Raw genomic sequence first — 206,693 nt, forward strand, 5'->3', positions numbered from 1 at the left:
ATTTATTTATTTATTTATTTATTTATTTATTTATTTATTTGAATCTCATGAAACTAAGATTTTATTATTTTATTTATATTATATTTTTTACATAATTTTTCATTTTTGTACATTGTATGCATTTTCATCTTGGTTATAGTCCCCATACAATTCCCACCCCCCCTTATTTTGACCCTAATCCCTCCTCCCTGCCCCCCCACCCCATATTGATTTATAGTTGCTGATTGATTTTGATTTTTACTTTATTATAACTAGTCTTTTTCTGGTCCCTTATTTAGATGAGACTTTGAACTTTAGACTTTAGAGTTGACACTAGAGCAGGTTAGAACTTTGGATGCTATTAGGATTGCATGCATGTGCAGCAAGACTTCACTTGAAGTAGTCCTAAGGTTCAGTAGCTTCTTAGAAACTGAAAGTTGAAGTCACACAATTTATAATGAAAGTAGTCCCTTGAATAAAGTTGTTTCATGAAAGTTAGGCCAGGATTATTATTTCTCCACCGCATTATAATGAAACAGTGAAACAAATTGAACAAAACAAAGTAATTCGAACTCATCTTGTATTTTCTATGCAAGAAAGACATGAATTTGGTGGGGTCAGGAGAGGAATATAATTGAATGTTTGTGTCCCCTCCCACCCCCTCCTGAAATTCATATGTTGAAACCTAACTCCCAATGTGAATGCATTTGGAACTGGGAGATAATGAGAGGGGTCCTTATGATGTGATTAGTGTCCTCATGTGGAGAGGCCAGAGCACATCTACCCCATTTGAAGACATGGCAAGAAAGTCACCATTTGCAAAAAGGGAGCAAGCTCTCCCTAGAGAACTGAATTAGCCAACATCTGTGTTGGATTTCTCAGCCTCCAGAACTATGAGACATAATGTTTATTGCTTAAGTCACCCAGTCAACAGTATTTTGTTGTAGCAATTTAAACTAAGACAACCACCAACTTCTGCAGCGCAGGTTCAATTCCGGGCCAGCCACATGGCACAGCAGACCTCTCCTTTCTCACCCGCTGCTCCCCTCAGCAGTGTATTTCAGTCAATCTGCCTGTTCTGTTCCCCACTCTGTCTCTGGTGAGTCCTTTCACGCCCAGCACCTCTGGCCTATATCCCAGCTCTTGTATGAATAAATAAATAAAATCTTTTAAAATATTATTTGAGCTCTTAGAGTTCTTAGAGATCCAAGAATTCTTTCAATACATGACTGAGGAAATTGTAGCTCAGAAGGCTAGTCACTCAGTTTCCACAGCAAGTCAATGGCAAAATCCTGCTAGAAGTCAAACCAATTTAGGACACAGTTCAACATTCTTTCTTACTACCCCACCCTACTTCTGTTAGGAGTAAAGCAAAATACTAAGAAATTTCTCAAACTATAAGTTTTCTCCCAGGAAGTCTAACATTAGGAGAAGAATCTTAAGGGCCACGTTTAAAGAAGTTTGATTCCCTTTTTATTATTTACAAAATCAAAATAGCAAGGCTCTCCCTCAGCGGAATTTGCCTTCAACTTTCAGTCATGGTTTTTCACCTATTGACTTTTGATTTTTTGTTAGTTTAACCTTGAATGTGCAGCAACCCTGCTTGAGAAAAATTCCAAACAGCTTGTTTTGAACATGTTTGTTCTCTTCTGTATTCTGAGTAAACTAATGGAGTCTGATAGCCCAAACTAAAAGATTTACCTAAGTTAAACTTAATCCAGGAAGTCCTCCTTGGCTGATTTCCCAGCTAGGCCTGCCAGTTTGCACAAGACTAGGACACTACAAACTCTAATTGGAAAAATGGAGGAAATAAAATTCTAAACTAGGACTGCTATCCTTAGACACCTTCTTGTCAAAAATTTACAAGGAGACTAGCTCTCATTAGAAATAATTAATATTGAGTATGTGTTTTTGCAGTTTCACTGGAGGGCAGCACTACAAATAACTTGAGCAAGTGGATTAAGAATTTTGTTTCACAAAAACAAACAATTATAAACCAGAGAGAGAGACATCCTGCAGGGGAGAAGGAGGGAGAGGGAACAAAGGGAGGGAGGGAGGGGCACAGGGGACTGAGGTAATGGTGCATGGGTGCACTGGTGAAGGGAATTCTATGGGAACTACACCGGGGTTGGGGGGTGAGTGAAAGCAAACATTGTTTAAAAATGAACAATGATGTAAAAAATATACATATAAATTTAAAAAATTTTGTTTCAAAGATCAAAGTCAGAGAACTCCATCACCTGATCTCAATCCTTTCTTTAATTACAGTTATAATGAATGTGGCCCTGGCATAAAGACAAATATATAGATCAATGAAATAGAATAAAGAGCCAGGAAATAAACCATTGCCTATATGGACAAATGATTTTTGACACTTCCTAAGTATGGTTTGTATTAGTTTGTGTTGAGATAGGTGGTGTTACATTTAAGTCAAGCACATGACACAAACACACAACATGTTTACTTTAAATTCATTATCTCTGGTAGGCATCATTTGCACGGGAGACAACAAGAACTAAGCAGATAGAAGATTTTATTGTAAGGAAATGGTTGTTTGATCAGACCTCTGCAGAGATGGATGGGGAGAGGAGAGGGTGGGATATGGGGGCTCCAGAGCAGCTGACAACAATTTCTGTTGATCTGTGACAATAGGCAGGGCTGACCAAAGGGTGCCCTCACACAAGTTGGCTTTGATCTGCTGCCTTCTGTCTCTATAAGTTCTTTTCCTTAGCTGAAAATTTGTCAATTTTCTCTCACAGAAATGCAAACCCAGCCCACAATAAGTATCACTTCTGCTGTGTACTTATTATCAGAAACAATCAAAAAAGTGTTGGTGTAGATGTAGAAAAAATAGAACTCTTGTACATTGCAAATGAAAATGTAAAATGCTGTAGTCATTATGGGAAGCTTACAAAAGTTCCTAAAAAAAATGTAATCCATGGGCCTCCCCGGTGGCGCAGTGGTTGAGCACTGGGTTGCGAAGCTGCCCGCAGCCTCTGCAGCCCCGGTTCAATCCCTAGCTGCTCCCCGGCCACTGGAGGAGGGTCCTGCATGGCGCGCAGACCTCTCCTGCTGCCCGCTGCTCCCCTCAGCAGTGTACTTCAGTCCTTCTGCCTGTTCTGCTCCCCGCTCTGGCTCTAGTGAATTCTCTCACCCTCCTGCGCTTCTGACTGTACCCAGTGCTTGTATAAATAAATAAATAAATCTTAAAAAAAAATTAATCCAGCAATCCCGCTTCTGGGTATATATACAAAAAGAATTGAAATCAGGGACTCAAACAAATAATAGTACTTCAGTGTTCAGAGCAACATTATTCACAATAGTCAAAAGGTAGTAACAACTCAAATGTCCATCTACAGGTGAATAAATAATAAAATGTAATATATATAATTAGATATATACATTAACATATATGTGTTATATATATTATGTGTAACATTATGTATATTACACACACATATATACACGATGAAATATTATTCAACCCTAAGAAGGAATAAAATTCTGACACATGCTATGATGTAGATGAAACTTGAAGACATTATGCCTAGTGAAATAAGCTAGACACAGAAAGATAAATGTTGTATGATTTCACTTATATGAGGTGCCTAGAGTAGTCAGACTCATAGAGTCAGAAAGTAGAATGCTGGTTGCCAGAGGCTGGGAGGAGGAGGGAATGGGAGTTATTGTTTAATGGGTGCAAGAGTTTCAGTTTGAGATGATGAAAAAGTTCTAGAGATAACGATAATGTTTGCATAACAATATGAATGGACTTAATGCCACTGAACTGCATTTAACAATTTAAAAATGGTTAAAATGGTAAATTTTACATTATGATTATTTTACCACAGTAAGAAATATTTGGCTTTAGGTGCATAAATAAATTGAAAATATTTGTCAAGTCCCAAACTTGCTGATTTAAAGGATTTCTTTTTGTCAAAAAAAGTTTCACTCATTCATTTTTTAATATGTGCTTTGAAGTTTCATTCATAAATATTAATTGACAATTTGCTGAGGTTACGAATGAGCAAAACATAGTTGTACTCAGGGCAGGCTGGCTCTACAGGAACAACCTGGGCAATGAGTGACTCTACAAACTCCACCCTCCTCTCTGTGTCTCTGACCTCTGACTACAACTGCTGACACTGAACTGGGGGCTGCTGGGAGGGAGAAAAGAGCAATGGAGCCATTGTGGAATCGGGAGAGGAATGGGAAGATACGTGGGCAGACACATCTCCCAGTATTTACTCTCTTTCGCAGAGTTAGCACTTTGGCAGGCAGAGGACACTCTCCCCTCCCAGCCCTTGGGGTCCTGCCTAACATTCTCCAGGAGGTGCCTTGAGCTCATTCTCCCAGCACTTTTCCTTTTGGGCCTCGGTGGTCCCACTCTGGGTCCAGCCCATTTGGCTGGGCTTTTGCCCATGAGGGGATGGATGATTTCAGAATTTGATCAGCAGTTTCTATTTTGAAATCCTTCCTCTTCCCTCCCTCCCTCTGTGTCTCTGACCTTTGACCTTCTCACTGATCAAAGATCTTAGAGCACAATAGAGTATGATTACTTTGCCTTGATTGTGCATGTGGCATGAATTCTTGAAGGTCAGTGGGGTTTTTTTTCTAATTGTCTGGGGTTCCTGGACACCCCTCAGTTTCACTGGTATCAGTTTTAGTTCTCTATGGTTTTGCCAGTATCGATTTATATTTCATTATTTGCCATAACAGTTTATAGTTTCTTAAGGGGAGAAGGTAAAAATGACATAACAAACAGACAAATGAAATAATGGTGAATTAAATGTGTGAAGAAATAAACAGTGTAATAAAATGGAGATTAATGGGAGTGGGAAAGACCTACTTTAGATGGATCTAACAAGTAAGTGTTTTAGTTGGCTAGGGCTGAGTGATATAATAAAAATAAATACTTGGCCTTTGTCCCAGGTTCCTGGCATGTAACTTCTAAAAGTCTTAGAATCTCTGGAGTTATAAGATTGTCTTTTGCATTTAGGAGTGACAATCTGGAGCATGTGCCTGGCAACTGAAAATGGGGATCATCTTGTGGGACTGAATCCTTTAATTTGTGGGATCTGAAGCCAGGAGAACCTGGTGCTCTTGAGAAAGCTATCTTGGCCCTCTGATGGATTCAGCTTGTAAATAAGTTTTGGCTCATCAAGAGAGCTTGGAGATATTCAGTGCCCTCCTTTTCCATTTGAATATGAGCAGTTCTACTGAGTGCATCTGATTTTTCTAGACTACTGGAATTTTTCCTGTAGTGCCCAAGGTTAAATTGCTTAATGTTTAGGACACAAGCACCCATACTCACCATCTTCAGTGGTTTTACACTTCCCAGGACAGACTGTATGGTATCAAAGCTCATGTCTTTATTCTTCATATGCTTTTATACTCTCTCTTTTTTTTAAAGTATAATTTAATATTAGCAATTTCAAATATATTCTTAAAAATGAAATTTCAATTCCAGATTGATTTTTATTTCATGTGAATAATAAGCACATTGAAGAGCTTTCTACCCACAGCTTTTCAATGCTTCTCTCCAAATGATGTTAAGGTGTAGCCACTTTGGAGTACTATGACTTTTACTCTTAAGTATGGTCCTTGGGTTGGTATTACCTGGAAACTTTTCACAACTATGAATTCTTAGGTCCTACCCCAGAGTAGTAAATCAGATTCTGCATTTTAATAAGATTATGTTGATTTTTATGTACTTTTATACTCTTATAGTAATTGTTACAGATTTAAATGGGTAAGATAAACTATTTGTTTTATAAAAAAACAAACGTTTCAGGGCCTCCCCTGGTGGCGCAGGGGTTGAGCGCTGGCCTGCGAAGCTGCGCGCAGCCTCAGCAGTGCCAGTTGGATCCTCGGCCACCGGGCGAGGGTCCCACATGGCGCGCAGACCTCTCCTGCCGCCCGCTGCTCCCCTCAGCAGTGTACTTCGGTCCTTCTGCCTGCTCTGCTCCCCGCTCTGGCTCTGGTGAATTCTCTCACCCTCCAGCGCTTCTGACTGTACCCAGTGCTTGTATAAATAAATAAATAAATAAATCTTTAAAAAAAAAAATAAAAAAAACCAAAAAGGAGAAGGGGAAGCTACTGAAGTGAGAAACTACATGTTTCGACAGTCAGCTTTCTGCTGGTTCTTTCATAGTTGGTATGAATAAGTTGAAAAAGTAGTTTGCAGGGCCCATTAAAGTGTCAGATTTAGATGTAAGATGGGAACCAGGAATTTGCATTTTTAACAATCTCTTTAAGTTATTCAGATGCAGATGATGTGAGCATTGTACTTGAGAAACATTATACATTCAGAGCAGCTGCTGCTTCAAACTTTCTATGCAGAAGGTGGAGTGTAGAAAGCTCGGTAGTTGAAGAGGGTGGCTAGGCTAGGGAAACTAGTCCAGAAAGTTTGTTGAGAAGGCAAATACCCTGTGTGTTTATTTGAGGTGATGCGAGGCCCCTGAGGGACACTAATGCAACCACTGGTTAAGAGCTGCTTAAGAGTAGTGCTTCTTAAACTTGAATGTGCACACAAATCACCAGGGGTCTTGTTAAAATGCAAATTATAATTCAGTGGGCTGGGTGGGTCCTGAAATTCTACATTTCTAGCAAGCCCCAGGTGATACCAATGCTGCTGGCTCCAGGGTTGCACTTTGAATGGCAAGATTTTAATTGAAAATGGGGTTATGTAAGAAGAGAGAGATAGTCAGAAATTGCATATGAGGTGGAAACCAAGAAATGAAACACAATCAAGTTTTGGAAAAGATGTAATCCAAAGCTTAAGCAAATCAGAATCACTAAAGAGGAAAGAGCTGGCAACTCAGACTGGCCTAGAGTAACCCACCCAAGCTCTGGCTCTCGGACTGTCCCACTCCCAGCAGCTTGGGGTCTGCATGAAAAGGAGATCAATAAGTAAGGTCCCAGCCCAGGTCTTATCAACCTGTCCCTGGAAAAGTCCAGCAAAGTTTCTTAAAGAAGCAGTTTTTTTTTTTTCTTGGTTAACAAATCCACCTCCCACAAGCTAGAAAAAGCAACACTATAACACAGATAACTGATTATCACCACAGATACTTCAAAAACCAAGATCTTATCTTTTGCTGAAAATCTTGAATGGCTCTCCACTGTTAGGGACTTCTGAGCACTGAGTGCAAGTTTTTCACATTCTGCCCCATTCCTATGTTTCCAATGCTATCTCTTACCAATATCTAGTTTTTTCACATATTCCTAGTACATGTCACATTTACCTACAGGGCACTTCCTAGTGTTAGCCTCTGCTCTAGTCAGTTCTTTGCTGAAATGCCCTTTTGTCTAGTATATTTTTCAATAACTACTTTAAACACTGTAATAACAACGATGATTCAATTATAATTTATATTTACATAATCCTTCTTACTCAGTAGGCACTATGTTAGTTATCAGAGTAAACCCCCACTCCAACTCTGAAAGATAACAACTATTATGGCTGTCTATTAATTCATTCAACAAATATTCATTATATCCTTAAAGTGGTAGTCACTATTCTTAGGCACAGGAAAACTAAGTAAGCAAGCCCTTTTCTTCAATGGGCTTATATTCCAGTTTTTTTCGTTTTTTGTTTTTTTAAAGATTTATTTATGCACACAAGAATTGGGGTACAGGCCAGAGGTGTGGGAGGGTGAGAGGATTCACCAGAGACAGAGTGGAGAGCATAACAGGCAGATTGCCTGAAATACACTGCTGAGGGGAGCTGCGGTGAGACAGGAGAGGTCTGCTGTGCCACGTGGGTAACTTCCTGGCCAGGGATCGAACTGATCCTGCAGTGGCTGCAGACAGCTTCATAGTGCTGTGCTTAACCCCTTGTGCCACGAGGGAGGCCTTTATAGTCCAGTTTTAAGAGACAAATAATAAAATAACACTCTATATGTCAGTAATAAGTACAATGGAGAAGAAAGGAGCAGAGTATGGAAATACTGATAGAAGTTTGAGCAAATACCTGAACAGAGACAACTGTTACCCTTGAGGATAGATGAAAGAAGAGAAAACAACAAATGCAAAAGGAATACTTGACATGTTTTGGAAAGGGGAGAGTTAAAAATGGTTGGAATTGAGGTCAGAGAAGTTGGAAGGGGGGGTCTGAATTTTATAGGAGGGCTTTAGAGGGTAGTCTAAGAACTTTGCCTTTTCTGCTAAGTTATAAGTAAAGCCACAGTCCTTTTTAAAAGACGCATAGCTTGAAAAAAAAAATAAAAGATGCATAGCTTGAAAAAAATGCTATTGACTTGAAAATTGATCACAGGGGAACAAAGGCAGCAGGAAGGCCTACTAGGAGGCTACTGCAAAGTTCCAGGAGAGACACATTGAGCCTTGTAAAAAGGTCAAAGCAGTGGAGGGAAGGGAGAAGTGGATAAGTTGTTGGGGAAAGTTTAGGAGGCAGAATATGAATGGGAGAGAATGAAAGGAGCTAAAGACAACTAAATGTTCTGGCCTCTACCTAAAACTGGCAGTTGCTATTTGTTACTATCTTATAGATAAAGAATTTGAGGTTTACGAGGTTAAGTAACTCCTCCAGAGTCAACTGTCTCGTTGTCTGTCATAGGTTTATGTGAAAAGATTGAGCAGTGCTTCCTCTTTTCTCCATTCCCTCAAAAAATAGCCTTTTGTAATGCAACACTGACGTTCAGGAAGGATTCTGGGGTTTTTAGGATTTTCAAGCGTCACCATCTCTCAGAACATCCAGCAAAGGACAAGGCTCAGGGTGGAATGGCTGCAGGCATAAGGGAAATTGGGCACTAAGTCCTAAGACCCTGGAAGCCGCTGGGCTGCTTACTTCCAAGAGTGGAGAAGACCTCTGGAGGGGGCTGTCAGTGACCAGACAAAAGAAGATCAATAGCATAACCGTAATTCATTTTCCCAGGACCACTCAAACCTTAGATGTCTTGTGTAGTTCACTGCAACAGGGAAAAGAATCCCAGAAATAACTTGTCATCACACAAGTTGATGAATGGGGACTCTGAGCCATGTTTTATTTGAGTTAATTAAGTTAATTAATTAATTAACTAGCTAACAAATAAATAAAATGAAGACCAAAATATGACAAGGATGTTCACCATGGCGTTGTTAATTAAAGGAAGACCTTGGGAATAATTGAAATATTCAACAATATGTGAGTGGCTGATTAAATTATGATATTAGCATGTTGTAGTCTGTATCCATTTAGAAAGCCAAAAACAAATCTACATTTATAGATGTGAAAGGTGCCTACATCGTGTCACAAAATGAAAGGATCAGGTTACAAAACAATGTGTAGAATGTGATTGTCTATAAGCCAAACTACAAGCATGTATATGCATATATAAAAATATGTATGATGACATGACTAGAAGTAAGTTCACAAAAGATTAGCAATGCTGGGCCTCCCTGATGGTGCAAGAGGTTCAGCACTATCAAAGCTATCTCCAGCTACTGAAGCATGAGTCTGATCCCCTACCAAAGAGCTAACCCACATGGCACAGCAGACCTCTCCTGTTTTGCCAGCTGCTCCCCTCAGCAGTGTATTTCAGTATATTCACCTGTTCTGCTACCCACTCTGTCTCTGGTGAATCCTTTCACCCCACCCCCCATACCTCTGGCCTACCTGCAATTCTTGTATGCATAAATAAATCTTTAAAAAAAACTAAACCCCAAAAAACAAAAGATAAGCAATACTAATCTGTGTTTAGTGTGTTCTCTGTAATTTATTTCCTGTTTTTCTGGAATAACTGAATTTTTTAAAGTGAGCATGGCTCAGTTATATATTCAGAAAAAATGTTTTTATCTTGGAAATGTCCATTACCTAGGATTTTCTTTTTTTTTTTTTTTTTTTTTTTTTAAAGATTTATTTATTTATACATACAAGCACTGGGTACAGTCAGAAGCGCAGGAGGGTGAGAGAATTCACCAGAGCCAGAGCGGGGAGCAGAGCAGGCAGAAGGACCGAAGTACACTGCTGAGGGGAGCAGCGGGCGGCAGGAGAGGTCTGCGCGCCATGTGGGACCCTCCCCTGGTGGCCGGGGAGCAGCCGGGGATTGAACCGGCTCTGCAGAGGCTGCGGGCAGCTTCGCAACCCAGCGCTCAACCGCTGCGCCACCGGGGAGGCCCCATTACCTAGGATTTTCAATCTTTCCTTTAATTTTACTCTAAAACAGTATTTTTCTAAAACTAAAAATACCCATTTTTTTGGCCTTTGAAATTTTTATTAAGTCTACATTTCTATCAACTATATGCTTTTTTAAAAGTACTTTAAGCACCATCTCTTTATGCTAACCACTAAACACAGGTAAAAGCACTCAGCTTCAATGACTAATTTTGAACATTAATTTTCTTGGACTTTCTTGTTAACAAAAAAATAAGTAGTTATTTTTTAAAAAATCATAGTTATTTCCACAAATACGATTATATGAATTTCAATGACATTAAATTTTTTTTAGAAAGATTTATCTATTTATACATACAAGAGCTGGGGTATAGGCCAGAGGTGTGGGGGAGTGAGAGGATTCACCAGAGACAGAGTGGGGAACAGAACAGGCATATTGACTGAAATACACTGCTGAGGGGAGCAGTGGGCAAGTCAGAAAAGGTCTGTTGCACCATGTTGGTTGATCCCTGGCCTGCCAGGGATCCAACTCGTGCTGCAGTGGCTGCGGATTGCTACGTAGGTTGTGTCTTAACCCTTGTGCCACCAGGGAGGCCCCAATGACATTAATTTTTACTGAGACAGAAATAGTTTTGAAACAACCAAAGGAAAAAGTACTGTTCACATCAGGGATTTTTAACACAACTTGGTTCTTCCCAACTTGGTTACAGAATTATATGGACTTGCAAGTTATTTTTCTTTAATTCTTAAGATGTTAATGCTCTGAACACTGCATATGTTATTTCTAAATACATAGTTTTGCATAATTAAATCAGGGCAAATCAGGTGAAATGGTTGAATTCCAATTTAGAGTTCTGGGTATTAAGCAATTCTTAGATATTAGAGATGAAAATCACTGTATTAGTTGAAAACAATTTCAAAGAATTAGATGGCTGTTAACAATGAAATAAGAAATAGCGTCATCTTTGTTCAGTACTCAATAAAGGAAATCAAGAATTATGCCACACCTGCTATATACTCAATAAAGAGGTTTTCTTTTCATTTGTGTACAAAAACTAGGAAGAGGAAAAAGGAAAAAAAAATGAGGGAAGTAGGAGATTATGAAGCTGATATTAATTTACTGGAAAATAGGTAAAATAAATAGAAGCAAAATTAAATTAAAAAATTAAATCAATGATACACAAATGGGGCATAGATCATAAGATATTAGAGGTAGGGAAACAAGCAGATCAGGATGGGGAGAATTATAGGTTCTTTAGACTTCCCTCTTTCAGTAATTGTGTCTAATTAGTCACCAGGTTCTGCTAATAGTTGAGTCCCTAGCAAACCTGGAAGACATTAAAAAATGTTCTTCAAATTACTCTCCTGCCTGTACCTGGTTCTAAAACTATTCCTTCATAGGCAATCCTATGTTCATTGAAGTCCTATTTAGAACACCCAAGTTATGGAAACAACCTAACCGTCCAATGATCAGGAAAAAAAAAAAATATATATATATATATATAAAATATGTAATATTACTTACCTATATGAAAAGATGGACTCTTGTCCAACACAGATGGACCTGCAGAGGATCATGCTAAGCAAAATAAATCAGAAAGAGAAAGACAAATTCCAGATGGTGTGGAATATAGAAAAACAACACAAAGGGTCAGACAAAGCCAAACCAGTAACACATCTGTCTGTAACACCTTGACATCTGACTACAAAACTGAGGCGATCAGAAGGGGAGGGTGGCAAGGAGCGAATGGGGAAGGGAAGGGATCCAACGGAGCATGTGGAGGTTTGGGGCTTTGGTGGTAGTCATGATGTGAAAACATACATTTGTGAAGGTTTGAACCTATAGTCCATAAAATAAATACAATGATGTAAACCAACATTACCTCAATAAACATAATTGGGGAAAAAATGAATCCATTTCAATTCTATACCAGTTTCTTTTTTTTTAATTTTTATTTTTACATAGAACGGTGTATAGGTCAGAGGTATGAGGGGTGAGAAGAATCACCAGAGACAGAGTGGGAAGCAGAACAGGTGGATTTACTGAAATGCACTGTAAGGGGAGCAGTAGGCGAGACAGGAGAGGTCTGCTGCACCATGTGGGTTAGCTCCCTGGCAAGGGCTCAAACTCAGGCCACAGAGGTGATACCACTGAGACTTAACCCCTAGTCCCCTATCCCAGTTTCTTACTGTAAATCTTATTTCTAAATGCCTTTGCTATCAATGGAGGACAAATCTAAAACTCTAAATTTTATTTATATTTTATTTCACCCATGGAATTATTTACATTTTAATAAGGGACACTTTTGTGAACCAATCTGAATCCCATATCATCCCTCTCCTTCATTCCTCATCTTCTAAAAAGTATTCCTCCTAAGAATCCTCTGAATTCACTCCCCCTTATCTGTTCACACGGGCAATGCCTTAGTTCAGGCACTTACCATTTCTCATCTGGATATGCAGTTGCTGGAGTCAGTAGCTGGTGTTTCCAGCTCCAATCCATCTTCTATTTGGTCATCATTCTAAAATGCACAATTGATCATGTCAGTTGCCTGCTTAAAAATTCTTCAGTGGCTCCTCGTTGCCTCCATGATAAAAAGACAAATCTATGCACATGATGCGTAAGGTACTTTGTGAATCAATTCCTATCTACTCTTCTAATCTCTTTCTAGTTCATTCTTGAAACATACTGCACCCCAGTCATGCCGAACTAATTGCTCTTTCAAATAAGCCAGGCCCTGAAATGACTCCTCTTTGTTTTACATTTACCTGCAAGTTCCTACTCATCTTTGAAATCTCAACTCATATCCCCTCTTTGCTGAAGATTTTTCTGATCTACTAAGGCAGAGTTTTCTATTTTTCTATAGAATCTACAATATAGAGGTTTTTTTAATTGCTACATAACAAATTATCCCAAAACATAGTAGCTAAACACAATAATAAATATTTTATTTATCAGGACTATGGGAGCACTTGACTGAGGAGTCCTGGCTGGGGATTCCTCATGAGATTTAGTTCAATGTCTGCTGGAGTGATACTCCTCTGAATGGGGCTGGAAAATCTGTATCCAATGGCTGACAAATGGGTGCTGGCTGTTGGTGGAGGCCTCAGTTCCTCCCCTGTGGACCTCGCTACAAAGCTGCTGAAGAGTCTTTATGAGATGACTTCTGGCCTCCCCCAAAGCAAGCCCTCCAAGAAACCAAGGCAGAAGTTGTAACTCCTTTAAAAGCTACCACTGGAAGTCACCCACTGTAATCTCTCTGCAGCAATCTGTTGTCCCACAAAGAATCATGTGGGAGAAGATAGGTAACATGAATACAAACAAGTAAGGATCACTGGGAGTCACCTTGGAGACTGGCTATCGCATAGAGTAACTCAAATATACATTTTATCTCACTGACCCAGCCAGAGACTACAAAATAAAGTCATACTTACTTTTATTCTATTATTTTTTAATATTTTAAATTGTGCTACCAGGGAGGTCCCCATACTTAATTTTAATGTTCATATTATGATGGCAAAAGCCCTCATGGCCTATTTCCAAGAAAGAGCAAATAAGTCTCCCCCTCTCATATTTCTGATGTTTTCATATATCTTCAGTTCTTTGGACAAACTCTTTTATACTTTCATCCCAATTTTCTTGATCTACTGCAGCCATGCTCTCTCTCATCCTTACGAGGATGTAAGTCCACAGAGCACCACTGTCTTGTACAGATGACTGTCTTCACTAGTTATACCACTAGTTTTGCTTGCTATTCCTCTGAGAAAGTGAAAAAAGCTCAGGAACATAACTGAGGCCAGATGTGTCAGGTAATAAGTCTTTTTCAGAAGGCCTAGGAATAACAGAAAAGAATAGACAGGAAAACTTGCAGTGCCATTAGCAGTGACTACTCTGAGAAACTCACTGTTGACATACCCATTGAATGGCACAAATTTAGGGTCTCTCAAAACTCTACCACCACCCGATGATATTCTCTGGTTGACCTGTCATCACAAATTCAATTCATAAGGGCTGGGATTGGGGTTTTCAGTCTTTAAATAACATCACAGACAGAACTCAACAATCCACACTGTGGCATGTTGGGCTAAGCACTCTGCATTTCTTGTTTAGAGTCTCTCCTCCAATATTGACTGAAGAATATAAACCCATACACTCTCTCAGCATTCGCTTCCATCCCACTTTGATAGTTCTCACAAACCATTGACCAAATAGTTCTCTCAACTCTGTGAAGATACCCAGTAATGCAAAAGCATTGGGCAACGTAGATCTATCTAAAAAAGCACTGCTTTATATAAATCATATTCTACAGAGGTAGAAAACTACTAAGAGACATCGTATTAGTAGCCTGAAACAACATTTACATTTGCTTTTCTTTATTTACTTCAGCTCTTTTATTTATTTTCTTTATTTATTTCAGCTCTCCCCCATGAGCTAGACATGCATTTACAGAGCCAAAGAGGCCACTTCAAGTTGATTCCCATGACTAAGGAAGAGTTAATACTAAAGGGAAACTGGATCCTTTGCTTCTAAAGGTACTGTTTCCAGCTGCTTTACTCATCAAGGTTAAAAAATAAGATCTTGGCTTCATCTAGCCGGGTTATATCACCTGCTGTAATTACTTCTTGGAAAGCATGTCTCTTCATTAGAGAGTCCACAGATCAGATAGCAAAAATAGGAACTGGAAGAGAAAGTAAAGGAATGGGCAGTGCCTGGAGATAGAAAATAATGTCAAGCAGATTGTCATGTGGAAACAGTGAGTTGCAGTGAAATGACAAGAGGTATTGGAGCCAAGCATTACGGTGTTTCTCCTACACTGGGGAACTTAACTTCTATGATCCTTGGTTTCTTTACCTGTAAAGTGATGATAAGAATCTATTTCAAAGGGTTGATTATTGCAAGAGAAAATATATAATAAAGCCCTAGTAGGCAGGCAGATTATGTTTCGGTTATGCATTAGATGCTGGGATATAATGATGAACAGATAAAAATGAGTCACTATCTTCACTAAGATTCCAGTCCAGAAGGAATAAAAGAAACTACCTAATTATTATGATGATGAACGCTATACAAAGAAGTCTAGCATATAATAAAGGAAACCTGACCTAATTTATGGTGGCAGGGAATGTGGTCTTGAGGTAGTGAGGGCAAAGGTGGAGTGTCTGGGTTAAGGGAGAACATGTCAGGTTTTAGAGCATCCGAGGTTCCTGAAAGGTGCTCAATAAATGGGAGCTGTTATTATTATTATTTATTTACTAAATATTTCATAAGTATCTACAATATGTCCTATGCAACCACCTACAACAAATGTATGAACTTGAGCAAATAGCTTAACTTCTTTGAAGTCAGTATGCTATCAAGCTATTGCCACTGCAATAGCCACTGCAGCATGGGTTATAGGTGAATATTAAAAACTACAAAATATTGGGCCTCCTTGGTGGTGCAAGGGGTTAAGATGCAACCTATGAAGCTAGCTGTAGCCACTGCAGCTTGAGTTCGATCTCCGGCCAGGGAGCAGCCCACATGGTGCAGCAGACCTCTTCGGACTCACTTGCTGCTCCCCTCAAAAGTGTATTTCAGTCAATCTGCCTGTTTTGCTCCCCACTCTGCCTCTGATGAATTCTCTCACCCCCACACCTCTGGCCTGTACCCCAGTTCTTGTATGCATAAATAAATAAATCTTAAAAAAAACAACAACTACGAAATATTAAGTATATATGCTGTGTCTTAAATATGTTGTTCCAAACAGCTGGTAAAACAAAATAAAGGCATAAAAGCCAACAGGAAATCTCCACCCACTTAGTCAGTCTCCTCAAGAGGAATAAATAGATAAGCCTTATCCAGTGTCTTCCAGGTCCACAGTGGAGTATTGTCATATCAGTAGTGAGAACTCATTGTAGAGTTCATGCCTTGGCACTAGGAACTTCCCCTAGAGATTTTGGATCTAGCAATATGAACATACAAATATTCTTTTTGTCACACAAATAATTCATGAAAAGGCCCATGGACACACAAGCGGAGGAGCAGATTTCCTTTTGCCCTTCCCCTTGACTCCTTGACTTTTTTTTTTTTTTTGAACTTCACTTTGAAATAATTACATTAAGAGAAAAGTTTCAAGAATAGCACAAAGAACTCCTACACAGTCTTTGTTCAAGTTCACTATTTTTAAACACTTGGTCATATTCTCTCCTCTCTCCCTTTCGCTCTTTTTCTATGTATCTTTACATATATGTATATGTATATATACATATGTATTTTTTCTGAATTATTTCAGAGTAGGTGGCATACACAAGGCCTGTTACCCCTTAATACTTTGGTGCATATTTCCTAAAAACAAGGCTATCCCATTGATTTTTGGGGAGCGATCAAGTTAACTACTTTCATCTATCCTTTTATGGAGTAATTATGGACTTTAGGTGCTAGAGAAAACTAAAGGTGTCTAGTTCAACTCCTTTATTTTATACACAGAAAAACCCAGAATTTGAAAATGAGTCAGTCAATGTCACATTGCCTGGTAGTACGTGGGAGAAGATACACTCTTCCGGCTCTTTCCTCTCTGTAAGCCATTGTGGATGGTCTGGTTCAACTGTTCAATACATTTTATAAATGAGGAAACTGTGACTCAGAGAGCATTTATCATCTGTCTAAGATCATCAGGAAGTTATTTGCAAGATTCCACAGGCAGCTCTACCTCTTTGCTATCAGACTCAAGAAGAAAATTAAATTTCCCTGCCTCTCTGGTGGCGCAGGGGTTAAAGTCTCAGAGCTACCAAGTATCATCAGCCACTGCAGTATGAGTTCAACCCCTGGCCAGGGAGCTAATCCACATGGCATAGCAGACCTGTCCTGTCCTGTCAGCTTCTCCCCTCAGCAGTGTATTTTAGTAGATCCAAATGTTCTGTTCCCTACTCTGGTGAATCCTCTCACCCCTTCTACTCACCCCCCCCCCACCTGTCCCCGCACCTTTGGCCTACACCCCAGTTCTCGTATGCATAAATAAATAAAATAAATCTTTAAAAAAAAACCCCTAAATTTCTTAAATGTACATTCGGTGAATAGGCTAAGTAGACATCTAATGCTTTTGTCTGCCCAATAATCCTTCCCTGCCAATGCGTTTAGGAAACCATGCATGTATTATTGGATATAGAGTTGGGGGACTGCCCTTCAAAGTACTTTGCCCTTCTAGCCATGAAATGGGCAGGTAACCCAATCTAGGTGAATTAGCCTCTCGGGAATTTGAATCTTAAGGAGAGGGATAAAAACATTGAAATAAGGGTATGTTCATTTCTACTAAAGTTGATGGCCTAAAGAGGCTGCTATTAGCTCTTCTCATTAGCTTTGCTACTCCTCTCTCCCAAGACTTGCTCCTTTGGCATTTATTTCTATGATCTGTGCTACCACATGCATTTCCAATAATTTCCATAGGCTTAGGTTGACCAGGGTTAGTTTATGCTGCTTGCAAACACAGGACCCTAACCAATAACAGCCGATTTGAAGGGAAAAAAAGTTTCCTTTCATAAACATTTGCCCAAATAGAACTGAGACTTAGATTGCAATGGAAACAGTTTGGAGCTGGGCAGACTCTTCCTCAAAGCTTAGTGTGCAAGTGCTTTTCAGGCTCACTGCTCTGCTCTTTATTTTAACTGATGACGCTCTACTTTCACACTCCCAGAAAAGGGTTCCTAGAAAACAGAGTAACTTTTCTGTTAGTTCTAACTCTTAGAAATGTCTTCAGCAAGGGAGGCATTGCTTAGTCAGTGTTTATTTTAGCTCCATTGCCTGCAAACTGCTCCATCTGGGCCAGTAAAGGGGAGAAATACAATCGCAGCTGAACACAATAGCCCAGGGTGAGCTCCCTGCCCGCCTGACTCTACAGTGGCTTCCAGCAGGAAGTGAAGACACTGCTCATTGTCTTTCTAAACAATCTGTTCCTGACCTCCAGAGAGAACTTTTGGAAGAAACCCACACAAATACAAGAACACACTGATGCCTAGAGAATGCATTCAGACAATGTAGTCTGAATCTATATCTAGGAAAAAGATCTCTATAATATAATCATTTGCAAAGAGGTCCTAAGTTCATATTAGAAACAACCTTTTCTTTCTTGAAAATTATTTGATATTATTTAAAATAATGTAGTTTATAATCATATATAATTGAATATTATTATTTTTAACACTATTGCACAAAGCAGCTTAGCTTCTCATTAGCTACTTAAGAACCAGATTTTTACACAGTTAAAGATCCAGTCATTTAACAAATTTTTGGGGGCCTACTATGTGCCAGGCACTACGCTATATGCTGGTGATAGAACAGAAAGCAAAACCAGACAAGGTCCTTTCTCTCACAATGCATACAGTCCAGAGGGACTACATACATTAATCAAGATATTATACTCATAACCCCTTACAAATTGTTACAAGTCCTATGAAAGGTAAGTACAAAGATCTGTGAGAGAATTTAGCAATAAACTGGTTTCCTTGAAACAAATAATTTCCTGGGCCTCCCCGGTGGCGCAGCGGTTGAGCGCTGGGTTGCAAAGCGGCCCGCAGCCTCTGCAGCGCCGGTTCGATCCCTGGCTGCTCCCTGGCCACCGGAAGAGGGTCCCATATGGCGCAGACCTCTCCTGCCGCCCACTGCTCCCCTCAGCAGTGTACTTCGGTCCTTCTGCCTGCTCTGCTCCCCGCTCTGGCTCTGGTGAATTCTCTCACCCTCCTGCACTTCTGACTGTACCTAGTGCTTGTATAAATAAAAAAAATAAATCTTTAAAAAAAAAAAGAAACAAATAATTTCCATACTTTAAAGTGAATTTCTTTATTTTTATTAATTTTTTAATTTTTTACATAAGTGTTCATTTTTAAACAATATTTTCTTCCCCCTACCCCTGCAGGTGTAGTCCCCATAGAGTTTCCTTCCCCAATGCACCCGTGCACCATCACCTCAGTCCCCTGTGCTCCTCCCTTCCTCCCTCTGATATCACTCCCTCCCTCTCCCCTGCAGTTTGTCTCTGATTATAATTGTCTGTTTTTGCTTTGTTGTCTTTTGTACTGTTATTATTTTTTTACACTGATGTCCTACTTGGTTCCCCTTTATTCCTGCTATAAGTGAAACCATCCAATATATTTCTTTTTCCTTCTGGCTTATTTCACTGAGCATAATTCCTTCTAGCTCCATCCATGTTGCTGAGAATGGCATGAGTTTATTTTTTTGATTGCTGAATAATATTCCATTTTGTCTATATGCCACATCTTCTTGATCCAGTCATATATTTTGGGGCATTTGGGTTGTTTCCAGGTTTTACCTATTGTAAATAGTGTTGCAATAAACATAGGGGTACAATAAACATAGGGGTGGTCTTTTGAATCAATGTTTTTGTGTCCTTTGGGTGGATCCCTAGGAATGCCACCTTACACCAATAAGAATGGCACATATCAAAAAAACAAGCAACAATAAATGTTGGTCAGGATGTGGTGAAAAAGGAACTCTCCTACATTGCTGGTGGGAGTGCAAACTGATCCAACCACTATGGAAAGCTGTCTGGAGGTTCCTCAGTCTACTAAAAATGGAGCTACCATACTACCCGACAATTCCACTCCTAAAGTGAATTTCTTGTCAGGCCAGGAGGGCAGTTCCCTTCCTATTCTCTTTCCTCTTTGTCCCCTTCCACTACTAGTCTGCCAAGACCTGGTGAACAGAACCATAGAAGATCTAGTCCTTCTTTCAGAGTAAAACCTAGGGGTCTGCCTTTCTTTTCTCATAGAATTAAAATTATTGTTTTCAAAGTGAAATAGAAAAGGAAAATCCTAAATCCCTTTAGGACAAAATATCCTAAAGAATAAAAGATTATTATTCAAAGGCAAATACAAATGGGGAGAGGCATTCATTTTCTATTTCTGTGGTACTAAATGACTGCGAATTTAGTGACTTAAAGCTACACTACAGAAATTATCTTACAGTTCTATAGGTCAGAACCCCAATTAGGTCTCACTAGGTGTTGGCAGAACTGAGTTTCTTTCCAGTGGCTCTAGGAGAATATCAGTTTCTTTGCCTTTTTCCAGTTCCCAGAGTCTGCCTTCATTTCTTGTTTGTGGCCCATCTTCCTCCATCTTTAAGTTAGCAACAGGGTTGAGTCCTCACGTCACATATCTCAGACCTACTCTCGGCCTCCATCATCCACTTTCAATAACTCATGTAGATCCACCTGGATAAGCCGGGATAATCTCCCCAGCTCAAGTTCTGTACTCTTAATCATATTTGTCAAGTTTCCTTTGCCATGTTACATAACTTAACTACCTACCCCTATACCCATATATCCTGGCTATTTCGGAGAATATCTGTATTGTTAGGAATTGCCTGCTGATCTACTTTGGAGTAAAGTGTCAATACACACTTGGATAGATAGATAAAGACAATATGACCAAATGGTAATAATTTGAATCAAGGAGGGGCATGTATGTGGGCTTGTTGTAATTTTATTTCAATTATCCTGTACATTTGAAATTTTTGTAATAGAAAGCTATAATAAAATCCAAGATTCTGTAATGATTCTGTGTTATTTTCATCATTTTTAAGAATAACTTCAGAATCTAATCTAGAGCGAGAAGATACATTACAAAATCAAAGCAATTTTTTTTTTCTGTTATCATCTTTGCTACTTTGCAAGTTATATAACTAGGTCTCAGGTGATGGGAGAGAGACCTGTCTGGTTTCACTTTAAATTGTCTCATTTCTAAGGGATGTTTCTTCACTATCAATAGTCTACTTATTTCCCCTCCCTCATTTTATGTGTCATGTTTGTTAACATGCTAGACTTGTACAGAAGAGGCTGGATTCTCAAAGCAATACTCAAGGCAGGACAGGTCCATAATTTGAGGGGCCCAGAGCAAAATGAAAATGAGGGATCATGTGTTAAAAAAAAAATTAAGCATTTCAAAACAGAGCAGAGGCTTTCTAGCACAGGCCCTATCTTATGTAAGAACACACACACACACACACACACACACACACACACACACAGGAAATAGGCCCTACATATATAATCCAGCAAAGTCGCCATCATTATCTTCTCTCCCTAGCTTTGTACGCTATGCATGCTTGGAGGGAGTAGGAGTGAAGAAATTGCTGGCATTCTAGACTTCCTTTTCTTCATAGGTCTCTTCACTCTGTTTCATCCAATCTTCTCAAGGATGCTTAAGACCAAAGATCCCTGAGAAATCTGTCAATTTTCCTAAACATAGCTATTTGGCGAAATGCTATTAACCCTTATCTATGACAGTATTGTATAGTAGTAGCAACAATGCACTTATCTGATACAAAAGTTCAGTGGAGCTGAATAAAAGGAAACCCAATTAATTATACTCTAAAATGATGATTCAAATTGTCATAGTTCTCCCAGAATAAGGACTAGAATTAAAATGCTCTTTTAAAAATATCACTACATGAATAAAACCATTATATATGCATTACAAATAGCTTCTGCTATTTTAATTGATAACTAAATTATTTAAAAACAAACCCAAATATACCAATGAAAATTCAGAAAGAAAATGCCTCAAGTGGCTTTCTGACTCATCCTTTTTATCACTAAGCAAGCATTTGCTACATTCCAAGTAATATTCTTAAACTGATTATAAAAACAAGCGAATACTTTCCTTAATCAAAGGGGGACTGAAATAAGAGTGACAAAAACAAATAAAATTTCTTCCCTTCCTTTTGCCCATTTCCTCCGAAATAAGCTTTTGCTATTGATATATAGATTTATTCACTTTTAGGAATAAGGCTTTTAATGATGATGTTCCAATTGCTCATAAATTATATAGTATTTTAAAAAGGGCATGCTTCATGTGGCTTAGAATAACTGGAGAACCCACACGTTCCTTGCTTTTGTTTATTTAAATACATATATTGAGTATGCATTACTTTTATCAATCCAAAAAAAAGTAAAGAAATTCTTGGGACCTCTTTGGTGGTACAAGGGGTTAAGTATCAGCACTATGAAGCTATGGGTAGTTAACTGCGGCCTGTGTTCCATCCTGGCCAGGGAGCTGACCCACATGGCGTGGCAGACCTCTCCTGTCTCACCCGTTGCTCCCCTCAACTGTGTATTTCAGTCAATCTGCCTGTTCTGCTCCGTACTCTGTCTCTGGTGAATCTTCTCCCCCACCCCACACATGTGGTCTACACCCCAGATCTTATATACATAAATAAATAAAATAAATTAAAAAAAGAAATTCTTAAAAAAACAAACAAACCCCCAAACCTAGCATGTATTTTAAATCTAGCATAGTGATTTAGGATCAGACACTTACATTTTTCAGCCTCAGTTTACCCACCTATAAGATGGGGTTAATACCATGTGGAGTTGTTCTGGGGAAAATGCCTCTTGTATGGTATTGACACAAGCCTCAGGTTGATGTAAAATGAGGGAGTTGGATTAGTTGTTTGTGTTGCTTTTGAGAGTTACTACTCTTATTCCCACTTTTTATATTGGCAGAAAAAGATTGTTAAGTGGAAAGATAAATGTTTTTACTTGATTTCAGATAATTATTTTTCTTTTATTTCCTGAAGAACCAGAAAACCACAAACAGATGAGCAGTAACTCTGGAATGCATGGGCCACTCCACCCTGGACACCTGGGAAATGACAGGGTATTTCCACTTATTAGAATCTCCCTGATGAGAAGATCATTCCTTATTGAGAAGATTGAACTTCAGTTTTAATAAGTCAGTGTTCTCCATTACAAATACATACTCTCAATTTTAATCTTTGACTACTCTGTGTCTCATCTTTAATTAGTATGCTTACCTACATTTGCAATCCAAATACTCTGCTTAAGCAGTTATGCAAGTGTTCCATAATTCATTATACTATATGTCATTGGTCAAAGTCCAATAAGACAGTATCAATTAGGGGAGTTTGCATATTAACTGGGTATATTTACAGGGTTGTCTCCTAACATCTGAAATGCTAATAATTGCCTGTCTCTCATGGTATTGGGGTAATAATTTTACAATTTTCTTTTTGCTTTTCTACGATTGAAAAGTAGCACACATCATAGCAGTAGTAATAGTTACAAAAGGTAAAAATTTAAAAAGGGCAGAGAAAACTACAACATTGGGAAATGTTGCCATTCCAAATTGCTCAGAACATGACATGTTTTTCAGTTAATTAAAATATTGTATGGATACAGAATTGTAAGGAACACCCACATGGTTTAGAATTCAAAATATCTCATGTATGAGATTTCTTAATTTAAGCCTTTTCTGTGCCTACCAAATGCCAGTGGGTGAAAAAACGCCTTCAATGCCATTTTGGCATTTCTACTACCCTGTGTAGCTTGGTAGGATTCTTCCCTTCCAGGACATAGCAGTCCCAGCTTTTCTTGTAGAAAAAAAGAAAAAACCCACTCTATTTGCTTAACATTAATGTTATAGTAGAACTGAACATAAGGAGACAATTTTTGTTTCCATATTTATGAACCAGTTTCTCTATTACAAATTGTGGATAAGACAATTTGCTCCTTATTGAATTTGGAAGACTGGGGGAATTCTTACTATTAGTAATAATAATAAAAATTAACATTTTCTGACAAGTATTTTCAGGTATCGGGCTGGGCACTTTGTCAAGTATTGTTTTATTTTAACAGTGCAAGACTGTATTATCCACTTATTATCATTTTTCAAATGAGGAAACAGGCATAGCTAAGCTAAATAATTTACCATATACAGTGTTGGTAAATGGTGATGCAATGTCTGATTCTGAGACACTGATTTTCCTTTACTTTGACCTTCTAGGAGAAAGATGGAAATGTTCTGCAGTCCATTGCACTGCCTACAATTCTTTAGCAATAGATACCACACTTCTTGGCCACCCCTCCCCTGTCCCAAACATATAACCCAGTAATTCAGACATGTAGTTTCCTTAAAGTCCTTTTCTCTCAAGTCAAATATGATGACTTTGGTCTAACATTTCATTACCCTACTGCCATCAGTGGGATTCTAAGCCTACTATTTTTTCAAGACTCAGTTTAAACTTCTTCACCATGTTCCTGTTATTCTTGATATATTTATTGCACCAAGGATCTCATTGTGTCATCAACTAAATTGTGAGCAACTTACAGGAGCCTTTTGTTGCTGTTGTTTTCAAAGGGTCTTTCAAAGTTTCTCAGCTTTGAGAAAAAGTTTCTCAACAGGCATTCAATTAAAAAACTAAAAAAATGAATGAAAGATTACATCAGTGATTTATAAATTCAAGCACAGAATTCATTAGGAATTTGTAGAGGGACCTATATTACTTCATTCCCTGTAAGCTTTAAAGTTATCAGAAAGGGCCTCCCTGGTGGCTCAAGCGGTTAAGCACTGCACTATGAAGCAATCCACAGCCTCTGCTATTGTACAAAGTAAATCTCTTTTTTTTTTTTAAAGATTCATCTATTTATACAAGAACCAGGGTACAGTCCAGATGCGCGGGAGGGTGAGAGGATTCACCCAGAGACAGAGCAGGGAACAGAACAGGCAGACTGACAAAACACACTGGTGAGGGGAGCAGGGGGCGAGACAGGAGAGGTCTGCCTCGCTATAGGGGATTCTCACCGGCCGGTGGGGATCGAACCGGCGCTGCAGAGGCTGTGGACACCTTCACAGTGCGGCGCTCAACCGCCTGTGCCAACAGGGAGGCCCAAATAAAATAAATTAAAAAAAAAAAAAGAAGTAGTCACTCTTCATTGAGCAACATGGACAATCACCTTGAATTCTCACAATAACAGGTGGGTTTATTATTTCCATGATATAGTTGAGAAAAAAGGTTTGAAAGGTTAGGAACTTGTCCAGAGTTACACAGTAGTGGAGCCTGTTTTCAAAGAAATTTGCAGAATGAAGCCACTATTGATTCCTTCCAATTCTCTTTTTTGAAAATTTTGTTTGGATTTTGCAGTCTTTCCTTCTTAAAACCCCAAACTCCTCATCTACCTCAGTATTATGAGCGAGGGTACCAACCAACCTTTTTTCCTATTATAAATAGACCTCTTTCTGGAGGCAAATTGTTTTAAACTTTCTTAAGTCACATTCTTTGTAGGGTAGAAACTGCGATGAAGTTCAGGAGGATTTGACAGGTTCATTGGAAGATCTGTCACTTAAAATAGAACGCAGTCAGCAATAAATAGTTTTCCTCCGGCTTCATACACAAGGAAGTCTCTAGCAGCGAGAGAACGGACCTCCTTATCTTTGTGGGAATTTGGTTACTCACACCTGAGGTGGCTCTCGAGGGACTGTGTTGCCCACATCTAAGATGACTGCTAATAAACATCTCCTTTGGGTGAGTCTGTTCCTTTTGCCGGTGCTATTTTCAATGAGAACTACCGTGAATAAAATTGAGTAAAAATTAGTGCCTCTTAATCAAGATGAAAAAATAGGAAGTTGGCACGTTTTGTTTAGAAAACCTGCAACAGGTCAAGTTTTTTTTCTCGCCCTTAACCAAAATGGCCGTAAAGGTTGTCTTATGGTATGAAGCTTCCAGCCCTTAACTAAGATGGCGCCGGAGGCTCTTTAAAATTAGCTTGCCCTCTTTTCTGCCCTTGACTATCATGGCTTCCGCGGCGTCGGTCACACGGCACGTCGGGCTACGGCGCGGGAGAGGGGGTAGGAGGGCCCTTGAAGGGTGCGCATTCCCGTGCCTGTGCACCGGGTAGCTTTCAGTCAGAGTCACTATGGCGGCCGGCGCTGGCAGGGTAAGCAGAGGCGGCGGCGGTGGCGGGCGCAGGGAAGGCTGAACCCATTGTGGCGTCGGGGCTCTAAACCCTCGCAGCCTGTCCGCGGAGAGATCGGCTCGAGTCCAGGCCGATCCCGGGGGCCGGCGGTATCGGGGTTGAGGGGATCGCGGGCAGAGGCGGGCGGGCACCGGCGCCTGACGGCCGTTTGTTTTGATGTTTTCCCCACCAGGTCGGAAAGTTTCCTGCCTCGTCTGACACGGCCTGAGCGTGTCCCGCCGGCCGCGAGCAGTGGAGGCTGCGGCGGACCCAGCCCGGGGCCTCCAGGCCTCTCCCCCAACCTCCGGGCCAGTCTCCCTCCCCCACCTCCTCGTCCGCTAGGAACTGCGGCTGCTGTCCCTGAGATGCGACCCTCGCGGGGGCGGCCCTGAGGGGAGGCAGCGGGTCTGCTGAGCCACAGCCAGGAGCTCAGTTGTCCGGGGCTCAACTTCCCGCGGGCAGAGACCCCCGAGCCTTCCGGGGGTTGCGCTTAGCACGGTCCGCACCGGCCTGCCGCGCCGGATCCCCGCCCTGCTCGCGGGGACGCCCGCCAGGTGCCCGGAGTCCCGACTCGGGCGCGCCCCGCTTCCCCGCGGGTCCCACTCCTCGCGCGAAGGACCCCGGCCACCGCCGCCCCGGCTCGCGCGGGGCCGGGCACCGTGTCCCACCTCCCGGGCAGCTTCCGCGAAGCAGGGGCGAAGCAGACGGTCTTGCTGGCTGTGTAGACCCTCTCGCCCCTCCACTTCCGAGGCCCCCGGGAACGGGCGGTGTCGGCTTGGAGGTGCTCGGGTGCACCTTCCTTCGGCCCCCAAAGACTTTCCTGGCCGCACCGAACCGACCCTTTCTTCATGCTGCAGTGCTGCAACATTTCCGCCACCGAGGGGGAAAAGCGGCCGCGATCCCAAACAAAACGCAAGAATTGGCGTGTGACTCATCGGCTTGGATACCTCCAGTCCCCAAACTGTCTTCCAGGACTTTTCTTGGCCGAAGCTGTCCGATGTTTGAACCTTTTCTTCCCCGGGAAGAAGATGGACTGAAAGCTGCCAGTTGGGGACTTTTCGTGACCAGGGCGCAGCTGGGGTTTGAAGGAGGTGATGGGGCTTGTGCTGGCTTGTCTTCCCACTCTAGTGAAGAGTTGTTGATGATGTTCACTGGTTATGCTTAGACAATGCGCAGTTTGTTTTGATTTAAAATTTTGGGGGGGGATAGGGGTATAGGCTTGTGACGGGCAGTCGGGATTCGGTGGAACTCCTCTTTGTCCCTGGTAGGAGAGACACCCCCCAGTCTGTCCTCGATGCCGTCAGCCTTGGCCATCTTCACTTGCCGCCCGAACTCGCACCCGTTTCAGGAGCGTCATGTCTACCTGGACGAACCCATTAAAATCGGCCGTTCCGTGGCCCGCTGTCGACCTGCGCAGAATAATGCTACCTTTGATTGCAAAGTGCTGTCAAGGAACCATGCTCTCGTCTGGTTTGATCACAAGACGGGCAAGGTAATGTCATCACGTTGTCTAATCTTTCAGATTCCTTTGCCTTTTCTTCATGATGTCTGCATAATCCCTGGGTTTGCACCCAGAAGCTGCTGTCAGCCACACCGTGGAATCAACTTTTTGTGTATTTGGTTCTCGTGGAAATTTAATTGAGGTAGTTGAATGGAAAACAGAGAAGATATTGTAATTAAATGCCTGGAAAGGGCGATGGCATGTTGATAGTGGTCCTTCCCAGTGAAATCCCAAACCCTAATTTGCTTTAGAACACTAAATAGTGAAACTTGGCCTCTTGCTTTTAGTCTTTTTAGAAAGGTGAATTTGCAGTTCAGTGTTTGATTAAGCAAACAGCAGGTCCCAGAGCAATGCGGGGAATCCCAGGCCAGTATTACTCTGCGGCTCAAGTGTCTCAGTGGTGAGGTGTAGTTACCTGGTAGCTTTCAGTTGGGTTCAAATCAGGACCTTTCAGTAAGTACAACTGTTTGTGTAAATTTACTGTTTTTGAAAGATTTGATACATATTTACTCATGAAGAGGTAATTTGCAGTTATCAAAACCAATTTAATTAAGAAGGAACAACTGTAGCTTTACATTTTCAGTTTTGTTTGCAAATTGGATGAACATGTATCAATTGCTTTTGAAAATCACTTTTTTATGTTCCCTGTAGCACTATAACAGAGGTGGTATTTAAAAATCAGTGTTAGGAAATGGATTCATTTTCTGAAATTTTATCCAATTCTGTCAATGATTGCATTACTGAGATGTGATGAATTTAGTGCTTCTTTTAAATGTGACCATTTTAGCATTTTTATGTTGACACCCTAATTTACTTTACATGTAGGTACCTATATTTCAAGAATACAGGAGAAAAAAATGAAGGATGACTTTCAATTTTTAAAACTCATTATATGTGTGGAGTTTATAGTAAAGAGCTCATCTTTGTGCTTAAACTTCAGGTTTTAGTTGAATACTGAATCAGTTCCAACTTAGAGTAAGTTATGTAAGACTAATAAGAATAACTCGGGTTTCATGTCCTGACTTTTTGCTCCCTCTTTTTGGGTTAAATGATTAAATCTTTTTTAAAAGAAAAAATTAAGTCTTCAAGGGTAGTGTTTTGAAATGAAACAAACCTGTCTCAAAGGGAAGATAGCCGTGTCTCTGTTGTTTCTGAATTAAGGAATTACTATACGTCATTTTTTAAAAGAAAGGAGGAAAAGATTGCCCAAGTGCTATGTGTTTGCATAATACCACCTATCCCCTACTCCGTGTGTAGAATGAGAACTGAGAATAAATTTTTATGTGTAACACCAGATGCTCATTACCAGGGACACAGACCTTTTTTCTCCCTGGATATTAAAGTTTGGGTCCCTCAGTGACTTCATAGATTGCCCATAATCATTTAAAATGAATATTCATAGGACTTATCTCTCCTGCAATCAAATTCAAACATCAGTTAACTATGAGTGCCTTAACTCAACCAGCTTTTACATTTCTGTCTTTTTATGTCCTTGGGCAACAATTAAGGTCCAACTTAATTAGATAACAGGTTTGCTCAAATACATACTTTGCAAATGCATGTTCTTTACTTTAATTCAACTCTCAGAGGAGACAGATTTTTTTCTTTTATGTGTTTGAAAAATAATGATTACTTGAACAGTGCTTTTCATGGCTATGCTAAAACCCCACAATAGGTTATTTTGAGATAACTAAGAATAGATCAATAGTGAGTGTTTATTATATAAGTGGAGCTATGTTAAAATTTGAATTTTAAATGGAATTTGTTATTAGAAAAACTTATCTTTAAAGAATATAAGACTTATTCTGCTATTTCTTCTTTTTCTACCCTACTTTGTTAGCTAACATACACTCTGGATATGAAAGCCTTTACTTTAGGTGTAGATATAATTGATTATTATACCACCTAATCTAGCTTAAACAACCTGTCAGATCTTGCCATTTGATCAGTTTGTGTTAGGAATTAATTATTTAAAATTTAGGTTTGAACAGGTAGTAGGTTTTTATTTAGCATGTGTTATGTGTCAGGTATTATGAGGTACAGTGTTCCAAAGAAAACCCACAGTTAGACCATATATCATTTATTGTGTATTTTTCTCTGTGAAATTTCCGGCTTTTGCCATAATTGTCTTAAAAGTCCATGGCCTTAATTTGTATTCCCAGCACATTCCTTTGTAGGATGCAAGTATCCCCTTCTTCTGTAAGCATTGCCTTAGGCAAGTCCCCCTTACCCCAAACATCTCTAATCTTCAGTTTTCCTTTTTGTAGATAATAATGGTACCTACTATTGTTTTTGAGAATTGAGATAATCATGTAAATTTCTTAGTACCCTTTGTCACCTTTATTAAGGGATGTTACTTCAAGAGAAGGGTGTTAGGGACTGGCAGGAAGAGGGAACCATCCAAACAGCTTCTTTGCAATTTGTTGTGTTGTAGGGGAATCCTGGGAGGAAGGCAGTGTAGGTAATGAAAAATTATCTTCTTTCATGTGATGAAATATGTAGAACTAATTTTTAAAACTGAAACTTAGCAAAGTTCAGAACTTTGTGCAAGCTGGCAGTTTACTGCTAAATTGGGGCTGTATGCCATTTGGTTGACTTTCAGCTAAATCGTTATGTTCTGCATTGCTCATTATTGGAGCCCCACTAGGAACTGGAAGAAATAGTAAACATTTGAAACTTCCTGATAATGCAAATAATATTCATTCATTGTAGAAAATTTGTAAAACGTAGGTGAATGAAAGTCGAGGTGACACTTTTTAATGCGAGGTTCGTAGACTATATGATGGTACTTAAAACCTGTGTGTCAGAGGTGACAGGTTTTTCGAAATCCTCTACTTAGGGATGTAGGAGTTAGATATTGCCCTGATTTGATGTTGACCCAATGGATCATCCTTCACTCCTTTTTTGGAGGTCAGTTCTTTAGATTATCAATAGATGGCATGCAATAGAATGGTTATTAATCCTGCTATTGACTACTGACCAAGTAAATCTTGCCCATATCATGGTTTCCACAGATGGCATGAGTGGACTGCCTCCTTATGATTTGGATGGCCCTACTTGATTGGAGGTTTTGTGGACACGTGATAGTCTAATGGTTGACACAGTAGTCTATTTTCGATTTCACTGTCATTTGCTTAGTAAATCGTAGTAGTTGTTGTCCACTACCAGTTGACTTTTTTACAAACACACATTTTTGAGCACTGGTTCTATTTTAATCAGTTTTAGTGAAAGGTGGAAGGAAATGAGAACTGGTAAGAAATTGTTACTCTATTTTCTTTTTTTTTAGGAGCTTTTGTTTTAATTAGAGAGTGACTATACACCTTGAGAACAATTTATTGAGATAAATAATATAAGTTTAAATGGCAAGAGAATGATGGTGTTTGAATTTGACTTTAAAATGGCAGTGGATAGATGTTAGTTAAGAAAAAGTGCTTTTGGGGGTTGTTTTTGTGTGGTTTGAGGGGATAAGGTATAATAAAATAGACAAAAGTATTAATTTTGAATGAATTTGGCGTTTTGTAAACCACAAGAAGACTGATTTTGTTGGATTGGAGAGTTCTTTTAAGAGTACTTAGGTGTGACCATCCATTCTATGTGATGTTTTTATGTTGTACCTTGTTTTTGTAATTAGTTCTCAGGGAATCTGTCATATGTCTATTTCTTATTTTGTATAAAGTAGATGTTGAGTAACTGAAACTGAGTAGTTGGTGTGGTGCCAGATTATAGAGTGCCTTGAACAGATCTAAGGACATGAATGTATGGCCTATGAAAGGCCAGTAAGATTTTTGTGCATAGAAACTAAGCTAACAAACTAAAATTTAGGAGAGACACAAAAATAATATGTTGAGGGACCCGGAGTAAGAAAAAATGGGTGACAGCTTAATTAATACTAGTACATATTCTGTCTCTTGTGCTCTAAATACTTTACATGTTAACTTATTTAATCCTTAAATAAGTATTTAAGATGGGTACTTGCTTTATTTACCCATGTTAACCTATGAGGAAATTAAGGCACAGGAAGATTGGATTTGGTTGACTTGCTCAAATTTACATAGCTAGTAAGTGGTAGTGATGGGATTTGAACTGAGGTATTCTGCCTCTGGACTCTTATTTACAGACTAAAATTTAAGCACTAACTGCTTTGCTGTTTGAAGGCATTATAACAACTTGGATATGATGTTTTTGTCATTTTGTGAAGGATACAGATCAAGTTAACGGTAGGAATTAAGGTGCCAGAAAAATGAAAAAAAGTAAAAATAAAGACAAGTGTGTGTTAACTTGTCCATTGGGACTTGAACAAAGAGAGAGATTCTGTATGGAGTGGACATTTTAGGGAAGGTTTCAGGGATGAGATGGCTTCATAAATGAAATGCAATTTGAGCTAGACCTTAGTGTCTTATGTAAGACGATATGTAGGTGGAGTCAGTCAGGGAAAGATGTTTTGGGTGAGAGGAATTGATCAAGTAAAAACATAAAAGCAGGAATGAAATGGCACATTCTCAGGACATTGCAAGGAATTCACTCAAAGGAAAACTCTTTAGAATTTGATGACCAAGATCATCATACTAAGCTAACTGTAAAGATCCTGGCCTCAGAATGGTCATACATTCATTGATTTTTTTTATGTGTTGTTTTAACAGATATCTAACTTTTTTGTTGACAGAAGTAAAAAGGTCATTAAAAGGTTCTGGTTTTTGTGAGGAAAGCCATATATGTAACACATTATGTTTAAAGCACATTAATGTAAACCTGTTTAGAAGGTCAAATCATGTATGTAAAGCACATATTCATTTCCTATGTTACTTTTCACAGTAGTGGAAAATTACTGAAATGTTTTAGCTATCATTTCAAGTTGTTCAAAATATGGTTGCTTATCTGTCCTTCAAACTTTTTTCCCTACTTAGTTATTTGACTTTATTCCTTAGATTAAATATTCTCTTTACCTTCTGAGATTCTTATTTGGTTTTCTCAAGTGGTATTTATGTTAGAGCTTAGTATCTATTCTATCTGATAAATAGGGACAAGAATGTCTGTCATTTTGAGTTTTAAGGGAAAAGATTTTGAGATTGGTTCTTAATGTTTGTCAGTTACTTGAATCAAGAAAACTGGTGGCATTTGTTAGCTGCTGAAATGTTCCAAGGGTTCTTTGCTGCCCATGTTTCTCTCACTGCTACTACAGATAAAGGAAAAGTTAAGACCCCTGCACAGAAATCTTGGTTCTTGCCCCATTTATTTTTAACATAATGTATAAACCCCTTTAAAATCTGTCTTTCATTTCCTTTTTTGCCTTTCCAGCTCCATCTTCTATTATTTTTTAGTTTTCCCCAAACTCTGTATGGTAGCTATGTGACAGCACTCACTGTTCTGAGAACAAGTGTCTTTTTTTGCTCATTTGTCTTCCAGAATGACCTTTCCCCTTCATCCCTTGAGGCCCAGTTCCAATGTGAAACCTTCCCTAACTCCCATTAACTGAGAATTAATTGCTTCTTCCTCTACACTCCCTTAGAACTTAGTATATAATTTCATTATGAGACATAGACAACAAAATAATTATGATGCAAATGTACTGTTTCTCTGCCAGATGTGAGTTCTTCAGAATAAGGGAACGGGCACTATATAAACGATTGAATGAGTGAAATGTGAACAATGGAGCAGTCTGTATTTCTGAAAACCTTGGAAAGGGTCAGAGACAGAAGGTCATTCCAGTTAGTTCTTATTTTGAGATCATGGACTCAGTGACAAATATGTAGTCTTTATATAAGTCATTACTTATCAAGAGTTTGCTGTGTGTAAGATTCTCTAAGTATTTTCCAGTCATACATACTCTTGTGGTTGGTAATACAAATTTTGAGCTATTATACATGTATCCATTCTCATACAAAATAATGCTTTTATTTTAAGAGTTTTTATAAGAGTGCTTTCCTATTTTTTTAAATATGAGGAATGTTTTCTCTTTTTTTTTAGATTTATTTATTTATGCATACAAGAACTGGGGTACAGGCCAGAGGTGCGGGGGAGGTGAGAGGATTCACCAGAGACAGTGGGGAACAGAACAGGTAGATAGACTAAAATACACTGCTGAGGGGAGCAGTGGGCGAGGCAGGAGAGGTCTGCTGTGCCATGTGGGTTAGCTCCCTGTCTGCGGATTAAACTCTTGCTGTAGTGGCTGTGGATAGCTTCATAGTACTCAGACGTAACCACTTGCGCCACCAGGGAGACCCCCCCCTTTTTTTTTTTTTTGATCTGGAGAGTTCAAACACTCTTAGAAGATAGGTAAAACATCTATAGACTGGGTCCCTTTTATTCAGAAAGAATTTAATGTTCAGAGACTGTACAAGGTCATCTATGGGAGATAGTGCCAGAATCTGGATTTTTTCCCCCCAAAATAAAAACCAACTGCTAGACATTTGTTCTGAACTCTCTTATTATGAACTGAACCATTATTGTAGTGAAAATCTGTCTTTGCTCTTTTGAAAGGTAATCTAAGCTATTATCTAAGCATAACTAAATGCTTGTCATATGACAGACTTTCAAAGACTAAGAGAACCTGAGTTAATTATTTCTGAGTCAACTGGCATTTTTAAAAAAGACCTCTACTCCACCTAGCAATAAATGTATTTTTTCTTAGGCTTGCATTCAGGCAGCTGATTTGGATTTAGGTGTTTGTGCACATGAATGAACCAGCCTTGGAAAAACTTGTTTGCAATACAAATTTTTCTGGCAAAAAAGTGCCAAGATAATTTTTTTGTCTATTAAAGAAGATGGCGACCATATGTACTAAAAAACAACAACAACAACAACAATAACAAAAACAACAAAAAAAACAACTAAAGTTTACATAGACTTTTGACACCATGGAAATTTTGGATGATCATTACAGTATCAGTTGTGAAATAGGCAATTTGGATTGGATTTTAAATTTAAGGTCATGCAAAACATTTTTTTTTTTTAAGATTTATGTATTTATGCATACAAGAGCTGGGGTGCAGGCCAGAGATGCGGGTGGTGAGAGGTTTCACCAGAGACAGAGTGGGGAACAGAACAGGCAGACTGACTGAAATACACTGCTGAGGGGAGCAGCGGACAAGACAGGAGAGGTCTGCCTGGCCATATGGGTTGCTCCCTGGCTGGCCAGGGATTGAACTCATGTTGCTAAGCCTGCGGATTGCTTCATAGTGTGGTGCTTTAACCCCATGTGTCACCAGGGAGGCCCCAAAACATTTTTCTTGTACTAAAGTTTTATTAATACTTTCAGGCTTTTGATTTTTTCTACTTTTATAACTACTGAATTATTCTAACTACACCAAGTAGGAATGATTTTCCAATATGGACTTTCAAGCTGTTATTTTTAAGTTATATAGATTATGAGAATATATTTTGATAAAAATGCAAACAGTAGGGAGGCATATGGAATATGTCCCCTTCCATATAGGTACCTCACATCCTCTTACCCTGCTCCAGAAGTAACTGATATTAGTTTGGTGTGTAATCTTCTGAACTTTTTCTGTGCATTTGCCTGTGTAGGTATGCTGATTAAAATACATAGTTTTTATTGTTTCGGTTTTTTACAAGTGATTAGATCATAATTTAAAGTGCACTTTTAAACTGATGATACCAGTGAGTTGTAATTTTATCTGAAATGTGTTAATATGCTTTATGTTCTGACCAACAATCAAACTGCTATAAAACTAACAGCTGCTGTTAGTTTGTGCACTTACTGGATGATGTGTAAGGAAAATTTTATGTGCATCTCATTTAATCTTTTTTTTTAAAAAAATATTTATTTATTTATACAAGCACTGGGTACAGTCAGAAGTGTGGGAGGGTAAGAGAATTCACCAGAGCCAGAGCGGGGAGCAGAGCAGGCAGAAGGACTGAAGTGCACTGCTGAGGGGAGCAGCGGGCGGCAGGAGAGGTCTGCGCGCCATGCGGGACCCTCCTCCAGTGGCCGAGGAGCAGTCGGGGATCGAACTGGCACTGCAGAGGCTGTGGGCAACTTCGCAACCCAGTGCTCAACCGCTGCATCACTGGGGAGGCCCTCATTTAATCTTCCTAACAAACTTTAGCAGTTGGTAGTATTACTGACCTCAGTTTGCATGAGAAGGCTGAACCTTAGAGAGGTGAAAGGGTTTGTTTTAGGAGGCCACAGAAAGAGGTGGAGTCAGAATTTGAACACTCGTCCTCTCAGTGACAAATGGACTCCTTCAGCACTCTTAGTGGTTGTTAATATTATTACCAACTTGTTAATAAGCAGTAGAGCCAAATAAAAAAATTGAAATAAAAACCTTATCTGTTAACTCTTAGATATTTATTTATTTATTTTAAAAAGATTTATTTATTTATGCATACAAGAACTCAGGTACAGGCCAGAGGTGTCGGGAGTGAGAGGATTCACCAGAGACAGAGTGGGGAACAGAAGCAGATTGACTGAAGTACACTGCTGAGGGGAGCAGCGGGTGAGGCCAGCGGGTGAGACAGGAGAGGTCTTCTGCCCCATGTGGGTAGCTCCCTGGCCAGGGATTGAACTTGTGCTGCAGTGGCTGTTGACAGCTTCATAGGTTGCGTCTTAACCCCTTGTGCCACCAGGGAGGCCCAACTCTTAGATATTTGATAGTAAGCCAGTTTAGAGTTTTAATTGAAAATCAGTTCTTCAAATAGTATTTATTTATCACTTAAAATTTTACGTATTGAATAAAAACTTTTGTGTGTAAAGATACTAGAGTATCACTATGAGATGCTCTAATTTTTTCCTTTCATTGGATAATTTCTAAGTTTAGTATATTTTGAGATTGTTTTAAGTTGTGTTTTATTTATTTATTTTTTTTTGTGGGACCCTCGCTGGTGGCCAGGGAACAAACCGGCGCTGCAGCGCAGCCCAGTGCTCAACCGCTGCACCACCTGGGGAGACCCTTAAGTTGTGTTTTAAACCCATAATTAAATAGTTTAGAAAAATGACTATCTGAATTTTTAGCTATATGAATTTTTAACTACAGAAATACTAACTATATTATTAGACCCTAGTTATAAGGGTCTTTTTATTTCTAAAATTCAATGACAGAATATAAGATTATGCTATATGTTACCAATAATATAGCCATGGTAGTTAAGCTGGCAGAATAAGGAAAATTTCTGGTTTTGAATTTTTAGAAAAAAGTTTGTATAGTTAAAAGGAGTGTTACAGAGGTACAGTATAACCTACCAGTTGTACTCCTAGATATCAACCCAAGAGAAATGAAACCTTATGTCCATGTAAAAATTTGTGTTAATGTTCATAGTAACATTACTCATAATAGTCACAATCACCCAAATGTCCATCATCTAGATGGCTAAATGAGATGTAGTATGCCATATATTTAATGGAATAGTATTTGACACTAAAAAGCAATGAAATACTGATACATGCTAAAACATGGATGAATCTTGAAAACATTATGCTAAGAAGACAGACAGAAAAGGCCACATATTGTGTGATTCTGTTTATATGAAATATGTAGAATAGACAAATTTATAGAAAATAAATTAGTTGCTAGGGGCTGGAAGTAATGGAATGTGATCGTTAATTTTGTGTCAACTTGACTAGGCTGTGGTATCTAATATTTTGTTAAATACTGGTCTAGCTTTCACTGTTAAGTTATTTTAAAAATGTGATTAGCATTTAAAATCAGTAGACTTTCGGGCCTCCCCTGTGGTGCAGTGGTTGAGCGCTAAGTTGTGAAGCTGCCTGCAGCCTCTGCAGTGCCAGTTCGATCACCGGCTGCTCCCTGGCCACCAGAGGAGGGTCCCACATGGCGCGCAGACCTCTCCTGCAGCCCGCTGTTCCCCTCAGCAGTGTACTTCGGTCCTTCTGCCTGCTCTGCTCCCCGCTCTGGCTCTGGTGAATTCTCTCACCCTCCCGCGCTTCTGACGGTACCCAGTGCTTGTATAAATAAATAAATAAATCTTAAAAAAAAATAAAATAAAATCAGTAGACTTTGAAGAAAGAAGATTATCCTCCAGAATGTGAGAGGACCTTATTAAATCAGTTGAAGACCTTAAGAGAAAAGACTGAGGTTTCCAGAAGAAGGATTCTCTTTTCAGAGAGCCATCATACTCAAGATTATAGTCACTCATAGCTCCTACCTGGATCTCTAACCTGCTGCCTTGCCCTGAAGATTTCAGACTTGACAGACCCACTGTTCCTTAGTCAAAAATTCCTTAAAATAAATCTCTATGTCTGTACCTATCCTTTTTGTTCTCTTTCTTGGGACAACCCTGACTAGTGCTAAAAGGGTATGTATTTTTTGGGGGCTGGGGGTTATGAAAATGTTATTATAAAATAGATTGTAGTGATGACTGCTCAGCTCTGAATTGTGCACTTAAATAGGCAAATTGTGCAGTATGCGAATTACACCCCCAAGGAGTTCTGTTAGATGAAGTAACAGCTTAGTGAAATCAGTGTCAGAAGTAGAAGAATGTATGCTTTTTTAAAAACAAAGTTAGTAGATGGAGAGTGTGTTTCCACTTTCAATTATTTAATAGGTACCAGTTTGCTATTATTGACAAGATGTAATACTAAAGTCTTAATGTAGAAGTTGAAAGATGGTTGGAAAGTTGAAAAGTCCCAATCTCAACCTGGGAAATTCAATTATCTTAATTTTACTCATGTGCATATGTAGGCACATTAAGGGCAGTAAAATACTGTAAGGATGAATGATGCTGTCTTTACTAGAAGAAACTGTTCATTTATAGTGTAGTTGAACTTAAACTGGACCATTATGCATTCTTAGTCTTCAACCTGTATCTGAGTATGTAATACTTGCAGTGCAATGTAGAGTCCAGTAAGTAGTCCTAAAAAATATAATTACAGTACAAGTAAGTTCAACAATAGAGAGATCTGTGAGTCATTGTTTCCAGGGAGCTAAGGGAGTGATGTATTTCTTCTCCCAGGATTGGGGGCAGAAAATGTGGAAGAAATAAAGAAGGCATCACAGAGAAAGTAGTTTTTAAGCCACCGTTTCAAGAGTTAGTAGGGCTTTACTAGCTGGGTAAAAATAATGCAGAGCATTTCAGCAAGGGAACAGTATGTGTTTAAGGCAGAAAGTCCTGAAAGAGAATGCTGTTTTATGGGAAATGCAAACCTAGAAGTTAACAGAATTGGGGTAGTTGGATATTTCTGGCAGAGGTCCTAGGAGGGGAGGCATAGTGGCTAAAGGTTGGAACATTCTGGAATTAGACTACCTGAGTTGGAATCCTGGCTCCACTATTTGCCAAATGTGTGACCTGAGAGGGTCTCAGAGCCTCAGTTTTCCTCATCTTTAGAAGGAGGTTAATAGTGGAATTTACTCCATAGGATTATTGTACAGATTTAATGAGATTTCTTTCAAAGCAGTTAGCAGAATACCTGGTACAGAATAGGTACTCAGTAGCTTGTGATTATTATAATTTTCTTTATTGTTTTAGTTAGTGTTTTTGCACAGTAAGACTTGTATGCTTATTTTCTCGAAGTATGCTCTTTGTTAAAAAGTTTTCTCCTTTGTCTTTACAGTCTCCTAAACTTAACCATATTCTTTAATACCCCGAGATTTTTGTGATTGTGATATAATAAATACATATTTCCAGGTTCCGGGTACACAATTTCAGAGGTGAACCTAAATTAGGGTCGATGGTGCAGTAGGACAGAAGCCTTTAGGGAATCAAGGCACAAACCTCAGGGTAAAATTCTTGGATATTCAACTTTGTAGAAAGCAGTTTCTTCCCTTAATCAATCAAGATAACCCGAATAATAAAACTGGTATGTTCTGTAGTGGATTGTGAAATATCCATCTGCTTTAATATGCTGACTTCATAATAGGGAAATATAATGAAGACTGGGTTCATAGGTATAGTGAGGAGATGATATTTGAAGTTTTCAGTGATTTCTTATTTTCAAGGTTGTTTCTTAGCAAACAACAAGATTGCACTTCAGTGAATTGTTTTCAGGTCTTTTTTTTGTCAGTCATTTTAAATTCTGGGATAAACTTGTTTAAGTATCATTTTTGATATTGTGAGAGGTTGAGCATTAGTTATATTTATTGGCATTATTCTTGTCTTTAAGAGTTCTTCTTTTTCCTCTTCTTTCCCAGTAAAGCTGATTTGAGAATTTTATAAAAACTTTGTCCTTAGTTTTAGCTGTAGCTATTTTGAAAATGGATATAACAATAGGTAAAGTATTTGAATAAAGTATGAGGAAGTTATTAAAAAACTCTTCCAATATTGAGTGGTTGTGTTATAAAAATTAATAAATACTGCTTTTTCTACTTTTATTAATCTTTATTGTTACAGCTTTGTTCTCATAGTGATATGGAGTCTTAGGTATGCTAAGAAAATTAAACATTTTGGGGATTATTTTCTGAAATGACTACTTTGTAGGACTTAGGACTGTTGGTTTACTATTGCCTTCTGTGTGTGAATGTGTGTGTATGCATATGCAAGTACATATAAATTTAATTAAGTCTGATTTTTCAAGTCTTTGTACCAAAATATTATTCTCCACAATAAAATATTTGAAGTGTTGGCATCCAAATGTTGAAACTGGAGGGAAAAAGTTTAAAATTTCTAGGTTTAGTCACTTGAAAAAGACCTGCTAGGAAAAGATATTCTTTTTTCTGCAATTAATGTCATAGCTTCAGTTTTCAGTTAATTGTTACCAACTCATAACCTGTCAACTTTTTTTTGCTTTTGAATTTCCTGCTTTTCTGGAGAGTTGGGCTGGTTGATTCAATTATATAAACAATGCAGGTCCTGAGCAATATAATGCAGTCATACAGAGTAAAAGATTATATGTTTATATATCTTTTACAGTATTACTTTTATTATATTTTCCATTTTCTGTTCCTGTCACTTGCAAGTTTTGCATTAATTCAGACCTTGTGGTTTTTACCTGTTGATGATTTTTGGCATGGAAATGTTTCAGGTAAATTTTGGATTTTGTTGTTCCTAGATCAGAACTATTAAGTGATGGTTTAAAGCTTTCTTCATGAAATTTTACCAATTGCACAATTCTCATTGATATATCAGTGAGAACTTTGATCATTTTTAAAAAATATTTCTTTTTATTTATTTATGCATACAAGAACTGGGTGGGGGGAGTGAGAGTGGGGAGCATAACAGTCGGATCTACTGAAATACACTGCTGAGTGGAGCAGCAGGTGAGACAGGAGCGGTCTGCTGTGCTATATGTGAGTTAGCTCCCTGGCTGGGGATCGAACTCAGGCCAGGGATAGAATTCAGGCCGCACAATAGAGCTGAGACTTAACCCCTTTGTCCCCAGTACTTTCATCATATTTATCACAAAACTTAACCCTTGATTATATATTATTCTAGACTAGCTCTTTAATTATGACCCTAATTACTTTTTAATCTCTTTAAAGGCAACTGTAATGACGGTGCTGCCTTCTAGCTCTACAATATAGATAGAGTGCCTGGAATTTAGTAGGTGGTTGAACAAATTATTGTGTACATGGTATCTTTCTCCAAAGAAATTATGGAACTGCTAACTTAAGAAATTTGTCTTTTTGTTTTTTTAAACCCTCTTAGGAGAGAATATAGAATATCTTTATGACCTTGGGGTGAGAAGGATATCATAAGTAATTAACAAGAAACAGACATTGACGTAAAAGATTGATAAATTAAAAATATACTAAAATTAATTTTATTCATTAAAATGGAATGAAAAAGGTGAAGAAAAATAACTAGAGGAAGATAATTATATATCATTTGCAAAGGATTAGTATCCAGGATATTTAAAAAAATGTGTTCCAAATAATAAAAAAGTGCAACAAAAAATGGTCAAATTGCACAAATAAATACAAGATGCTTAACTATAAACTTAAACCTTGAGATGTCATTTATACTGATGTGAAAGTTGGATAATATCATGTGTGGGTGACACTGTAGACCAATAGGGGCTCTTGTGCTCTATTGTTGATATGACAGTTACATTAATTTTTGAATATTAAGCCAACTTTGTATTCCTGGGATAAACTCCACTTTATTGTACTATATTATCCTTTTATACATTGCCAGGTGATTTGTTACATTTTGCTAGGGATTTTTGCATTCTCTGTTGATGAAGGAATAGTTTTATTTTATTTTATTTTTTACATCATTGTTTATTTTTAAACAGTATTTGCTTCCCCTCACCCCCTCAGGTATAGTCCCCATAGAGTTTCCTTCACCAGTGCACCCGTGCACCATCACCTCAGTCCCCTGTGCTCATCCCTAACTCCCTTTTCCTCCCCTGCAGGATGTCTCTGATTTATAATTGCCCGTTTTTGCTTTGTTGTGTTTTGTACTGTTGTTATTTTTTTACACTGATGTCTTATTTGGTTCCCCTATATTCCTGCTATAAGTGAAACCATCCAATATTTTTCTTTTTCCTGATGAAGGAATAGTTTAAAATGCTTGTTAGAATTTACCAGTGAGGCCAATTAAACCTGTTTGTGTTTATTTTATTCTTGTTCTTTCTGGGGACAGTTCTAAACTCTAAGTTTCTTTTCTTTTTTTTTTTTTTTAAAGATTTATTTATTTATTTATTTATTCAAGCACTGGGTACAGTCAGAAGCATGGGAGGGTGAGAGGATTCACCAGAGCCGTAGCGGGGAACAGAACAGGCAGACTGATGAAATACACTGCTGAGGGGAGCAGTGGGCACGGCAGAAGAGGTCTGCGTGCCTTGTGGGACCCTTGCCGGCAGCCAGGGATCGAACCAGCGCTGTAGAGGCTGTGGGCAGCTTCACAGCCCAGCGCTCAACCTCTGCGCCACCAGGGGAGGCCCTAAGTTTATTTTCTTATATACAGGACTTTTCAGGTTATTTCTTCTTGAGTTAATGTTGGTAAGTTGTATCTTTCAAGAAATTAATCTTCATCTAAGTTGTTGGATTTATTAGCATAAAAATATTCACAACATTACCTTATTATCTTTTTAATATCTACAGAATCTGTATTAATGTCACCTGTTTTGTTCCCAGTATTGGTAATTTGTGTCTTTTTTCCCCCTCCTTTATTACCTTGGTTAGAATCACCATCTTTTTTTCATGTTCATTTAATTTATTAATCATTTAAGGGATTACTTCTGATAGGTTTATCTCTGTTATTTTTCTGTTTTCTGTTTTATCAATTTCTTTATTATATCCTTGTTTCCACCTATTTTGGATTTCCTCCTTTGCTTTCTAGTTTCTTAAGTTGTAAAATTATTGATTTAAAAGCTCTTAAGTGTAATACTGTCCCATAATCATTTTGATCAATAATTTGACATTTTCATAATGCTAAACTGTGTATACCCAGAAGTTCATCCCCTAGGTATATAGTGTAGAAAAACTTTAATAACTTATCAGGAAACAAATTTAAGCATGTTTATAGTAGCATTTCTCATAATAGCAAAAAAAAAAAAAAAAAAACCTGTAAGTAATGCAGATGTCCAATGGCAGGTATATGTAAACTCTTCCGTTAATTTGTATGATAGAATACTGTGTATGAGAGAACATGAACAGTAGCTATATATATATCAATATAGATGAATCTCAAAAATGTTGAATAAATAAAACAAGTTGCAAAGGACTAGACCATGATACTAGTAAATTTAAGAATCATGATACTTGTTCATATATCTTTCTTACTATCTATATGAAATAATAATAGATTGGTAAACATTGCTCTGTGAGGCAGAGAATGAATTCCAAATTAGCTTATTTTTACATAATATACACTGTAAAGTGTTTTAAATACTTTACAAATATATATTTATTTAATTCTTATAATTAAATGAGTACCTGCTATGAAGAAGACACTATTAGTCTCATTTATAAATAAAAGTGCTTATAAATAAGGGTGCAGAAAACCTTAATTTTCCCAATTCACTCTATTTTTAAGAGGTAGACCTTATAATCAAACCCTGGTTGTCTGACTTCAGAGACTGTACCCTTAACCATCAAGTGATACTGCTTGCCCTGATGGGAGGAACAGGGGGACTTATCAAGCTGAGCGTTAGGTACTTGGATGTTTGTTTTATTTTCTTTAGTTCTTACTCATCTGTTTATTTACATTTGCACATATGAACTATTAAAATTTTGAAAGAAAAAACAGAAAAGGTCAAACTATGTGAAATGGAATATAAAAAATATAATCCCCAAACTGTATCCCAAATGGAAGTTTAGGAAGTCAGCACTATTTATTTCCCCTTAACATATTTCTTAACTATTAACAAACATAACAGATCATAACAAATCAGATAAGTGATATGTTGTTAATGTTTTAAATCTTAACTTGGGTAGTAGTTAGAAAAGTGTGTTCACTTAGTGGTGATTCATCAAACAATATACTTTTGATTTGTTCAGATCTTTGTAGGAATTCCATACTTAGATAAAATTCTTTTTTTTTTTTAAAGATTTATTTATTTATTTATACAAGCACCGGGTACAGTCAGATGCGTGGGAGGGTGAGAGAATTCACCAGAGCCAGAGCGGGGAACAGAACAGACAGATGGACGAAATACAGTGCTGAGGGGAGCAGCGGTGCGGCAGGAGAGGTCTGTGCGCCATGTGGGACCCTCACTGGTGGCAGGGTATCGAACCGGCGCTGCAGAGGCTGCGGGCAGCTTCGCAACCCAGCCCTGCGCCACCAGGGGAGGCCCATTAGATAAAATTCTTAATAATACAAATATCAGATAAGATCTTTAAGACTCTGAATATTATTATAGCTACACTGTGTATGCCTTTGTTGGGATGATTGTAGGAGTATTGTAAGATGAATCATAAAGTAAAAGGGCTGACTTTTTGAGAGTCTGCCTCATTAAGAAGTCTATAAAAGGGGTCTCCCTGGTGGCCTACGGGTTAAGTCTCAGTGCTATCACGCCTATGGCCTGAGTTCCTTACATTTAAACAATTTTATAATTTAAAGAGTACTTTGGCATTGTGACTAGAACTTTCTGACTTCATTTAATTTAAAAAATAGAAATCTTTGATGTTTAGATGGTTAAAGTGTACCTTTTTAAAATTTATCTTTCAAGAGCCTCCCCGGTGGCGCAGCGGTTGAGCGCTGGGTTGAGAAGCTGCCCGCAGCCTCTGCAGCGCTGGTTCGATCCCCGGCTGCTCCCCGGCCACTGGAGGAGGGTTCTGCATGGCGCGCAGACCTCTCCTGCCGCCCGCTGCTCTCCTCAGCAGTGTACTTCTGTCCTTCTGCCTGCTCTGCTCCCCGCTCTGGCTCTGGTGAATTCTCTCACCCTCCCGCGCTTCTGACTGTACCCATTGCTTGTATAAATAAATAAATAAATCTTAAAAAAATTTTAAATTTAAAAAAATTTATCTTTCAAGATACATTTTATTAGCGGCCTCCCTGGTGGCACAAGGGGTTAAGATGCAGTACTATGAAGGTATCTGCAGCCACTATAGCACAAGGTCCATTCCCGGCCAGGGAGGTGATCCACATGGCGCAGCAGACCTCTCCTGCCTCACCTACTGCTCCCCTCAGCAGTGTATTTCAGTCTGCCTGCTCTGTTCCCCACTCTCTCTGGTGAATCCTCTCAACCCCCACACCCCTGGCCCGTACCCCAGTTCTGTATGCATAAATAAATAAATCTTTAAAAAAAGAAGATACATTTTATAAGCTTGATAAAAATTACTGTTTAAATGAAAGTCTTGAGAAATTGAAATGGGGATTAATAATATAATCTGCACTATTTTAAGGAAATGCTTATTAACCAGTCCCTTAAAAATTGGTCTAGAATTAGTTAAAAGAAAAAAAGTTTATGTTTTGTAGGGACATTTAAAGAAATATAATATGCAGCCGCAGCTGCATATTAGGGTCATTTGGCACTTTTAAAACACATTGATCCCTGGGGCCTCCCCAGTGGTGCAGCGGTTGAGCGCTGGGTTGCAAAGCTGCCCACAGCCTTTGTGGCGCCAGTTCGATCCCCGGCTGCTCCCCGGCCAAGCGGTGTTCTTTGGTCCCTTTGCCTGCTCTGCTCCCCGCTCTGGCTCTGGTGAGTTCTCTCGCCCTCCCGCCCTTCTGACTGTACCCAGTGCTTGTATAAATAAATCTTTAAAAAAAAAAATTACATTTAAAAAAATAAAAATAAAAATAAAACACATTGATCCCTGGGCCAAATCCCACAGAGATTATGATTTAATACTTATAAATAATTTATATTTTAAAAATCTGTAAATTAATATCTATGAAGATCATGTTGGAGTTGTGAGTTTACTATTTTGATGGAATAATGAGAAGTAAAAATACATTAACCTAGCCATTTATTTTATTATTAAGTATAATAAAGAGAGAACTTTTGAAAATTATCATCTATTTTTCTATTTGGACTGCTGATAATAACTAAAAAAAAAAGATTTAAAAAGATACAATAAAAAGACCACATAGAAATTATTCTGTATGACTTTTGGCAGGTGAAGTTTGTACATTGCCTGTATTTGTTAAAGTAGTGTTTACTTGTAACGAATATGTAACTCATTTTGAAGTTTTACATGCTTTATACTTTTAGATGCTTTATACTTTATCACAAAGATTGAGACGTAATATTAATTGAATGTTAAAATTTCTATCATCTTATATTTAATGCATGTACTCCCATTTAAAATAAAAGACTAGGAAGATTTAACAAGCATAAGCATTTATTTGATTGTACGGAATATGAGGTATGCCTCTTAATCTATATAAAATTTAAAACTCAAAATATGTTTAATAGATTAGGGATTACACCAGCCATAATTAATGCCTTAGTTTCCTGACACCCTGAGGGAATGAGTCATTTTCAAAAATAGGATTTTCTGATGAGTTGAATATTTACACCTTTTGTACCCAAGTCATTTTTGATGGAAAAATTTCTAAGGTGATTAAACATTTCCCTGTCACATAGGACATAATCTTTTCTTAATAATCTAATTGTCATAACCTAATTGTTTTTACTAATTGAGTTATGTACTTAGAGGCATTAGAGGCTTTAAGTTTTTTGCTCCAGTGCTAAGTGACTTTAGATTAACTTGTTTTAAAGTTATTGAGTTATGTGTTACTTTAATGTGTTGGTTCTTCTGGGTTATTATTTGTCAGTTTTCTAGATCAGTCATTCGTGTAGGTACTGTTGCAAAACAAAATAAATAAACATGTAAAAATGGATCTCTGAGGAAGCATGTGAATTTCATAGTGCATGAACTTGAACATATGCTCCCATATTTCTTTTCTTCCTACTTTACAAGTAAATATACTAAGTAAAGTAGCATATTAAAATAGTATTATTGGAATCTTTGATAACTACATTGCTGAAACCATTTAGAAAAATGTTAAGATATTTTACCACAAATCAGGTATCAGTCTTATACTACCAGGTATTAAAGGTGAAAAAACAGGGCCTCCCCGGTGGCGCAGCGGTTGAGCGCTGGGTTGCAAAGCTGCCCACGGCCTCTGCGGCGCCGGTTCGATCCCCGGCTGCTCCCCGGCCACCGGAGGAGGGTCCCACATGGCGCGCAGAACTCTCCTGCCGCCCGCTGCTCCCCTCAGCAGTGTACTTCGGTCCCTCTGCCTGTTCTGCTTCCCGCTCTGGCTCTGGTGAACTCTCTCACCCTCCCACGCTTCTGACTGTACCCAGTGCATGTATAAACAAAAACAAACAAATAAAGAAAGAAAGAAAACATGCCTCTATATATATATATAAAAAAAAAAAGGTGAAAAAACAAGGATCTGACTTCTTGAAATCATAATTCTACTTAAATAAGACAATAAAAAACCTTTAAGTATAGTATAATATTTTTATAGTGGCCTATGCCTGGGTATTATGATACTGTAGAGGAGGAACCTCTAATTAGTTAGCTTATACTAATTATACTGTGATAATAAATAACCCCAAGACTTCCAAACCTTATAACAGGCAAAACTTATTTCTTTGTTTATGTCACATGTTTTGGTAGACAGCAGTTCTATCCACAGTTGTCCTCCTTTTTTGGAATTTGATCTGATGGGGCAGTTCCTATCTGGGATATGTGATGGTAGAAGGAAGAGAATTATCCAAGGCCTTGGAATTACATTTAAAGCTTCTGCTCAAAATTGCTACAAGTTACTTCCACTCATATTTCTTTGGCCCAAACAAGACACATGGCCAACCATGATGCATTTGGTCAGGGACATATAATTAGTATTCATATAGGAAGAAGCAGTGGATTAATTGAGTGTAGTCATACATCCTACTATGCTCTGCTTACTTTTCAATTCAAAGTGAAAATTATGTAGCTTTTGGAAGTATCAAATACGAATGTATTTTTGCCAAAAATAAAGTTGTTTTCCATTCCCTCATGATCATTCTAATACTTGTAAGGTAAATGGTTTGTATTTCTTTTAGAGATGAGAAAATTAAGGCATAAATTATACTTTGAAGTAGGGCTGCTCTCTTTATGAGCTAGAAGACTATAACATTTTTATGTCACATGGTGTCTTTCGTGAATATCTCTGACATTGAGACATCTAACATTGAGTTAAGGTTGTGTTCTAAGTATTGTTATTTCCAAACATCTCTTCATTCTGTTGTATCTTTTCATTGCTTTGCCATGGACTGAATCAACATCAATCATATTTTCAAATAAAATACTGGAATATATTTATAGGGTTAAACATGATCATACTTAAAATAGGAAGTGACATAAATTACACAGGATTTATTTATTGGGCATTTGTTCATTAAGCGTCTACTTACTATGTGGCATGTTTGCCAGCTGACAGGTACACAGATAAAAGATACACTCCTGTTTTTAGAGATTATACATGAGTGGATATTTCTATAGATAATTATACCATAGTGAAATAATTGTTAAGAGAGGTACTAGTCAAATGAGTTGCAGGAGGAATGTTGAGGATGGGATGGCCAGTTGATATAGAAGTGAAGGAGGGAATAGAATGGCTTTTCTGGATATGTCTGGAACAAGTCTTAAAAGAAGAGCAGAATTTTAGCATGCAAATGAGGGGGAAGTGTATGTTAGGTAGCACTAGTAGATAGCCTGAGCAATAGCCTGAAGGAGCAAAAATAGATGCCTTATTTGAGAAACTTTGAGGGATTTTATATGACATCGTATGGGGAAAGGACAGAAGATGAGCCAGAAAAGGTAGTCAAGTTATGAAGGATTTTTATGTCATGCTGCTTTTTTCTTTTTGTATTTTTCAAAAGATTTATTTTACTTATGCATACAAAAACTGGGGTTTAGGCCAGAGGTGCAGAGGGCGAGAGGATTCACCAGAGACACAGTGGGGAGCAGAACAGGTGTATCTACTGAAATACATGGTTGAGGGGAGCAGCGGTGAGACAGAAGAGATCTACTGCACCATGTGGGCTAGCTCCCCGACCAGAGATCAAAGTCATGCTGTAGTGGCTAGTGATAGTTTGATAGCCCTGAGACATAACTCCTGTGCCACCAGGGAAGCCCACATGCTGCTTTATTCTTTAGATTAGAGGGTGAGGAGTTCCAAAAGATTTTGAGTAATATAAGTAAATGGTTAGATCTTTATTCTTAGAGCAGCGGTGTTGGTGATAGTGTGGAAGACATTGGAATTATGCTGTAAGAAGATCCAGTATAGTGATAACAATAAAAAGGACAGAAATAAATTCCTAGAGTTCAACCAGGTTATCCTGATGGAGGGAGCCAGATTTGACAGTCATCAGATAGTGTAGTGAAGTATATAGGAAATACACTCTCCGGGAGTTTGTACATCTTGAAAAGTAAAGGCTAGCAAAGAGCTCTGGGGATAATCAACATTTGAACAGCTGATAGGTAGAACTGCCAAAGAAGTAGGAGGACCAGTATAAATTGTATGAAGTACAAGATTGCAGAGTTTTTGAGAAATTAGTGTTCATAGCACTCAAATATCATCTTACAAGGGCTGGCAGTAGTCCTTGGATTTAGCTGGTGGGAATCTCTTCAAGTGACTTGATGGCTATTTAACAGATTAGTGGGTGTAGAAGTTCACTGGCTATGGGTTAAGAAAGCTCTAAGTTAGAGAGTATGACAGCTCTGAAAAGTGCTTAACTGAGTGGATGCGGAAGGTGGTTAAGGACTTTTCCTTGTGAAAGATAAGCATATGTATATACTTCAATGCTGATAATTTTTGTTTCCAGTTTTAATTATTGCTAGTTCCAAAGAGACTGTGATAATTCCCTACCTGTCTTGGGGTGATAGGTGGGGGTGAGGTGGAGGGGTAATGTGGAATGAGAAAAGCTACATAGGTCAGTCACTCCCTATCCAGCGTATTTCTCAAAAGACATATGTAAATTAAAATATTATTGAGTTAAATATCGTTTCTGTAAAGGGACATGAGTCACTGATGTCAAAAATATATAGGAATGTTAAAATTTTATAATTCTGCACAGATTACAAATTCCCTAGTACTTTTTTGTTCTAAATTTTTAAAGCTAGGAATTTTTCTTTACCCTTCTGTTGGTAGAAAAAGAGTAGTTTTATACAAAGTATGTGTATATAGCTTGGTATGTATGTCCAAAATATGTGAAAAAGAGGCTGTTTGAGGACTTCTTAATATGGGGATTGAGTTATTTTTCTTTTGGCCAAAATGAAAATTTTACCATATTTTTTAAAGATTAATTTATTTATGCATACAAGAGCTGGGGTATAGGCCAGAGGTGGGCAGGAGGTGGGTGAGAAGATTCACCAGTCAGAGTGGGAGCCGAACAGGCTGATCTACTGAAATACGCTGCTGAGGGGAGCAGCAGGTGAGATTGGAGCGGTCTGCTGTGCCATGTGGGTTAGTTCCCTGGTCAGGGATCAAATTCATGCCACAGTGGCTGCCAATAAGTATCTTGATAGTGCTGAGACTTTAACCCCTGAGCTACCAGGGAGGCCATAGCATAAATTTTTTAGTATTCAATACAAAGGTTATGTTTTCGTATCCATCCTAACAATTACTAAAGAATGGTTAAATTTATAACCAAGGTTAAAAAATAAAAAGTGAAATACCATGATAAAATTTGAGTGTTTTTGTAAAAAAAAGTTTTGTAAATTATCAAATTCTATTATTTAAAGTTTTATGATATTTTGAACACTTCATTTTTATTTATATAATTTATAATAGTTTCACTTTGTTTTTATGATAGGTGCTGAATATGTGACTATTAGTTAAAATAAACTTTCGTTTTTAGGTATAAAGATATCCAGAAGTTACTAATTAAACTTGTAAGACTAAAATTCCTCTGAATTTATATTATATAAAATGAGATCACATGTAGAACTACTTATAAACTAGATACTTAGAAATTAGTTAATTTTATATCTTTTTATATCTTTTTTTTAATGTTTAAATGCTATTTTTTTTAAAGATTTATTTTTATTTATTTATACAAGCACTGGTTACAGTCAGAAGCGGGGAGGGTGAGAGAACTCACCAGAGCCAGAGCAGGGAGCAGAACAGGCAGAAGGACCAAAGTACACTGCTGAGGGGAGCAGCGGGCAGCAGGAGAGGTCTGCGCACCATGTGGGACCCTCCTCCCGTGGCCGGGGAGCAGCGGGGATCGAACCGGCGCTGCAGAGGCTGCGGGCAGCTTCGCAACCCAGCGCTCAACTGCTGCGCCACCAGGGAGACCCGAAATTAGTTAATTTTAAATGTAGGAGAAATATATTAAATTTATTATATAGAAAAACAAGTTACTTTGGAGCAAAGAGGTCAAATAAAATATTTGAATCTCAGAGCATTATATACGTGCATGTAAAAGATAATAAAGGTGTACTGACATACATTTTAAAATATATTTTATGAGTTCTAGGATAGAAAAGCTTATTTTGAGCAGAGAAACAGGTGAAAAAGGAGATTTTGGAGGAATGGTTTTTTATGAGTTTTGCCCTAGTATAAAATACATAGCAATAGTCTTAAAAAAAAAAAAAAAAAGAAAAGAAAGCTCATATTGCAGTTTTAAACCTTGTACTTTCTACTTGCGCAATATTTTGTATTGTAAAGTTTGTATGTCATAACTCCGAATCTGCACCGTCACTTCCTTATTGTAAGTCTGACTCTGCTGCTAAGATAACATGCCTGAAACAAAGTGTAAATTTCTCAGGGTCTTGAAAAACAGTTTGAGAGCTGAAAAAAACACATGAGGTATGATTACTTTTCTTACTTATGACTATTCAAAAATTAATTTAAATGTTTTTGATGTAATTTTCCAAAAACTCAAATGAACCCCTGTATCAACAGAAAACGAAAAAATGGTTAAGTTTTTTGATGTAACATCTAAGTTTACTTATATTAAATACTCAAAAATTATAATTTTAATGAGTAATAGAGATCTCTTATACTTGAACCAATTTGCATCCTTTACTAAACTTTAGAATTGAAACTGATCCATGTAAAGACACATACATTATAGTTATTAATGGAAAACAAAGCAGTATTTCATCACAAGTTTTATTTGATAGTTCTGATTCAGATAAAGCTCTTAATAGAGATAAATCTAAAACAGTTTTCAAGTGTGAAGTATAATGTCTTTTAACGTGTTCAAGGAAAGGATGTTCAAACAAGGAGTTTGAACTTCAACTGCAGCCTTACTTGCTTGTCTATTTATTGCCTGCAGATCTCTTGTTTAAAAAGTGAGGTGAAATGAACTATCTTGAGACATTCATTATTCTCAGAATAGAGTACTTTGATGTATAGAGCAAAAATTTGTGATAATTGTGTTCATTAAATATTTAAATGTGAACTTATTTTTTTAAAGATTTATTTATGTATACAAGAACTGGGGTACAGGTCAGAGGTGTGGGGTGGGGGTGAGAGGATTCACCAGAGACAGAGTGGGGAACAGAACAGGCAGATTGACTGAAGTATACTGCTGAGGGTAGCAGCGAGCAAGTCAGGAGAGGTCTGCTGTGCCATGTGGGGATCGAACTCGCTGCAGTGGCTGCGGATAGCTTCATAGGTTGCATCTTAACCCCTTGTGCCACCAGGGAGGCCCCTTAGTGATATTTTTATGTAAAATACCTTTTAGGGTTTTTTGTATTGATTTTATTCTATTTATGACAGGTATGGAAACTTTTTACACATGTACTAATGCTTTAAAATTGGTTATTGGTAGAAATTATTCTTATCTCTGCTGTGACATTGTCTCTGTATTGTAGTTTTTCTTATCTTATCCTGAATTTAATCCCTCTAAAGTGGGAGATTTTGTCTTAATTCTCTGTTCATGTTCTAAGTTTGGTTAGTATTGAATAATTTTTAACAGTTAGATCTTATATTTTCTCCTTTGACTTCTTAGGTACTGGTTTTGTGTTATTTTACTTATATCTTCATCTTTCAGTGATTTTACGTTTTTTGTGTGTTTAACTTGACCATAATAAATTCTAAACATGTATAGTTATTTTTACTATTTAAATAGTTAATTTTTTAGAAGTATATTGGACTTATTTATATTTTTCATTACACAAGTAATTTAAAAAGTAAAGGAAATGTGATTATGTTCAAACTTTTAACAGTGCAAGCAAGTTGTGTGGGTTTCTGCCTCTCGCCAGTGTAATATTTCAAGGGAAATTCTTTTATTCCCTGAAACTCTACTTTTAGATCTCAGATATTTCTGACTTTTTATCCATTGAGATTCCAGTTCTAAATGTGTAATATTCCTAAAATCTAGATGCAAATTCCTAAAATGTATGCATAGTTTTCTTTAGATTTCAAAATGTTGATTCATGTAGCCAATATTATAGGCTGTGTGCCAAGCACTGTTCTAGTTAAAGCAAAGTCCCTGCCCTCCAGGTGCCGTCATCTATCTTTCATCATCACCTCAGCCTATTTAGGACACGTGGGGTACTTCTGAATTATTAATACAGGATCCAAGATTATTTGGTATATCTTATCCTTTAAATTTGTTATGTAAAAGCAATACTATTTTATGTCCCCAAAGTCTTTGGGTTAAATTTTAGTTTTGCCCACTGTTATTAGTATCCTGAATATGGTGAATTCTGTCACAGCTCCTTCAATTTTATGAATTTAGATCATATAGGCGTTTTCACTTAAACTAATTTTTTTTTAATAGAGGCATGTTATTTATTTATTTATTTATTTGTTTGTTTGTTTTTTTATTTTGTTTATACATGCATTGGGTACAGTCAGAAGCGCGGGAGGGTGAGAGAATTCACCAGAGCCAGAGCGGGGAGCAGAGCAGGCAGAAGGACTAAAGTACACTGCTGAGGGGAGCAGCGGGTGGCAGGAGAGGTCTGCGCGCCATGTGGGACCCTCCTCTGGTGGCCGGGGAGCAGCCAGGGATCGAACTGGCGCCGCAGAGGCCGCGGGCAGCTTTGCAACCCAGTGCTCAACCGCTGCGCCACCGGGGAGGCCCTCACTTAAACTAATTTTTAAAGTCATTAGGAAACCTCTTAGATAAGTCATTGAATGCTTTTATTTTGTTGATTTTTCTTTTTTGGGTTTTCCCTACTCTTGTAAGCATAGTAAATAAGCGAATAAAACAAATCTTAAAAAAAAAAAAAGAAACTAAGAAACCTCTTAGCAATCACTCCTCATTTCCTCCTTGCTCAGCTTTTGGCAACTACTTTCCTACTTTGTTTCTGTAGATTTGCCTAACTGGACATTTCACATAAATGGGATCATGTCGTATGTCAAAGTAGCTACAGTAGCTTTTGTAGCTTCTTTCATCAGCATAGATTTTTTTTAATGTAGTCATCTAGTAAGTATGAGGTAGTATCTCCTAGTATTTTTGATTTGCATTTCCCTAATAACTAATAACTTAAACATCTTTTCATGTATTTATTGGCAATATGTGTATATGCTTTTAGAAATCTTTGTTCATGTTCTTTCTCCATGTAAAAAAATTGGTCCATCTTTCTATCATTGAGTTGTATATTCTGGGTATACTCCCCTCATTAGATGAATTTGCAAACATTTTTTCTCTGTAGAGTGTTTTGATCACTTTAAGAATTATTATGGTAAAATACATATAAAGCATAATGTGAATTTTTAATTTAGGAAACTGTATAAGCTCAAGGGAATGTTAGTTTAATTAACTGCCCAGTTCTAGGAAAATTAACCATATAACATCAACTCAGCTAGAAGTTGGTAGAGCACGACCTCTAGTATAATTTGATTGATGTATAGATGTTACTTAACTTAATCCCAGAAAAATAGTATATTGAAATGCATTAAGAGAGAAATCAGAAAATGGGAGCCTCCCATTCAAAGTCGGTAGCCGTGCTTATTTTGGAGCCCAGAACAAAGAAATATAGAAATAGATGACTTCATAATATTATATCATTTTCTTTCATTGACTATGTGAGATAATTAAGTCTTCATTGAAGAGTGACTCCACTATTCCATCTCTTGGAAATTTTTTCTTATGAGCAAGTCATTCTGTGGTACCTCAGTTTATAATGGCAGTTGTAATAAAGATGATTTTATTTTTTCCTAATAGAACTGAAAATGAAAATTGTATTTTAATACATTTATTCTTGGCCCTATCTGAAGCTCTCCCCTTCTCTGCAGTAGGTAGCACACTATATGGGTCATTATTTCTGTGTTAGAGAATATATTAGTAGAACAACATTGCCAGGGAGCCAAGAGCAAGTATTTGACTGCCATAGTTAAGGGATACAATTTGTTACATATAAGAGATAATGAGGCTATTTTCCTGTAATTGTAATAATTTCTGTTCATAAAACATAGCTAACCCTCATAAAGGGGAGAGATGGTGTGTCTTCTGGGCTTCATGGACAGAATCAGCTAGATACAGCTTTCTGACTTACTGACTGAAGAGGAAAGAGCTGTGCTTGCCTTAGGAATTGGATTTATTTCAGGATGAGTTTTTAAGTATAGATATGAGATTCAACTCAATGCCTTCAAACTCCCTCCCTAGGTATATACTTTTTGTATCTTCCACTACTTGAATCATATTCATTACAGTGTTTCTGCTTCTTCCTCTCAACTTTCTAAGCTTAATTTTATAGCATAGCATGAATGCATTCACAAACTTTTCTTAATTCCTTTTAAAATCGAGAACACAATGTTTCTTAAAGTTGACTGTGAATATTCCATTGAAGGCATGATAATAAGTTTAGAGTCATCTTGTAAAGACTGCTTAAGCTTGATCTACATATTTGCACCATGAATTTCAAAAGATGGATTGCTGCAGTAGATGTGATGGCCTAATGCTTCCAAACATGTTCAGGGTTAACTGTAGCAAACTGGATGGTTGTTGTAACTTTTCTTACCTCAGCATTTTCAACACTAGCAATGTGTGTACTCTTCTGCCTTTGAGAATCATAATGAAGTCACTCATCTTTCTTTTGAATTTCTTCTTGTGTGCCATAACTGACTCCAGGATTATGGTACATCTTCATAATGGTACATCTGTGGCTTCATCAGTATTGTTCCTTTACAGATCTGTAATAGGCAGCTGCAATCTTTGTTGCCTCTTGGACACATAGAACATCCATTCCATTTGCCCTTAGCCTGGTAGTAAAATTGCCTCTCTACTGATAATTGGTGCTGGCTGCTGCTCCCATGCCATAGTGTTTTTTTTTTTTTTTTCTCACAGATGAAGATAAATTGTTAATTTCCACAAGGTTGCCATATTTTATTTTATTTTATTTTTATTTTTATTTTTTTTTAATAGAGGCATGTTTTTATTTATTTATTTATGCAAGCACTGGGTACAGTCAGACGCGTGGGAGGGTGAGAGAATTCACCAGAGCCAGAGCGGGGAGCAGAGCAGGCAGAAGGACCGAAGTACACTGCTGAGGGGAGCAGCGGGCGGCAGGAGAGGTCTGCGCGCCATGTGGGACCCTCCTCCAGTGGCCGGGGAGCAGCCCGGGATTGAACCGGCGCTGCAGAGACTGCGGGCAGTTTCGCAACCCAGCGCTCAACCGCTGCGCCACCGGGGAGGCCCAAGGTTGCCATATTTTAAACTTAAAATATAAAGTTGAGCAGACCTCTCATCTTTTCCATTATATAGTCTTGCCTTATTTTTTTGTACTTTGCTTTGTTACGTTTTAGATACTTACTTTTTTTTTACAATTGAAGGTTTATGGGACCCTGCATTGAGTAAGTCTGTTGGCACTATTTTTCAACATGTGCTCACTTCCTTTCTCTATGTCTCATTTTGGTGATTCTTGTAGTATTTCAAACTTTTAAATTAGTATTGTATCTGTTATTATGGTAATCTGTGATCTTTGATGTTACTGTTATAAATGTGTTCTAGTGCCCATGTAAGATAACACAATTAATAGATAAATGTTGTGTGTTGAATCTTCTACCAACCAGCCAATCCACCTCGCCCCCTCCTAAGGTTCCCCTATTCCCTGAGACACATCAGTATTGAAATTGGCTAATTAATAACCCTGTATTGCAAGGGTGTTCAAGTGAAAGGATGGGTTGTATGTCTCTCATTTTAAATCAAAAGCTAGAGATGATTAAACTTAGTGAGGAAGGCATGTTGAAAGCTGAGATAGACTTGAAAACTATGTCTCTTGTTGCCTGTTAGTCAAGTTATAAATCCAAAGGAAAGGTTCTTGAAAGATATTAAAAGTGCTTCTCCAGTGAACACACAACTGATAAGAAAGTGAAACAGCCATTCTGCTGATATGGAAAAAGTCTGGGTGGTCTGGAGTGAAGAGCAGATTAACCAACCACAACATTCCTTAAACCAAAATCTAATCTAGAGCAAGACCCTAACTTTCTTCAATTCTGTGATGACTGGGAGAAGTAAGGAAACTGCAGAAGAAAAATTTAAAGCTAGCAGAGGTTGACTTTTAAGGTTTAAGGAAAAACATAACATAAACATGCAAGGTAAAAAACCACAAGAGCTATGTCATAACATAAACATGCAAAGTAAAACCACAAAAGCTAATGTAGAAACTGCAGCAAGTTATTCAAAAGATCTAGATAAGATTGATGAAGGTGGCTACAATAAGCAACAGCCTTTCAATATAGAAGAAACTGATTTCAGTTGGAAGAAAATGCCATCTAGGATTTTTTATAGCTAGAGAGAAGTCAGCACCTGGCTTCAAAGGAAAAGCTGACTCTCTTGTTCAGGACTAGTGCAACTGGTGATATTAAGTTAAAGCCAGTGCTCATTTACTATCCTGAAAATCCTAGGGCTCATAAGAATTATTCTAAATCTATTCTGCCTGTGCTGTATAAATGGAACAACAAAGTCTGGATGTTTGCACATCAGTTTATGGCACAGTTTACTGAATATTTAAGCCCACTGTTGAGACCCATTGTTCAGAAAAAAAGATTCAAAATATTACTGATTATTGGCAATGCACCTGGTCACCTAGTATCTCAACATAGAGATAAATGTTTTCATGCCTGCCAATACAATATCTATTCTGCAACTCTTGGATCAAAGAATAATTTTGACTTTCAAGTTATATTTAAGAGCTACATTCATAAGGCTGCCCATGCCTAGTGATTCCACTGATGGATCTAGACAAAGAAAATTGAAAACTTTCTGGAAAGGATTAAGAATTCTAGGGCTGTTAAGAACATTTGTGATTCATGTGAGGTTGTCAAAATATTAACATAACAGAAATTTGGAAGACATTGATTCCAGTCCTTATGGATGACTCTGAGGGGTTCAGGATGTCAATGGAGGAAGCAGTTGCAGATGTGGTGGAAATAGCAAGAGAATTACAGTTAGAAGTGGAACCTGAAGATATGACTTAGTTGCTGCAATCTCATGATCAGACTTATGCATGAGCAAAGAAAGTAGTTTCTGGTGATGGAATTTACTGGTGAAGATACTGTGAACATTGTTGACAAAGGATTTAGAATATTACATAAATGCAGTTGATAAAATAGCAGTAGGGGTTGAGAGAATTGAGTGCAATTTTCAAAGGTTTGCTGTGGATAACAGCACGGCATGCTACAGAGAAATCATTCATGTGGTAAATTTCATTGTCTTGTTTTAAGAAATTGACACAGTTTCCCCAGCCTGCAGCAACCACCACACTGAGCAGTCAGTAGCCATCACCATCTAGGCAAGTCCCTCTGCCAGCAAAAAGATTATGACTTGCTGAAGGATAAGGTGATGGTTGCAATTTTTAATTTTTAATAATTGTTTTAAAATTAAGATATGTATTTTTTTAGACATAATGCTACTATACTTTTAATATAGTATATTGTAAGAGTAACTCTTACATGCACTGGGAAACTAAAAAAATTGTGTGATTTGCTTTATTGTGACATTTCCTTTATTGGAGTGATCTGGAACCACACCTGTGTGTCTCTGAGGTGTGCCTATACTAACAGACTAGGCCAAAAATACTAGCACCCAGAGGGAATATTTCACTCAGCATGTTTTCTGCCTGAGTGCAGGCCCCATTGACATCAGTGATGCCATGTTCTGTACTAGGCCTGCAAACATTTTTATTTTATTTTTAAATCTTTTTCAAGTTTTAATTGATTGGCTACCATTTTACATAACTGATTTTGGGAGTACAACTTCATACCTCTATATATGTGTATACCTCACTAGCCTTCACCAGTTCCCTAGGGCACAAACATGTCACCTTCCTTGTCTTACTGCCTCCCTCCTCCCCTCCATTCCTTCAGGTAATCAATATATTTTTCATAAAGTCTAAAAGTTATTCTTATTTTGCCAGTTTATTTTCTTTGGTTATTTATTGTCTGCAAATGAATGAAACCATCTGGTAACTGTCTTTTGCTTTCTGACATTTCATTTAGCAAAATCACCTCAACACCAATCTATTTTGTCCCAGAAAGCACTATTTCATCTTTATTAATTGCTTAATAGTATTCTATTGAATATATATCCTACAATTTCTTTCCCATCATCTATCAGTGGGCCTTTTGGTTGGTCCCATGACTTAACTATTGTGAATAATGCTACTGTGAACATGGGAGTGCGTAAATCTTTGTATATATGTTTTTATAATGTTTGGGTAAATACCCACTAGAGATATTGCTGAATCATATGGTATTTCTGTTTTTATTTTTTGAGGACTCTCCATATTGTTTTCCATAGAGGCTACACCAAATTATATTCTTCCAAACAGTGGATGAGTTTTCCTTTTTCTCTACATCTTTGCCAACATTTGTTGTTTCCACTCTTTTTGAAATACATGGATTATATTCATGCACAGGTTGTAGTTTTCTTAACTGTTCTTGCACTGTTGGGTAATTACATGCTTTGCATTTCAAAAACTGTTATAAATTTTGCTCACTTTATACTGAGATCTTTACTCATGGTTCTTTATACTTCTCTAAGTTGGATTCTGAGAAGTGAATCAAAGGGGATATTTTTTAAAACTTCCTTTGTGCACATGCCAAACTGCTTTATAGATAGGCTGTGCCAATTTGTACTCCCATGAAATGTTTCTCTAATGTCACCTTTGGATGGACTTCATGCTTATTTAAAATACTTCCTGCTTCTCTTATCAGTAACAAATAGAATTCCTTAGAACTGTATATTTTAAGATTACTTAATATGTGTACATATATACAGATATATGTACATATATGAAGATATATGTACATATATAAATATATATACACAAATATGTATATATTTAGAAAATATATATAGAAAAATATATATTCTCTTTGTCCTTTCTCTGTCCATTGACTTTTTACAAACAGCTTTATTGATATAAAATTTATAATATACTATATAATTTATACACTGAAAGTGTAAGCTGAATTTACTTAAGGTTAATGATTTTTAGTAAATCCATAGTTTTGCAACCCTCATCACAAGCCACCTGTAAAACATTCCCATCACTCCAATAAGTTCTTTTGTGCACAGTTGCAGTCAGTCCTTGATCCTATACTTGTAAATATTAAGTAATCACTGATCTGCTTTTTGTCTCAGTAGATATGCATATTCTAGGAATTTCAAATAAAAAAATCATACTATATGTAATCATTTGTGTCTGGCTTCTTTCACCTATCATAATGTTTTGAAATCTATTTATGTTGAATCAATAGTTCATTCATTTTTATTAGTGATGGTTTTATTTATTCTGTGATTGATAGACATTTGGATTATTTCTAACTTGCAGTTATTATGAACACTGCTGCTAGGAACATTTGTGTACTATTCTTTGTGTCTTTCATTTGCTTTTGTAGATAACTACGAGTAGAAACTATCAAATTTTCTATCATTACTTCATGACAAAAAATGTTTCTTTTAAAAAATGGATGACAGCATTATACTTGAGGAGAAATTCAACTAAATGATTTATAGAACAGTTAAAGTGAAATGATTTGAGCAAGAAAATGAAAAATTCTAAGGCTTGTAGTATACTGTATAATCATGGACAATACTACAGGATTTACTGATAGATGAGCAACTGTTAGACCCTAAAATCTATGAACTTTAAATAAACATTGAAAAGTTTGCTTACATGAAAAATCAGAAAAATGCAAATGAGATATGATTTGCATTCATTTTGACAGAATAATGAATATAACACATAAAATCTCCTTTTAATATAAAAGAAGGTCATTGAGATTATTATAGATAAACGAGCCAAAGAATCAAGCAGTCAGTTCATTCAAAATGTGTATATGAAGTTAATAAACAGAAATTTCATTCTTGCTGGTAACTACACAAATAAAATCATAAATCAAAAAATATACAAATAGGGTATATTTAATTAGCAAAATCAAAATACCTAGTGCTAGAAAGGTTGTTCTAGTGACAATAGCTTTGTATGTTGGTCCAGTCCGTGTGCAAAGCATGTAACAAAGCCCATTCAGATCCTTAGAGTAGTAAGATCCTGAGGTGACTTTCATTTTAGCTTTTTTGAATATAATTAAAACATTTAATTATTTAACTACTTAATTATTTAAATAGTAAATAAGGGAGATATTAAACCAAAAGGTAAGGAAACAGCTTTAGATTTTCCTCATGTGCTGAAGTCTAGATTGGTTGTGCTTTCCTCTTCACTCTGTGACTCATGCAAACTTTGGAGGCACTAACCCACATGGCTCCCCCCACCCCTCTGCAGGCCTAGACTGCTGCATGTTTGCTCTCCTGTGCTCTGAATCCTGCTTTTCCAGCTTTGGCAAAATCCTGGATCCAGTTCTTCTTTAATCCAATGACTCACACTTAGGGAGTTCCTCCCAACCCACTCCAAGAAAGTGCTATAAACTTTCCCATTTTGAGAAAATAATTCTGCATGTTCTCTCTATGCTTTATTAATTTTGCTTTAGGTGCTGATCTGAAAATATACTTCCTGGTGATTTTTCTTTAAAGTTCTTTGTGGCGTTCTTCTGTATGGGTGGGACCAAATGCTTGTGAATCACTCCCAGTTAGTATAGTAGTGTATAGCCTTTCAAGAGTAAGTGGTTCTATTAGTTTGACCTATTGTTGGCCAAAAAGTGGTAAATTAGAGCAAAATTTTTAAAAAGTGGAAATTGTTTCTGTTTCTTCCCTGTATCATTCAAGATCAAAAACATCAAAATTTCCAACATCAAAAAATTCTTTACGTTTCTGACAATTTTTAATATATTGGTAATATTTCCCCCTAATTACTAGCATTATAAATTTCTATATTATCCATTCTTAAATATTTATTATGTAAGCTATAAGAATTTTATATTGTTGAGTTTATGTTTTCATAGGTAAAATAATGTTTTAACAATCAAGAAGTCATTTTATTATAGTTTAAAATTTTGGTTTTATTATTTATTGCCAATTTTTTTTATAGAGTCATCATAACTACTGTCCTATTAAAGCTATGAATAATATACTGTAGGTAGTGGTACAACTGTGTTTAGTTCCTTTAGTCTATTTCACTCAGATTGGCTTAACTAATTAAGGAGCTCAGGAAAAGATGGTCCTATATTAGCTTCCTACTGATTTTTGAAAAGTTCATACAATAGAATTGTAAAGTCTCGACTTTTCTGATCTCTGATCTCTGCCCAATTATTCAGGTCAGCACAGCGTCTCTTTCTTTCCTTCTTTCTTTTTTTAAAAGAATTATTCCTTTATTGTTAGATTTTTATTTATTTTGTGTAGAAGAACTGGGGTGTAGGCCAGAGGCATTGGTTGCCGGCGGGGGGGGTGGTGTTTGAGAGGATGCAACAGAGACAGAGTGGGGAGCATAACAGGCAGATCTACTGAAACACACTGCTGAGGGGAGCAGTGGGCGAGACAGGAGAGGTTTGTTGCGCCATATGTGGCATAGCTCCCTGGCCAGGGATCGAACTGAGGCCATTGCAATGGTAGCACTGAGACTTAACCCCTAAGCTACCAGGAAGGCCCCTACAGAGTCTCTTTTTACATTGGTAGAAGTATTTGCCTTGGGTGTTTTTGTGGCCTATTGAGTATTTTTCACTGATTTTTCTTACACATTTCTGACTGTACTATTTGAAATTCATTCAAGCATTTTCTCTACTAATTTCTGCTTAAATGTCAGTGTTCTTTTAAGTTCAGTCATTGTTTTTCTTGTAAATGTTATTTTTGGATCATCTCATGTATTGCAATAATTTTAATAACTTGTCTTATACTGATGCCTTAGCATCAGAATTTCTAAGTTCTGCATTTTTTATACAGCTGCCTACTTACATTTACTCATTTGGATGTCCTGTAAAGACTCCAAGAATCTCCAAAAAAACTGAAATGGGTTATTCACTGTCCTCCCCAGCTCCTCTCAGTTTCCAAATACAGATAAGACATCATCTGCCTAGAAGTCCACATTAGATACTCTTGCCTTTAATACTCAGCACATAGCATCTATCTCTAATTCCCTTTCACTACTTGTAACACTGTCCTAGCTTAGGATTTAATATTTATTTCAATAGCCTCTGTAATACATTGTGATTATTAAAAAATATATACATATTTTAAGAAGTAATATATAGTAGGTTATTCAGATTACTAAAATATATGTATTTGGTCTCCATTCACATTCCAAACTCACAGTGTCTTGGAATTTCCTAAATGTTGAGAGGGTTAAAGGTGTCTCTTATTTTGTTGATAAGATGACTTTTAGGAAAGCACCTGAGGATAAGGGCTGCTAGCCAGGGGAAGTAGCAGCCTTGTAATTAGAAGGTTGAAACCTCCAGTCCTATCCCCTTGACTTCTCTGGGAAGGAAGAGGGGCTAGAGGTTGAATTCATTGCCAGTGACCCATCAGTTGATCAATCATGTATGTGTAAAAACCCCACATGGGAAGGGAGCTTTGAAGAGCTTACCATTGGGTGAACATCTGGAGATTTGGGGATAATGACATACCTGGAGAGGACATGGAATCTCTGCCTTTTTCCATATCTTGCCCTCTGTATTTCTTCCATTTGCTGTTCCTGAGTTCTTTGTACCCCTTCTAGCAAATTAATCAAACCTGAGGAGGGTGCCCTGGGAACCATTGATTTATAGGCAGCCAGTCAGAAGCACAGATAATCTCGGCTTTTTTTTAAGTACCTGAAGTCTGAGGAGGGAGCTTGTGGAATCTCCTGTTTCTAGTGGATTGGACTGAAGCCCAAGCGGTAGCCTAGGCTTGCAGCCTTTGTCTGAAGTGGAGGGTGCTCTTGAGAGACTGAACCCTTAACCTGGGAACCTCATGCTATCTCCAGTCAGATAGTGTCAGACTTAGTTGAATTCTAAAACACCCTACCAGTGTCTGAGAATTGGTGGTTGGTGTGGGAAGGTCTACTCATACCCCCATTGGAAATTGGTCTAATACACCAAAACACAGCCTCTTAACTGGTCTCCTTGCTTTTAGTCTACTACCCCTCAAGTCATTCCCTCCCTCATTGAAATGTTGGTTTGATCTCAGTACTTCCCTGCCTAAACCCTGTAGTGGCAAATTCCAGTAGCATCTATCTGATGCAGGTTGTACTGCTTGATACAGTTGGCAACTGCTTACCTCTCTAGCTTCACCTCCTGTCATTCTCACTTTTGTTCTTCACATACCACCTCCGTCCGCAGTCCCACACTTTATGTTGTTTCTTACATCTGTTTGCTCATGCTGTTTCAGTCCCCTCCGCACTCATCCTGATTCACTCTTACTCAGCCTTCATGACTCAGCACAGGGCAACTTCTTCAGGAAACCTTTTCTGAATCCTCAGGGTTGGGTCAAGTGCCTCTCCTCTGTACTGGGTCATTCTTATTAGTATATGAAATAGTGTACTTTTTCTCTTATTAAAAAAAAAAATCTCTTCATACCACTTTCTCTTTGCTCTACTGCTCATTTCTTTCCATTCCTGTAGAACAAAACTCCTTAAAAGATTCAGCTAACATGGTTTCTCATTCCTCTATAACTGTTTTTTCTTGAATTATTCCCATCAGGCTTTCATTACCCCTGTATTCACACAGTTTTTGTCAAGGTCTTCAGTGGCTTTCAGGTTGTTATATCCAGTTCTTGCTCAGTTCTTGTTCCTTGTCTTACTTGATCTTTCCACACCATGGACACAGTTGATCTCCCCCCAAGTTTTAGAAAGCATCATTCACATAGCTTCCAGGGCACACTGTTTTCTTTTGTTTCAACTTACACTTCACTGGCTGTCTTTTAAATATCTTTTGCTTGGTCTTCATCTCTGATCTGTAAACTTTAGACTGTTCCAAATCTCTATCTTTCCTTTTCTTTTCTATCTGTATTTACTCCTTTGGTGATTTCATCACATTACATGACCTTGAATTCTTTGTATATACTAATAACAAATATTTAGCTCAAACCAGACTGCTCTGAACTCTGTGTATATATTCAACTGTCTTTTAAATGTTCAGCATTTTTCTTTGTCATTCTGACTTACTTTACTACACATAATTCTCTCAAACTTCTTTCATTTTGTTGAAAATGGCAAAATTTGCCTATCTTTATAGTTGAATAATATTTCATTGTGTGGATATACCACATCTTCTTAGACCATTTATTAGTGGGCACTTAAATTGTTTTCATGCCCTAGCCATTGTAAACAATGCTGCAATAAATACTCTAGAGCATATGGTTTTACTAGTCAGTGGTTTTATGTTCTTTGGATAGATGTCCTAGAGAAGGATTGCTGGGTCATATGGTATTTCTAGTTTTAGTTTTTAAAGTTGAGTCCAGGTCGCTTTCCATAATGGCTGTACCAGTTTACATTCCCACCAAAAGTACAACAGGGTTCCTCTTTCTCCACGTCCTCTCCAGCACTTGTGGATCTTATTCTCATGTACCATTCTCATAGGTGTAAGGTCATATCTTATTGTGGTTTTAACCTGCATCTCTCTTACTTGAAGTGATGATGAACATTTTCCCATGTATTTATTGGCCTTAATTTAATTTCAGAAGTAAATAATTTTACCTCTGAAGTTTGTCCTTCAATGTGTGAGATGTGACTGGTTTACTAACTCTTGAATTTATTGAACTTCTTTCCTTTTTGTTCTTTTTTTTAAAAAATATTTATTTATTTATGCATACAAGAACTGGGGTACAGGCCAGAGGTCTGGGAGGTGAGAAGATTCACCAGAGACAGAGTGGGGAACAGAACAGGCAGACTGACTGAAATACACTGCTGAGGGGAGCAGCTGGTGAGACAGGAGAGGTCTGCTGTGCCATGTGGATTGCTCCCTGGCCGGCCGGGGATCGAACTCGTGCTGCAGAGGCTGTGGATTGCTTCATAGTGCAGTGCTTAACCCCGTGCACCACCAGGGAGGCCCCCTTTTTGTTCTTGATGCTTGATGATTTCCTCTTTTTTCTGTCAATTTCTGTTGTTGTTTTTTCCTCACTGAATATATTTGTCTTCTTCTGGTGTTTTTATGATTTATGTATTTTTTTATAGTTTTTTTTTAATAGAGGCATGTTTTATTTATTTATTTATTTGTTTGTTTATACATGCACTGGGTACAGTCAGAAGCGCGGGAGGGTGAGAGAATTCACCAGAGCCAGAGCGGGGAGCAGAACAGGCAGAAGGACAGAAGTACACTACTGAGGGGAGCAGCGGGTGGCAGGAAAGGTCTGCGCGCCATGTGGGACCCTCCTCCAGTGGCCGGGGAGCAGCCGGGGATCGAAACAGTGCCTCAGAGGCCACGGGCAGCTTTGCAACCCAGTGCTCAACAGCTGCGCCACCGGGAGGCCCTCTTCTGGTGTTTTTAAACACACACACGTGTGTGTATATATATTTTAATATATTCTAGTTTTTTTTCTTCTTTTCATCTTTCATCTACTCATCCACTAAATGACCATAATATGGAATTAAAGATGTTTTAGCCTTACTGCATAAAGTTTTGTCTTTTTTTTTTTAATTTTAAAGTTTAACTCTTTAAACATTTTTTTTTCTTTTTGGAGATAAGCACTGTGAACAGTTTATATACACCCATATTTTTCCCTAATGTTGTATTTGCGTATATCATTCTTTTTATAAAAAGAATGCATTTTAGTTTTTCCAGTTTTTAACTTCTATTAGCCTTGTTTCAGTGGACATGTTTATGCATTTACTATTGTACATGTGTGTGTTTCATTATTTCTATAAGTTAGATTCCTGGGTGTGGAGTTACTGAGTCAAAGGGTATAGCATTTAAAATTTTAATAGGGATTGCTGAATCATTTTCCAGAAAGGTTACGTGACTTTACACTCTCATGCCCGGTATGAGAGAGTGCTGTTTCTCCACATTCTTACCAGTGCCAAGTTTCATTAGTTTTAATCTTTGCCAAACTAATATTTACTTTGTTACTTGCTCATCTTTCTGAACTTTTAGGTCTTTTTAGAGTTTTAGAATTATTTGCCCCTTTGCATATTTCTCTCTTACTGGCTTGTTCTCACTCTTGCTTTCTCTTTCTCTCAAAAGAAAATTCAAATAACATAGGTGCTTGTAATGGGAAAACCTCTACCCCCTGACCCGAGGGTGGCTGAAGTAACAGTTTGAGTTTTGAACTGTGTGAGTTATATGGTCTTCTGTGAGCATTATCCATGACTTGACTGGGTTTCCTGCCCTATCACTCGGAGCTAGCAATACAGTAGGGCTCTGGTTTGGAAATGGATTTATAACATCTGCTAAATATCTTTTATTTTAATTTATTTATAAGTGGCTCATGCTGTTAATTGAGCTGTAGTTTGCTAATCTGTTATATGTTCCAGATGTTTTTTACATATATACAAGAGTAGTAATTTCCTTTTGATATAACCAATTAGGGAATTCCCTGACGCATGTTGTGATTTATGTTTCATATTTTTCATAATTGGTTTTCAGTCTATGCTGTGAATCAAAGACTTAACTGCTTTCCTTCTGTGCACAGGTTGTGATCATTTATGGTAATATTTATGTGTAGTGGGGGCCATGGTATACTATTTTTAACACCTGTATGTTAGTTCAGCTGTTAACTAATCCATTTATATCTCTACCAGCTGTTTACTATTTAATTAATTACCAAAGAACTTTATTTTTAAAAGTTTGACCTATAAAGGTAAGTCTTTGTATCAGTTCCTTAACTGAAGAAAGTCATGGCAATGACATGATAATGTATATACTGTAAATTAGTAATAGCTGCCATTACTTTATTGGTTATAATGTACAAATGCTTTGCTAAATGCTTTACAAAATGCTTTAACATCGCTTAATCTTTGACAAACATCTGAGTTACTATCCTCAATTTATAAGTAAGGGTTTATAAATTTTCCTTTATAACAAAAGGGATGCTCAGAGAGATTTAGTAACATGTTTAAGGCCACACAGTAGGTTAGAAGGTGATGGAGCTGGAGTTCAAGCTTTTAATGTGAATGTGTGCTATATTCCATAGAGCATATTGTTATTTAGGTATGATACAGTTTGGCCTATCCTATGTTAAATCAAAACTTTGACTTCCATTCTAGAGTATGAATTATTTTGTTTATTCATTCTGTATTTAAAAACAAAGGAATACTATTAAGCGATCAAAAAGGATAAACTCGAATGGAGCAACATGAATGGAGCGGGAAGGGATTATGCTCAGTGAAATAAACCAGAAGGAAAAAGAAAATTATGGGATGGTTTCACTAACAGGAGGAATATAGGAGTACCAAATAAGGGATCAGGGGAAAAAATAAATTAATTAAAAAAACCACAAAATTAGCAGGCAACTATAAATCAGAGACATTCTGCAGGAGAGGAGGAGGAAGAGGGATCAAAACAGGGGAGGGAAGAACACAAGGGACTATGGTGATGGTTCATGGGTGAATTGGTGGTGGGAATTTTATGGGGACTACACCTGAGAGGAGAAAGCAAACATGTTACAAAAATGAACAATGATGTAAAAAAATATATATATATATCTATATATAAAAGTAATTTGTGACTGCCTACTGATAGGCAATAAATATTATAGATTAGAAAAGATGGGATTGTAGTGCTGTTCAAAGTGTGATTTGGAAATAGAGGATTGGGAGTTAGCTGCCTAACTTAGAATAAAGCCTTGACTCTGATTTAGGTGTTTATATAGTGAGGGAGAAATCTTATTTGTTAAGATATTTAAACTGGGCTTCAGAAAGAAGAGGTTTTTAACAAGAGTGGAGGTGGGTGGAAACAAGGGCTTTTCAGATCTAGACTAGTATAAGCAAACACACACAGAGAGGCCTTTGGTTTGTATAGGATTTGTTTATATTTAGGTAAGAGTAGCATTGATGGTACTCTTAAAAAGAGTGGAAGATCAGGTTAAATAGGGTGGTTGGGGTCATTTTGAGAAAATCTGAAAGTTATCACAACTCTGAGATATGATTTTGAAGGCAGCAGCTGGCCAACAGCTCTTTTATAAGAGCTTTTTATATAAAGGCAAGCAAAGTGATCCAGTTTGTATTTTCTTTTTTTAAAGTAATAGTTTTTATTTTGAAAGAAATCAGTGTGAAACAGTATGAAGTAGCATATCCTGTAATCCTTCTTAATTTAATCCTTTTTAAAAAAAGATTTATTTATTTATTTATTTATACAAGCACTGGGTACAGTCAGAAGCACGGGAGGGTGAGAGAATTCACCAGAGCCAGAGCGGGGAACAGAACAGGCAGCCAGACAAAGTACACTGTTGAGGGGAGCAGCGGGTGGCAGGAGAGGTCTGCGCGCCATGTGGGACCCTCTTCCGGCGGCCAGGGATCGAATTGGCGCTGCAGAGGCTGTGGGCAGCTTCGCAGCCCAGTGCTCAACCGCTGCGCCACCAGGGGAGGCCCAGTTTGTATTTTCAATACAACTCTAGTATTGGTGTGGTGGGTTGAGAGAGTGGAATTATAGCCATCAACATGGCAATATTTGGTCCTGGGTTATAGCAACAGTGATGGAAAGGAAACAAAGTGGAATTGAGATTATTGTGAATCAGATTTTCTAGGAATTGGTGATATATTTGGTGCCCTGTCAGATTATCAGCCTAATATTAGAGATTATTATTGATAGTCTTTGTTATTACTGCTTCATGATATCTTCAGCATTAACCCTTAAAGTTTCCCTAGGAAACTTTAAAAAGTTTATAGTTTCCTAGGGAAACTTTATCTTTACCTGTCCAGAGAAGCAGTAGATATGATGAGGTATATTGAAAGTAGTGGACTATGTTGGAAGCTCTAAATCATATAGCAGCAAAAATGATGGGAGCCTCTGCGCTGTATTCAACCTTTTAAGGGTTTTTCTTTTTTTTTGGGGGGGGGTTGCAATAGTCATTTCCCTTCTGAGTTAAATGATTGTTTCATAAATTGCATTGTTATTATTTCTATTTATTTTACTTATAGTCTTCAATGACTTTGTTTTCTTCTCTCTTTCATGTTAGTAGTATTCTAATTTTAGTAGTATTCCAGAGATGAGTTCCCCACCTCATCCCTGGATGTGTGAACTTTAAGAGCTTTACAATAAGTCTCTTGAAGAATTAACTATCACTTAAAATGAAGAGACAGGAGTAAAGATCAGGGTGCTTTAAATATTAAAATTATAAGCCAATCTGAGTGGTTGTGTCTGAAGAATGGAAAAGGCCATCATGATTATTTTCATTACCTTTTAAAGCATCTTAAAAAAATCTACAAATGTTCTTTTTGGTGGCAGATGTACTATTTGCATCTTTTAGCATTTCCATTGAATTTGTTTGCCAAATAGATTGTTTTATGTGTGGGCAGTTTTGTGGGGTTTTTTTGTAATTAAAATTTAGATTCCTATGTTTTGCCAATTTTGCCAGTCTTTAGTGGAAAAATTTTATTTTAGTTTCTTCTTCTTTCTCCTACCACATAGTAACTGTATAAATCAATATCAACTGTCCTTAGATTGAGTGGATTGTGTGTGTTATTAAACAGTAGGTAAGGCTACATCCTTTAAACATTGTGACCTTCTCTATTTCCCACAAAGGTGATCATAATGGTTTCCATTTGTGACAAGGCTATTATTCTGTGGCTATTATTCTGTGGATGAGGTTTTGACTATCAGAGATAGAGTAGGGATTCTAGTATTTGGTTGTTTCAAGCTGATCTCTGAATGGTTTAACATGGCTAACATTTTGTAAGTATAGTCAGAGTATTGTGTGTTTAAAATGCCATGAAATCTGTGCACTAGCCTTAATATACTAAATTACATTGCATTTTTATTAATACATTGTTATTTTAAATTTTGGTTTTAAGTTTTTGACATCCTCTAAGGTGATCAGAACTTTTGGAGCCTAAAAGATTGAGTTTGGAATCAGTATCTGTTCTGCAATGCCAGTTACTTAAATAAGAGCCTCAAAGACAAAGTTGAATGCATCTTGCTGTGACTAACACGCTATGAGAGGAGAAAATAACCAGGATCTGCTTGTTCATCCATTGGTTTTGGGATATGGGAAACAGATTAATCTTCTCCAAGTTAGAATTTGGTGTAGGCTTTCAATAATAGCTTCCCTTCAGAACTATAATGTTCTGATAAGTTTATTTTGTGTCTTGCTGAGATTCCTAAATCTAATTTACTTTGCCTTGAATCCTCAGTGAAGGATTGTCACAATTTGGTTGCATCTTTAAGAAGGACGTAATCATGCTAGCTGTGTTATGTATGTTTTCATTAAATTAAAAAAAATTCTCCTTCTTTTCTACTTTTGTTCTTCATAATCTTATCTCTGTTCCTGTGTATAGAGACAAAAATACTTTTTCATTCTCTTTTCTCTCTTGTGAACTGGCTCCATTAAAAAAAAAACACTATGCAATGAACATTTCTGGAATGTCACTTAGAGATGGAAGAAAATCCTGGCAAATTCATAATATTTCCAAGTCCTTTGAGTGGTATGTTGACAAGTTCATTTTAGTTTACATGTGATATTTCATTTTGGTGAGAGCATTTTACCACTTTCATGTGTGTTTCCCGATAGCATGTGAGTAAAACTTTGCATTTCCTCCTTTAGTGGCATAAGTTAAAAATTCCAACCTCTGAAACATGTGGTTAGTCAGAAAACCAGGAAGGTTGTATAAACAAATATATTCATATTGAACATGCTTATAAAGAGCCTTCTATGTAGTCTAAGAAATAACTGAATCATTGGTGGCAAAAATGTACAAATCTTGGATCTCCCTAATTCTAGTGACTCCCACTACAGTTCATCCTACATAAAGCTGCTAGATTCTCAGCACTGTTAGAATAATCTCCCTAAAACGATATTCTCATTAACTGTTTCAGTGGTAGCTTCTATCCTAAGAAATCTCAACTATTTAGTCCAATGTGTAAGGCCCTGTCTTTACAGTTTCATTCTATCTTCTATTTCCCCACTTCTTTCTTTCTTGGTTTTTTGTTACTTTCTGGGGCTGGGTGTTAACTATATGTAAATGTACTGTAATACTTTTTCCTCCTCCCTGTCTTTCATTCAGTTCACCACCCTCACTTGTAAGTGCTTCCTTAGCAACTATATTTCTAGCTACATTTCTCACCATTCTTTCAGGATTTTGGTACTTAATTCATACTCTTTTAATCCCAGTGTAGATCTGCCTGCATTTACCATTGTGAATATGCAGTCTTTCCAAGACAGGTGCCAAAAAAATGTTGTAAATAAGTGATTTACTTGATGATTGAGTTAAAGTGAGCTCTTTCTACTCTAGCTGCTTCAGGAATACTTCATGAATAAAATGGGATTTCATAAGTTTGGATTCAAAGATCAGAGAGTGTTTGTTTGGTCTAAGTAGGAGAAGAAGGTCATGTGGAGGTTTTGAAGGAATAACAGTGTTAGATCTGCAGAATCTGTGAGAACATGGCAATCTACTTAATATACCTGAGCATCAGGTTTTTTTTTTTTAAGATTTATTTATTTATGCATACAAGAGCTGGGGTTCAGGCCAGAGATGCAGGGGTTGAGAGGATTCACCAGAGACAGAGTGGGAAACAGAACAGGCAGACTGACTGAAACACTGCTGAGGGGAGCAGCGGGTGAGACAGGAGAGGTCTGCTGCGCCATGTGGGTTGCTCCCTGGCCGACCAAGGATTACACTCGTCCTGCAGAGGCTACGGACTGCTTCATAGTACAGTGCTTAACCCCTTGCGCCACCAGGGAGGCCTCTGAGCCTCAGTTTTTTAACCTATAAAATGGAGGTGGTACAGCTAACTTGGTAGGATTGTGAACATCAGAAATTCCTGCACATAGTAGGCAGTCAGTAAATGGTAATTATTATTATAGATTAGGGATTTGTTTACTTTTCCCCAAGAAAAGATCTGTAGGTTGAAATAGAAAAGATCTGTAGGTTGAAATGGGTGTGACATCATGGAAAATAGTAGAGAAGGAAGATCCAAAATTGTTTCTTTCACCAAGATAGCTATTAGTGAACTACCTGAAGCAATTATTTTGGAACTAGGGGGTCTAGCCAAACACATACAGCATCTAGGAGAGTGATTAATGCTTAAAGAGACTGGTAAGTTTCTGAAAATTTGTGTTTTGCATTGTGGCTACCATCTTCCATCCTCCAGTCCTACAAGCAGCTACTATATATGATGGCCCATGGTTCTTGTTGTGACTTGCTTGTCCTTCAGAAATTGTGGTTGTGTGCTTTGATTGCTGATGGACCAACATAGAGACTGACCATTGTTTCAAACACCAAGGCTAACGTGGCTTTTCTTGCAACCTGCAAGGGGATTTAAAGAGACCACCACCTACCCCTTTGTTGTTATTGGATTCTGGCATGTAAGGAAATACCTGTCAGGTCACTGGTTGACCATGGACATAACAGAATGGAGACTTTAATCACAATACACAGCAAGGAATATAGTCATTACAAAAAAAAATTGGAAAAGTCCCTAAACAAGCAACTATCGCATTCATCAAGTATCAACAGCAATCCCTACAGAGAAGAGAGAACTTGATTTCTAGAGCTACCACAGAACAGTATTAACAATGTCCAGTTCTCAACAAAAAAATTTCATGGCATGCAGACAAATAGGAAGTTATGACCATTTAGCAAACTTTAATTATATTAGATAAAATGCTTAAGGAAACCAGGGACAAAGGACTATAGGAGAATAATGTGTGAATAAGTGGGGGATAAAAGGCACAATTGCTGAAAAATAAAAGAAAGAAGGTGTAGTGGTAGATTTGAGCAGGCAGAAGAAGGAATTAAAACAGTTGAAGATAGGGTAATTGAAATTACCTTGTCTGAGGACCAGAAATAAAAAAAGATGTAGAAAAGTGAGCTCCTAGAGACCTGTGACTCTATTAAGTGTACCAGTGCATTATGGGAATCTAGAAGGAGTACAGAGTAAGGGGTAAAACCAAATAAACAAACAAAAATAACCTTGAAGAAATAGTGTCTGAAAAGAATTTTGTGGTTTACCACTTACATTTAGGTCTTTGATTCATTTTGAATGACTTTTTATATATGGAGTGAGGTAAGGGTTCAACTTTAGTATTTTACTTCCTAGCACCATTAGTTGAAAAGACAATTTTTTTCTGGTTTGAGTGAACTTTACACCTTTGTTGAAATTTAGTTGACAGTAAAGATATAGTATTATTTCTAGACTCTTAATTCTATTCTTATGCCAATACCGTGCTATTTGGATTACTATGGTTTTATATAAGTTTTGAATTCAGGAAGTATATATCCTTCAACTTAGTTATTTTTAAAGATTTTTTTGCTTATTTGGGTTCCTTTGCAATTTCATATGAATTTAGGGAATAAGTTTTCCATATTTGCAAAAAACTGTAGGAATTTTAATAGGGATTGCATTGAATTTGTAGATAATTTTTGGTTAATATTGACACCTTAGCAATATGAACATAAGATACTCTCTATTCCGGTCTTCTTTAACTTTTTTTTTTTTAAAAAGATTTATTTATGCAAACTAGAGCTGGGGTACAAGTCAGAGGTGTGGGGGGTGAGAGGATTCACCAGAGACAGAGTGGGGAGCAGGACAGACAGACTGACTGAAATACACTGCTGAGGGGAGCAGCGGGCGAGACAGGAGAGGTCTGCTGTGCCATGTGGGTAACTCCTTGGCCGGGGATCGAACTCATGCTGCAGAAGCTGCAGATTACTTCATAGTTCTATGCTTAACCCCTTGATCCACCAGGGAGGCCCATTCTTCTTTAACTTCTTTTGGTAATATTTTTAGTTTTCAGCAAACAAATCTTTTACCTCTTACTAGATTTATTCCTAGGTATTTTATTAAGATGCTATTATAGATGGAATTTCTTTAATAATTTCCTTTTGGGATTGTTCATTACTATTAACTGGCTTTTATGTGTTTATTTTATTAGCTCTAATAGCATTCTTGTGGATTCTATGGAGTTTTACATATGGAGAACTATATCATCTGTGAATAGACACAGATTATTTCTTTTCTAATTTAAATTTTTTTTTAAGATTTATTTATTTATACAAGCACTGGGTACATTCAGAAGCGAGGGAGGGTGAGAGAATTCACCAGAGCCAGAGCAGGGAGCAGAACAGACTGACGAAATACGCTGCTGAGGGGAGCAGCGGGCGGCAGGGGAGGTCTGCGCGTGGGAGGTCTGCGCGCCATGTGGGACCCTCACCGGGTGGCCAGGGATGGAACTGGTGCTGCAGAGGCTGCGGGCAGCTTTGCAACCCAGCACTCAACCGCTGCGCCACTAGGGAGGCCCATTTCTTCTTTTCTAATTTGGATGCCTTTTATTTTTCTTGTGTCTAGGTACAGCTTTCACTAAAGTGTTGCATATCATTGGTGAAAGCAGGCTTTCTTGACATGTTCCTGATGTAAGGAAGAAAACTTGCAGTCTTTCTTCATTGAGTATTATGTTAGCTGTGGATTTTTCATAAAAGTCCTTTATCATGTTGAGGATGTTCCCTTTTAACCCTACTTTTCTGAGTGGTTTTATCATGAAAGGGTGTTTGTTGGATTTTGTCAGATGGCTTTTCTTTATCAGTTGAGATGATAGTGTGTCACCTCCCCATCCCCCCACCACGTTTTGCTGTTAATGTGGTGTATTACATTGATTTACTTTTTTGTGTTGAACCCTAGGATAAATCCCACTTTTTCAACCAACCACTATTTTTCCAGATTGAGTGAGTTCTAACTTACGTTTAACAGAGTTGAGAGCCTTCCTTCAGGTCACCCCCAGACAGGTTACAACAGACACAATCATTTGCAACTTAGGTCTTTACTGCTTTCTCTAGAACCAAATAACAGGATCCCAGTACTGGGAATGTAGACTAATATCTTTAAGACTTCTTGTACTGGGCATGAGGACAGACAAGTATAAGGGTAAGTAATGCCACAGAGATTTCTCACAATTTTGTGCTTGCCTGTATCTTGATTCAGTGTTCACAAATTGCTGTAAAACTGTTTTCTAGAGTTCTGCTTGTTTTAGAGATTCTGCTGGTTTTGACTTTTTTCCATAGGGTACTACAACTTGGAGCTGCCTACTCTGCCATTTTATGGCTGTCACATATTTCTTGTTGATTTAAAAAAAAAAAACTCCCTTTTTATTTTCTATGTCTCTCAATGCGTTATTTGTTATAGTCACTCATGTCCTAATGTTATATTCATTTAATCAAAAGGAAATGATTTTTTCTTTTCTACTTATCTCTTTTGAGTTTGCTCAGTTTTTCTAGAATTTTGTAATTGTCATTTGCATCTTTTTTTTGCATCTTGAATTATTTTCTTAATGTCTTTTTAGCTTGTTTTGGAGTAAGTGATATTATTTTGATCTGCTCCTAAGGTTTGTCTTTCAATACTGTAGGGATCTTATTGTATTTTTAAATTCTATTTACAAAACAAAACTATGGAATGTGACACTGATGTTTTCTGCTGCTTGTTTTTGTGTGAAATTTGTTTTTTTTGGACTTTCAGATGGGGTCATGGTTCAGGATAACTTTACTAATGTCACAGCTCCCTCTTCTGTTCTTTTGTAAAATGTTCAAAAAATCTGTGGCTTCCTTTCCCATTTCCCACTTTTTTTTTTAAAGATATATTTATTTATGCATACAAGAGCTGGGGTACAGGCCACTGGTGCAGGGGTGGGGGGAGTGAGAGGATTCACCATAGACAGAGTGGGGAACAGAACAGGCAGATTGACCGAAGTACATTGCTGAGGGGAGCAGCGGGCGAGACAGGAGAGGTCTGCTGCTCCATGTGGGTTGCTCCCTGGCCAGCCGGGGATCGAACTTGTGCTGCAGAGGCTGCGGATTGCTTCATAGTGCTGTGCTTAACCCCTTGCGCCACCAGGGAAGTCCCCCATCCCACTTTTATTTAGACTTTTTCTTTCCTTGTTTCTTCTGTCCATGTCCTGCTCTTTTTGATTTCACACCCAGCAGCTTTTCCTTGCTGTAGATCCCTGTCCTGGAAAGCAATTTTGGTTGGTAGGTTATTTTAAGAATTCCTATGACTCAGGATGTTCCCAACATTTTCAGAATTTACCTCACACTCACTTGTTACTGAATTGGGCTAAATCTTTCTCATTTTCAACTTCACTTCTCAAATTAAATGTTCAGTGACTTTTTTGATGTTCTCCAAAAGTCCCTCAAATGCACCTTGCTTCCCTATGTATCTTCCTGCTTGGATCCTGGTTTCATGCAGATCTTATGGCCATTGATGGTTTTCCCCACACACGTATTTCGAGCTTACATGGATAACTTGTCACCTAGTTTTGCTGTAAATTTTGTCCTTGGTATTTTGGCTTTGCTATCTTAGTCATTCTATTTGCTATCTTAGTCACTCAGGCAGATTGAATATATGTGATTTTGCCATCTAGAATCCAAAATCCATTTTGCACTCACATTCTAAAAACTCCCCTGGATAGACTTAGCATTTCAGGCCTCTGCTTATGGCATGTGTACTATCTTTGTGCTTTATTCTGAAGTTGTAGTTTAAATGTTCTTAATCTATCGGTGTTTAGACATAGCAAAACCTATGGTCTCACTCACAGCAGGAATCTAGAAAACTTAAATAAGGGACCAGGAAAAAGAATAACTATAAGAAAGAAAATATCAAAATCAACAAACAAATATGAACCAGAGACACTCTATGGGGGTTGGGTGGCGGGGAAAGGAGGGTTTGGGGTAAAAATAAGGGGGTTGTAATTGTATGGGGAATATAAAAATAAAATTTAAATTAAAAAATAGATATAGCAAAACCTATCTATGTAGAAAGGACTAAAAAGAATCTGATTTTCATTATAGTGGAAATGAAAGTATTTATAGATATAGCAAAGGTGAAAGTATTGCAAAATGTATTTGTCTGTGGAATGAACAATAGGAAAATTCTGAAGGCCAAAGAGCAAATTATGCTATGTCTGTGTCATTGAAGGTAGTTGTAATAATCAGCAAGAGACAAAGAAAAATGACCTGTGAACAGGGACAACCTTTCCAGTTCTGAAAAGTCACCATCACTATCTGATTTCTGGGAGCGTAGCATTCAGAGGCGGTGAGGATTTAAATAAAAATGAAACCTGAAAACAATGAAAGTTGAACTCTGGTCATAAGCCACAGAAGGTTTTATGAATTCAGGACTACTTATTCCCTGCTGAGCATCAAAGTGAATGCCTGATGGTTACTGCAAACACTAGAGATACATGGGTATTTCTGAGGCTACTAGGAAATAAGGAATCTAAAAGCTGTAACAAGGTTTTTTTTTTTTAAGATTAATCAAAATTGATCTAAGAGAATTTAAAGAAAGTGTGATAGAATATTATCAGCATAGAGAGAAAGATATTTCTGGTTTGAAAGTGACAAAGGCCTAACTAACATATTACTTATAGGAAATGCATCTAGGGACTGTAAGCATAGTCCCTTGCCAGGCCCTTGCAAACAAGTCGACTTCATTATACTCCTCAGGAACCAAGCCTGGTAGTAAGTAGAAAAACTTCTGTACACTGTAGACTGGCAAGTCTGTAGATTGTTTCATAGGAGGTACAGAAACTTTATTTTTAATTTCAACCTTTTAAAACAGCCAAGGACAGGGCCTCCCCGGTGGCACAGCGGTTGAGCGCTGGGTTGCGAAGCTGCCCGCGGCCTCTGCGGCGCCGGTTCGATCCCCGGCTGCTCCCCGGCCACCAGAGGAGGGTCCCACATGGCGCGCAGACCTCTCCTGCCGCCCGCTGCTCCCCTCAGCAGTGTACTTCGGTCCTTCTGCCTGCTCTGCTCCCCGCTCTGGCTCTGGTGAATTCTCTCACCCTCCCACGCTTCTGACTGTACCCAGTGCATGTATAAACAAAAACAAACAAACAAACAAAATAAATAAATAAAAAACATGCCTCTATAAAAAAAAAAAAAAATAAAAATAAAAAAAATAAAACAGCCAAGGACAGACGGTTAAATTGTATCAATGAAAATATTTATGCAGAGAAGTAAACTAATGTGGTTTATCTATACATAAGTGCCGAGGCTTAGGAGCACTGGTAAAACTAATGTGACTAAAAAGGATGTGGAAGTGAATGAATTTGGAGAGGGAACTAGGAGCCAGATCATGTAGAGTTTTATAGACTGTAATGCCAATAATTTTTAATTTTATTCTAATTTTATTTTATTGTCAGAATGAAGAGAACCAATATTAGTACTGATTGAAAATTTTTTATTAGAAAATTTAAATTTTTTAAATTATATAATACTACAGATGAGTTATTGAGATATATAGAAATATAAATGCATACTTTTAAAAAACAAAGTTTGCTAAACAGTACTGAACCTTATTTCGTATTTTCTTATTTGTTGTTTTCCTTAATTTTTTTAAAGATTTAGTTATTTATGCATACAAGAACTGGGATGTAGGCCAGAGTTGCCGGGGTGTTGGTGAGAGGACTCACCAGAGACAGAGTGGGGAGAACAGGTTGTTCTACTGAAATATACTGCTGAGGGGAGCAGCAGGTGAGACAGGAGAGGCCTGCTGCACCATACATGGGTTAGCTCCCTGGCTGGGGATTAAACTCATGATAGCTTGATAGCACTGAGACTTTAACCTCTATGCCACCAGGAGGCCCTGTCTTCTTTAATGTTTAAAACAGCCCCCCAAACAAACAGTTGCAACCCACTAAATTGACTGAGTAACACACTAGTGGACCAAAAGTTGAAGTTTGAAAACCACTGTATAAGTAATATAAATCTTTTATTTGACTTACCAACACACGTTTTATTGAAAATAGTCAAATTATTATCTAGATGCTACTCTATTTCCTATAATGTATTTATTAAAAAAAGACTTTATAATAATACATAAGAATACATAAATACATAATAATGTATTTATTTAAAAACCCAAACACCCTTATATAGTATAACAGTAGGTTCTAATGTAGAGAAAAGTCTGATGATAAATTTTCCTACTTGATATTGACCTTGGTTGTCTCCCTGGTGTGAAATGCTAGGGTCTGTACATTTCAAATGGACTTATAAAATGTCAACATAATCTTTTTCTTTAATGGTCTGTAATTAAATATCCAAACTGCTAGCCAAAATAACCGTTGGTCTCTTTTTAAATTATAAACAAAGAATAAGTTATTTATAGACAGCTTGGTGGTCTTTAAATTGTCACTGAAGAATTAATGAAAAGAAATGCCATTTTCATATTTTCTGCAAATTGCTTATTATTTTATTGTGTTTCATTTTGGAAGAGAGCTTGTGGGAGGAGTGAAGGATAAATGAAACATAAAGGTCAGTGTGAAGTAATGGGGAAAATGGCCCGCTAATTCTATTATTTGACTCCTTGCTGATGCAAGGAGTCAATGACCTTTGGAAAGATACTTGCCTCTGCCTCACTTTTCTCACTTAGAATTTGAAATAATAGCTATATCATAACTTAAAATTTAAGGTTAAGTGAGAGTCTAATGGGTGTAACATGTATTTTAATAAATACTAGTTTTTTCCTATCCTTTCTTCTTCAGAAAGAAATTCAGTGAAAATAATGTTAGAATAACCAGGGTTGGAGAGTGTAGAAACGTGCAAAAAGGAAGGTACATCTTTTTTATTGGTTGTTCTATTCTTAGTAAGTCTATAGTGTGTCATCCCAGTTTTCCTAGTTTCTTTTAGGATAGATAGGTGATAAGTAGGTAGACTTCCTGTGTCTCCTGCTGTTCTTCTTTTTTTTTTTTTAATTAATAAATTTTATTTTTATATTCCTCATACATTTGCAATCCCCCCATTCTGACCCCAATCCCTCCCCTCCCGCCCCCCCACCCCCAAGTGATGAAAGGTACATTAGGAAGGCCAGGAAGTGGTATATTCATACTTGATTCTAGTATTTTATTAATAGTTTCTAGTGTCTTCAGTCTGCTTTATCACAGACTTTTCTGAAGGAGCTGTGAGTGCTGGGTTTTGACACCAAGTATTTTGGCTAACCCAGATATCCTAGGAATGAAGTTACAAAGTTGGAGTGAGATGGAAAGATAGAACTAGAATTTTGCTGACTTAAAACAACTTTATTGAGATATAATTAATGTTACCGTAATACTCATGCTTTCAATGTATACAGTTCGGTGATTTTTAGTATATTCACAATTATGCAACCATCACCACTATCTAATTTCAGAATATTTTCAGCGCCCCAAAAGGAGACCTTGTACCCATTAGTAGTCATTATCCACCCCCACCCAGCCTACCCCACCCCTCCACCCCCACTTCCCCTGGCATCTCAGCCCCTTGCAGCCACTAATGTGCTTTTTGTCGCTATGGATTTGCTTATTCTGATTATTTCATATAAATGGAATTATGTAATATGTTATCTTTTGTGACTGACTTTTACTCAGTGTAATGTTTTTATTTTTTTATTTTTTTTTTTTCTTTTATAGAGGCATGTTTTATTTATTTATTTGTTTGTTTGTTTCATTTATACATGCACTGGGTATAGTCAGAAGCGCGGGAGGGTGAGAGAATTCACCAGAGCCAGAGCGGGGAGCAGAACAGGCAGAAGGACCAAAGTGCACTGCTGAGGGGAGCAGCGGGCGGCAGGAGAGGTCTGCGCGCCATGTGGGACCCTCCTCCGGTGGCCGGGGAGCAGCCGGGAATCGAACTGGCGCCGCAGAGGCTGCGGGCAGCTTCGCAACCCAGCGCTCAACCGCTGTGCCACTGGGGAGGCCCAGTGTAATGTTTTTAAAGGTTCATACATGTTGTAGCTTGAATCAGTATTTCATTTCTTTTTATTGCCAAATAATACAACATGGTATGTATATGCTACGTTGTTTTACCTGTTCATTTCAGGGAATATTTCAGTTGCTTCCATTAAACATATATGAGGATAAAAAAACAAAACAAAACAAACAAACAAAAAAAAACCATATATGAGGACATATGTTTTCAGTTCCCTTGATTATGTAGTCCAGAGTAGACTTGCTTGGTCATATGCTAACTTTATGTTTTCCATTTTGAAGACCTTATAAACTGTTCTCCAATGTTATTGCAATATTTTGTCTAGCTAGATTTTAAATCACCCGATTTTAGGGTTCTTATTTCATGTATATTGAAGGAGGACCTTTGCTGGTTGAACTAATTGCTCGGGGGAAATATCTACCTGCAATAGTTGGAAAAGTTGGAAGTACATTTTTAAAAGTAAGTTTGTAATTACATTAATTTTGCCTCTTTTTTTTTTTAATTTTATTTTTGCAGTTTTATCTCCAAGACACTAAAAGTAGTAATGGTACCTTTATAAATAGCCAGAGATTGAGTCGAGGCTCTGAAGAAAGTCCACCATGTGAAATTCTTTCCGGTGACATTATCCAGTTTGGGGTAGATGTGACGGAGAACACACGGAAAGGTACGGGTATGGATCGATTTTTCCTATTATTTGTCCTTTTAAGTTTATTTTTATTCTGCTATTTAATAGAACAAAACATCTCATGCTTGCAAAAGCAAATTAAATACAGTACTGTGTGCCATGAAAAGTAGAAACTCTAACTTCTATTTTTTTAAAATTTTAAATTCTGAAATATTGACAAGTAATTTATTCTTCATAACAATATGAAAACATAGGGTACTAATGTGTCAGTTAGGAAACAATTGGCAGCAACCACAGCGTACCCATAAGGATATTTATTGTCAATAAGAAGTCTATAGGCTGTAGCTTCAGATTTTATTCACTTGATTAAATAATGTTATTTAGAATCCAAGATCTTACTGTCCTCACATTCCACTATTCTTAATATGTTGTTGTCTTGTGTTTTTGCTTATCTCTGGTCAAAGGGTGATGGCTGCAATCCCAGGCATTATTTTTCTCACACCAATGCTCTAGGGGAAAAGCAATGAGGTGGGGACAAAGTGTCTTTGTGTATGACTCTTTTATGTTGAAATAGCAGTCTTTCATAGAATCCTTCCAGCAGATTTTTCTTTGTCTCATTGGCCCCATGGTTAGGTCATAAACATAGCAACTTGTAGCTACAAAGGAACCTGTGAAGTTATTTACGTGGCAAAGGTGAACAGGAAATCCATGACTAGCATAGATCACTTATGATTTATCCCTTCTGGTTGTGTCCCAAGTAAAATCAAAGTTCTTTTAGACAGATAATGGTACCTATCACAATATAAAATTTCATGTGTCTTGTTTTTCTAACTCAATAAATGTAGATTGTCTTTGTTTTTACAATTTAGAAGCTTTCTGGCTCTACCTAGTTCATGATCTATTTTATGACTATGAAATTATATGACTGAATCATAAGATGAATAGGCAGCAAAAGTATGCAGTTCTTAATATTGGTTTAATTTAATATGGACAATGGATCAGTTAACAAGTGTCTCCTTTTATTTTTCTGAACATGCTTTGATTTGGTAATAACCTTAAATCATCAGTCTGCTATTCTGCAAACTTGGGGATGAGGGGTGATGACGGTGATGCTGGTTTGTGTGTTTGTACATGTACATATACCTCTGTATACTTTTGCAAGTGTCATAACTGCAGTATTATTTTTACTGAATTTTGTTGGCCTCTTTTGGGAGTTAGGCTTTGATATTTGAATTTGGGTAGGGCTAGAGCACTAGGAATTTCCATTTACAATTGTAAAATAGAAGAAGAAAGTTTATATATTGATGCAAAACATTGAGTACTTCTTAGTAAGAGAACTCAATTGATGTGTGATCTTACTGAGAACAGTTGCAGTGGATACAACATGTACTGTTGCCACATCTCCTCTGATACCATGTTATTCAGCAAACATTTACTAAGCCCCAGTTGTGAGTAACCCACAGAGAAGGTAGAGAATTTGATTATACTCTCTCTCCAAGGAATATATATTTTCTTAACTTGTATTTCCCAAAGAGAATTAATAGGCAATAATTGATAAAAGAATGAGGTAATCAAATACATTTGGGAAATGATTAATCAGAGGTTAGCGAGGTGACTGTTAAAAAATAGTTTTCTTTTTAACCACCTTCCCACTCCTCATATAACTGTGAGAGACATTCTTTAGAAAACACATTAGAAAGTTAGGAGGACAATCCTGAGAATTTAATTATCTTTTATTCCAACTTCAAGAAGATTAAGTAGAGAAAATTAGTTTCGTCATTTAAAATATTTCTTTTGGTATTTACTGGCTTAAAAAGTTGATTTGTATGTGGACTCTTGGGATCCAGCCATGTCACAAGTTGAGTACTACCTTGTTTAAGTGTATGTCGTGAGAAAATGTTGAAACTTTGTAATATGCTGAACAGTCTGATGGTCTGTTTATATCACGTGGAAAATCCTACTGAAATTATACATTACTGGATAATCCCTGAATCAAAGAAGAAATGAAAAGGGGGAATTTAAACTATGTAAAAAGGAGAGGATACATTTATAACAACATAGTAAATTCATTATTCAAATAAAAACTTATAATCTTGAATTCCTTCAGTATTAAAGAAGAAAAACAAACTATGAAGGAACTTGGCACTTAGAAGAATTAGGAAATGAACAATAAGAAGGGAGCTGGGAAAAAAATAAAAAAGCAGAAATTAATGAAATAAACATTTTAAAAGGGTCAAATCCAAGTGCTTGTTCTTTTAAAAATAATATAATTTGGGGGCCTCCCTGGTGGTGCAGGCGGTTGAGTGCAGCACTGTGAAGCTGTCCACAGCCTCTGCAGTGCTGGTTCGATCCCCGCTGGCCTCGGAGCAACCCACATGGCGAGCAGACCTCTCCTGTCTCACTCACTGCTCCCCTCAGCAGTGTATTTCGTCAGTCTGCCTGTTCTGCTCCCCGGTCTGGCTCTGGCGAATCCTTTCACCCTCCCACGCATCTGGCCTGTACCCCAGCTCTTGTGTACATAAAATAAATCTTTAAAAATAAATAAATAAATAAAATATGATTCATAAGCCTTGATTCTTTTATTAAGTTAAAAAAATGCTAGCAAAAATATGCAAGGTAGGGAATGAGAAAGGGGACGCAAACACAAGATGCAGAGTATACTGAAAGAATTCTAAGAGACTATTGCATTTCAGCATATATGGCAAAGAAAAAAAAAGTAAATTAATGTTTCCTAGCAAAATCACCCCTGGTTATGGAAAGCTGTAATAAACTGATTCTTTAAAAGAGACTCAGTGGTATTCACAGCTGAATTTTATCCTATTTTTTATTTTTATTTTTTTAAAGATTGATTGATTGATTGATTGATTGATTGATACAAGCACTGGATACAGTCAGAAGCTCAGGAAGGTGAGAGAATTCACTAGAGCCAGAGCGGGGAACACAACTGGCAGACTGATGAAATACACTGCTGAGGGGAGCAGCAGGAGAGGTCTGCGCGCCATGTGGGACCATCGCCTACGGGGATTGAGCCAGTGCTGCAAAGGCTGCGGGCAGCTTCGCAGCCTAGCGCTCAACTGCTGCGCCACCAGGGGAAGCCCTGTCCTATTTTTTAAAAAACAGATACATTCAATGTTATTTAAATAATCCAAGTATAAAGGTGGAAAGTTCTCACACTTCTTAAATGGCTTTCTTTCTTTTTTTCCCTTCCAATAACATTTAATGAAGTAAAGTCAGTTTACATCACTGTATTTTTTAGGAGTTATAGACTTCTACAAATGTATTTTTTTTTTTTTTTTTGCAACATGCCTATCACCAAAGCCCCAGTAATCCTTCACCATGTTCCATTTGACACTCTCTTACCCTCTCACCTTCCCTGCCTGGTTGCCTCAGTTTTGCAGTCAGGTATTAGGGTTTTGTTATTCGCTTGGTTTTATCTGACGCTTTATTTTGTTTCTCAATATTCCACCTATCAATGAATCCATCAGGCATTTGTCTTTCTCCTTCTGACTTATTTTATTTAGCTTTATTCTCTGCAGTTCCATCCATGTTGTCACCAAGGGCAAGAGTTCATCTTTTTTGATAGTTGTGTAGTATTCCATTGTGTATATATATACTACATCTTTATCCATTTGTCTGTCCTTGGGCATTTAGGTTTTCATAAGGTGGCTATTGTAAATAGGGCTACAATGGACATAGGAGTACATATGTACATCCAAATTAGTGTTTTTGTGTTCCTCTGGTAGATACTTAGGAGTGGAATTGCTGGTAGATCTATTTTTAATATTTTCTCAAGATTCTTTAAGGAAGCCAGTACCATATCATTAATGCGAAGTTCTGATAGAGATATAGTACAAAAAAGGAAAACTATAAATAATTTGACTTGTGACAATAGATGAAAAAATTGAATTAAAATATTAGTAAATTAAATTTGTAGAAAAGGAATGAGAATAAACAGCAATATAGGACTTATTCTACCAGCTGCTCCCTCAGCAATGTATCTCAGTAGGGATGTAGCAATGTATCTCAGTAGCAATGTATCTCAATGTATGTTGTGCTCCCCACTCTGTCTCTAGTGAATCCTCTTACCTCCCGCACCTCTGGCCTGTACCCCAATTCTTGTATGCATAAATAAATAAAAATAAATCTTTTAAAAAAACCACCCTTGTCAGTCAATTGTACATCTTTATTTTAGCACTAAGTTATTTTCTTTCTCAGTAACTCTGACCCCTTTACCTGTCTATCCTTTGGAATCCATCATTGGCCATTTCAAAGGTACCCATTCCAACTCCTAGATTACTCTTTCACTTTTAGTTACACTATCCTTGCTTATTTGTAGCTCTTGGTAACTTTCACCATGAGCTTTATGTACTTCCATTTTCTAGCTAGTGGGGAAATCACAAAGCTAGTTCAGCACAGATTTGCCAGTTTGGGGTTGACTGAAAATGAATCATTCTGATGTTAGGACAGTTTCTTTTGTTCATTAAAAAAAAAAAAAAAAAAGGATTCTCAGCTAATATGTGTACCAGAGCTACCTGCAGAGCTTTGTAAAACTACGGTTGCCTAGATCTTATCCTTCAGCCCTAAAAAGAATAGCTCAATTAAAAACCTGAAGTTCTTTTGTATAACTAGGATTTAAGAACCCTTCTCAATCAAGTTTCTGGCAGCAGCTTTTTAATATGCTTCCTTTTATCCTCAGGTGCCAGGTTTCCTTTCTTGTCTATCTGCTATGAGTCTTTCTTGCTAGGTTTATACCTGTAGTTCCAGCTGCTCTACTTGAATGTCCTACTGTTTCCTGCAAAGCTTACTTTTCAAACTAGAGTTGTCTGTTCACTTCCAAATTTCTTTTATTGGTCCATCATTCTTCCAAATATTCTTTTTTTAAAAAAGATTTACTTATTCATGCATACAAGAACCGGAGTACAGGTCAGGTGCGCAGGAAGGTGAGAGGATTCACCAGAGACAGAGTGGGGAACAGAACAGACAGATTGACTGAAATACACTGCTGAGGGGAGCAACGGGCAACACTGGAGAGGTCTGCTGTGCCATGTGGGATTCTCACCGTCCAGCCAGGATCGAACCCACGTTGCAGAGGCTGTGGACAGCTTCACAGCGCTGGGCTCAACCACCTGCGCCACCAGGGGAGGCCCAATGTTTTTTTTTTTTAAAGATTTATTTATGCATCCAAGAACTGGGATACAGGTCAGAGATGCGGGGTGTGAGAGGATTCACCAGAGACAGAATGGGGAGCAGAACAGGCAGATTGACTGAAGTACACTGCTGAGGGGAGCAGTGGGTAAGTCAGGAGAGGTCTCTTGCGCCATGTGGATTGTTCCCTGGCAGGCCGGGGATCAAACTTGTGTTCAGTGGCTGCGGATAGCTTCATAGATTGCAGACAGCTTCATAGGTTGCATCTTAACTCCTTGTGCCACCAGGGAGGCCCCTCCCAAATATTCAAATTTAGGATCTTGGTCTCTTTTCTGAATCTTGTCTCATCCTTACCACTGGCAGTTATATCATCACTTACCTCCTTTTTCTGCCACTACTTGTTTTTCTGGTTTCCAACCCTAGAGTGTTAGATTAGCTCTCCACTTCTGCCCACCATATCTGCCAACTCACTGCCTGCAGAATATTCTTCTGTTACAGCTTTATGTCATTCTCCTGCTTCTAGAAGCCTCAAGTGACTGTGCCATACTGCAAAATAGTCTTCAATGCTTATACATTCGATACCCTTAAAAGTGTGGACTCAGTTCTACTCATTGAATTTATTTCCTATCACTTCCCTTAATATATATTAAACTATTTTAGAAGTAAGATGTGTAAGGAAAAGATTCTTTTGAATTCTAGTGCTGTCATAGGTGTGATGCTAAGCAAGTTACAAAACATCTTTGACCTTAGTTGTCTCATCTTTAAAATGGAACATAAAAGTAACTTTTTATATTTTTTTGTCAGAAGTACTTAAAATGCATAGTTTGCTTAGCATGAGGCCTGTTACATAGATGGCCTTGAAAATTTCTTAACTTTTCTCCAGTCTCCTCCAACTGCCCTGCTTAGATGTACACTCTCGCACATCCTTCCTTTTTCTGTTTCTTTGCTCGTGCCATTCTTTCTGCCTTTCCTCCTCTCATTTCCTGCTTTTGAAATCTTTTTTAACCCTTTTCATAAAGACTTCTTCTACCCATATCCATTCCAATTTTCCACAGTGTTTTGTCCCTCCTTTAGCATTTGTGAGTCCCTCACTGTCCTTTGTGTTACATTAACTAGTTCAAGTTTGTTCTTTCTACAACATAAATTGAAATCTCCTATAGGATATAATTATAATTATCTTGTTTTTTCCATCATTCCCTGCAAGCTACTTTGTTGTTGTTGTTTTTTTTTTAAGAATTTATTTATTTATTTATACAAGAACCGGGGTACAGGTCAGATGCACAGGCCAGATTCACCAGAGACAGAACGGGGAACAGAACAGGCAGACTGATGAAATACACTGCTGAGGGGAGCAGCGGGCGCGACAGGAGAGGTCTGTTGTGCCATGTGGGACCCTCGCTGGCTGGCCGGGATCGAACCGGCGCTGCAGAGGCTGCGGACAGCTTCACAGCACTGGGCTCAACCGCCTGCACCACCAGGGGAGGCCCTCCAGCAAACTACTTTGTAACCAGCAGGTTCTCAGTGAATTTGAACAAGCAGATTAAGACTAAGGATCACGCCTCCTTGTGAAGAAGTGAAAAAATAAGCCAATGTGCAATATCACTGAATGGTATGCTACAGAAATAAAGTAGTAGTTGAGTGCACTTGCCTAGAGAAAGAATTTCCTCACCAAATAAACAGGATTCCTGTGAGAAATAGGTAACTCTGAGTCTAAAATAGGAAATGTACAAATAGAACCTAGAAGATTTTGTCATATCACAGAGCAATGAAGCTAAGACTGCTGAGGTTCTTTTAGAACTTGATCACTTAATAAGTTACTTTCATATAAATGTTCCCGCTCTGTTCTTAATAATCAGTTTTATTGAGATATAATTTACTTAAAACACCAATTTACATGAATATTTTACACAAATAAATGAGTTTGTCAAATGTATACAATCACATATCCATCACACAACCATTTAATAATGGTATGGTATATTTTGATCACCTGCTTTTAGTTTATTTGGCAAACTAAATTACCTCTTTCAACCCATGGAAGACATGCTATCTGAAAAAGAGAGAAATAAAAAAATATATTATCTTTAAATGGGTGAGTGGAGGATGTCAGAAGATAAAGGAGGAAATAAGAGCTGTTGGAATTTGTTTACAAAGTGATTGTTGTAATGTTACATAAAGATGGGGATGGAAAAAGAAACAAATACCAAAAACAAAACCAAATTTTTAATTAATTTACTTATTTTAAAGATTTATTTTATCTATGCATACAAGAACTGAGGTGTAGGCCAGAGGTGTCTGAGGGGAGCAGTGGGCAAGACAGGAGAGGTCTGCTGCACCATGAGCTCCACGGGGTTAGCTCTCTGACTGGGGATTGAACTCATGTTGCAGTGGCTGTAGATAGCTTGATAGTGCTGAGACTTTAACTCCTGCACCACTAGGGAGACCCCAAAACCAAAATTTTAAATATAAACTGAAAACCTCAGATTTAAGTTCTACCAAACAACTCTGATGCTTAATAGCAGAGAGTTATAAAAGTAGTTTTACTTGTCTGATGTCTTGCTTTACTCATTTATAAAATGGGAAATTGAGTGGTATATTTATATTACAAGTTGTATTAAGCAGGACAGTAGAGTTTTGTGAAATGTGGACAGGAGTTAGAGGTTGGGGACAGGAGAAGTGGGAAAAGGGTTAATGTTTGTTTTTTTATTTTTTTATTTTTTAAGATTTATTTATACATTTATACAACCACTGGGTACAGTCAGAAGCGCGGGAGGGTGAGAGAATTCACCAGAGCCAGAGCCGGGAGCAGAACAGGCAGACTGACTAAGAAATACACTGCTGAGGGAAGCAGTCTGTCGCGCCATGTGGGACCCTAGCCTATGGCCGGGGATCTGTGGGCAGCTTCACAGCCCAGGGCTCAACTGCTGCGCCACTAGGGGAGGCCCTCAAAAAGGGTTAATGTTTTGTGTTTTTTTTTTAATATTTTATTTTATATAATTCTTACATCATTTTTCATCTTTGCATAACATATGTATTTTCTTTTTTTTTCCTTTTTTTTTTTTAAAGATTTATTTATCTATTTATTTTTATTTATACAAGCACTGGGTACAGTCACAAGTGCGGGAGGGTGAGAGAATTCACCAGAGCCAGAGTGGGGAGCAGAGCAGGCAGAAGGACCAAAGCACACTGCTGAGGGGAGCAGCGGGCGGCGAGAGAGGTCTGCATGCCATGTGGGACCCTCCTCCGGTAGCCGGGGAGCAGCCGGGGATCGAACCGGCGCTGCAGAGGCTGTGGGCAGCTTCGCAACCCAGCGCTCAACCGCTGCGCCACCGGGGAGCCCAACATATGTATTTTCATTATGGTTATATTCCCCATACAATTGCACACCCCCCCTTATTTTGACTCTAGTCCTTTCTCTCCCCGTCCCTTCCTTCCCTACCCCACTAGTGTGTCTCTGGTTTTATAGTTGCTTGTTGATTTTGATTTTTACTTTACATTGATTAGTCTTTTTCCTGGTCTTATTTCTTATTTAAGTTTTCTAAATTCCTGCTATGAGTGAGACCATCCAGTATTTTTCTTTTTCTTTCTGACTTATTTCGCTGAGCATGATCCTTTCTAGCTCCATCCATGTTGCTGCAAACTGCATATATTACTCAGCAATCAAAAAAAGAGTTAATGTTTTTAACTGGGAACTAGTTTGATGCTACAAGGTAGAGGAGAAAGTGCCTTTTCTTCCTTCAGTTGTCTTTCCATATATTCAGTTGACTTTTTATATATAGCTTTGGCAGTTGAGACACTTTTTGAAACAATTCTAATTCTACATTTTATTGTGATTCCTTTGAATAGGAATGAGTTTTTCCAATGGAATGAATATTGTTGTTAAATCACCAGAAATTATTACATTTCAGAATAAACTGTATGTTTGGATATGAGAGGTGCAAAGGTTTATATTTTTAAACAATTATTTTATTTACCTTATTTGTTTGTTTTAACCAGTTACCCATGGGTGTATTGTTTCCACAATAAAGCTTTTTCTACCAGATGGTATGGAAGCCCGGCTCCGCTCAGAGTGAGTATAATTTAGTGCTTTGAAGTTTTTGTATGAATTATATCAGTTAAGAATATCCTACATGATAGTATACAGTTATTACTTTTGGATTATTCTAATAATGTTACAAAACTGATGTAATACTTTTGGAATATTAATATACTTCAGTTTAATTGCTTTTCACTGTTATAATTCTAATGAATAAAAATGAATAAAAGGTATAGGTTATTTTGTTTCCAAAGTTAAAGTTAAAATTATAATTTATATTTTGAAATATAATTGTTGTTTTTTCAAAATATTTGGGGTATGTAATGGTGATTAATATCTGTATTCATTTTGACCTTTATTTAATATAGGCCTTACTAATGACTATGATTGTCTCTGAAATTAATGCTAGTTTCACAATCTTATAGGACCTTGAGAATGTTGATATGGTTAGTAGCCTGTTTTGGTGGGAGTTGGAGGAATTTACCAATATTGTAATTTTTTTTTAGCAATAGAAAGATCACTTATATGAGGATAACCTTGAAAGGGAAAAATCACTCAAAATGTAAATGTTAAAATATAAAAGAGTACATTTTGATCCTGTACTTTTCATAGGTTATCATTATAAAGTGTTGAGAGGAGATAAATAGTCTTTAAACTTAAGCATTTTTATTTTGAGGGGAAACCTTGAATATGCTAGAAGCTTTTTTCAGTAGCCAGCATACTAAAATGCTCTATTTTTCAAAGTCAGAGACCAAAGATCTAAGGGTGGGAGGTTCAGAGAAGAAATAGGTTGAAGGCAAAGTAGAATAGTGAGTAGGAAAGAGAGAAAAAAAGTGAGCAAAAGGGGGCCTTTCCAATTTGTTTCCTAGCCTAAATTATAGTTTGATTATTAAAAATACAGTAAAGTTTGGGAACTTTAGTGTGACTTAGCTTTTTTGAGTAGAGTTCAGATTTTAAAAACAAGAGTAACATAATCAACTAATGACATATGACTTCTAAAAGACATTGATGTTTGTATTTGATAGAGATTTTTCTTTCATTGAATCAGAATCTTTTAACAGTTACATACATAAAGGGTCGTCTGTATTCCCAGGTTATGTATAGTAAGGCATCTGAGTTTTTTCAAAATATTTCAGTGAATTACGTCCCTTTCTCTCTTGTTTCTCCAACTTTACCCTTTTTTCTTTTGCATTGTTTGGTTTCTCTTATGTGGTTAAATATTAGCATCATTTAAAATTGTTGCTGCCAATTTCATTGTATATAATTTGGCTGACTCTCTGGAGAAGATGAAGTTTGAAAAGGTAATTCTCTAGAGCTGGAGGAAGATCAAAATGGTCCTTAGAGGCTCATAGTCTGGTTCAGATCCCAGCTCCACATGTTGTTATTTGAAAATTGAAGTTAATAATCATGCATACTAAATAGGAATTTTATTAGAAGGATTAAACCAGATTAGATACTTAAAGAATTTAATGTAATATCTAACATGTGTAATAAGCACATGACAAATATTAGCTGTTTCTATTATTGTAAATAATATTTTTTAGGAATCAAGATGCTTTTGAGTGTGCCAGAATGCTTAGAATTTCAGTTATATTGTATATATATTCTCTAATGTTTTTAAGGTCTTTAGCAGATAGTTTCAAGAGCTGATTCTTTTTCTTCCTTGGTTTTTATTGCATAAATAATTTTCTCATGTTAAGAAACAAAAATTACCTATAATTGCACATGTTAATACTAAGTAATAGTTTTCCACATTCCCTTGTTGCTTGTGAAGTTTTTCCATAGTTCAAACAAAATACACCTATATCCAAGATAGTTTTTTGTTTTTGTTTTTTTCTGAAAAGATTTTATTTATGCATAGGAGGGGGTCAGTCTTTCTTGGCAGCCACCTTCCTCAGGGCAGCCAAGACATTGCTCACCTCCTCTCTCTTTCTCTTGGTACTGGTATGTATCCCCATCTTTTCTTGATAGAACTTGAGGACCCACTTGTCCTTGGAGATTTTGAGCAACTCCGTAGTGTGCCACTCATAGGGGGCAAAGCCTCACACCTCCTGGATCACGTCCAACACTAACGTGGTGTGCTTGGTGTGTGGTGGTGACCATGACACATCTTGCTCACATTCTTGGTCACCATGTGGCCCTTGTTGAGGCCTATAACTGTGGCCAGTGCAGAGCCATGGCTGCTACTATATAATGGTTGTTTCAGTGGAAGTCGTCAGATACTTTTTGTAAAATATAAATATCACGTATGGAATGTTTTGCTGGATATTTAGCCTTTTGTTTGTGAACTAAGTTTTCATGCTCTCTGCTCCTGCTACTCACTTCCACCCAGGTCTGGCTTCCTTCATTGCCTCTTGGTAGTGGTGGTAGTGATCAAGTTAAGTCCTACTATGTTCTACTGTGTCCTTATGCTCAAAATAACCCTGTGGGATTGATTTTATGGTTATTCCCATTTTATGGATGAGAAAACTGAGACAGTAATTAGATAATGTGCCAAAGATTACACAGTTGGAAAGTAGAACTGAACTTTGGGCCCAGTCAGTATAACTTGAATGCACTGGTACACTACACTGCCTCTGTAAATGGTGTATTATAAGGCTGAGAAGGTAATTAGTACCAATTAACTCTTTAGTGTTTAAAGTGATATGCTGAATTTAGTTTCATGCCTACATCTAAGCTCTCAGTTGTTAGTGTGTGAGGTGACTGGGCAGAGAAATCAACTGTTTTAATTAGCTTAAGTTGTTGACTCAGAACAATTTTCCAAATTATAGTATTCTTTCCAGTAGAACTTTGCTTTTTTAAGATTTTCTATATGGAAATATTTAATTTTGAAAGAACTTATATTTTTTTTTTAAAGATTTATTTATGCATACAAGAGCTGGAGTACAGGTCAGAGGTGTGGGGGGGTGAGAGGATTCACCAGAGACAGAGCAGAGAACAGAACAGGCAGAATGACTGAAGTACACTGCTGAGGGGAACAGCGGGCAAGACAGGAGAGGTCTGCTGCACCATGTGGGTTGCTCCCTGGGAGGCCGGGGATCAAACTCGTGCTGCAGGGGCTGTGGATAGCTTCATAGGTTGCACCTCAACCCCTTGCGCCACCAGGGACACCCCGAAAGAACTTATTTTATACATTAAATAGTTAATTATGTCTCAACAGACATTCACTGCATTTTGAGTTTTCAATTAGCATTTAGGTAGGTTTGTATATTTATTAACTTGTTTTCTATTCTGTACTACATCTTGAAAGATTGAAAATTGCTTCACAGTTTTTTAATAATACAAAGGCAAGTATGTCAACTTTAGGGCTTAAGAGATTCTAGTAGTCATATTCTATTTCCTCTGTTGGCAGGAAATTAGATAAAAGTTCTAAATTTTACTTTTCAGTGTCATCCATGCTCCATTACCAAGTCCTGTTGACAAAGTAAGTTGCTAATGATTATTTTTTCCAAATGCACTCAGTTATTGCTTTAAAAAATGTTTGTTTTTAATGTCCTTTACCTAGAAACTTAACTCTCTTTTGTAACAAAATATATACAGTGCATAGAGAGTGATATAATTGTTCTAGTCTTCTATTCTTCAATATATGGAGAAAATTAAGATGGATTTTTCTTAGGAAAAAAACCTTTTGTTATCTCAAGTAAATGAATGATTATGGAGTACTTGGTTTTTGTCTAACCAGTGTTAGTTACTACATCTTTATTTTGTAATACAATTCTATATAAAAATATTTATTAAAGCTTGCTTCTCAGATAGTTCAGTGTAATACCTACACATGGCAATAACATACATGTATGATTTATAGAAATTGCTGTCTTTATACCTTGAAGATCAGTTTTAGCTTAAATTGGTAATGAAGAGACTTTAAAAATATTTTTCCTTTTGTTCAGAAGTAATGGTGTAGTAAACCACAGATGTCTGCTACATAGCAAAAAATACATCGTTGACACTAACATGTATTTTTTTTTTTTTTGGTACAGTGACTAAACTACTAGGCAAATTATCTTACCTTTTTTCACCTACGTTTGGATAAAGAATGAGAGCCTGCTTAAAATACAAATTCTGTGTTAGATTCCTTTTTTAGAGGTTAAAGGGGTTAATCATTGAGTTCAGCAATACTAAGAACTATTTCAGAAGTAAATAATAGCCTTGCCAATTTAGGACTAATTTTCAAATATAATGCCACCTAATTTTGAAAAATAATGCCACCTCTCTTTCAGTTAGCAGATTAATAAAAAATATACTTTCTGAGCTTAAAAAAGAATGATCCTGTTAACATCATTAATAATTTATGGCCTTGATAGTGTTGAAAATGTGCATAAATGTTAAGGCTACTTGACAGTGCTCCTCCCACCCCCATTTTTGAATAATGCCATAGTTGTTGAGTTCTAAGCATTTTGCCTGTGATTTGTAATATGTAAACACCATTATTCTACACCTTTTTCTTCTTAAAGCATACTAATAGTTTAAAGAAAAAATTGACAAACTCTTTTCATTGCCTCTGGTCATAGAACAGAGAACCAGAAGATGGCTACTTTTAAATGAATTGTGATTTTTTTTTAACATATTGAAGAACTATTTAACAATGAATTTTAAAGGAGAAAAATGTAGATATATTGATTTGAAAGTTATTATTTCTGGATTAAGAAAAGCTATATTGCCTTTGTGCTATAAATTTGTGATTTGGTTTATCAAGGAATATTTTTATGAGTAGCACTTGTTCCATCACCCTGCTTTTAAATCTTTAAGTAGTCAGTATAGTAATGCCTTTTGCAAATTCTAGACAGAAATATTTAAAAACCTAGAGGAACTGAGTAATTTGAAAATTAATTTTTACTTTGTATATTTAAGCAAATAGGCATTTCATGTACTTGACTTGTCTGTAATTTCTGTAATGAATATTTTACTTCACTATTGAGACTGTGTCATTTTATTTCTAGGTTGCTGCTAACACTCCAAGTATGTACTCTCAGGAATTATTCCAGCTTTCTCAGTATCTACAGGTAAAAGAAAATCTTGAGAATTCTTAATCTTTAAAAGCAGAATTAAACAACTTGGGTTTGATTTTTTTGTTCGTTTATAAATATAGTCCAAAGACATACTGTCTGAACACAACTGCAAAGATAATATATTTCAAAATCAAAGAAGACCAAAAATAGGCCTTTATGAAGAAAGGGTAGAAACAAGCAGAATTGAGTTGTTAAGATAGAGAAGATACAATTCTGTACAAGAAGTTTTTTTTACTTCAAATATGAAGAAGTTCTAATATCGTTCTTTAGCCATACATGACTTTCAAAGAAAATTAAACCTACAGAGATTTTTGTTGTTAAATATATTAATAGCAAATAATTACATGGAATTATTATATGTCAGATTCTAATTTAATACTTTATATTAATTTATTTCATCCTCATAACAGTCCTCTAAGGTACATGTTTTATTCCAATTTTTACAGATAAAGTAACTGAGAGGAAGGAAAGTTAAGTAATTTATGTAGTATTGCATACCAAATATGTGGTAGAATCGGGATGTGAACCCAGACAGTCAGACCTCAGAGTCTCTGCTCTTTTAACTGTTATGCTGGGCTACTCAATCTATATAAAAATATTTCTTGATCGGGCAAATAATTGAATGGCCTTCTGAATAAGTTAATGAAAGACATATTTAAAGAAATGTCTTTAAATATTTATACAACTTTCTTTAAAAAAAAGTGGAGCTGAATTGTGATAGATTTGAGCTTATTATTCTGGTGAAGGAGAATATTAAGGGACACCCTAATAGAGACTGAGGTTTTGGTCTTGGCTTTTTTTTTTTTTTTTTTTTGTCTTGGCTCTGCTACTCAATTAGTTCTGTGACCTTTGCTGAGTCATTTTACATGTGTAGGTCTTTGTTTGCCTTTTATTTAAAATGATCAGCTCAGCTCAGTGATCCTGCGTCCTTCCATTCTTTTATTAAAATCAGTCACTAAGAGCTGTTTTACCTCATTTTAGAACCTCACCTCTTCAGATAAACAGGAAATTATCATTATATAGTAAAGCAGATTTACACACTTGCAATTAAGTAGAGTATTAAAAAGCTTAGACTCTAGCCTAGTGGACCTGTGGTTTTGACCTGTGGTTTTAAGTTCTGATCTGTTAGAAAATTTGTCTAACCCTTTTTGCCTCATTTTCCTCGTGTATGATATATATATAACAATAGCACTAGGCACACACAGAATTATGAAGAATAAATTAATGTATTTGGAATGCGTGGCACATGGAATGTATGCCATAATTATTAGTAGTTAGCTAACTATTTCAATAGGAAGACACATTAATTGACCTAGATATCTTATTTTTAGAGGTGGAAAAAAACTGAATTTAATCTGATCTAAACCTTAATTTTCCATATGAGAAATATGGGATTCATATAGGTAAAAGATTTCCCAAGGCTATATATATATATGCTATTGTTATAAGTCATCATGGACTATGCATGTAAAATTCTAACTCATTCCTGTACTCTTTCCAACTTTCTTGTCAGTTCTTTGAAGATTCATAGTAGTTATAATCTGTCACCATTCTCTTTTCAAATTCTTTGAAAAAATTTGCTTGCCTTAGAACTAAAACATTGTTCCTGGAGGTGTTAGATTTCTTTTGGGATGTGGTTCATGGAGTTATAAAACTAAATGGAATTGAGTAGAAAAGGTGAAATGGTACCATCTAGTGGAAGTAGTGGTTGTTTGGTGGTTTTGTTTTTAAGTAAAACTTTTGCAGCATTAGTGTAATTTCCTGGATATTAGAAATATTTTAGAAGCTTGAAATAAACTTGGTAAGTATTTTTTAAATGTAAGCTGGGTTTTAATTTGACTTCTGAGGAGGTATGGCTTTCATTAGATTCCTTAATCTATATTTTAGGCTGTATTCAAAAACAGTACTTCTAACTCTGATTAGACCTGATTTTCCCTAATCATTATTTATTAAGGATGTGGAGAGCAATAAATGCATGCTTTAAACCTTAAGTACTATTTGAAATATACACTTCTCTGTTGAGGTGGCTCAGAGGTATTAAGTATTAGGTAAGTGCCCTTCTTTGGATAATGACAGAAATAGAAGAAAGGAAATAGTAATGATGCGCCAAAACCACAAATGAATGCTGGGTGAGCATTTTCACCTTGACTTTCAGTGAAGGAGACCCTATTAACAGCTATCAAATGTTAACAAGTGACCTAGAGATAAGGCTTTGCTCACCAATGTCTTGTTCTATAAAAATATTCCTTTGGGGCTACCAGATAGTTATGTAACTCCTTGACTACTTTATTGCATTAAACCAGCATTTGGTGGACTTAACTTACTTTTGGCATTGCTGCTAAGTGGTATATAATCACAAAGAGAACCAGAACACATAAAAATGCAATAGGCTATGCCAGTGAAGCCGTCTCTCTTTAAACATTTTCAAAAGGAAAAATTAATTCTTGTGAATTATGAGCAAAAAAAAAAAAAATGATTCTTTTTCTGTTTTAGGGGAAATTGCATCTAGAGCACCCCTAACAACAGTACTTACAGCCCCGCAAATGGGGCTAAAATGATGTAGACTATATATATTTTACAAAGTAGATTTATCAAGTTTGACAACAAGATACAAAGTGAGATATGAGAATATTTTCAGAATGTGCTAAAATTGCTTACTCTTCAAAGGAATCATGATGAGTGTTTTTAATAATATTTTCTGACTTATAATCTTAGGAGGCCTTACACCGGGAACAGATGTTGGAACAGAAGTTAGCCACGCTTCAACGGCTACTAGCCATTACCCAAGAGGCTTCAGATACCAGTTGGCAGGTATTCCAGATGCCTTTATACTCAAGAAATTTTAAGAATAGTTTAATATCACTTAGATATTAAATAAACTAAAATTTTGTTCTTTATTTCTTATGGAAGAAATATTGAAAATTTAGCATTTTACAGTGGATGTTCAGTTTTATGATTTTCTTTCTTTTTTTGGCAGTAGCAAAGTTTTTGGATATATGTTATTTTTGTTACTCTGGATTTTATTTATATTTAATTTTTCTCCAATAGGCTTTAATAGATGAAGATAGACTCTTATCTCGGTTAGAAGTTATGGGAAATCAATTACAGGCATGCTCCAAAGTAAGTATTAATTTCAAGTGCATAAAGAAAACTGCTTTATGTATATATAGCTTTACTTTGTCATTTTGAGAATATGATAAAACATTTTACCATTCTTTCAAGTCTTTTGTAATTATGGAAAATTTCAAACATGTAAGTAGAAAGAAATTGTATAGTGAAAACCTGTGTACCACACTCTTTCTCTTTTTCATCAGTCAACATTTGTTGGATAAACTGAGTCATTTGTCCTTTATAATTTCCCTCAACCTCAATTGCTATTTAAACATTCTCTAACTGCTCCTTCCATACCATACATTGGTAGTTTGATATAGAGATTTGATTTGATTTGGGTTCAGCCATTTTTTTTTTGGCCAGGAACACTTAAGTCATGGATGGTATTATGTACTTTCGTTAAAAGGCACCACAATGTATACTTACCTTTCTTTTTGAAATACTAACAATTATGATGATCCTCGCCCAGGTCCACTATTTTATTAAGGTTTACAAAAATGGTGATGCTGTAATTCCATCATTCCATTATTTACTAGCTGAATTACTTCTATAAAGAGAATCTTCCCTCTCATAAATCATTTAGTTATCCTGAGGTACATTTCCTTTATTTACTGAATTTCTTTCTTTATTTACTGGCTTTAAAAATAATGAATTGGGGCCTCCCCAGTGGCGCAGCGGTTAAGCACTGGGTTGCGAAGCTACCCGCAGCCTCTGCAGCGCCGGTTCGATCCCTGGCTGCTCCCCGGCCACTGGAGGAGGGTCCCACATGGCGCACAGACCTCTCCTGCCGCCCGCTGCTCCCCTCAGCAGTGTACTTCGGTCTTTCTGCCTGCTCTGCTCCCTGTTCTGGCTCTGGTGAATTCTCTCACCCTCCCGCGCTTCTGACTGTACCCAGTGCTTGCATAAATAAAGAAATAAATAAATCTTTAAAAAAAAAAAGAATTGGTTCCTTCTCATCCACTAAAGAATGATCATGAAGTGTTTATTCTCTAACTTCAGTATAAATATATTTCATGTGTTTTGACATGTTCCAATTTTTTTCTCATTGATCCTCAAATTACCCCATGTTTGGACAATAAGAACTTCAGTTGAAGCCCATATCTTTTTGATAGAACCCTAGCTGACTTCAGTAACTTCACATTGTCATGTCACACAAATTGTTCCAGACTTATCTTGTACATTTCTTGTCTCAGAACTGGCTTTTAATTCTTGGTTTACCCATTGTTTTAAAATTCTTGACTCCCTTGAAGGTAATAGATTACTTTCCCCCCAAAATGGAAATACTGTGGCTTATGGAGAATAAGACTAATAGGGAAGTAATTTGTTTTGTGTATTTGAAAGATATTCTTGATTTCTTCTGACATTTTTTTTCTGTTGGGAGTGTGAAACATATTTGTGAAGGCATAACTTACTAACTTTTAAATACAGCTTCAATTTTTACAGGGCCAGCATTACTTGAAGGTACCTTATATGGAATTCAAAGAGTATTGTAATGCATTATTATTTCAAATGGTAAATACTTAAAAAAATAACATGGCTATAATTATAAATATCTTTTAATCCTAGAATCAAACAGAAGATAGTTTACGGAAGGAATTAATAGCATTACAGGAAGATAAACACAACTATGAGACGACAGCCAAAGAGTCCCTGAGGCGGGTTCTTCAGGAGAAAATTGAAGTGGTTAGAAAACTTTCAGAAGTTGAGGTATTTCAATTTAACAAATTCTAAATGGAAATATGTTTTTCAAATTTTGCCCGAACATTCGTAGATTCTAGGACATTTTAAACTGAGATATTATTATATAGCCAGAAAGTATTTCCATCTATCCAATGAAAAGATGCATTATGCCTTCATTGTCAGGAATTCTCAACATAACCATATGAGTTTTGATGCTTATGATCCCTAGTCAATAATTGAAGAATAAAAGCCTAACCAGGGAATCTTACTGTTTGCAGTCTGCTTAGGAGTCAGCCACCATACAATGGTGCATGATATGAGCCAGGGATTTGCTTTTCTAGTAATTGAGAATAGTCATTATAAAATAGAGAACCTACACTACATGTTCTCACTTTACCCACCCTCCAGAGAGGGAAAAACTATGTCTTAACTTTGGAGGTTTAAAGATGACATTATCTCTAAGGTTCTTTCTAGGTCTCTTAGAAATAATCAAAATGTGATTCTCATTATTTAAAAAAAACAACCTAATCAAAGTAATCATTCATTCCTTTGAACCATTGCAAAACTACCACAGAAGATATCTGTTACTGGGTTTCATTAAATGCTCATTATAACTTATATAGTAAACACATCTAGGTAAAGAGATAGTTTTTATAATAGCTCCATCATATAATGAATGATTTATTGCCATTAAGTTGACATAAGGAAATAAAGTCTAGCTGTCCTTTTTATTAAATTAATTGCTGTATATTATTAAACTTGCTTTAAAAAATTGATAGACTTAAACTACATTTTCAAGGCCAAAAGTCATGTTCATTTGCTTTAAAAAGTATAATTATATAAAGGTAACTTCTTCCTCACTCCCCCTTTTCTTTGTTTCAAATCCTTAGTTGTATTTTCTGTGTTAGCATATACCTGAGGGAAATTGAAATCCTTATGTTATTTAACCCAGCCTTATATAAAGTTAAGGGCAGATGTTGATTTAGAACAGCCCATAATTACACTTTTCAGACTGTGCCTTTATTCTAAATCCATCGCCTATAAATTTGAATTGCAGCGAAGTCTGAGTAATACAGAAGATGAATGTACCCACCTGAAAGAAATGAATGAACGGACTCAGGAAGAATTAAGAGAACTAGCCAATAAATATAATGGAGCTGTTAATGAGATTAAAGATTTATCGGATAAATTAAAGGTATGTATTTACCCACCTTGAGAGATTGTTAATTGTCCCTAGCAAACTGGATAGCTTAAGATTTTAGGTATTGTTGAATAGCTGTTGATGTAAAATTTGGTAATGATTGAAATGTGTGGAGAGGTTAAGAAACAGGTATTCTATTTAGCCCAAACCTTATTACCACAGATAATTGAAAGTCTGGAAAACCTGACCTCTTTCCTCTGGATGGAAATAAAATGGCAGTATTTCACAATAGGCATCTTTTAATATATAACACAAAGCTGCAGACGAAGCAGCAAAACCCAAGATATTCAGACATTTTTTAGAAAATTGAATCTTTTTAGCATTGGACACTTTTAAAAACAAGGATCCTCCATTTTTGTGCTGGAACAAGCCTAGAGGGAGCCCCCTTGGAGAGATACAGAATGCTTATGGCTTCTAGTAATACTATTGACTCCGCTTCAGTTGCAGCTCCCTGTAGCTATGGGATACTTAGGATGAGGACAGAGCAAATCATAGGGCAATGTCAAATTGGTCCTTTAAAATTTTATAACTGAGTTTGTGAAGACTCACTTTTTTATATTATTCAAATCATGAATTAAGTGACTAGAAGACACATGCATTTGATGGAGAATAACAGAGTATACCTTCCCTCTGTGTGATTGGTTAAGCTATAATAGTTTTAAAGATTAACTTTATTAAAAGAAGGTTGTTTTGAAAAGTGCTTGTAGCTGTTATTCCTTTAGCTAAGTGTAATTTTGTTTATAATTTCAGAATAAGTTAAATTTTAGAATCCATAAACTAACTGACATAATAGTAATTTTAGAGGAAAACTGTCCCTCTTTAAAAATGTAGAGATTGGGCCTCCCTGGTGGCTCAGGCGGTTGAGCACCGCACTGTGAAGCTGTCCACAGCCTCTGCAGCGCAGGTTCAATCATGGCCGGCCGGCGAGAATCCCACATGGTGAAGCAGACCTCTCCTGTCTCGACTGCTGCTCCCTTCAGCAGTGTATTTTGTCAGTCTGCCTGTTCTGTTCCCCGCTCTGTCTCTGGTGAATCCTCTCACCCTCCTGTACATCTGGCCTGTACCCTGGTTCTTGTATAAATAAATAAATAAAATAAAAAAAATGTAGAGATTTAAATTTTCACTCTTTTAGCTCTGTGTACACAAAACCTGGTTCTTGCTCCAAGTTTTTTCCTCCTAGGTGATATGGAAGCATGATCCTAATGCAAATCACTTTTACATCATTTCACATTCACAAATATGTTACATAATAGTGAATTTTCTCCTTGGAGCTTTACGTGAATAAAAGCAGTACTGGTGTAAGACCTCTAATACAACCAAGTTTTATTAATTAACTGAACTTTTTTTCTTTCCAAACAGGTAGCAGAAGGAAAACAAGAGGAAATCCAACAGAAGGGACAAGCTGAGAAAAAAGAATTGCAACATAAAATTGATGAAATGGAAGAAAAAGAACAGGAGCTCCAGGCAAAAATAGAAGCTTTGCAAGCTGATAATGACTTCACCAATGAAAGACTAACAGCTTTACAAGGTAAGTTCATTAATCCAGAAATGATTTGATTTCATTTTTTTCTTTTTATCTGTGAAATATCTTTTTCTTGGACTTTTATTTACAGTACGGTTAGAACATCTTCAGGAGAAAACTCTTAAAGAATGCAGCAGCTTAGGTAGGTGTTATCAAATTTTTTACTTAAAGCTGAATTTTATTAAATTTTTGACATTTACTATGTCACATTGGGTACTTATTTTCTTGAAGAGGGATGTTTTTACATGTTATTAGATGTAAAGTATCTATATACACTCTTGAGAAATTTCTTAAGTGTATGCTGATTGCCACCAGTGGGCACCATTGTTTAATCCTTGAAATGAATGAAATTTCTGCATCTGAGAAGTTCTACTTAGACATATTTAAATAAGAAAAAGATAAACAGTGGTATCCTTTTTCTTTGGAGGATCATTGGAAGGCTACTGTATAGTTATGGCTTTTTCTTTGTGTTGATAGAAAATACTATTTTCTATGAAAACCAGTTAAACCCATCTTGTAAAAATAAATTTAAAGCGTTCTATTCAATCTTAATGTACATAGGAATACAAAATACCATGGTTACACTTGAGACCGGTTTTAAAGTGATACTTTCTTTGATCAGGCAATGATACACTGTCTTAATCCTAGGGATACAAGTTGATGACTTCTTACCTAAAATAAATGGGAGCACAGAAAAAGGTAGTGTAAAAAACTTAAATTTATTTTTCTTTCATGGCATCCTTTTACTATTTAAGCAGGATAGAGAGGTTAGGGTTTTAAGTGTTTGGAATGAAAAGCATGCTGTTCATAGATCATTGAATCCTCTTTTAAAGTCAGTCTTCCCTTTATTTTGTGATTCATATGCATTATCTATAGTTAGATATCCCTTGTTATATGGAAGTTTCAATTACTCAATAATGAGAAAATGCTGAAGTTCAACTTTAGCATTGATATATAACAATATAGCTTTATTGTCCCCTCACTATATTTAAAAAAAAAAAAATGATGCTGCCATTTTCTTCCCTCAAGTACTACTTTCTGGAGAAAATTGGCCCCCATTTTTAATATTATGCCCTAATACCTCCCTTGTCAAGAGTTTATGTAATATCTCGTTAGTCTTTGGATTTGTTATAGACACTGCTATCTTTATCCATCTTTCATCAATTAGAAAAAAAGGGTCGTTTCTGTTATCTAAAATAACATTTATTAGTTTGTGGTACTATGACCCTTCTTTCTGGATAGGTTATCTCTAGCTAAAAATGTATATCCACTATTGGTTTTTTTTACTGCTGTCTGTGATACTTCTTATCCAATGACTTCTATATACTTTCAGTCATGAAATGAAGATCCTTACTCACCTCTCTCCCTTTCCTATCCAGTCAACATTAATTGAGCACCAACTACGTGCCAGAATTTGCATTTAGATGATCAGAATACAGAACGATTAGAACTGTTTTCTGTGTTTAACAATCTGTGTGCCTCTCATTTCAGTTTTTTTGTAGAAGTTAGTGGGAGATACTAAGAACATTTCTCAGAACTCCTTATTAAATTTTTTTTCCATGTATCAGGGGATATCTTTATACTTCTTAGATAGCAGAGCAAACTTGGATAGTAACCAAACTCTGATACAAAGTTAGGAAGTGCTTTTATGTTATTTGGTTTATTTTTAATTAAGAACTGGCAAAATAAGCTCAAATAATCATGTATTTGTGAGCTACAAGGTCAAGACCTAAGATTGCACATATAGTGAAGTTTGAAACTTTAAATTAAAAAAAAAATTAGTTATTGTTCTTTGACTGTTCTGTGTTTGAACTCTAGCTTGGTTGAGTTTCAGTTTGAGAATTTTTAAAGGTGTAGTCATTGCAACAAAATTACTAATTTCTGTTTATTAAGTATATTTAGCAAACATTTAAAATGATGTGATGACCTAAAAACTTCATCCTCAAATGAATTTATATTTTCTGTTGTCGTTATTTTGGCTTTTTTCTTTCTGGCATGTATACCATTTTTTATTCAGATCTATCACCCTTTGATTTGAGCATGTATTTATTAATGTTAGTGTTAACTTAAGCTGGTACCATTTTTTTTTTTTTTTTCAGTTAAAAGTGAACTATTGTAAACACCGAATCAGTTAGCTACACTGAACTATCTTTATACTAGAGTTGTCAAATTTCTACTTACATTCTTTACCAATTCCCATTGATTTGGATGAGAATTATTGTAAATAATTCCTAGAGTTAAGATTAAATGAGGTGTTTTGGATACTTTAAGGTAATCCTTACTATAATTATTTTTTTCTTGCTAATATGTTTGTTTTTTTGGTGACTATGAATTGAGTAGCATGAGAACAATAATATAATATCCTCAAAGTAACTGGGTACTAACAATCTGTATATACACAAAAGTTTCATTACATCAAATTTGGCTACAGAGTAGATTTTGGAATAAGATGGGTCTATTCTGAATCATTTGTGGTATAATCACAAACCAGTTTTTATGGAGTACAGTATTACTGAAGTCCATAGCTATGATGTATTATCAGATTGATTTTAACTAAAATTGTGTTTTAAATAGAGAACCAAGTGTTGTTGTAAGAGAGTATTTCAAAAATGTTTAGGTATTAAGTTTAATAATTCTCCAGTAAATTCCATTTTCAGTATTTCTTAAATCTGTAATAATTGCTATAAGCACAGGTTTTTCCCTGTAAATTTTCTGTATCTTATCTGTAAGAATAATTTGAGTATATCTTAGAGAGTATAAAAAAGCACTCTCTTACTAGAAATAATGAGAACCATGTATCGAATTTTTATAATTCTGGTAGCCACGTTCTGGTATAACGTTAATATTATAGATAGAAACAGGTAAAAATGTTAATAATATATTTTATTTAAACTATTATATCCAAAATGTTTCAACATATAATTAACATTAAAAGATTATAAATGAAGTATTTCACATTATTTTTTCCTTACCAATTCTTTTAAATTATTGTATATTTATTTTACACTTACAGCACGTCTCAGTTTGAACTAACCACTTTTTAAGGAGTCAGTAGCCACATGTGGATAATAGCTGCTGCACTGAACAGTACAGATAAAGAAAATAAAAAATGGTAGAAAAGTCATATCTACAAATATATATATATATACACACACACATATATAAACATTTTATATACCATGGTTCTCTGTTATGTTTCTGTACCTATCCTTTTTTATTTTTTAATAAAATATCTACAGCCCTATTAGACCCCCATGCAATAAGTATCTAATTTCTTTTGAATTATCAGTAATATCTTTTATAGTTTTAACAAAATGAATTCCCTAGGGCCTAAATTCAGGTACTGGAGTATAAAAGTATTATGATCCCTATCCTGTACTTATACTGAGTCATTATATGTTTAGGAATGCCTTTGTGGAAGTCATGTGTATATATATGTCTTTTTATATTAACTACCATTTTATCTGAACTAATATAGTAAATATTTTAATGTAGAGTTCAGATATTTAAAACAGAGCAGATAAGTGAGTGATTTTTGGCTTGGTGAGTGATGGTGGGATATCTTGCATTAATTTCATGTGAAGCCCTGTGATGTTTGTCTGAAACTTGCTTTCAAATAAGTTTATAAAGTCTTTAGTTAGGTTAAAATTTGATTTCAGATGAGTTTTCATATTTAACAGTGACATTGTTTAGTCTGAGTTTTGAAAATATTATCAATAGCTTGGATAGGATTATGGAAAAGAACTTTATCTTGGTAATTACGATTCAACTAAGAGCTCTTGTTTTGGATTTCTTGACTCCAGTTGGTAAACGTTATTTCTTATATCTATGATTTTTGTTTCAAATTTCTGTTGCAGTTGGCCTTTTTTTCTTGGGAATGGGGAGGTTACATTGTATCTCTGTATATAATATTCTAAGTATGTAATGCATTGGTTTCTCCAAAACATGAGTTTTATCAGCCTTTTTCCTGTATGTTTTTGTTTTATATTGACGGTAACTTAAACTGAAACTCTGCACCCCTTGTGCAAAGCCCTTATTGTTAAAGGATAATGATAGATTTGGGTATAAAGGTAAAGAAGAAGACTATTAGTAAGGATGTCAAGAGAGGTTGATTAGCAACCAGAGTAGGGGGTGACTTTCTCCCAAGCAAGCAAAGTTGAAATGATTAGGGGTGAGGTAGATTGAAATGGAGAAAAGGAAAGAGACCTTTAAGGTCAGAATGTTACTAACTCCTGTCCTGCTTGATAGACTGTAGTGCTTTCATACCTTCTAGATTGTCATGATGTTGGAGTATATTTTTAACACTTGAACTTCCAGTCTGTTGGTGGTTTGAAAAGATATATATTAATTGAAAGATGTTATTCAGATTCAAAATTTAACTCTTTGAGTCAAAGTGAATAAAGATTATTGAAAGGGTTGAAACTTGAAACTACTGTGTTATATTTGATTCTCTGCACCCATCTAAAAGAAAAACGAAAACAATTTCTACTTCACCTGAGCAAATCCATTTACCAATCTCTTATTTTAAAATGTAGAGTTTTTGCTTTTAAAAAAAATCATTTGAGTTAAGATAAACAATGTCATGTTTTTATTGTATGTGAAGTACAGATTAAGTAACTCAAAAGAGAAGACTATATGTGAAATGAAAGTAAAAATTAAAATACTGTATCTAGTTTCTTTGAGAGTTTAAAGAATTGTAATAGTATTAAAGCATTTATCTTTTGCCTCTTAAGGGAATAGCTTTGAAGAGGGTGTGGTAGAGAACAGTCACTTGAAAATTAATTCAGTAGGAACAAAAAAATAAAATTACTTAAGGGTATTTATTAAGTGCTAGTGGAGAAAGTATTTTAAAAGTGGGAGAAGTAATATATTTCTATGGTTTTCTTGAGTTCTTTGTGTAGAAATGGCTCCTTTTAAAAACTAACCATTTAGGGTGCAAATTAATAATTATGTAATTATAATTTTCAGTCTTTTAATATTAACTCCAAAATATATCTCGTAGTATTAAAATATATCAAATTTTTATTAATCTTATTTAGCATTATCCATGTTAATATAGTTCAGTTTTCCTACCTTTGCTGTTGGTTTTTCAAAACAGCAATAAACTATATCCTTAAAGGTGTTTCTTTCTTTATTAGAGCACTTGCTTTCAAAGAGTGGCGGGGACTGCACTTTTATTCATCAATTCATAGAATGCCAGAGTGAGTACAGAGTATTTTTCACATTGATTTTAATGCAGTCAGAAATTAAAATTGAAAAATTACAGGAAAAATGAAGGTCTTAATGTATTTGTTATGGCAAAGAAGCATAAAAGGGCCATCTTAAGACATCAATGATCCATTTCATGTTGTTTCTGTTTCTCTCTTTTGAGAAAAATGGTATTACTGTTGCATTTGGCTTCATAGATGAAAGTGAACATTTAATATTGCCTACAAAAAAGAGGAAGTTTCAGCCTTGTTAATTAAAAATTATTATTGAGAAGAAAACAAAATAACATGTAAAGCATCTAAAACTTCCTTGTCAATACTTAAAAGATAGTAATTACAGTTTTACTTAAGCTTAGTTCTATCACAGATTTGGATTTATGGTTCCTTCATATGTTTCTTAAAAGTTTAAATGAAGCCACAAAACAATTTTTTAGTTTGGGCACTCAGATATGAAGATGGCCCTTGGATAGCAAGAGCTTTCTAAGGAAAGAGTAGTAATAGATTAGCCTCCAGTCTGATGTCACCTTACTTTTGGGAAGTTGTACAAGGCTGTCTTTAATAATATTTTTAAGCTAGACAGATAGGTTGGCTTTTGAGGTGATTATATCTGCTGAATTCTGAACAAAGGTATTGTGAATTCTTACTTGAAAAATCAAGTGACTACTTAAGTCTTAACAATTGAGATTGTGACATTCTCTTGGTCTTGTTAGTGACAATAAATGGTCACTGTGTTAAGTTTTTTGGTGATATGTGTACTTTTTCCTATCAGACACACACTTTGTCCAGCATTTTTTTCCTGCCTGTGCACTCTCATTTTGAAATGAGTGGTTTTCCAAATTTTCGTTCATATATTTATTTTGTGGGTGTGCACATATATGTGGCTTCTTATCCCCAAGCCCTCCACAGTGACAGGAGCACTTGGGTTTATAAGGGTCACCCTCGGTTGTTATAGCAGAGACAAACTCAACAGATCAAATGTATTCTTTAGAGTTACTTTAAGGAAACCTAGAATTTCATTTAGTAGTTCTAAAAGAACTTCTGTTTCTATTTTAGAGACTATAATGGTCAATATAAACTGAATGTCATTTTGAAGCAAATTATTTTAAAAACATGACTTATTTCTTTGTCTTTTAAAAAGTTTCCAAAAAGCGGGCCCCCCTGGTGGTACAGGGGTTAAAGTTTCAGCTATCAAGCTGTAGCCAGCACTGCAGCATGAGTTCAATCCCTGGCCACATGGTGCAGCAGAACTCTCATCTCTTGCCCGTTGCTCCCCTCAGCAGTGTATTTCAGTAGATCTGTCTGTTCTGTTCCCCGCTCTGTCTCTGGTGAATCCTTTCACCACCCCCACCCCGCACCTCTGACTTACACCTCCGTTCAATGCATAAAAATAAATAAAAATAAAAATGAAACTTTAAAGAAAAGTTTCCAGAAAGCAAAGATTAGTCATCTTTTTGTTATCTTGTATTAAATTACTAAATCTCGCTTTTACAGGAAATTGATACAGGGACTTAGGGCAAAATAGTTGATACCAACTGAAACCAACTAAAAATATTATATATAATCTAAATACAAATCTCTAGGAGGAGTTTATAGTTTTACTAAAATGATCATATTTTTTAATGTTATTTTTATTTTGAATTTTGTCATTTATATTTTGAGCCCAAAGAAGTAAGGACAAAACTATTAGAAGAATGTTTCACCAAATTACTTACAATTCGCAGTTATTTAAAATATTATTTAAAAATGTATAAAATATTAGTTGTAGTTTTAACCTAAAGCAATGTTTGTTTTAAATATAGAAAAAGATGTTTGAGGATATTTATTGTGTCATAGTTTGGAGGGGAGATGGACCAAATGAATATTCAGAAATAGAGCAGAAGTTATATAAATTAGAGTAAGACCTCTCAAAGGGCTATTAATCAATAAAATGATGTTTACAAGGACTGTGCAATGCATGGGAAAATGCTAATGTGACACATAGAAGGAAAAAGAGAATATAAAGTCCTGTTACAAAGAAAAGAAACAATAAAATTACAGTTATTCCTTGACATCCGCATCCATTGAGTCCCTAAGTGCAAATAGTGAGTTTGGGTTGTCAATCAGGTAGCTATGGACATAAACCATTTTCTGAATCTATTTGGTTCCTGAATTTTGGTTGCAGTTAGCAAGTTTGATTCATGAAGATACCAAATGTACCTCAAAATTTTCCCAAGCTGTTTGACTCCTTAAATTTGGATAGCCAGAGTTGGCATAATAAGGATTTTTCTAGTTATGTTTGTTGTCAGAAATGACATTTCATTATTTTATGATAAGTGGCAATTATAGGAGTTGTTGTTTAATAAGTAATGTGGCAAGCAAGGCAAATAGAGCAAAAATCTTACTCAGGTGAACTTTTGAAACAATTTTGGATTTTTTTTTTAACAAGTGCACAAAGTTTTGCCAGTGTCTTCATTGATAGACATCTTGAACTGATTTGTAATCTTGAATATGGAGGGACTATTCTGTAAGCAGTGATACTTCAGATTCTTGTTTCAGTGTGGTCTTCTAAAAAGCAAATGTTAAGTACCAAGCTTTCTTTCTTTCTTTATATAATATAAATCATATTAAAATTATAAAGGAGATAGCTCATGTCCATAGGATTCTTCATGTCCATTTTTAATATATCGACAGATTCTTTTCAGTTTGTTTATAAATTATGAGAGAACAATTTGATTTTTGGTTCTCTACACTTATAAGGTGATTTTGAGGAAGTTAAATGAGTTGGAGCACTTTGCAATTTGTTTTCCTTTTATGGTAAAGCCAGTAATGTTGCTTTTAATTCTCTTTAAGGAGAAAGCTTTTAATACCAAACAAAGAGATTGGATTTTGAACAGATTTCATTTTAACCTTTTATATAACTCCAGAAATGTGAAGTAAAATTCCTGTATAAAAATATACCGTGTAAAATCTAGAATTAACAATACTTGCTAAAATCTCAAGCAGTATTTTCCTCTTCAGGATTTGAGCATGAAGTTTGGTTTAAGACACATTCCTTGCCCTGAATGTTATAGTTACTCAAGGTTTACCATATAACTTAATGAATACATTGAGGCTTTTGTGTTGTGATAAAGATGCTTTCTCTGTTAACAAATCGTGAATCTCTAGATCTGTTTCATACCTAGTCGGTAAACCCTTTTAATTTGTTAACTCTTCTTTAATTCTTCACTATCTGAGTGAAAAGATAAAGGGTAAAAGATATAGATTATAAGGACATGGAGTCCTGCCATCATGTTGTGGGCATAGAGTGAGACACAGCCTTTTCTGGACCACTCTCTGCCTGTTTTGATATCATTCTCTTGTCTGGGTGAGGACAAAGACATCTCTGCTTGGTGCAGAGAAACTTTCCTCTAAGGTCTGCTTTGTCCAGACAAAATGCCGCCCTCCCTCAAGGACATCTGCCTTTTGATGATAATAAGTGCTCTGAAGTAAACCTCAAGTCTTTGTATACTTCATCCATGTGAAACTAGTTTTTATTATCTTTAGGCAGTGAATTATCTTAATATTTTATACTGTTTTTTTCCTGCCCTTAAAAAAAAATCCCTCCCTGCCCCTCACCCCCTTTTTGCAATCACAGTCACTATCTGTGTATGCTTCTCATGCCCTCCTCCTTTCTCTTAGGGCTTTGCTCTCACATAATTACCTTATTTGGAGTAATGCTTTGAATCAGTGTGTTGCTCCTGTAACTGTTTATTTTTCATCATTCAATGAGATCCACCCCCTGAACAATCTCAAGATTGCTTTAGTTACATTTCTGTATGAAACAGATTTTTTAAATTTCATTTTTTAAAACTTTAGTTTCTCTAAGCCAAAGTTATTTTTTAATGACAAAGAATCGAAATACTTGGTGTGGTTCCCTGATCCTAATAGTTTATATCCTCAGGATAGGACAACTCTTGAGTTTAATCTAAATGTTGCTAATATTTTATTTCTTTGTTCTTAAAGTAGTTGTCCAGAGTAGGATATATTGGCATGCTTTTGTTTGTTTTCTTGTAGGACACACTTCCCCAGTCAGCTAGCTTTCTGACATTTCTACCAGATATTTTTCTCAGTATAACTGCAAAGGAGTTAGTCTTAAATTCATACAAATAGTATTTTGGTCTGTAGACTTCCTTTTCTTAAAAGATATATATGACTGTATACTTGAAATTAGCCCATTTCACTTAGTTTGCAATCTATTCTGGAACAAATTTTTCCAGTTTTAGTCTTCTTTATTTTTAGGTTTTAGGACAAATAGCTCTGGAACTGTTTTATGGAAAGAAAAACTAGCTTCATAGCAAGAATTGCTTTAATTTTTTTTCCTTCAGAAATGAATAGTCTTGTGAAAGTTTTTATTAAAATAAGCAACCTCAGAGGGTGTCTGCCTCACATCTCCCATGTGAGATTCTAAAGCTCTGTTTTTACTTTGTGAATGTCTGCTTTCTAAAGGGAAATAAATTATGGGCAATATGTTGAATGCTGTTTGTTAATTTTTACTTTGTATTTAGACATTAATTCTAGTCTTGGTTTCTTTGATATATTTCTCTTTAATGACCTTCTGGGTGACTTTTAGCTCATTTTTATTTGTAATGTTTAGAATTGGATTGGAAGAAACTTGATACAAAATCTGACTCAATCCCTCACTGACAGTTTGACTCTGGGCAATATAACCTTGTTAAAACTCAATTTCCTCACTTGTAAAATGGGATGATAGTACCTACTTAAGAAGATTGTTATGACAAGTCATATTTACTAAGCATTACAAGTAATACTGTCCACAAAGAATACATGTTAACCAATGGATAGAAGCTGCTGGGGCAGTGGAAGAGAGAGTAGGGGAGAGGAGTAGCGGGAGAGAGTATTTGTGGGAGCTTTCTTATTGAAATAACTTATTTCCCCCCCTTTTTATTCCCAGTCACAAGACAATGAAAGCTGATTGATTCAGCTTTATTATTCCTGTTAAAGTAATATTTTTGACAATATAGAGATTGTTTAACTTTTTTTTTTTTTAAAGATTTATTTATTGATTGATTGATTGATTGATTGATTTATACATACAAGCACTGGGTACAGTCAGAAGCTTGGGAGGGTGAGAGAATTCACCAGAGCCAGAGCGGGGAGCAGAGCAGGCAGAAGGACCGAAGTACACTGCTGAGGGGAGCAGCGGGCGGCAGGAGAGGTCTGCGCGCCATGTGGGACCCTCCTCCGATGGCCGAGGAGCAGCCGGGGATCGAACCGGCGCTGCAGAGGCTGCGGGCAGCCTCGCAACCCAGCGCCCAACCGCTGTGCCACCGGGGAGGCCCGAGATTGTTTAACTTTTTAATTATCCAAGAAGGCATGTCATTTTAAAAAATTGGGTCTCAAGCATATTATTTTAATGCTGAACTCATTTTTTTTTTTTAATGAAACCTAACTTAGAGAATTAGGAATAATTTCCAGGTTGTAGTTATAGCAGCAGATTTTATAGTTCTTTTACATTCATCCACTCTTCTGTCAGTTTAAGGTCCCTTAGGTAGCTGACATCTGTATCTGATAGTGCAGTTTGAGTTTATTTTTTGCTTTCAATTAGTTGTAGCTGTCACGTGAGGAAAGTGATCCTTTAGCTTTAAAATTTTGTTCTAGTCTAGGGACACCGGTCCTCTCTTTGAGCTTCTCTTAAATGCATTGTTTCTCTCTGTGTGTGTGTGTGTGTGTGTGTGTAGGTGGGTGGGTGTGCCTATATATTTAGTACATATTTTTATCAACCAAGAAACAAATTTGGTTCTGTTCTGTTAAGTCTTTGACAAAATTTTACATTTTTTATAGTTCCATCATGTTTTCTGACTCAACAAAATACTTAGATGATGGTTCTCAAATTTATTATACCCATCAGTTCTACTCCTTGCTAAGTTCCCTCTAGGAATGTCTATGCATATATATCAGGCACAGAGTCAAGACTGTTGGCAGCTGCCTTATTCATGGTAGTTCAAAACCATAGACAACCCAAAAGACCCTCAATGGTCAAATACACTGCGGTTTATTGGTTGAAAGAAGCCTGATACAAATGAATATATGCTATAGTATTCCATTGGTGCAAATTTCAAAGCCACTAAACTTATTTAGTCCTGTATATTGGATAGAATGACTATAAAGAAATGCAAGAAGCCAAATACCATAAAAGCCAGGTTAATAGTTACCTTTATGGGCGAGGTTTTGATTGGCAAAAAGTAAAAGGCTTCAGGTGTTGGTGGTTAGGTTCTCAGTCTTGAATCTCGACTGTAATCATACAGACATTTGCCTTAAAATTTTTTATTAACCTTATTTAAAACCTTTTGTGTTTTATGCCCCCTTTTTTATGTGTTATTTTTCACAGCAAATAAACTGGTTCTAAAACTAGGTGAAAATGAGCAATTATTTTCTCTAGAATATTTCTCAAAAAGAGGAAGTTTTAAAAAAGAAAGAAAACCCTGTATTTTATCTTTCATTTGTGCCAAGGCAAGTAGCTTTTTAAAGAGCTGCAATTATCGTTACATGGAAGTTCTGTTTTGAGTCTCTGAGGGGTATCTGACTTCTAGAGCTCTAAAGATTGCGGTCTCCACCCCAAGTGTGAGAACCAGTGGTTATTATCATTTTAAAATTATATTTATTTCATTTTTTTATATTGAGGTAACATTGGTTTACAACACTGTATATAATTTAGAGGTATAGTATCACCCCCTTCAGGTGTTGTTACCACACCACACTCACCACCAAAACATCTATAGTTCTCCAGCATAGTCCATTGTGCTATCGCCCCACATTGCTTCCCTCCTCCTCCCCACTGATATCTTCAGTTCTACAGTCAGATTTCTAGGGTTTGTAATTGGTTTGGCTTTACCTGACTGTAGGGTAAGGAAAAATGTCAGGCTTTTCTGCCCTCCCGCCATCAGGATAGATGATGGATCCTTGCGGTCCTGAATGCATGCCTGATGGAGGGCACCTGGAGTAGGGTGTGGGCAGAGGTAGATGGGATTCACCTGGGCTGAGACTGGGCTTTTAAGGGTGGCATCACGGGGACGCCAGCAGAAGCCGAAAGAGAAGCCGAGACAGAAGCAAAGAAGCAGAAGCAGAGATCACCAGAGAGCCCAGATAGAGTGAGGATTTGCTGGGGGCTGGGAGGACTGCCAGCCTCCCGGCCCCCCAGCACCCCTGCCTGCTGTGTACCGGGTAAATCCCAATAAAAGACCTGCAGAAGCCACTGAGGACTCTGACTCCTCCTTTACCCAGTCTGCTGGATATTAGAAAACTTACACTGTGTCCAGTCCTGCCTTTACACTGACCCTTTCTTTTGTTTCTCTGTATTTCACATATGAGTGACACCATCTGATATTTCTCTTTCTCCTTCTGACTTATTTCACTTACTGTCATCATCTCCTCCAGTTCTATCCATGTTGTTGCAAAGAGCAAGTGTTTATCCTTTTTTTTTAACAGCCGAGGAGTATTCCATTTAGGTCTATACCACGTCTTCCTTGTCTACTCATCTGTTTTTGGACACTTACATTGTTTCCATAGCTTAGCTATTGGAAATAGTGTTGCAATGAACATAGGACTACATATCCTCCAAATTAATGTTTTTGCGCTCTTTGGGTAGATACCTAGGAGTGGAATTGCTAGATCTTGTGGTACATCCATTTTTAATATTTTGAGAAACAGTCATACTATTTTTCATAGGTACTGAACCAGTCTACATTCCCATCAACAGTATTCAAGGGTTCCTTTTTCTCCACATTCTTTTTTTTTTTTTTTTTTTTAAGATTTATTTATTTATTTATACAAGCACTGGGTACTGTCAGAAGCGCGGGAGGGCGAGAGAATTCACCAGATCCAGAGCTGGGAACAGAACAGGCAGACCGACGAAATACACTGCTGAGGGGAGCAGCGGGCTGCAGGAGAGGTCTGCGTGCCATGTGGCAGCTTTACAACCCAGCACTAAACTGCTGCGCCACTGGGGGGGCCCTTTCTCCACATTCTTATCAACACTTGTTCTGATCTTTTTGATTGGGCCATTCTCACAGGTGGAAGATGGTATTTCATTGTGGTTTTGATTTGCATATCTTTACATAAGTGATGATGAGCATTTCTTCACACAGCTGTTGGCCATCTGTATGTCTTCTTTGTAGAAGCCCCTGTTTTGCTCTTCTGGAAGTGAAAACTACAGCAGATAATAGATGTCCACAAATGTTGGAAGGTGTAAATAGTTGAGTGGTAAAATATTTGAGTTTCCATTCTCTCTTGTGTAAGGATCTGTGGCTGTGTGTGTGTGTGTGTGTGTGTGTGTGTGAAGGAAACCTCAAAAAAGTAGGCTTAAAACTGTGGCTCAGGTATTAGAGGCACTTAGTACCTCTTAATCAGGGCACCAAACAGGGTGGTATAGTATCACCCCTTTATATAATAATCCAATCCTCTTTTTTCTCCCCCCATCCCTTCCAGACAGACGAATGTTTCTTTACACACACACACACACACACACACACACACACACACACACACACACGAGGTTTGCTCTCTGAGGTTGAAATGGAGAGTCAATAGATGGGGTACTTCAGAAATGTTTTGAGATTAGGGTATGAACATCTTTTGGGGGAAAAAAAGAAGGAGGATTCAGTGAAGTCTGCATTTGAATTAGAATGCTGTTCACCAGGTTTACATTCCTTAGAAAAGTTAGAGGATTTTACTGCAAGTAAGCTGGACCAGAAGAAAAACACTGATACTGACATTTGAATGTCTCCCAATAAACCGCCACTGTGTGATGGCAAGTAGGTGGCAAGTCCCATTCATGCACAGAACCTTGTCAGTTTTTTATTATCTCATCTTAAATGTGAAGAGACAGTCAAGATCGCCAGACTTTTTGGGAAATTGTTGAGAAAGGAGAGAGCAAATTAATTAAAAAACAAACAAAATGTTAAATAGGAAAAATGAAAGAAGCAGAAGAAAACATTTTTAAAAGACATAATTCCTTCAGAGATAAGATGTTTTGTGGATGAAACAAGATAAATGCTATTTTGAGAAGCAGAATGCATATAGAATTCTTGAAAACTAAAAATATGATTCCAGATTTTTAAAATTTAATCAGAAAAAGGAATAGAAGAAAAAGCAGAGGAAAATTCAGAAAATATAACAAAAAGATGAGTTTTTTTTTCCCAGCTCATTTCTTTTTTTTTTAAATTTATTTAAATTTTATTTTTATATTCCCCATACAATTACAACCCCCTTATTTTTTTTTTTTTTTTAATAGAGGCATGTTTTATTTATTTATTTGTTTGTTTGTTCGTTTGTTTTGTTTATACATGCACTGGGTACAGTCAGAAGCGCGGGAGGGTGAGAGAATTCACCAGAGCCAGAGCTGGGAGCAGAGCAGGCAGAAGGACCGAAGTACACTGCTGAGGGGAGCAGCGGGCGGCAGGGGAGGTCTGCGCGCCATGTGGGACCCTCCTCCGGTGGCCGGGGAGCAGCCGGGGATCGAACCGGCGTCGCAGAGGCTGCGGGCAGCTTCGCAACCCAGCGCTCAACCGCTGCGCCACCGGGGAGGCCCCAACCCCCTTATTTTGACCCCAACCCCTCCTTTCCCTGCCCGCCTCCCCCCTTAGAGTGTTTCTGGTTCATAGTTGTTTGTTGATTTTGATATTTTCTTTCTTATAGTTATTCTTTTTCCTGGTCCCTTATTTAAGTTTTCTAGATTCCTGCTATGAGTGAGACCATCCGGTATTTTTCTTTTTCTTTTTGGCTTATTTCGCTGAGCATGATCCCTTCCAGCGCCATCCATGTTGCTGCAAATTGCATGTGTTTATCTTTTTTGAATGCTGAGTAATATTCCATGGTGTATATGTACCACATCTTCTTGCTCCAGTCATCTATTTTTGGGCATTTGGGTTGTTTCCAAAGCTTAGCTATTGTAAATAGTGCTGCTATAACGTAGGGGTGCAGGTGCTCTTTGGAATTGATGTTTCTGTGTCCTTTGGGTAAATACCTAGGAGTGGAATTGCTGGATCCTATGGAAGCTCTGTGTTTAGTAGGTCCAGAAATCTCCACACAGCTCTCCATAGTGGTTGGGCCAGTTTGCACTCCCACCAACAGTGCAGGAGAGTTCCTTTTTCTCCACACCCTCGCCAACATTTGTTGTTGCTAGTTTTTTTAATATGTGTCATTCTCACTGGTGTCAGATGGTATCTCATTGTAGTTTTGATTTGCATTTCCCTGATTACAAGTGATGTTGAACATTTTTTCATATGCCTGTTGGCCATTCGCATTTCCTCTTAAGAGAAGTTTCTTTTTAGTTCTTCTGCCCATTTTTTGACTGGATTATTTTCTTTGTTTTTGTTGAGTCTAAGATGAGTTATTTTTTAAAGAAATGAAAGAAGTAAAATTTAAGAAAATTTGGGACTTGATCTAACATCTAAATAATAAGATTTCCATAGTGAGAAAAGGGGAGTCTGGGAAGAGATGAGAAAAGAGAATTTATCAGTGAAATAGAATGTAATTCCCCAGAATTGAAGAGATGAGCTTCTAAAACATTGAAAGAATGATTTCATTGTTCAACACAATATATTTTTAAAAACACACTAACCTGGATATAAAAAGTCACATATTGTGTCATTCTTTTTACATGAATATCAAGAGTAGGAATTCTTAGAAACAGAAAGCAGATGAGTGATGACCAGAGGTGGTGATGATGAGACTTGAAAGTAAATTCTTAGTAAGCATGAGGTTTCCTTTTAGGAGTGATAAAAATGTTTTGGAACTAGATAGAGATGGTGGCTGCATACATTATGACTATACTGAATGGCACTGAATTTTTCACCTTAAAATAATTATTTTATGTTATATGAATTTCACCAGAATTAATAAACGAGACCACATGAAATTTAAGAATAACTGGGATAGTGGGGCCTCCCTGGTGGCACAAGGGGTTAAGACACAACCTATGAAGCTGTCCATAGCCACTGTGGCATGGATTCGATCCCTGGCCAGGGAGCTACCCACATGGCTCAGCAGACCTCTTCTGACTCATCTGCTGCTCCCCTCAGCAGTGTATTTCAGTCAGTCTGCCTGTTCTGTTCCCCACTCTATCTCTGGTGAATCTCTCACACCCCCGTACCTCTGGCCTGTACCCCAGTTCTTTATGCATAAATAAATAAATCTTAAAAAAAAAAAAGAATAACTGGGATAAAGAGAAGGTTCTAAAAACTACCTGAGAGGAACAATGGATCTCATATTAGTAATATTAACCTAAATTATAATTCAGCAATAAATAAATCCTGAAATCTTAATGACAATTCAGCATTTATTTTTAACTCATGTTACATGTCCATGGTGAGTGGGGACACTGTTACCCAGGGATCTAAGCTAATGGCAGCTTTAGCATCTTTTGACATTGCCATCTCAACACATGCTTCCTATGGCAGGGTAATAGAGAAGTGTAGAAAATTCTACTCTCTTAAATGCTTTGGCCCAACCTAGAACCAGTTATGTGAACCTTTCTCAGTACTAGGGATTTGGCCTGAGTTTTTCTCACTGGTACCCCAAAAGGGACTGGCAAACCAGGCATGGCTGAACACAAGAATTCTCTACTATGCATGCTAAAGAACAGGAGTGAGACTGGCATTAAATACACTTTCTAGTTTGGAGCTAGAAGACTTTGGAACAATGCTTTCAAAATTCTGAAGGAAAATTTACTTCCTACAGAATTAATTGTGTATCTAATGAAGCCATCAACCAAATGTGTGGGTAATATGCTACTTTTCAGGATAACTTATATGTCATTTATTTATCTTTTCTTTAGCCCTTTCTGGGAAATTATCAGAGGGTACATTACACTAAAACAAGGAGAATAAAGCAGGCAGAGGAAGATCTAGAATCTGGGGCAGATGATTTTGCACAGGATAAAGCCCAGGCTACAACAGATTCAGGGCCTGTGGAAGAGAGAGACAGGAATATATACTGGGATAGCTGACCTGATGTTTGACAATACTGAGAATTTTATGTTTTGTAAGAAGTTGACCTATGTTTGAGGTAGATGTATTAAAAATTAGCAAAACAAAACAAGACTTTATAAGCTCCAAAAAAGCTAAAGGTTGTATAAGAAGGGAAATATCATAGCATATTTTATGACTCAGGTATGTAGTCATAATATAAATACTTATTATAGGTGAATAAAATGCAACCCTTATAAGAATGATGGTAGGATATGAGAGCTTAATCATCTAAAGAAACTATCAATAGGGCCTCTCTGGTGGCCCAGGGGTTAAAGTCTCAGCGCTATCAAGCTATTGCCAGTCACTGGGGCATGAGTTCGAGCCCCAGCCAGGAAGCTAAGACCTCTCCTGCCTCGCCCGCTGCTCCCCTCAGCAGTGTATTTCAGTGGATCTGCCTGTTCTGCTCCCCACTGTTTCTGGTGAATCCTCTCACCTCCTGTGCCTCTGGCCCATAGCCCAGTTCTTTTATGTATAAATAAATAAAAATACATCTTTTAAAAAAAGGAAATGATCAATAAATAATGTCCAAAGTAGAATCAGTGCCACATATTGCAAAGAGCCTATATGAAATGAAAATTATGAAAAGGAGCCATGGACTTTGGCAGATAGGAGGTTATGGTTGTCTCAGAGCATTTTCAGTGGTTAAGTGATGACTATAAACCAAGTTCAGGGGGTTCAAGAGTGAAAGACTAGAGAAATTATTTCACATGCTGCAAAAGTATAAATTGAAGGAGACTAACTGACATACAGGATTAAATAAAGGGGGCATACAGAATGGATATTTTTCAGTGAACTAGAGAATATGAAAATCTGACTTTAAATAAATTATAAAGACACTGCATTATACATTTACAGAGAATTCCCCCAACTAAAACAAAGCAAAACAAAATTTCACTTCTTTAAATAAACAAAATTTCACTCTTATAAAATGATTGATTTTACTGAAACATATAGGCATTTCTACTGAATTACATGAATAGGGTTAAGTAAGCTATTTGTATAACATAATTTGTAAATCTTCTGTATTTAAATAAAATACCTTCTTAGAATTCCTTTATTTCAACTTAATATCCTTGATTTAAAGAGGGTTGCTTTGTTCTGAGTCCCTTTAAAAAAGCTTAGACTTTTAAAATAAGGTAAGAACTAATGAAAATAAAAGCAAAGGGAACCCCTAGCCCCAGGTTATTTTTATTAACCTGATTGCTCTATTATTGTTCAAATTCTCTTAGTTCTCCTTCCAGATTCAAAGTTTTTTCAAGCCTAGTCATGGGAGTAATTTTATCATCTTTAAATTTGGTCATGGAATGTGTTACACTGCCTGGCTCAGGGAAATGCTGCTCGGTTTGGACTTGGATAGTAACGTTTATTTTCTTTGACAGAGAAGCTGATTGTCGAGGGGCATCTAACCAAAGTGGTAGAAGAAACAAAGCTTTCAAAAGGTTCGTTTTATCTGGGTTTTCTGTGGGTTTTGACAACTCTTTTGGATAAAGAAGGTCAGTGTACATTTTCAAGGTTATAGTATTTTAATCATCACTTTGTAGTTCTTATAGCCCACAAAATGGCATCTAATAACAGTACCAGATAATATAAAATAGTTGGGAGTTCTGTTTTAAGGAGGATATCTTAACTGTAAAGAATCTTTTTAAATAGCTATATATGTACTTTTTTTGAAAGTTAATGCTTGCAATAGTTTTCTTTAGGTGTGAAAGATTTGCTGTGATCTCTCTGTCTCACTTCCAGCATTATTTTTGACTTTGACCTCAAAATTTAACAAACAAAATGTATATCTTTTTTGAAACAACAGGTAAAAAATGTTTATGATTTCAATTTTGGGGTTATTATACCTTTACCATTTTATATTTAACATTTTCCTAATTTTTGGCATCTCAATTTAATTCAAATAGAAGTATGTATATAGAATATTGTTAGGTTTGTATGAATAGTCTATAATTGCCTATAGTAGTTTATTCTGTTAATTTTTTTGTTAGAAAAGTGAATTTTAAAGCATATTGTCAAGTCACTTATTCATAGGGAAATTGGGCAAATTAATTTGGTGGGATATACTCACAATCACTCTAGGATGTTCATCAGAACATACCAGTATAAAATTTAGAAATACATCATTTTGGTCAATTAAAACAATGAATGGTAACAGTTTAGAATACTCAATTTCTGTAAATTCTATTTTACTTTCATAAAATGTAACGAAACAAAATGAAAGCAACCGATTCCATTGAGCTTGTAAAAGTATTAAAAGGATAGTGCGTTATTTCAAATACCTGGTGACTCCCTTTCTCAATTTTGTGCATAGCAGATGCCATATTTGGAGAAAGAATGCATAGAATATGAATCACTGAATATTATTCTGGCAAACAGGCATTGAGTTTCAGAATGGTGAACTATTTTTAGTACGTATGGCAATTTATTTCTCCTCATTTAAAGGGAGATGAGAACAGACTTTAAAATAGCTTTCACTTCACCACCTAAATACCTGTTTGTATTCGTTGGTTTAATAATTAGGGAAAAAAATCAGTGCTTCCTTAATTAAAGTATTTTGCTACCTTAGTGTTTCTATTTAATGCATTCGGTATTAGAATATATTTACTTGAAATCATGTGATGTCATTACTGAAACAGATTTGTGCAAGTTTACTTCAAACCTTGTATAATCTATGTGTTAATTATAAATGTATAATCTATGTAATTTAAAAGAGCATGCTTTTTAATCCAATAATGCCACTTCTGGGTTTTTATCTTAAGAAACAAATTAGACAAATCAGCAAGGGTATTTGTTTCAGTGTTTTTTTGTTTTTTAAAGATTTATTCATTTATGCACACAAGAACTGGGGTGTAAGCCAGAGGTGGTGAGAGGATTCACTGGAAAGAGAGGAGAGCAGAAAAGGCTGATCTACTGAAAAACACTGCTGAGGAGAGCAGCGGGCGAGGCAGGAGAGGTCTGCTGTGCCATGTGGGTTGCTCCCTGGTCGGCCTGGGATTAACTCATGATGCAGTGACTGGTGATAGCTTGATAGTGCTGTTTTTAACCCCTGTGCCACCAGGGAGGCCCTGTTTCAGTGTTTTTATAAATGCAAAAAGAGGACAACCTAAGTGTCCAGTAATAAGGGCACTATTAAATAAATTATAGCCAGTAAGCCCATGCAAGTGAATAGAAAACATCCTTTATGTATATGCAAGTCTTATATACCCACAGATTTTTCTACCAGCAGTCAACATTTTATTAGTACTCACAATAAACATGCAGAGGTACACAAACCCTCATATCAAACTGGATTGCTGAAATAAGTTACATTTTTAAATGATTTAAAATAGCTATAAAGTATTTTGGATTGGCTGGATTGTCTTGTTTTTAAAATGCCTTCATTGATAGTGTTTTTGGAGAAATCTTTCTGTCTGCATTAATAAATAGCAATTGCTAGAAATGGTCAATTAGCAGCTACAGGTTTTAGTATTCCTGCAGATATTTCACCTAATGCAGAATGTAATCAAGTTTGCATATGCTTTCTGTTTAAGCACTAACTCTCATCTTACAATAGCTTTAGGGGTGGAGGCAGAAGGAATTTGAGTAGGTAAGACCACTGGATTCAGCTCCATGTTGAATCTATTAACTAACTGTATGCTGCCAGGCAATTTACTTCAGCTCTTTAAACTTCAGTTTCCTTATTTATAAAATGGAATTGACAATATTTAACCTGTAGAGTTTTGTGAGAATTTAATGAAATACTGCTTATAGAGCAGGACGTACTGTTCTTATATCTGACAAATACACCTTATCTTGCTCCTTCTTGATTCTTGCTTTCTTTCCAAGTAATAGTTCCAGTGGTCTAGGATGTGGTCTACAGCCCGTATGTTTGTTTTGCCCATCCATTGCTAGGACTGATACTTAAAAACATAGTGAAAATAGTTATTGTATTGTAGACTTTCCAGTATGGGAACAGTTTTGATATTGATAGCTGTTCTTCCATTTCCTTCTCTATACTATTGGTGTGTATCTTAATGATTAAATGCTGCAGAGAAAATCAAGCAGTAATAACTTCTTAATAGACCATGACTTGACTTGCTAAAAACTTTCCTTCTTACTCAAAATAGATTTGTGCCTTAAATCATCCTCTTTTGGGAGCACCTGTTATGTGGTCTGTGCACTGTTCTATGCAGTTGGGAATGGCAGTTTACAAAACAGACAAAAATCCATGCCCCCATGGAGCTTGCATTCTAGTAAGATCTTAATGGAAGATTTGGTCTCACTTTTAGATAATTTTACCTCCCTGCCTTATACTCTGTAAAATAAAAGTTCCTTCTAAACCAGGAGAATACTTTTGAAAATATATTTCACTCATTTTACTTCATTATCTTCATCATAAAATTGTTAGGAATATTAAAATCAAAGGAGAATTGTTAGTCTGTTTTCCTTTTAGTTTCTCCAGAGTGGTTCTTTTACTGCCTCTGTATAGGTTAAATGTATTAGCTTCCCTTGAGACTATAACTTTGTGATCAAAACTAGAACATTCAGAAATGAATGCACCAGAAGTCACAGATTGGGTTCCCAAGGGCCTTCGTGGTCAGTGACTTCACTTTTAATCTAAGTTCTCTGTCTCTCAGCATCTGACCCTTGACTAGAAATGGCAGTGAGGAAAAAAAGCAAAGTACTCTTATAATTCAGCATCCATTTCACAAGTTAAACCACAAATTCTAGGGTTTTCTTATATGGAATAGCTATAACAACTTACATTTTTACTAAGTATTTTGACAGTAATGGTTTTAAATATGTTTTTCATTACTTCCAGAATGAAATATCGCTTGATGATATTGACAAACTGTATATTCACTATACTTTTTTAAACAGTATGTGACTATGTGAAGTTAGAAAATAAATATCTACCATGTCCCTACCTCCAGCAATAACTACTAGTGTCTTTCTGGACTTGAATAATGTATACAGCTATGAATTCATAGTTAAATGTATATCTATTTTCAATCTAAATAGGTCTTGTTATACATACTATTCCCTTAACAGATGTTATTTTTACTTAATGGTAGTACATGTATCTTGAATATTTTTCCATTTCATTTGAAAAATACTGTAGTGAACATTCTTATATACCATATGTAGTCTTTTATTTCCTTAAGAAATGTACTGTGGACATTTAAAATTTTGATATTACCACAAACAGTGCAATCAAATGTATAACTTTACCAAAAATAAACATGCTTAATGAATTTATATTCTCATTAAGGAAATAAGATACACACACACACACACACACAGGATGATATAAAATAAAACATGATTAGGGCCTTCCTTGGTGGCGCAGCAGTTGAGCGCTGGGCTGAGAGGCTGCCCACAGCCTCTGCAGCGCCGGTTCTTTCCCCAGCCGCCGGCGAGGGTCCCACTAAATAAATAAATAAATAGATAGATAGATAAATAAATAAAAAACATGATTAATTGCAAAAACATATAATAAAGAGAATATGCAATAAAAAGGAAGAACATGCCGAAGAGAACCAAAACTTCCTTAGAAGTGATAGGGGATGGGAAGTAAGTTATATCTTAAATGATGAATAAACCAGTTAGAGAGAATGATCATTGAGGTTAGAGAAATATTAACTTGAGCTTGAACACCTCAACCCTGTAAAGAGACTAACCTGATTGAAACAGAACTCATTTGAGAACTAATGAATGCAGTGATCAGATTATGGCTAAATGCTGGGATATAAAGCTTGGCAGATAGGGAGATTCTATAGGACTTTGGTCAAAGAAATGACTGTTTCTATAAATGCTATCCTACTATACGCTAATATATCCACATCTACCATTACATGTGAGGCTCTAGATCCTAATTAATTGGTAATCATTTTTAATGAATTATTGAGCTCAAAGTTAGGATTTTTCAGAACAATTCATTGAAAACTAGGTCTAGGATGACTTCATTGGATTAGGCAGCTTATCACTTGCAAATAATTTCAAAACATTTTTATTTTAAGCCTTTTCTCAGTGTGGTTCAAGTACAGTTATATTTTCTTGTTTTAAATGTTTTGTAACAAATGTGATTTTTTTTTGTTTTATTTTGACTATAAATATTACTAAAGCAACCTAACTAGTGTTTTTATACAATAAAACCATTTCCTTTCATCATCTTCATACAATGTCCACATTGTCCTGGGAATTTTGCTATATTTGTTCCAGTTGTCTGAATATTTTAGCAAAGCTTGCTTCATTTTTGTTTCCAGTTGGCAAGTGGACAGCCTTGAAAAGCCCCAGCCCTCTGCACAGCAGATATGATCCACATTATAATTTAATATGAGCTACGTGTAATAACCAGCATTCCATTTTGGACTAGAGTGGTGAAGAAGTAAGAGATTCAGTGACCTCAGTTAATTTTAAAAATATTTTGCATACCAGTAGATTTAGAACACTCATAGCCTGAAGCAGTTTTGTTTTGTTTTTTTTTTTGCTTAAATATATGCTATTAAATTGTAATGAGATTCTATTTCTTTTTCTTGATAGAAAATCAGGCAAGAGCAAAGGAATCTGATTTATCAGATACTCTGAGTCCAAGCAAAGAAAAAAGTAGTGACGACACTACAGGTAAGTTTTAACCTAATATTTACAAATCTGCAGATGTTAATGTGGTTATAGGTTAAAGTGGGTGGAGATTTTATTTTGTGCTTGGGACAAAAGAAATGCTTCTGTTTACCAAGTCTCTCCCTTAAATCTTGGCTACATTGTTAAAACTGTTTTCAACTTCTTAAATATAATAGCTGTAAAATTTTAATTTATTTTGATAATGATAGCTTGTTGGTAGGTCTGAGTACTGTCTGTAATCATCTTTTTTCCCCCCACTGTAGACGCCCAAATGGATGAGCAAGACCTAAATGAACCCCTTGCTAAAGTGTCCCTATTAAAAGGTACTTTAACATGTTTTATGAAACATTTTAAAGGAGGGTGTCAGATTCACCCTTAGCAACAAAATCAGTTCCATGTGTTATATGAAGACTTAAGTTTTAGTTAAAAGATTTAAGACAGGTTTTATAAGGTAGTATGAACTAAAATTTATAATGTTGGTGCTGATACCAATGCTTCAGTCAAAATATTTAAAATGTAAAATAATTTGGATTAATAAAGGCCATGAAGGGCAAAGCAGTTAAGTGGTAGAAGATGAAACATAGCTATGGGTTATTTTGTGTTTATCCTGATATCTCAGAAACTTATTACCACTTTTAACAAAATTAGAAAAAAGTGAAAATATGAACTTTCTTGAAGGAACCTCCTGTTTGCTCTTTTATCATATGGTGAGAGTTATAAATTTCCTCATTTTTTGGTTCTCCTCCTCCAATAAATACCCTCAGGTTCTTCGGACACTCTTCTAGAAATTTTGAGCTAAGGAATTTTAGGTAGACCTGAGATAAGTGTGTAAGTAATGAACTTTCTCACTTGTCTCGCTTTTGTTTATTTGTTTTTCTCCTTTTTTTCCTGACCCTTGTCTCACTTTTAAATAAGTATATATATATATTTTTTTAGTTTTTACTTGTTTAGAATGAAGTGATAGGAAATAAATCTGAATTTATAAAATTGTTTTCTGAATAAAGTGCCTTGGATGACTTATCGATAAATCTGTGATTGTTAGTATTTAGTCTCTTTTATATTGCCTTAGTGTACACCAAAAAAATTGACATTTAAGTTCTGCCCTCTGGATGAAACATGTTGATAGCAGTGGACTAACACTGGGCAGCTTTCTGGAATTACAGCAGCAGAAGCACCCTGTGGAAATTTGTCTGTGCAGAAATGCTAGTGCTTCTGGCTAGGACACGAAGGGATCTCCTAGTCGAGATCCTGAGCTTTGATATTATGTAAGGAAGCCTTCATTTCACCCTGCATGACCCTGCTGCTGGCCTAGTTGTACAGTGATGGAGTTTAGGGGTGGTTAAAATAGAAATTATCTACCCAGACCTGAGTTCTTTAATCTGAACATTCTGGCTTTCTCTTTCTTTACCTATGGATACTGAAGCTCACATGGCTCTTGGAGCCACCCTTGATTAAATTCCACTGCCTTAAGGGAGGCCTTAAGGATTAATGGTTACCAATTGCCAACTTGTCCTTAAGTATGATCATAATTTCCAGCACTCTTACTGATCTGTATTGTTCTCAGGTAATCTTTGGTGTTGATGAAGCATGCTGTTGTTATAATAAATCTGAGTTAATGTTTATACAGTGCAGAAATCTCATCTTGGAGCATTTCTTAAGTCTCTCAGATACGCAGTACTATTATAGTATAAAATATTGTTAACCTATACCTAAGAAAATGTCAGAACCCCTGGTCCTTTGTGGGGAGAGAAATAAGAGGAGGGGTGAATGAGTGAATGAACACCCTTCATACAAAAGTAGCTTTTTAGTGATCTTTTCCTTTTTACTATAGAAATTCCTAGAAACCTTCTCAGCAGCCAAGTTCAGAAGATTTATAAGTAGCGTTTATGATTGTATTAATTATATATTGTTATTAGTATTTTTGTGGTTTATGTAGTTTTATATTTTATTTTGATCTCATTGTCTACCACAGTGCCTCATGTTCAGTAAAACTGAGATATTTGTTGAATTAATTAATAACAGACCTCTTACATCAAAGTTATAAAGCCACAGGAACATTTGGAAAGTAATACACTCTAGCCAAGAAGCAAAGAGGCAAAAAGCTCTGAGTTCAATCCCAGCTCTGCCATTTATTTGTAATATACCTTTGGGCAAATTGTTTAACTTTTCTGTACTTCAGCTTTTTTTACTTGTCAGAATGGGAAAACTGACTTCATGGGATTATTGTGAGAATTGAGTGAAATTAGACATATAGGTCACTTACCTGTTGTGTTAATAAACCTCTTCATGAAGATGCTGATAATAATAACAATGATGATGATGGCGATTGAGAAAAGCAGACCTGTCTGTTGAAGATTAACTTTTTATTAATTGAATACAATTGTGGGGTCAAAACTATTTCCGACATTATCTTGTAGGGAAAAGCCATTGGTGATAGATCTTTTACAATGAATAATGTAAATTTGGTTGTTTGTTACTTTGCCAGATGTCAGGGAAAAGTATTTTTAATCCTAGAGTGTCTTGGGAAGGCTAAATAGTATCTGCAAAAGTGCCCATAATATAGATTGGGGAATCAGAATCAAGAGGATGGGAAATTGTGGGGAGAGATAGAGACTGGAAATACAGAGTGCTTGTGGAATGTGGTGTATGTACAGATGCTGCTAGTAATTGCTTCAAGTGTCATTGTTGAAGATGGGTTAGAGTTTCCTGAGCCTAAATTAAGTTAAAACAGAACCCCAAAATTTCCTTACACTTCTGTATGATTACCAACTTATATTAATTATATCCTGTGTGTGTGTGTGTGTGTGTGTGTGTGTGTGTGTGTGTAGGCCAGAGGTGCAGGGGATGAGAGGATTCACCACAGAGTGAGGAGCAGAATAGGCTGACTTACTGAAAAACACTGCTAAGGGGAGCAGTGGGTGAGACAGGAGAGGTCTGCTGCACCATGTGGCTTGGCTTCCTGGCCGGGGATCAAACTCAGTCCGTAGCATTGATAGTGCTGAGACTTAACCCCTAGGCCACCAGGGAGGCCCCTTAATATCTTTACCAACAGAACCTATTGAAAGATTTTGCACCTTGATTTTAAGAACAGACTTTAAGTTGGTAAATTAGTATACATAAAGAAAAGTCACCCAGTTAGAAGCAGAAACAATTTAGAGGTCTCCAAGAAACAGTAACCATAACTGTAAGTGGTTTTATAACCCTTTATTTTTCTTTTATTAGAGTTGTAAAAATTCTTTAAAATTAATGTATTCATTGGCCTTACTAGAAACATTTGGCTTATTCTTGATTATGTGCGGTTATACTTTGTAATCTGTATAGTTCATTCAGTAGACTGACAGAATCGTTCTTTTTTTTTTTAAGTAAAAATTATAGACCACCTTGTTAATGTTTAGTGCTGCAAAAGGGAACTACATTTAAGTGGCCTCTTCTCCCTTCTTCCTCACTGAAACTCATTCGTGGCTTCTTGAACCATTATTTTCAAATTTTATCCTCTCCCTTAAAAAAAAAAAACCAGCCAATTTTTATTTAAAATTATAGTCTGCTGTCCTTTGTGTTAGTTATCTAGCATTAGGAAAATAATCTAAAGAACTTTAAACATACACTTGAGATGTAAGTAAAATGATAGTAATACTATCTTTTCCCTAAAATATTATTCATCTTAAACAAAATTCATCTGCCTCTGAAAGAGAAGTAAAGATGAGGTACAAACCAGTGATTTCTATATGCTTGAAATCATTTCCCCCCAAACGGACAAAAAAAGTGAATTCAGTCCAAGTAGTATCTAATACATGTTCGTTTTGCTTAAGGAACTATAATAATAGCTGGCTTCAAAGTCTGATGAGACTGTCCTTGTGGGTTGACGAGTTTTTAATCACTTGGTGATAGTAGAGGTGCAGATGCTAAGCTGCCTCTTGGTGTTTGTTGCCAATGGGAATCAAATAAAGGAGGAAGAATGTTCACATTTTTTATTTGTTTCTTTTTATTTATTTTGGACGTTGGGGAGGAAAAGCAAGATAAGTGAAAATATATCAAGAAAGGAAAAGGAGATATGCATATTTTTAATATAGAACTAATACTTACCAATATGAATAATGTTTAAAGAAGAAATAGCATCTATTAGGAAGGAAGTATACACAAATAACATCTATTAGGAAGAAAGTGTACATAACACAGTCTTTGAGGGTCAAAAGGGGTGAAAGATGAGACTTGGACAGATAGAAGGCAATAGCCAGATGTGGAAATTCTCTGCAAATAGGGGTGGACTATGGTAGCAGGGGGTGTTTATAGAAAAAGACAGGAACAATGGGGAAGGCAAAGGAGCCAACAGGAGATTCAGTTGTCAAGGAGGAACCCAGCTTGTCAGAAGGAATGGCAAAGGGATGGGGATCCACAGAGAGAGGCTGCTGCCAAAGTAAAAACCACAGTTAGGTTGCCACGTAAGACTGTGTCACAAGGTTACACATACCCATGATGGAAGAATGGACTTTATTTATTGTGAAAGTTGTTCTTATCAATCAAACTTGAAAATACCAGGCCAATAAACCTACCTGGCCAGGTGCCTCAGCCAGTGAATGAGGTAACATATTGTGACTAAATCAAATGTAAATAAACATGCATGCACAAAAAAAATTTGGGAAGAAAGGGGCTCTGACTTGGCTCTTTACCAAGTGGTTCAGAGTATATTCAGTCATGTTAGAGCAAAGGTCAGAGTTGAAATTAAATCTTCAGTCACTCTTCTGAAGACATAGCGATGCCAAATTTAATTTAGGATATTCATTTAGGTGTTCTGTGTGCCAGAACTGGCTCATTTAGTGGGTTCTTGTGTGGTGTGGGTCTTTTTGCAGGATTTAACCTTAGTCTCTGAAAAACTGACCCGTGGTCTGCTGATACACCAAGCAATTTTAAATATATACCATTTATGTCAAAGGGGAAAAAAGATTCTGTTAATCTTTCCGCCTCATCATAGTTACTTAAAAAATATTTATTTCCATTTGACTTGCAATCTAAATAAAATGGATTTGACTCTGTAAGGCTTTCATTATCTTCATCTAAACAATTGCCACCAACACTCATCACAAGACTTTCCCCAAGATTGTGAAGTAGATTGACATAAAAAGTCCCTTACCATGCCAAAAATGAAGCACCGTGAAAGTGGAATAAACTAATAATGTATTATTATTAATACTAATAATATATTATTATTATAAGTCATAATAAACTAATAATATATTTTTCCCATGCAACTAAATGAAATATAATGAACCCTTTGTTCACCCTTAGTACAAAAGATTTAATCATTCGTCTTTGGTAAAAAATGAACACTTAGTTTTCTGAAAAGAGGATGTGTACACTACTTGATTAGTTTGAATATAGCCATTTGTGTTTATTTTATTAAACTTAATATGTAAAGATTTTTATTCAGTATCCTCTATGACCAAACATTGTGTGGAGTTTGTAGCTATACATTATTTGATGCATGCATCTTATTTGCTCTAATTAATTAAGATTCTTTTCATTTTGTGGTACAGAGAACTAATTTGCAAATAGTAGATCCTTATGCTAGCACCGTTTATTATTACCTAAATTATATTCTGTCTTATAAATTACTTAACATAAAATCTGTTTATTATTTTTGCTTTAAAAAGCAAGAATTAGATTTGTTTTTTAGCATCACCAATCAAGGGAATTATCATGCTGCAGGCAAAAATTCTCTGCTTTAATAAATTTTCAAGATGGATTACATGTGATTCTTCATTTATAAAAGGATCCACTTCCTCAAAATAAAACAGCCCTTTAATTACTGCATTCTTCATTTATGTTTATTATGTTTATTTTAAAAATCTATACATTTTATGAAAATCATTGGTTACCTTGTATATTAGTCAGATAGTTAAGTGCCTCCTATATGTCTAACATTCTATTAGATGGAATGAATATTCTATAGAGTATGTTCCATGTAGTGTGGAACAGAAGTGTGAAACATGTGCCTTTAATGCTTGTTACTATAACTAAAATTATGCCTTGGTTTATGGGAAAGGCAGTTGAGCTGTGAATTCTAGTGCTCTTTCCACCACTTCCCAGATGTATAAGCCATTTGAGATCTCTGGATTTTTATTTCCTCATTCGTCAAATCAGTAGAATAGATTACTTGATCTTAAATGTCTCTCCCCAAATCCTGTAATTTATATGGGTTCATGTGCCGTTAAAACCAAAAGTAAATGCTTTTTCACAATTAAGAAACTGGAAAGAGCATCCTGGTTTGCTTGGGTTTTACTATCAAGTTCCAGAAATCAGACAAAAGAGACTGCTGTTTGGGTAGATGCAGTAGGAGATTAGATGAAGAACTGGATTTTAAAGGATTTGCAGGTTTGGGTGTGTAAAGGAGTGTGGTATGAGCAAAGATAAGTGAGGAAAGTAGTGATGAGCTGGAACTCCTAAGGACACTAGTAGGAATTGAATATATTAGTCAGTAATGGAAAATAATTGGAATGTGAAGAACTTTAAAAATCAGATAAAGATGCCTGGATTTGATACAATGGGGAGTCGTTGTAGATTCTTGATTTAAGTAAGAAAATTGCTCTAGTTCACATGCATTATAGAATGCCAAAGGGCAAGATAGGTTACTGATAGGAATTTAGATATAAATGTTGTGGTTTTTTTTTAAAGATTTATTTATTTATGCACACAAGAACGGAGGTACAGGCCAGAGGTGCAGGGGGTGGAGTGAGAGGATTCACCAGAGACAGAGTGGGGAGCAGAACAGGCAGACTGAGTGAAATACACTGCTGAAGAGAGCAGCGGGTGAGTCAGGAGCGGTCTGCTGCCCCATATGGGTAGCTCCCTGGCCGGGGATCAAACTCGTGCTGCAGAAGCTACGGATAGTTTCATAGGTTGCGTCTTAACCCCTTGTGCCACCAGGGAGGCCCAAGATATAAATGTTTGTATCTTGTTCTTAGATTGTGGATTGAGGATTAGTAATTTCAAGAAATCTTTGTTAATTAGGAAAATTTCAAACACAGAGAAAGTTGAAGAATACCAAATGCACCCATACATCCCCACCACCTAGATTCAGCAGTTGTTAATATTTTGCCATATTAATTTATTTGTATATACATATAATTTTTTTAACTTTTTATTTTAGGCTTATAGAAAAGCTGCAAGAATAGAAAAGAGAATCCCATAAACTCTTTATGCTAATTCTCTAGATGTTATTATTTTACCCCATTTTGGGGTTAACATTTTACTGAATTTATTCTTCTCCATTTCCCTCTTCCTCCTTCCTCTCTCCCCAATCATTGAAAGTAAATTGCAAGCATGATAGCTTTAAATTGCAAGCACGATAGCCTTTTATGATTGTATTAATTATATTTTAACTTTCATCAGCACTTTTGTGATGTTATATCTGCCTGTTTTAGATTTTGTTTTTCTGTCATTTACTCCTAAATACTTTATTGTGTATTTTATTACATAATCACTGTACAGTTCTCAAAACTAGGAAATTTACATTGATGACATCACTATTATCAAATTCATAAATCTTATTCACATTTTGTTCATTGTTGAGACAATGTCCCTTATGACAAAACAAAGTCCTGAGTCATGTGTTGTAGTTGTCATATCTAGTCTCTTTTAACTTTGTATATTTTGACATTGACTTTTTAAATTTTTTTTTTTTTTGCATGCAAGAGCTGGGGTACAGGCTAGAGATGTTGGGGGTGAGAGGATTCACCAGAGACAGAGTGAAGAGAACAGGCAGACTGACAGAAATACACTGCTGAAGGGAGCAGTGGGCAAGACAGGAGATGTCTGCTACGTCATATGGGTTACTCCCTGGCAGCCAGGGATTGAATTTGTGCTGCAGAGGCTGCGAATTGCGTCATAGTGCGGTGCTTAACACCTTGTGCCACCAGGGAGGCCCAACATTGACATTTTTGAGGATCACTGTTATTTTGTGAAATGTCTCTCTCAGTCTTGGATATATTTTATGTTCTTTGATTTGATTCAAGCTATGCAATTTTTTCAGTACTAAATCATAAATAATACTGGGTATCATATCAGAAAGAACCTGATATTGAATTGCTCTATGATATTTATGTATATATCCTATTACTCCTCAAACTATTATCTACTCAGGGCCTCCCTGATGGCTCAGGCAGTTGAGCACAGCGCTGTGAAGCTGTCCGCAGCCTCTGTAGCACGGGTTCAATCCCCCCTGGCAGCGGAGATGCCCACATGGCGAGGTAGACCTCTCCTGTCTCACCCGCTGCTCCCCTCAGCAGTGTATTTCATCAGTCTGCCTGTTCTGTTCTCCACTCCATCTCTGGTGAATCCTCTCACCTTCTCACACATCTGGCCTGTACCCTGGTTCTTGTATAAATAAATAAATCTTAAAAAAAAAAAACTTTTATCTACTCAGTTTTAGCATCTACGGATGATTCTTGCCTGAAACAGTTATTCATTTCTTCTATACTTACTAGCTGGCTTTCTACTATAAAGATTTTTTTTTTCCTTCGATCCCTCTCCCCCTCTTCCTCTTTCTGTATCACTGTGACTTCATTATTCTATTTAATAGATTATAATGTACCACTGTCATTATTTATTTTGATACTCAGTTTGTGCAACGTTTGACCAATGGGAACCCCTGTGTCTTTTTGACATGACCCAATCACTCTTTGAAACTTTTCTTACTTTCTGACACAGAAGATGTTCTGTGCTCATCTTGTATTTTCCTTGCTTTAGTCCTAAAAGTTAGCCATTTCTCAAAAGTTTTAGGTCCTTTTAGTAGAGAATGGCCTTTAGAAACAAAGATCTCAGTATTTGGTATTTTCATTTCTGCTTGGCCCACTCAGTGGATGGAGTTAAGATATAGATGTACCTATATAAATATACATATGTGTATATGTGTTTGTATATAATCTCATATCTATATTTATATTTTTCTATATATTCAAATCAGAGTTCATACTCTTAATTCATACCCTACGCTATAGGATTTATTCATTTTCCCTGTTTCCATAGCTATAATTCTCTTTTTTTAACAGGGAGAAACCTGGTTCCCTTTATCCACAATATATTTAATTCATCTGATCATTTTTAAAACACACAGAAAGTAATTTCAGAATTACCTACCAATGCTTCTGTGGAAAAGGAGTATATGTGTAAATTCCTCCCCACCCCCATCCCTGATTATCGAATTATTAACATGGAGCAGTAGTTCTCAACATGAGGCAGTTTTATCCCCCACATGACATTTAACAATATATGGAAATAATTTTGGTTGTTAAAATTCAGAGGGAGCACTACTGGCCTCTAGTGGATATAGACTAGAAAGCTACTAAATACAAGGTGGTCCCTAGAGTGAAGATTTATTCAGCTCAAAAGGTTGAAAGAATTGAGGTGAAAAAACTGCTCACACACAACTAGGAAAATAATCTAGCCAACGATTTTATCTAGCTATTTTTTTACTAAACCACCTGAAAATAAGAAGCATTAACTTCCCTCCTAAATATTCCTAAAAATAAGGTCATACCCTACATAAGGACCACTCTAGACATAGGCAGCTAGGACTCTTGCAGACTCCAGCATGTGGTGTTGAAAGAGAAGTTTTATAGTTGCTAAGATAGTACTTCTTTCTGCCACTGGAAATTCTCTCTCTACCTGCCCCATCAAGTGTCTTCCAGCAAGAGACTGAGGAAGAATTGGTAGTTAACTGGAATAAATGAACCATAGCCAAAATTGTTGACAGAGAAAAATAAGATATAATATATGAGTATGAAAATAAGTCTTTGTGACATCTAATACTTGCTGTGAAATTTTATTCTTAGCTATTTTTTAATGGATTAAAGTTGTCCTGCCTGAAGCACTTGTAAACCAAAGTAGTGGTCAAACAGAATGCATTAGAAGAGTATGGTATACCTTATAATATATTTATTTCAAGCAGTGTTCAGGAGCAAAAGATTTCATCCATGCTGGATGTAATTTATTTTGATAAACCCTTTAGGTTGCATCATTGAATAATTCGGCAAATATTTATTTGTTATGTGTATGGTGTTAAGCATACAGTGATGAGAAAGTGAGTATAGAAGGGCTTTCAACCTAGTTTTAATTTGGTATTCCACAACTAGGGAAATCATGCTATAATAGTCTTTTCTTGAGGAAAAGTTTGTTTCTGTTTTTCCGTTTCCAGTTCAAGTTCCAAGTGAAAATTTCCTGACTTGTTACCAAGAAATTTTACAATTGATAAAAAATAGCATATGCCTGAATAGCATCATCACTGAATTTCAAATGTTACATAAACTTTGCAGAGTGAAACATATAATTTAGTATAAGTTAATATATTTATCTTATAATGCCATTGGCATGAAGTGTTATTATATATTTAACAGTACTTATACACTTTCCCCAGGGTGAAATGACTAAAATGCTTAATATAGTTTGCTTCTAAAATGTATTTAACTCATGTGTGCTATGTTGTTTAATTATGTATGTCTAAACATGAAAGAGATTACTAATCTTTGGTTGTAGAGATAAATTTGTCATACTAACTCTTGCTTTTAAAATAAACATTTTTGTCAGATGACTTGCAGGGTGCACAGTCAGAAGTTGAGGCAAAACAAGAAATTCAACATCTTCGCAAGGAATTGATTGAAGCCCAGGAGCTAGCTAGAGCAAGTAAACAAAAATGCTTTGAACTTCAAGGTGAGATCAAGATTATGTGATTCTTTAGGGGATGCAACATGAACACATGATATAACTGATGGCCCTAAACGTGGAGTTCAAAGGCATGATATCTGATTCAGATCCACAACTTTATTTGATATGTGAGATTGGGACATTCACTTAACCTTTTTGAATTTATATTTCAAATTAATAAAATGGGGAATTTGCTCTACTTCACATTGTTGATGTGAAGATCAAGAAAGACTTGTACCAATGAAAGATCTTAATAATTACATTGTAAGTACAACAGAAGGAAAAAAAAAACATATTAAAAATAGCTACTCAGTGTAAGATAAGGGAAATTTTTATGTCCCATGTTTTATTGTGTGTTCACCAGTAAATATAAAAATCAGACAAGTTTAAGGTATAGATCCTTCTAACATCTCAGCCACTTTATTTTCAAGTTGCTCACTTATCTGTAGTGTTATATAGGCTAGTGTAATCTGTGCTATTCCTAGATCTTACATTTCCATATCAGTCACAGTAACTACCTGGTTATAGTCAGTTAACACCTTAGAAAGTTTTAGAATTAAGAGAAAGTAAATGGCCTGTGGACCTAATGTTCTTTAAAATAGATTTCTTTAAAATCTTCCTCTTGTTGACCAAGAGGAAGATTCATTTTGCAGGGGAGACAGACAGACTAGAACTTCCTGTACTTTCTTACTTTTCTTTTCTTGAAGAAATTAGAATTGGTATTCACTTAGCTTGAACCTTTTAGAGCACCCAGGTTAATGTATTTAATTATGATTTTAAAATTTAGCAAATAACAGTTACTTAATCAGTATTTGCTATATGCTTGGTAGTAAAACATGAGCATATTAAAGCCTGTTTTTTTAATATTTAAGCTCAAAATGCTGATTAACAACTACCTAGAATGCTTCTCACTTGAAGACTAGCACATTATCTTGTTACAAGTTCTAGAAAACTCCACTACTAAATTAAATAGATTTATTACATACTACTGTTTTTTGCTCCTAAAATCTTTAACTCCTAATACTGATAATACTGCCTAATTTTTGTTTCCTTCAATAAGTTTAAGAGAGAATTTCTTAGAAATTTCCAGCTAATCAATTTTTAATACTTTCATTAACTCACAAAATTAGATATACCCTCTTTTACTTTCAGCTCTTTTGGAAGAAGAAAGAAAAGCCTATCGAAATCAAGTTGAGGAATCCACTAAACAAATACAGGTTCTTCAAGGTATGAACACTGTTATTGTTTGTTTTTATTTTTTTTAAGATTTATTTATTTATGCATACAAGAACTGGGGTACAGGCCACAGGTTCAGGGATGGGGGTGTTGAGAGGATTCACCAGAGACAGTAGGAAACAGAACAGGCAGACTGACTGAGGGGAGCAATGGGCGAGACAAGAGAGGTTTGCCAGGCGCCACCTCCCTAGCCAGGGATCCAACTTATGCTGCAGTGGCTGCCAATAGCTTCATAGTGCTGCAACTTAACCCTTTGCACCACCAGGGAGGCCCCCATTATTGTTAGTTTTTAGATATCTAAACAGAATGAAAAGTGGGAGTGCAGATAGTTCCCATGTTTTATGGTATCTTGGGCTATAATTGGTCTCTTGATGAGCTTTTAACATACAAGTCACAATTACCCAGTGGACCCTTGGAATGGGAAGAGCAGGGGTGAAGGTAGGAATTTTGTGCCACTTTCTGGGTTATATAGTGAATTACTACAGCTATTCTTCATATAGGAAATCAGTTTAAGTTCTTCTGTGTATCAGAGCTTGTTTGGTGGCATATTTATTTTCTTTTAGTCAGCTTGTATTGATTTACCATTTGTTTGGTATATATTTCAGGAGTATAACTTCGCACCTTGCTATGTATCACCCTTTCACGTTGACTTTTGCTCTACCCTTTGCTCTGACTCTTTTTCCCCTTCTCCTCTGTTAACCACTTTATTTATCAGTCTAAAGAGTTATTTTTGTTGTATTCTGTGGTGGCATTGTTTCTAATGATCATCACACACTTGCATTGCCAATAGAAATTATGTACCACATGGAATAGAGTAATAGTCTCTTCATTGCCTTCATTGGTAAAGGCTGCTCTTCATACCCACCATTTTGCTATTTCTTTGTGTTGTCTATCAAAGGGTCACTACTGTAATGACCTGAAAGATCAAGGGTTTTCTTTGAACCAGAGCTCCTGGTAATATGAGACTATGATTGTGAGATACCCTCAAAGAGATCTTTATTTTCCATGCCACTGTAAAATTCCTAAAGCAGATTTAACTTGCCTTTCTTGTCAAGAAGGAACCAATGTTATTTTAAAATTTTACTTTGAGAGATAGAGAGAAAAGTTAAAAGACAATCACAGTTTAGAAGAAATGGGGTATTATTGCATCAGACCTATGATACTTGCTTTAAAATATTCTAGAGAGAAAAAAAAAAAAAACCTTTGGTGTGTTCTCTATTTTTGTATGGAACACTTGAGTTATTTAAAAAATTAATTTTACTATGGTCAATTTAAAATTTCTGGGGTAGGTTGTATGTGTATTTTAAATTGAAAACTCTTTAAATTCTTATTTGAGTTTAATGTCATTATCCATTGGTTTATATAAATCTGATTTGAATGTAAATTTCCATCTTGTACTGTGTATAGGTAGTTTTCTCTAAAGGTTTTGTGACATAGTGCTGCCTTTTGTCTTAAAATGTGCTTACCTAAGCATCACTGAGTGCCCCCTAGTGCCTGCATTTGCATTGTAGAACTTTATCCACAAGTTCATGGTCATCTTATCTCTGACCATTGTATCTTTTCAAATTTTGAAGATGTTACCTCTCAGTGCTGCCTGCAAATTTAAAAGACCTAATAATTTCTTTAATATATGGGACAACTGCCCCCTCTCTCAGACCTAAATCTTTTAAACTATTTTTCTTTTCTATATATGGAATGTATTCTACTTATAATTTTCTTGTATTATAGTAACTAGACTAGTTTTCTAGCTCTGAACCAAGTATGGTTCTGTACGAATTGTTTTTAGTTTCATGAGTCTCCAAAACCAAATCTTTAAAACAAACCTCTTTGATTAAGCAATTTTCATTAATTTTATCAATTCATTAACTCATTCATTAATTCAGCCATTAATTGATTGTTTATTTTGCTAGTATTGAGGATAGAACCCACAGGAGTGAGATATGGAGTCTAGTGGAAAAGTAAATGTATAATGTTATGTCCAATAAGGCAGAGTAAAGTGCTAGAGAATGATAGAGGGATTTTTTTTTAGAGATTTATTTTTATTTATTTATGCATACAAGAACTGGAATGTAGGCCAAATGTGTGGGAGGTGGGAGGGCGGTGGTGAGAGGATTCACCAGAGACAGAGTGGGGAACAGAACAGGCAGATATACTGAAATATACTGCTGAGGGGAGCAGTGGGCAAGACTGGAGAGGTCTGCTGAGCCATGAGGGTCAGATGCCTGGCCAGGGTTTAAACTCATGCTGCAGTAGCTGGCGATAGCTTGATAGCCTTGAGACTTTAACCCCTGTGCCACCAGGGAGGCCCCCGAGGGATGTTTTTAAATAAGTCATCAGAGAAGTCACCTTTAAGGAATTGACATTTGAACAGCAATTTGCATCAAAACCAGAGGTTTTTCTAGCACTTGCCATTTGACCAAGCACTTCTATGTCTTGGAATTTACCCTGAGAAAAAAATCAGGATTGCATTATAGCAGTATTGTTTCTAGTAATTAAAAACTGAGCAACCTAAAATGTCTAAAATAAAGGCTTACTCCAAAGTAGTTACAATGTGACTACTTTTATTATTTAAAGATGTTCAGCAGCAGCAGCAGAATAGAGAGCACTATATATACATATATATATATATTATAATCCCTCTGTATTTTTTTATATGTATATAAATGCATAGAAAAAAATCTAGATGAATTAAGTACCAAATGTTAGGAACAGTTTTCTCTGTGTGGGGGAAATACAGGTCACTTTGGTTTTCTTCTTCGTATGTAGTTTGGCATTCTCTGCATTAAACATGGATTGTTTGTACAATTTAATCAAAAGCAACAAATGCTCTGACAACCTGGGAGTGCCAGAACTATAATCCCATATGAGTTATTCTTTTATTCCTAATTGCTACGGACTAAGACAATGATGGATAAATATGCTTTTATTAGCCCAACTGCAGAGATTACACGTCGATATGGAGAATCTCCGGGAGGAGAAGGACAGTGAAATCACAAGCACTCGAAATGAATTGCTTAGTGCCCGAGATGAAATTTTGCTCCTTCATCAAGCAGCAGAAAAGGCTGCCTCTGAGAGGGATATTGACATTACTTCTTTACAAGAAGAGCTTAAGAAGGTGCGAGCAGAGCTTGAGCGGTGGCGGAAAGCAGCCTCAGAATATGAGAAAGAAATCACAAGTCTGCAAAACAGTTTTCAGCTTCGGTGTCAACAATGTGAGGACCAGCAGAGAGAAGAAGCAACAAGGCTACAAAGTGAGTAAATGTATTTTACATAAAGCATTTAACTCTTGACAATGATAATTTTGTAATTTGCACAAATTCAGGCTATTTCTCTCTGTGTGATAGCGATTGGTTATGTAAAATACTGTTTTTATATTGGAGGTTATAAACATTCTTCAACCCTGTAAGTTCTACAAAAAATTAAAATGTTTTTACTATTTTTTCTTTTATATAAACACTTAAAAATTATTTGTCTTATGAAAATGAATGGGCAAAAGTACTACTCAAGTTCAAGGAAATGAGACTTCCCTGAGATACAGATGCAAAGAAAGAGGAATCATAGAATGGCCATGTAAACTCTACATGTGTTTAAGGGGGGTAAAATATGCTGTTCTCTGAAATATTTTCCTTTTTCCTCTGATTGACTGTGGGAATTATGTTTCTGTATTAATGAGTGTGTTTTGGGACTATCTTAGGTGAACTGGAGAAGTTGAGAAAGGAATGGAATGTATTGGAAACTGAATGCCGTGCTCTTAAAAAGGAAAATGTTTTGCTATCATCAGAACTGCAGCGACAAGAAAAAGAATTGCACAAGTATGCAAGAACTCTTTTAGCTTCAAAATATTTATCTTAAATTTTCATCTAAATCAAATTGAATTTGATATTTGAATATCTTTCTGGAGGAAAATGTTCATCCAGATTGTTTAGCTATTTGGCTGGTTAGCTACACTAAGTGAATATTTCAACATTTTATTTCTGACACTGCCATCATCCTGCATGGCCTTTCTTTTTGGTTTCCTTATGGCATGCACACTCATTGAATCCTGTTTCCCCACCAAAAAAAAAAAAAAAAACCCTGAGCAAACAACCACGATCTACAATTAATGGTTGAAGTTGCCCTATAAACTGAATGATAATCAAATTTCAAATACAAGTGTGTTTTTCTTTCATACCAGTAATCCCTTCCATTAATAAGGGTGATCAGGAGATGACTATAATGAAGGATTTATACTACTGAAAGGTATAAATTCAAATTACAAATTTCAAACAGGATTATAGAAAGAGTAATGATGTAGACACTCAAGTCTCGGATTTTAGTGAATCCATTTAGTTTAGTATTCTATCAATGAGAAATACTGTTTGATTGCCAGGATTATTTTAAAATTATTATTATTTTGGAATTACTGATATTTTAAAGATTCAGACTTCATTCCTCATATTTGAGGTGTGATTAACTAGAATCTGTCAAGATTGTTAATTGCTATTTTTTAATTGCTTCAAATTTTAAGTGTTGAAAAGCAAGCCTGCAAACTCTTAATGAGTTAGAAGTATGTTCTCCAGAAGGGTGAAATATATTAAATCATTGGTCAGGTTCTATGCCTAAAGACATATAACCTATTGAAGACAAATTACATCTGTTTCCTAAATTTTTCTTGTTCTGTATTTTTGTAAATTTATTTGGTAAGCCTCCCCATCATTTAAGTAGTAAGTATTTAAAAGCAAGTATTCCTTCGCAGGGTCTTATATGCCATTTAGTTCCTAGGTATATTGGCCTGACTAATAGTTCATCCCTCTTGTTTGACAGTGGAGGGCACTGAGACTCTCCTTGTATTATTTTATGTTGGTCTAACATGGTATGGTGCCTGACAAAGATCTTAAAACTGACAAGGAAATGTTTATGCAGGGAATGAAACTGCACCAGTTAAGTGATTTGTTAACATTCCACACTAAATATTGGCAGAACTGTAATCCTGAACACGGTCTCCTGTTTCTTTGTCCCATGCTCTCCCCCCAATTTGGCATATCTTCTAACTTGATTTGATTTGTCTTTATTTAACAGTGACTTTTGATTTCTGTCTCCCATCCTATTACGTTCTTATAAAAAAAAATAATTGAAACATGCACTTTTTCTTGTAGGAGACGAACATTGAATCATTTTATTATATAACTAATATGTGATAAAATATAAAGATAGTCACCATCTACTTCTGATTTTAAAATTTTAACCTTAGTATGTAACAGCTGATTACCTGAAAATGGCCTCAATTTTAAACTCACATTTTTTGACATTTTAATGTTTTTTACTTATTGAAAATATCTTACACTCTTTTTCTATAATTTCCTTTCTTCCTCTGAAACCCACCTCATCCCTCCTAATGAAGTATAAGAAATTGGACTTTCTGCTATGTTTAGCTTCTACATGAATAACTACCTGTCAAAATTTATGTTGCAGTTCTCAGAAGCAGAGTTTAGAGCTTACCAGTGATCTCAGCATCCTTCAGATAACCAGGAAAGAACTTGAGAGTCAAGTGGGATCCTTGAAAGAACAGCATCTTCGGGATTCAGCAGACTTAAAAACTCTTCTCAGTAAGGCTGAAAACCAAGCAAAGGATGTACAGAAAGAGGTAAAGCGAAAAGACATTATGAGCCCAATTATGCTTGGGCTTAAAGCCAAAAGCAAATCAGATATTCATGCTAGTTAGAAGTAAAGGGAAGCAGAAGTCACACTACCTGTCACAGAGTTGATATTGGAGCATCTCTGGTGATTTCTAGCTGTGCATCAATATCCATGCAGAGAGAATTCATCAGTAGGGTTTAATTTCAAAGATATGAACATACAAAATTACATTAAAATTTCCTTTCTACCAGTTAGTTAAGAAGCCCTTTGTACCAGATCGTGTAATTCATTGTTTATCTTTCAAAGACAGTAACATATTTAACTTAGAATACTTTTGGAAAGCAAACTGGGGTCACACTACAATGCTATTTAAACCCCTCAGGTGAAACTGGCCTGAAACAGTTAACTTATAATTTACCTCTTAGCCAGCTAGTCAGACATATATTCTGTGGCCTTTTACTTTCTTCCTTCTCCCTTCGCAAATGTGCATGCTCACCTTTCATGTCATTTTGCTTAAAATGACATGGGTGTCTTTTTAAAAAAGTGTCATTGGATGTGATATTAAAAATGGTGAGGGTTGACTTTAGAGTGGGAACCCCACCAGCCTTTTCCTGCACAAACCTTTGACATTAACTAGAGGGCAGTAAGACTTCTGATCAGTTTTACTGTCCTTTTGCTGCTCCCTACATTGACTCCTAGAAAACTAGGGGAAAAAGAAGGCTGATGCTGATTGATTTACCGATCAAGGACCACCGCAGTTGTAGATTCTTTTAAATGAAAGATTCATTTTAAATGGGAGGACGTTGAAGACAACTCTGTCTTTAATAATGAATTTTCCCAAAATTGTTTTCAAAAGATCTGTTTAATCAATACAGTTTTTCTTTGCACTTTTCTTTCCTTGTAGTATCCTGAACTTAGAAATGATTGTTGTTCTTCTATCTTCATGTTTGTTTCTAAAGGAAAAAAAAACTGTAATATTATTTATTTATGTGTGGGCATACTGCTTTTGTAATATGTTCATTTTTACCTTCTTGCTAAGGATGTGTGTTTTGAAAGAAATCTAATTTTATTTAGTTGGAACACAAATTTTGTGCCAAAGTAAATATCCTAGTATTTAATACTGTAAGCACTTTGTGTCCTTCCAGTCCATATGCCGTAATTCTTTCAAAATCTGGGAAGAATGCTGTGGTTCGGAGATGATTCTGTTGTATGTTACTATGAATGCATTAGCAGTTTTGTTGCGTTACTTATTTGTCTGTTTTTGGTCACTGAGCAATCAGTGCAAAATGCTTTAACTGTTTCCACAAATGGCAGTGGCATGTTGTCACAGCATCTAAACTGTTCATAGCTTTTGGATTGCATTAAATGCAGCACATTTAAAAATATGTCTGATCTTGTCAGTATGTTTCTTTTCTATTTTCTTGTTCAGTGTTTTTCATGTGAAATGATGTGTAATCATCACACTCCTTTGTAATGTAAACTTCTCTTTCCGTTTGTCCTGATGTCGAGTCTATACTATATATATACTTTAGAGACTATATTATTCTATAACTAAAATATTCTTTAAGGAGGTTCTTATATCTGTGTGATCCACTTAAAATTAATTACAACTTTTTATTAATGCACTTCCCTTTCAACATTGCTCCTTTGTTCTCCTTTCTCTCATAGAATCATGCTTAATGTGCACAGTATCGTGATGGTGTATCTTCAGCTCTGTAACAGGCTAAAATATTAGAAACTAAGCAAACCCATATTTTTATGAAGGACCAGAGGTTTTGGTAATATTATGTTATGTTTCCCTTTTAACCAGAACTGAGCTCATTTCTTACCTCCAAGTTAGAATGTAAAATGGAGTAAAAACAATATCCAAGCAAGGTGTGAAAAAGTTCATGAGAAAAGTAAATTATAACCCTCAGTATTAAGGAAAAAGCAATGGTATATATCATCTTTATATCTGACTTTACTAAGTATCTATGTATTTTAATTTAATAGAAATACCTGCCATTTAAGAATTCATGAGACATTGAGCACACAAATACATTCTGCAAAGACTGACTCAGGAAAGCTGTTTAAAGCTTTTTTTTTTCCAGCTGGCCCTGGAGCCAGAGTCCTTCCCGCCCCACTCACATACAAAACGTAAACAGCAGGATCTTTCCAACTGAGCTGCCTTCCTGTCATTCTGCTTCACAACTGTTGGAATGGAGAAATGATCAAGTGTTTTGGTATATAGAGCAGGGCAGTTGTAAGAATGGTGGAAAGTAAGAGAATTTTGGTCAGCAAAGCACTTTCCAGTTATTCTTTAGGAATCAAATCATTGAGAATTGATTATGTCCTAAGGTGCAGAGAACAATCTAAGTCATTGAATTTGCCTTCGTAGCCTGGTGGTAACCTTCTGCCTTCTGGAAGAAAGTCCACAGACTGTCATAAAGGTCATGAATCTTACTCTTTAGTTCCTTCTCTGGAAACTAACCAGATTTATTCTGGGAACACTGTTAGGTAACAGGGAATTCCTTTCATTTTCCCTCCCTCTGTGTACCCACATCATTTTTCCTAGCTTCTGACCTCCTTACTGACCCTGATACTCCACCTTCACCTCTTCTGTCTAATGTTTTTATACATTTGCATTCATCTTAATATCTATCTATCTTTTGGAGTAAATAAACAAAGTCCTAATAAATCACTCCAAGGTATTTATATTATTCAGAAGCACTGAAGGTGTGTTATAAAGGTATGCTTTATTGAGGAATTTCTTGACTGTAGACAGAAAGGAACTGAAGGCTTCCACCCTCATGGGCTATATTTATGGAAGAGATGGAACTTTTCTGGCATGCCAGATCTATTGTTTATTTATTTTACACTCAGTCTTTGTCTTTCTTACCTCCTAAAGCATTCAGAGATGGCAGAAAGGGGCAGCGGAAGCCACAGCCAGAAGCAAAACAGTCTCTGCTCTTTGAGTGGGTGCCCAGCTTGCATGTAAGCTGCAACAGTTAGAAGTGTAACCAGTCTATAATCCCACTTTCCAGGGCACTTCAGTAGGAGCAAACCACACAATGTTTTGCATTAGCCTCACCTGTGCTGGTAATAGCTGGTCCATCAGAACTGTTTTCTGACTATTTTCCAGAGCAGGAAGTGGTACGTTACTATGGAAAATTATCAGAAACAAATTTTAAAAAGTTATTTTTAAAAGTTACTTTTAATTGATGCTTATAGGTTATAATTGGAGACGTGGAAATGTCCCAGTCATAGTGTTTGGTGCCTTAAATACGTTTATTTGCTTCATTGCCTGGAAAATTTACTTATCCTGAACACGGTAATGTTCTGGACACAGTGATGCAGGGTGAAGGAAGGCCAACTGGGAGTAGGTATTTTTTACTTCAAGTCTAAAAAATGACCTGTATGACTTTGCTCACTGTGTGACTTTGTAAACTGACATCCTAACCTTGCTGTTTAATTAGGCTATGGGGTTTTTCTTACTTGTTTTTCTTTTGCTCACCTTGAAATTTTACTTTCCTCCCCTAACTCAGTGGAACAAGTGACCCTTTATATTAGAAAACTATGACAAAAGGTGACTTTACCTTTACAATCCAGAGCCAAAAACTTCCTACATAGAATCAAGTTAACATTAAAGACTTACTATTAGTGCAAATAATTCTTATCCTCCTTAGAACAAAAAGACTTGACTTTGCTATTACAGGTGACTAAGCCTGACTAGAACCATAACCTCATACCCATTTTAAGTTGAGTCTGCACACTCTTTTTTCTTTGCCTTTAGTATGAAAAGACACAGACTGTACTCTCAGAGCTGAAGTTGAAGTTTGAAATGACTGAGCAGGAAAAACAATCAATCACAGATGAGCTCAAACAATGTAAAGACAACCTGAAGCTGCTCCGAGAGAAAGGAAATAATGTAAGTCTTTGCAAACTTGGCTTAGCTTTGATTGAGAGGCAGGTGAAAACCTTGAAATTCAGAGGACTTTATTACTGATATAAGAAAGTAAGGCCCATAGCACATATGAACTACACTTATGATATTCCCAATGGAATCATTGTGCCCCTTTAACCTGTACCCTAGGAGAGCCTAGGGTATCATCTGGCTTTTGTTTTTCCCTAGCACTATACCACTAGGGACATGTCTAAGAAAGAGTATAGTACCTGTTGACTCCTCAGACTTTGGTTGTATCAAAAAATGGGAGACTTAATTATGGGTTTTGCTTTATAGTTATATAGTAATAATGTTTTCATCTCACTAAGGCACATTCCTTAAAACCATAGTGGGTTTTTGTTTTTTTTTTTTGGATCCTGTAACTATTGGGAAGTATTTGGTGAGTTACTATAGAGGGGTGTGTATGTGTGAGTGTGTGTGTGTGGTGTGTGTGTGTGTGTGTGTGTGTGTGTACGAGAACGAGAAGGGGAAACTGGAACATTTTGGTATATATTGACTTTAATAATATTTGTTTTTCATTTGCTAGAAAGGCAGATGGTCTTTTTAAAGATGTACTAAATAAATGTTGTGTTGTATGTTTTGGTGATCATTGCCTTTGTGGGCCCTAACTGATGGATGTTCAGTGTGGTTGGTTGTGCTCTGACTTATTTCAAACCCCTGTCATGGCTTGGATACTGCAGTGGGCATGAACCACACACTTCCTATGGGGGAAGGCACTCTGCTTCACTTGCAATCACAACTACAAAGGAGTAATGTTGCATGGCCATCCAACTACACAGTTGCATACTGAATGCTCATGAATTGTGTCCAACTGTCCATTGCTAAAGAAAATCTTAGTTTTTATAAGATAAAGACGTGTTACTTGGGTTGAAACCCTTTTCAAAGTTGGTGAATTGGATGCAGAGGCTTTATGCTAAACAAAAAATGGATTGCATTTATTTTGAAAGTATACATTATGGAACTCTTCTGAAATCAGATCATAATGGTTTGGTTACTTCTCTTTTTTGTGTTAATCTGTATCCCTCTGATTATGGAATTTCAGCCTACTTGCTACTAAATTAATCTGTGAAGACATCTAGCATAATCAGAATGGATCCTTCTGTACTACTCAAAATCATTTCAAAAGTAACCTTGCTATTATTACTTGTAGTTGTTCAAATCACTTATCATAAGGGTGAATTTCCTTTTTTATGATATTGAACTTATGGTACCAAAATATTACTTTGTATTAACTCTCATTTAGTAATTTCCTTCCAATTTTTAAAAATTAATTACATTCCGGTAACTTAACTGAAATCCCTGAGACTCAGCTACCTGTCTCTATATAACAAATGTTTATCATATATGGTGTCAGATCTCTTGCCTGGTTTAGGAAGCACATATCACAGAGCATTTATTTTTGAACTTGAAAACAGTACCATCTCAGGCAAGAGTTCTCATTGAAAAAAAAGTTTTGATGGAGGGATAAAATAAACTTTAGTCATTTCTAAACATTATTCATCAAATAATGGATTCCAAATATGGAAAAAAAATAATGTACTGTCAAGCAGAGTATCAGTTGGTGAGGTGCTGCCATTGCTCTGCTACATTTCATTCGTGTGTCAGGGACACCCACATTCCCATTCGCTCTAGTTGGTCCTGTTAAACTGGTAGCTTGCCAATTTACACACCACAGTCCATCATTCAGGATTGTGTTAGATGTCTTTAAAATGTTTAAATCAGTGTAAAACCTGAGTGCTATTACTTCTATTACCTCAGTCTTCTCCTCCTCCCTCCTAGCTTCCTGGGGTCTAAATCATCTTATTTGATTTTTTTATAGCTTAAAATGATTTTAATATCCCTTCCCTTCTTTAGCCTTCCATATTACAACCCGTCCCAGCCGTATTCATCGGCCTATTCCTGGCTTTCCTGTTTTGGTGTTTCGGTCCATTGTGGTAGAGAAAGGTACAAGCACTACTGTTGAGTCATTGTCTGTTTGTCCCCGTCACCTGTTTGTGCCACATTTGTAATATAGTGCATGGCAAAACCACACAGGTATTGTGTTACCTGAAGCAAACCCTTCATTTAGTATGCCATGTGTGTCATATGAATGAACTGAACAGTCAACTAATCACGTAACATTTTGTCTTGTTTCCTTTGTAGAAATGCTAACCATGAATTAATTCCAACCTAACTTCTTGTTAATTTACTACCTTAACTGAGTTTTTGTCTCTAGCAAACTGGAGTAAACTCTGAATTGCCGCAATATTAGTACCCCCTTCCCAATTATATGTTTAATTAGATTTGAATGAGAAATGAAGAGTTTGCCTCTGAAGTTTTCAGCCAGCTTTCTTCCTCCTCCTCCCTTCCCTCTTCTTTTCCATAGCTTAGAATTTCTTTGTTTCAACTTTTGCCCGTTTACACTATGGCTATAAAAAGGAAAAAGGATGAGATTATCATAATGGACCATTGATTCACAATCTTAACCCCAATGAGGTACTCAGTTACAAGAGTATAAACGTATACCACATCTTTCTGAACTCTCACCTGCAACATCAGAATATTTCTTTAAAAGTCAACTTTCTCAGTAAGACTCTCAGAACATCAGTGAAAATGAAGCTATCACCCATAGCAAGCTGATATTATAAAACCCTCGGAAAGTGAACTGGAAACAGCCCATCCATGCATGCTTCCAACAGGCATGCATGTCAGTAGAGCATATGAGATGATCACATGGTGTAATTACACGGGACATGGTCGTTAGCAAAAATATCAGACAGCCAGGATTCTTGTAGTAACACTTTCCTATCTTGATTCCCATCTGTCTTCTGTGGTTTGAAAATAGGGGATCAAAGCTTTGACCATTTTCTATCACCTTACCTACCAGCCCCTTGTATAAAACTACGCCAACATGTGAATCTGTTTTTCATCAAGAAATAAACATTTTAGGCAGAAACATACTCCAGACATCTATATACATCAGTCAGTTATAATATATGATACCAGAGCAAATAAGGCAGGCTAAGCCCAGAGGGTTTCTTCGAAGTCACTACTCGGTTTCAACTGTAACAAAACCAAAAACTGCCCAAGACTCTCCTAAGCTGTATTAGGCTCCCACACAATGGTCTGCTAAAAGAATTCCTGCTCTTATGGCTCTCCTCACACCTGCACTCCCTCACCTTCTTTTCTTTTCTTTTTAAATTATATTCTTATGCAAGGATAAGAATTTTCGAATATTCTGTTAAGTATTCAGGACTCTCTGGAACCAAGGGGTTAATAGGTATGAAAAGAGAGGGGAGAATGTGATATTGACTCTTGGTTTCTTTCCACACAGAAACCCTGGCCCTGGATGCCCATGTTGGCTGCCCTGGTTGCAGTGACAGCCATCGTGCTGTACGTGCCAGGTCTGGCCAGAGCTTCTCCATGAGAGCGTTTCTTGAGTCCGTACACCGTCCTCCCTCTAGAAGCTGGCATCACACTCATGCTGGGGACAAACAACCATTTTCTTCCTTTTTACCTCTTAAAACAGCAGAAGTGCAAGAATACAGCTATAGGGTCATTGCTTTAAATTATATAAAATGTATCTGTCTATAAAGAAGATATAAAATTGTGACTTTATTCAACTGTAAGCAATAATTTGCTTGCAATTTTTCATGTAATTTTTAAATTAGTATGTTGAGAATCTGAACATTATGGTGGCCTAAAGTAGGCTTCTTGGTACACCAAATTATTTATAACATTAAATTTGTGGGTATTTTACTCTGAATTCTAATGGCCAGATAATTCATTTTTCTGATTCGATAACTGCCCAAACCAAACAACCGATACCCGGGAAGAGAGGCCCTGTGTGCTCAGTGCCTATCAGTTTGAAATATATACACATATATATATATTTTTTTTACATATTTACGCCATTTTTACTTGTTATAAAACCACTGAGCTATTGGGAACAAGACTTAGAGACAACTATTTATGTGGATTTTTTTTTTTTTTTAAGAAGAAATACGCTTGAAAAATATTCTGTTCTAGTGATAATTTGGGGAATATGTGCACGCTTGTTCGGCCTTAATGTGACTTGACAATATGGAGGACACCAACTTTGAAACTTTCCATGAGAGTATGTCTTTTCTCAAGCAAACTGAAGTATTTCTGGGAGCAAAAACATAGTAATTATACAGTTTCAGTACAGTAAACCAAACTGTTGAGTCAATTGGAATGTAATTTATTAAACCTCATGTATTTAAAGAGATATTTTCTTTAAAAGCCAAGTTACTTTCTCATATACAGCATTTTAGAAAGCATGATTTTTTTTCTATCATCTCTTCCTCCAAGCATGTTTAATTGAAGAAAGAATTAATATCTCTTTAGATAAGCTTTTACTGACTTAATTTGGTTATGATATTTCAAAGCTAATTCATGTTTGAGACGAGCTGTTGTTACCTACCAACAGATTTCTTGGTTTGGTATGCAAATGGTTATTTTATTTTTATTGTTGTTAATTGGGACATTCTGTTAATGAGAAGCACTATTCCCAAGATAAATAGTGTTCCATGCACAATGAAGCACCTAAACACTGCTTGATGTTATAAATTTACAACACAGAAGTGAAAGTTTAGCTATGGGTTTGTGCAGCACCACGGTTATGTCAATAAAGTTTATTTAGGTCATAGAATATCCTAAAGTATCATATAGTTAAAATTTTTCAGTCAATGGAGACTAGGAGGGAATGTCAATGAATTGGCTTTAATGTTCTGTGGCAATTCACAGGCCTAGCCAAATATTGAAATAGAAGCTTAGGATATAATTTGCCTTGTGATGTTTGCCAGTCATTGTTTCTACTTTAAAGGTTATGTTTTAAGCTATTTGGGATTTGTTATTGGGAGGATCACTAGATTTATGGAGGAATTAGTCACAAATGACTTGTAGAAAATACTGTCATATATAGTTCATTTCATCATTTTCTGTTGCAGGAAGCCACTCCACCACAGAATGCTAATATGCCAGTGGTACCCAGTACCTCTTGTATATAGGTTATTGCAAATATTGTTCTGAAATGCTTAACTTCAGAATTACATTTTTTAAAGTAAATAATTGTTTTAAATCTATTTTGTAAAGATATAAAGTACAATAGAATTTCTGGAGTACAGATTAAACTATTTGCACTAACACACGTGATGTGCATGATTTAATAAAATAATTTTACTCTCCCTATGCATTTTTGAGTTGGATATCATTGAAATTCTCAGTACTGATTTTACTATTTCATTGTTAATAGTCTTTTCTTGAAATGACTCTTTATGCAACATAATATATGTTTGGTGTTCTTAGGGTTTAAAAGAAAACACTGAGCTGTTTCCTCAAAGTTTTATTAGCCTTTTATTTAACTTACTGCTCTAAATTTTACCCTTTTACTATGGTTATTGTTAAAGCGTGACTCACTTGCTAGACAAGTCTCTTTAAATGTAAAGTCTAGTATCAATATTTACTTTATTCAAATTGAATAAATGAGTTTTTATAGTTACTGCCACTTTTTTTCAAGAATATAAATGAGCCTATTCATGAGCAATACCTCCAGTTTTGTTCAGTTTTGTTCACTTCCAGGTTGAATAAAGAGTAGGATTATTCACTGCTAGTAATTGAGTCATTAAAAATTTTAACTACAACAGTTAAGAATTGAACAACCCTATAATGATACATTTAAGAATTACTCAGAGGTGCTACATAACTGAAACTGAAAAGAATGTGGTGTTTGAAGCTAAACAGATCCGTTTTGACATCCTGACTCTGCCTTTTATTAGCTATGTTACCTTGGGCAAATCATTTATCTTTTCTGAGACTCCATTTCCTCACCTATCAATGGAGAAAATAATATCTGTATTTTTAGTGATAGAAAGAAATTAAAAAGATGATGTGTGTGAATTGTGATTTGAGTGGTAAATGGTGTTTATGAAAATGTCATATTGGAAAAAATACTGCAAATATCAAAAATTTTAGGTGAACCAGTACAGCTATATAAAATGAATTGATTGACTCAACTGTTGAGACTCTGTGGTTGAGCTATCACTGCAATGTAATGAATCCTAGGAAAGCTTCATCACCTAGCTCTATTTGTCCCCTTCATAGTTGTGTCTTTGGAAATAATGTGCTTAGTTGGATTGCTCTTTAATATCATACACAAAAATGAACTCCAAATGGGTTAACTATTTAGGTATAAGACCTGCAGCAATGAAATACATAGAAGAGTACACTGGTGATACATTCCACCATAACAATAAGGATATTTTTTGGTGACTCAACCCCTATGGCAAAGGAATTAAAAACAAAAATAAACAATTGGGAATACCGAAGTTAAAAAGCCTCTATACAGCAAAAAAAATACAAGATGATTAAATAGACACCCTGCTTAATGGGAAAAATTACTACATAGTTTATAAAAGGTAAGTGATTAATATGCAAATATATTAAAAACTCATACACGGGGCCTCCCTGGTGGCGCAAGGGGTTGAGACGCAGCCTATGAGGCTGTCCGCAGCCTCTGCAGCACGAGTTCGATCCCCGGCCAGCCAGGGAGCAACCCACATGGTGCAGCAGACCTCTCCTGGCTCGTCCGTTGCTCCTCTCAGCAGTGTACTTCGGTCGGTCTGCCTGTTCTGTCTCTGTTGGGTCCTCTCACCACCTGCATCTCTGGCTTGTGCTCCAGCTCTTGTATGCATAAAAGAAAATAGATCTTTAAAAAAAAAAAAAAAACCTCATACGCATCAACAAAAAATAATCCAGTTAACAAATGGGCAGCAGGTATGAACAAATACATCACTAAAAAGGATGCAGATGGTCAAAAGAAATGAAAAAATGTTCCTCATCACACCTAACAAGAGATGCAGATTACAACTACAACCTCACACCTGTGAAAATAGAACATATCAGAAAACACAACATGTGTTGGAGAGGATGAGGAGAAAAAGGAAAAATGCTACACTGTTGGTGGGAATGTGAACTGATACAAAGGTTATGGAACGCCATCTGGATTTACCTTAAAAAATTAAAGATAGAAACACCATATGATCCAGCAATCCCACTCTTGAGCATATGTCCACAGATTGTGAAACTACCTACAAAAAAACCCTACATGTGGGGCTTCCCCGGTGGCGCAGCGGTTGAGCGTTGGGTTGCGAAGCGCCAGTTCGATCCCCGGCTGCTCCCCGGCCACCCGAGGAGGGTCCCACATGGCGCGCAGACCTCTCCTGCCGCCCGCTGCTCCCCTCAGCAGTGTACCTCGGTCCTTCTGCCTGCTCTGCTCCCCACTCTGGCTCTGGTGAATTCTCTCACCCTCCCGCGCTTCTGACTGTACCCAGTGCTTTTTTAAATAAATAAATAAATCTAAAAAAAAAAACAAACATACATGTTTGACGATATTATAACAGCAGCATTATTTACAATAGCTAGGACATGAAAGCAAACTAAATCTCCTTCAATAGACAAATAGATCAAAAGATATATCCACATCATGGAATAGTACATAGCCACAAAAAAAAAGGCTGAAATGCAGCCATTTTCACCAAAATGGAGGGAATTTGAAAGAATCGTGCAGCAAAGGAAGTCAAAACAAGAAACAAATACTGGACTTTCATAAAATGGACAATTTGACAACAAAACATTTTCAAAAACTACTGGACATCAACAAACATCTTGAGGACTGACGTTAAGAGGGAGGGGAGAGAGGAACAAGGGACATAAGGGGTGCTGGTAGGGGCAGATCTGGGATTGCTTTTCCTAGAAAAGGCATTGTGATTGGAAAGCATTTTTAGGGTTTCGTGTGTTGTCCCAGATTCTTGCTCTGGGTAATCATTTGAACTGTTGCTAGCAAGTAACAGCTAACAAGTAGAGGATTTTTTTAAGACAGGAAGAAGTGTCTTCACCAGACTGACTCTTTGACAGGAGTCTCCTGTTGGATGGAGCTACTACTTGCACATGGAGGCCTATGTTCACCATCTCTTATTACATATGCTTATAGTGCTGCTCATTTAGTACAGTAAGCAGCTGTATATGTTTTCCTAAATAAGCATGTTTCAGGGCCTCTGGTGGTGCGGGGGTTAAAGACACAGCGCTATCAAGCTATCGCCAGCCAATACAGCACGAGTTCAATCCCAGGCCAGCCAGGGAGCTGACCCACAGGGCGCAGCAGAGCCCGCCTATCTCTCCTGTTGCTCCCCTCAGCAGTGTATTTGAGTGGATCTGCCTATTCTGCTCCCCACTCTCTCTGGTGAATCCTCTCACCCCCAACCCTTGCACCTCTGGCTTACATCCTAGTGTTTGTTCGCATAAATAAATAAATCTTTGGGAAAAAAATAAGCATGGTTCAGCACAGATCTTACAACACATGATTTCTTTTTACCCTGTCAAGGACATTGAGTAAAAGCCTATGAAAAAGGCAAGAATATCGAGAATAAATAAAAACAAAAGGGACCTGGGGTAAGTGGGGAAGTACCAAGAAACTTTAGCTGGTTATGTTCTCACTGTCTACAGCTGCTGTTTATTTCATCTTTACATCTTGACCCTTGAATTGGTTAAAGTACATCTGGATAGCCAGACTTCATTTAGCTTTTATCATGGAGTTGTTTATTACCTAAACTTTTATGTATTTATCAGGCCCATTATCTTGTTCCACATAGAACTTGAAGCAGCTATGCCCGCTTGGATAGCTTTCCAGGGGACACGGATCCTTTCCTTCGAGGCTGAGGACCGACGCGTCCTTGTGGTGGGCTCTTCAAGCAGACAAGGAAGGCACTCCAAAATCCCTGAGAACAACTCTTTCACTTTTTGCATTCCAGGCTTCTGCTATAAATTACTTCACTGTTCATAAAATCTTCGTGTAGTTCTATCATTCTGGCTTTGGTTGAAAACTTGCTTTGAGATAATTAGCTGTGTTTATTTACCTTCCTCCCACCCCAATCATTCCTCTCCCACCCCGTGTGCTCTATAACTAGCTTTGAAAGAGGAATGTGTTTTGGATTTTTTTTTAAATTGAAGTACCATCGCTCTACATCGCTGTTAATGTTTTGGAAGTATAGAATCTTCCCCTTCATGTTTTGGCTATTTTTAACCAACTATTATTTTCCTTTAAAGTTATAGAAAGAGTGGATCCCATTTGATTCTACTAACTAAATTTGATATAGTTTTAAGTTGGCATTCTAATTTAGTACTTCACATAGCTAATAAAGTAGCATTTAAAAATCCTTAAAAATTTATACAGTAATGTAACTTTGCCAAAAAAGGGGAAACTTTGTATTTTAAATACTTTAGCCCAAAATTAATGAATTTTATATTTACTGCGTCCATGCAAAATCCTTTTTTAAATCTTTAATATTTTTAATTTTTTTTTTAATTTTTATATTCCCATACAATTGCACCCCCCTTATTTTGACCCCAAACTCCTCCTTTCCCTGCCCCCCCCCAATAGTGTGTCTCTGGTTTATAGTTGTTTGTTGATTTTGATTTTTTCTTTCTTATAGTTATTCTTTTTCCTGGTCCCTTATTTAGGTTTTCTAGATTCCTGCTATGAGTGAGACCATCCAGTATTTTTCTTTTTCTTTCTGGCTTATTTCACTGAGCATGATCCCTTCCAGCTCCATCCATGTCATGCAAAATCCTTTTTATCAGTGAAGATGGGTTCATGTACTGTGATAACACCTGGAGTATTTTAGAAATAGAATCCTCTACCTGATCATGTCATCTGAGGAAAAAAAATTATTTTTCTGGTCTTACAGGTCCTCAAAATCTGTTTCAGTTTCATAGCAGGAATCTAGAAAACCAAATTCACTGTTTTTATGTTGTGTTGTGTTTTTTAAATAAAAGATATTTTAAGTGTAGTAATACCATCTTTGAAACTACTTTTCCTCAGAATGCAACCATACTTGTGGACAAAGGACCATATTACATGCAGGCTTTCAGCAGCTAGGCTTCATGCAGGCTGTGACAAAGGTCCTGATAATTGCAGCTTTGGCAGGAGTTGCTGTGAAAGCTGGAAGGAATTCCTAATCAAGCAAGTGCTTTCATTACCTCAACTAAGATGCTCACTGAGTTGAGCAAGTTGCTCTTGGCCTGCCAGCTTTCCAGAACCCTCTGCTCCAGGCCTTCCCTGAAGAGCAGCCTCCTACTTTTGTGTGGAGATATTGGCTAGAGCAGCACTTCCATATGGAGCTGGGAATCAGCAGTCCTACTGGGAAAATCCATCTCTTGAGAGGGGTCAGCTGGAAGGCAGAGGGAGCCACCTGCCTCCTGATTCCAGCTGGTGGTATGCCACATGGGACTAGTGTCAACATCATCTAAATTTTTTTTTAAAGATTTACTTATTTATGCATACAAGAACTGGGGTGTAGGCCAGAGGTGTGGGGGGTGAGAGGATTCACCAGAGAGAGTGGGGAGCAGAACAGGCAGATCTACTGAAATACACTGCTGACGGGAGCAGCGGGTGAGACAGGAGAGGTCTGTTATGCCATGTGGGCTGCTCCCTGGCTGGCCATGGATCGAACTCATGCTGCAGTGGCTGACAATAGCTTCATTGTGCTGTCTTTAACGTCTGTGCCATCAAGGAGGCCCTGAATTTTCAAGAGAAACTGGACTTTTATGTTCATCTCCCAGATTGATGGGTAGGGGAGAAGGCACAGTGCGAGGCAAAGAAAACATGCTTGCAGACTCAGTTTGGTCAGTGGGCCTACCAGCTGGCAACCTCTGTACTCATAAAACCTAGGTTTGGAAAGTCCCACAAGTGCCTTATACCAGAGTTGGGCTTCACAGAATAATGGTCCAGAAGTTATGGAACTAGGCATAGGATTGCCAACTTTTAATTTTACTAAGCAATACCATTTTTTGTTTTTATTTAAAAAAAATGTGTGGTTACATTTACTTTCACAATTTCATTAAAGAAAGACCATAATAACCTAAAAATTATGGTGCACCTGATAATGGTCCACAATTCCTTTTGAAACCCCAGAAGCCAGAATTGTTTTGGAATTGAAAGTTTTTACATTTTTGAAAAGGTAATAGGGCTCATATTGACACTCATTATAAAATGTAAAATTTCCACAGTAAATCAAAAGAATATTCAACTAAGTGGAATAAGGACAGGCTATCAGTAACTATATTGGTTCAGGATAGGATTTTTGCCAAATGAGTTTGGGTACCAAACCAAAAAAGAGAGCTTTCTGGATCGTGGAGCTGTATTAAAAAAAAAAAAAAAAAGTCCTTTAATAGACTAGCTTTGGGCCTCCCTGGCAGTGCAAGGACAAGCACAGCACTGTGAAGCAATCCGCAACCTCTGCAACAGGAGTTCGGTCCACGGCAGACCTGGGAGGTAATCCTCATGGTGCAGCAGACCTCTCCTGCCTCGCCCGCTGCTCCCCTCAGCAGTGTATTTCAGTCAGTCTGCCTGTTCTGTTCCCCACTCTGTCTCTGGTGAATCCTCTCACCCTCCCCCACACACCTCTGACCTGTACCCCAGTTCTTACATGCATAAATAAATCTGTTTAAAAAATAAATAGGGCTTCCCTGGTGGCGCAGCGGTTGAGCGCTGGGTTGCGAAGCTGCCCGCAGCCTCTGCAGCGCTGGTTCGATCCCTGGCTGCTCCCCGGCTACCAGAGGAGGGTCCCACATGGCGCGCAGACCTCTCCTGCCGCCCGCTGCTCCCCTCAGCAGTGTACTTCGGTCCTTCTGCCTGCTCTGCTCCCCGCTCTGGCTCTGGTGAATTCTCTCACCCTCCCGCGCTTCTGACTGTACCCAGTGCATGTATAAATAAATAAATAAATCTTTAAAAATAAATAAATAAATAAATAGACTAGCTTTATGAAGACCTCTGCATATTGCTTTTCTTTTCTCGGGTCACCCTAGACATCTAGAGATTGCTCTAATGGTTCAACATTCACAACTTCTGATACAAATCTTTATACGCTGCTCTACCTTCATCTGACTCCTGCCGCCTGTGGCAGCATTTTACAATACAAAGTATTCCTTGTATCCCTAACTACATTAGTCCTAGTTTTTGTAGCTGTGCTACCACAATTCAACTCCTATCATGACAGCTTCAGTTCCTGGAATGCACCTCCAGCTGCCATTCACTCTGGCCAGCTTGGCTTCCTCAGCCACCAGATCCCTGTCATGTGGCAAGTTTGCCCTCCATTTGAGTGCCTGCTGGAGCAGTGATGGTTTGTCAGGACTTTCAAGAATTCCTCCTGGAAGTATCTAAACTGCAGAGCATGGTGGGACTGGTCAGTTCAAAATAACTTCCTGCCCATGCATGCTGAGGAAGCATTGAATGTCTAAATGACCAGGTCATACTGATGTTTTGCATTGTTTCAAAATCAAATGAATACTGGGGGGGGGGGCGGGGAGCAGCTTGAAGACTGGAAAACTGCACACTGGCCTTGAAGGAAAGCAAAGATTGAGGATTTTGGGGGGTGTAACAGGAAGGAAGGCATCACAAGGGGAAGGTAGGAAAGTGTCAGGTGGGAGGAAGAGCAGGATTTGGGAGGATGCCTGGGAGAGGGGAATTCAGGTGGGAGAAACAGCTGAAGCAGAGAGGACTGGGTGTGCATCAGAACTGGGATGGCGCAAAGGCTGCTCACTGCAGGGGAGGAGTCATGCTTTGGGTTTTGATGAGCCAGCAGGCTGACTCAAGCAGAAAGGGATTTTTATCAGGAGACCTCACTGCAGGCATTTCTTCCTTCCTGTGTCCCTCACAATATCCCCAAGGATCCCCCAAGCAGCCTCCCTGCTCTCAGACCCATAGAGGACTTTTTCTGTGACTTTCCATTCCAGGGGTTGCCTCTGCGTAGCTTCTTTTCCCTATTAAACATGAGTTCCTGAATGGCAGAGTCTGCTTCACTTGCCCTCCAGCCCTGGGAGGTGTATCTGTGAGTTCTCAGATTTTCTCTTTGTTGATCCTGCTTTGGCCTCTGCGTGGGGAGTTACCCAAGTTTCCCCTTCCATGTTATCTCTTACAGTCCCTTGCAAAGATTTCCATCTCAGGCCCTGGGCATTTATTGCATTTTTTATCATCAAAGCTCTTGTTCAAGCAGGATGTTTTCCATACCAGAAAACAAGAGAATCCAGAGTGACCCATGGCAAGAGGAAGGAGGTGAGATCAAAATTTTCTTCGGTTCCTGGGGGGGTTTAGTATAAGAAAAGGAATTGCATAGATCCTCTGAACCCCAGGCTGAGTCCTTAGTCAGTTCAGCACACATGTACGTTTTCTTTGTTACTTTTGATATGACTTAAAATAGAAATGCCCAAAAGTAGATGACTGGATCAAGAAGATGTGGTACATATATACCATGGAATATTACTCAGCATTCAAAAAAGATAAACACATGCAATTTGCAGCAACATGGATGGCGCTGGAAGGGATCATGCTCAGCGAAATAAGCCAAAAAGAAAAAGAAAAATACCGGATGGTCTCACTCATAGCAGGAATCTAGAAAACTTAAATAAGGGACCAGGAAAATGAATAACTATAAGAAAGTGAAAATCAAAATCAACAAAAAACTATGAACCAGAGACACTTTTAGGGGGGCGGGGTGGGAGGGGAGGGATTGGGGTCAGAATGGGGGGCTGCAACTGTATGGGGAATATAACAATAAAATTTATTAAAAAAAAAATAAAAAAAAAAAAAAAATTTATAGAAATATTAATCCTAGAAATCTGGCTGAGGAATTGTGGCTACATGCTAGGGGGTGGGCGGTAATGAGGGGAGGGGCACAATGCACTATGGGGGAGGACAGTGGTTGCCTTGGTGGTGGGTGTGGTGTGGTGCCAGGCCTCTGGGGAGGTGTGAGCCGGTGCCTCTGAAACACATTCAGTGTTGTAAACCAATGCTACCTCAATTAAAAATTAATAAACAAGGGCCTTCCTGGCGGGAGGGGTTAAAGACACAGTGCTATGAAGCTATTGCCAGCCACTGTGGCACGAGTTTGCTCCCTGGCCAGGGAGTTAACCCACATGGCACAGCAGACCTCTCCTGCCTTACCCACTGCTCCCCTCAGTAGAGTATTTCAGTCAGTCTGCCTGTTCTGCTCCCTATTCTCTGTCTCGTGAATCCTCTCACCTCTGGCCTACACCCCAGTTCTTGTTTGCATAAATAAATCTTTAAAAACAAATTAATAAACAAGAATGAAATTTACAGAAATTTGCAAAAACAACACAAGGAACTCACATTTACCAATTTGCTGGTTGTTTACATTTTGCTCCATTTGCTTTATCACTTTCTCTATGTTTAGTCACACACATTTTTTCCTCAACTGTTTGAGAATGTCAATTCTTCCGTAGCATTTCTTTGCCCCTATAGGTTTTAGTGTGTACATTGACCCTTGAACATGGGTTTGAACTTCACAGATCCACTTGTATGCAGATTTTTTTTCAGTAATAGTACAGTATTGATAAATGCTGTACAGTGCTCTAAATATATTTTCTCATGGTTTTCTTAACATTTTCTTTTATCTAGCTTACTTTGCTGTAAGACTGTAGTATGTAACACATAAGACATCCAATATGTATTAATTGACTATATAGGCCTTCTGTCAACTAACAACATGCTATTAAGTTTTTGGGGACTCAAAAGTTATACTCAGATTTTTGACCACATTAGTGTTAGGTTGGCATCCTCAATACCTGTGTTGTTCAAGAGTCAACTCTCCTAAGGACAAGGACATTCTCTTGGGTTTTTTCTTCTGACTTGGCCCTGACATAGTGATAACTGACAACTGGGAGGGTCATGGATGTGAGGGTTGTGGTCACATGGTTGTCACAGCATTCCTTTCCATCTGACTAGGCCCTATAAGGACAGAAACACACACCAGGTGTGGGATGGAGTTACCTTACTGGAAAACTCTGCTGGTTATTTCTGGGTGAAAGTTGGAGCCTTGTTACAACTCCAAAGCTAAGAACCATTTTGGCCTTTTGGCCTTGTTGCCTCTAAGAAAGCAAGATGGGTCACCAGCAGCTCTACTGGAGTCACCTGAGAAAATTCGGCCAGGGTTCTCGCTCTTGCCAAGTCTGTTCAAACCGACACGGCCTGATCCAGAAATATGGACTCAGCATGTGCCGCCAGTGTTTCTGTCAGTATGCCAAGGACATAGGCTTCATTAAGTTGGACTAAATGATCTTCCTTGAATTGGCTGTGGAGAAATCTACCGTAAAGCAGAAACTAACTCTTTTATAAAATAAAATACTTCAATTATGAAAAAAAAAAAAAAAGAACCATTTTGGGATGGTGGCATCAGTTAAGCAAGTCAGTCTCAGGACTTGAAGTGTTTTTATTGTCCATGCAGTGCCAGAATCCAGAAGAAAGTCACATGGTTGTGCTTGTGGAGTAAGGTTTCCCTCCCATCTTAGGCCTTGCTGCCTCTTACAATTGCAGCCCAGACAGCTGATATGAATGTTGTCTTCCTGCCATCAACATTTGTAGCAGGGGTCCCCAGATCCCTCCTGCTCTTACCAGAGATTCTGGGATTCAGAGGCTCCTGGAAGAGTTGTGACCCACCTCCCTCTTGCGGGTTCCCAGTTTTTTGGCAATGCCTGGTATGTAGACCATATAGGCAGATCAAACTTTTGCTGGTCCTAATAATAAAATGAATATCAGAGAAGAAATTAAAATATTTAGGAAAATATGAAGATGGAGTATAGATCCCCTGTAAGCCTACAGTTCTGAAGTCCATCCTTTCAGACTTCAGATGCATTGGGAGTGAGCATTCTACGTAGCTGGGACCCACACTCTCAGGTCATCAGGACTAGGTGTAGGTCTGGCTCTGCCATACTACCTGAGTCAAGGGACTAAATTTTGAGATCCACTGTCCTCATCTGTGCACTTGGTTAAATTAGCTAATTTAATGCATGTCAAGGGCTTAGTCCAGTGTCCTATATGAAGCACTTGCCAAAAAATGCCAGCTCTAGATAATAAAAAAAGGCTTTGTGTCATGCTTTTGTGAGGCAGCCTGCTATTTCTCTTACCAGAGGTTCAAATATTGTTTGAGTACATTTTGCATGCTAGGCAAGTCCTAGTGCTATCACCTAGTAAGTTCACTTCACCCTCATGGAACTTATGTTCTAGTGGAGCGAGAGACAGATAACAAACTAGTATGTGTTATAAAGTATATTCTGATCTGATGAATGATCTGGAGGAAAATTCAACGTGATGTAGCCAAATGGACACCATCAGTAGGTTGCTATTTTATATAAGGTGGTCAAAGGTGACCTCTTTGAAAAGGTGGCATTGGACCAAAGGCAGTGGACTGTGTGGCTGTCTACGGGAAGAACGTATCTGACACAGCATGTGTCCGTGCCCTGAGGCAGGAACATGCTTGTCATGTTTGAGGGCCAGTGAGGCAGCCAGTGGGCCTGGGGCAGAGTCAGGAAGACAGTGGGAGTGGCAGAGGGCAGAGAGCCCCACTTATGTCTCAGAACCAGCTAAGGGAGAGGAGTGATATAGTTCATCCCTCATTAGGTCTCAGGACTTGTGTATCATAGATAAAGTGAAAAATTGCACACAACCTTGAATTGTCCATCAGCAACCCCCAAGCCTCGGTCCCCCTTCACCAGAGCATCTCTCAATGCCTGCCTGATGTGATGCTGCCCCCTTCCAGCCTCCACATCCTGTTTTTCTAGAAGGAACTTATACCTAGGTGAGATATGCAGACCAAACCATATGCCTCCCCTCCCCCTGGTCCCCACCCCACTGTGAACCTCTCACCAGCTCTAGCAGCTATTGGCTACCATCGACTGAAGCAAGAGCTGTTTAGTTCTCACAGCCTTCCTGCCAGGCAGTCACTGTCATTCTTTTTGCAGCTGGTGCTATAATTGACTGATTCACAGAAGGGTCCTGAAGCTAGCCAGGCCCTCAGTGCAGTCTGTCAGACTCCCGAGGATGGGGACAGTGATGGATAAAGCACTGTCTCCCCAACAATGCCTGGCACACACGGCCCCCAGTGAGCAAGTGAGAAGGCTGAGGAATTGATGTTCTCTGTCCCTCCCCAAGCTCTCTACTGATTTGTTGAGAAAATGTCTAAGAAAGCATTTTGCAAACTATAGAAAATTAAACCAATATGACGGCGGTTCTAAAGATGATTAGAGCCTGGAACCCCAGGTTCTGGTGAGCCCCTGATTTTTTCTGACGCCTGCCTCCTGCCAGGCCTTTGGCATTTTAACCCCAAACACCTGAACTGCCCCAAACCTTAGCATCCCCCAGCGTTTCTTTTGCCTTGCTCGAAACAAAGCTAGCCTTTCATAAAATGAGGGGGGGCTGTGTGTATGGTGGCCTTGCTTTTGGGAACATGCTTTCACCTTCTTCCAGTTCATTGTTTTCATACAAAATTCCAGACGCACAGGGCAGGCAAACAGAAGTCTCATTCATAGCCAGCGGGCCCCCAGGCTGGTGTGTTTCCCGCCTCCTTCCCCTTGCCTGTCGTTTCAGTCTTCATTTGTAGTTGTGATCCACAGACAGCCGTGGAAGCAGACTTAGGGCAGGGCAGATTTTGTACATAGCTGATGGGGGTGGGAGGGCATCCCCTCGGGAGCACTGTGGCCTGGAGGAAAGAGCCCTGGATTGTTTGCCTTAGACTACAGTGGATTCTAGGCAGATTCCACTGATCGCTAGTCAAATGACCTTGGACAAGTCCTCAGCCCATCTCCTTTGAAAAATGTGGTTCTTATACTCTTTTATAGCCCATTGATCCTGACAGCCACCACCTGCTCAGCAGATATGCTTGTTAGGAAGCTTTGCCTCCTCCTTCCTGTGTGGTTAGGTTGGCATAGAGCTGAGCGTGAGGGCTGCTGGTGGTTTTGGTAAATCATGTTGTGACTAAAAAAGTCTGTCCTTGTATAAGACACACGTTTCTGATTTCCCACTGCTTCCCCTCTGTAGGCCCCACACCATCCTGACTTTTGTCACTTGCAAGTAGTAAAATGGAAAATTGCATTGCACAGACATTTTCAAAAAGCCTTAAGTCATCCACTCCCTCTGCCCAACACCTTCTGGTGGACACAGGGCCCTGCACCCCAGATGAGGCTGGGCAGCAGGGGAGGTGCCTGCCACATGGGGTGGGGTGGGGAAGGTGTCCCATCATGAAATTAAAATTTCTCATGTATTGAAGTCTTTAGCTGAGCATTAATTTGCCTCTGGTGAACTGGAGGGGGTATGGGTGACTTATCTGAGGAGATTTTCTGGGCAATTAAGGAGAATGAAAACAGAAACAAGCACTTTCACACAAAGTGGGCTGTCTGTAGGGTGGTGGTATTCTCTGGAGACTGGAATTCAAGAGAACCTTTATTATATTTACTTCTGTGTGTCTAAACTTTATACAATGAGCATGTCTCAATTTTAGACCACCACTCATAAACCTAAGATGCCATTGATTGAGAGCCACCGTGTCATTTAATATATTACCATGAGGAAAATTGCTACCATTTAAACATGTTGCCAGTAAGTAAGACTCATCTGGGTCTCTAAGGTGTTAAAACATGAGGGCCAGGGGAAGTGCATCTTAGAATTAGTGGAATGCAGTAATTTTTTTCAAACTAAGATACTTTCCATTTTTGGAGAACAAAATTACTTAAGTTGCTTTCACCTCCCAACCTCTTGCTCAGTTATTTCCTCAAAAAAGGGAGCTACAATTTGCGGATGACTCATTTTTTTTTCAATTTCATGCCAGATTCTGTGTTTGGTGCTTTCTTGTCCCTGAGTTCATTGAGGCCTGATGGGAACTAGTGGGGTTGTTGATAATTTTCCAAATAAGGGATCTGATGGTCATATTTCTGGTCCTGTCACACAGCAAGTAAAAGAGGGAGATGAGATTCAAACCCCAACTTCTGCCTCACCGCCCTAGCTTCTAGGGTGTCCTGAGAAAGGGGATGGTTGGAACCTGGGCCTCCTACCAGAAGCTTTGGTAAGTTCTGCATGAAGGCTGAGGTGTCCCGCTCCAGGCCTCCCCTGTGACCCCACTTGTACATTTCCTCCTTGCACACCCTTCTCTGCCATTCTGAATGAGACACCTCAAAATGACCCCACATAAGGTCACATTCACAGGGGTCAGGGGGTTAGGATGTGAACACTTCTTTTTGGGGGATGCAATTCAACTCATGAAAACTACCCTAGGAAACTCATTACTCACTACATTTCTCATCACAGACCCATGGCTTTGTAGAGGCATTTTGGTGTGTTAGAGAGAGAGAAGGCACAGCAGGCTGTTTGGCCATCTGCTTTGTATCACTGAGCGCTAGCCCTGGCCCCTCTGGCTTGGGTTTATGAGTATTTTCTCAGCTCTACTCCTCAGGTGTGGCTAGGTTTGGAAAGGTCAATCTTCTCCTTATCTCCTTCTCCAACTCTGGCCTTTTTGTTGCTAGACTGGCTCTTCCTGCCATCCACTGGGAGCTAAGGGCCAGGTCTGGATTTCCCAATGCTTGGGACAGAGGGCCGGGAAGTGGGAGACATTGCTTAGAGTGAACTGGAGTAACAGCCCAGGCAAAGAATAGTGTTCTTTTTCATATAAGGATAGAGTGACCACATGCCAAAAAATGTTTAACTCATTAATGAGGGGAAAAGTGACTGTATTACTACTAGTGCTGCTGTAACAAACTAGGTGGCTTAAAACAGCAGAAATTTGTTCCCTCACAGCTCATGAGACCAAGAGTCTGAAATCAAGGTGTTGGTTCCTTCCAGAGGCTCCAAGGGAGAATCTGTGCCACGCCTGTCTTCTACCTTCAAACAGTAGCTGGCCATCCTCGGTCTTCCTTGCCTTGTAGACACGTCACTCCAGTCTCTGTCTCGTTGTATAGGCTTTGGCCTTGTACGTATTATCTGTGGTTTCCAAATCCCCTCTCCTTATAAGGGCATGGGATTTAAAGTCATCATAATCTAGTATGATCTCATCTTAACTTCATTACAACTGTAAAGAACATCTTTCCAAATAAGGTCACATTCACAGGTATTGGGGGTGAGGATGTGAACACTTCCTTTTGGGAGACACAATTCAACTAATAACAACTACCTTACCAGACTCATTTCTCATTACATTTCTCATCACAGAGCATGGCTTTGTAGGGGCATGTAGGGTAAGGAAAAATGTCAGGCTTTACTGCCCTCCCGCCATCAGGACAGATGATGGATCCTTGCGGTCCTGAATGCATGCCTGATGGCGGGCACCTGGAGTAGGGTGTGGGCAGAGGTAGATGGGATTCACCTGGGCTGAGACTGGGCTTTTAAGGTCGGCGTCACGGGAACGCCAGCAGAAGCCAAGAAGCCAAGAACAAACGGAAGCCAAAAGAAGGAGAGAGCAGAGAATGCTGGAGAACCCAGATAAAGTGAAGACTTGCTGGGGGCTGGGAGGCCTACCAGCCTCCCGGCCCCCCAACACCCCTGCCTGCCATGCACCTGGTAATCCCAATAATAGACCTGCAAAAAACCACTAAGGACTCTGACTCCTCCTTTACCCAGTCTGCTGGATCCTAGAAAACCTGCACTGTGTCTTCCTGACCTTTACAGGGCATCTTGGTGTGCTAGAAAGAGCCAAGGCACAGGCAACTTTGGGTTCTGCTCTGATTGGCCTCTGGCATGCTGGGGTTGGGCATCAGTCTATCAATAAGGTCCAGGGAGAGATAAGGCCCCTCCAAGGCAGAAGTCAGTACTACAAGGGGCAAAAAGAGAGCCAACATAAAATGTTCACTATTATCATTTTTTAAAATGTATTTATGCATACAAGAGCTGGCTATAGGCCAGAGGTAAGAGGGGGTGGGGGGAGCGGGGAGGATTCACCAGAGACAGAGTGGGGTGCAGGACAGGCAACTCTACTGAAATACTGTAGGGTAAAGAAAATGTCAGGCTTTTCTGCCCTTCCGCCATCAGGATAGATGATGGATCCTTGTCCTGAATACATGCCTGATGGCGGGCACCTGGACTAGGGTGTGGGCATAGGTAGATGGGATTCACCTGGGCTAAGACTGCTTTTTAAGGGCGGCGTCACGGGGGGACGCCAGCAGCACCAGTAGCAGCAGTAGAAGCCGAAGCAGAAGCCGAAAGAGAAGCCGAGAAGCAGCAGAACGAACGCCTGAGAGCCCAGATAGAGTGAAGACTTGCTGGGGGCTGGGAGGCCTGACAGCTTCCCAGCCCCCCAGCCAGCACCCCTGCCTGCCATATGCCTGGTGAACCCCAAATAAAAAACCTGCAAAACCACTGAGGACTTTGACTCCTCCTTTACCCGGTCTGCATAGGATCGGAGAACCTGCACTGTGGCCAGTCCGGCCCTTACAAATACACTGCTGAGGGGAGCAGCAGGTGAGACAGGAAAGGTCTGCTGTGCCATGTGGGTTAGCCCCTGGCTGGGGATCAAACTTGTGCTGAGACTTAACCCCTTGCACCACTAGGGAGGCCCTATTATCATTATTAACCCAGTCATTCCCACTCCAACTCACAGCTGTGCTCTGTTTGGGGTGAGAAGGCTATCCTACTGGACACCCTGGAAAGTCCCCCTGCCCTCTTGGCCCAATTCATTGCATAAAAAAAATGTAAAGTCTACCTTTGGTCTCCAGAAAGCAAGGCAAGTTCCTGACGAGGACAAAGATTTTCAGTGCCCAGGTGATTTATAGGCCAAGGTCAGCTCGGCCCTGGACCTGTTGCCAAATTTGCTCTGCTCCTGTGAATGAGCTCCTCTGTGGCTGCTCCCTCTGGGTCTAGTTTCAATGGTGATTTCCCCAGTCACTTATAAGACGAAGCAGCTGGTGATTTTCTCTTTTGAATACCTACAACCCATTGTGAGCTGGGCAGGACTCCTAGGAGCCTAAAAACAGAAGTTCAGAATAAGAACTAGAATTGGCCAGCCAGAGATCAGGCCTCCATGGGCCAAGCAAGGTGGGCTAGAGGCCCAAGCTAATGCCAGGCCCAGGCTTCCCCAGGTAACCTAGGTGGGGCAAGACCTGCCTGTACTTAGTGAGCACCTCACACACTGAGGGTCTCCTGCCATCTGCATCCAAATCTATCCTCCTTTCTCAGGGGGTCACTGGGGGCAAATAACACAGGCCAGGCAGGTCCTGCATAGTAACCATTGCTGTTGCCGGTTTGATTATTGTCAGAGGAATGAGCTGGCAGGGTCCCTCCCTATGCAGGTCTCTCTGACCCAGGGTTCTTCTGGGAGTTCCCGGAGTTGAACCAAGAGGGGTCAGGCCCCTCGCCAGGCCCCTTCCCAGACACACCCTTCCTGCCTTTAAAGTCTTCCCCTTTTCAGGCCTGGGAGAAAACAGGGTTCTTCCTGGTTTTTTTAGACCTTTTTTTTTTTTTTTTTAGAGGACAGATGGATATGTCTAGAAAAGGCAAAATTATAGGGACATAAAGCCAACCAGTAGTTGTCTGGTGCTGGGGTGGAATTGACTGCAGCTGGGCAAAGGAAGGATAGAAGTATTTGGAAATGATTTGTGTTGGTGGTTGAAGTGTTGTGGGATTTCATTCAACAAACAATGAATGTATTTATTGTGGGTGACAATTATAAGATGTACATTAAAATGTGTAAATATATAAAATGAATTCTCTCAGAGTCACAGCTGGTGAAGAATTACTATCTTCTACTTTATAGAATCTCCTCCATCAATATTTGTGAACTTGACAAAATGTGAAGGGCAGCTGAATTGGAAACCATGGCTTTTATGTAACCGAAGGTGGGTCCACACCCTGTCCAGGCCTCAGTTTCCCCCTCTTTGACATCCTGAGTTAATGCCTTTGTGGGGGCAGAGGTGCCAGGTGCGAGAGCCTCTGCCGTGATTCCCACCCTGCTCTCTAGATGCTTCAGACCCTTAGATTGTACCAGGCGCCACTGTGAGCTTTGCTTTAGCCACAGAGCACCTCTGCCTTCCTGTCTTTGTGCAGAGAATTTCCTCCCACCAGCTCCAAGAAGCAAACTGGAGGCCAGGAACAATTGGAAATTCCGGGTTGGCCTGGCCTCATTTCCCCCCAACCCTGGCCCTTTCCTCTGACCAGGACCATAGAAGCAAGGAGAGACTGCCCCAGAGAAAATCCCTCACAACAAATGACTTACCCACCTAGTGGGCCATATGTACTGTGCACACTTTCCTCTTCCCTGGTAGCCCTGACACATGGACTCAGCCCATTTTACAGAAAGGATGAGAGATAAGGGGCATTTGTCTGGGGTCACACTACTGGTGAGTGCTGAGTTTCCCAGTCTTTCTACTAGAAGCCACCGGCTGAGAAGAGACTAGGCTCCTTGCTCAGGTGGAAGCCAGGTCAATTGGAGTTGTTGGTTTATTAGGGAATCACTGTTTTCTTTTCCATCTGCCTCTCTTATTCTTGTAAGAATACCAGGACAGCCCTCCCTGGTGGCACAAGGGGTTAAGATGCAACCTATGAAGTTATCCTGCAGCCACTGCAGCATGAGTTCGATCCCCAGCCAGGGAGAAACCCACATGGTGCGGCAGACCTCTCCTGTTTCGCCCACTGCTCCCCTCAGCAGTTTATTTCAGTCAGTCTGCCTGTTCTGTTCCCCACTCTCCCTGGTGAAGCCTCTCACACCTACACACACCTCTGCCCTATACCCCAGTTCTTGTATGCATAAATTAAAAAAAAAAGAACACCAGGGCAACTTAAATGCCATTCCATCCAGGAAGCCTTCCCTTCAAACTCTACTCACTGACCCAGCAAGTTCTGACACCCACCTCCTCTAGGTCTGACAGCAGAGACCCAGAAGTGTGAGATGTTCCTTTCCAGGAAGTATGAGTGCCTTCCTCAGGAGCATGACAGGAATGTGGCCTTGGGAGCCAGAAGCCTCTCCCCCAAGACAGTAGGGAGCTACATTAGGGCTCTGAGCAGGCATGGGATAAGCACAAGTGTGTTAAAAGAGGGTGGCTCTAGCTTCTTAGTGGAGGATGGTTGGACCAGAGTGGGACTGAGTGGGAGGCTGCAACCTGTGTTCCTCCCCAACCCCCATGGGGTGCTCTAGTGGGATGGCCAGGACTGTCCTTCCTTCACCTTTCCCTTCCTTGCACTGCCCCTGCCCCCATACCCCGGGGCCCAGAGGAGACTGCCTATCTGACAAACTCCAGAGAGTACTCCCTTGCCTGCCTGTTGCTCCTCCCAGAGAGAGATTTCAGCTGGTTTCTTCTGGAGATGATGCTAAAGGGCTGAAGGGTGGACTTGCTGGGCAGCATGACTGCTGGGGTGGGGGGTGCTGAGTGACCATGAGCCCCCAGGTTGGGCTGAGAACAGGCCAGAGGCTAGGGGAGAGTCATTCATGAGACAGCTACCCCTGGCTGACTCACCCTCCTGCCCTTCTTATCAGGCCTAAGGAGTGATAAGGGGTCAGTTCCTGGATCGTAGTTCTAGGCCTTTGTTTGGGTCCCGCCAGGAAGTGACTCTGGGTTTTGCTGTGGCTTAAGGAGTGGGGCTGACTCACAGGGGTGGGGGGCTGGGTGTGCCGGGGTTGAGGGGTGTGAGAGTAAGGCCGCTAACGCCAGACCCTGTATTGCCAAGCACCAACTGGCCAGTGTGAGGGAGGTCCCCACCGGGTTGGACCTCCACGCCCACCTCTGACAGCCAGCCATGGAGAGGATTCCTTTCCTTGCCAGCTTAGATTAGAGGAGCGGCCCAAGGCAGTCTCTTTATTTTTCAAACAGAAAATATTTCCGTAGTATGATTATCTTCCAAATGTGTTGAGTGCTAAGAGCCAGGCACCAGGCTAAAGGTTTTACCTATAAAGCATCTCCTTTAATCATCACCCCGCTAGCAATGCTAGGGGTTTGTGTTAGCACTATTCACATATTGCACATGGGGAAACTGAGGCTCACAGAGAGGAAGGAAATTGTTGCAATCTACTCAGTCAGGAAGCAGCGGATTCGGGATTCAAGTGTAGTCCAAAATTCATAGACAACTTCCTTGAAAAATCAAAATAGAGAGATTCTAGGGCAGGGCAGGGGATGGGCAGCAGGGGTTTTGTGAATCCCCTGGAAGCTGTCCAGAGTACATGTCAAGCCTTCAAAGAAGCCCCAGCAGACAAACACCCCAGGGGATCCCATCAAGATGGACATGGTTCTTCCCCAGTCACAGTTCTCTCACCAGTGATGAGAGACTGCATGAGGTGTTCTCCGTAGGCCAGACAATAGGTAGTAACCTGACCTGTCAAGGAGCAGTTTTGGGTGACCCTGTGCTGGGCAGGCCCCTCTTCCAGGCCTTGGAACTGGAAGGCGTGGTGCTTGGAGATGAGATAAAAGAACAGGAAATTCCCAGCTCAGTGGGAGAGACAGAAAAGCAATTCTGAAAAAGGGAACGTTCTGACTCATGTCACTGAGCCATCTATTTGTCAGAACTCTGCCTCCTCAGCATTTGTCAGTCAGGTCTGATGTTTTTCTCCATATGCCCGCTGGTTGCCCCAGGCCCATGTCCGGGCAGCTCCCTGGCCCTGGTGGAAAGAATCTGGCAGAAAATCCCCAGAGAAAATTCTGATTGGCTTGTCTTGAGTCACTTGTGGTCCTGAACCAATCACCATGAGCTGGGGCAGGGGGTTCGTGCCTTGCACACCCTTCCTTGCGCCTGGTCCTCTGGTGGGACTGGGGCAGCAGCTGAACAAACAGCATGTAATGGGTGGGAGGTAGAATGGGAAATGGAGAAAGGAGGCAAAAAACAAGGATAAACTCCCTGCTCAGCCAGACTTGCCAGAGTTAGGCTCTGCTAGGCCATTCCTGTGAGGCCATGCATGTTAGATGGCTATCTGGCCCCAGAAGGGGCCACTCAGTGCTTTAGTTTAGTTAGGGATTTTCAACCTCAGCGTCTTTGACATTTGAGGTCAGATAATTTGTTGCTGGACTGTTTTGTGCCTGGGAGGATGTTCAGTGTCTTCTCTGACATCTGCACACTAAAAGTCAGTGGCCTCTCCCCACTGCAGACAGTGCCGGATGTCCCTGGGGGCAAAACTCCCCCTGGTTGAGAACTACAGGCTTAAATGATTTCAGAAGCAAATCTTGAAGTGAGGATTTCAGGAAGCATAAGTAGGGGTAGGGGTGAGGTGACCCCCGAGGAGAAGGCAGAGGATAGCAGGTGTTGATGGGTTATCACTGCGGGAGACTGGGCCTGGCCCCTCCAGGCACAGGATGACTGAGGAACTACGGAGCTGAAGTATGAGCACTCCAACTCCTTCAGTCCCTGGAGGGTGCTGGGATGGAGGGATTGTTCATCCTGGAGCTTGCCAGACCTTCTCCGGGCTGAGAGAGGAGATAGAAATAATGTACTGTTCCTCTTCCCATTGGTGACTGTGGGGATGTGGGGCAAACCGTCCCCCTAAGTGCTTGCTCCAGAGCGGGAAAGCACAGGGCAGGTGTGGCCATCCAGAGGCCGACTGGGTCGTGTCCATGCTAGACAGGGAGTTGGGAGCCCTGGTGCTGCTGTGGGCTGAGGGCAACACCCGAGGCGATTGTCCCAGTCTGAGCACCATCCTCATACCTGGTGATTCTTCTTCCCCAAAAACACTTCAAAGTGAGCACTATTAATATCCCCATTCTAGAGAAGAAGAGACCAATGTCACATGTTAGTAAGTGATGGATCCAGGACTTGAACCCAGAGCTACAGGAGTATTAAGGCAGCAAGAACTGACAAGCCACAGATCCAGGCTAGGCAAGGAGGAGCCTCTGTGTGGAGCCACACTCTCCCTGTCAGGGTCTGACATTTGGTGGCCATCCCTGCCCAGAGAGTACTCAGCAGCCAGGCTGTCCTTGGGAAGCACCAGATATTGTGTTCCCCTGACTCACAGTCTGCTAGGATGAGGAGAGGGGCCTGGGCCAGCACTGGGCTCAAGTGCCAACGGCTCAGCCAGGAAGAAGTCAAGCAGATGGTGGGCAACGGCACCACCTCCCTGCAAAGTCTGTTTCCTGCTCTCTCAGGAAGGTGGCTGCAACGGGCAAATCCTGGTTGAAGCCTTGGAGGAGGTCTATGGCTATAAGTTACCACCTCCTTGAAGCCCTACTGGATTGCCCCACCCTTCATTCTGTTCCTACTACCATGCTTTTTTTTTAAAAAAAAAAAATATTTATTTATTTATTTTTAAAGATTTATTTATTAATGCATACAAGAGCTGGGGTATAGGTCAGAGGTGGGGGGGGGGTAAGAGGATTCACCAGAGACAGATTGGGGAACAGACCAGGCAGACTGACTGAAATACACTGCTGAGGGGAGCAGCGGGCAAGTCAGGAGAAATCTACTGCGCCATGTGGGTTGCTCCCTGGCCAGCCAGGGATCGAACCTGTGCTGCAGAGACTGCGGACAGCTTCATAGGTTGTGTCTTAACTCCTTGCACCACCAGGGAGGCCCCACACTTTTTTTTTTTTTTAAAGGAACAATCTTTATAGTTTGTTATTCTATTAATATTTTATTCTATATAATCAAGTTGGAAAAAATAAAACGTCTATACACAAATATCATTGAAATTAAAAACTCAAATGAACTAAATTTCATGAAATTTTCAGCACAGCTGAAAAGTGATGAATTGAAACAGAGTTTAGGAAATTATCCAGAACACAGAGAAAGAGAGTTGAGAAATAGGAAAGAGAGATGAAAAGCCTTGAAGGAGAGAGAGGGCTGTACATCTTCTCTTTGGGCTGACTGAAAGAACATAGCAAAGGTATATACAGAGCAAACATGAAGGTCAGTTGGCTTAAATTTTTCCAAAATTTCTCTGAAAACATCAGTTCTCAGGTCCAGGAATCCCAATAAATTCCAGTCAGAATGAATTTAAAAAATGATACTTTTTTTTTTCCATAAGATCAGAGGCTAGGGCCTCCCTGGTGGCTCAGGGGGTTAAGCCTCAGCACTACGAAGCTCTCAGCAGCCACTGCAACACAAGTTCAATCTCTGGCCAGGGAGGTGACCCACATGGCACAGCAGACCTCTCCTGTCTCGCCCGCTGCTCCCCTCAGCAGTGGATTTCAGTACACCTGCCTGTTCTATCCCCCATTCTGTCTCTGATGAATCCACTCACTCTCCGCACCTCTGGCCTGCACCCAGCTCTTGTATGCATAAATAAATAAATCTTTAAAAAAAAAAAAAGATCAGAGGCAAAAGATAGTGAAATAATGCCTTTGATGCTGAGATAATATAGAGAACTATCAAGATGAGGGCAACTAAAAACATCTTCAAACCAGCAAATATTTACAAAGGAATCAAAGATTAAGTATCTGCAAAACAAATTAGCCTAAAGGGCCTCCCCTGGTGGCACAGCCGTTGAGCGCTGGGCCCACATGGCTCGCAGACCTCTCCTGCCGCCCGCTGCTCCCCTCAGCAGTGTACTTCGGTCCTTCTGCCTACTCTGCTCCCCGCTCTGGCTCTGGTGAATTCTCTCGCCCTCCCACGCCTCTGACTGTACCCAGTGCTTGTAGAAATAAATAAATAAATAAATCTTAAAAAAAAAAATTAGCCTAAAATTTCATATTTGCAAAACAAATAAACCTAGTGGATTAAAGCTGTGTCTGTGGGTTAGGAATCCAGTTGTACTGGTGGTTCTGCCCTGGAATCTTCTGAGGCGATGGTGTAGACACTTGCCCTTGACTGGGGCTGGAGGGGCCACTTCCAAGAGGGTGCCTGCAGGTGGCTGTTGGCATAGCCTCTCCTTTCTAGGCTGGGAGGGCTGCTTGAGTGTCCTCACAGCACGGAAGCTTGTTCCCCAGCTCTCTCACCCACTCCTATGAGCACTAACAGTACTCAGCTTGCACTGAAGTTGTCTGTGACCATTACTTGGATTGTAAAGTTAGTGTGCTGGGTAAAGCTTCTGCATATATATTCCGAGAATAATCAGGGATGCCTGTGGTCTTTTCACTGGGATTCCCCATAGTCCTGGGCACAAGGACTCACTCAGCACATAGTGGGTACTCAACAAACACTGGCAGACTGACGCACAAACCCACCAAGTGTTACACATGGAAGTAACCCTAGTATTTCTCTTTGATCGCTGAGTGGGATACAGGGTGGGTCAATGGTTAGCAACCCAGCTTGGTGTAATTGTTGCTGATCAAATGTTGGCTCCTCTACTTCTTGCTGGCTAGATGTCCTTGATGAAATTACTAGTCTTACCTGTGCCTCAGTTTCCCTATTGGTAAAGTAAGAAGAAGACACTTAGTAATCATATACCTGGATGATGTAAATCCTGGAAGGAGCTCAGAACTTGTTAACTGTTTTCATTCTTGTTGCTCACAACATGCTGTTTCATTGACTCTAAGATGTTTTTGATTAAAGAACACACTATTATTTTATGAATCACTAAGAAAGAAAAAAACTCAGCCAATGAATCCGACAGAAAACTATCATTACTTAAATATTTACTTTTTTATCATTGGAAAAGTTTATCATATAACATGCCATCTATGTGTACATAAAAAGAAAATATAGTTGAATAAAAATGTACATAATGAACACTTAATAAATATGTGTTGAATGACTAAACAAAGTTTCCTTCTTTGCCTTGCTTGCTAGGAAGCTTAGAGCTAAACTGGTGACTGGTCTCTAGCAAGTAACTTCCAGTATCACACCTGGGCTCCTCTTACTCTTATTTTCATTTCATCTCCTTTTTGCTATTTATTTTTAATTTATCTCCTTATGTTGCATTCAGATATCCTTTCAGATTGTGCTAAGTTATTCATAAACTCATTTATTTGACAAAGATTTATTGAGCCATCTAGTGCATGCCAGGAAGTGCTCCCGACCTGGGGAGAAATCAAGCAGCAAAGCAGTGGTTCCTGCCTTTATAGAGTGTATAGTCTAATGAGGACAGTGTAGGGTAAAGAAAATGTCAGGCTTTTCTGCCCTTCCGCCATCAGGATAGATGATGGATCCTTGTCCTGAATGCATGCCTGATGGCGGGCACCTGGAATAGGGTGTGGGCATAGGTAGATGGGATTCACCTGGGCTAAGACTGTGCTTTTTAAGGGCGGCGTCACGGGGACGCCAGCAGCAGCAGTAGAAGCCGAAGCCGAAGCCGAAAGAGAATCCGAGAAGCAGCAGAACGAACGCTAGAGAGCCCAGATAGAGTGAAGACTTGCTGAGGGCTGGGAGGCCTGCCAGCCTCCCAGCCCCCCAGCCAGCACCCCTGCCTGCCATATGCCTGGTGAACCCCAATAAAAAACCTGCAAAACTACTGAGGACTCTGACTCCTCCTTTACCCAGTCTGCATGGGATCAGAAAACCTGCACTGTGTCCTGTCCTGCCCTTACAGACAGACAGAAGGTAAGTTACATAGCATAGTGGAAAGTGGAAAATAGAGCAAGGTATGAATTTGATTGCAAGGGGATAGAATTGTAACTTTTAAATCCTCTAAGGAAAAGAGAGCATTATTTGTTTTTTTTAAGATTTATTTTTATTTATTTATACAAGAACCAGAGTACAGGCCAGAGGCGCGGGAAGGTGAGAGGATTCACCAGAGACAGAGCGGGGAACAGAATGGGCAGACTGATGAAATACATTGCTGAGGGGAGCAGCGGGCGAGACAGGAGAGGTCTGCTTCGCCATGTGGGATTCTCACGGGCTGGCAGGGATCGAACCCACGCTGCTGAGGCTGCGGACAGCTTCACAGTGCGGCTCTCAACCGCCCACGCCACCAGGGAGGCCCAAGAGAGCATTATTTGAATCAGCTTATTGTACTAGGTGTGGTAAGTCTACATATGAAGATGTTTACATTTTCTTAAAAGATGGATACTGAGGTAGGGGTGAAACAATTTAATGTCTGGAATTTGCTTTAAAATACCTAGCAAAAGAAAGGAAAGTGAGAAAACCAGGGTAGATGAAACAAGTATGGCAAAAATCTAGATATTTGAAACTGGGTGATGGGTAAATGGAAGTGAATTGAAACTTTTTTTTTATTAATGTGTATATTTGAAATTTCTCACAATTTATTTTCTTTTTTGTCCTTTTTAATTGTAGCAGAGATATGTAACTTAAAATGTATCAAGTCAACCCTTTTTGAGCGTATTTCAGTGCTATTTAGTACATTCACATTGTTTTCTAAGCATGACCATCAACCATCTTCAGAACTTTGCCTTTTAAAATCAAATACCCAATCAAAGTTGTTTATAGAACATGGTATCCAACTGGGGTGATTTGGCTCAGGGAGAGGAATGAATTGAATAACTACACAAAATCTACAAAACTCCCCAAATTGAGTAGGAATTGGAACCCAAACATTAATGGACTACCCCCAGCATTATGGCTAAGGCCACCCTGAGTCTCTGTTGGGTGTTAGGCCTTTAAGGTGACCTGGAGGGGCGGCTCTCATCAAGTCATCCATCCAGCCCTCTGACTCCAGGCGGGAGGACACCCACCCTCTGGAGGCTGACTCACCCTCAGCTATTGGCTGGAAAGTTAAGTTACTTCCCTATCATCCTGCCTTCCTGGAAAAACCAGGCTTCCGGAAAACCCAGGGACTAGATCTTGCTTCTTCTAGCCATACGGTGGGGGTGGGGTGGGATTGGGTATTGGTAGGAGGAGCCAAAGGGGGGCTGCTCACCCTGACCTCATCACATTCTTGGAGCCCAGGAGGGGTGGGGTGGGCCACTCCTGTGAAATATGAACTGGCTTCCAGACTGAAGTAGAGCCCTGGGGTTGCAAAGAACCCACCGTAGTTTCCTACCTGTCTGTCGGCTTCCTTTTGGGAAGGTGGGCAGTGCAAACCTGGGTTTGAGTCCCCTGCTCTGCCAGGTCCTATAGTGTGACCGGGGCAAGCTGTGTGAGCTCAGTTCCCATCTGTGAAATGAGGTTACAATGGCCCTAACTCTGAGGATTAAAATCCTAACTTTGAGGATTAAATGAGATACTTTAATCTTTTGCATAGTTCTGGGGCAGTAAATATTAGATACCTGGAAAGTATGTAAAACAAAGGGCTTTTCCTTAGGGAGTGGTGGAAACTACCTCCAGGTAGGAAGCTGGTAGTGGCCCAGCCAGGCTCTTGAGGAGGGAACAATGAGATTGGGGCTGAGGGCTAGCATAACCAGTGGCTGAGGGTATGGCAAGGATCCAAATCCCTGCTCCCCCTGTTAGCTGTGATGTTGGGCAAATCACTAAATAACTTTCTATGGTTCTCAGTTTCCCCCTGCTGTGTAATGGGGCAGATAATATCAGCCTCACAAGGTTGTGATAAGGATTAAACAAGGCACTCAGAACACTGCTCAGATATGAGTCTGTTGTCTGAATTATTGGGCCCATTGAGAGTCCTCCTCACCTACCCCCAGTCATAATAATACCTGCCAGATTATTGTCCCTTCATGTCTACATTTTCTTTACAAACCCATGATATCACCCTCTCCTTACAGGTGGAAAGCTTCTAGAATTGTGAGTAAAGTGCCCAAGATGACACTGGTAGAGCCAGGATCTGAACTCATAGCTCTGACTCCAGAGCCCATACTCTGAGCCATTTACTATATTGCACTTAAGGGACATTACCGAACTTTTATGAGGATTGGGGGTGGGGGAAAATCGGAAGTGGATATTTAATACATAAACCTTATAAAAACAATGAGACCTTAGAGAGTGGCCAGGCACACTCTGACAGTATCATCACGCGCTACACTGTGAGTGTGCGGAAGGAGCCTGAGAAGCTGGAAAGGACTTCCAGAGGAGGAGGTGCGACCTTGACCCTGAGGACCAGATAGTATTTGGACTGGTGCAGCGAGAGAGGGGTGTGGATTTAGGTGCGGGCAAAGGTGTAGAGGTGGGGTTGGGCAAGGCCCCGGTGGGGCTTTAGCTAGAGGTTGTCAGAGATAAAGTCTGGGGTAGGTATGAGGGGTGGCCAGCTTCCAAGTGGAATTCAGGCACAAAGGCTGAGGCCGAGCCAGGCTCTGAGCTGCGTCCTTTTCCTGTTAGACAGATCTCCCTTCCTCAGGGCCCCACAGAACTTGAACTCTCTACCAGAGACTATTGTCCCTGCGCCTCAAACTCCCAGAATTAGAAGACCAAAAGAAATAACAGATCCCCCTACTTGGACTCAGCCCAGAAGAAGTGAGAGTAGATAAGTGAGAGTGGGTGTGGTCCCTTTAGCACAACTTTATTGGTTTGTCCTGTCACAGTGAGCACACTCAACACAGCAGCTGGCATCCAGCTCACACCCAGAACCTGCTCCATCCTCTCTTCCCTGCAGGATGTGTTGAGGAACCCAGTCCTGGCCACATTCCAAAAACAAATGCAACTCATTATCAGCAAGGAGCATTCCTAGGAAATTTATTTTATTTTTTAAAAAAAGATTTATTTGTTTATACAAGCACTGGGTACAGTCAACAAGTGCGGGAGGGTGAGAGAATCCACCAGAGCCAGAGTGGGGAACAGAACAGGCAGACTGACGAAGTACACTGCTGAGGGGAGAAGCGGGCGCGGCAGGAGAGGTCTGCTTGACATGTGGGACCCTCCCGGTAGCCGGGGATCGAACTGGTGCTGCAGAGGCTGTGGGCAGCTTTGCAGCCCAGCGCTCCACTGCTGCGCCACCAGGGGAGGCCCCCTAGGAATTTTAAAGGCAAGTTTCAAATACAGAGAAGTTTATGGTCCTCTGAGTTCATAAAGGCATTGTTCAAAATAGACGAGACGTGGAATCAACTCAAATGCTATTGATTTGTCAACACACAGCTAGACAAAGAAGTTGTGGTATGAAATTCTACTCAGCTATTTAAAAAGATGGAAAAAGTGCCTTTTTAGAAAATATGGATGGATCTTGAAGTATGTAAGCTAAGTGAAATGTCAGAAGGTTATTAGATGGTTTGTTTCATTTGTGGTATTTCATTTGTGGTATACATTACAAAAGAAAACAAACCAGTAAAACACAACAAAAATAGCTCTAATGTTTTGTGGAAACTATGGAGGGAGGGATGGGGAAGGGCATGGGGGCTTTGGGGTGTATGGTCTGGAACTTTGGGGCTGGGCACATGGAGCATGTTGAGGCGTGAATTGTACTCCCATTTTTGTAAACAAATGGCAAATCAATAAAATTTTGATGGAAAAAATAAAATAAAAAGAAAGCTTCATAGCACAGCAAAACTCCCTGGAAATCCTACCTCCCTTGTCAGTTTGTGCCCCAGGAATTTTTTCCCCCTGAGGCTACAGCTTCATGCTTCCTCTCCAGCTCACAACCTCCTCTTTGGCCCTCCCACCCCTCCAGCCCTCCTTGCCGCTCAAAGTCCAAGCCTGTGAGCCATTTACAGGACTGGCAACATAATTGCAGGGCCTGATGTAAAATGCGAATGTTGGGCCCCTGGTTCAGAAATTATGACAACTTTTAAACAAGGCGACATCATTGCGTTAAATCAAGAGCTGGGGGCCTCCCTGGTGGCACAAGCGGTTGAGCGCAGTATTGTGAAGCTGTTCGCAGCCTCTGTAGCACAAGTTCGGCCCCAGCGTTATAGGGCAGCCCCGATACAAAACGGGTTGCCAAGATACCCACATGGTGCGGCAGACCTCTCCTGTCTCACCCGCTGCTTCCCTTAGCAGTATGTTTCGGTCAGTCTGCCTGTTCTGTTCCACACTCTCTCTGGTGAATCCTCTCACCCTCCTGCATATCTGGCCTGTACCCTGGTTCTTGTATAAGTAAATAAAAATCTTAATAAATAAATAAATCAAGCGCTGGGCCCTTGTATCCACAGAACCCTGTCAATTGCAGAGTTGCAGGCCCTAAGCTGTCCCTGGCTCTTAATGTATGCCCTACCCAGATGAGAGCATCAAGTTTTCATTAAAGTGTAAATCTGAGATCTCTTATCCCCTCCCCAAAATTCTACATTGAGGATAGCTTCTCTGAGCTCTACCTGCTCCCTACCCTAAATCCCTCACTCTCCATGCTGTCCTTAGGCCCAAGACAGACAAGTTAAAGTTCTCATATTTGATCTGATCATACACTTTGTGAAATGCCTTCACATATTCTTCATCAAGACAAGTTATCATCCTGTTTGACAGTTAGGCAAACAGATTCAGAAATGCCCCCTACTCCCTCCCTCCCTCCCCTCAATGTCCCCCATCCCCCTGCCCAGAGCTGATGCCCTGTAGCTGTTAGGTATGTGGCACCAAACCCGTCCTCCACTCCCTCGGCCTGGAGCCGTTTTCCACCAAAGAAGGAACCCAGACACCATCTGAGGTGAACGCAGATGATCCAGACCTCAATGCTGAGGGAATTTCTTTTATTTATATGATAGTAGCCATTTCTCATGTTGAAAATACCTCACCCAACCCCAGACAAACCCCAGACCCAATCAGACCTCCAGTGGCTTAAAAGCTGACAAAATGCAGGAAATGTTCCCCCAGATTCATCATGTCCATTTGGGGGACCAAAACTTTCATTCTAAAAGCTTTATAATAGGAGTATTTGCTTTGTTTTCTCATTAAAACTTGGGAAACCTTTATTTTTGTAAGTGAGGTTTTTTTTTTTTTGAATCATTATAGATTTATAGAAAAATTGAAAAGGTAATATAGGGAGTTCCTGCACCTATTTATCTCCCTTCCCCTCTATTATTAACATCTTATATTACCATAGTCAAAACCAAGAAACTAATACTGATCTCCAGATGTGAGTGGGATTTCACCTCTTTCCACTAGTGCCCTCTCTATTCCAAGACTCAATCCCGGGAAACCCATGGATTTAATTGCCATGACTTCCCTTTACTCTGTGACAGTTTCTCTTTGTTTTTCATGACCTGAAAAGGGTGACTGGCGGGTATCCTGTGGGCTGTCTCAATCTTGTGGTTTCTTCTAAATAAATCAGAGTCACAGGATTTTAGAGAGAATACCACAGAGATGAAGTGTGTTTCTCATCACATCCTATCAGGGGTCCATGACACCCACACAACACCATCAGGGAAGTCTCCCTTGAACCTATTGATGAGGTGGAGTCTGTCAGGCTTCTCCACTGGGAAGTTATTTTCTGCCTTCCAAAATCTCTTCTGAAGTGAGTCAGTAAGTCTAAGTCACCCTCAAGTGGGAGAGGGAGGATCAGGGTTCCACCTCCAGGAGGAAATTTGATTTTCAAAATGTTAATTTAATTTTCTGTTAAAACTAAATCATGCACTTGTAAACTGATGCTACCTTAATAAAAAATTATTTTAAAAATACTCTTTGCAAAACAAAAACCTTGTCTGTGGCTTACGACAGGAAAGATTACCAAAGAATATTTGATGAGAAGTTTCTCACCATCTCTGTCTCCAAAAGCAACAATACCACTTTCTTGTGAATCATTCCACAGGTATTTTATACTCTGACAGGTAAATATACCTACTTGCTCCACCCTTTTTTACACAAAGGTAGTCCAAGGGCCACACTATCCTGTACCCACCTATAGGATCGCTTAGATTAGTGAGATCCTAGAAACCACCTGGTTGTGTGACCCTGAGGGATGGATAAGTAAGTTACATTATTGTACAGCAAGGGCCTGGCCACTGCCACAAGTTACACAATAGTATCTGGTATCATGAAAAGTAAAATGTTAAATGGAAATAAAATCTAGTACAGAGTGCACATGATTTCTATCAGGTGTAGGAGGATAAAGTCCAGAAGAGGTTTAGGCACTCGTAAATCCTAAGACAAAAATTAAAGATTTGTGAGTGTAATGCTTTGCTACAAGGAAAACAAAAAGATGGGGCCGTGAGTTTTGGGGGAATGAAATCTTGAGGATCCCGAAGTCAGCCATGGGTGAATGGCAAGGCACTGCCACTCTTGTCCTGGTCAGGAAAGAAAGGGTTGACTTTCTAGAATCTCTCCCAGGGTTTTGCAACTAATTGCATTGTGCAAATAAGGATAGAGCAAACACCCTGCCTAGGGCAGGGACAGGATGCAGATTCTTCAGGCCTGAACTGTCAGGCTTGAGGCCACACACTTGCAGATGTCCCACGCCCTATAGCTGTCCAAGGCCCGCAGGATGAAGCATTGCCCTTCAGGCTTGCACCGTTCATCCACTTATCCATCCCTCTGTTTAGCCATCTGTCCATGTATCCCCCCACCCATCTATTTATCATCCATGCAGCCACCCATCCATCCATTTATTTCCTTCATTAACTCAGCATTTATTGTGTGGGCAACCCCATGACAGGTACAGGAATACAGCTCTGGCTGAGGCCCCTACTCATGGAGGGTACATCTTGGTACAGAACAAACCCAATGTGCGGCATTTCAAGACCACATAATAAGGAATGAAGCCAGCCTGGGGTGCAGGGCTGACTCGTGGAGGAGGTGACAGTCAAGCTCACTGGGAGTTAGGGAGCCCGTTCCCCCCCTTTTTTGTGGTGAGAACATTTACAATCTTTCACATACATAATACAGTGCTGTTAGCTATAGTTACCACGCCATACGTTAGAATACCAGAACTTATCCATCGTATACCTGGAAGTTTGTATCCTTTAGCAAACATGACCACATTTCCCCTCCTCCCCAGCCCCCAGCAACCACCAGTCTGCTTTCTCTGTTTATGGGTTTGACTGTTTTAGATTCCACATATAAGTGAGAACATACATTATTTGTCTTTGTCTGAGTTATTTCACTTAGCATAATACCTCAATGTCCATCTGTACCACAAAAGGCATGATTTCCTTTTTTATGGCTGAATAGTATTCCACTGAGTATACAGATATACATATATATCTTCTTTATCCATTCATTCATCATTGTCACTTAGTTTGTTTTTGTATCTTTGCTACTTGTCAATAATGCTTCGTGAACATGGAGGTACAGATATCTTTTCAAAATACTGATATCCTTTCATTTGGAGATTATATACACACACACACACACAAACACACACACACACACACTTGGAAGTGGACTGCTAATGGCAATTCCATTTTTTTTTTAAAGGTTTATCCATTCATGCATACAAGAGCTGGGGCATAGGCCAGAGATGCAGGGGGCTGAGAGGACTCTCCAGAGACAGAGTGGGGAACAGAACAGGCAGACTGACTTAAATACACTGCTGAGGGGAGCAGCAGCTGAGTCAGAAGAGGTCTGCTGTGCCATTTGGGTTGTTCCCTGGCCAGGGATCGGATTGCTTCATAGTGCAGTGCTTAACCCCTTGCGCCACCAGGGAGGCCCTGGCAGTTCCATTTTTAATTCTTTGAAGAACCTCCCTACTTTTTCCATAGTGGCTACACCAATTTACATTCCCACCAGCAGGGCATAAGAGTTCCCCTTTCTCCATATCCTGGCCCACACTTGCTATGTCCTGTGTTTTTGATGATAGCCTTTTCTCAGGTGTGAGCTGATATCTCATTGTGGGTTTGATTTGAATATTCCTGTTGATTAGTGATGTTGGAGCATTTTTCATGTACCCTTTCACCATCTGTATGATCTTAATTTTTGCATGGCCCAAGGCCAATATCTTCACCTCCCGCAGCCTTGAATCCTTCCACTATGGCTGTAAAGACAGCAAAACCTGTTTCAGATAGCACTTGTATCTGCAGTGTCTGACTTGAGAGTCTGATTATAACCTCCCTGGTATTCTGCCTGACATTTGAAGTTGTTTTCCTCAGCCTCAGATTATTGCCTCATTCATTACTCTCAAAAGCAAATTCCTGGCCACTCTTTATTTCCTCCACACCTTTGTACATGTTGTTCCCAATGCCTGGAATGTTCACACCCAACTCTCCTTCAGTTGAAAATGTCTAACCCTTATTTCAGGCCAATTTCAAATGCAGATTTGAAGCCCAGTCCCAGCCTGCATCTCTCCAGCTGATGGCTTGGAAAGTCCTCTTGCCTCCCCAAGCCTCATTTTTCTTGCATATGAAAGGGACATGGTGGCAGCACCTACCTACCAGGGTGTCATGAGGTTCCAATGATGTTATGGGGGTTTGCCATGGGACCTACATGGGGTCATACCTCAACATGTGTCACATTTATTTTATTCTCAGTTACAATCATTTCCTTTTGGTCTTATTTTATCTATTGATTCAATAAATAATTTCTGTGCAACATGAGTCAGGATTTAGGGACACAAGCAGAAGCAAGGAGGTGAGGTCTGAGGTCCTATGTCCTATGTAATGTCCTATGTACTACAAACATTAATGGATTTATCCTTCCTGTGGACAGTAAGCTCTGGGAGAACAGATCTGAGTTTATCACTGCTTTGCTGTGTTTCCTGGTGCCTAGCCCAAGGACTGATATTCAGAAGGTGCTCAAGAATTGCAGAAGGAACAGAATGATATGGGCTGGCATGTTGGATGCCTGTTACTGAGGAACCTTTAATATGTTCCATTTTGAAATCTTCCACTCATAGCTTCCTGGTGTGTAAAATAGGAATGCTTTCTAAATCAACATTTTTAGAGCACTATGCTATGCTGGAAGAAAACTGTGAAAAAGGCAGAGTTCCTGGCTCAGGGAACTTCTAGGGAAAGGACTGAAAAGTTAGCAGAAAGTTATAATCTACCATAGTAAGGATGTAAAGGGTACTGGGCAAACATGGCTTGGGTTGTTATTAGAACTAGTGAGCCAGAGAAATGGATGGTTTCCTGTGTGCCAGGAACTGTGCTGAGTATTTCACAAGAACGCACATGCTCAGTTATCACAATTTTATTAGCTTGGTACTATTATGATCAACCTATTTTCTAAAAGGAAGGTATTGAAGGATCAGAGAAGTTAAGAAACTTGCCCTAAGATCCCACCACTGGCAAAGGGCGGAGCTGGAATGGGACCTAGGCTGCCTGACACTTGATTGCAGGCTCTCCTGAATCAGGGAGACTAACAGGAAACATTGAATTCTGAACCCTCCTCTATTGTTTCTCAGAGGACCGAGGAAGTTATATCAGATCATGAGGGTGGAAGTGGGTCCCAAGGTTGGAATAGCACCTCAAAAAAAGACCTCTTTTGGAACATTAAACGAGGCCAAGTTCTGTCCATATCCTGGGCTCTGATCTGCCGGCCACATTGTGTCAGCTGAGCTGCTGTAGGATTCAGAACAGAGAGGACTGGGAAGGTGGAGGTGCAGTGTCCTTGAGCTCTGGCCTGATGTCCAAACCCATGGCCGTGGGCTTTAGATCCTACCATGAGGAATCTGCTAGTTTCCTGAAATGGGAGACAACTTTTGTCCTCATGGCTGGGGGCTATGCGTTCCAGGCTTAAAGTTGCAGCTGCTGCAGAAGAGCTGGCCTTTCCCGTCTCTCAGGATTTGTCTTCGCTTTCCTTTCTGTGTCCACTCCCACAATCTGAGCATTATTCATGCCTGAAATATCTCAGAAAATTGCAACAGCCTTACCCTCCACCCAACGCTACACAACCTCATAGCTTGTGTTTTTTCAAAAGGTCATCTTCCTCCCTCTCTGTTTGATTTCCAGGGGCCCTTCACACATGATGCTCTGCTTCCCTGGATAAAGCAGACTGTGACTCGTGGTGCAGCAGCTCAGGTCCTTACCAGGAATTTGCCCTCCACCACCATCTTCCCAGAAGCCTCCTTGGTTCTGGGCTGCCAAGATGGCCTTTTAGCCACCTGCAGTCAGGTCCTCACAAGGACCTCTAGGGATCCATGAATATGGCCGCTTCAGCTTGTCCAGAACAACACCTACATTTTGGAGAAAGTAAATAGTATTGGGCAAGTGCCTTTCCTAACTGCTCCGAGGGATCCAGGAGGCTCCGGCCTCCATCCTGGCCCTGCCCATTTCCAAGCAGAAGGATCCACACACTTTTGGGGGGTGCCACTTTGTGTGGAGTCCCCAAGTCCTGAACCCCAAGGATGAAGGCTGCTGGGCAGCGATGGCATTATGTGATATCTATGGCACATACCCAGAGCCACCCAAAACCCTCAGCCTGTGCCATTTATTTCCAGCTGCCAGCAGCTGAGTTCTTTTGTCCAATGACTTTCTGGTCACCTGGTGGCTGGAGGAGGGCTATTCATGACCTAACCTGTTTAGTCATTGCAATTCTATGCTATCTGCACTGCGACAGGCCAGAGGGAACTTGGCTGCCGCCTCCTCTACCAGTGTTCCTCAACCAAGGACTGAGAGTAAGCCCCCAGCTCCTCTCCCTTCAGTGCCCATTAATGAGGGGCAGCCTCCTCAATAATGCCCCTGTTATGGGCTTCCTCCCTTGTCTGTGCTCACTTCTCTCACCTCCCACCTCCCCTACCAGTGCCTCCTGGAATCACTTTCCAAATGCATTTCTTGCATTTGAACAGTGAACTTGGAACTAGCTTGCAAGGAAACCCAGACTAGATACAATACCTAATTGCCTGCACTGATCAAGCACTTTCTCTTTGTCAAGAACCTTTCTCGGCACTTCACTTGTCTTGACTCATTTAGTCCTGTGACACCTGGTGCTATGAAGTAGGGACCGTTATCTCCACTTTACAGATGAGGAAACTGACTCAGAGCTGGGGCTGGAAGCCAAATGCCTCCACCCATGACCCTGTAGCCAGCCTGAATGCTTTTAGTTCCTCAAACTGGCATGCTTGCTCAGCTCCTGACCTCTGCATTCTGAGTGAAGTGCAAGGAGGTTAAATCACTGGCTCAACCAGCGAATCAGAGGTTGAACCCCCTGAGTTCAAGAACAGGACTCCAGGTCAGGGCCCTCACACTTCAGCCCTGCAGTTGAACAGTGGCCCCATAAGATGTCATCCTAAACCTGTGACGGTCACCTTCTATGGCAAAAGAGACTTTGCAGATGTGGTTAAGTTAAGGATCTTGAGATAGAAGATTATCCTGCATCAGCCAAATGGGCCTGATGTAATCACAACTGTCTAATAAGAGGGTGTCCTCATCTTGGCTGTCTCAGACAGAAGATGTGATGATCAAGCAGAGGGACAGAGTTAAGAGATTTGAAGATGCTATACTGCCAGCTTTGAAGGCGGAAGAGTCACGGCCAGGAGATGCACGTGGCCTCTGGAAGCTGGAAAAGGCAAAGAAACAGGCTCTCCCCCAGCGCCTCGGATGGCACCAGCTCTGCCAATACCTTGGTGGTAGCCCAGTGACACTAGTTCCCAACTTCTGACCTCCAGAACGAAGGAGAATGCACTTGTGTTGTTTCAAGTTGCTGCATTTGTGGTGGTTTGTCGGCAGTGCTTAGAAGCTACTGCTGCCCAAAGCCAGCCCATCCCCAGCCACCCTTGATGGCCTGCTGGACTACAGACTATTCCCACGGTGGCAAGGATGGACCTACACTCATGGGGCTGGCTTGTGGGCTACCACAGCTCATCACAGGGCACACCTGGGGCTGGGGGCACAGAGAAGCACCCACTCAGTCTGAGGGGCCGTGGGAGACTTCCTGGGCAAGAGCTGCTTCCCCTGAGACTAGGAGGGTGAGCAGGGTTGGGGCGAAGGAATGGGCACTGAACAAGGGAACAGTGAGTACAGGTGAGAGAAAGCTCAGTCAGTGGAGGAACTGAAGTGATTCCGTCTGGTCAGCAGACAGGGCTTGAGGGGCATGTGATAGGAGCCTTATGGTGCAATGGTTAGGAGGGCAGGTCCTGTGAGTGCTTGGGTGTGAGACCCAGCCCTGCGATCTTCAGCTCTGTGATTGGAGGCAAGTAATCTGACCTCTCGTGGCCCGTTTCCTTACTTGCTTAATGGGGATAACACAGAGCATTTCCCTCACGAGTTTCTGTGAGGTTTAAATACATCTATAATGTCAGACACAGAGTTAGGGCTCAATAAATCTGCCCCTTTTCCTCCTATGTCAATAGCTCAGTGAGCAGCTGTCACCCTCAGACAGGGTGAGCATGCATGATGTCCAGGGGTGGCCGATGCAAGGCCCGCCTCCCTCGGGCTGTGTGACTGGGCCAGGGGGAAACCAGAGACAAAGAGGATCAGCCTGGGCTTTGGCTGGAGGTTCTGGAAAATATCCTCTCCCTGTAGGGGTGGCCGGTCAGCATGGAGAGGCTGGTGGGGTCTTTACCACCATAAGCAGAAGGACTGCCTGAGAAGGAAGCCAAGAGAGGGAGGCAGAGCCCTGGATGGAATGAGGCAGATCTTGCTGGGGTCACCTAGGTCGCTGGGTCCAGATATGCCAGAATCAAACCCTTTAAGGGATCGAGTTACAAGGACAAATCAATTCGCCTTTTCACTTAAGGGGTTTTCATTCGGTTTCTGTCACTGGCAGCCAAGAGAGTCCAGCTAGCTAGAGGTGGACTCAGTGAACAGGGAGGGCTCTGGCACCCCACTGAGCCTTAAAGTTTAGGGGTGATTATGTGGTAAGGGTGCCTCTTCCACTGTGGTACTCTAGAGACTTGCAGAGATTCTCCATTTGGCGTGGGAAAGCACCTTCTCCCCCTCAAGGCCTGGCACCCACATCTAGGTTCCCCATAAAGAAGAACAAATCTTGGGCCTCCCTGGTGGTGCAAGGGGTTAAGCACCTCACTGTGAAGCAATCCGCAGCCTCTGCAGCACGAGTTCAATCCCCAGCCAGCCAGGAAGTGACCCACATGGTGCAGTAGACCTCTCCAGTCTCGCCTGCTGCTCCCCTCAGCAGTGTATTTCAGTCAGTCTGCCTGTTCTTCTCTTCACTCTGTCTCTGGTGAATCCTCTCACCCCCACACCTCTGGCCTGTACCCCAGTTCTTGTATGAATAAATAAATAAATCTGAAGAAGAAGAAGAAGAAAAAGAAGAAGAAGAAGAAGAAGGAGAAGAAGAAGAAAGAAGAAGAAGAAGAAGAAGAAGAAGAAGAAGAAGAAGAAGAAGAAGAAGAAGAAGAAGAAGAGAGAGAGAAGAAGGAGAGAGAAGGAGAAGAAGAAGAAGGAGAAGGAGAAAGAAGAAGGAGAAGGAGAAGGAGAAGGAGAAGGAGAAGGAGAAGGAGAAGGAGAAGGAGAAGGAGAAGGAGAAGGAGAAGGAGAAGGAGAAGGAGAAGAAAGAAGAAGAAGAAGAAGAGAAGAAAGAAAGAAGAAGAAGAAGAAGAAGAAGAAGAAGAAGAAGAAGAAGAAGAAGAAGAAGAAGAAGAAGAAGAAGAAGAAAGGCTCAAGGCGACAGCCTGTTTTCCCTTCCTGGACTCAAACCTCTCCCAAGGGGGAAGAAATTAGGTTCCACTCAGACAGGGGAGATGGGAAAAGGGGTTGAGTGATAGTATTGGGTACAGCCCAGGACTAAGTGCATTTTCCAGTCCCATTTTACAAAAGACTCTGAGGCCAAAGAGGCTAAGTTACCTGTCCCAAAGCTGGGGCCTACCAAATAGAAGGCAGAACTCAATTCTTGTCCCCAAACACTACTTCTTTCTCCCTAGCCATTTTCCATTTGGTGTGCACACATTCTTTCTGACTTTCTTGTCCTCTCAAATCTGAATTCTCTGCTTCCTTATAATTACTTACTTCTTGGGCCTCCCTGATGGTGCAGGGGTTCAAGTCTCAGCACTGTCAAGCTATTGACAGCCACTGTGGCATGAGTTTGATTCCCGGCCGGCCAGGGAGCTGACCCACATGGTGCAGCAAACCTCTTCTGTCTTGCCCGCTGCTCCCCTCAGCAGTGTATTTCAGTGGCTCTACTTGTTCTGCTCCCACTCTGTCTCTGGTGAGTCCTTTCAACCCCCACACCTCCAGCCTACACCTCAGTTCTTGTAAGTATAAATAAATAAAAATAAATCTTTCAAAAAATAATAATTATTTACTCCTTGCTTTTAGTCACAAAGAGAATGTCTGGCCAGTTCTGGGGCTGTTGTTCCATGCCACATAAGTTATACATTCTTGGGCCGAGGTCTTTACTTCTCTGAGCCTTGGATCCCTCAATCATGGCAAATAAGATGGCCAAGCCTACTCTCAGGCTTTTTACGTGTTAATACATGCCAAACATTCAAAACAGTAAGCACTTTTGATTTATTCAGTAAATGGCAGCTCTTATCATTAATTTCCTTTAGAACTCACACTGTGTAGTACTTACTGAAATGAAATAGAGAGAAATGTCCCTCAAATAGGTAAGTGAATAACTTTTTGAAAAATTGCCATTTTACCAGGCTGACTTTTCATTTTTTTGCTTTTTAATTTTTAAGTCTTTATCCCTGTTGGCAGAGGGCAGCAGCAGGAGGCACGTGTGGGTAATAGGGAACCAGTGGTGGGGAGGGTGTGATGCTTTCTGCTTTCTACTTTGGCAAAGAAAAAGTAGCAGATCAACTCCTCCACACAGAACACCGAGAAATGACCCAGAAATACCTCCTGAAATTGGGAGTTGCTTTTTCCTGAAATTGTGAGTTGACTATGGCAGCTGGGAAGCTGAGAAGCTGGCAGAGCTTTGGTGTCTCAAGGTCCAGGGAAACAAAAATTGGAACAGGGGACCCGCCATGATGGTAGCTGATAAAAATCCCCAGGTTTAAGTAATAACTATGATTAGTACATTTAGGATATTAGATAACAAGAATTTCGGCAGAAAAGTGGAAACTATAAACAAGAATGAAATGAAAGTTCCAGAAACAAAAAAATAAAATACTGAAACGAAGATTTGCAATTATCAAGACCGGTCTCTCAGCCACACCACCCAAGTTTAGGTCCTTGCCCCTGCCTTTTCTATTTACAATGTCAGTCCTTTCTCTTCTTGATGGGGTGAAATTCACACAACAAATAATTAACCATTTGTAAGTGCACAATTCAGTCCTATTTAGTATATTCACAACACTGAAAAATACAACTCTCTAGTTACAAAAATTTTCATCACATCACAAAACACCCCAAATCCATTAAGTAGACCCTCTCCTTCCTCCCTTGCAATTCCTTAATAACCTCTAATCAGCTTTCCATCTTTGGATTTGCTTATTATGGCATATCACATAGAATAAATCATACCATATGTAACTTTTCATTCATTTACAAAATGTTTTTGAGGTTCATCCAAGTTGGAGCATGGGTAGTGTTTCATTCCTTTTTGTAGCTGAGTAATATTCCACCACATGGTTCCACCACATTTTGGTTTATCAATTCACCTATTGATTTGAGCTGTTTTTCCCTTTTGGCTAGTATGAATAATGTTTCTATGAGCATTCATGTACGGTTGTCCTTGTACATATATGTTTTCATTTCCTTTGGGTGTATACTTAGGTGTGGAATAAGTCCTTGTTTCTTCATCTCTTCTGTAGTTTCCTTGGCTATAAAATAGTGGTACCTAGTTTATAGCATTTCATGAGACAATTAAGGCAACATGCTTCGTTTGATAAATGATTGCTATAGATCAAAGTTGTTAAATAATTAGATTACAAGCATTTGTTGACATGCCTTTCTGCCTAGTTGAGTCACAGGTTCTGGAGGACAGGGGCTTTCTGATGGGTGTCTGCATTGAGTGGGGCCTGGCATTCTACCTGGCATAAAGCAGGTATTCAGTAACTGTTTCTGGAGCATTTGGAGGTGATTCTTTTCCATGCGTGGGCTTGCCCTTCCTTAGACTCTGCCAGTGCCACAAGAAGAATGAATGTTATTGCTCTTTTTCAACCTCTGAGGAAAATGAGGCTCCTGAAAGTTGAATAATTTGATTCATATTATGAGAACAAAGAGAAGTTGAATTTGAAGTCCAATCTAAAACCCCAAGCAAGTGTTCCTTCATTCATTCAACATCATATATTTACTGAGCAGTTGCTGTATACCAGACATGTGTGAGGCAGTGGTATCTTCTGGAATTATTTGGGGTGACAACACAAATAAAATGAATGTTAAATAGTGTATCTAGGTAATATACTATGCACTGAAAGACGATACATGCCAAGAAGAAAAGGAAGCTAGGGAGTTGCCAAGGGAAGAGTTTGGGGGTTTCAACCTATGTGGGGTGTTCAGCATAGGCTTCCCAGAGAATGGGACTTTTAATGATTGATTTGAGGAAGTGAGGGAGTGAAGCATGTAAACATCTGTAACCATGGTCCAGTAATATCAAATTAGAAGTTAGTTTGTGTGGAGATCTCTCTGGACTGACAATGATGATGACTTCTTGGTCACCTGCTGTGTGCTCAGCCTACATTACCTACATTATTTCAGAAGTGCCTCAGAACAGCTGTATAAGCTGGTACTGTTACAGGGCAGGGAAAGGGGCATCCCAGACCCTGCAAACCTGTCTGCCCTAAATAAGTTCTGCCATCCGCCACATCAACACAAAACATATGAGACTTTAATGGGAAGGAACTTTAATACAATTAGGAAACAATACAGAAAAGGCAAAGAATCTAATTTGTAAATCAAGCACCCAAAGTTACCCATCCCCTCGTGGGTAAGAGTCCACCCAAGCAGGATTGGCCCAGAGCAAGGCCCCAAAGCCTGCCACAAATCTAAAGCGTCTTCCAGTGGGGACCCACTGAAAAGTTATCAGACAAGTCTGGAAGGAAAAGAGCAAAATCAAACTCAAGACAAAAACTGCCATAGTCACCTCCCCAGGGGTCTCACCCACATCTGTTTCAACCAGTCCACGACCAAAAGGCAAGCGCAGTTTCTTCACGAGTCTCTTGGCTTCATGTGCTTCCTCCAGGTCTCCTTCTGGATCTCCATCTTGCTTTTTTTCCTTCCTCAGTCTCCTCTGCAGCTTCTTCTCTCCCTGCTGAGTTCTACCCTCCCTTGGGTTGGGCAGGAAACCTGGAATCTCTCCCTTTCCTGGGACCACCCTGTTACAGTACCATTATTCCCACAAAACTCATCAATGGCAGAACCAGGATTTGAACCTAGATCTGAGTCCAGAATCACAGGTGTCAGGTCTGGATTGCCTATGGTTTCCTGAAAGCCAGCTTGGATTCAGAATCCAGACCTATTAATGGAAGCCTTTGGGCTGCTAGCTTAAACTCTCTGGACCCCAGTTCTTAGCACATGGAGTTATGTGAGGATTAAATATGGCAACAGATGTAAGACAGTAGATGGGGTACTCAGTTGCTATAATTACTATTATTATTACTAGAGAAGTTTTGCATTCTGGAAAGCCATCTGTTCCTGGAAACTGCCTCACTCCTAACCAACTTGGAATCATGTGTCTGGTGAACTGTCTAGACTGACGGAGGTGCAGAGCAAAAAAAAAAAAAAAAAAAAAATCAAACCTCTCACACATGGAGAACAGGGGACCCTCTGAGACCTTGTTAAACTTGGCCAACCACGTTCCAATTGTTCTCTTGCTGATTCTCAATGAGCTTTTTGTACTCAACAGCTTTCCGCGTTTAGGCTCCAGGGATACTGAGGAAAAACTCTCTGTCGGCTCTAACCCCCGCCCTCCTCTATTAAAGATCTACATATGGAGGGAGCTCTGAGCTCCAGCTAGTTTGGAATGGCCTATCTTCTATCAGGGGCTGGTTCTGGTCTGAGCTGAGAGTATATTTACTGGCCAGAATCTGCTCCAAAGTAAACATGTCATCACATTCCTTGCAGCCTGTAACCTCCTTAGGGAGAAACTGGGGCCATGGCAGAACAAGGGTGGTGAGGAAACCTTATCTGACTTCATTTCAGCAGGATCCCACTTAGTCTGCCCTTGACGGGGGCCATGAGGGAGAGGAAGAAAAGGATTGTCTTAAAAGCTGAAGAAAAAAAAAATCACATTTGGTATAGTCACTCTCTGCAATGACGGATAGGGAAGACTAGGAGATTCAAAACACAAACATGTTATATAGTGGAAGAGCACACGTTTTTATGTGGGTGTACCTTTGAATCTATCCTGCTTTTTCTTTCCTGCCCATAAAAGTAAAACTGGCTTTCTTTGTTCCCTTTTCAAATTTTGGTGTGACTGACTCACGGTAAACTGCACATATTTAAAATACATAATTAGATAACTTTTTAAACACACACCCACACCCACACACCCCCACATACACACTTTCATGAAATCATTACTATAATCAAATGGTAAACATATCCATCACACCAAAAAGTTTTTTTTTTTAACTCTATTGCAATCTCTCCCTCTCTGACAATCCCTCCATCCCCAGACATGCACGGATCTGCTTTCAATCACTAATATTAGCTTATATTTTCTGGAAAATGGAATCGCACACTATTTTTTTTTCTAACTCCTTTCACCTAGCATGATCATTCTGAAATTCAGCTATGTTGTTGGGTGCAGCAGTAGAGCCTTATCTCTGAGTACTAATTAGTCATTGCATGGATGCCCACAGTTTATTCATGGGGTCACCTGTTAATGGACCTCTGGCTGGCTGTTTCCAGTTTGGTGCAACTGAAAATAAAGCTGATATAAACATCCAAGTGTCTTTTCATAGATGCATGGTTTTATTTCCCTTGGGTAATTTCCTGGGAGTGGAATGGCTGGGTCATATGCTAGTCATGTTTAGCTTTTTGCAAGCAACTGCTTTCCTAAGTGGGTGTGCCACTTTACATTCCCAGCAACAGTGTACGTTGAAAATATGTGAGAAACATTTAAGATAGAAAGTAAAAGTTCTTATACTTCTACCTCCTAGTGATTATCCTGGTTAACTGTTCCTATAAATCCTTGGAAGGATTTCTGTGTTTTCTTAGCCACATGAGGAATGAGACTGAGACATAGAGGTGTCCGGGGCAGGCTAACAATCTGGCACCCGCCCCCCCACCCAACTTGATATTTTTAAAATAGTTGTTCAACATTTATTTACACAGGAGATGGAGAAATTGATTTTCTATTAATAAGATACATTGTTCTTCATTCTTTTCAAAATTAAGGATTTATTACATGCATAGACTAAAACCTGACCTTTTCACTTATTGGGAATTGTTTTAGAGTGGACACTGTCCTAGAGTCGGCTTTCTGGGGCTGTACTAAAAGCACACTATTCAGGTGAGCTGCCACCTCGGTAGGTCTTGGGGCAGCACATGGATATAAATAAGGACTGAGCTGACATGGCCACAGACATGACAGGGTCATCAATTAGCTGGACTCTGGCTTGGTAGCACAGACAAGAACTGCCACTTGTGCGGGGGAAGAGAATGTTCCATTCTCTCCTACAGGAAGCTCCTCCCCCACCACTGGTTATTACAGAAACCTGTGGAAACCTGAGTTAATGGGCATCCAGTTTGGATCTAATCTATTGCTGTTTGGGACCCTTTCTAGACTGGCACCCTGGTAGATTATGTAGCTCATCAGTTCTATGCACATTTTAACATACATTAGTGTTATTTTTATCTAAAAAAAGTGCCCCATATTGGATCACACAAATTCATGTTGGTCTATAACTTGCTTTCATTTTCTCCCACCAAACAATAAATTCTGGGATCCTCTCACATCAGCATAGGAAAATGCATCACGCTCTTCTTTAAAAGTACCAGGGAGGACCTCCCTGGTGGCACAAGGGGTTAAGTCTCAGCACTATCAAGCTATCCACAGCCACTGGGCCCGGAGTTCGATCCCCGGCCAGGGAGCTAAACCACACGGCGCAGCAGACCTCTCGTGTCTTGCCCGCTGCTCCCCTCAGCAGTGTATTTCAGGAGATCTGCCTGTTCTGCTCCCCACTCTGTCTCTGGTGAATCCTCCTGCCACCCCCACAACCCCCACCTCTGGCCTAGACCTCTTGTATGCATTAAAAAAAGTGACAAGGGGGACTCTCTGGTGGCACAGGTGGTTGAGCACAGTGCTGTGAAACGTCCACAGCCTCTGCAGTGCCGGTTCGATCCCCGCTGGCCTCGAAGCAACCCACATGGAAAGCAGACCTCTCCTGTCTCGCCCACTGCTCCCCTCAGCAGTGTATTTCACTCAGTCTGCCTGTTCTGTTCCCCACTCTGTCTCTGGTGAATCCTCTCACACTCCCGCGCATCTGGCCTGTACCCCGGCTCTTGTATAAATAAAATAAATCTTTAAAAAAAAAGAGCTATTAAAAAAAAATTAAGTGATGGGGGAGTCCACCTGGTTGGTGTGCTATAATGCCTCACTTTCCAACGGAAGTGAGCACATGAGTCACCTTGGGGAACCTGTGAAACTGCAGCTGCTGACTCAGTGGTGCATGGGCTTCTGCATGTCCCCAGGTGTTGCCGGGGCTGCCCATGGGACCACACTTTGAGGAGCATGTGAGGGACCCAGTAGTGAGGGGCTGCTATAAAGTGTTGCAACAAATGAACATCCTTGAAAATCCAAAAGGGGTAGCAGAGAACAGGTTTTAGAGTCAGCTCATATATAACATTGAACTCTGACCCCGACATTAACTGAGTGACTCCAAGCCAGTCACTTAACCTTTGCCTCCTCCCAGCAATTCAGTGAGTGGTCACAAACATGCCATTCTTTTAAACCCTAGGGATAGAGATAAATAGGCCCCGTCCTTGAGCACTGTGAGAATAATACTACTAATCCTGGCTTGCAGAGCACTGGGAAGGGGGCAGTGGATGAGATAAGAATGGAAAAGGGCTCTGTCAGCTGTATAGGCCTCACAAAGGAGCAGTTCTGTTCCAGTTGGAAGGCAGACTGGGTTTGCCAGGTGAGCAGTGGCAAGACAGTGTTTTCTTTAGCAGAAAACTACTCTGTGGCATTTGTCTGCACTTTAAAAAAAAAAAAAACAAAAATAAAAACCAAACCAGACCCACACATAAATCTTCCAAAGAAACCAAAGCCAGATTGGGTGGGGGAAAAGGTCCCAGTCATTTGCATGTGTGTGTGATTCCAGCAAGACTGGGGCTGGGGGAGGAGCATGCTCTGGCCCTGAGTTCCATTTTGGGCTGGAAAGGCCCAGAGAGAAGAATCCAGGCCCTCTTGGAAGGGCCTATCTCCCCGCCCTGGTGAATGAACAACACTTAGATGTGAGTGAATGGTGGACACCGCCTTCATTCCTTCACCATGGCCAGGCAAATCATGTTCCCGGCAGTGAGCACTGTGAGCTCTGAGGGGCTGAAGAACTTAGAGGCTTAGAACTGGCCTTGAGTTGGGTAGACTAGGGTTTGGATCCAGATTCTGATATCTAACAATGAAAGGACACAAAGCAATGACTTGATATATATGTATTTGCAACCTCCGTTTCCTTACTTCTAACAAAGGGATGATAATACTAAGCTCACAAGGTTCTTGAGAAGATTAAAAAAGATAACCCTTGTTAAGATGCTTAGCTCAGTATCTGGTGCTAGGAAGTGGCTATTTACTGAAGTTGTAGTATCAAAGGAGAGAATACCTATGACTCCAGTAAAGATGGCTTTCACGGACTTTGTTCTGCCCATCTGAACACCACCTCAGCTGGTGGCTGGGTGGGATTGTTAGGGGAAAAAGGATGTCCCAAAGCTAATTCCATATAGGCTTTGTGGACTCCACCCCCACCCTAGGTCAAAGTCAAAGACACTGGTAACTCCAAATCCCATCATCACCAAAGGGAAGGTGGCTGGGACCTGAGGGTGGGGTTAAGCAGCCAGGTGGATACAAAAGGCAGACCCGTGGGCTTTGGGGATCCCCCATTTTGGGTCTCTGCCAGCTCGCAACGTCGGGCCAGCTCTGAGAGTGACTTTGGGTTTCCAGGTCGTCGGATTGGGTAGGACACATTAAAAACTTTATTTCCCTATTTTTTCCCTGAGTTGTACATTTTCCTTATTCAAGTCTGCCTACCAGCAGCTCCCACCTTCTACTAAGGTAGGACTGGCTGCTGGGGTCCCTGGACCTTCAAAATGGACCTTCAAAATGCGATTGCATTTTGCCCTGGGCCTTTCCAGGAAGGTCTGCTTTCCCAGCACTTCCATCTGGGGATGGGCTTTCTCCCAGCCACGCCCACACAGGCCCCGGGCCTTTGTGGCAGGGGCTGGGGTGGAGGGTGAGCCTTTCTACCTCTCCAGGGAGCTGCTGAGAGAGCCAGCTCCTCTTCCTCTAGTGGGCGGAAGCAGAGTAAAGCAACTCCTTTATATTTTGCTTCTCTTTCTGGCAGGGTGTGGACATTGGTGTAAAATTACAAGAGAGAAGGCCCCTCCCTAGGGGAAATTTGCAACTGCGGAGGATATAAATTCATTTTTGTAAGTCCTGGATCTCCGTCTCTATTCCTTTTGGAAAGCAGGCTTCTAAATTGGGAACTCTCTCTTCGCTCTTTGATGTCCATCCACTCATATTATAATCACGATGTTATCGTGATGTAATCTTATTATAATCATTATCATAATCATGATAATTATAGCAGTGTCAGCTCTGTCAGCAGATACATACTAAGTGCTACCCACGTAGCTTCTCATTTATCAGAAACTCCTAGGAGGTAAGTGTTAATGTAGGTTGCTGTAAGGAAACAAAGTCAGAGGTAATCCCAAATCCCTTAGCAGTCTGTCACTCTCTTACTTTAGGGATATGAGTACTCTCAGTACTCATATTTTTATGCTTATAAGAACTGGATATAGGCCAGAGGTATGGGTGTGAGAGGATTCACCAGAGATAGAGTGGGAAAAAGAACAGGCAGATTGACTGAGATACACTGCTGAGGGGAGCGTGGGCAAGTCTGGAGAGGTCTGCTGCACCATGTGGGTAGCTCCCTGGCCGGGCCTCCCTGGTGGCGCAAGGGGTTGTGATGCAACCTATGAAGCTATCTGCAGCCACTGCAGCACGTGTCAGTTTCAGTTCTCTTACCTGTAATATGAGGATAACAGGTCCCTGGTGGCATAGGGGTTAAAGACACAACACTATCAAGCTATCACCAGCCACTGCAACATGAGTTCCATCTTCTGCCGGCCAGGGAGCAGCCCACATGGCACAGCAGACCTCTCCTGTCTTGTCCGCTGCTCCCCTCAGCAGTGTATTTCAGTCAGTCTGCCTGCTTTGCTCCCCACTCTCTCTGGTGAATCATCTCACCCCTGCACCTCTGGCCTACACCTCAGTTCTTATATGCATAAATAAATAAATCTTAAAAAAATAAAATAAAATAAAATAAATTAGGATAACATCTCCTGGGGGTGTTGTGATGATTAAGTGAGATAATACCAAAGAAATGGAAACTTTTATTACTATTATTTCTACTATTTTTACAGTTCTGACTATCCTGACATGCTATTACAGCAGTGGTCCCCAGGGTGCTGAGAATTCAGAATGCAGGTTCATCAAGATTCTGCTCACAGAGCCGGGATTCCTGTAGGAGGTAGTTTCATACATATATAGGGTAGGATCTGAAATTCAGGATTCTTGGGTCTCCGACTTATCAGTATCAAGCTTATCTCTACCCTGCATTATCCAATATGACAGACAGCCACCAGTAGGCAAAGGCAGCTACTGAGCACTGGCCATACATCGCATCTGAAATGACATATGCTGTCAGTATAAACTACACATCCAATTTCGAAGACAGTACCACATATATACTTGACAGAATGACTTTGGGATATATTGAGTAGGCTAACCGTTTTTGTTCTGTTTTGCCAGAGACTTTTCTAAAATGAAAGCCCTGTAGCTCAGGAAACTCTCTATTTCTGGGAAATCAGGAACAGTTGGCCACCCTGATATTGGTTAAAATATACTGTTATAATGAACTTTACCTGTTTCTTTAAACTTTCTGAGACACAAAGTGTGAAATTACAATGTGGCTTTCAAGATGTTGATATTGGTCAGAGAAGGCTCCATGAGGTCTTAAACCCCAGATTATACCTTTCAAGGGGACAGAGGTGACAATGGCCTCCTTCAGCAAATGGCCACAGAAAATAGCAAGTAAACTTTAGCAGAAAGCAAGCTGTGTGACCGCGCAAGTGTGTGAGGGGACTGAGGCATGGGCACAAGTTTTCCAAGTAGGAAGGGAGAGAGGAGAGCGTTCCTGGCCAGAGGAAGGCACCTGAGCAAAGGTGTGCAGGTCAAACCAGGGGAAACCCTGGTTGGATGGAGGAACCCTCCCTCTAGTCCTACTTAGCGGGGCTGATTGCAGCTGGCACAACTTTGAGACGTTGCCTCTCAGTGCTTCGACCTTCCACAAATGTTTCTCTTCAAGTTCAGTCAGCCTCTTCCTTGCGGATGTCTGCACATCTGCTGCTGTCCTGTGGGGCCCTTGCTGACAAGCAGGGGTTACTGGATCAGTTTATTCTGACCAGGATCTTTCAGAGCTGTGACAGATTGGTTTTGATATCTGTGGGTCACAGACGTAGAGGAAAGCCATGACTTCTTACAGAGACAGACTGGAATCTGGGGAAATGCAGTTAATTTCAGATTTTTCAGTGAAGGCTGTCCATTTTGCCTGGTTTCCAGTTACATTTATTGATTGATTATAGTGTTCCAGGCACTATGCTAGGAGTTTTGCTTGCATTATCTAATAGCACTCTATAGAAGATGTGTCATCTCCATGATTTAGATGAGAAAGCAAAGGCTTGCAGAGGTTATTTCTTCAAGGTTGCAAAGAATTCATACCCAAAGCTGATGCTTTCCCCTTTTCTTCACTCATCCTTCCTGGATGAGTTCTACTAAGAGATCAGGTAAGTCTAGATGAAATTTAGAAAACAGAGACTGGCTATTTGTTAAGTGAAGGCCATGTCTGGCAAAACTGAAATACATTAACTAAAGGGTTCTTGGCAGAAATGCCAGCCTTGAGTCGTTGGGCCCTCATCTTTAATGAAACATTGATAAAGAGACACTTGTAGACCTTGTCTGCACCCTAGATTCTTCTGATTGGATGGGAAGCATAACCAGACTCATCCTGGGATAGGGATGTCTCAGTTCAGAGCGAAGTGACTGGATATTTACACATATAACTTAGTTATTTGTGTAAGACCTACTGAAAACAGAAATATAAGAAAAAGGAACCTTAGCACATTTGCCGTCACTGATTGAGCTGAGCTAAGCACACTGGCTCCGGTCTCACCTAGCAGGAGGAGGTGAGGCTCTTGCTAGAAGATAGACTCTGGGTGATAAGCTTTGATGGATACATTTGGGTGAAGAACCAGGAGCCCTGGGCCTAGGGCAGAAAAGGGAACCAACACCGCTCAGATAGTGTAGTCAAAGGCAAAGCCTATGCTGAAAATAGCATGGGGGCCCTTATGAATAGTATAGACTTTGGAATTAATCACTAATAAGGGAATGAGTCTCCAAATAGTTACTGTGTTCCTACTGTGGGCCAGAGCCAGGTCAGATAATACATTCTCTTCCTCAGATTGTGCAAATGCAGTCTGTCTTAATAAATCACCTTAATGTTGTACACATATGACCTGCTACACAGCATTATGCTACAAATCCACTGGCATCTACTGAGTAACCATGGACTAGAAGTCCTTGGCCTCCATCCTGCCCAACCTCTCCTTCCCCAGGAATCCTACCTGCCTTGTGTTCCCTCCCCCAAGCCTAGGTCAGGTGCTTTTTGGGCCCAGGGCATCCCATGATTCTCTTACAGAAGTGATTTCCATTTCTTACTGGGCTGTGTGACCTGGGAAAGTCATTTAACCCCTCCGTTAAATCTTACTAAATTGGACCTACAGTAAGGAAATTGCTTAGCCCAGATCTTGGCATAGGGGCAGAACAGACACTCAGTCAATGCCAGATGCTGCTCATAATTATTCAGGTTATTGATGCCAGAGATCTGGCCTGGGTGTACACTCTGTCCCAGCACCTAGCACAGAACACCTGGATGAGTACAGAGCAGGTGCTGGGTACTAGGTGTTGTTAGGCAGAACAACCACCACTGGCCCCATGTCCCCATTTTACTTCCCCAAACCTGTGAATATCACCTAACATAGCAGAGGGGGATTTAAGTGGTAGGATTAAGGTTGCTAATAAGCTGATTTTCATATAAAAGCTCAAAAGCATTGAGTTGATTTTGAAGATATCCTGGATTAACCAACTGGGCCCAGCGCAGTAACAGGAGTTAGAGGAAGATGTGATTATGGAGAACTGGAGAGATGATAGTCTGAGAAAGACTCAGCCTGACATTGCTGGCTTTAAAGATGGCTGAGAAGTCAGACAAACTTCTAGAAGTTGGAAAAGGCAAGGCAACGACTATTCCAGAGCCTCCAGAATGGAAGCATCCTGCCAATACCTTAGTTTTAGTTTAGTGATATCTAATTATAGAAATGCAAGACAATAAATTTGTGGCTTTTTTTAAAAGGTAGAGTTTTGTTACCGTAGCACTAGGAAAATACCATACATAGGCAAGCATTAGTGTCATTTTTGTTACACTACTACTCAGCTGCTTCTTCTTGTTGATAGGTATTGTTCTCTCCTGCTAGTTTATGAATGCCTCGAGGTTAGAGAGTAAGTTTGTCTTGTTTATCATTGCTTCACAGGCACTAAGAGGGCCCAGCACAGAGTGGGCTCTCTATAAATGTTAGCCATTGAAATGATTATAGTTCACCTGAGTTTAATTTTTTTAAAGATTTATTCATTTATGCATACAAGAGCTGGGGTACAGGCCAGACAAGCGGGGGCGGGGTGGGGGTGAGAGGATCCACCAGAGACAGAGTGGGAAACAGAACAGGCAGAACAAGCGAAAAACACTGCTGAGGGGAGCAGCGGTCGAGGCAGGAGAGGTCTGCTGCACCATGTGGCCGGCAGGGGCTGCGGATTGCTTCATAGTGCGGTGCTTAACCCCTTGTGCCACCAGGGAGGCCCCCATATGAGTTTAATTAATAGGAATAGTAAAGTGTGCGTTTTTTTCACAG

At 38.7% G+C, this 206,693-nt stretch overlaps 2 protein-coding genes and 1 pseudogene across 21 annotated transcripts; 2 read left to right on the forward strand and 1 right to left on the reverse strand.

Moving 5' to 3' along the window:
* The first annotated feature begins 26,529 nt into the window (after positions 1-26,529).
* SLMAP (sarcolemma associated protein) lies at positions 26,530-155,366 on the forward strand. Of its 20 annotated transcripts, none has more exons than XM_037491457.2 (24): positions 26,531-27,322; positions 82,237-82,390; positions 91,487-91,559; positions 94,914-94,950; positions 96,467-96,529; positions 99,251-99,346; positions 99,584-99,655; positions 101,213-101,353; positions 102,384-102,521; positions 103,887-104,055; positions 104,141-104,191; positions 104,698-104,748; positions 109,188-109,250; positions 122,641-122,700; positions 127,784-127,864; positions 128,125-128,184; positions 138,440-138,562; positions 139,709-139,783; positions 142,723-143,043; positions 143,487-143,604; positions 145,244-145,415; positions 149,181-149,315; positions 151,206-151,295; positions 152,665-155,366. In XM_037491457.2, the coding sequence occupies exons 1-23, from the start codon at positions 27,125-27,127 to the stop codon at positions 151,287-151,289; spliced, it is 2,535 nt and encodes an 844-aa protein (XP_037347354.1). In that variant the 5' UTR covers positions 26,531-27,124; the 3' UTR covers positions 151,290-151,295; positions 152,665-155,366. The 20 variants fall into 20 exon arrangements, with proteins under 20 accessions (XP_054550868.1, XP_054550851.1, XP_037347354.1 ...); XM_037491465.2 differs by having other exon boundaries at positions 27,121-27,322; positions 82,237-82,384; XM_054694893.1 differs by lacking the exon at positions 138,440-138,562 and having other exon boundaries at positions 26,530-27,322.
* On the reverse strand, positions 93,393-93,874 carry LOC119237523 (60S ribosomal protein L36-like; annotated as a pseudogene).
* An 8,934-nt stretch (positions 155,367-164,300) lies between the features above and the next one.
* Positions 164,301-164,520, forward strand: LOC119252993 (40S ribosomal protein S29-like). The gene has a single exon (XM_037520618.2). It carries the CDS (start codon positions 164,305-164,307, stop codon positions 164,473-164,475), a length of 171 nt encoding a protein of 56 aa, XP_037376515.1. The 5' UTR covers positions 164,301-164,304; the 3' UTR covers positions 164,476-164,520.
* The last annotated feature ends 42,173 nt before the right edge of the window (positions 164,521-206,693 follow it).

This window comes from Talpa occidentalis, unplaced genomic scaffold (assembly GCF_014898055.3).
Source record: "Talpa occidentalis isolate TD23 unplaced genomic scaffold, MPIMG_talOcc4v2.1 talOcc4.10, whole genome shotgun sequence".
Taxonomy (NCBI): Eukaryota; Metazoa; Chordata; class Mammalia; order Eulipotyphla; family Talpidae; genus Talpa; species Talpa occidentalis.

What these genes read in the sequence shown, in the direction of transcription:
- SLMAP (XM_037491457.2), top strand. Translation starts at nt 27,125, where the DNA reads ATGCCGTCAGCCTTGGCCATCTTCACTTGCCGCCCGAACTCGCACCCG. An exon ending in ACAAATACAGGTTCTTCAAG is followed by an intron (nt 139,784 to 142,722) that starts GTATGAACACTG and finishes TGCTTTTATTAG; the next exon opens with CCCAACTGCAGAGATTACAC. An exon ending in CAAGAAAAAGAATTGCACAA is followed by an intron (nt 143,605 to 145,243) that starts GTATGCAAGAAC and finishes TTTATGTTGCAG; the next exon opens with TTCTCAGAAGCAGAGTTTAG.
- LOC119252993 (XM_037520618.2), top strand. Translation starts at nt 164,305, where the DNA reads ATGGGTCACCAGCAGCTCTACTGGAGTCACCTGAGAAAATTCGGCCAG.